Raw genomic sequence first — 284,040 nt, 5'->3', positions numbered from 1 at the left:
CCTCGGGGTGTGAACATCCCATCGCGAGCTGGGGTTCTACCGGGGCGTGTACTATGACGATGGTGCTCCGTGGTCTAGAGCTTTCCTCGCCAACATCATCGAGCTCAAAAACGTCTCGACTTTGTTTTGTGTTTTAAGATTCATGCCCGTACCTAAGCACTCCTCCGTTGTATAGGCGTGTTTCTCATGGGCGAAGACACAGCCTTCGTTGAGGGACGGTTTTGAACTTCTCTCAACTGTAGTATTGTTTGAGCTTTTCGGCATTCCAAGGTCGAGGAACTTCTTTTCCGTAAAGATCTTCCAAATAATAGGCACCGTTTTCGGTTTTGGCTCGAACACGATAAGGTCCCTCCGAATTTGCCGCGAGTTTACCTTCACGAGAATCTTTTTGGTTGCGTCGGAGTACTAGTGTCCCAACGTCAAATTCTCGCTTGATGACCTTTTTGTCATGCCGTTTTGCTATTTTTTGTTTCAAAGTAGCTTCTCGGAGGGCTGCGCCGTCTCGGAGCTCTTCCAAGAGGTCGAGCTCCTCTCTGAGCATTTCGTGGTTGTCTTCCCCTTCGAGGGGTACTTCTGTTCGGAAGGAGGATGCTCCGGTTTCTACTGGAATTACGGCCTCTGTTCCGTACGTCAGTCGGAAGGGCGTTTCTCCCGTTGTAGAATGTGGAGTGGTTCGGTAAGACCAGAGTACGCTGTGTAGTTCTTCTGTCCATTTTCCCTTTGCTTCATCCAACCTTCTTTTGAGTCCTCGTAGTATAACCCTATTTGCAGCTTCGGCTTGGCCGTTCGTTTGAGGGTGTTCGACAGAGGTGAAATGTTGGGTTGTACCTATTTTTGCCATGAATTCTCGCACTTTCTTGTCCGTGAATTGAGTCCCGTTATCTGTAACGACAACTTGAGGGATCCCAAACCTCGCAAGTATATTGCGTTTGAAGAATCGCAACACGTTGAATGTTGTGATGTGGGCGAGAGGTTCGGCTTCGATCCATTTCGTGAAGTAGTCGACAGCTACTATTAAGTATTTATTTTGTCCTGCTGCCGTTGGAAACGGTCCTAAGAGGTCCATCCCCCACCAAGAAAACGGCCACGGGGATGATAGCGTCTTTAGCTCGTTTGGAGGGGCCAAGTGCATATCCCCGTGACGTTGGCATTTGTCACATTTTTTGACATGCTCCTTTGCGTCTGCTTGCATGGTAGGCCAATAGAATCCTGCTCGCAAGGCCTTTCTGGCCAAGGAGCGTCCACCGATGTGTTGACCGTTTATTCCTTCGTGGATTTCGCCGAGGATCGAGGCTACCTCGCTTTCCTCGACACATCTTAGTAGAGGGATGGAAAATCCTCGGCGGTACATTTTTCCATTAAGGATTACGTATGCGCAGGCTCTCCTTTTTACCTTAGCCGCCTCCTTCTTATCAAGTGGGAGGTTTCCAGTGTTCAGAAATTCGAACACGGGTGTCATCCAGCTGTCGGCGTTGATCTCGCATATCAGGAATACCTCGGTGGGTTTCACTATGCTTGGTTTGGATAGCGTTTCCTGAATAAGCGATTGATTTCCGCCTTTCTTTCTCTTAGTGCTTGCGAGCTTTGATAAGATATCTGCTCTTGCATTGTGTTCGCGAGGAACGTGCTTGATTTCGGTTTGCCTGAATTTGGTTAATTTTTCTTTGATCAAGTTTAAATATTCCGTGAGTCGCTCGTCTTTTGTTTGGTATTCCCCGGTTATTTGTGATGCGACGAGCTGTGAGTCCGTGAATATTTTAATTTCCTCGGCTTCCATATCCTGAGCCAACCTTAATCCTGCCAAGAAAGCTTCGTATTCGGCTTGGTTGTTTGTGGTTGGAAAGGCGAGCTCGAGTGAAACTTCTATGAGCGCTCCTTCACCGCTTTCGAATTCGGACAACTCGAGCGACCATTTTAGCATTCGTCCTGTCATATCCGGCCTCGCAAGGAGTTGCTTAATCGGTTGATCAGTTCGAACCACGATGGAGTGAGCTAAGAAATAGTGTCTTAGTTTCCTCGCGGCCATGACTACTGCTAAGGCCGTTTTTTCAATCTGTAAATACCGGAGTTCTGGTCCTTGCAGAGCCTTACTCACGAAATAGACGGGTTTTTGCCCTTGCTCGGTTTCTCTTATGAGAACGGCGCTGATGGCCTCCGATGCTACGGCGAGATAAAGATATAATGTTTCCCCTTCGTTGGGTCGTGTTAGGACTGGAGGTTCGGATAGTGCTCGTTTTAAATGTTGTAGCGCATCCTCGCATTCCTTTGTCCATTCAAATGCGGATTCTTTTCGAAGTAATTTGAATAAAGGTAGCGCGTGTTGAGCGGATTTTGCGACAAAACGAGATAAGGCTGTGAGCATCCCGTTTAATGATTGGATTGATTTCTTTGAGTCCGGCGTAGGGAATTCAAAGAATGCTCTGCATTTATCGGGGTTAGCTTCGATTCCTCTTTCGGTTAAGTAAAACCCGAGGAATTTCCCAGCTTTTACGCCGAACGTGCATTTTTCAGGATTGAATCTCATGTTATACTTTCTCGCTTGGTCGAACACTCTTTTTAGATGGGCTGTATGATCGACTTCCTCTTCGGATTTGACGATCATATCATCCATGTAAACTTCGAGCATGTCACCGATTTCATTATTGAAGACTTTGTTCATCATCCTTTGGTATGTGGCGCCTGCGTTTTTAAGCCCGAAAGGCATTACGTTGTAATAATAATTACCGGATTCGGTCATAAACGCTGTTTTCTTTTTATCGATTTCAGCCATTTTTATTTGATTATAACCCGAGTACGCATCCATAAACGATAGTAATTTAAATCCTGATGAATTATCTACTAATTTGTCTATGTTAGGTAGAGGGTAAGCGTCTTTAGGGCAAGCCCTATTAAGATCGGTATAATCAACACACATGCGTCATTTTCCATTCGATTTCTTAACAAGTACAACATTGGATAGCCAGGTGGTATACCTAGCTTCCGAAATGAAATTTGCCTCGAGGAGGTCTTTTACAGCTTTTTCGGCAGCCTCCGCTTTTTCGGGAGACTGCTTCCTACGCCGCTGAATAACGGCACTAGCCCTAGGATCTAAAGTCAACTGGTGACAAGCGACCTCAGGGTCGATACCAGGCATCTCTGCAGCGCTCCAGGCGAACAGTTCAGCATTGTCCTTAAGGCAGGCGATCAGCTGTTTTTTGACCAAGTCGGGGAGTCCAGTTCCAATCTTGATCCCTTTGAGGGGGTCTTCGCCCAAGGGTACCAGTTCGAAATCTCCGTCCGGGATGGGGCGGTAGATTTTCTTTTCAGCATTGGCGAGGTCCTTCTGTTTTTCTTCTTGATGCTCCTTTTTTGTGAGTCGAGCATCGATGTCGATGGAACCTCCAATAGTGTTTACCCCCGGATTTTTCTTTTCAGTTTTCTTGGGGGTTGCCACGGTGCTCAGATTCTTCGCCGCGGCCTCGAAGCATCTCCTCGCAGCAGCTATGTCGTCGTTGATGGTGGCGACCTGGCCGTCCAGTGTGTAGTATTTCAGCTTCAAGTGAACGGTGGACGATACAGCAAATAGCTCCGCTAAAGTAGTTCTGCCGATAATGCAGTTGTACAGCGAGGGACAGTCGACGACCATGAATTGCGTCCTCACGGATTTCATAGCCTTTTCTTCGCCGAAGGTGACGATGAGGTCCACGTATCCCCAAGGTTTGGTAGTCGACCCATTGAACCCCTGAAGGTCGGGTCCTACATATGGAACCAAGTTCTTCTCCGACAGCTGTAGAGTTTTGAATAGCCCCGAGTACATTACGTCGCACGAGCTCCCCTGATCTACGAGGATGCGGTGGACGTCGAAGTTTGCCATGCGAGCCCTCACCAACAGTGGTATCTGATAGTTTGGTGAGCCCCCAGGAACTTCTGATTTGTAGAAGGCCAGCGGGTCGGAGTCTCCCTCAGGTTTGGTGACGGTGATGGGAGTCACCGAGCAAACGTTTTCCAGCTCCTCGAACTTCCTTTTTACCGAGCCGAGGGTGATTTTGTTTAGCCCTCCACCTGTTATCACCAGTGCTTTTGGGAAATTTTCCCATGAACCATTCAGGTGGGCGTTGAAATGCCTCAGGAGCGCTCCCTCGTCTGACCCTGGGGATGGGAGTGGAATTTCAGGTGCTGAGATGGCAAGCGCCTGAGGGACGATGCCTCTGTTTTCCTGCTCGGGAACATCAATGGCCATTGCGACCTCTTGAGGCTCCCGCCTTTGTTGTTGTTGTTGTTGTGCTTGTTCGTCGTTCTGAACATATCTTCGGGCATAACCCTTTTGTATCAGAATCTCGATGGCATCTTTTAAGTGGACACAGTCCTCGGTGACGTGTCCGTGGCTTTTATGATAGCGACAAAATTTCGTCCTATCAGTATTTGCCTTCATGGGCTGCTGTCTCGGGAAGTGGATCCCAGCCTTTTTGAAGTCCGCAGCGGAGACTTCGGCGAAAATGCGATCTCTTGACGCATTCAGTGGAGTATATGTTGTGAATTTTCCCCGAGGAGGTTTGGAATCTTTGATCCTTTCCTCCCTTTGCTTTTCGTTACCTCTTCGCGAGGTTCCAGCTTCGTCCTTTTCATGGTTCCTGGTTTTTTCTTGACTTTTAGGCCTTCTGACATCTTTGGCCCTTTGTTTCTCCTCGTAAGTTATGTACTTCTTCGCCTTTTCGAAGAATGCATCCAGCGTTTTCGGCTCTTCGATACCGACAGCTTTAGCAAAGTCGCTGTCCGGATGTAATCCCCTATCGAGAAGATACAGCTTCATGCCCTCCTCGACCTTCACTTCTACGGCTGCTTTGTTGAACCGTTCGAGGTAGGCCCTTAAAGGCTCGTTCTCGCCTTGGATAATGGCCTCGAGGGTTGCTTCAGTTTTTGGGTGACGCCTCGAGGAAGTGAAGTGAGCCCGGAAGCGGGCGCACAGGTCCGACCAAGAGTCCACGGATCCTGGCGCCAAGCTCTTGTACCAAGCCATAGCGCCTTTCCTCAGAGTTGTGGGAAAGAGCTTACACTTGATAGAGCCTCGTACATTTCTGTACTCGAGGAGAGCTTCAAGATTTTCGATGTGCTCGTCCGGGTCTGTCGAGCCATCGTAGGTATCCATTGCCGGTGGTTTTTCGAGTCCGACCGGTAGGGGAAGTTCTCGGATCCTTCGGGAGAGGGGGCCTTGGTGACTGTCCCTCTCTTCCGGGGATCGGTTCCTTTGGCGGCGAGGAGGGTTGTCCCTTCTAGGGGAATGTCTCCTCGGCGGGGTGGAGTTTCGAGATATAGCCTCGTTTCTCCTTGGGCTCGACCTCCTTTCGCTTCTGTGGCGAGGTGGTGAACGAGACCTGGAGTAGGTTCTGCTCCTCACAGGTGTGGGTGAACGGCGAGCTGGGCGAGCTTGCGCCGTGACCCTCGACTCAGCAATTGCGTCGATGCGACGGCTTTGTTGCTCGAGCCTTTGATTCTGCTGCTCGTATCGCTGGTTCTGCTGCAGCAGTAAGTCCGACTGGCGGTTGATTGCATTGACCAGCGCAGCCATCATTTCTTGCATGGGAACGCCCGGAGGGATAGCCACTGCCGGAGTCGCCTGTGGCGGGGTAGCCACAGGGATCTGCGGTTCTTCTGGGTTGTAGGGCTCGTAATGTGCGTCTTGCCCTCCCTGGCCATCTTCCGTTACGGAGGCGAATTGTCCGTCCTGCGGATGGTACGCCGCGTAGTCCATCGGTGATCCATGGTTCTCCGCCACGTGCTCCGGGATTTGGTGGTTGTTAACGCCAGCCATTGGTCGTGAAGAAGGTGTTTTTGAAGGAAGTTTTTTAGTTTTTGGTTTGGTTAAACAGGGAAACTATGGTCCCCACAGACGGCGCCACTGATCGTGTTGATCAGAATGATGCGACTTCGCTGGCGTTTGCGGTGGTTGAAAGCGTTTGAGACCCCTGTTGGAGCGGAGGGGGGTTGTGTACCTGCAGGCACTCCGACGCTCAAGTCAGTATGTGTGTAAGGTTTTCTTTAGCTATAAAAATGCGTACCTTGCAAATGAAGTGGAGATGCATATATATAGCCCCCAGCGCTGGGCTAAGGCCCTTGATGGCATTAATGGCCATCAAGTGGCTGCCGGAAAACGGCTTGGAGGCCTTGATGTGCAGTAAATGCTCATCATTCCGGTTTACGGCCGTTACGATACGCAAGGGTATCTGACCGTTAGGACGTGCTCGGATGGTATATGTGTTCGACACCCTCTGATGCTCGAGTTCTAAGCTCGGCCCAGAACACTTTCTTAATTAATTAATCAATAATGAAGCTTCAAACTCTAACACAAGCTTCTAATTAAAGTGGTCATGCCTCATAAGCAACTTTTCATCATTTGACGACTGCTTCTGAATGAGTAACGGTCAAGTTAATTACTCCCTCCGGTCCTATATATAAAAAGGGTCTTACTAACGAGTGTCCCCGGAGCACTCTTTAAGCATTTCATTTAAAGAAACTTTTTATTCAAAAAGTTAAATACTACAATTTCCAATGCGTTGACTTTACGCATTCCGATAAAAATTCTATAAAAAACTTACTATTTAAGGGCTTAAAGAGTGCCCCGGGGACACTATTTAGCATTTGCCATATAAAAATAATTTGTTTTTTAGATTTATTATAAAATTGATGTATCTAGGCTAGAATATTGTCTAGATACATCAACTTTATAATGATTCTAAAAAACAAATGTTTTCTTATATATAGGATCGGAGGGAGTAATTAGTAGTAAATCGTAAAATATTAGTTATAATGTCATGATTTCGCTTTTCCCATTTTTTTTACCATTAAAAAAGGATAAAATATGTCCCTGTGAGCTTAGCTCATTTGGTAGAGACATCGCACTATATGTGCAGGAACTTGAGTTCGAATCCGGGATATTCCACTTATTCATCTTTAAGGTGAATTTTCTAGTCATTAGGTTATTTGACAAAAAATATATATATATATATATATATATATATATATATATATATATATATATATATATATATATATATATATATATATATATATATATATATATGGGGGCTGCTAACTTAGACCCAGTTGGGTCTAAGTTAGCAAGGTGCACCTTTTCAGTTGGACAAAAATACCCATTTTTTTAATTTTTGAAAGAATAGAGCAACAGGGGTATTTCTGTAATTTACCCAACAGTACACGCGCCCCCACCTTCTTTTCCCACCCCCCAGGACACGTGGCAGCGTGTGATTGCACAAAATCTGCGCGCGTGCATCACACGCGCCGACAGACGCGCGTGGTGGAGGGATGACGCGGAGAGAGAAAGCTTTTTGAAAAGGCAGGCCACGTGTCGCTGTCTGATTGGCTGCGTTAATTTTTTTTACATTTAATACTTTAAACTCGATTATTTCGTCGTAAATTAATTTTTTATTTTTTATTTTTTATACCAAAATTCATAATTTTTTTTCTCTACAAATAGAGACTTGGTTCGCTTGATTTGGACACAGAAAAAAAAAACCCAATTTTTCACTACCTTAATCTCATTTTTCACTACCTTACATCAACTCACTGAAACCATTCTACCAGGAAAATGGTTTCAGAGTACAAATCTCTGAAACCATTCTACAAGCTAAATGGTTTCAGAAGCAAATAACTAATAATCAACTTACTGAAACCATTCTACCAGCAAAATGGTTTCAGATTACAACTCTCTGAAACCATTGTACCAGATAAATGATTTCAGAAGCAAACACAATTAATAAATTACTCATTGAAACCATTCTACCAGTAAAATGGTTTCAGAATACAACTATGTGCAACCATTCTACCAGTAAAATGGTTTCAGAAGCAAATATTAGTTTTTAATTACCGTTTTATCTCATTTAATTAACTAAAAATAGTTTCAGGTCTCCAAAAATTTCATAAAATATACCAAAAGTTCCAGAATATTATCTACTATTTTCTTGGTATAATGGTTTCAGTGAGTTGGTTGAGTGGTGCGTGTTAAATTACAACACACAAGTAACGTATTTAGTAGACAAAAAATGAGATTAAGGTAGTGAAAAATTGCGTTTTTTTTTCGGTGTCCAAATCAAACGAACCAAGTCTCTATTTGTAGACAAAAAAAAATTATGAATTTTGGTATAAAAATAAAAAAATAAAAAATTAATTTACAACGAAATAATTGAGTTCAAAGTATTAAATGAACAAAAATCACGCCCAGCCAACCATTGTGTGAAACGTGTCCTACTTTTAAAAAGCAAATTTTTCTCTCTCCAGGTTGTAATCCAGTGTGGCGCAGGCGCTGGAATCTGATGGATCAGGATGATCTGGGCTGTCTGATTGATCAGACAGTCTTGATGAGAACAGATCTTGGCTGTCTGGTGGAAATCAACGGTCTGTAACCATGGTCCTTCGGTACGCGCGCGACACTGGATCTGCGTCTATTAATGGTTTCCGAAGGTGGGGGCGCGTGTACTGTTGGGTAAAATTACAGAAATGCCCCTGTTGCTCTATTCTTTCAAAAATTAAAAGAATGGGTATTTTGGTCCAATTGAAAAGGTGCACCTTGCTAACTTAGACCTAACTAGGGTCTAAGTTAGAAAACTCATATATATATATATATATATATAATATTTTTACTATACTTATAAAAACGGATCTTTCACAAGTGCTTTAAGTTCTTTACTCGAAATATGTTAATAGTTAAAAGATTTTTTTTTTCAAATAGTTTAATGGTTAAAAATTCGCCTCTTAAATTGAATATGTGGAAAATCTCATATTTGAACTTCAATCCTATATATAAAATATAATATCCTTCCTAATTTAGTTATATTCATTGGAACAAATTAAAGTATTTTCATTTTCTATTAGCGTAGAATTATAAATTAAGAGATAAAAATAGTTACACTCAATATGAATTAGTTTTACTCTGAAGTTTAATAACAACATAAGGTTGTACTCCTTAAAAAAAAATAGTTGTACTCCCTCCAACCTTATTTATAAGGAAAATTTAATAAAAAATAAAAGTTCATCAGTCAAGAATTTTATTCACTTGAAACTAAATCATCCTAAGAATTTCAACATCTTGAAAACTTGCTGAAAATTTATGGTGCAACTTCCATTTTGATTTTCTCCGGAAGTTCATCAGCCATCGAGATAATCGCGTACCTTGCATCAATGCCAACCAATGTCCGCACACTATCATCACACACCATGCACTCATATCAACTAATTAATGCCCGTGTGCCACGAAAACAACTTCATGCTCATAACACCTTGTGTAACCCTCATAGCATCAGCACATCCTTAACTTGATTTTCCACAAGCAAAATATGATTATTTTATTTTCTTTATGCCTGTTTTTCCAACAACTGGCATCAAAACTTTTGGTTTGATTCCGGGAGGGAGAGGGTTCTTATCCGCTAGTTGTGAAGTTTAGGCTAGAGATCTTATTTTCTCTATAACTTGATTGAACTCTTTCTTCTTCCTATACGATTTTTTTATCAGATTAGGACACTCATATTGTTGTTATTTTGGATCAAAATCAGAATCTTTCTCTAACCGTGTTGTTTTGGAATTAAGAGTTCAATCTGTTTGTTGGATAAAATAGTACGTTGAGAAAAAAAAAACAGTAGACGACGGACACAATGTCGGAGAATGTTGAATTTTTTTTAGAATGGAGAGAGTTCAAAAAGAAATCAAAGAACGACCGACAGATACGATGTTTGATCATCATGGTTTTTTTGGAACTCTCCCTTTCTTAATTGATAATCTACTTATTTCTTGTTATTGAACAAAAAAAACAAATCTAAGTTTAGAGTGAGAGAACCCAGTTGGGTTGACCCAGTGGTGTTGGCTTGGATCTTCGAGTTTGCTCCTCTCAAGGTTTCAGATTCGATTCCTCTGGTGTCAATTTCGGTACGCTAGTTCATACAAAGTAAAAATACTATGGCTTTAAATGGTCCCCCGTAAGTGGGCGGTGAGATAGGTCCTTTCGGGTTAATCGGTTCAAGTGTTGAATACCGAGTTTAAAAAAAAAAAAATTAGAGTGAGAGAGAGGTTTTGTGTTTTTTACTAAACTAGAGCAAGTAATTGCTACTTATTTCTTTTAGATAAATAGTGTGATTCAAGTTTTTTTTTTTGGTTACAGTGTGATTCAAGTTTTTAATGGTGTAAAATAGGTACCGGAAATGAGAGAGAAAATTTTGATTTGAGGTGCATAGAAAATGATATAGTGGAAGAAAAAAAGCAAGCGGTTGATGTGAATAGAAAATGATATTTAGTGAAAAAATAAAAGAGCAAGCGGTTAATTAAAAAAAAAAAGTTACAGTTCGCGATATTCGTGAAATGTTACTTCGCTGTAAATGTAACTATTATTATATAATCGATCGATATTTTCAAAATATCAAATTTTTATAATTTTTTTGATATTCAAATTTTTATAATTTTTACTAATATAGACAATTTCGTAATCAAAACTATATATTGATATATATGCAATCATCAATACATGCATACGGATGTAGTATATAGTCGGAGCCACTCCTATGGAGAAGTAGTATACGTAATGTATTTTAAGTGGGCGGAGGCACAAGGGACACATGATTGTGAAGGGACGGATACCATACCACCGGTGAAGAAGTGTCGCGGACAATGTCAGCATGGCGCATGTGTGTGAGTGCTACGCTCGTGTCAAAAGCCATAACCAGCGGTGGTCAATGACAGACACGTGTTCAGAATCTATGCCCAGTTTTATTTTCTTTTACCATTTCGGACATATCCTATCCAAATCCTAAAATCCCATACCATCTACATTAAGGCTAGGAATAGCATAATGTGAAATCACATGCCTAAGTCTAACTAATTCTCAGTCTCTCACGTCAGCTGTTGTGTTGTGGGTGTTCTAGATTCCAAGAACATTTACAATGTACCACTTCGGTCGATCATCGAACCGGCAAGCTTATAGGTTCAAGGTTCAATTGGTTGGACTGGGTTCAACCGGGATTGAATCGTTTTTAATTAAATATATATTATAATTAATATATAAATAAAAACATATGAATAATTGTTCAATATTTCACAATTTCACACATTAAAAAGATAAAATATCACAAGTCAAAATAAAATAAAATTTATAATTCAAACTAAATTAGAAATTATATAATAAACTAAATTCAATAACACAAAATAGCACCATAACATCAATTGACAATATATTGCCTTTAAAAAAATCAATTCCTACGATGAAAAACAAATCTTTCATATTCCTACGACGTGTTGTTTTGTTTCAGCTTTTTTTTTTTTTTATAAAAAAAAAGTTAAAACGACGTCGTTTTGCTTTTTTTTTTAAAAAAAAAATCTGCAGAACCGCTTGGACCGTGCAGGCCGGTTCGAAACCGGTTCACACATTTTTTTGCCGGTTGGTTTCTTATCCAGTTTTTGCTCATAATCGAACCGTTTTCATGACCGGTTCACGGTCGGTCCGGTCCGATTTTGTTAAACTTGTTAAATACTTAACTGAATTTCATGTGTATATTTTATTTATTTATAATTTTTTAATTATACTAATTCAATCACTTCAATTCAATATTTTTTAAAATTTTTATAATGAAGGTATTAAATATGTTTTCCTCCAATGATACTTCCTCCGGTCCTATATATATAAGAGAAAATTTAGTTTTTAGATTCATTAAGAATCTAATGTATCTAGACCTGTACTATTATTTATTGAAATATGTATTACCATTCGAGATAGTCTAAGGAGTTTTAATTATTTTTTTCAGGTTAACATGTACCCTAAAGATTTCAATATAAAGATTTTAATATAATTATTTTTTTTACGGTAAAAAACTTAATGCATTTCATTAATAATAATAGTTTGGATACATGTTGGAATATCGATTAAAATATGGAAACTAGCTAACAATGAGACCACTCTAGCAAAAGAATTTGCAACCTCATTTGTTTGTCTCTTAATGAACCTAACATAAGAATTCACACGATCAGTAGCTAAAATATGTTTACAATCATTAATTATAGCACCTAACTCAGAAACGTTCACGGTATCGCTATAGAGACAATCCACCGCTCTTTTAGAATCCATTTCAAAATTCATATTATGAAGATGAAGGTTATTAACCCATTGGAGAGCACTAAGCAGACCCAAAGCTTCACCCAATTCAACATCAATGCAAGGAGCTATCCATTCGGTCTTGGCAAGCACAAAACGATCTTGATCATCACGCATGCATGCATATTCCAATACCAACCTTGTTTCGCTGCACTGAAAAGGAGACATCTACATTGCACTTGTATCTTCCTTGAGAGGGGGGACCATGATAAAGAAGCTTGAATCTGCTGCATATTTCTTATTTCACTGCGGAATCGGGACTGTTGAGCATTTTTCCAGCTCATGAGTAGCCAACCAGCCCTGTCACAGATTGATTGACAACAATTCCACTAACATTATTCCACACCTTGTTATTTCTATGCTTCCAAAGACTCCAAAGCATGATACAAAATATCTCATGTTCCTCTTTACTAATATGCTGCATAATTATTGTAAACATAATGTCCATGACACAGGCATTATTGTGAATGAATTGGTTAATCTTAGGCCACAAACCAATTTTTTCCCAGCACTGTTTACTCTTATGACAATGAAAAATTATGTGCAGGGTGTTTTCATCTTATCACAAATGGCACAAGTTGAAGGACATTGAACACCTTGACCGATAAGTCGTGTCCTTGTCGGAGTACAATTGCGACAAATGCGCCGGACAAGGTTCTTTACTTTTAGTGGTATATTTTTACATCTCCAAATAAGATTCCAGCTTCCTTCCATGCGTGTCTGATGCCAAGTACCAAATTTCTCAGTGCAAAATCTATATGCGCTCTTCACAGAATACACACCATAATTTTTTAATCTCCACTTAACTTATCCTCTTGGACAGAATTTTATCAACGGTGTGTCGAGAATGAATCTGGCAGTAGCATTGCCAAACATATGATGAATTAGAGCAGAATTCCACTCTTTCTTGTTCTGCATATTATAAGGTCGGACACATGCATGTTCACAACAATTGCAGAAATGTTCTCTGACTTATTGGTTTGATTGGTAATCCAAGCTCTGAAGCATTTTCAGCCTTTGAACCAGCGTTTCAGCCTCTCAAGCAATATAACCTCTGAACCTCGCAACCTCTGAAGTTGATATATGTTCTGAAGTATAGGAGGCTCTGAAGCTCTGTTTTAGCTCTGATGCGTACCCTGATTTGTTAGTTTTTTAAAGACAGTTAGCTAGTTTTTTTAAAGACAGTTACTAGTATTTACTTAGATCTCTCTTCAAAACAAAATTCATATGATATCTGAGTTGAGATTTAATTGAAAATTGTTGAACAGACGACCCTAGCCACGACGGACACCAGTTGTGAGTCCGTGGTAACGAGCGGTCAGCAGCATCCACCAAGGGATGCTAGCCCTGCTGGGTAAGTCCAATTATGTATCATGACTGTAATAGTGTTTTTATATTATGTGGTTGGATATTAATGGAATGAATTATGGAATATTGCTTATTGTGCTTTGTGTTTTTGTTTTGGATCTGCAGACTTTTGTCCATTGCAGAGGAGACTTTAGCAGAGTTTCTATCAAAGGCTACTGGAACCGCCGTTGAGTGGGTCCAAATGCCCGGTATGAAGGTTAGTTACCCTTGCTTCCTTTTTAACTTTTCACCTTATTAATTTACATTAGACATTACTACTAAATTGTACATGAACCAAACTAACTTCTTAAACATATAATTTGAGTGCACGTTTGGTATCACGTTTTGTTGTTAAAATTACGGTGACTCGTGATTATGAAAAGTTCACCGTGATACCAAACACAGACTGATTTATCATGTTCTTATTTTTTATCAAAACCTCGTATTTCTTAAGACTTTTGGCCAAGGATAGCATAACCATAACCAATTATATCATTTATATGTATATACAATACACTTTAATTTTATTAATTATGTGTGTGATGAAAATGTTGATCTCATGTTTTTGTGATGAATGTTTTGTAGCCTGGTCCGGATTCCATCGGAATCGTTGCAATTTCTCATGGTTCCCCTGGAGTGGCCGCACGTGCCTGCGGCCTTGTGGGTTTAGAACCTGCCAGGGTAATTAACTTTCCTTCCTCTTCTTTGTTTATTTATTAAGAACATTAATCCCATTAATATGTACTGAGTGAACAAGAAAATTGTGATGTTACTATATAGGTTGCCGAAATCCTCAAAGATAGACTTTCATGGCATCGTGATTGCCGAACTGTGGATGTTCTAAATGTTATGTCCACAGCAAATGGAGGAACCATTGAATTGCTTTACATGCAGGTATTATACTCATCTATAGCATATAGTTAATAAAATATCTTAGTCCCAATAATAATAATAATTTAGTACATTTTTTACTCTTGCTAATTCACATTAATTTCAATGACATGTTTGTTTTATAGTTGTATGCACCAACAACTTTAGCACCAGGCCGTGACTTCTGGTTGCTGCGTTTCACATCAATTTTGGAGGATGGTAGTCTTGTGGTTTGTGAAAGATCACTTAACAACACTCAGAATGGTCCTAGTATGCCTCCAGTGCCGCATTTTGTTAGAGCTGACGTGCTGCCAAGCGGGTATCTGATTAGGCCCTGTGAAGGAGGGGGATCCATTATTCATATTGTTGATCATATGCTTTTAGAGGTTTGTTATAATACCTTCTACTTTTGCTTACTAAATAAAATAAGCAAAATTTGTGTAACTTTTAATTAATTACTTGTGCTTCTTTGATATCAGCCCTGGAGTGTACCTGAAGTTTTGCGTCCACTTTATGAGTCATCCATGCTGCTTGCTCAGAGAACAACTATGGCAGTAAGTTGGCTTTTGTTTCTGCTATTTGATGAATTATGACTTTCACTACATAGTACATACATTTGTTTGTGATGTTTAAAGATTTGGAATTAATCATTCAAACTTGACAATTTTACTTGCTAAGTAATGTTTTGTAGTTCTACTATCATAAATAGATTGATATATAACCTTTTATATGAAGAAAAACATGGTAGAATTTGAGTTACCTTGTTTTGCAACCCTGCAGGCGTTACGTCATCTGAGGCAGATTTCTCAAGAAGTTTCTCAACCAAGTGTGACAGGATGGGGAAGAAGGCCAGCAGCACTACGCGCGCTTAGTCAGAGATTGAGCAAGTTTGTGCCACTACTATGCTTCACAATCAGATTGTTACTCATAATTTAGCTAGTTACTGTAATCTAACTTCCTTTTTTACAGGGGATTCAATGAAGCTGTCAATGGCTTTACAGATGATGGATGGTCTATGTTAGAGAGTGATGGCAGTGATGATGTCACCCTTCTTGTGAATTCATCACCTAACAAGATGATGGGATTAAATCTTGGTTATAACAATGGATTTCCATCTGTTACCAGTTCTGTGCTATGTGCCAAAGCTTCCATGTTGTTACAGGTATAATTAACTATAAGTCTATATAATTCATAGTCCTCATGAATAAATGTGTTTGGAACCCTCGGTAAGATAGCTTGTGACGCACGAACAACTACATGCTACTATTTGTAGCTTCACAATTTTCACGTCCAAAACAACAATTGGACGTGAGAAAGACAATTCAAATGTAAATTCAAACATTGACTACCTACATGTGTTTATTAGTTATCTCATCTCATGCTAATGTTATGTTCTTGTAGAATGTCCCTCCAGCTATTCTTCTTAGATTTTTGCGGGAACACAGATCAGAATGGGCAGATACAAGTATTGATGCATATTCAGCTGCAGCCATTAAAGCCGGTCCATGTAGCTTACCAGGGGCCAGAGTAGGTGGTTATGGTGGTCAGGTTATTCTTCCACTAGCTCACACAATTGAGCATGAAGAGGTAAGATATTTTGTTCCTAATTTAGTAATCTCTTACATGTTACTAGTCTTTGGTAATTACCATGGAGGTTATTAAGCTTGTGGTTTTCTGTAATACAGTTCATGGAGGTTATTAAGCTTGAAAACATGGGCTACTATAGGGATGATATGACAATGCCTGGTGATATTTTCCTCTTACAAGTAAGTAGTATTTTATAATTCCATTCTTTTGAACATATCTATTTGCAGTCTCTTCAATTTGCTATTGGAATATCTAGAGTAAGGAACAAAGGATCTATTTATGAAGTATGAATATGTTAATTTGGATATTGAATGAATAGCTATATTATATAACACCGATTTTAGAAGCTTCTTTTGTACCTCGTGTTCATGTCTAACAGTTCTTATGATTGCAACTTCTTCAGCTATGTAGTGGAGTGGACGAGCAAGCAGTTGGCACAAGTGCAGAGCTTATTTTTGCTCCAATAGATGCATCTTTCTCTGATGATGCACCCATTTTGCCTTCTGGTTTTCGCATCATACCTCTTGATTCTGCCACGGCAAGTATTCTTTAGCTTGACACATTATTTTGTTTTTGTTCTCTTGTTTCTGAAATGCCCCCCCTTCTTGTTGGAGCAATGAATTTTATTTCTTTATCATTGTTTTATATCTGATGCAGGATGCTGCTAGTCCAAACCGTACACTTGATCTTGCTTCTGCCCTTGAAGTTGGAACCACAGGAAACAAAGCAGGCGGTGAGAATTCAGGTCATTCTGGGAACACAAAATCTGTGATGACAATAGCATTCCAGTTTGCATTTGAAGTCCACCTTCAAGATAATATAGCAGCTATGGCGCGACAATATGTGCGTAGCATTGTCGCATCTGTTCAGAGGGTTTCATTAGCACTTTCTCCTTCACGCTTTGGTTCTCAGAATGCTTTTCACTCAGCACCTGGCACTCCCGAGGCACAAACACTTACTCGGTGGATCTGTAACAGCTATAGGTATGTCATGTGTATGTCAGTTTAAACCTCCACTAATGCATAGCTGCAATTCATGATCTTATGAATGATAATATTAATCATGTTGGCGCGGCGCTCTACATTTGTTTTGCAGATTCTATCTAGGCGTAGAACTACTAAAGTGTGAAAGCAGCGAATCCATACTGAAATCCCTTTGGCATCACTCAGATGCAGTTCTGTGCTGCTCTTTGAAGGTAATTTCATTTAGTATATTTGTTCCGATAAGAATTCTGTTAGAATTTCATGCATACTACCAAACCCGTCACCACTAGATCAACGTTGTGGCTTTTTTCTTCTATGATAGTATAATATGTAAGAAATGATATAACTTTAGTATGATTTTGCCAGGCAACACCAGTTTTTACGTTTGCGAATCAAGCTGGACTTGACATGCTTGAAACCACCTTGGTTGCACTTCAAGACATCACTCTGGAAAAGATCTTTGACGACAATGGAAAGAAAACCCTGTGCTCTGAATTTCCCCAGATAATGCAGCAGGTAGAATGCTAATCTTGTCAAATTAAACAACTAATGTTAACACATGATGGAAATAATGGACAAATATGTGACTCGATATTCGCTTATTAACGATGATTTTGGTGCAGGGTTTCACATGTATTCAAGGCGGTATTTGTTTATCCAGCATGGGGAGGCCAATAACTTATGAGAGAGCAGTAGCATGGAAAGTTTTAAACGAAGAAGAATCGGCTCATTGCATCTGTTTTATGTTCATCAATTGGTCTTTTGTCTGATAGATTAAAAGAGTATTACAAGATGTAGGAAAATAGCTCGAAATATTAACTTTTAATCTTAACTTTGCTCATTGGAGAATCCTTAGAATACTCTATAACTATTTATGACTCCATTTCTATTTAGTTATGGCTATTTATATATATTATAGTATTTTGCTACATAATTTAGGAATTAAGGGTTAACATAATCAATGGGAAGAGTTGTTAATGTTGCCACTGTTTTTGTCGCCATTGCTGCTTGCAGTTCGGTTGTTGCTGCTGTCATCATCCTTGTCATCTCGGTAATCATCTTCGTCATCCCTTTCATCATCCTAGTTATCATCCTCTCTATCATTCTCACCTTTGGTGGCTCCAACACCATTATCACAACTATAAGATTCTCTGTCTTCGTCGTCATCTTCTTAATCTTCTTCGGCATCAGAGTTGTCACACCAGTCTTTCTTGTTGGTATCAAAGCCAAGGACAATTTTAAAGTCCTTCTCATAGTCAGATAAGTTGGAACCCGACTCAGGGTTCTTGGAATTCGACTATCGAAATTTTTGTTCAAATCACATGAAGACATAATTTTTTGAATGAAATTGTTTTTTTACGATTCAATTGAGTTTGGATGAGTCCATGTTAGTTGTTTTGCAATAGTATTTAATTAAGATTTTCATACATAGATAATGAATGTGAAACATGCATAATATGCAACATATCTTGTGCAAAATTCATTTGCATCATAGGGTAGTTGAGTTTAGTTGAAAAAATAGCATGAACAAGTCGGTTATATCTTTTTGAAAGAAAATCATCTCAGAGATAAGAATTAAAATACATATCAAGCATACACCAATCATATGAGTAAATTAACAATACAATAAGCATGCTGAGGTAGTTGAGTTGAAAAATAGAATGAACAACTTGGATTGAATTTCTTATCGTGTTTGAAAATAAAATGTTTCTTATCGGACTAAATTGATTAACAAAAGGCACATTCGAGGATCAAAAGATTAACTAAATAGACATTTAGATATGTGTTAGCAATTTTGATACATTCAAAGGACTAAAATAAAACTAAAATTGAAAATAAATTTTGTAGAGACCGAATATTCCAATCACTTCTTTGTTTATGTGTCCGTAAATGACATGCCTTGAATCTAAATTTACATATAGTGTTAGTTATCCAGTATTTAAGGGTATACTTTTATTAAGGGTATACTTTTAAAATTATAACTGGGCCTCCAAATTGCTTGGACCGGCCCTGTGTGTTAGCAATTTTGATACATTCAAAGGACTAAAATAAAACTAAAATTGAAAATAAATTTTGTAGAAACTGAATATTCCAATCACTTCTTTGTTTATGTGTCCGTAAATGGCATGCCTTTAATCTAAATTTACATATAGTGTTAGTTATCCAGTATTTAAAAAGTGATCAATTTCTTATGCAGAAGATCGGAGACGGAGGGAGTAATTTACATATAGTGTGTGTTTGGTTTGATGTTGGGAAGGCTTGAACGCGCGTTTCACCCTCTCAGACGCGATTTCAATCTTCTGCAACATGTTTGGGAAAAAGAATGAAAATCAATTTTGCCTCCCAGACTTGATTCTGACCAAAGCTACAAATTGGAGCTTCTACGTTTACTAAAATCGATTTTGAAGTTGATATGATATGGGGCATGTATAATTTTCTTTAATTTTCCCCTTTTACCCTAAGCCCTTTTGCGATGATGGCGGTGGTTTCTGATTTTGCGGCTACCTTGTAGGTTGAAGAAGATAACTGTTACTGGCTTGCTACTTCTTTGCCTCTTGCTATTGCCCTTTTTTTTTTTAACAGATTTGGCCCATTAAAGTTGATTTAAATTGGATATTTGTTTCTTCTTGATGATATCGATGCTAATAACTTAAACTAATAAAGTTTTTTTTTTATTTACTTTTTATCTTCATACAAATTTTTTTTTGACTAATTATCTTCAATTCTTGATACAAATTTATTAAAACAAATTAGCTTTTTTTTTTTTTTGAAGCAACAGACCTGGACTTATTTTATTCTTTACACCCACTTAAATTATATTAAAACAAATATTAAAAATAATCCCTTTTTGTTTACTAAATTAAAAATAACTCTAGGATTGTGTTTAGATTTGACGTAAAATAATTTATCTATTTTTATTATAAATGAAATTTAGTTTCAATTTAGTTTTAATATTAAAATTCATTTTGGTAATTATACATTTAAAAGTAATTTTGACTCAAATTATCCAAACAACATCAAATGTTGAGAATCACTTTTACATCTATGTATCCAAACATAAACCAATTCTGTTCAACTTACTTTTGACCAAAATCAATTCTGTCAAACTCAATTCTACCAAACTTAATTATAGTCACCGCTAAACCAAACACACACATAGTGCGTTTGTTTTTTCAATTTCTTTAAGCGATTAATTTCTCTATGGTTTATGGTAATAGTACTCTCAGCCCCACCCCCCTCATTTTACTAATTAGGACTAGAACGACTGTAAACACTCTTTTTAAAATCTAACACTCAATATCTTATTATTATTGGGTCAAATTAATATTGGTCCCACGTATTTCATATCAGGAGCATGTTCATGTATGTTTATGCACTAATTAAGGACTTGATACAAATATTATATCAGGAGCATGTTTATGTTTTATACTTACATAGAGAGGATATGTATATTTCTGTTACTTATTCTTTACATGTGACCATGTAGGATGGAGTTTTTCTTTTTACTAAAGGATGGCGTTGTTTTACTATAGATTGTTGGGCCTTTTGTTGTTGGGGGCCTAGAGGACATATACGAATAAGAGTTCTTTTTTTTGGCCTTCTGACATTTCTTACGCGCCTTTTAAAATATCAAAATATTTACCTCGTTATCTAGAAAGTTGACTGTTCACATCCTAAGTAAAGAGTAACAATTTTTTATTAATTAATCCTAACGTCTGCACCCTTCATGTCCCTAGGTCAAATAACACCCTAATTTGAAGAAAAAAAAACTTCATTCATTATCTAGGGTGTGAACGCTCATTCTCTACCGTATAAGATGTGAATGCAGTTCCTATATATAACGTGTTCCTAACCAACGACGGATTATGCGACCGTTTACAATGATAAAGTGTAGTAAAGAAATACTACTCCCTTTATTCCCATTTGTAAGATCTTTTTAGAGCACGTATTTGTTCATAAATATAAAACTATCTACAATTGTATTAGAGTCTTGTATAAAAAATTTATCAAAAAAAGAGTCTTGTATAAAACTCTTCTTAATAGTAAAGTCGGTGTGCCTCACTTGTTTATACAAAATATAATTTTTTTTTAACTCGGTAGCTAGCTCAAAGACCGACTAATTTGTGGGAACCAATTCCACCGTCAACTTGCGAGTCCCCACTTAAAGCTAGCTAGAGTTTTTTTTTACTCTTTATGAACTGGTACCAGAGGAAATCAAATTTGAAATCTTGAGAGGAATACACTCCATGATTCCAAGCCAACACTACTAGACGATACAAATATAGTAATGTGAGATACTCATACTTTGTAGAATATATTTTTTTCATTCAAGTATGACTAGTCGGTCAAACAACCACATTTGCAAAAATTTGACAAAATAAATAAGAAAATGACCTTATTCTAAAAAACTTAAAAGTTATGTGTTGGAGATGTGTGGCCTTGGCTATTAGCTTGTTGTTACTACTCTGCTCTAACCTTTAAATTGTTTGAAGCAAGCAACTTACCGTTTGGCCGATTTTTTTCGGTTTAAAAGTTACTTTAAAAGTTTGGTCATTTAATTTTTAAAAAACTTAAAATAAACTCTTATTTAAAATTTGTTTGGTAAGATATTTTATAAAAATAACCATTAAATTATACTTTTAAACATTAACATATAGTCAAACTTTTATTTTATAGTGTTTTTAATATTAATATTTATTTAATATAAAAAATTACAATTTATAGTTTGGATATTTTTAAAAGTCGATTCAAATTAAACCGCATAAAATTAGATCGAATCGTATAGGATTTTTTTATTTGACATCCAAAATCGAACCGCGAATAAATTTACTTTTAGATCGGATAAGTTTTTGTCTCAAAACCGATCCAAACTGAACCGCGAGCAAATTTATTTTTAGATCGAATAAATTTTTATCTCAAAACCGATCCAAACCGAACCGCGCGCATACACCATTATTAGTATGCACTTTTTTTTTTAAGTACATTAGTAGTAAGCAATGCACTTCTTTTGGGACGTGAACATTAATAATAGTGCACTTTGTCAAATAAATAATAATAGTGCACATGATATACTTATAAGGGTCATATATATATATATATATATATATATATATATATATATATATATATATATATATATATATATATATATATATATATATATATATATATATATTGCATTATGTGGGATTCGAAGGGGGTGTTGAATCACCGAGAAGCTGTTTTGCAAAGAAAAAAGTTGCATATATCAACTTTGTTATAAGTTCATTATTGATGTATTTTACACATAAAAATAAATAACTTTTTTTTATTAAGTACTTTTGAAAAATACTGTTTGGCCCAGCTTCTCCTTTTATGAAATAAAAAGTTAGAAATAAGTTAGGCCAAACGGTATTTTAATATTCTAGGTTGTCATCATCTGTTTTGAATTAATCATCATCTGATTTTGGAACTATGCATATGTTTTGATGGTATATAGGTTTGTGAATATAAACTATGGATAAGCCCTAAAATAAACGATAAATAATATTTTTTGTCCGGCGGTGACATAACATAACTCAGTTGACAGAAACATTGCATGTTATATGTAAATAGCAGTGTTGGAATCATAATAATACATCTAATTATTCATTTTAAAAAGTAAAATTTAATCACTAAATTACTTGACAAAACAAAAACACTATAAATTAATTTTGGTCTAATCTCTATTCTACGTATATGCAAGTGTGAAATTGTTTTGTGATTCAGATACAATGACCAAGAGTAAAAATATAAGAACTTTCAATTATACATTGGGGATATAACAGAACACTCATAAAGTGTGTGTGATTACTTTAGCTGCGTTACCATCAATTTGAAAGGGAAATCAACCACAGAGTTGTCTGAAAGTGTCTTTTCTTTTTTGTTTTTGGGAGTGGTAGCGAAGGAGGGAGGGGGTTGATGTGATCTTTGACTAGGCACATTAACAAATGAGAGACAAAACAAAGTTATGGAATAAACTTTAAATTCAAAGACAAAAGTAAAGTGTCTTTTAAGATTCATTCGGATGGGTATACATCATTACTGAGTACTTTCAATTGACTAGATTTAAACACATTACTCAACTATGTGTAACCATTCCATTGGTTTCATCGAATTAACAGAAAATCACAGTAATTAACGTATCAATATGCAATTAGTCCAAGCAAGAGAGTTGCTACATCCACAAAGTCAATTTCCAAATCTTCTTTTAATATGTCATTCATCAAATAGTTATGACAATTTATATGTATTTTATTAGCTTAGGAATATTTTCCTAAGCAACTAAGTTTCTTTGATATTTGATTCTACTTGGTGTTTGAATTGATGGTGAGATTGGATCGAGATGAATCGCCGCAATTGGTAAGACTTAAGAAAAGTTTCACATTTAATAATATAAAGCGAACAAAATTTTATAAGTGATTCTGGCAAAAATTGCAGATTAGAGGTTGACATCAAGATTTTAACAAATTCACTGTCAATCTAAAAATACGTGCACACATAATTATGCCGATGACTTAAATATGCGACAGGATATTGTAAGTGTCAAAGTGATCTTGCTGCCACGATCCACTGATGTTCAGTCATTATCGTTTCGATTCGTCCCTAATAAAAATGTTGAATTATCGTAATTTTGATAAAAACTAGTGCCACCATAATTTCTTAAACTAATCTTTTTAAACAAACACTTAAATGTGTAGTGCTTGCTTCACTAGTTCCTACAATATCTATCCCTTTTCCTTTAGCACACAATGCAAATAGCTTTCATACCAACTTTTGTAATGTATAGGTCAATACTCAAATATCGCACTAGTTATGTAATCTCTTTTTCTCTACTTTGAACTCCATAAATTGAGTCAATTAGGTCTATGTTTGTGTGCAAAGTGCAATATCAATCTAATGGCTTGCACTTGCACTTGCACGTGGATCAAAGATTATCATCATTAAGTTCATTAAAGTCCAATTGAAAACAAAAGCCAGCTGTAGAAGCAAATATGAAAGTTGGTTTTGTTGTGATCAATCTACAAAGTAACCAAAAGTGAAAGAAAAATGTTAAAGACAATAAGAATTTAAACACCAAAGATAACCAACGAAGAAGACTTTACAGAACAAAATCAGAGAAAAGGGAGCTTTTTTGACTTGATCAAAGAATGAAGCCAAAGAACCTTTTGCATGGTCTCCAAGGACTATAATTGAAAATCTTGGGTTGGGGGAGCTTTTGAGAAGAAGAACAAACATATTGTAAGAGATCATATATACATGCCAGCTATACTCAGCTGATTTGCTCCTCATAATGTCACTTACTTAAAGTTTTACACATGGGCGTCTCCGAGTTTTTGGAGGCTCTATACGAAATATTAAAGTGAACCTTTAATAAAATAAAAACGTAATTTTTTTTTATAAGAAAATCATCATCGATTTAAATTGCAAATAACATAAAATTATAATCATTCTTGTAATTAACATAAAAAAGATTCATAGTCTAACAATAACAACAAAATACATTATAGCAATCGAAGTAGAACCAAATAGACAACATTGAAGTTGAACCGGTAAAAAAAGAAAAAAAAGAACGTAATTAGCAATTAAAACAATCCAAATAGGACAACACATTATCAAACCAAATAGGACAATAAACATTAAAACATTATCATGTTAAAACTAGAAATCTCCTCTCCACTTTATAGAAATAAAAGAACATCCTTATCAGTAATTAACTTTGGGAGAAAAAGAATGATGAGAATCGGGAAACACAATTAAAATAGAAAATTGTGATTTTACATTGCAAAATTTTAGAAACTCTAACTTGTAAAATTTAGTTTTTACCTTTGTTTCAACTTTAATGGAGTTTTTGAGAATAGAAGAAAAGAGGTTAACCGACGTTAATGCCGCCGGTGATGTGGCAAGTCGACGGCTAGTGGTGGTGAATTAATGGAGTTTTTGAGAAAAAATACGTAGCAAAACGTAGAACGCAAAACGCAAGATAGACTTCTCTTGTTTGCTATTTTTTTTCCTTAGGAAAACGGGTTGGGTTGGGCCTTACTGCCCTTACAACATTTTCTAACATAAATAATTAATTTTTACACCCCCTAACTTACTAATACTACTACCCTATAATTGTTTTTTGTGGCCCTCATTTTTAAGAAACCTTGTGCCACGGCCCATGTCGCACATGGGCCTAGGCCGCCCCTGGTTTTACACAACTGGAAAAGAATACATGCAAAATGATCAACAATAAATTGATTAAGTACTGGAGGTATTCTTCTATGGGCACAAGCCCAAATTAATTTTATTTAGGCACACATACATAAATCTAAAAAAATAAAAGAAAAATAATTAAGTCACATCAATCAATATCATTTTAACTATTTCTCTTTAATTTTTTGCTTCTTTATGTGAGTGTGCCTAACACTATATATTTATACTTATGCCTAGAGAAGTATTTCTCTAAGTACTGTAAGGATTTTGAAATCTTTAAGCAATTGGTCAGAGGTTTGATCTCTGATTCTTGCGCAGAGAGAAAACTCAGTTGAAGGGAAGAATCCATCTTATGTGTCCCACAAATTTTTCGACGGAGATTAATTACCACTAAACAACAGTGAAAAACGTAGTATACAATATAACCAAGTCATTGAAGTCAAGTGATTAATGAGTTTTACCAAATGAATGATCGTTCATGAGAACTTGAGTTTAATTTTTACGTGGAACAATTTTTCGATCAGACTTCACTTACCTCACGGCCAAACTTTAAATTACCAAAACCCCCTTTTCTCTGAGAACTAGAAGATTAATACCAAAAAGAAATACATGGTAATCAAATAAATGCAATAAAGTTGTCGAAGATAAGACAAATCTGTTAAACTAACACTATCAATTAGCTACATATTAACTTTTAATTAATGAGCCGAACTCGAGCTAAAAAAAGAGTTCATATTGAACTCGAGCCGAATTCTAAGCTGAATCAATTCTTTTTGAATTGAGTAGAGTTCAGACGAATTTGACTCAGCTCGACTCATTTTCGACTCTACCTAAAAATAACATTTATGTTGAAACAATATTTTTGTTAAAATGGCACTAATTATAAAACAGTGGAATTGAAGTATATTGTTTATAATGTTTAGACTCATCTTTATTGATGGGAATATTCCAACTGTGGAAACCCCTTCAACTAGATCATTGAACAAAAAGGAAAAGGATTCTTGTACAACCATCATTACTCATTTACTTGTAGGTCTTAACGTAAAAAATTGTTTAAAATCAAAGGAGAAAAGAAAATATGAAGGAAACTTTCACATTTTTTTAGGAAAAGGAACTCACAAATACAAGTCACAACATTATGATCATAACATGGAAGGAAAGTGGGCCACTATGAAAAGTTTGTGGTCCGGCCTGGTTGAGAATATCCCCAACCTATACCCAGACTTTTACTTAATAGCTGGAGTGTGTGTTTTGTGTTTAATTAATCATACACTAGCCCAAATCAAATTATTTAAGGAAATTTTTAAGCCCTTATTATAGAGTTATAGGGTGTGTTTGATTTGCTAAAAAACAAGGGACTAGACAGAACAACTTTTGTTGTACTCTGTTTGATTTGAAATTTGTTATGGGACTGGACAAATTAGATAGTAAGAGACAGGACAAAAACAAAATTTTTTGTCCCTCACTAAACCACGGGACAACTTTTTGTCCACAGTACAAATATAAAAAATACGAAAATACCTATTTTATTTTCGAATATAAAAATATTATCGTCTTATATCTTTCCGGTACAGGTTTGTCCTGTCCTGTATTATCTTGTTCTGTCCTGTACCGTTCTGTCCAGTCCTTGTTGTTTTACGAATCAAACGCACCCATAGTGCAATTAGAAGTTTATAGTACTCCATTAAATAACAAGAAAGAAATTTGTCATAAAGGTATGTAACACAATCCGTTATTTGAGTAAAATTTAAGTTTTTTATAAATGATTAATCATTATTTGAGACCAAAGACGCCCATATTGTTAATGTGAAGCCATGATCATCGTAGATTAAAATTCAACCATGAATCAAGAAAAGTAGAAAATATAAAAAGGAGTCTCCCAGAAAGAAGAAATCTAATCAATGTCTCTCTTATAAGTCCTTTAATCATTTAAAGTTTGCATTCAGACCATATAGCAGGAAAAATGTGTTGCCTTATTATCGCCATAGAAAATTCGTACTGAATGTTCGCCTGCAGGTTAGGTTTTATGATTTTATTATTATGACAATTGAAATGATGAATGTGGTTGCATCATCAACCGACCTAGTGTGAGATGTGTAGTTCAACTGGTTAAACTAGTTGAGCTAAAGGTTAAGAAGTTGGAGGTTCATGATTCATAAGGAGAAAAACTAACATAATATTGTAATATACTAACAACTAACAATTTACCATAAAAAAGAACTGGGCTAAAGTAAGACCAAGTGACTGTTGAACAAAGGATGGATGGTATAAAAAATTTCTCGGTATCTATTTCCGAGTTGGTGGTGTAACATGTGTTGGTTGTCCGATACGCCTTCGATAGAGCCTACTTCGCATTATATCTTGCTCCGTTTGCTTAGGGTTTTACTCGGTAGGCAGGTGTTTGTCTCAGCTACTTCATGTTTTTTTAAATTTATAATAGAGTTGATGATCGAACTTGAGACCTTTAGCATACTACTCAAATCCATCACCACTAAACCAAATCTAGTGGCTTTTAGATGTTTATTGTATTTTGTTGGTTTAATATCTAATACTATAATTTTGTCATTAAAAAATTATTATTACATGCCTAATTAATGCAATTACTTGGTGTATGTAATATGTCGGAATTGGATTTCCTAAAGCTGAAATCTCCTACAGTTGCCTGTATTTTTTGTGAGAGAAAAGTGGTTTTTTTCAATAAAGAGAGAGAAGACATTATTTTAGTAAAAAAATTAACACAACAATTTAGGTTGAATGCAGGAAACTGCACGAAAATCCAACTGCAGTGGATCCTAATCCTAATATGTCTATATTTTTTAAAGATATGTTTATTCAAAAGAGGGAGATATACTTGTAAGCAAATCACCTCTTTACTTTTGAAATATGAAGTGAGCAGAATTTATTTATTTTTTTGCTTTTAGCACCGGTTTAATCTGGTTCGGAGGTCAGTTATGATATTAAGTGGTTACACCCCCTCCGATCATAGTTGCAGCGATCAAACTGTAATCTCCCTACCAAGTTCAGCGCCAATTATAGAAGAATAATCTTTAGCTTCATCAAAATGTTCCTTGACGATTCTTTCTTTCGCTGCCAAACTGTGCTCCTGCATGCAGCACTGAGTCGCGCGTGTCTGTATACACGCTAGCTCATACTGGCCTTATATCAAATTCGATGTTTTGTTTTTTCTTTGTTTATTTTCTACTGTATTAGGCTATTATTCTGTGGCAAATTTACACAAAGAATGTTTCACAATATGACAAAAAATACCATAAAAACCGCAGTGAATAAATAAAATAAGGTCCCACTACAATGTGAGTGTTGTCATGTTACGTTTCCACTTTGGTTATTAATAAGAACTTAACATATGAAGTAGCATTCACTTTCCAATCTCAATGATCATGTTATAGTACCAAACACTTCGCTCCACCATGTAAGGTTTCGCATCTAGACTAAGATGTTTTTGTTCTTGCATGCACATGAGCATTTCATATCATATTATTTGAGTACACAGTCACGATCTACTTTGTCGGGACTTAGAATCATGGACCTCCAATTTTTTAACCCTCAACTTAACTAGTTCAATCAATTAAGCTACTCATCCCACCCCGTACAGAGTCACGATCTAGAGCTGTATTTATTATCTTTATACTTATATTTTCAGAATTTTTTTTTTATGCTTATCGTAAACAATGTTTTTAAAATGTTGGCATGTTGCTATAAAAAAAACTTATTAATTATCATGACCTTAACGAATTAAAATACATATGGCATGACTCATGATCAAAAGTACAAATTCATCGATCTTTGTTTATCTATTGCAAAGACATGATATGATTAACTTATTCAATTTATTTACATTTACGTTTACACTCATCATAAGTATATCAAGCTAGCATGCCCCATATATTAAAATATCAAGCAAACATTTCTCTAATATAGTTCCTTCATATTCAACAACTTACTTATACTAAACTAATTAGTAGTAAAAAACTAACACAAAACAAATAGAAAGAAAACAAAAAAGTGAAAGCTCAAAGGAGCAACAAAAAAAACTGTAATAAACATCAAAGAACACCCAAAAATAATCAGCAAAAAGTGTTTGTGCTGCAATGAACAGTAGCTAGGGCTTTGAGTACATCTCTTGCGCATGGCCTAGTGGTGGGATCAGCTGCGGTACATTGCAAGGCTAGATTCATGGTCTCAATAATGTTGTTTTGATAAGATGATACATCTCCACCCTTGATCATAACAGGATCTATCCACGTGTCAAGATGACAATCAGAGTAACAATAACGGGCCCACTCAACAATATTATTCTTGTGATGAATACCATTTCCTGCTTCAATGTCTATGGTGCTTCTTCCCGTTAATAATTCAATCAGCATAACTCCAAAACCATATATCTCACTCTTCTCTGTCACATCTTTCCCATTTCTTTTCTCTGAAAACATAAGAATATTCCAATTACATTAATTAATCCAAAAGCAAGATTAAGTTATGCATGACATAACATAACATAAGATGGATAAGACATTTAATTAGAAAATTTCGTAAATAATTAATGTATCTGATCTATAAACATTTTCATACCTGGAGCAACGTAGGAAGAAGAAACAAAACATTTCATGTCCATAATCAGTGTTCCTATACCGGGAGGGTTGAGTTCAAGGTGAGGAACCCCTTTTTCGTCCACCAAAACCATCTCTGGTGACACCTCACCAACCAAACCAATCCACAAGCACTCATGATGCAAGAACTTAATCGCTTTTGCAACTGCGACCGCAATTTTCCACCTCTTTTGCCAGCTCAAATTATGCAAAATTTCCCTCAAATTTTTTCCCTCTTCAAACTCATAAACCAAATACCCTCTTTTGCCACACCTAAACATTCCAATAAGCTTAACAATATTCTCATGTCTCACTTTTTTACCAAACGTCACCGTATCATCCCAAAAACTAACCGAAACAGAATTCGTGTCAATTATTTCTTTCACCACGAAACGCATTTCATTGGCCACACACTTTCCTTCGTACGAAACCCAGTTTCTTCCTTTTGAAATCGCTTTTCCTTCTTTAACCGATGATAAAACATCCTCAACGGTAATAAATTTCGACGCTGTAGAATCGAAGAAAATCATTTCCCAAGAACCATCTTCATTTTCAACCACTCTTCGTACCTCAAAATTCTTCCTCCTTCTTTGCACGAAAACAACGAGAAAACCAGCACCAACGAAAACGACCAAACCCGTTAACACAACACAAACTGAAAAAAACAAAGTAGTTGAATTCATCTGATTGTTTCTCTTGCACGGTGGCAAACCGTTAGAACCATCGCCGTCACCGTCACAGAGATTATTTCCGGCGACTGAACTTGCATTGATTGCAAAGAAAGCTTCAGTGGAAGGTAATTTTCCATGAAAATGATTATACGATACGTTAACTTCAACAAGCGATTCAACATTTCCTAAATTCTTTGGAATTTCACCGGAAAATTGATTCTCCGATAAGTCAAGTAAACCGAGAACCGGCATATCGGCGAGTTTTGTCGGAATCTCGCCGAGTAACTGATTATGACTTAATTCTAATGAAACAAGTTTGTTGCATTGGAAAAGTTGTTCTGGAAATTTTCCAAAGAGTTTGTTATTGTTGAGTTTCAATTGAACAAGCTCTGGTAAATTTTTGAAACCAATTTGAATGTAACCAGAAAATTGATTTTGTGATAGGTCCAATCCTTCAAGTTTTTTACTACCAAAAGAGTTTGGTAATTCTCCATAGAAATTGTTGTTAGCTAAATTAAGCATTTGAAGTGATGGCATGTTCCATTTTCTATCATTGATTCTTCCAGAGAGTTTGTTTCCAGAGATATCCAACAAGTATATTTGGGGCAATTGGGTGATTTCCAATGGCAATTTTCCAGATAATTTGTTGTTTTGGAGTCTCACTCTTTGTAAGGTTTTACAAGAGGTTAATCCTTTTGGGATTTCACCTTTGAAAGAGTTTGAAAAGAGGATAAGTTTTTGAAGATTTTTGGATGCACATAAGGTGTTTGGGATTTTGCCTGTGAGGTTGTTTGAAGAGAGGTCAAGAATTGTGAGGTTGTTGTGCATGCCAAGTGTTTGTGGAATTTCACCTGTTAATTTGTTTGACCAGAGTTGAAGAACTTGAAGGTGAGGTAAAGATGTTATAGTGTTTGGAATTTTACCTGTGAAGTTGTTTGAGAAAAGATGAAGAATCTCTAGTTTTTGAAGGTTAACAACAAGGTTTGAAATCTCTCCTGAAAGAGAATTATCACTGAGATCAAGTGAAATAAGATTCTTCAATTGGAATATGGATTTGGGAATTGGGCCAGTGAGTTTGTTTAGGTAGAGAAAGAGATATTGAAGATTAGTGAGGTTTCCAAGTGATTCAGGAATTTGTCCTGTGAGATTGTTGTAAACAAGATTAAGGTGCTTCAATGAAAGTAAGTTTCCAATGCTCTTTGGAATCTCACCTGAAAGATTGTTGTATCCTAGGTAGATCCATTTCAACCTCTTCATTAGACTTATCTCTGTTGGAATCTCACCAACTAATTGGTTTGAAGCCAAAGTTAAGTACTCTAAACTTGTCATGTTGGTGATGGAATTTGGAATTTTTCCTACCAAAACATTGCCACCTAGATCAATATATGTTAAGCTTGAAAGGAATCCAATTTGGTCTGGTATTTTGCCTGAAAACATGTTGTTTGAGAGATCAAGAGTTTCGAGGTTGATAAACGATGATGAAAATAAGGATTGTGGTAAAGAACCGGTGAGGTTGTTGTTGCTGAGATTGAGGTAAAGAAGTGAAGAGAGGAAGGGAGAGTTGAAGACGACTTCTCCAACAAGCTGGTTGTTGGAGAGGTCTAGGTTTGTAACATGTGGAAGTTGGAAGATAGACGAGGAAACCTCGCCGGAGAAGTTTTTTCCTGAGAGTGACACGGTGTTAACGTGCGACCAGTTGTCGCAGGTTATGCCATGCCACTTGCAGATAGTGATAGACGAAGTGTTGACCCAGTTGGAGAGTAAGTTTAGAGGATCAAATTTGATGGATGCTTTGAAAGATAAAAGAAGCTCGAACTCTTGTTCTCCATGGGATGGGTAGAAGTTGAGCATGAACATGAACATGAAAAAGCACATAAACGTGAGGGATTTTGAAGTTTCTTTGGCCATGTCTTCTTGAATCAGTTTTGTATCTGCTTTGTATTTAACTCCTCTGATCCCAAGCTGTAAAAGGTGCACAAAATGATTAGTGCAACTTTTTATAATTATGTTAGTGATATGTGATCAAGTTCAATAATAGTATTTGTTAGTCCATAAAAAAATAATGGACATAAAGAAAGAATATACATATATTTACAAGTATGGGGATTAATCTCACTAAAGATACATATCTGTTTCTGACAAAATTGAAAATCATGCAACTTTTGCAGGTGGCTATGAGTGGTAAATTTGACTTATAGAGAGTAGTATTAATTTTATATGAGATGGGTTGGTTATTTTAAGGAACATGCATGCACGGTTATATTATGAACTTAGATAATGGGAAAGCTATAATTAGTAGTATTACATACCCAACAATCATAATTTGAGGATCAATTACTTAGTTTTCTGTTGTTGATGATGCTGTCTTGGTCAAAATGAATTGAGCATAGAGAAGAATTTTTACTTGGATTGGAAGCAAAGGAAGGAAGAAGTGTGACGAATTGAATTATTTGAATTATACTATTTGAAGAGTGTGGATTGAGTGTAAGAGAGAAGCATTTGTACGTGCTTAAATAGAAGGAAAGGGTGGAATGGAGCATTGAGTTGTTGAAGTATAATTACCAAGTTGCACCTTGACTTGTTTGAAAATGGTGTTTGAATACAAAAGGTTGAAAGGGAAACAGGGACGGATGTTGGAAAAAAGGCTCTGATTTTGTCGGATTGTTACCATAAAATGTTCTTTTTTGACTGGCTCACTCTTCTTTACTCCCTCCGTCCTAAAATGAGCGAGTCATTTTGACTATATATACTATTCACATATCTTGCTTTGATCCTATTTTTATACTAATAAATAAAAACAAAATATTAGCACATATAAGATATTGTTGGATTCATCTCGATAAGTATTTTCAAAATATCATTTTTTTTTATAATTTTTACTATTATACAATTAAAAATATTAATCGTCAAAGTTATGCATTGGCATGCGTGACACAGTCTACTGGCTCACTCTAGGACGACGAAGAGAGTAGCATTTTGGAAAGTGATAAATATTTTCTGTAACCTTTGAAAATAAACACTTGAAAGTTCAAACTCTTTCTATTGCTTTTTTTTTTTCTTCCCTTCAATAAAATGTTAGACACACATAACGATCTATAAAAATGACATGTCATTTAGTTTCATGTTTTATTGATACTTAGTTTTCCTAAGTTATGTATATGACATTTGTATGTCTTTAAATTTGTCTTTGGAATTATGGTGAATACGTCAGAATTACGGTGATCTACCGTGATGTAATTTCACAAAAGCTGCAGAGTGTAACTTTTGAAAAATTATCTTAATGGTGTATGGATGTGTTACATGTGTATGCTTTTGATGTTGTACTTAGTATAGCAACAGTGTCTCACTATTCTTGATATATGGTCGGTTTGTATTATGTTGTTGGAACTTAGAACTGTGTATTAATGCTTTTTAATTGATGTTTCATTCCAATATTATGTCTGTTGTTGGAACTAAAAAACAACATAATCAAGATTAGTTATGAGGATTACCACATTGTAAACCAATTTGTATGCAATGCAAGTAGTTGTATACTATTTGGTCCATTGTTCATCATTTCTGTTTGGAAAAGGCACAACCACATGCAAAATAACAGGATTATTTGAATAGTGTATATTAACTTGGAGAAAAGGACAGTACGTTCATGAATACATTACTTAATTGCTTCTTCACGATTTGTATTGTTGGAAATGGAAAGGGATGGGAAACAAGTACAAACAAAGTTTCACACAAATTTAAGTTTATGGACAACAACGTTAATTGATTGATTAAGTTATAGTCTTACATTAAAAGTATTGACTAATTTACTCTTTATTTGGAATATTATTTACAGTTTACTAGGCACAATATTAAAAGTCTTACATTTTCTGGATAAAAATGTTTAATATAGTAATTTAAGTCAATAGAATCTTTTGTATCGGGTTCGATAAGTTGGATGAAGATACTTCATAAAATATTACTCCCTCCGGTCCTTTTTATAAGAAACACTTAGGGCAAAAAATTTGGTTCTTTTTATAAGAAATTTTGACCAATTTTCAAATGTTTTAAATGTTCAATTTCACTTATGCCCTTATTTATTATGAGAGAGAATTTAAAAATAAGTAAGTTAGTTGCATAAAGAGTAATTAAATAAGGGTATACATGGAATAAATTAAAATTTATAAGAGTATTAAATGAAAATAACTATGTTAAATGTGCTTCATTGGTCTGTGTGATTTTTTCAAAGTGTTCCTTATAATAAGGACCGGAGGGAGTAATAGATGAGTGAAATGGCCAAAAATAATATGGCTACTACCAACAGCAGCGGACCTAGGGGGGCTGGGGAGGGTCATGGCCCACCCCTAAAAAATGTGAAATTACTTAAATACCCTTGGGTACTTTATAAAATTATATCTATTTACTATATATATTAGTTGCGGTATGGTTTGATTGCAAGAGGTCGTGTGTTCAACTCCCTCTTACCTTATTTTTTGTATTTTCTTCTTTTCTTTTAAAAAATTCATGTTTAATACCCATAATTTGAACCCATGGAGAGTTGGAGACCAAAACAATTCCTCAAACCACTTAACCAAACACATTTTTTCATAAAATGTTAATTTTCATGTATATATATCAATACAAAAAATAGACAATTTTGTTTTTCTTTTATAAAAAAAGCACAACTATTTTCAATTAAAAATAATTATTATCTTTTAAGCAATAAAATATATAATTTTTTGATGATCCAACTTATATAAATATTAATTTAAAATAAATCATTGATAATTTTTCAAGTCATTTGGAATACGTAGAATATTATTTAGAGCATGAAATTTAATTTTATGGTAAAATTTATATTTATTCTAAATTAAATTTTTGTATGAAATATAATTTTTATATTTAATTTAAATATTATAATTTTTTTGCGGCCCACCCAAGAATTATTTTCCAGTTCCGCCACTGACTACCAAGTCAGTGTCCGATAGAGAGAAAACTAACATGGATGTCGGCTCTTATAGAGTGACAATGGTAACAGTATTTTCGATAAAATTGATAAATATGATACTTGAGGCATGATGTTGTGTCACCTAATGAATTAGATTAATATAATTTTGAATTGGATTCTACTTGTCAACTTAAATCTTAAAAATTTAACATTTTTTTATCTATTCAGTGTATGTTTGGTATCATAGTGAATATGTTAGAATCACGATGATCGATCGTAATTTTTTAAAGTTACCATGATTCTGACATATTCATCGTGATATCAGGTTCAATGCATGATGTTGGCGACAAATCACTTGCTCAGATTATCCTTCCGTTAGAAGAGCAAATTATAATTGAGAGGGTGATCATGTAATTTTCATATGAAATCAATGGCAAACGTGGGTGAAGCGATCACATAATCAGCTTTTTTTACATATAGCATGATTAAGGCTCTGTTTGGTAAAATTAAACTATAAGCTAGCTTATAGTTGATAAGCTAACTGATAGCTGAAAAGCTAGCTTATAGCTGATAGCTGAAAAGCTAGCTGATTGAAATTAAAGTGTTTAGTAAAATTAGCTTTTTAAATGATTGATAAATATAAAAAGACATAAAAGGATATTTATATGTAGTGGGTAGTTTTTGTTTTAGTGGGTAGTTTTTTATTTTATAAAAAATAATAAAATTAAATTAAAGGTTAAAAATGGAAAAACTGTAAAAAGCTATAAGCTATAAGCTCAAACGCTACTTGAAATAGCATCTCAAAAAAAGCTATAAGCTCGTGAAAAAAGTTTTTTACCAAACACTTTTATTTTTTTCAAACAAGCTTATAAGCTAGTCCAATAAGCTATAAACTAGCTTATTGGACTTACCAAACACACCCTAAAAGCAATGTTGTTGAGCGGTTTTTGTTTGGACTATTTTCATATCTTGGATTCTCTTAGAAAGAAATCAAACTTTAAGGAATAGAATTACACAAAGGAGAAAAATAGGAGTTACACACCCTACAATTTAAGGCAAAAGAGAATGAGCAGAGCCAATTAAAACATAAAGTGAAATACAAGAAAAAATAATAAAAAGAAAAAGTAGTGAGTCTTTTACATTGCACACTGACTAGTACTTAGTTCGTGGGCACATAAACTTTATAATATAAAACTAAAAATACAATTATGATAATCTCTCTTTTTAATCTCTTTTTTTCCTTGTTTAGTGGTGTTGTGTTCACCCTATATGTCTATGGATGATGTGTAGTTTGAGCAGTAATATATAGACCCACACCAACCCACACAATATGTCTTTCTCGAAGGAATATACAGTGAGTGGTCTTTGTCACACCCAGCATGCTTTGCCCATATCCCATTTTCTAGGGTTTTACACCAAAATTCTCAATTCACCAATGCTACTATCCTTTGCACCCACCCATTTTCTGTTAACTGTTATCCTTCTCTCCCCACTTGCCTGCAATTCAATTAAACTCTGGGCCTGGCTACCATCTGCCTACCCAACAAATTATAAAGGCATTGCTGTAATTTTGGTAGGCTTTCTTTTCGCGTGCATAATTTTTTTTGTCAAGTTGTTTAATTGTTATAAATTCAGTTAATAAACCAACAATGAATTGGTTCAAGTGGTAAAAGTGTTGGTCCACTTAAATATGTGATCAGGAGTTCAATTCCTGGCTATGCGTATGGAGGGAGGGAAACTCCAAAAGCTTGGTCTAATGGTAAAAAGATAGGCCTTACTTTCGAGAGATCCTGAATTCGAACTCTGCTAATATCTTTAGAAGAGGGTAAATATAAATACATTTGTAAGCGCTCTCTGAGTCATAAGATTTTCTCTGCCCAATATCATACTGAAAAACTCTTTTCATCTTTTACTATGGCCAAATCATGTTTTGATACAACATGACATCTACAATGCATCACTGCTGTCAATTTGGTGTGTGCACACAATCTGTAGCATTCCCTCTCCTCAATCAATTGCTCCACAATTTCTTGTTCCCATCTCTCAACAAACTGCTTTGCAATATCAAATAAACCAGCCCCTGTACATCAAACTAGAAAATAAACAAACACAGCTAATATGTACCCAAAAAAGAAAAAAACACACAGCTAATGGTGTAAAGACATTTTACATTATCAATTGATTATAACTGTTAAATCATTAAAAATATTTGACTTTATTTATAATTATATTTAAAATCACTCATTTAACTTGTTGTGATTGGTTGGCGGCGTAAAACTTTTTCCACAAAGATTGCATAGAAATTAAACTCATAAATTTAAGTATTAATCAATCTGGAAAAAAAAATATCAATCAAATATTATATTTTTAGAAAATAAAATATTGTTATTGGGAGATACACTACCCACAGTACACTTCACTATCCCTCAGAAAAGAGGTAACAACTAGCTTAACTAGAAAATTCCTTCGCACATTCAACATCATATATATAATAATAATGCTCTAAATATAACGAGGAACGAAATCAAAGAAATTGCAACTAAATTAAGAAATGACCGTCTTAGCTAAAATATAAGAGTCATGTTTGTTTGCTGCTTAATGAACTTTACCTTAAAAGCTAGAATGTTGTTATGCATTATGAGGTGGTGTTGTAACATCCTATATATATATAGAATTGTAACATTCTTTGTTACAAAATATCAAACAATATCTCTTTCACTATGTTAAAATTCTGCAGTCACGACTCAATAACACTACCAAGTCTAGCTTCAGCCCAAGCATATTTACTCTCCTCACACCCAAAAAAATATGGTAATCATCCTCCTCTACTCCCAAGCACAACAAACACGATGACGGGCAATTCACTTGACGCTCACGTAGCTGAACACACGACGGCAAACAGTCCTGACACATTCGCAAAACTAAATGCTTTGCTTTAGGTGGAGCAAAAATACGCCATACAAAACTCCACTCACCCTCCACACTTTGACTCAAAACCATATGCACTAATGTCTTACCTAAGTGCTTTCATGTGATATCTCGTTTAATTTAATATAGCACACGTGGTTGACCTAATGGTATTGGTTTGAGATCTTTTAGAGTGTGATCCTCTTAAGGTGTCAAGTTCGATTTTCTTGATGTCAATTTGGTCAATCACTCGGCTAAAACAACTTAAAAAAATATTTGCTAGATTAATTTATGTACTATTATATAGTAATATAAAAGTTTTTTGATAAAAAAAAAAAAAAAAGAAAAGGTTTTAATGCACTTTCAAAGAGAATAAATAGCAGTAACCCATATAGAAAATATTACTTTTTTTTTCGTATTGGAAGGACACTATAATTATAATATCTGTTGTCCTAAAAGGTCCACTACGATGGTGACTAACTCACTAACATGTACTAGTGGACTGATTAGCCAATTTGATCAGCACAACATCATGCTAACCCAATCCACAGTTTAGTATCAAAATTCCTATTAAAAAATGCTCAAATTATAATGGAATTCATCTGTTTTTAATGCACATGAAACCCATCTAGAAACATCTCCTATTGGGAATTAAGCTGTCAAGGATCCACAAGATCACAATGTTGGCGCAGCAGAAGCAAGAGTTTGGCTGGTTCAGAGGATGCAAGGTTCAGAGGTTGTGTTGCCTCTAACTCTGTTGCGCTTCAGAGGATGGTTGCAGGCAAGCTCAGCAGGCACGCAGGCTTGACTGTGAGCAAACTAGCAGTTTTGCAGAAACTGCTATATACAAGATGAACAAGTTTCTTGATGAATTGATTAACAACTGAACATGAAAGACTTAGGGAAAATAGAAATTTTTATTCATCCTTAATGGGCCAAAAGTTGAATTACAATTGATACACTAAGGTGTATTTATACTTGTTACTTAAGCTACAAGTAAACTACCTTTGGCCTAACTAATTCCTAACAACTTTTGGTAGTTAGACTAACCAACTAACTACCTAGGATCAAACAAAACAAACTTCAAGATGAATTAACTGCTTTCTTAACACTCCTCCTTAATTCATGCTTGAATTGCAAATAACCAGTCCTAAGCTCCTCCTCAAAAACTCAAACCTGTCAAGCTTCACAGCCTTTGTAAAACCATCTGCAAGCTGTACTTCAGTTGGACAATACTGCACTTCAATCATTCCATTTGTCACTTGTTCCCTAATGAAATGAAATCTGGTAGCAATGTGCTTGCTCCTGCCATGTGAAATTGGATTTTTAGCAAGACTTATAGCAGACTTGTTATCAATCCTTAGAATCAGAGGCTTCACTGGTTCACACTTGATTTCTATCATCACTGAATTCAACCAAATTGCTTGACATGCTGCAAAGGTGCCTGCTATATACTCAGCTTCACAAGATGAGAGAGCAGTCACAGCTTGTTTCTTTGTACACCAAGAGATTGCAGCATTGTTGAACTTGAAAACATACCCTGATGTGCTCCTCCTATCAGTTATGTCTCCACACCAATCACTATCAGAATACCCTATCAAAGTACTCCCTGCACTGTTTGTACCAATAGGGAATAGCAAGCCAATTTCCAAAGTACCTTTGAGATATCTGAGGATTCTCTTAGCAACTATCATGTGTGACTTCCTTGGATCATGCATAAATCTGCTGATAACACTCACAGCATAGCATATATCAGGCCTACTGTTGCACACATACCTCAGTGAGCCAACTATTTGTCTGAACACAGTTGGATCAACCTTTTCTTCATCTGAGCACTCATCAATTTTTGTATTTGTTTCTGATGGATTTGATAATGGATTGCAGCTCTCCATTTCAAATTTTTCAAGCAATTCACCAATATACTTCTGCTGGTGCATTACTATACCATCTCTTCTTCTCATAAATTCCATTCCTAGAAAGAATGAAAGTTCACCAAGATCAGACATTTCAAATTCACCTTTGAGCTTATCTTTCACTTTTGCAATTTCTGCAATTCTACTTCCAGTTATGAGCAAGTCATCAACATACAAGCAGATTATGATTATATCTTCATCTTTAGGGCAATGTACATATACACCAAACTCAGCAGCACACTTTTTAAACCCTATCTGAATCAGAAAGTCATCAATCCTTTTGTTCCATGCTCTAGGAGCCTGTTTCAAGCCATATAGTGCCTTATACAGCTTATACACCATTGATTCTTTTCCTTTTATTTCAAAACCTGGAGGCTGTGACACATACACTTCCTCATCAAGCGGACCATTCAGAAATGCTGATTTCACATCCAGATGGTACAGGCTCCATTTGTTCTTACAGGCCAATGCTACAACCAACCTCACAGTCTCTATTCTAGCAACTGGTGCAAACACTTCATTGTAGTCAATTCCATGTTTCTGTAAGAATCCTCTAGCAACTAACCTTGCTTTATGCTTTGAAATTGTGCCATCAGGGTTCAATTTCACTTTGAACACCCATTTCACATCAATTTTCTTTTTCTTGTCTGGCAAGTCAACTAGCTTCCAAGTCTGATTTTTCTCAATTGACTTCAGCTCTTCTTCCATTGCCCTCTTCCACACATTACTTTTCAAAGCATCTCTGTAGTTTAATGGTTCAGAATCAGCTAGTAATGCAAAGTGAATGAGATCACCCTCATCATTCACTGCATTGTCTTGAGTAACTTCACAATCATTCAATCTAGCTGGTACACGTTTGGTTCTTTGAGTCCTTGCAATCATATGAATTCTATCATCATCATCACTTGATAAATTCATATTACCATCACTATCAGTACCCTGATTCTGAATAGTTTCAGCAGCAGGTTCACCTTCATCATCTCCATCAGATTCATCACTTGAACTTGGATAGATGAAAGTTGACTGCAATTCACTATTGTACACTGGTTCCTTCTCCCATTTCCATTTCTCTTCTTCATTCACAATTACATCTCTGCTAATGTGAACCTTCTGAGTAACTGGATTGTATAGCTTGTAGGCACCAGTTGGATGATATCCTATGAGTATCATTATTTCACTTTTATCCTCAAGTTTGGTTCTTCTAGCATCTGGTACATGTTTATAGCATAATGAGCCAAAAACCTTGAGGTGTTTCACACTTGGCTTCCTCCCACACCAAGCTTCCTCTGGCACAACTTTCAGTTTCTTAGTTGGACATTTGTTCAGAATGTAGGCTGCAGTAAGTACTGCTTCACCCCAGAACATGTGTGGCAAATTCTTCTGTTTAATCATGCTTCTTGCCATATCTAACAATGTTCTGTTTCTTCTTTCAGCTAGTCCATTGTGCTGTGGTGTGTATGGAGCAGTAACTTCATGTGTAATGCCTTGATTAGTACAGAAGTTCTCAAACTCTCTTGAGGTATACTCTCCACCACCATCTGTTCTCAGAATCTTAATTGATTTCTCACTTTCTTTTTCAATTAAGACTTTAAACTTCTTGAACACTTCTAAAGCTTCACTCTTTAGCTTCAAAGTGTATAACCAGATCATTCTGCTATATTCATCAACAAATGTAATGAAATACTTGCTTCCCCCTAATGATGCAGCTTCAAATGGACCACAGATGTCACTATGAATAACTTGCAATACACCACTAGCTCTCTTAGGCATTTCAGCTACAAAAGGTTTTCTACTGTGCTTACTCTTCACACATATCTCACATATGGACTTCTTAGTCTTAAACTTAGGCAGGCCATACACCAATTCCTTAGAATTTAAATCACTGAGGCTTCTAAAGTTCAAGTGTCCATACCTTTTGTGCCAAAGTGCTTCAACCTCATCAATCACTGTGGTAGACATGCACATCATATCTACACTTGAGATTCTACACTTGTAGGTTCTGTTGTTTGACAAGCTGCACATCAAGATCAAGTTCTTCATTTTGTCAAACAGCTTCAGTGCATTATCCTCCATACTTACAGAGAACCCTCTTTGCACCAATTGACCTAAACTGAGCAAATTGCAATTCATACTAGGGACAAATAACACTTCAGAGATGATCACTTTACCTCCCTTCTTACTTTTGATCACTATGTTACCAATACCTTCAGCAGCAAGTTTTCTCCCATCTGCTAGTTTTATACTAGACTTTTTGCTTGCATCAAAATTGGTTAACCACTCTCTATGTGGTGTCATATGATTTGAACACCCTGAATCAAGAAACCATTCTTCATTCTTCTCACACTCATCCCCTATAGTAGCCATCATCAAGACTGACTTTACATCACTTTCTTCTGCAACATTAGCCTCTTGTTGATCTTTCTTGTACCAACACTCATCTGCAAAATGGCCAAGCTTCTCACAATTGTAGCATTTCACCTTGCTTTTATCAAAGTTCTTCTTTTTGTTTTTACCTTTGGCAAAACCTCCTCCTTTAGAGGATTCAGCTTTGTCATCAGTTTTTGAACTCTGATCTTTAAGCCACTTTGGTTTATCTTTGCCTTTCTTTTTGTAGTTCTTGCCATTATCTTCTTTCTTGTTGGTTTGAGCTTGCAAGGCTTGTTGTTCTTTCTTTTCTGAACCTCTACTGAGAACTTTAATCTCATGTGCTTCCAAAGCACTTTGTAATTCTTCAATTTTCATAGTAGCTGTATCTTTCACATACTCTATAGCTATTACCACATTATCAAAGTTTGGAGTTAATGATCTAAGCACTTTCTCTACTACCATTTCATCAGTGACAGTCTCTCCACAATTTTGCATTTGATGAACAAGTGCAAGAAGTTTTGAGAAGAAATCACTTACTTTTTGATCCTCTTCCATCACCATAGACTCATATTGCCTCCTAAAGGCCTGTAATTTCACCTTCTTGACCTTGGTTCCACCATCATGGTAACCCTCGAGTATATCCCAAGCTTCTTTGGACTTAGTTGATTTTGAAATCTTTTCAAAATGCTGTGCATCACAATTCTGCTGGATATAGAACAAAGCCTTGCAGTCTTTTTTCTTGTTTTCTTTGTAGGTATTTCTCTGATCATTGGTTGGATTTGCTCCCAACTCATCGTATCCATTCACCACTACCTCAAGACACTCTTGTGCTCCAAATAAGGACTTCATCACTGCACTCCATCTATCCCAATTCTTTCCATCAAGAATCAGAATGTTTGTACCAAAACCTTGGGTGTTCATCTTGAATCTTCAAGAAATCAATCTACACAGCTCACTTTGTGTTTCTCCACTTGATTCCTTCACAATTCACTCTTGTTACCTGTGATTGAACCAGGCTCTTGATGCCAATTGTTGGCGCAGCAGAAGCAAGAGTTTGGCTGGTTCAGAGGATGCAAGGTTCAGAGGTTGTGTTGCCTCTGACTCTGTTGCGCTTCAGAGGATGGTTGCAGGCAAGCTCAGCAGGCACGCAGGCTTGACTGTGAGCAAACTAGCAGTTTTGCAGAAACTGCTATATACAAGATGAACAAGTTTCTTGATGAATTGATTAACAACTGAACATGAAAGACTTAGGGAAAATAGAAATTTTTATTCATCCTTAATGGGCCAAAAGTTGAATTACAATTGATACACTAAGGTGTATTTATACTTGTTACTTAAGCTACAAGTAAACTACCTTTGGCCTAATTAATTCCTAACAACTTTTGGTAGTTAGACTAACCAACTAACTACCTAGGATCAAACAAAACAAACTTCAAGATGAATTAACTGCTTTCTTAACACACAAATATGTCAATAGTTTAAACAAGAAACATTGGACCGGATAAAGTTGATGTTGATCGATTAGTACTTATTTCTATTTTTCTAGTTTCCAGCTTATGAAATATGTACCTCGTTGTAAATATTCCTTTCGCGTCTCCTAGATCACCAACCGATTTTGTATGATTGAGACACTTTTGCTCTATGTTAAAAGGCTCACAAAATATTTACAAGTCAACAATGAATGGATCTCTAAACCATCAATAATTTAACCGACACATTGTTTAAATTACTCTTCATGTGTTTATAAAATTACTCTTCATGTGTATATATGTAAACGTGTGAAATGGTCTTATGAATTGTTTCATAAGGGAGTAATTGAATTAGTAGTACTAGTTGGTGAGTTTGTCATGACCTTTTTTTTTATTTTGACGAGGTGGTTATGTTACCTTGTTTCTCCTTGTAATCTTTCTAATGATTATGTTTTCTATGAAAAGGCTATATATGTGTCATTGTTGTATACGCTAAGGGTCAATAATTCCATGTTTTGGGTTCTACTTCAATAGTTCCGAGTCAAAACTATGTGAATTTTTCTCTTCCCCCTCATTTTTCCATTTTTACCCTTGTATAAAAACTTCGGAATGCGTTTTCTGAAGTTTTTTGAAGTTTTTCTAGTTCAAATTCGGAGAACACACTTCGAAGTTTTTTCCAAGGCAAAAAAAATTGGGAAAACACATTCCGAAATATTTATTCAAGGGCAAAAACGGTAGAAAAGAAATAAGGGGATGGGGAGAGAAATCTTCAAACTATGAGTGTTGCGGCCCAGAACACGTAGCCCTTTATTAAATGGACCAAAACGTTTCAAAGCCCAAAATTCAAATGAGAGTTCCATGGGCCAACATGTGCACCGTCCGATTAGAGATTGAATTTTAACTAGTATTTGTACTTACACCCCCCCCCCCCCCCCGGTAAGCCTCTCAAGCTCTCTCAATTTAAAATACTCTGCTTGGATTAATCCAAAAACTTATTTTTATTAACACAATTTTGTTTTCTTTAAGTTATTTACATTTTTTAGATATAGATGTTTCTCATAATTCTCCGGATATTGTGAAGCTAGACATTGCAAATAAATTGTGGTCCTCCTGCTGATGGGATTGCTCATCATAATTCTCCCGTTGATGCAAAGTCAGACATTGAGCTAAAACAAGTTTCAGATTCTAGTATTCAAATATATGAATTCTGAAATTTCATATATGTATAGGGGGTGTTTGGATTACAGAAACTGAGGAGGACATGTATAGGTCATGTTCAAATTCTAGAATCCAAACATATAAAATACATGCTCGGATTATAGAATTTGAGCAAGGTGTTTTTGAAATTGGGGGGCGGGGGGCACTAGTGCAACCTTTTGTTATTGGATCATCATCATCACAGTCGAGGACATCTGAATTTGGCAAGGTGATTGGTTTAAAATAACCGATTTTGAAATTTACAAAAGGGTTAAAATTAGGTGTTATGTACTACACTTTTTTCCTTTACCGAAGGATCAATTCTCGTTATGACAAAACGATGCATGCTTAAATTCACAATGAGATTCTCAAAATCATCACAATGAGCTAGCGCGATTGAGACGATTTGCTACATTTTAAATATGAATATAGTAATGAACAAATATTATTGATAATGTGATCAAATTAATTAACAATGAATACAAATGACCCAATACTTAAGAGTCCATATAAAAATGAAGAGTATAAAAAAGATAACTAACATAACTAGGTATTCACAAACTTATCTTCAACACTAAGGATAACTTATGCTCCTACTAAGCTTAAATTTCCTTTTCTCTAAACTTCTTTTAGCTATATCCCTCATAGACAATGTTAACGACAGTTTAGGATTAAGTCTAATTGTAGAATTATATTCCTGGCAGAAATCTCTATGATAGTCCAAAGCATCTTGCATTGTAAATTTACAATTTTGCCCCACTCTTTCTTTAACAGCTTCACAACAAAGTCCACACAACCACTTCCCACAATGATCTTCTTCAATTTCTCTCATATAAACTCTGCTACATTCATCTTTCATCCCACAACATTGACATTCAGCTTCTTCTACCTCTTCAATATCATCAAACTTTCTTTCCACTTCCAATTTATAGTATTTTCCAATTTCTTGAGACACATCCGATACCGCCTTCCGAAGCTTTTGCTGATTCTCCTCCTATAAAAAAACACATGAAAATTAGTGTCCCAACTAATACTAACCAGAAGATCTACTAAAAACAAACACAACGCGAAAAAATTGAATTGCGACATCGAAAAAGTTAAATTGCAACAGAATAACACGAAATTCATATATAATTTGTCCTTGTGTATCAAAGATGTCAAAATTGAACATAAATTCAGTTGTAATTATAAAGTTTGTTACAACCGAAATGTAACAAACTTTATAATATGTTAAAAGTTAATTAGTAACATTTCAGTTGTAATTAACTTCTAATAAGAGGCAATATATTTGATATTATTAGGTAGAGGTAGCACCATTGCATGAAAGAAACAATTTGAGATGATTAGTTTTTGATGCCTCTCCTTACTTACACCATAGTCATGCATACATATGTGCCTATTTATACAATGTACATGTGGCTGAGTGATAAAAAAAACATAAAGTGATTTTTAATAGAAAGTGACAAGAAATGCCTTTACAGACTAAGGTAAAATGTATGTGTTAATGTGTACATAACTAGTCCTATCAATATATACTTTTTAATTGGTCCACTAGCTAGTAATGCAAAAAGCTTCTAATTGATTTTGATATCTTGTATAAATGCAATAAAGAAATACTAATATGCTTTGCAAACTTATGGATTACTATGCCCTGTTTGCCAAGACATCTGAAATTAATTAATGAATCTAAACTTTTGTCTTTATAGCTTCATCAACTCGTGAAGATTCAAGAAATGGTGCATGTGTGTGTGGAACAAGTTGTACTGCCATAACAAATTTTATGCATGTCTACGTGGATGATTGTCTATTGTTGGAATATATTAAATGCATATACATTTGTTGATACAATTTTTATTTTTATTTATATATTTAGAAGAGGAGATAATAAATTGTAATTAACTAAATTAGTAGAAATAGTAATTGTTACTTGTTTCAGCAGTGATGATTAGCGTTGAACTTGATAAAGAGGACTACAGTTTGATCTCCCGTAAGTACGATCAGGGTGACTAGAACCACTTGATATCATAATTAACCTCTGAACCAGATTAAACTGGTGGTTAAAAAAAAATTAAAGATAAACAGATTCATTAGTTATCACACGGATATTAATTAGAAAAGTAGATACTAGATAACTTGGTGGCACCCTACAAAAATAAGAGTAAAAGCTCAATTTACATAAAATTTTCCATTCTTTATGAAATCTTTTAAGACCTTATCTCTTTTTCGTTACTATAACTTTTTCTTTGCATAAAAAAGTGTTGCTATAACTATAAGGTTAGTTTGTAAATTATCCTTCCTTATCTTGAAGTCTTGAAGTTTGGATAAGTAAGACATGGGCGAAAGTTAACCTAATATTTTGTTGGATAGCAACAGACATAAAAGGTTATCAATACACGTAATTCATGACGAGGGAAACTTGGATCTATATCCATATATTATGGAAATGAATTTAGTGAAGTTGAATTTTTGGTGCAGTCATTTTATAACCGCTCGATCACGATCGGACGGTTTAAATAAATGCAGTTAATAAATACAGTTTTAAATCATGATCGTCCGATCTTGATCGGACGCCTACAAACAGACCGACCGCATAAATACACCGAAAAATCGAATTCATAGAATCCAGGTCCATAAGTTGAATATATGACTTAGGTACCTTGCAAAATGTAAATATTGAAACAGAAAAGTATAGGATATATAATATAAAATTATATAATTTTTTTTAATTAACTATTATATAATATAATATAAAATAGTATGGATAAACATTTAAAGTATTGAATAATTTTGTCTTGTACAATGTTAAATGGATAAGAGGTTAATTATTTTAATATTTTAGATAACTTGCGCAGAGGACAAAACGTTGTCATTTAGTTCAGTGAGGGACAAGAATCTATGTTTTTGTCTAGTCTTTTGACCTCAGTTTTTCCAATCGCATAAACAATTATAAAATCAAACACAGTGCAGTTGAAGTTGTCATATTTAATCTCTTATTTTTAACGGATCAAATGCACAAACTAATCATCTTATATTAGGGTCACCTAGAGCGCTCGTTGCTATCTCAAAGCATCATGATGAACCGAACAGGTTCGATATTCCATAGTAGTATTTAATTTTAAAGTGGACAAAATAAATGATTTTTGAACACAACATTACCCTTTTCGAGGGCACACGGCCTAATTTTCTGCCAAAATAAAGTGCATATTTCCTTTTCTGTTGTCAAAAGTGAAGTATTTCTGATTAAATTAAAGAAGAAAAAAACAAGGGCAAAACTTACGCTACCCAAGTCAGCTTACTCTATGAAATGATATCAAGGATTTAAACTTTTAACATTTTAATCATCTCATTTTGATAATTTTGTCGCTATCTCTCTTAGCTATCATTTTCTTTTACTATTTTAACATTTTCTTTCATTTTCTTTCACTATTGACAAAAAAATAAATAAATAAACTTTTTTTTTGAAAATTAGATATCCGATCCTATGACCGACTAATCCAAGCATTTAAAGCCAGAATTTTTTTGCTCTGTATGAACTAGAGTACCGAAATTGGCACCAGAGATAATCGAACCTGAGACCTGTAAGAGTAGCATACTTTGATGACGAAAGCAAAGACTACTAGGTCAACTCAAGTGGGTTAATCAATAATAAATAAATAAATAAACTTAAATATAAAGTTGTTCAATATAACAATATTGATATTGTCAATTGAATTATGTCTTATAAACTTAGGTATGTATAAATATTATGAACATTTTTTTTTAATTAATATAAGTATGAATTACATGAATTGTTCAAAAAAAAGTATGAATTACATGAGAATAAAATTCATAAATATATTCATAAGTCCTAACTCAACTAACAATATCAATATTGTAGGTTCGAATCCTGGAAAATGTAATGTCACTTCTGAAAAAAGAAAGAAAAAAAAAACCTAAACCAACAATAATTCGTCTAAAATTATGAGAGATTTAGATTTAGATTGGACCTCTTAAAGAGGTCATTAGTTTGATTATATTGATTACTATTGAAGCATACCCCAAAAAGTTTTATTTGTTCGCCTATTTGCAACGTAATTTTCAATAATAATGTCTACTCTTGGTTTAGTTTGTGATTGTCGTGTTTGAGAAAAATGTCTGTATAGATAGCTTAGCACGCAAAAATACAATCAACATAGCTAATCAATATATTACGTACCCATTAGGAGAATATACGTATGTATTTGTACCCAAAAATAAGTATTATTGTTTATTAGTATAGTCTAACACAAATATTTGTCAAAAAGATTATTTCTTTTTCTCTTGGAGAACATTCAAGTTTGATTTCTTGTGAGAACATCAAAATGCGAAGACCTCCCATATGCGATACTTGGTGTGAATTGCAGAATCCCGTGAACCATCGAGTTTTTGAACGCAAGTTGCGCCTGATGCCATTAGGTTGAGGGCACGTCTGCCTGGGCGTCACATATATAAAAAAGATAGTCTTTATAAGTGTAGTGTAAACCTCAACTCTCAAGCTAGCTTTTTGTGGTTGAGTATATGCCTTCCAAATTCTAATATAGTATCAAAGCCTATCCTAGATCTATTTGTTGTTTGTTGTGTATACCTCCCATATTTGGGTCACCCGTTGTTATTGATTTCACGTTCCAGCTTGTTCAGTTCTGTACGTGAGAGGGTGTGTTAGAAGTCTCACATTGGCTAGAAATATGGTAAAGATAGTCTTTATAAGTGTAGTGCAAACCTCAACTCTCAAGTTAGCTTTTGTGGTTGAGTATAAGCCTTCCAAATTCTAATACAATTTTTGATTAAATTTACTTATCTCACAATCAAACTCTATATTATCAAATCTCTTTTAAAAAATATATATGGTCTTGTATAGTTTTTTTTTTATTTTTTCTCCTTTCCATAGCTTAGCTTGTGTGCAAATATTTCTTGATTTTGCAGCCTGCCTGTACCGTCATGTTCGAAAATGAAAATAAAAAAATCCAAAAAAATTTAATTTTCTATTTGAATTGACTAGTTGAGGATTTCAAACCAGCAAATAATGGAAATAAACACGTAACTATATATTTAAACCGATATATATAATAATTAAAAGAAGGAAATGTGAAGAAGAAACAACTGAAGCCACACACGAAGTAGCATAGTTCTTTCTAGTTCCTACCACCTATATATTTATTGGCTATCTTTCTGATGATGGTAGTGTAGTGGTACCCAAAGAAACACGTTGTACATGTCATTAATTCTCAATTATTTGGATCGAGATATCCGTCTACTATAGATAGATTTTCTCTTAAAGAAGTTTCCAAAATATAGAAATTAACTACCAATTCAGTGTCCACTCTTGCCAAATTAAGTACGAGCATGGACGAAGCTACATAGATCAGTATGGGGGCATGTGCCTGCACAATGTTTTTTTAAATTGCAACGTATACACTATATGCAAATACTCCCACCCAACGTATACAATATAAGCATTTTTTTTCACTTTTTAGGTTCATTCAATAGATAATATATTCAGTCTATTATATAGATATGTTGATTTAATAGATGATATCTATTGAATGAACCTAAAAAATGAAAAGTTGCTTGTATATAAAATCGGAGGGAGTATTCTTTAAATCAAAAGAAACTGTTAAGTTGTTCTATTCCAACTTCTTTTTTTCATATATAAAAAAATAATAATCACTATATAACTTTTACTTTATCCCGGAAGAAGAGTAAATGTGTCTTTACTTTTGTTCAAGTGTCATATTATGAAATTTTTTTTGTTTTGTGTTTAACTCTATCGCCCCACAATCTAAAATTTCTGGTTCCGTCACTGAGTACGATTCCTGAGCTCAAAATAATTTGCACAAACATCATGTTTGATAATGGGAGATCACATTTTTATAATCTCTTCATAGTTTTAATTTCATTACATGTAGGGGTGCTCAAATCCAAACCAATCCAAATAAAAACCGAAAACCGATCCAAAAAAACCGAAAACCACAAAAAACCGAAGTTTTTTGGATGTGTTTGGATGTTCTTTTGTGAAAACCGCTGGATCGGATCGGATTTCGGATTGATTTCTTAAAACCGATCCAAACCAAACCAAACCGCATACATATATTTTAATATTTATTTATCTTTTTATTAGTATAAATATATATATTACATTAACCTTTTTTTTCATTTTAAATTTTGTTACTTAATTTAATCTATTTTAAATTTTGTTAATACTATATGTTAGTTAAATTTAATTTAATTTTTTTTACTTTTTATATGTTTCGAATATAATTGGTAATTGTCATTCCAAAATATTAATTTTCAATATATTATATGTTATATTTTACATCAAACTTAATATTTATTTTGTCAAAAATGTCAAACTATTATTTTGTAGCGTTTTTTATAATATTTATATTTATTAAAAAAAATTACAATTTATAATTTGGATATCCAAAAACCGATCCAAATTAAACCGCATAATATTGGATCGGATTGGATCGGATTTTTTTTATTTGTCATCCAAAACCGAACCAAACCGCAAATGAATTTATTTTTGGATCGGATGAGTTTTTGCTTCAAAACTGATCCAAACCGAACCGCGAGCACCCCTAATTACATGCATGACAAATTCAGGTCACCTCGACCCAGCAAGCAGCTACAATCAGTTGTCGTATTAGTTATACATTTGGTGTCCTAATCAGTTTAGAGGTAGTATATTACTTTCTATGTCCCAAAATAATTAATTTAGTTGACAAATTCATATTACTCCCTCAATCACTTTGGTATTTTTAGGTATGTTAAGGAATTAATAACTTTTTCTTTCTCTCGTTGATATGTGTAAAAGCATGACATGAGAAAGTTAAAACAAAATATGGAAAAAGAGAATAAAAAGAATAATTTAAGAAGATCAACAGTAATTAATTAATTATACATTTATATCGTAAAACGACTTATATTTTGGTACCATTTTTTTCTAAAATGACTTACATTTTGAAACGAATGGAGTATATTACTTTCTCTGTCTCAAAATGAGTGGTGTTTTGAAGGAAAAAAAATTATCCTAAAATAATTGACATTTTAAATTTTTAATAAAACATTAATTACTTTTTTCTACACCAAGTCCTCTTCTTCTACCAAAAGCCTGTAACACAATTTAAATTCTCTAATTCAATGTACACTCAAGCCACCGATATGTGGATTTCTAATCATTTGACTTGTTTAGAAACTAGAAATGTGTAATGCATGAACGGAAGGAGATGATAATTATTTGACGTTCAAATTAGATTTAGCGGTCCAATAAATCGAATGTTAGTGGTAAAAAAAAAAAAGTACAATGCGCCGTTTTGTGGCGTTTTTTCATTTCTTGTTCATTATTTTTTTTTGTTAAGCACATCTTATGCATACCTCATTTTAATATAATTTAGTTAGCTTCTTTAAAAAAAAGTACCCTCTAATTAGTATTGTGTACATAACTCATAATTCAACATCTTCCACTTTGTTTTTTTTTTTTTACAACATCTTCCACTTTATATTTATGGTAATTGTAAATACGCTAACACTTATTAATGTTATTTTAGTAAAAATATTATTCTCACATTTGCTTTTGTTACAAAATAAATAAATAAAAGAGAATAATATTTTTACTAGAATAATAATTAATAAAAATATTATTCTTTCTTTTTCATTTATATTCTTTTTTTAATATATGTTAAATAAGTTTCTACGAGTTTAGCTCAGTTGGTTGAGACATTTGTATGTAAAATGCAGGGGGATTCGGTCCCCGGTATTCACATTATTTCACCTTTAAAAAATGAAAATTTAGCCACTAAATTACTTTGAAAAAAACATATGTGTGAAATGATAAGTAGGTAACTCATATTAAATTGGAACAGTTAAAAATATATATAAATGAAAGAGCTAAGAGAATAATACCTTTACTAAATGTTTGCAACAACTTTTTTTTCTACAAATAGATCATATATTTTAGGGCAGAAAAGTAATAATAAAAAAATGCTAATTTTATATTTATTTTTTGAATAAAAAAACTCGTTGCGTTTATTTATAATCCAAGATTGAAAAAGTATATTTGCCAAAAACAAGTAAAATAAATTAGGTATAACATTATAGGAAAAGTTTTTTTTTTTTTTTTTTTGACAAAAGGAAAAGAAGTTATTATAATTTCATTCACCGCATTATATTTGAATTTAATATTTTTCTATTTTATACCAAAAAATAATATATTTTTCTATTGAATCTTTAAAGAAGTAACCAAAAAAAATCATTCCCTTTCTATTGGAAACGGATCCTCTCCCGTGTGGTTTTCACGGAAGGGAGTAAAGTATTCATCCAAACCCTTCAATACATTTTTGATAGATAGTCACTTTGCAACAAAAAAATATCATGTGGCTGAAATTTAACTGGAGGGCACTGCACAATGGAGAGAACCTGCTCCCCTTTCTATTTCTCCTTTGCATACTAATAAGGTAAAATGAAAGAAAAAGGTTTTCCTACCAAAAAAGAATATACTATTTAATTATATTTTTTCCATACTGTAATTAATAACAATAAAAAGGGATTTAATAATAATAATAAATAAATAAATAAATAAAAGGGGGTTTGATTTTCTCAACGCGTTTTTTCCTCCGCAGTATCTAAAAATCAAAGACCGCCACGTGTCCATTCGCAACTAATTTCAACGCAACGACTATTTGTTGTATTACAGATTATAACCGTTCGATACGACCAAAGCTTTTCCTTTTACTACAATATTTTCCACAAGAAATCACCAACCGTCAGATCAAAAAGGCGCTAAAAATAAACGAAGAAGATTCATTTAACAAAAACTATAAATAAAAATACAACTGTGTGAAAACGAAAAAACTTACAGAGTTGTTATTTGTGCTGTCTCTGTTGTTCGCGTCTCTCTGTTCCAATTCAATTTTCCGTTTCTTCCGCCGCCACCTTCCTCCGCCACCACCACCACCGCCGCCGCCGCCGCCGTTAGCGATGTCTTCCATCGAATCAGAGATGGAGCCACTAACGTCGGGAGCCAGCAACCGTATAATTCCTCTTTTGAAAGCGTTTAGAGCCTCTCTCTTATTCGTGTACACTTTTTTTCTTTCGTTTCTATTGTTCGTTCTCCCTCGTCGGAATCGTGCGGTGGCACCTTTGTCTCCGAGGAAGAATTTGAAGAGACGGTGGTTGATTAAGGAAGAAGAGGATACGTTTAGGAGAAGATTGTTAGCGCAAGATGTTGGAATGGGTCATGATGACGGTTGTTGCCGGTGGAATACTTCGATTTTCTATGGTGTTAGAAATAATGCTTTGTTTTGTCGATCTTGGTTCCCGGTTTTCGGTGATCTTAAGTAAGCTTTTCTGTTTTTTTTTTTATATAAATGTTTGTGTTTTGTTTTTTCTAAATTTGATGGAATAATCTTGTTAATTCTGTTGTTAACAAACTGGGAAATTGACTTTTAGTAATTTGAGTATTTGACACATAAATGAAATGAATTTAAGTGATTGAAATCGCGAGAATTGGAAGAAGAAAAGAAAATGAGAAACTGTGTATGACAAGCTGAATGAGAGAGTTTTTTGTTAGAGAGATGACAAGATTATACTAGTTGCCTTTACATTTGGTTGTTTTATGTGTTTTTATTTTAGCGAAATTGGAAATGGATACCCTGCGATTTTAAAACGTCAATTTAGTGAGTTCAGATCCTCTCTATTTCTCAAAAGAAATGAGTTGGGATTGCTCTCTCTATTTCCTAAAAGGAAAGGAAATGGAAGTATCTTTTGGAATAAATGATGGATATAAATGCACTCATTTCTAGAATTGGAGATGTTAATTAGACATTTAAACACTAAAACTATAGTAATGGACACTTTCATTTCTTTTGACAATTGGAGAGGATCCCAGCTACAATTTACTTAAAGCATCACTCTCTCTCCAATTTAGTTTCTAAAGTATATAAAAATAAGGAGTAGTTTGTTAAGTATATAAAATTCATCAATTTAATCTCTAAAGTATGTGAAAATCCGTCATTTTAGTCCCTAGCATCTTGACAACATGGACTAAAGTTTATGTTTGCAATAAAAATTGGGTGCATGTTAATTGATCACTGATTAATATCTCTTTTAATTTGTCAAAATATATTTTTTCTGAGATGATTGATTTGGCTGCATGAGGAATGGATAACAAGCTCATGCTTATTGCCAGGCTTTTCTTTAGTTCTATTCCATGCACTTGTGCAGCTCTCTTTAATATTTGGCTAAAGTTATTTCCTCTTATGTTCTTTCAGGGGCATTCTGATCATCATTCATGGGCTTAATGAACACGGGTAAGCTTGCTTTCTAAATTTATTTTTTTCTGAACTCAATGTTTGTTACAGCTTTTGTTGGGGATCTTTGTCCCCAATACATTGAAATCTTTCCTATGGTTGTTTGTTTCTAAAATAAGCTGTAAGATACATGCATTGCACCCCAATTCTGATTCGGTGCTCATTTTTCAGCGGAAGATATGCAGATTTTGCTAGGCAGTTAACGTTGTGCAACTTTGGCGTCTATGCAATGGACTGGATAGGTAATTTAATTTTTGTGGTGTATGTATCTGCAATACCTGCACTTCAGTTTTTTGGTTTGGTGTTTTACTACCATCCTTATCTTTTTTGACTGATCTGGAGTTATTTGTTTGCTGCAGGTCATGGAGGTAGTGATGGATTACATGGTTATGTTCCTTCTCTTGATCATGTGGTTGCAGACACAGTAAGTATATTTCTAGTTTTCTATTTAGAATGAAAAGATCTTAAGGCATAATATAGAGGTTCTATCATTTTAAACATTGGGATAGTGTTAGAGAAACACGTTTAGTGACTTGCATTTTAATCTTCAACGTATCTGCTAAGTAATATAAAGTCACCAAAATCATTCCCTGTGAAAGGTTGAGAATCCATTCGTTGTACTGATAGTGATAATATTCACAGGGAGCTTTCTTGGAAAAGATTAAATCAGAGAATCCTGGGATACCTTGCTTTCTCTTTGGTCACTCCACTGGAGGTGCTGTAGTTTTGAAAGTAAGAATGAATTTTTCTGCACACCTTCTGTTATTAAATTAATTTTTTTGTTGAAATTTGAATTAAAATTTCTATATTTTTTTATGTAGGCGGCATCACATCCTCATATTGAAGTGATGGTGGAAGGAATCATATTAACCTCGCCAGCTTTGCGTGTGAAGCCATCTCACCCAATAGTTGGTGTAAGTTTTGCATTTGTAGTTTATGCATGATGCATGATGTTTGCACTTATTTCTTATGCTTGCTTTAAAAATATGTTATAATATAAAATTTATCACGAAAAAAACGTCCCTGCCCCTTTTTCAACTATTAATATCAAGCTCTGACTGCGCAAATGCCAGTAAAACTTTAGTATGATATGAACTCTAGCTAAATGTAACTCCTGACTCATTTGTTGTTTATTAATTGGAAGCAGAATGAGCACAATCCCAGCTGTTATTTTATGTAGTATTGATATACCTGTGAGTCGTATCTCGATTCGATACAAAACTGAATTCAATTGATACTAATCTTTTAGAGTGTATCTATATTGAACATGAATCTCATTTTGAATCCCATTCTAATAAATCACTATCTGAACTTACTGAAGCCAGCCACTTCTTTTGCCAACTTTGTATAGCCAGCCACTCTTTTTGTTTATTTGATTTATGAGTTTGTAGGATTGCTATGTTGTTTATTTTTTACTTTAAATTTGTCATATTTTTAATGGTAATGTATCTTACGATTCATAATAGGATTCGATTCACAATTCAGAAAACAGGTGTGCTGATTCACATTGAATATTGATTTGATAACCATGTTTCAACTTACCTTTCAATTGTACTAATGAAATTTGTAAAAAATGAGTGGTTAACTATTTCTCAGCAGCACCACTTCCTTTGCATCTTGTGCTCTTATTTCTGATCTGCTGCCAGAAATTATGCTAAAAATGGCTTTTATTTCCTTGGCTTATTTATATGTTCTTGTTTACTCATGAAGTGTGCAAGTTCAACCATATCCCTTCTCATATTTGGGTCAATATCTCTCCCCTTTACATTTAAGCATTGATTTTGCTTTTCTTTGAAGGGGGGAAAGTACTCCTCATGGAGACAGTATATGAAATAGCGAATCTTAAGACTATGTTGCTGCAGTGCATGATGATTATTATAATGGATCATCCTTTGAATGTTTTTCGTGCTTTCTGTTTATTCGAGTGTTAAAACTTAAAAGGATCTGTGTGATGTGTTTATGCAGGCTGTTGCTCCAATATTTTCTCTGGTAGCTCCAAGATTCCAATTCAAAGGAGCAAACAAAAGGGGAATTCCAGTTTCAAGGGATCCAGCTGCCTTATTAGCAAAGTACTCCGATCCTCTAGTCTACACTGGACCTATTAGAGTCCGAACTGGCCACGAAATATTGCGAATTTCGTCATACTTAATGCGAAACTTCAAGTCTGTGACAGTACCATTCTTTGTCCTGCATGGAACTGCTGACAAAGTAACTGATCCATTGGCATCACAAGATTTATACAATAAGGCAGCTTCTGAGTTCAAAGACATAAAGCTTTATGATGGCTTCTTGCACGACCTTCTGTTTGAACCTGAACGCGAAGAGATAGCTCAAGACATTATCAATTGGATGGAAAAGAGATTATTTAGTGCATTTTGAAAATGTCAATAATGGAAGGTTGATAGAAAAATCAACACAAAAAAAGGGGTGGGGGGTGCCAAACTGCCAACTACCAAAGTTGGCCGGTGTGTAGAAATTGAAGTCGCCCCGAAGAGTGGGTGGCGTGGCGGAAGCAGCTAGGTTATTCCTTAATTTATTTTATTTAGGTGTTTGGACATATTTTCCTTAATAAATAAATTAGTATTATATATTATTGTGTGTGGGAATTGTTGTCCATTGATAAATTTGTACATTCGATTCTCTTAAATTTCAGTGGTTTTGTTGTTGCCCCTGCTGAATCCTGAACCAAAATTCCCACAAAATATCAATTGTATAGTATGCTTCATTTTTTAGAACCACACTGGCTTTTAAACTTGTGGTTACATTGAGTTGAATATATAATTGCATAAAGATTTAATTTAGAGAGTAGCTGTTGAGAATTTAATTCAAGGGGCAGATAGGCTGTATAATTTTGCTCTAGTATGGATGAATGTGAAACTCTACTGTGATCTAGAGTTGATGAATTAGTGTTAGAGTACAGACTTATGTGATCACAAACGTTATAAGAAAAATGCTATTGTTTACGAACATCCCTTTAACGAAAGCGAAGAATGCATTCTTTGTGGTGGTTATAACTTATAAAAAATAGAACATTTCTTGTGTTTTGTTGAACAGTTATAACGATTTCATCTTTGATGTTGCATTCCGATAGAACCTGGTACCAAAATACAAATTAATAGTAATATTACGATGAATTCCCAAGAAATTCGAGTCTTGGTTCTCTCCCTTCCAAGAATTCGAGAGCTTGGCCTCTCCCTCCAAATAACCACTTTCTAATATTCAGACTAATCTACAAATAGCCTGCAGTTTCCTTTTTATTCACACACAATAACAAGGCTCAATAGAAGTCTCGAAATTTAGACATGGTAACCATATTCGACCATCATCTGACATCCGATTTAACTGTCAGTCGACTCTGCATCAGTTGATTTCAACGTCTAATTGTGATGCAGATGGCCAAACCATTTTATTTCAGTCTAGCAGACAATTACTTTGGTGTAAACACAAACACAAAAATAAAGAAATTACATTACAGAAAGCGAAGAATTAATGAGATAGAAAGAACATGCCCCCATACCTCTAATTTAAGGCACTCCACTGACTTTGACTAGATGAAGAGAATACTACCAGTTCAACTTTGTTGGCCAATCACTGGAGACAGACAAAGTCAATGATAGAGACAATTTGTACCGTAAAATACAAGATACACTAAATACCAATTTTTTATTTGTTTACAAATCTTTACATGTGGGACTATTATCTGATTCTACGCATACTGATTGCCGCTTATAGTAATGAATCTGATGACCAGTTCAAATGTCTTTTTCTTCTGATGGATCCGTTCAAATTGGTGTTCTAATACCCGATAGCAAGGCACATCGATGATATGACGCTAATATCTTCTAACTTAACCATGGTTCTGCGTTCGATCCCTGATTTGAACATGTAGCAATATTAAAACCCTGAAGGAGAGTTTATCATTCATTTGAGTCCTACAAAGCTCGAGAAATTTATCTTTATAGTTGCGCGCAAAGCAGTGGCGGATGCAGGTAGAACTCATTGGGGGCTTTTTCATTAATACTAGTTTTAATATTACATTTATGCCCCCATAATAAGTCATGACTAGATCTATTATTCACTCACCATTGATTTATCTTCTTACTTTTTTAACTTTTCACTACTCTAACTTCTCAATTTCCACACACTTTTTTCTCTTAACCATACTCTTCTTCTCACTTAATTTATCTAAGCATCAAATTTCTTCTCTCCCAGCTTTTTCTTGTCTCTTTCTCATGTTTTTACTTCCCTTGAATGATTGATAGTTACATGTATAGAGTTGGTATTTAAATCCCGTAGAGACTAATTATGATTTATATAAATTTTTATGTATTTTTAGTTTTTTGGTCACTATATTTGTGTATTTTGTAAAAATTCTTAATATATTTTTTTTAATCAAAATATATGAAATATTATTTAGCCCCCACCGGCAAAAAATTCTGGATCCGCCACTGACCTTGTTGAAGAGCTCGAGTTTTCTCGATTCAATATGATTTAACCGATTTACGTTCGATGACATAATAAATCTAATTATCTTATTAAACTGGTTATAGTTTCAATTCCCGTTAAACTATGGTTCGAAAACATAATATTGAAGCACTTATTTTTGGTCAAGTATTGGAGTATAATTTTAAACAATATTAATGGTAGTTACAGCATTAATCAATTAAATCATGTCCAAAAAATTAATAATCAATAATTATATAAAACTAAGATATCCAACAACATTTACATCATTTTAAAGAATACAAATTTCTCTTGACCAAAAATATAAAAAAGAATAAAAATTTCTTTTAGGTTGTCATTTTAAGAACCGTGGATAATTTATTCAACATAAAATAAAAATTAGCAACAAAATTAAATTTAAATGTGGAGTAATATTTGAGTTACATGTGGCTAATTTTCAATGTGCTATATAGAAGAAAATGATACTCGTTCTCGTGAGCTTAACTCGGTTTTTTTTTTTGGAAAAGCGTGAGCTTAACTCAGAGTATAAGAATATTGTACTATATATGCAGTAACCGGGGTTCAAATCCCAAATACTATACGTATTCACCGTTAAGATGAATTTTCTAGCTACTTAGGCTATTTGACAAAAAAAAAAAATATACTACATGTCTCCAACAATTAAAACATGAAGAATACAAATAATATTTTATTAAAAATTTACTAGATAATAGAGTCGATATTTGGACCGAATCCATATATTGAATGTCAAGTACAAATTAATACTACTCCGTCCCAAAATATAAGCAAAAAGTGATCAATCAAAATGAATGTATTTGGACTAAATTTTTAACCAAATACATCCACTTTGGTTGGCCACTTTTTGCTTATATTTTGGGACGGAGGGAGTATTTGATATAAATAGTACAACACACAAATAAAAGTAAACAAGATACATTATACAAAACAAAAATTGAATCACAAATATTATAAAGATATATAGTATCACAAGTAAACATCAATAATTCTAGTAACTTTAATATAACTATTTGAAGAGTGGAGAGTAAACGAGCTCAATATTGTTAGCCATGCACTTAAGAAAGTTCCCAATATAAGCATGCAAATTTTCCAAACTCCACCCTTCCACCGGATCACAAACACACTCCCATTCAAGAATACACCCTACACGTTTACCATCATCATCACCATTAATTTGTAGTGGCAACACTTTCATTATAGCTTCATAATTCTTAAATCCCATATTGTTATCGACAATTTCATAAGATAAACAACGTTGGATTGAATCAATTGTTAAAAGCTTTTCTTTAAAAAACTTAACAATTGGTTTCTCATCAACCCCTTTTTTTGTTGAAGCACAATAACGAATGAGACCAGGTTGAGTTTCAATTCCTTCAACTTTATAACATGTATCAATTGGGAGCCATTTGTGTAGGTTGCAAAAATCCTCTAACACTTTCCATACTATTTCCTCCGAGGTTCCTCTTACCTCAATGGTGGCTTTACCTTCCCATTTTATTGGTTTATTTTCCTCACCCATTATTCTTGATATTTGATCTATAGCTTTGATTGATGAAGTTTTTTTTTTTTTTAATATACAAGATGATGAACTTTTTTTCTTATGAAATTTGTGTGGGATTTGATATCTATATATAGAGATATCCCATATATGTATATAGTAGTCAACTAATGCAGTATTCTAAGAACGCAACCACGTTCTTTCGACAAGTTTCAATAATAAAACAATATAATACATCTAGACCAGTTTCAATATAATACTTGGTCAAGAAAAGAAAGTTTCAATATAATATTAAGAGCACTGAGATTATCTAATATGGCCGCTACTATTTATTTATTTTCAGCTACACCAAAGGGTCAGGTTCAAACTCCGACATCCAAATTATTCATCTTATAGGTGAAATTTATATTTATTAGATTACTTGACAAAAAATTACTACTAAGGTAGTATTATTTTCTATTTATTATTATTATATTAGATTTTTTTATAGACCACCTAAGATTTGAGGCAATTATCCAACAAAAACGAGGACAAGTTATATAAATAGATTTGTATATGAAGTAAGAGTTAGCATGTAAGTGTGCAAGTTGAGCCACCGGGAATCAAATATTTAGCTAGGGCCTCCAATTTTTCATATCTGTATATAAAAACAATTATATACATAAAAAAATTAATGACTTTGATACTGGACAAAAATTATTTTAATATTCAAAAAAATAAAATGTATGTCTCACCTTATTTTTATTATTATACTTAAAAATGTCAAATGTTCATTTTTAAACTATTTTATAGAGATCTATATTAAAAATACTCCTAATAATAATGTTAATTAATTATAGGGGTTTAGGTAGTTGACAACTTATGCGATTTATTATAAAAGAATACAGCTTTCTTTATCTCTTGTCAAAGGTTGTGTTGTAGATGACGTTTGCAATATGGAATTGAAGTTTTTTTTTTAACATAGAAAACAAATAATATATTCATTTAAATTGATACGGTACATTGAGAATATAAACACAAATTCAACATGCCAAAAATAAAAGATGAATCTATAAACAAATTCACAACACTCAATTATTTGTAATAATAATATAGTAATAATAATATACAATGGTAAAATATCTATAAATAATAGTGTAAAATTAAAGTATACAGAATACGATTATATGATGAATATTACCAATTATTAGTTGGTTCAGTTGTGATTGTCGCTGAACTTGGTAAGGAGGATCACGGTTCGATCTTCCGCAACCGCGCAATTACGATTGGGAGAAAGTTGGAACCACTTAATGTCAAAATTGACCTCCAAACCAGATTAATCTAGTGGTGAAAGAACAAAAAATGAATATTTATACTATTATATATATTTAAATCTGCAATATTGAATACGTAATTGATTATTTTTTATATGGGTTGAAGTTTTTAAACCGTTCTTTCTGTGCCAGCCAGGCTGCTACAATTAAGCCCCCGCTAGCTGTGTGTAACGTGCTAAAAATAATGAATGAATGAATGAATGAACAACTATCAATCTTGATCAAGGGTCAAATAAACCCCCCATGTACACATAAATACTCACATATACTATGATCTGCAATAGATATACTACTCCATATTCTTTCTATTGGAAGAGGATTATAACATATCACTAGTGGTTTTGTTTAACATACACAAATTTTTTAAATGGTCAATAATACTCTAACGAATACGGATTTTATAAAATATATTGTTTGATTAAAAAAAAATACTTGATATATTATTGAGACCCATAAAAAATATTATGAGTGCGAACCGAATTTACATCCTATCATATATGTTATAATTATTGAGATGAAATTCTTGGTGATGATTTTGAGAAGTATAATTAAATAAAATGTCAAATTTACTCATCAAGTAATATAAACTGCGCACATTTTTGTAAAACAAAAAATATTGTAAAGCGAAGAAAATAAATCGAATCACACAAATTTATGACAAAGATTTTTTTTTTTTTGGAGTTTATCTTAATGTGTTTTTGTATCGGATAAAATATCAGGTATCATTCGCCTAAGCTCAATACGTCAAAATGATTTGCTGTTTCAGAGAATGAAAACAGTGAAGTTTGTAAGATAGGTTCTGTTAAAAATGGTGCTAGTAAGGAGAGTAATGTGAACGGTGCTGGTAGGGAAGACAATGAAGTTATGAAGGTGAAGCCTTCTAGCAATTACAGCTTTGATGAAGCTGAATCTTTGACTGATTCGCTTGAGGCAGAATCTCAAGCTATTGCTGAGGTTTTGAGAATCATTCATTGTTGTTTTGAGCCAATTTGTTATTGTTTTTTTCAGTGCTTTTTTTTTTAAGCATGTTATCTAATCCTCAGAAATTAAATTTTGCAGTCAACTGAAGGCTGTCAATCCTCTCCAGAAACATGGATCCAAGCAAGTCCGCAATCTCGCAAAGATTCTTATTGTGTATGTTTCTGTTTTTGTCTATAAATAACTGCTGTTGTGTTGATCCATCTGTATGTAATTCGCTATTAGAGTGACGCATTGATTCAATATTCACAGTCATTAGTTATAAGACTTATATATAAGTTAATTTGAACTTATTTCTTAGTTAGTCACATGTGTCCTTTATGTTAACATTGATCAGAATCTTTAGATAGGCAAATGACTCGGACGTTATTGTTTTTTACTCGTATCATTGTGTTACTTGGATACCAAACAACTCGAAGTATATACTTGTTTCATGTTTTTCGACTTTTTAGTGCTTCGAAGGAAATGGTGGATACATTCAATTCCTTTGGACGAAGGGGCTTTCTTTGTGGCTCCACCCGGAATGGAACTCACTGATAAGGTATGCATATGCTTCTCCTTTTTCTCGAATTCCAATTTATTTTGTGAGCACGATGGTATATATGGAACTGAATTCGTGTTTTCCCTTGTGTATATATCTGGACGATGTAAAGTTCTTCGATGGCATGGATGATGATGGAAGTAAGTTGAATTTGCAATTTCTTATGTTTAGTCTTGAGAGCTTTCGCTGTACGGTTTTGTATCTGAATTCTCCTTGCCTTAAATTGATCATTGTAAATGTGATATGTTTTTTCAGATATTCAAAAGAGTGCGCCACTCAACAATCCCTCGCAGATACCTAACGTCAAACATTCAGCGAAATGGCAATGTGGAGCCAAAAATGCAGCAGAAACTAGAAACCAGTGCTGTCCCAAAGAGGCCTCTCAATGCTCAGCTAAATGTAAAGAAGAAATTAAAAACAGTTTAATCTGGTTCGGGGGTCAGTTCTGGCATCAAGTGGTTTCAGCTCCCTCCCGATCGCAGTTGCGGGGATCGAATCCCTACCAAGTTCAAGGCCAATCACCACCGACCCAACTAATGATTGGTCAATTAAGCTAAAATTTGTAAACAAGACAATTCTCATATTTATTAATTAAAAATAATTTGGTAAAGTAAATTATAATTTCCCTTTCTTGCATATTTTGGAGCAGAGATGGAGAGAGTAAAATAAAAGAAGAAAACAAAAGCAGACATGATTACACAAGGTAGTGACAACGAAAGATGGGAGAAAAAAACATCACCAAACACTAAAGATTAAAAACACATACAACACCTGGTTTTATTTTATTCTTAAATAAAAGACAAAGCTTGATTTATTCTAACATCACCAAATCTTTTTCAGCTTCACAATTAACTCTAACCAGTAACAGAGCTTGATGATGATTCAACCTCAATCTTCTTAGCCATGAATTGAAGACAATACTCAATATAAGACTTAAAATCTTGCAATGTCCATCCTTCAACCGGATCACAAACAAAACCCCACTCAACCACACATCCAGCACCTTCATCATCATCATTGATTGGAACAACTTTCAATGTTGCAACATAAGACTTAAATCCCATGTTGTTATCAACGATTTCATATGACAAACAACGTTTGATTGGATCAATTGTCAACAGTTTTTCTTTTGCCCATTTGATTGTTGGCTCAGAATCAGGAGATTTGATTGTTGAAGCACAGTAACGGATGACACCAGGTTGGTTTTGAATACCTTCAAGTTGATAACATGTGTCTATTGGGATCCATTTGTGTAAGTTGCAGAAATCTTGTAAAACTTGCCATACTTGTTGTGAAGTTATGTTTGGTAGCTTGATGGTGACTTTATCTTCCCAGTTTGGTTGAGATTCGTTTCCCATCACTCTCGCCGATTGTGTAGCTGTGGTTTGTTACTGATAGTCTGATACTATACTGACAGACAGAGAACCTGGACACTTAGACTTTATTTGAGTCCAGATTCCCCTCCAGTCTGTAAGCGCTCCAGTTTTTCCAGTCAATTTCATTGATGTGCGACACGTGTTAAAAATAATATCAACCGCTCTGATCAAAACCAGATCACTTTTCCTCTTCTCAGTCGACCCTCCGTCGTCTCTTCCAAATTTCATGCCAAGAAGAAGAATTCAATTCAACATGTGATGGAGGAACATGTACCAAATTCACAAATAGAGTTCACTTCCAAAGGGATTTTGCTGGCCTCATTTGTCTCCTTCAAGACAGTTACAAAATTGTGAGTTTCATTTTTCAGTTAACAAATGATGGTGGGTATAGTAACTTTAAGCAATGGTTTGGTCTGTGTTGTGATGGTGATATTTGGATTAAATTTGATGTAGCAAGAATTATTGGGACAATCATGCAACTCTTTGGATACTAGTGGATCCTCTTTTACATTGGTCCGATGGTATTGACTTGGGACCTGAGAGTTTGCTCCTCTTTGAGGTCTGAGGTTCGATTCTTTCTGCTGTCAATTTGGGTGGGCTAAGTTAGCTTCTTCAAAAAAAAAAAAAAAACATGACAATTCTCAAGTGGATTCTATGAGTACCCAAGGTTTATCTAGGAGACTAAATACTTTCAATTTAGTTTTTGCTGCTAGGAACAATGTTTTGAAGATGATAAGTATTTCAATACTTGAAAATATTCTCAAATTGGCCTATGAAGTTTATTTTGTAGTGCACTAACTTTGAATGTTACTATTGAATGTCCTAACAAAGAAGTGTATCATTACCAACCTTGGTCTTTTTGGAAGATGGATAAGTCTATCCATTATATCAATCAGGATGTGTGTGTTAAGGATAAACTCTTGTTAAGGATTAATACTTTGCTGTGAAGATGTAGATTTTATCTTGTACAGTGCGTTTTGATCCACTCATCAAATTGATGCTAGCTATATCTTCAACAGTTATACAAGGCTGTAAATTTTATCTTGTTGGTGCATTTTGTTGGTTTATTCTCAGTTTCCATTCTCCCTCAATTCACAATTCCCTCTTGCCTCGACTCCCAAAGATATTGAAATTGAAGATTTAAAGAACTCTGCAAAAAAAGAATTTGCACTACTTTACAAAGATTTGGGGATAAAACAATTCAGTATGTATGTATCATTGGCAGTTGGTATAGCTTTGAGATTTTGTCCAACAGCTGAAACCTACTGTCGCTATAGGATTGGTGTAGGTTTTTAGGTCTATACCCACGGTTTTTCGACCTTTACCTACACAAGTTGCCGTTGCTAAAAGTTAAATTTCTTGTAGTGGAGCTAGTAGGAGGACCGGCAGAGATCACGGTACACCTGAACATTTCCTAAATTTTTTTATACTACTTCAATTTTATTTTTAGTCCCCTTATTTTATTAAACTTATGCAAATGGTCCCTCTTTATTAATCCAACATTTTTGGCTCTATTATAAATTTGTTGTAAAAGTTAAATATTTTTTTGCTAAAAAGTGTCTTATTACCCCAATATTGAATTTCATGATAAAATATCTCTTTTAAGACTAAAATTCACATTCTTTTACACAAAAACTCGCAATTTTTATGGCAAAATTATAATAAATGTAAAAATGGAGTGGCCAAAAAGTTCGACTTAAAAAAAAATTACCAATAAAATGAAGATTCCCAATATTAACTTTTGATTTATTTTACAATTTTTTGTATATGTTATGATTTTAAAATGTAATTTTTTTCGTTATTGAATTGTACTTTTAAATTCGGTGCCCCCTAAACGTAAACCCGGGCTCCGTCCCTGTTTGTAGTGCATGAAGGCTTATCAGTGTGAATAAGAATTCACAATGTGAAGAGCACAAGCTGCTGCTTTTTATCTTTCGATTAAATTACACAAGTTTGTTATGCTACACTTGCATCGTATAATTTGTACTTGAAACCCTTTTTTGTTATTATAATGAATGATAAGGAAATTCTATTTCTCTCAAATTCTTTTTCTTTATTTAATTATGATGCTCTATTAATTAAAAAAATTCACCAAATTTAGTACTTATATTTTGATTCCTATCTCAGAAAATTGAAGCATTGGCATTACTGATTGCAAAGTGAAAGTGGTAGATATAGAACACATGATAACAAAATCTAATGTATGAATATTTTCGATAAGTACAAAATAAAAGATTTGTTGTATAGTTAAATTGAATAGTGACCAGATACTTAATTATAAAAAGAAGTACTTAATTATAAGTACATAATTAAGATACACCGACTAAATAAAAGCTGGAGAATTCTTTCTTTATATATACTATCAATCATGATCGTAGGCCATGAGAAAATAATAAGATAACAAAGTGCGCATTATATACATAGACTAGCGTGTCTTTTACATGTAAGCTGACAATTTAATATGAATTATGTAGGGCTAAAGTAAAAATCACTCCTAATATAATATGGCAAAAAGTTGTAATTTGAAGTACCTCGATTTCAACATTATTATTAATTTACAATACTGTTTGTATATTGTAGTATGTGAGTCACTATTGCTTTTCTCACTACTTGTACCAACGATCCGGATTCCGTGCGGTCATCTTTTTCGTGCAGTCATGCATTCAGGCCATCTATAGCCGTCTGATCAAGATCAGACGGTTATAATTTAAAAACTTATTTATTGACTGTGTTTGTTTAAGCCGTCCGATCTAATCGGACGGCTATAAAACGACTGCATGAAAAAGTGACCGCACCAGATCCAATTCCGTACCAATATCCATATTGTCATAAAAAAATGAAAGAAAAATATAATGTATGCGTATATGTCAACACACGCCACTAGTCTATTGTGTTTGGCTATTTTGATCAAACTGATCTTCTTACCTTCAAAGGGGATTTGGTGTACCAGAATGTGATAAACTTATAAAATATGGTGAATTAAGCGGCATCCTTTAAGTGAGTGGGTTGCGCCGGACTGCGGACGAATAATAGGTACCCGACACCTTAGGCAAGTTAGTGTACCCTGTAATAGACAATCATTTCGTGCGGTTCGGTTGGTAATTGGTTCGTCGTACGTTCCAATATCGACCTGCGGCGAAAGATAAGTAGGAGCGATCAAACTTTCTTAACTAGTTCAAAAACACTTTGCTCACGCCGTAAGCAGTGGCTCGACGGAGATGGTTCGAATCAAGAGAAACCAAAGGCATTCGTTGGCACCCGGGATGCTAAGGATCGAAGACTTTTGGGATATGGATCGGAATAGTACTTTCAGTTTGTGCCTCTTTTTACGACCAAGTCACTAGGGATGGCAAAAAAACCCAAACCCGAGAAACCCACCCGAACCCAAACCCAACGGGCGAAACCCGATTTGACTGGGCTTGGGTTTGGGTTCGGGTGACACCCGATAATATGGGTGTGGGTTTGGTATCAGTCAAACCCACACCCGAAACCCATACACCTATCCGAAATATTTTATAATTACCTAATTACACCCATAGTCTCCCTCAATTTCCTTGGAAGACCTTAAATTTAGTTGTAATTTAATTTCTTAAAAGTCTATGTTGTAATTTCTTGAAAGTCTATGTTTGAATTTCCTTGGAAGACCTTAATTTTAGTTGTAGTTTAATTCAAAGTCTATGTTGGAATTTAATTTCTTAAATTTGCAAATTATTTTCAAATGTGCTGCGGGTTTGGATTTGGGTGGAAAAAACCCGAACTCAATGGGTGTGGGCGTGGGTGTTGTTTTGTCACCCGAACAACCTTTGGGTTTGGGTTTGGGTTTGAGTGATGATTTCGAGTGTGGTTTTGGTAAGTGTCAAACCCGCACCCATGGGCGCCCGTTGCCATCCCTACAAGTCACAATGGCAAGTATCTATTTGGGGATGCGTTCTTGTGGTGACAGGCGCGATATGAGGACATGCTAGAGGGCCATAGTGGGATCAACGCCTTCAAATGATGATTCGGAGAAACATTCACATACATCTTATCTTCTAACATGTTTTGAATAAGATTTTTTCTTGTGAGAAGAAAAGAAATCTTCTTACTGGATCTTGTGTTTCTATGATAACAAAATATGGTATAAAATTAAATAACTACTTAATGGTATTTATTTGGATCCAAAAGAAAGGAGTTGGATTTTCACTTATATAACGTGAGAAATTAAAATTTGAATTTTAATTGAAAGAATTGTATGATTTAATGGTGCCTCGAATAATAGGTCTTATCAAATATGTACAAGTGAGACAAGTCTTTCATTATACACAAGTTTATTTTAAGTATCAGATCAATAAGTTTCACCATTTGATCAATACGGAGTATGTCGCACGTCACATTTCATTTAATATAATAGAAATTTATAATAAATCTAATAGTAAAATCAATTTTTTTTGTCTTTAGTTTAGTTGGCAAGTCATTGTATTATATATACAGGGAGTCAATGTTTGAACCCCCGGTCATTTCACTATTTACTTTAAGAGTGAAATTTCTAATCACTAAACTCTTTAAAAGAGAGGGAGAAAAAAAAATATCAATGGCAAAAGACTTGATCCAAATGATATATTCCTCTTAAAAGAAACATTAAAGATCAATAAAATAATTTTTTTGGTTTTTCTTTCAACTCCCGTGAGACATATGTGGGTCATATATAGGTGATAAAGTCTGCACCCCTGTTTGGTTGTTGATATATATATTCACAACTTAATCAATTTTCTACCAAGTTATTTAAAAGTAGACAATGTTGAGACTCTTTTCCACACACATTTGAAATCTTTAACACTAAGACAGGGACTTGTTCAATGACACATTTAATTAAATTAAATTATCAACTAACAAAAATTTAAAGCACACCAAAGAAAAAAAATAAAATAATTAAAAGGAATATATGCAATATTCTATTAAAAGTAGTATAATTAAAAATAACATAATAATAAGAAAAGAAGTTCCAATAACATAGAAAAGTAATGAAAAAAAGAAAAGACAAGCACAATGAAACTGTCATGATTATACTTCACTACCACCTATCAATATCCAAAACAGCAACATTAAACCAACGTTCTCTTTCTCTGCCCTTATCTTACTCTTTCTTTTCCTTTATATATTCATATCTCTTCTCTCTCACAAAACCAACACTTTTCTCTCTCAAATACTTGCATTGGTAGTAATAATTAATTGTTTGATTGATTATGAGAGAAAACTACAGAACAATGAAACAAGACACAGAAACAGAGTCATTGTGTCTACCAAACAATGTTACTGACATTACTTGCATGGAAAATCAACCAACTGTTATGATTGAGAAAGTAACCAAAACGGTGCGTTTGATAAGTTTTCTGATACAAAACGGTGTATCTAAGAGTAACAGAGTTATGCAAGATATTCAACAAGTTATGAAAAGAGGAAAAACCATAGGAAAAACACTGAACAATGTCATGGTGAAACATCATGAAGCACTCACGTGTCGTCCACGTGATGCAGATATGTATTTTGTTTCACCATTGGAGTATCAGTTCAGCTGTAGCAGCAGTCCCCCACCGCGGCTTTCTCGTGCTGTGAGCAGCAGGAGGAAGCTTTTATCTCCGGCGAAAGAGCATGGTCGTCGGCGGGAAGTTAAAGTGTGTTGCGGGAATGGAAATGAAGGGAGGCGCGTGAAGATGACGACGGTGGAGATGGAGGAGAAGGAGTTTCATGTGGACAAAGCGGCGGAGGAGTTTATTGATAGGTTTTACAGAGAACTGAGGTTACAGAAATGGTTGGATCATCAACATCAGTATTGCTGACGTGTCGTGTTTGTGTTTGTTTGACTTTTGTTGCTAGTAAATCATGTGGTTATGAAGGTTTCTATTCTATGTGTTAATGTTGATTTTGTGTAGTTGTAGACTTTTAGGTATGTTATTATTGGTTTTCGTTTTGTAGTGAAAGTACTGTTATTGTATCAGCAACAACAGCTACCTTTTTTAACTTAGTTGACCTTTCCTTTATAAGTTCAAATGATTACTCTTTTGGTAAAACAAAATTGAACTATATATAGTATTATGTTTTTAGTTTCTTTTTTATTCTTTTCCAAGAATTTTAGCTGCAAAACTAACACACATGACTCAAGTCACTGGTTAATATTAATGAGATTCCTTTAGAACAAATTAATAGTTAATTTGAGTTTGATTTTTAGTAGAAATAATTTTAATTAAACTTTACTTATTTCGCGATCGAAATTTGGATTGTCGGATCTCTCTTCCGCTATGTTAGAGAATAGTAATTATATTATTATGTAAGGGTAGTGTGGTCTTTTCAAATATTTACTTTATATACTCTATTGTAACTCTTGTGTTTTCTAGTTTTGTTCATTCTATTGAAATCCTAAGTTCAAGGGTCTTTCTCTATCTTTCCATATGTTCAATCTTGTTAACATGATAAGAGTTTGGTTGATTGGTAATAAAAGAAATAAAATAAAGAGCAAGGTTGATGTAGTGCTTCTATTGCTGCTTTTGCAAATTGAAAAAATATAATTACTATTCTCTAACAGGCTAAACTATGTGATTGTCATGTGGCAATATATATAGATCAACTTTTAGTTATGTCTAAATTTGACGAGAGCGTGTAGTGATCGTGGATATGTATGATGTGTGTTTAATCTAAATCTACTGCATTGTATGTGAATCTTACTACAATAAATTCATGGTTTTCCAATCAAATTTTCAGGAAGATTAGTGTCTTCGCAAAAAAAAACTTTTACAAGGAATTAAGTGCTCAAAATGCATATAAGTAAATCAGATTCCATTTTTCTAGTTATTATTGTGATTCAGCTATGAGAGGAAAAGAGGTATTAGACAAACAATAATATGCATATGAAAATTGGCATTAGGCAAATAAGTTGAGCTTGGAATTTCTCAAGATGTGACTATCTGTTTCTATATGTTTAGTGGAAGGTACAGGTACAGATCAAACTGGATACCAGGAAATAAAGATGAAATCCATCACAGGGAATAAAATGAAAATCAAGGAACTTACGTTTGTACTTGGATTTCCTGTCAAAAAAAAATGTTTGTACTTGGATTTAACATTTTGTTGGTTTTAAAATGGTTTTAAGTTGCAATGTCTAGTTAATTATGAAAAGTAAAACCAAAGAAAGAGGTATAACAGTTTAGCTCACTTTAAAAAAACAGTTCAGTTCGGAATTAGTAACCGGCTAATCGAACCATGTCATTTGGTTCGGTTCGACACAAAATATATTAGTTCGGCAATGTTATGGTTCAGGGGGTCGAACCCTAATAAAATTGGAGCTTTATGATTCTTTTTTAAATAATAAAAATGAAAATAATTTTGGAGATGCAGGGGATCGAACCATGTACCTCTCGCATGCAAAGCGAGCGCTCTACCATTTGAGCTACATCCCCATTTGATTGAAGCTTTGTGATTGTATTTATACTAACATAACTAATCATTTATTTCAACTTCCAAAATAACACGGGATGTGGGTCACAGGTGACAAAGTATCCACTTCGTTTGGTTGGTGATTTCAATTTCATAATTCACATACCAATTCGTTTTAAAGTAATCAATGCTATAATAGGCTTTTATATACTCGTTTGAAATCTTTAGCACCAATACAGAGACTTGTTCAAGTACACATTTAAAGAAATTATTAAATTACTATCAACAATTAAAAAGAGAAAAGCATGTTTAGCTTCTATATACAGAAAGAATTTAGTTTGATGGGACAAATTCTCTCTCAGGTTCTCCGATAACAAAGTTTAGTTTCTGTTTTGGATACATCAAAGTAGTCTCACACTTTTCGGTAATCGAGTTTAAGGATAGTTTATATATAACATTCATATTTTCAAACCACCGAAGAGTCTTTTCGACAAAATTGTGACGGACTAACCTAAAAACGGACAATCTCTCAGAAATGTAGATTTGAGGTCAAACCGGAACGGTTTCTATACACACGGCATAAACAGAGTTATGAAAAGGGTGATGAATAGAGGGAAAACGGTGTTTTAAAGAGTACATAACATAGTACAATATCAATATCAATGGTGACGCGTCATGTGTTCGTGTTTGACCAAGGTAACACATCATGTGGATGTGGCAGGTAAGTATGTATTGAAGCTCAGATAACAACTCTGTTTCTGCGGCTCTGTCTGAGTTTTTGTACTGTGGTCTGTGTACATGTTAATGGCAATGTTAATTTAACTTTTAGGTAAGTTATTATTGAGATTGACCTCTACAGTGAGTACTCTAGTGTAGTAGTGCTGTTATCAACTACGATAGCTTATACATTTTTTTACTTCATCATGTTACTTCTTTGACCTTACCTTTTACCTTTCTAAATACAAATTATTACTCTTTTGGCAGCAAAAATTCTAATTTGAATTTAGCAACTAAATTAAATTTGGTTGTAGTTTTCATCCTCGTTTATAAGCATAAAATTTTTAACACAAGTTTTCACTGGCATTTAACGATAACTAGTTTTATTCGAAGAACCTGTGATAATTTTTATCATCATTCAACGGTGATTAATCTTCGTTAAAGAACCTGTAAAAGTTTCTCCCATCTCAACCAAATTTTTTTTAGGATTAGGATTCACTATTTTATTACACATAGTTACACACAACTTTCAATCTTGGATCAAAAGGTTTATATTGAAAACTATGTACTAAATTGGACGGCTCTAATTTATTATTGTGTCCTACTGTTATTGCGGAAGATCGTTTTTCATATGCAAGAGGCAAAAATTAAACCTATAATCATCTCCTTAAAAAACTTAATTTTCTTTACCATTTAAATCAATATATTACTGATATTTTTATTTTATATTTTAAAAATATTTGAGTGAAAACAAACATTTATAATTCATGCAGTATGCAAAATGCAAAACATGTGAAAAGCATAAGTGTTCAAAAACTTATACTAGTACTAGTATAAACTATAGCTATCAAAATTAAGTCGGGCTAACGGGTCGGTCCATTAGCTCATGGGTTTAGGCGGATCGAACCTCAAAAAACTTATCCCAAATGAAATTGGGACCTTTTGACCCCAAGTCCGTGTAGTCCATATGAAAATTTGACAGCTCTACTATAAACTAGCACACATATATGTCGTGTAGTTCTAACGAAATATTCGTCATGCCATATAACAACTAAGACTTGCCTAAGGGTCAGTCTAACACTAAAAGGACTTAAAATGAATTTTAAAGTGAGGTTTTTTGCTTATTGAAAATGTCAAACAAAAATATAAAATACAAAAAGTTTTGAGTTTAATTAATATGCACTAACGGTGTAAAATAATTTTACACGATCGGCCAATAAATAATCATCATTTTGTCATGTCATGTCAAGAAAATGGGATGAAGTGAGGTGATGTGGCGGAAAACATGGTTGACATTGGTCGACAGTGTAAAAATATTTAAAACCGTCGGTGTATATCAATTAAATCCAAAAGTTTTTCTGTCTCACATTATTTTGTACTATGAAATATACTATTTTTTCTTATTTAGGGGCCTTTTATCTTTATTTGAAACATTTTTCTTACTGCCAAGTAATAAACTTATAATTTATAAGAGATTTTTTTCTCCTGATAATTTTTTTAATATTTTTGAAGGCCTAAATCCCTTACTTGGATTGCATTATCCTCGAGCCAACCCTGTTTGTCTCTTTCAAATGGCAAATTTTCATATGCACGTACCAGAGGGATCTGAGTTGCAGCATTTTACTTGGATCCAAATGAAATTAGTATCAGAGTTATCCCTTGATCTCGAAGTTACCAGATACATGTAACCATTTCAAAAATAATTTGGTTTATGTGATACACTTTTTTCTTTTCTCTTTTTACAATTTTATGTAATACAAGTTAGAACCCAAATCCTCCACTCCATTATTGAATCCCTAGAATAAAAATAAAATACTGGTGACAAATTCTACTCCAATTTTGAAACTAAGCAAAGCAAAGCAAAGTTTGCATTCATTATATTCATCATCGTTAATGATAATTAAGGGGGCATGGGATTCTCTTTAAGCAAAATTAGACATAAATCGTATAATTTAACGACGATATATTAAAAAAAAAACTCATGATATATTTTGACATGTTAGTCTACTTAACCACGATTAAAAGATAATCATAAAATGTGGTAGTGCATGTCTAATTTTGCCAAAAATCATATTTAAAGATCAATAGTGTATGTAAATATCAATAGTAGTCATAATCTTACCGTGAAACAATCAATTATTAACATAGGGTTATATTGAAATCTATCAAATGTGAGTTAAGTTTCATATTGGTTGAAAGATTTCAAATTGAGTTACATATAAGTGAGACGATCCATAAACTCAATGCATTAAAATTATGTATGAAAGTGTGGTGTCATAGTTTATATGGTTGCTCAATGTTCAATGTGCTGATTCAACCAAGGAAAACTCTCTCACGGTCCAACAAGTCACACAAGTTCACGTTTATCATTCTCTCATTCTCATAAGTCATAACTAATGTCACAAATTGTGTAAGGTAATCTCTCAAAATTCAATTCATCTATATTTTATTTTATTTTTTAAAAATAATTATGATTATTAATTTTTTTTTATAGATGAAATAACAATATTTTTTAGAAACTCATACTCATAAGTGTAAGAGTTCGAATTTCGATCACAACGATCGATTTAACAATTCGTGAGTTGAATTTGCATTTGTTGACAAAATCATTAAACAATTTAGTCAAATGAAAAGATCATTAAATTATTTCTTTTGACAAAATTTAATTAATTAATTTTTTGTCGGATAATCTATTGACTAGAAATTCTACCATGATATGGATAAATGGAGTTCTTAAGTTCAAATCTGCATATTTAGAATGCATTGTTCCTATCAATCAAGTTAACGAGCACAATTTAAATTTTAATTAACTTCTTAATATAGGTAAAATTGGAATAATAGAGTGATTATAAAATATGAAAATATATTTTCTAACTAAAGAGGATTTAGATGAGATGACGCGGGTCTCTTATAGCTTAACCAAAGTCCTGGGTTCGATCACTGACTTGGATATGCAGTAGTGTTAAAACTTCTGAGAAAAGTTTGCCACCTATTTAGATCTCTCAAAACTCCAGGGATTAGTCTATGCGGTTGCGCGCATAGATACCCAGATTTACAACAAAAAGAAAAAATATTTTCTATGTTGTTTTCGAAATGCAGAGGAGTTGTTCTCGCTCTCTATCTATCCATCATTCTCTGTCTGTCTCTGTACTAGAAAATCTAGTCTAAGAACTCTATAACGATTCACTTTCATTTTTCGTTTCCCTCCACAGATCTCTATAAACCCTAATTTCTCATCCTTTATTCTCTTTCTCTACACACACATTGTTTATTTTTTACTACTTTACCCTCTCTTTTATTACATTCATTCACACACACTTCATCACCATCATCGATGACTCTCAAACCTTCTAGAATCTTCTATTTCTTCATGGACCATCGCCATTCTTCCGATGCTTGAGTTTCGTACTCGACTACGCACAAACTCTCTTACTGGTAACGCTAATCCGATTACCCAGCCGACGCCGACGCCGGAAGGAAGAGACTCGTCGCTGCCACAGCCGTTCATCGGAGTGAAAATCAGGACACGATCGTCGCCGTTGAAATCGAGAAGATTGTGAATAGAGAGACGACGCAGGAGCCGTTGTTGGTTAAGGAAGGGACAAGAAGTTGAAAGAAGAGAATAAGAAGAAGGTGTAGGTTAGGGTTTTAAGATAGGAAGATATGGATGAGTATGATAACGGTGGCCGCAGTGGCGATAAAGCTCACGGAGCCGATGATGAAGGGAACACACCTCCACTTCCTGAGAAGGTTGTTTTGATTGATTTCCAGAGTTTATATTTCTTTTATTTTCCTTCCTAATGAAATGCTCAAAGTGTAGTGTAGCTATATTCAATGAATGTTTCTGTTTCTGTTAAGTTTGCTAATGATTTTGCTTTCTTTCTATATTAAGTTCTTGACATTGTTTTGTGTTGCTAACAATTTGTGCCGCGTGATATATGTTTCTAGTGTTAGATGAGTTAGAGATTATGGATTATGTATTCGAAGCTTTCTGTTGGAAAATAATTTGTGCCGTGTGTTAGGAAGTTAATCTGTTTTGTACTTTATCAATAACAGGTTCAAGTTGGTGGTTCCCCGACTTATAGACTCGATAGAAAACTTGGGAAGGGAGGATTTGGTCAGGTCTATGTAGGTCGACGCATTGGAGCTGGTTCTGGTGCCGTTGAGGTATAGTATTTATGTCTGCCATTGTGGTGCTCGATGATTGACACATATTTGAATAGCTACTATACTGAATGCCATTTGGCTGTCTGCGTTGTTTATTTTGTAAGGGCGTTACAAAATAATTTAGTTGGAATTATAAAATGTAAGGGCGTTACAACCGTTATTTTGTGCTGAAGCGACAGGAATAAATGACCGATTAAATAACATCATTGTGGAAAAAAATATTGTATACCAAAGGCATATATGCCCTTCATAAATAGTTATTGATATTTCTCTAATAATTGCAGGTAGCATTAAAATTTGAGCATAGAAGTAGCAAAGGGTGCAATTATGGACCTCCGCACGAGTGGCAAGTTTATAAGTGAGTTTACTCTCTTTTCTTTAAACAGAGCGGAGCTGCTTTGCCGAGGTTTTTATTTATGCATAAATGCTAACTTTGTCATGATTACTTTTTATAGTACATTAGGTGGTAGTCACGGTGTTCCGCGAGTACATTACAAGGGACGGCAAGGTGACTACTATATTATGGTATGTGCTTGTAAGTTTTTTAATAGAGGAATGGGAATGGGGGCTTGTGGTTGTCTCTGAAAGTTTTTGTTACATAATGTCACACACAGGTCATGGATATGCTTGGCTCTAGTCTATGGGATGTTTGGAACAACAACTCACACTCGTAAGTATCTCTCTGAAATTTTATTGAAATGTAATTCATATTTTTGTTAATGTTTTGGTCAATATAACATGTCTAACCTTTAGTTCTTGTTTGGATCCAGGATGTCTACTGAAATGGTGGCATGTATTGCAATCGAGGCTATCTCCATATTAGAGAAGATGCATTGTAGAGGGTGAGGCTTGTTTTCCAGATTATGTTTATGATTTATACCTGGGTTTTCTTTACAAACAGATTGTATATGGGTCAACATGCTTCCTGACTCTCACCTTACGGTATCATCTGGGTGTTCTGTCATTTTACCATGTGGGAGAAACACATTCAATCATTTGTTATTGACTATGGGTGACACATCATTGTTTTTTCTTCTTTTCTTGAAGTTGAGTACTGCATTTATATATTCTTCTGATTAGGGTGCGCATCTTTGTTAGATTTTGCTCAAACTGTTTTACTAAATTAAGTATTGTGGAATAGAGGTTAATAGTTTTCTGTGTTAGTCGGTGATCTCCCTGCAATTTTCTCATTAGTTCGGACTGAAAGAGCAGGAATCACTACAAGTTCCACTTACTATGACCTTTGGATCGAACCTGTTTTCACTTTCTTACCTGTGATGTGCTCATGAAAACTTGTGCACACACTCCTTTTTGAAATTGATCAGGAATTATTCCAAGTTCCAGTTTCTATGACCTTTGGGGCGAACCTGTTTTCACTTTGCCCACCTGTGATGTGCTCATGAAAACTTGTGCACACACTCCTCTTTGAAATTGATCCATTAATACATCTCGAGTAAATTATTATATCATTTGTGATTATGACAAGGACTTGGGTATTATGGGATTCCTAAAGTCCCACATCAAGTAGTATGGTATGTTGGGTGGAGTATTTAACTCGATAGATTCTCCCCATCAGCCAGAACAAAAGAAAAAGTATGTTATATAAAGTATGATCCGTGCACTCAAATTTGTTTTTATTCTTCCCCTGCCTGTGATCAATTAGTTATTGTTTATATTGCAATATACAAATTTTTATTGATTTATGTACATATGCTCTAGTGTATGTGAATCACATCTTGTTGCAAAGGTCGTTTCATCATGCTGCTGTCATTGTTGCAGATATGTGCATGGTGATGTAAAGCCTGAAAACTTTTTGCTTGGACCCTCGGGAACCCTTGATGAGAAAAAATTGTTTCTGGTTGATCTTGGATTAGGTAAAAATGCCATGTTACCCTTGAAGATTTGATGTTTTAATTGTCAATGAAGATATACTTATTCTCACTTTTTTATTACTGACCTGACTCCCATTTATTTGACACAGCAACTCGGTGGCGTGATAGTTCAACTGGCCTTCATGTTGAATATGATCAACGCCCAGATGTATTTAGGTCAGTTCTTTATTTAACTTCTATAAACCTTATTTAATTTAATTTGTGGTTTTTGACTAATTCTGTGTATCATATTTTTGCGCAGGGGCACAGTTCGTTATGCCAGTGTGCATGCACATCTTGGTAGAACAGGTAGCAGGAGAGATGACTTAGAATCTCTTGCTTACACACTTGTCTTCCTTCTTCGTGGTCGGTTACCTTGGCAAGGATATCAGGTTATCTTGTTTAAAATTAATTATTTTATTGCTATTACTAAAATAAAAGCACGATTCTTATGAAACAGTTTGTTACAGGGAGAAAATAAAGGATTTCTTGTCTGCAAGAAAAAGATGGCAACTTCTCCCGAAGCTTTGTGTTGTTTTTGTCCTGCCCCTTTCCGGCAGTTTGTTGAATATGTAGTGAATTTGAAGTATGATGAAGAACCAAATTATGCTAAATATATATCCCTTTTTGATGGAATTGTGGGTCCAAATCCCGCCATTAGGCCACTAAATACCGAGGGTGCTCAGAAGGTACGTACTCTATTACACTTTAGATGTGTTCTATCATTTGTTGATTCAGAGCCCAACTCTTAAAAACCTTCAATGGGTTTGTGTTGTGAAGCTCATATGTCAGGTTGGGCAAAAGAGAGGACGATTGATCATGGAAGAGGATGACGATGAACAACCAAAGAAGAAGGTCCGAATGGGACTGCCAGCAACACAGTGGATTAGTGTTTATAATGCTCGTAGACCAATGAAACAAAGGTTTTGTGCTGACATGACAAGATATTTTGCTGTTGATGTCTAGTTTTCCCGGTTTTAACTTTTTATATTTTGGCGTAGGTATCATTACAATGTGTCTGATGAGCGGCTTTCCCAACACATTGTAAAAGGAAATGAAGATGGTTTATTTATTAGCAGTGTGGCTTCTTGTGCGAATCTTTGGGCGCTCATTATGGATGCAGGCACTGGTTTCACAGCACAAGTTTATGAACTCTCTTCCAGTTTTCTTCACAAGGTTGATTAATTTTTATGTTTCAGTTGTGCTATTATCCAATGTATCTAATTTTAGTGATATGTTTGTTTATGTTATATTATATTAAATATTTTGTATTGTATGTCATTTTGAAGTTTATACAATTTGACCAGTGTTGTCGATGGCGGACCGTGGCTTAGAGCCAAAATTCCGCCATACCGGCTGCCATATTGGAGTATGGCAGAAAATCCCGCAATATTGGCCAAAATGGGCCATGGCTGATAGCCTAAAACTGCCACTGATACCCACAATGGCGCCGCCATGACTGTTATTTGATAACACTGAGTTTGACAAATCTCGAATCTGTTTTACAGGAATGGATTATGGAACAGTGGGATAAGAATTATTACATCAGTGCCATAGCTGGAGCTAGTAATGGGTCCTCATTGGTTGTAATGTCAAAAGGTTAAAGTCCTATTCTTGGTACATTATATATTTGGGATGGCTATAGTTAGCTTGAATTTGATGATGAAATGCTTTGCATAATTTGACCAGTGTGCCGTGTTTAAATTTGTCTCATTTTTATTGGTGATCTGCCTTTCCTTATAGGGACCCAATACACTCAACAATCCTATAAAGTCAGTGACTCATTTCCATTTAAGTGGATCAACAAAAAATGGAGAGAAGGATTTTACGTCACTGCTATGGCCACTGCTGGCTGTAGATGGGCAATTGTAATGTCCCGTGGTGCTGGATTTTCAGACCAGGTTTTTTTTTCTGTATGTTTTAGATTGAAAATCTTGTGACAGTGATGAATTCTATCTGATGTACATATTTTTTTCTCTAAACTTGATGCTAGGTTGTGGAACTTGATTTCCTGTACCCTAGTGAAGGTATTCATCGAAGGTGGGAAAACAATTATCGCATTACTGCAACTGCCGCGACGCCTGATCAAGCTGCTTTTATTTTAAGTGTCCCAAGAAGAAAACCACCTGATGAAACTCAAGAAACGCTCCGCACATCTGATTTTCCTAGTACTCATGTTAAGGTGAAAATAGTGCCCGATTTTCATGTATTTATTGTTAATCAACGTTACTACATGCTTATTTGATATATTTTCGCTGCAGGAAAAATGGGCAAAGAACCTCTATATTGCATCTATTTCTTATGGGAGAACAGTTTCATAAATGGCTGATATTTTTTGACACTCCAGCTGACATCATTTTGACCTATTGCAAGATCCTGTTTGCGCACACATCGTTGAGTTGGGAACTAAAGATCCTCCATGACAAATTTCCTGAAGAATGCAGTTCAGCGCTGATGTATGCAATATGCTACACCTTTCTTTATGGTTGCCATCACATTATATGATACAAAATTTATGCACCGAATTTCAATGCTGTCAAAAATGAGTTGTGAGCAAAATTAGATCTTGTGTCAATTTGGACAACTCTTTTAATATGAAGTTTGTACAGTTCTAAACAGTAATTATTATGTTGAAGGCAGTGGGCACTAGTTATGTTTTTGTTTGATGGTATTTTGCAAATATGCAACTGTAGTTTTCCAGTTGGAACTGGGCACTATAAGCAGGGCAACCTTGTGCTTGTCCCTTTTTATCCCTACCTCTTTTGACTTAAAGCTACTACTGGGCTTCTCATTGTCTGAATTTGACCTTAATGAACAAGTTCCTCTCTCTGCCAGCAGTTTGTAATAGCTTAATCACTGTGATCACAGGTTATTATTGTTGTTCTAGTCTTTTTTAGGTGGTAATCATATATTATTTTTAGCTTAATTATATGTGGATTGGTTTCTTTGGTTCTTCTCAAATCTCAAGAGACACAAATAGGGTAGGTCTGATTGATTTTTGAAGGATAAGATTTCTTAGGTTCCATTTCCCCCCAGCATTTTGTTTTTTTTTTTGTATCTTGTGTTTTAAAAACTTTTCATTTTGAACTCATGGTTTGCAAATTATTTAATAGGTTACTGTGAATGTTTCAATTCATTTGACTCTTAGAATGGGAGCTGTCATTATTAACTCAGTCTCTGCTAGTTGCAAATAATTGCATTCAATTTTTGTTGATATTAACTCTGAAAATTTCAATATAGATTTTCTGACCATGTTTCACTCCCAGCATCTGAAGTCTGCATGGACTTCTGGCGATTTCATTTTACCTGACTGGTTGCTTATTTTGTTTGATTATTTTTCTAACATCAAGCGCTCCAAGACCCACTTTTGATACTCATGAGAAGTTGGCTGTCTTTGAAGCTCATCTTTGGGCTAAATTTGTATACCACTTCACTGTCGAGTGTGTATTCCCCGAGTGTTGTTAACACTTTGAAACAGGTATTTAATTGTGCATATATTATTATTCATCTTATATTATGCAGTCTGAGATTTGTGATGGATATATGTCCTCTACGGGGGGGTAACATGATGTTTATATGGCCTGATGCACATTTCCTCTTCTCAAATCAGATATTCAGGTTGTGTGGGTGCTTCATTTAACATCTGCAGCTGTTATGTAACAAGTGGGTGTTTCTGGTTATTCAATGCCATGATTATGCTGAAGCAACCCAAATGTCAAACGGGAAAGCTGTTTAAGGATTACTTTTTTTCCTTTCTGGGAACCAACAGCATATTTCCACTTTCTTTCAAATATTTGAATTTTCTGTGAATAGAGATTGATTTAATATGTTATGTTCTCTTTTATGTTACTCGTTATAAATTACAATATTTTGGATGAGTGAAAATATAAAAATAACCAATGTGAAATCAAAATTTACCATTAGATGTTTAGATAAAAATAAAAAATGATCAAGATCTTTATTGACAACGGGTTAGATGAATTTCTACATATACATTACATCTAGTCTATATGCTTACATCACTTGATCTGGGTTCTACATCGCATGACGCAAATGTCCCAATTAAGGATCAAATTGACGGTTCTCTTCCTCCTAACCTTATTTCTCCCCACAGGCCAACTCTCTTCTGTCTTCTCCCTCTTTCTCTTCTGCACCTTTCACTTCTCATTTTCCACCATTTGCTGTTGTCTACTAGTCAATATTTTAAGGGTTGTAGTGTGACTAAACTGTTCTTAAATTGATGAGCAGTGAGTTTTACCCAGTGTTGTTACTTACAATGGCATGATTGATAAGTTGTGCATAGTTTAAGATAAAAAAAAGTATATTTGGATTTAAATATAAGATGGTAGAAAACAAAGTGAGCCCTAGTTTAGTCCTTTATGGTATCTTTATCAATGAGTTTGGTTTTATGTAATTTTTGAAGGAGAATTTGATTTTGGAAGATATGCAAAGCAGAGGGTTTTCCCTCACAATGCGTTTCTTGCTAATGTAAAAAATGTGAATTATGTACTGAAGGTTAGAGGTGTAAAGAGTCAGCATGGTTCAACTTTGGACAATAATTCTAAGTTGCTATTTGCCTTTCTAAATTGATCAGAATTAGGACAAATACTTAGATTCACAAATGGTGACCAATCTCGACCAATGTCGATCAGAGTGCCTGTGAATATTTACCTTTCAACCAATTTTTTTTTCATACATAAGAGGTAGAAATCAAAGCCTAACTACTTGCTTAAGGAACTCAAAACCCTTGACACTTGTACAAATTCATTGTTGGTATTATTAATCAATTTATCTCATGTTTTAATGATGCGTTTGTGTAAACATTACTTGCAGAATTGTAGTATTTTAATGATATGACCCTAAATATAAATCCAACTCTTAGCTTTCTTTTATCGTGCTCTTCTCCACTTAAATAATAACAGAAAAAAAATTACATAATTTAGTAAGAAAAAGACATAATTTAGTATCTACTAAACAGCTCATCTTCCAATTTCTAAGCACATTCAATCCCGCCGAAAAAATTTAAATAGGAGGATAATACATGTTCTAGCTTTAAAAATTGGCAGTATTGAACCCAAACATTCAAAATGTCAATTGTTGTTTGATTCTCGCTGTATCCAGGTAATTGCAAACTGATCGAAAGCTGCTTACCCAGCTGGGATGTCGAAATGAATTTAAGTTAAATATATCTTAAGATCATGGTCTGTGGCACAGTCTCCTCAAGTGAACTCTTTCCTAGAAATATAAAATATAACAGAAAATTATAAATTACACATGAAATGGTAAACACAAAAACCATATGTAGAAATAATACCCACCTCACTGTTGTCATGATCATACCGAATTAAGATGTCACACCTGCAACCTCGGATATCATGCATTCTCCTTTGGATCTCTACAATGTGAGAGTCATAGTAAATTGCTTGATCTCTCCTTTCCTAAAAAGACATTGAAACTGTCAAGTTAATTTCAGTAATTTCTTATAACAGCACCTAGATGAGGAATCTTTGGGCTAAATCACCTGGAAGCACAAGACAGGGTCTCCAATTTTCAGCTTGGAACACTCTGTGTTTTCGAAAGGAACCGAACGTTCTCGGACTGAATTTTTTATATTGACCCACTCATCCTCTTCAGCTCCAAACCCAACAAATCTGATTCTGACTTCCTTTAACAAAAAGGAAAAATTGTATAAGTTGGAAAAATCTATAAGGAGAAATTCAGTTTATTAATCTAATATCGAGTCCTGAAGCACAAAGCTATGAACAAATAATTGTTAAAACTTACAGCTTCTCCTGTGCTAACAAATCGGTGAGCAAGAAATGTCTCAACATCATACCTGCAGGAACCCGTTCGACTTAGACAATGAAAATTTGTGATTATATAACTGATTGGAATAGTAATCTTTCGAAAATACCATGTCTTTATGTCTGCAACTAAACGAAATTGTAATTGCACAAAATTCAGTGATAGCAGTCAATAAATTTTTTGAAAACCAGTCATCATTCATTCACTCTCAAGGACAGACGAGAAGTACATCACAATACAAGGTAAAAATAAATTACACACAGTTTAATAACAGAGAGGGAAGAAAATAGGTACTTGAAGCAATTGAACATCAAATAATAATAATAATCGAGTAATGTCCAAATGTTGATAGATGGCCCAACATTTGCATATAGATGGCTTAAAATTCTTTAAATATATCCTTTTCCCAAAATCAATGGAAAAATACTAGGCTTGGAGTTTTTGTGAGAACAAAATAAAGTAATTACCAAATAAGTACTAGTCACCAGAACCAACAGAACCATTTTTCTCTTTATTTCGGATCACATGTGTGTATTAAGGAGTGTATCAAATGATAACATCGAAAGAGCTTTTAGATGTCTTATATGGGAACTCTTTTGCAAGTTACATTTCTAGAACACCAGAGAGAACTGGCCAAACACTGCAGCACAATTTTAGCCCACTATAGATGTGAACAAGTTCAGCTACTAATCATACAATTCATGCTGCAAAGAATGTGTCAACAACAATTAATATTAATCTGATAGCCGAAAGTGACATCAGTGCATCCATTTTTGATCTACTTTGCATTCATTGCCAAATGTTTAATGCATAATTGAAGATTTCAAGCAACCTTTCTATCATATGAAAAGCATGGCAGAGATACAGTGATCCCGTGATGAAGCTATCAACAATCTAAGAACTTCCAAAGTAAACATCGCATCGAGGATTGAAAAATAATAATTTAGTATTGATTAATATCAGCATGTGATAACCCACTTGGGTTGGTCTGGTGGTATTGACTTGAGACCCGGGAGTGTGCTCCTCCTTAAGGTCTCAGGTTCAATTCTCTCTGGTGCCAATTTGGGTGGGCTAATTTAGCTTCTTCAAAAAAAAATCAGCATGTGATTTATAAAATAGGGAAAGGGTACAAGAGAATACTTTTTTTAATGCTTCAGAAGAGTATTTACCAAAACCTTTCGGTGGCATTAAAAGTTAAAATACTTTGTAGATACAAAATGCATGAACTACTAGAAGAATTTAAGCTAACTGCAATTTTCCATATGTGCTCACTCACCATGCCCCATCTTTTGAAGACCTAGCTTCGAATACCAACTCTGATGGGTCTCGGTCAGTTTCTCCTGCAAAAAACTCGTCTCAGACTCAACTTCAGTAGCACTAGTTTTAGCAGTTGACTAATTCATAAACATGAGGTAGAATCTAGCTAAATAAGAAATCAAAGGAAAACAGAATGTTAGAAATATTCTATATCCCCTTCATATTCCGTCATTGCTGCAGAGTCACTTCCTCAGCCTCGGTCATTTTATTAGACCTAAGACGCCTCTAATACCATAATCAACACAGTTTAACATAAACTCCACACTATAAAGTTTCATATGTTACATTATGAAGTAATTACATCCAGAAATGATACACATCAAACATAAATTACGCAACCTACATCATATAGTTAGCAGCAATGATACACACGCCAAGTATATCAAATAATACTCTTGTGCTGACCATTAGAATCCTCGAAGATAGCACAAGTACTACCAACTATCCTAACAACATTAAGATAATGCAAGAAGTCTCACCTTCATTACATTGAGGTCCTTGAGGAGAAACCAATTCATTTTCAGGGACTTGTGGTGAGTCTTCAAGCTTAGTCTGAAACCAACTCTGTATCTAAAATTCTCACAAAAATAAAGGAACAATTAAAAGTGCTTTTAAAAGAAAGAAAGAAAAAAAAAACTAAAAACAAAAAAGCCATAGATTAGTAAGTTCTCTCCCATATCATAAAAACAGAGTAACAAGCCGTGTCTGGTGTCAGACATGTGTCGGTGTCGGACGGACACAAACACATACAGTAATTACATACAATTATTCAAATTTAAAAAATTATTAGCGGTGTCTAATAAAATAGAAAAAACATGAGTAAAGAAAAAGCAGTAACCTCAGTCCATTTGATGACAGGTTTCCCAGCACGAGCAGATGAAATGCTACAACCGAAACATAAGCCAATTGTCTTAATTAGTAGTTACAAAAAGAAAAAACCAAACAATGATTGAGAAACAAAGCTTACTTGAAACTTTTAGCTAATTTCTGATAAAAATCCTGAGTGAATGGTTGTCCTTTTGATTCTCTTAGTAATTTCTCCATTTTCACAATCTGGAAGGATATTAACAAGTACAACAAAAAATTCAATCATATTGAAGCATATGTAACGGTTGAATTGAGAAAGTGTTGAATTAAAAAAAAAAAAATAGTAGGTACCTCAGAATTTGTGAATCCGGAGAAAACGGGTCTGTTCCGAGGACGCAAGTGATCCATGATCAGGCAGAGTCAAGTATAAACCCCAGAAGTCCAGTTCAGCACCTTCCCCTTTCCTTTCCCTTCCGGTTCAGTTCAGGGTTTCTCACTTTTTTTTCTTTCGCTATTTTTATTTTGTTTTTATTTTTGTTCTTTTACTAGAAAACATAAATAAATTTTGCTTTTATCATTTTTTTTTTTTTTTCAGCGGTCAAACACAGCAGGAGAAATGGAGAATGTCTCTGTGTACAAGCCCGTTTTCCCTCCGCGTGACTTATACGTGCAGCCGTGCAGGCTAAACTGACGCTCAAATGAAGATATTTTTACAAGGTCATGTGATCACACTCACAAAAAAAATAATAAATAATATTTACTTTTTAAATTATTAAATGATTTAATAATTTTTGTAAATTATTAAGAATTTAATTTATATGTATCGTTAATGTAAAATTATTTTATACGTGCGTTTAATAATATGTCAACACATCAATGACAGCATCTATAGTATTTAAAAATGGAGAATGTTAACTTGTGCCCTAGGGCACATGTTAACAAGACCCTACAATTATTTGTTGGTGGTAGTGGGCTCAATTCCCGTCATCACTATTTCTGTTCTCTTAAAATAAAAGAAAACAAAACAAAAAAAGTACCACTGCTACTACTCAAACACACGTTCGCTTGCGTGCAAGAACAGAGCTCTAGCCAATGCACCAAATTGAATTTCTTGATATTTTTTATCTACATATTTTCAATATGACGGGTTTACAAAAACAAAACAAAAAAAAGTTGAGGTCCCAATTTTTTAGGGGCCCTGCTTGCCCTAGCCCAAAATCAGATCTATTTATTTTGTTTCATCATTAATCAGTGTCTTAGGGCGTAGCATAAGTGATATTCTTTAGGAGAATGTTAACATGTGCATATATGACACATGTTAAGGTAGTAGAAATAGAAATTGTGTCTTAGAATTTGTGCATTTTAACTTTTCAAGCATTAAATATCTTGTATCATTAAATGTTAAATTTCTATATTAAGATACTTTATCAAGTGCCCTATATGCACATGTTAACAATACCCATAATTGTATCCCATTCATATTAAACTTTACATAAATTATTTAAAAAATTGTGTTTTTTTTTGTTGATACAATTGTGTTTCTTTTTATAAAATAATAAGTTTTTTTTTTATGAATACAATCACTCTATAATCCATAGATAGTTTTACTACTTTATTTTTCTTAAACTATATTTTTTTATTTCTTTTAAAATAAAGAATTAATTTTTAAAATTATGTTGCAATTTTTATTAAAAACAATATCAATTTTTAATGATATTAGTTTGAAAATGTATTTTGTTATTATTGATTAGAATATAACTATTTTATATTATTGATGTTATTTATATTTTAAATAAATGATGTTCTTTTTTAAAAAAATTATATTTTTTATTAGGGGTCTATTTTTATTATTTTTCCTGGACCTCCAAAATCTCGGAACCGGCCCTAAAAATAAATAACTTTTATATATTTTTTTGGATACAAATAACTTTCATATTAAAAATATAACTTTTTATATTTTATAAATATTAATTACACAAATTCTAATGTTACCTTTTTTTTAAGGAAATGTTCCCTTTTTTACTTTTGGGCTATTATGTTTCTTTTTTATTTCGTGCTATTATATTTTTATTATTATTTTTCTATTATTAAAGTTTTTAATAAAAGAGACTGATTGTCTACAAGTGGTGCAGGAACTTACTATTAAAAAAAAGAATGATACCGAATTTGACAATATTATAAATGAACCGTAAGGTCAGTTACGTTTGGAGACAAGTCAATTGAGTGGCTCATGAATCACCCAAGATAACTCGCTTTATTGATAGTCTCTAAGTGTTAAATTATTGTTCACCTTGTAATGAACTTATTATTATGAATGAAATGCATTAAGTTTTCTTTTGTCAAAAAATAAAAGTTTTTAATAGTTTGGAGTGTAAAAAATAGATTTTACTAATTTAATGTAGTGTCTTTTTTGTATTTATATTTTAAAATTTTTAAATCTATAGAGTAATAAATAAAGGAAAAGAATAAGAAATAGAGAAAATTCAAACTTAACTCAATTGAAGATTAGTATAATATATTTTTACAAGTGGACTCCGTTAATGAATTTCATTAATGAATCAAGATCCGCTCTATTTTTTGTCTTATCCATTTTTTTTTATTATCAAAATTTAAAAAATCAAATACTAATAATAATGTGACATTTGTTAAGTTCAATTATTTAATATGCACATAATTAAAATATTTTCAAAACTATAGTATATTTTATACCCAACAAAGAGTTATAGATATTTCAATCACTTATATTTTTTCAAAATGTTTTTATTAAGTTGATAAAAATTTTTTGAAAAAATATAACTGGTTGCAAAAAGTTGTAAAAATTTATAGTTTATTTTTTGAGTTTAATTGTTGTGCACTGTCAGTGTAAATTTTGTTTACACATACATTTAATGATGTGTTGCTATGTCATTTAATGAATATGACACATCATGCGTTTTTAAATACAATATATGATGTGCTGATATTTTATTCGACGCATGCGTAAAATAATTTTACACTGATAGTGTATATAAACTAAATTTTTATTTTTTATATTTTTTACGAGAATTCATTAAATTCATAGAATTTAATTTATATGCACTGTCGGTGTAATGTTATTTTGCGCATGCGTTCAATAATATACCGACACATCATGTATGGTAATTAAAAATACATGATATATCAAATTCATTAAATAATGTGGCAACACGTCATTGGATGTATGTGTAAAAAAAATTTACACCGATGGTGCACAACCATTAAACTCAAATTCATATTTAATATAGTTGTATTTTTCCATTAATTATTTTTTTTTTCCTTTCAGTTTGTAATTGTTGGATTTTTTTAGTACAAGAAAAAACTTTGAACCCCGGTATATAGCTACGGTTTATTTTTCTTCTCGCATTTTAATTGAAAAAGCATGGATCGCCGGAAAAAAGTGAGCAAGGAAACAACGCCGGCTGCGTCGAAACCCTCAGTGGTGGAAGCCTCGCCGTCAATCTCATTTTCAGAGGCCTTTACAGTAAACTTGCTATGCGGACTTGGTTTGGCTTTAGCTTTCTTTGTATCTAACAACATCTACTCCATCGATCTCGTTACCGATCCATCTCTCACTCTCTTCCTCATTTCGGTACCATCGCTTTATTTCTCTTTTCTTTTCTGTTTTTAGGTTTCTCAATTAACTATTTCTAACATTCTGCATCGTTTAGATTATACAGCTTCCGATCGTGATCCTTCTCTACAGTCGCTATCGACTAAATCGCAAAAAATGTTCGGTAATGCCTCTTCCTAATTTCTCATAAATCACCCAATTCCATTGTTCTTGTGAATGTTCTAGGTTTTCTCTATTGATTATTATTATTATTATTATTTATGTTCTATGCAGTATCTACGAGCTGTTGGAAGAGGCATTATAGGAGTGCCAGTAGGTTAGTTCAAACTTCAGTTTCAGTTGACATTTTTGCAATTGTTAGTAATGACTTCAAGAAATGCAACAGATGACATATTCTTCAATTGATTTATGAATATTAGTTTGATATTTTATGAGATTAATGGATATGCTCTGTCATTGTAAATTAATTTTACACCTACATCCAACGGAATACAAACATTTCTCCATGTAATATATCATTAAAGTGAGGTGTGGTGGAATGATTTGACGGAATACACGGTTGCCACTGGATGACGGTTTAAAATTATTTTATGCTGTTAGTGCATAATCTATTTTCTTATGATTTGGTGGTTTTTTATATTGTCAGTGTAAACTAGTTTTACACTGACATCCAATAAGAATTGAGTAATTCGCAGTTATTTTTAAAATACAGTTACTAGTACAATATAGACTTACAAGTTACAAGGCAATATGATGAATTTTCATTATATATCGGTGTAAAACTATTTTACACCGACAATGTATATCAATTAAACTTTATTGTTTTTTTTAATATATTCTCATCATTCATTATTTTGTTACTCTCTCTTTCTTGGTAATGCTGTTTAATTTTTTTTACTTGAGTGGCTTGATGTTATGTAAAAATGATTATACTTCTTGTTTACTCTGCAGGGGCACTACTAAATTCTTTAGGAGCTATTGCTTTGGGGGCACCTGTTACCTTTCAGTAAGTGAAATGAGTTTTTTTTAGAGTACTGATTTTTGTCCTGCACAGGATTAAGTTTAAGTACCATTGCTCCTTTAAATAAAACAAGTTGAGCCTCTTCTATTATGTGTAAAAATGATGCATTTTAGTTTTCAACTTTGAAGATTCCCTAATGACTAGATCTGTATACTGAGTTTTGCAAATTTACCTGTGACAGGTACCTGCCCAAGACACTATATTGGTCTCTTATGATGTCATTATTCACAGTGAGTGACTAATCCATTACATTGTCTTGCTTAAAGTCACTGCTTCTTGAATTTATATTTGTGTTTTTGATTGGGCTTTTCTCATATACGTTTTGCATGTATTTGGCTATTGATACTTTACATTCTTCTGTCTGGTTTTTTTTTTTTTTTTTTAAAAGATTGATCATTTATGGAAATCTAATAATGTTTAGTTGTGTTTTCATTATTTCTAGAAGAAAATTAGAACCAGATGTTTTGCAATTCATCTTATTTTATGAGAAGTTGTGTTTTGGCTTAATCTTTTTCATGTTAAAACAATATCCTATCCATTCTTCTTCTGATACATGTTATCTATCATCTTAAACATACATTTGATCTGATGCAATTGTGGGAGGTTTCAAGATATATCATCATTTGATTCGTTTTTTGCATCAAATCACCTTATTTATTACCATAGAAAAGCTTGTCCCTACAATATCAATTCAAAAATCTGTTTTTTCTTGGAAGATATTTTATTATCAATATTAATATCTCCTACATGTTTACCACTTTTGTCGGGATTGACATTTTTTTAAGCTTGGGAGTATGGACCCATGTTTATGTACACTCACATTGATGCACGACTTATGCTATTACAGACAGTTCCAGCATCATGTGTTCTTGGTTCATCATGGGCTGACTGGAAACGTATATTTGCACACACAAAGTATGTTCTTCTAGTTAAGTTTCTTAATTCTTTCTAAGTTTGGTTATGTGAAGTTTTCCACAATGCAATTACTTATTTGGTCCTTGTAGTTACATTATTATTATACTCCTTGTACTACGTTTAGGCCGAATGGATCTGTTGAGTACCTGATTTGTTTACAAGCACATGGAGCAGTTATTGGGGGATGGTTTGGGGCTTGGCCAATGCCACTTGACTGGGAGAGGCCCTGGCAGGTAATCTCTTTTTTCTAGTCCTCTATCCTTGAGATAATTGACCATTGTATACTAAATTCCTAGAGCAGATAAGAAGCACAGTTCTTACCAAAGCTACATTTCTTCCACGAACCTCTACACAATCTCTTCACTAAGTCTTTTATTTTATTTTTGCATATATCATCCCTCTTCAACTTGTTTAATTCTTGAAGATGTTTCAATTATTTATATTTCTGTTAGAGTTTATGATGACATGTTTTTAAAAGCAGCATCTCTATTGTTACTCTGCTTGCGAGGTTGTTTCAGAAAGGGAAAATTTTCCAACAGAATGACGGACATCAACTGACTGGCCCCTTGTTATTTTATGTTTATAATTCTACTTTGTTTTTATTTTTGTGCTATACCATTAACAAAAAGATGGGTCTTATATAAATCTAAAACGTAAGAAAGTATCATGATCTAAGATGTCCAGATTCATCTGTTTACTTGGTATTGTTTATCTTGTTGAAGGATACAAGAATTGCTCGCCAAACCTAAAAGCTTTAATATAGTTATACAGGAATATAAATTTATTGAATGTCTGCCCTCTTATACGTATACACTTCATTCCTCGTTTTGTTCTGTTGTTCTTTATGTTTTCTTTATTTGGCTGTTTGGGTAATATATTCATCTTAATTTGTAGGAATGGCCTATTTCTGTAAGCTATGGAACATTAGCTGGTTACCTGGTGGCATTGGTTGCATCATTAGGCTTTGTTCTTGCTCATCCTAGGTTGCAACATGTCAAAAATGAATGAAGCCCAAATGTCTGATTCTGGTGATTGGTAAGTTGATAAACTAGCAGACAATTTTGACACTGTTGAAATCATTAAGAAGAGATAGTAGTATAAAAGAAGGAAAAGATAAATAAGACTCTTAATAATATTATGATAATGTACGATATGATATTTGTTTATGGTAAAATCTAGCTACTAGTAATTCTATTCATTCTAAAAAGGGTCAAATACGGGGAGTGTAACTATTACAAGTGAGTAAAAAGAAGACTAACATCATCGGGCACATAATTTACAAGGAAAAAGAATCATCGATCTGTCATGAGTTTAAGCGCAACTGCAACCTACAAGAGAAGAATAAGATACTTCGTCCGACTTGAAGACCACTTTAGGGAAATCATTTAGTTAGGGGAAGGTACTAAACCATTTTAGCAAAAAATTTAACTTGTTTATCTTGGATATATCATGTAAAGACGATAATAGCAGCTCTTGTGATATGAATTTAGTTTTTTTTATTTAGATAATGTAATGGAGATAATAACAGCTCTTGTAGTATGAAGTTTGTTTTGTTTGATTTCAACATTTAATGCTCGACTACTTGTCATTTTCTCACCGGGTTTTTGCTTGAAGTAATGGCAATCAATCAAATGAGAGATATTTCCACTAAATGTATTGTAGTAAAAGTCTCTTATTGATTAAGATCAAGAGAAGCGAAGCAAGAGTTCCTTTTTTATTAGTATAGATCCTTTAATATCTCTCTTATTTTTTATTGTTACATGAGAGGATAGAAACTAGAAGGGTCATAACTTTAATATAATGTACATAACCCTCAATCTTTGTTCTCTTTGCAGCATAGGACTTTGTCTACAATCCATTACTAGCCTTCCCATGCTTGAGAAGCTGCAAAAAATACAGTAAATTTTTTCCATTAAAATGACTCATACTATTAGACAGTTTGGCATACCATTAAGAAAAGTGGTAAAAGTCTAAGTAATTTTTTTTTAATCTTTTTCAATCCGGGAATGGACCAAACTATCACCTCAGTAGACAGTAGCTGTAGGACTAATCCTTAGAGGATATACAGTACCAGTTAAGTAAGTGGCAACCAGGCAACTCTTCTCCCTACATATACAACTCTATTCTACCACGAGGATTTGAACTCTGAACATATGGTTAAATGACTCAGCTACTAGCAACTTGAACACCACTTTGTTAGTGATTTTTTCTACCTATTTTATTAATAGTTATGTATATATATACAGTATAAACAGAGTATTATGTAAGATATATAGTAAGTGAAACAAAGCTATGTTTAATTAGGAGAACCAATGTACTGACCTGCTTGAGAAAGAGCCCAGTTGCTGTCTTGTTCAATATGCCAAGAAAAATATCCAAACAATCCATTTTGCTTGGCATAGTCAACCTTTGCAGATATACTCTGAGTGTCATCGTATCCATACCAATCTGTCCCTGTGAAGCAGTAATTGGTAACATATGTGGAATTGTACACAACTTGCGCCCCAGCATTTATAATATCCTTGTACTTCACTGCCCCAAGTCCCTGTGTAGCTGTATCAAACAGTCCATGGTCATTAGGATCTGCCAAACTCCACTTGAAACCATAGAAAGGTAAACCCAGTGCAAGTTTGCTTTTTGGCACTCCTAACCCAATCCATTTAGTGATACCTTCCTCTGCACTGAATTGGCCAGTTGGATTTTTCAAAGGAGCAGGTGGTTGCGTCACGGTTGGATAACTATCTGAGGTGAAAAGGTCATAAGTCATTACATTGACCCAATCCAAGTTGTCTGCAATATCCTGACCTGGGTAGTACTGCAATGGTGTGATCTGATCAGAGCCACCCACTGCAGCAGATAACAGTAGTGCTGGATTGCCGGAACTACTAGCCTCTTGTGCCACAGCAGCTCTCCACTCTGTGATGAGTAAACCAAAGTTGGTCTTGTCTGTGTCTGACGATGGATACTCCCAGTCAAGATCAAGGCCATTGAAGTTGTTATCTCTGGCTAATTGGATTGAAGAATCTATGAACGATTTTCGGCTACTGGCTTGGCTAGCCATATTGGCAAATTTTTGTGCCAAAGCAGAACCACCCCCACCACCAATTGATAAAAGGGTTTGCACCGAACTACTCTTTGCCTGAATGGTTTGAGTAAAAGTTGAGAAACTAGCAGCGTTTGTAGAAGAAATAGTGACTTGGTTGGTATTAGAATCAAGATCAGCAAATGCACAGAACAAGTGGGTGAAATAAGAGGGATCAATATCAGAAACTGCAAGGCCACTATCAGAATACCAATAGCCACCTTTAATGGCAGCTTTTGCAGAAGAGAACTGGAGTTGGAGAATCATGAGGAGAGTGGAAATCAAAAGGAACGAATGCTTTTTGGAATAAGCCATTTTCTTTGTAGCTGGAGATGCATATTGTCTCGGATAAGTGATATATATATAGCACTTAGCAGCACATTTTGTTGACTCTTCTCTTGCTTGTTCATTAAGCTTTTCCCTCCAACCTTAGTGTATGTTTGGTTTTATAGTGAGAAAATTAAAAGTGATTTATGTTTAAAATTGATTCTGTTTAAAATTGAGTTGAAGAGAGTGGTTTATGTTTGAATACATTTATACAAAAGTGAGTTGAACAGTCAATTTGAGTGTAAAAATTAATTTTAGAATTAGAAGTTTCAATTTCCAGCTTCAAGTAAAATCAATTTTAGAACCAGAAGCTCGAATTTCTAGCTTCTAAGTAAAATCAATTTTTAATTTATTGCACAGAAATGAGCGGCTCCTAGAACTAATGATAAAATTAAAGATTTTGTCTTTTACCAAAAAATGGAAGAGTTAGTTATTATTATACATACAAATTTTCTATCTAATTCTCTGGATCCATTATCCATATTCATATTTAAAAAAATTGGGATTTATGATCTAATTTAAAAAACTTACGTTTCATAACTTTAGAATAAATTTTAAATTGTATACAAATTGTGATCTAATTTCGAAAAGTTAGGTTTCATAGCTCTAGGCCCCCTGACTTTTAGACCTAAGAAAAGTCTTTTTACGATTTTATGAAACCTTTATATTTTATATTATTTTGAAATTTACGTATGTAAAGTTTCTTCTTAAAAATATGTATCTAAGATTTCAATGTGAATGAGTCAAAATACATTGATAGGTTAGTTATGCAATTGCAAACCTAACTTGTCAAATATCTAATTAAATGAGCACACTAAATAACAAATCACTAAAAACTCAAACGTATAAATTGGAGGGACTTCATGACGTCCGACTTAATTTCTACATGTTGAATTAGAATTTATAGAACTATATTACTATCTTATTAATGTAAGAATTACTTCTATATCATCACCCCTAGAAAAATAGAGTCGTATGTATTCACTTTATTGTCATTTAATTTCACTGCCAACTTAAATTTTATATATCTTATCTTACTTAGACTAACACTAAATTTTTTTTACAACTTAAATCAATTTCAACTTGTATGTATTCACTTACTTGCATCCACGGGTTTGAAAGTTCAAACACTACTTTGATGATTGTAAGAAAGCAAATTGAAGATAACTTTGCAGTTACGTGTGCTTTTACATTTGAAAAAAGGTGAAAAAATCCGTTAAAATCAATACTAAATTCAAACTAAGTGACGTTCTTAGATGAATAAATCCAGACGAGACAAAATAATTTCATAAGCACTTTCTTGTCAATGCTGTTTAAATTGTTTACGAAAGTTACTTTCTTTTCTGTAAAAACTGATATGATACTTGTATATTTTACTCTACAAGAGCTGTTGTTGCTTTGGGGGCACTTGTTACCTTTCAGTAAGTGAAATGAGTTTTGATCTTAACTGTTGATCAGAACAGGTAGATGGCCAGCTAGCAGTCCGTTGAGCAGGTGGTTGACGGCGGGTCGAGCAGCTGCTCCACGGAGGGGGGGGGGGGGTTGTACCTATAGGTGCTCCGATGCCAAAGTCAGACAAGGAAAGAGAGCAAGAGAGATACTAGAGAGAGAAAGTAATTGAGAGAATGAATAGTGTTACCTAGCTCTCCTGTATAGGAGAGCTTATATAGCCCCCAGCTCTGGGCCAAAGGTCCTCTTATTGGGTTGGACTTGCCAAGGCCCAATAAGATGGACTGCCAAGATATCACCCTTAGATAGTGGGTAGAACAGTAATCTGCTCCTATCTTGGAGAGGTTCCACCATGTTCTGCTGACATGGATATGATGGGGCAAGCCATGTGGACTTTAGAGGGTATGAAGTGGACTAGTTCTAGTCTAGTCCAGAACAAGTTTATTTAGTGTACAGATTTTTTCTTCTGCTCAGGATTAAGGTCGTTATTAATTATTGATGAGATAGAGGATCAAAGACTTGTTTAGATTGATTTTTTTTTTTTAATTTATCTACCGAAATAAATACTTGTTATACTGTTTGAGAGCTCATGGAAACAACTTACGACATATATAAGCTTTCAAGGTTAACTTATGTAAACAAATGATATATCTTATATGAAACAACTTAACTTTAATTCATCTTTTTTATTTTTTATGGAAATAACTTATACATAAACACTTGCGTTTAGGCTATATAAGCGCTTAATTAAGATGTTTATCCAAACTGGGCTTAAGTTTAAATCCTATTGTCTGGTTATGCTTTTTCCCTTTTATTTCTTTTCAGTTTGAAAACATTGATCATATATGGAAATCTAATACTTTAAGGAAAAATTAGAACCAGATGTTTTATAATTCATCTTGTTTTATGAGAGGTCAAATATGTAGGGTACCTAATTTACAATAAAAAAGAATCATTGATCTGTCATGAGTTTAAGCGCAACTGCAACCTACAAGAGAAGATATACTTTGTCCAACTTGAAAACACTTTAGGTAAATCATTTAGTTAGGGGAAGGTCCTAAATCATTTTAGCAAAATTTTTTACTTGTTCAACAATCCACTTGTCTTGGTATATAAGTGAACGACAGTCCCACACACCGAGACAGCTAAGTAAGTGAACGACAGAACCACTTATATACGAGGTTTATTTTTGTAGCAATATACGACGATTGCTCAACGATCCACATATAAGATTCTTTTGTTCATGAAGCTAAAATTATTGCAATAAAAGTCTCCTTATTTATTAGATTAAGAGAAGCTAAGTATGAGTTCTTTCTTTTATAACTATAGATCCTTCAATATCTTATTCTTATTTTTTATTATTACATGAGAGAATGGAAACTAGAAAGGTCATAACTTTACTATAATGTAGATAACTCAAAACCTTTGTTCCCTCTTCAGTTTGCAGCATCTCTGTCTACAATCCATTACTAGGCCCCCCATGATCGAGAAGCTGCAAAAAATACAGTAAATTTTTACCACTATTAGATAGTTTAACATACCATTAAGAATAAGTGTTAAAAGTCTAAGGGTATGCTTTTTGTCTATCTGTTTTTTTTTTTTTTTTTATCTCGGAATAGACCCAAGTATCGGCACATTCAGTAGCCGGATGACTAATCCCTAAAGATATTCAGGGCCGGCACAACAAATCTATAGACCTATAGCAAAATATGAAGCGAGCCTTTCAAAAAACTAACAAAATTAGAGGGTTTTTAATCCTAATTGATTTTCACAATATTAGATGTATTCGCATGATTAATTAATAGCTATATATACACAAACATAGTATTCTAAAAGATAAATAATAAGTGCGACGAAGCTATGTTTAATTAGGAGAATCCATGTACTAACCAGCATCAGAAAGTGCCCAGTTGCTATCTTGTTCAATATGCCAAGCAAAATATCCAAACAATCCATTTTGCTTGGCATAAGAAACCTTGTTAGCTGTACTCTGAGTGTCATCATATCCATACCAATCTGTCCCTTTGAAGGCGTAAGTAGTAGTATATGTGGAATTGTAAACAATCTGCGCCCCGGCGTTTTTTATATCCTTATACTTCACTGCCCCAAGTCCCTGTGTAGCTTTAGAGAAAATTCGATGGTTATTAGGATCTGACAAAGCCCACTTGAAACCATAGAAAGGTAAACCCAATGCTATCTTGCTTTTTGGCACTCCTAACCCAATCCATTTAGTGATACCTTCATCTGCACTGAATTGGCCTGTTGGATTTTTCAAAGGAGCGGGTGCTTGTGTTACGGTTGGATAACCATCTGAGGTGAAAAGGTCATAAGTCATTACATTGATCCAATCCAAGTTGTTTGCAATATCCGGACCCGGGTAGTACTTCAATGGAGTGATCTGATCTGAGCCACCGACTGCAGCAGATAGCAGAAGTGCTGGCTTGCCAGAACTTCTAGACTCTGCGGCCACGGCAGCTCTCCACTCCTTGATGAGTGAACCAAAGTTGGTCTTGTCTGTGTCTGAGGATGGATACTCCCAGTCAAGATCAAGGCCATGAAAGTTGTTATTTCTGGCTAGTCGGATTGAAGAATCTATGAATGATTTTCGGCGACTGGCTTGACTAGCCATATTGGCAAATTTTTGTGCCAAAGTAGAACCACCTCCACCACCAATTGATAAAAGGGTTTTCACTGAACTACTCTTTGCTTGGACGGTTTGAGTGAAAGTCGAGAATCTAGCTGCGTTTGCAGGAGAAATGGTGACTTGATAGGTAGTAGTATCAAGGTCAGCAAATGCACTGAACAAGTGAGTGAAATAAGAGGGATTAATATCAGAAGCTGCAAGGCCACTATCAGAATACCAATAGCCACCTTTAATGGCAGAAGAGAATTGGAGTCTGAGAATCATGAGAGTGGAAATCAAGAGGAATGAATGCTTTATGTAGTAATCCATTTTCTTTGTTGCTGTGGATACAAATTGTTTAGGATAAGTGATTACTTACAGATATATATAGCACTATAGCAGCACATTTTGTTGACTCTTCTCTTGCTTGTTCAATAAGTTGTCTCCTTTAGCCTTAGCTTATGGCATGGAACTGCTGTGCTGTCTCGGCGCCGAGAATGGTCCTACTATACAAAACAAATATTAATAAAAATGGAAGATTTTGTTTTTTACCAAAAAATGGAAAATTTACTTGTTATTATACAAACAAATTTTCTATATATTTCTCTGGTTCCTTATATGAAAAAAATGGGATTCTTTTATTTTATCACATTAAGTGAGCACATTTGATGGATTACATCTATATATACTAGCACCCTATAAAACTAGAGTTGTATGTATTAACTTTATTGTCAATTTCACTGCCAACTTAATTTCACTGTCATTCAATTTTAATATATTTTTCCTAAATAATTTATATTTCTTTTGTACCTATAACATATGCTAACAAAATAAAAAAATCCCAATAATGCTCGTGTCGCATGGACGATAAGTGCAGAATGGCAATAATCAATTTTGAATTTTGATTAAGTGTAGGGACTGCTGATTAGACTCAAGTGCGCAGCATATTTGCACCATTTAGATTTCAGCACCGTCCTTATTTTCTTGATCAAATTTATTATATTGTATCCTAAAGTCAAACACATACCAATTTATCCAGTTACTTACATCCACGGGTTTGAAATTTCAAACACTTCTTTGATGGTTGAAAGAAAGCAAATTGAAGGTGACTTTCAGGTCATATGAGGGTGCAACCGGAGGATCATCTACATTGAGTTTAAGAACAACTACACTCTTACCCAAAACCTTAATACGTTTATCAGTTCGCTCACTTATAAAGTGTTCAACCTCCATTTTTTTAAGCAATGTGAGATTAACTCAAATTGTCACAACATTGATCAAATCTAATTAAGTGTATTTTTAATTACAATGAAAGCAAATTGTGTAATGTATGTATAGTACCATATTTTTACTAAATTGAAGGCCAGTTTATACTCCCTTCCCTCCCTCTTAAAATTAAGGCCAGTTTATTCTATACTCCCTCCATCCTAAAATGAGTGAGCTTTTTGTAAAAAGATTTTGTTTCAAAATAATTTGACATTTTCAATTTATTGTTAATTACTTTTTTAATTGTATCCTCTAAATAATACCACTTACATCATTCTTAATTAAATATTTTCTATTTGTTAACGCTGCTGCAAAGTTGGATCGATGAATACCCGCATTTCAAATTCATGAACACTATAGCTGACAGAAAATTTGAGCAAGGTACTTAAGCAAGAGGAAGATTATTGGAAGCAAAGAGCGAAGGTCCACTGGCTCCGCGATGGAGAATCTAATACTAAGTTCTATCATGCTACTGCATCAGCTAGGAAAAAGAAGAATCACATTGCAAAACGTACAAATAGTGAAGGGGAAATGATGGACTACCAGAATAGCCAAAGATTACTTTGAGAATTTATTTCAACAGGGTGAAAATGATGATGAAGAGATTACAATACAAATCTCATAAGAAGCCGAGTGACAGAAGAAGAAAACCAAAGCCTTGCTCGTGATTTCAGGATAGAGGAGTTCAAAGAGGCTTTATTCAGTATGCATTCCGACAGGGAAAAGTTGGCTGCAAAATGGTAGATTTCCGGTCCAGCCGAACAACACAAATATTGTGCTTATCCTCCATGAAGGATCTTAGACCTATATCTCTTTGCAACGTGCTTTCCAAAATCTATTAAAATAGATATTAGTAAGGCATTGATAGAGTGAGCTGGAAGTATCTATTAAATATTATGTAGAAGATGGGGTTCTGTGAAAAATGGGTGGGGTGGATTAAGATGTGTCTGGAATCAATCCAATACTCGGTGATGGTGAACGGGGAGAGTGTGGGACCAATAAACCGGAGAGAGGACTTAGACAAGGGGACCCTCTATCACCTTATTTCTTTATTTTGTGTGCAGAAGGACTGACATCTCTTATTAAAAAAATATGAAAGCCGAGGTGACATTCATGGTGTGAGAGTGTGTAGAGGGGCCCCTAGCCTCTCACATCTCCTATTTGCTGATGACTTCTTTCTTTTTTTCAGGGCCGATATCAGAGAAGCTCAATGTATGAAAAAGATCCTCAACGATTACGAGAAGGCTTCAGGTCACGCTATTAACTACACTAAATCTGAAGTGTATTATAGTAGAAATACTCCTGCTAGTATCAAAGAAAGTATATCATCCACGCTAGCAGTCACTGGGTACCGGTAGATATCTTGGTATGCTTTCTATGATAGGTCGTAACAAGAAGGCGTTGTTTGGCTACCTCAAAGATCGTATGTGGAAAAAGATTCAAAGCTGGTCGGGGAAGCACTTATCAAAGGCAGGAAGAGAGGTTTTAATAAAATCGGTGGCCCAAGCAATTCTGGCTTATTGTATGAGTTCCATCTTGTTGCTGGAATCTTTGCGAGAAGAATTGTAAAGAATGATGAATTCCTTTTGGTGGGGATCTAATAAGGCCTCGGGTAAGGGAATAAATTGGTTGTGATGGGAAAAGTTAGCTATGAGAAAAGAATATGGAGGGATGGGATTTTGTCATTTGTACGGTTTTAACTTGGCGATGCTTGGGAAGCAAGGTTGGCATCTCTTAACCAACCAAGATACTATTTTATCTAAACTGTTCAAACCTAAATATTACTCGAAGGAGGGGTTCCTTGATGCAAAATTGGGTCACAACCCAAGTTATGTTTGGCGTAGTATCCAAGCTTCTCAGGTGGTAATCAGAAGTGAACTCAGATGGCGAGTGGGAAATGGAGCTAACATTGATGTTTGGAGGCAACCATGGCTTAGAAATAGTGATAACTCCTGTGTTACTTACTACTGTGATGTATGAGAACAATGCACATTTAAAGGTTTCAGACCTTATAGATAATGCTACTGGCACTTGGAACATTAATTATATCCAACACAACTTTTGCCCGAGAGATGTTCTCGAAATTATGAAGATACCACTCAACCTTTTGCAAAATGAAGATGCTCCAATTTGGAAATGTAGCCGCAATGGTTTCTATACTGTTCGTTATGCTTATTACAACTTAATGGAGAATGTTATATAGATAATAATCATCTCAAAGTGGACGGAAATTGGAAGAAACTTTGGAAGCTAAAAGTCCCCAACAAGGTAAAATCTTTCTTTGGCGAGTGCTTCGCGGTGTCTCCCTGTGCGAGCTAGATTGAGCAGCAAAGGTGTTCAATGTGATACTAAATGTCCCTGTTGTGGTGAGTATGAAGAAAATGAATGGCATTGCTTTGTTACCTTTCAGTAAGTGAAATGAGTTTATTTAGAGTACTGATTTTTTCGTCTGCACAGGATTAAGGTCATTATTAATTATTGATACGATAAAGGATCAAAGACTTGTTAAGATTAACTTTTTTGAGCTTATCTACCGAAATAAATGTAGTACTTGTTATACTGTTTGAGAGAACTTATGGAAACAACTTATGACATATATAAGCTTTCAAGAATAGCTTATGAAAACAACTGATATCTTATATAAAACAACTTGACTTTAATTTATCTTTTGTTATAGAAATAACTTATACATAATAACTTATATGATAAGCGTTTATGCCATAAGCACTTAATTCAGATGTTTATCCAAACATGGCCTGTTATTCTTTTTCCCTTTTTTTTCCGGTTTGTAAAATTGATCATTTATGGAAATCTAATACTTTTGTTGTCTATTGATTATTACTATTGATTAATCTTTTTCATGTTAGAACAAAATCACATCAATTCTTCTATTAGATGTTAACATCTAACAGAAGAAGAATTCATGTTAGCCATCATCAAGTCTAGAACACACATTTAATCTGATTCAATTGTGGAAGGTTTCCAGTTATAACTAATAATGTATTCATCTTAATTTGTAGGAATGGCCTATGTCTGTACGTTATGGAACAGTAGCTGGTTACGTGGTGGCGTTGGTTGTATCATTAGGCTTTGTTCTTGCTGATCCTATGTTGCAACATGTCAAAAATGAATGAAGTGCAAATGTCTGATTCTGGTAATTGGTAAGCTAATAAACTAGCAGCAAATTTTGATACTTTGTTGAAACCATTAAGAGATAGAAAAGAAGGAAATGATAAATTAGATTCTTGATAGTATTTTGATAATGTGATGATATGAAATTTGTTTATGGTAAAATATAACTACTAGTAATTCTATTCATAATCCACATATAAGATTCCTTTGTCTATGAAGCTAAAATCATTGCAGTAAGAGTCTCCTTATTTATTAGATCAAGAGAAGCCAAGTAAGAGTTCTTTCTTTTATAACTATAGATCCTTCGATATCTTATTCTTATTTTTTATTATTACATGAGAGAATGGAAACTAGAAAGGTCATAACTTTACTATAATGTAGATAACTCAAAACCTTTGTTCCCTCTTCAGTTTGCAGCATCTCTGTCTACAATCCATTACTAGGCCCCCCATGATCGAGAAGCTGCAAAAAATACAGTAAATTTTTACCACTATTAGATAGTTTAACATACCATTAAGAATAAGTGTTAAAAGTCTAAGGGTATGCTTTTTGTCTATCTGTTTTTTTTATTTTTTTTTATCTCGGAATAGACCCAAGTATTGGCACATTCAGTAGCCGGATGACTAATCCCTAAAGATATTCAGGGCCGGCACAACAAATCTATAGACCTATAGCAAAATATGAAGCGAGCCTTTCAAAAAACTAACAAAATTAGAGGGTTTTTAATCCTAATTGATTTTCACAATATTAGATGTATTCGCATGATTAATTAATAGCTATATATACACAAACATAGTATTCTAAAAGATAAATAATAAGTGCGACGAAGCTATGTTTAATTAGGAGAATCCATGTACTAACCTGCATCAGAAAGTGCCCAGTTGCTATCTTGTTCAATATGCCAAGCAAAATATCCAAACAATCCATTTTGCTTGGCATAAGAAACCTTGTTAGCTGTACTCTGAGTGTCATCATATCCATACCAATCTGTCCCTTTGAAGGCGTAAGTAGTAGTATATGTGGAATTGTAAACAATCTGCGCCCCGGCGTTTTTTATATCCTTATACTTCACTACCCCAAGTCCCTGTGTAGCTTTCGAGAAAATTCGATGGTTATTAGGATCTGACAAAGCCCACTTGAAACCATAGAAAGGTAAACCCAATGCTATCTTGCTTTTTGGCACTCCTAACCCAATCCATTTAGTGATACCTTCATCTGCACTGAATTGGCCTGTTGGATTTTTCAAAGGAGCGGGTGCTTGTGTCACGGTTGGATTACCATCTGAGGTGAAAAGGTCATAAGTCATTACATTGATCCAATCCAAGTTGTTTGCAATATCCGGACCTGGGTAGTACTTCAATGGAGTGATCTGATCAGAGCCACCGACTGCAGCAGATAGCAGAAGTGCTGGCTTGCCAGAACTTCTAGACTCTGCGGCCACGGCAGCTCTCCACTCCTTGATGAGTGAACCAAAGTTGGTCTTGTCTGTGTCTGAGGATGGATACTCCCAGTCAAGATCAAGGCCATGAAAGTTGTTATTTCTGGCTAGTTGGATTGAAGAATCTATGAACGATTTTCGGCGACTGGCCTGACTAGCCATTTTGGAAAAATTTTGTGCCAAAGCAGAACCACCCCCACCACCAATTGATAAAAGGGTTTTCACTGAACTACTCTTTGCTTGGACAGTTTGAGTGAAAGTCGAGAATCTAGCTGCGTTTGCAGGAGAAATGGTGACTTGATAGGTAGTAGCATCAAGGTCAGCAAATGCACAGAACAAGTGAGTGAAATAAGAGGGATTAATATCAGAAGCTGCAAGGCCACTATCAGAATACCAATAGCCACCTTTAATGGCAGAAGAGAATTGGAGTCTGAGAATCATGAGAGTGGAAATCAAGAGGAATGAATGCTTTATGGAGTAAGCCATTTTCTTTGTTGCTGTGGATACAAATTGTTTAGGATAAGTGATTACTTACAGATATATATAACACTGTAGCAGCACATTTTGTTGACTCTTCTCTTGCTTGTTCAATAAGTTGTCTCCTTTAACCTTAGCTTATGGCATGGAACTGCTGTGCTGTCACGACGCCGACAATGGTCCTATACAAAACTAATAATAATAAAAATGGAAGTTTTAGTTATTATTATACAAAACAAATTTTATGAAAAAAATGGGATTCTTTTATTTTATTGCAGAAGAACATATGTTTCATAACTTTAGAATAAATTTTAAATTGTGATTATTATACACGGTTATAGGCAAAATAACTTTAAAAAATATGTGATTTTTTGTCAAATAATTAAATTTTTCAGTGATTGTGTTGTGTTGAAAGACTCGAAACTTGTACGACGATGTTTTGGTTATCAAATGACTCACATATTCGTTACCAAATTATATTTCTAGATGCTAGAATTAATCCATCTAATAGCTGAATTATAATATCTTGATTTTTTTGGGGTACTAATATACTCTTCATATTTATTTATGTAAAATTTCTTCTTAACAATATGTATGTAGAAGTAGAACTTCAATGGGAACAAGTACGTAAACCTAACTCGCAAGAATCTCATTAAATGAGCATACTTGTATGGATTACATTATTTACATCTAGAGCTGTCAAAGGGGCCGGCCCGGTCCGGCCTGACCCAGCCTGGAGGGGCCCGGTTAAATAAAGGGGCCGGTCTGACCCGCTTAGTCCGGCCCAATAAGCAAAAGCCGACATGGCCCGACCCACTAATTTTCGTAGTATTTATTTAAAAAAAAAACATTTTTTACTAAATTTATGTTATATTTCTCAACTAAATTTTCAAGAAGGTAATTCGTATCCCTATATTTTCTCACATAATCTCTCAAACAACAATATCTTCCTCTTTATCCTCATCAAACAAACAAACAAATCTCTAACAAATAATCTCATTCTAATCCAATAAGTTCTGTCATATTATTATTATTACTACCAATATATATATATATATATATATGTATGTATGTACCGTGACTTTAGTTCAGTTGGTATGGATATCGTGTTATATACACGAGCCGGGTTCCAACCCTGACACTTCGCTTATCCGCCTTTAGGTAAAATTTTTAACCATTAAACTGCTCGACAAAAAAAACACACTAACAATTATTAAAGTCCCAATAATGCAATGTAGAATTTCTCATGGACGAAAAGTGCAGAATTGCAAAATGGAGGATAAATGCTTAGAAATAAAATCATTGTAGAATTCTGCATCTCTCAAGTTGTTTAAAGAATAAAATAATTTGAATTTTTATCGTTTGTAATATTTTATGTGCATCTATTAGCTAGTGTGATACAAGTAGTAAATATTTGAACCCCTTAATCATTTGGTCATGAGTTTAATCCCCAAACCGGTTCGTATATAAAAATATTTGTTAGGGATGTCAACCCTTAAACGACTTTCACTTATGTCGATACATTTAGTTTACTAAAAAAAAAAATATGCTCACTTATTCGCACCATTGAGATTTCAACGTTTTCCTTTCTTATTTTCTTGATCAAATATCCTAAAGTCAGACACATGCCAATTAGTCCAGTTACTTACATCCACGGGTTTGAAATTTCAAACACTTCTTTGATGGTTGAAAGAAAGCAAATTGAAGATCACTTTCAGGCCAGGTATTGATTTTTAATTACATTGAAAGCAAATTGTGTAATGTACCATATTTTTACTAAATTGAAGGCCAGTCCCCATCTTTTCATGAATCGACTGGATATTGTTCCACATAATCTGATTCCCTCTCCCAAAATACAGGATACACACCCATCATTATTCTATACTCCCTCCATCCTAAAATAATTTGACATTTTCAATTTTTTGTTTTTTTTTTTCGGATTACGACATTTTTAATATAATATTAATTACTTTTTTTATTTTTTTTTTTGGTTTATATTTGAGCTCACAAGAACCAAACTTATGACTTCATACATACTACCCAAATTACTCACCATTATACCAAACCTATATATTGTTGTTGGTTGTAAAATTAGCATGAGAAAGATGAAGAATTATGGGTGCACTGTAGTTTGAGGATGGTGAAGAATCATGGGTGTCGATGTGTTAATTGAAAGGTATTTACACACGATTCAATTGCAGATGCTAATTGCTATCAATTTCAGTTTTTTATTTTTATTTTTAATTTTAATTTAAAATATTGACATGGCAAAATAATGGAATGTTATTGTTCGTCTGTGTAATCACATTTTAGACTGCATGTGCATATTCTTTAATTTTTTTAATAATGTGGTTGATAGTTATCAACTGAACTATATTTACAAGAATATCTTATTTTATTTATTTATTTTTGTTAAGTAGTTTAATTACTAGAAATTTCATTCTTAAAGCGAATAAGTCAGATGAATGAGGTTTCAACTCCACCCCTTACACATATAAATATAATGCAATGTCTCTGTCAATTGAACTAAGTTTACGAGAGTTATTTTATTTTACTTTATTCACACCTTGTTTTTTTTTTTTTTTTTTTGATAAGCTTATTCACACCTTGTGATGTGAGTTGTATTGTAACACGGCTACTATGTTTGAAAACCAAAACAGAGTTTGAAACGTATATGTACAGTACAGTATGAAGTATGAATATTCAATTCCGATCAGCTTGAGTACAATTGAAGATACTAACAGATAGTGCGAGAATAGGATTTTGGTCAAGAAATTTTAATTCTCATTCAATAAACGGATCTTCTGAATGAATTTTTAGTTCGAGACCTTTTAATAATGAACCGAAAAGCAATGTTTTATTTATCTATATGTCAAAACAAAGAACCAATGCTTTAGTTGGTTTAAGGGTGATTGACACTAAATTTGGTTGAAAGAATTATCGTTCGATCCTCTGTAACTGCGATGAGAAATGAGCTAAAATCAAACTGATTTCCGAACTAAATTAGACGATCTAATGGACCAAATACTAGTGGTAAAAAAAAATCAATACTTTATAATTTTTAAAATATTATGATAGTCTTCATAATATTCAATGGAAAATTCAAATGAAAATAAAGTAATAATTAATATGTTAAAAGGATATCAGAGACAAAAATATAGTTAACCCTTAAGGTAAATTATTATATTAAAAAGGATTTGGATCTCTCCGATTAATTGTGCAGTTTTCTCTCATTTTTTATTAATTCAAGGGTGAATTGACACAAAAAAAAAAAAAAAAAAATAGAAAAGAGAGCAAAAAAAAAAGTGAGTGAGTGGCTGATATAAAAATGTTTTTACAAAATAGTGGCATTTTTATTTTTTATTCTCATCAAATACTAGTCTATGGACTAGAATTTCAATATTAAGTTAAAGGAGAATGTTAACTTGTGCCCTTAAGGGCACATGTTAAGAAGATAAATGTGGAAAAGATTTATTGAACTTGTGGTGTATTCAATTATCTAAACATTAAATTCTTTGTATCATTAAATGCTATATTTCTATTTTTAGGTAGCTTAACATGTGCCCTTATGACCCTAAGTTAAATAAGTAGAATGTGTTACAGATATAATGTGATGTTGCTTTGAGCTAAATTTATGTACTATTTTTTTTTATCTATTCACGTCAATATTTTTAATAAAAATAATAGTTATTAAAAAATATAATAATTACTGAAGGAGTTTGAATGATTGATTGATACTGTTAGATTGAGAGATGCAAACTAATAGAAAGCATTAGAGTGAACCAAAACACATACGGTTATACGAAGCTATTTTTGTCATCCTACTTTGCGCGCCCTATTTTTACACATCCGTTACTTAAGTAGCGGATGTGTTAAAATCAGAAATTTTGGGGAAAAAATCCTTCCGCTACTAAGTAGCGAACATTGTTTGAGTAATCAGTAGGACGACAAAAGTAACTCCCAAACACATATATGAGTACCAGAGTTACAACTATACCTTAAGCCAAATTAACATAAGACCCAATAACTTATTATCTAACGTACAAGAATACAACAATATAAATTTTAACAATTACTAATATTTTTTTGTACAAAAAGTTTTAGCTTCTTTTGTGAGTCATATATATTCATTGTCAATTGTTGCAATAATAATCATCCTATCCTATAATTCAATTCAAAACGACCTTGCGCCAAACTCTAGTAGCATTCACAACATAGACATTTTCAATTTTGGAAGATAGACAAAGACCTGAAAATTTGACTCATAACGGCCATCATAATGCAGATAAATTATAATAATATTTTGTCAAAAACTAGTAATAGACCCGTGCTATCGCACGGGTCGTAACGTTACGACGATATTTTTTTAAATTATACTTTGGTAATCAAAATTAGAAGCAGATGTCATTGCATTATATATATATATACTGGGTCAAGGTTCGAAACTCGATCATTTCATTTATTTATTTTAAGGTTAAAATTTTTAGCCAATAAGCAACTACTTATTCTAGAAAAAACTAATATAAACTGAACGTGGATTATTATTAAAAACAAAGTGACGTGGATTATTATTGAACTCATTTTTAAATTTTAACCAGTTGCATCAATTAATACAGGTGTTACAGAAAATGTACCGAGTTGAGGTAAGGTTGAATGTTTTGAGTTTTCTGGAAGGAAGGTTTGTTAGTTTGGTGTTTGGTCGTAACATTTTTATTGACTTTATTGTAAAAACGCGGAAAATCTGCAAATCTACTCCCACCACCGCGTTCCCCCTCAACTACTACATTCTACACAAAGGTGATTTCCATCTTTATTCATTTTTTCTTTTATTATTACAACATTCCTTTTATTACTACGTCTACCTGACGTCAAATTAAGGCCATTCAAATACATATGATATGTACTTCTTCAACTTTGTGTTTTTCTCTTCTAGAAATAGAAACATTTACCCAAGAGAACAAAAATATTAAGCTTAGATTTTTATTTACAATAAAATAATATTAGGTTTAAAATTTATATTTATGTTTAGAATTTTTAGGATATGTTTAAAATTTATTGGATTAATTTGTTATTTAAAATATATGTTTTGTTTTTATGTAGTTTTATATATATAGTTATATGAGGAGGGATCCGCCGACTCCAGAAGTAAGTCAATGAGATCTTTATAAAATTTTTGATCTACTAAATGAGATCTTTGAATTCAACGGTTAGATTGAAGAAATATAATGCCGATATCGAGTTATTAAACGGAGTAAGTCAATGGAAACTTACTCCTGGAGTCAACGGATCACTCCTCTAGTTATATAATTATGAATAATATTATGAGAAAGAAAAACAAAAACTTGAGAGTATTATTATGTCTCATTTATAATTGCGCGCAGAAAATACCTAATTTATAAGAAAAAAAATAGAATTAACAAAGTCATTGGACTCAAGTGGTAAGTGGTTAATGAGTTAAACCAAAAAAGACGGATTTCAGGAGTACCCGAGTTCAATTCCTCGGTGAAACAATTTTTTGGCCAAACTTTACTTATCTCGTGGCCGAACTCTGAACTACTAGGGTCCGGAACCAAAACGTTATAAACCGAATTATGGCAAAGTCTATGATGCACAAGTGACTTAAGTTGCGCACCATGGACAAGTCACCGAAAACACTATAACGAATACGAATTTTACAAAATCTACCGTTTGATAGAAAGTTTATATCGTATAGAACATCCATAATTTTTTTAAAAAAATTTAAAATCATTTGATATGTTATTGAGATCAGTCAAAATTAACGGTTTATGGATTTTTATTCAATACCGTTAATCTTGATGAGTCTCAATAACATATCAAATGATTTTCAAAAAAATTTAAAAAATTTATGGATAATCTAAACAATATAAATTTTCTATCCAACGGTGAATTTTGCAAAATTCATATTCGTTATAAAAATATCGAACACTTGTACACCATGCACCACTTAATCAAGAGATTAAGTGGTGCATGTTAGACAAAGGCCCGAATTATTATGTCTCTCTACATACTAGTCCAACAAACAAAGACAGCACATAACCGGTCAGAAAAGGACAAGAATGGTTTACTTATTCAATTCTATTATTAATGCACGTGCCTGTCCACATTTGAAATAACTATGCTTTCCCATTACATAACCAACCAAACCAAACCACAAAAAATAAAAATAAAAACATTATTTAAAAAGCTTATATATACACGAGATTTTCGGGCACATACATTACATCACATACCATACCATATATATCAACTTCCCATTTTGTTGATTTTTCCTCTTTTTCTGTCTGCATAATTTCAAAGCTTAAAAAAACAGTTGAAAACAAACTTAATTGTTTTTGTTGATTATTCTTTGGCTTAGGAGAGACTAGAATAAATTGCTACTAATTAACGGTGTTAATTAGCCTAAACAAAGTTTTTGGATATGGCAACTGATGATTTTGTGAATGGTGTCGGTGGTGGTGTTAAGGATCACTATGGTGAAGATAGTGCTACAGAGGATCAACTTATCACACCATGGAATTTCTCTGTTGCTAGGTATTAATTTTGACTAGTCTTAGAAAACAATTCATGTTTTTCATGTATCATTGTTTGCTTCTTTCTTAAGTTCTTAATTGTTACTCCATTTGTGTCTTAATCAAATTATTACATTTTGTGTTATAGTGGACACACTTTGTTGAGAGATCCACGCTACAACAAAGGACTTGCCTTCACTGAGAAAGAAAGAGATTCTCATTATGTTCGCGGCCTTTTGCCTCCGGCTATCTTCACTCAAGAACTTCAGGTTCCATGATTACTAAGAATTTAAATCTATTGTGTAACATAATAATATTTCATGTATTCAATTATGAGTTTAATTCATATACACATTCAGTATAGATAATTTGTACACTATCGGTCAGTTATAATCGTCAGCAGATCATTAAAAATGCTTGATTTTAATAATAATTATTTCTGATGTTACACATATGATTCGGTTGTGATGTCTTGATAGTGTAAAAATTTGATACACTGACTAAAACTCGAGTTTTTTATAAACATTTTCGGCTAACTAGCCTTGTTGTTACTTGTTATTATGTGTTTTCAGGAAAAGAGGTTGATGCACAATCTTCGTCAGTATGATGTGCCTCTTCACAAGTACATAGCATTAATGGATCTTCAAGTACGTACTTAATCTTAATCCGATCTTTGTCTCATATTAACCGTCGTTTAAGATTATTCTTCTGACTGTCTTTGACATTTCTCAATTGACAGGAGAGAAATGAAAGGCTGTTTTACAAGATTCTGATTGAAAATGTCGAAGAATTGCTTCCTGTTGTTTACACTCCAACAGTCGGAGAAGCCTGCCAGAAATACGGAAGCATTTATAGGCGTCCTCAGGGTCTATATATCAGTTTGAAGGAGAAGTATGTATTTTTTTTTTTTGTCAAACTATTTTTATTTTTTATAACTTAGCATTTTTCGGATGAGAAGATTCTAAGTACTTGAATTTTTTCAGAGGCAAGATCCTTGAGGTGCTTAAAAACTGGCCAGAAAAGACTATTCAAGTTATTGTTGTGACCGATGGTGAACGTATATTAGGACTAGGAGATCTTGGTTGCCAGGTAATTTAAAACATCATACAATGGTTTTAAATTGTGATTGCCTTAACATTACATAAACATGCAATTGATGCATTCACAATTGTAGTTGTGATAATGTTGTAGAGACCTTCAAATCCTTTATATTGCAGTCATGATTGCATTTCCACACCGCAAATTTTAACCATGCATCATACCAATCAATTAATCTCTTTATCTGCATTGTATACATAGAGAATTACATTAACATGATTCTATTCTTTAATAATTTTGTTAGGGAATGGGAATTCCTGTTGGAAAACTTTCTCTCTATACTGCATTAGGAGGTGTTCGCCCTTCAGCCGTAAGAACTACTAAATGTTTTTTCCCCCTCTCTTTCCCTTTGTGTTACGCATAATTGATGATTTAATGGATTATCATCTGTATCTTTGATTTCAGTGCTTGCCAATAACCATTGATGTTGGAACAAACAATGAGAAGTTGCTGAATGATGAATTTTACATTGGCCTTAGGCAGAAGCGAGCAACTGGAAAGGTATGATAACATGCGAATTAATGCTCAATTTAATTTTACTTTTGCTCCCTTTTTTTTACTAAATCATTTGTAGTGATATTTCTCTACTGTTAACATAGTGTTTGTTCATTGTGGTTTAGGAATATGCAGAGCTCCTAGAAGAGTTTATGCACGCAGTTAAGCAGAACTACGGAGAGAAAGTTCTTGTGCAGGTTATATATCTGATTCAACATCTTGAGTTGTTGAGTTTTTGCTTGAATCAATCGTTTTCCTGATTTTATGATTCTTTTGTTTCAGTTTGAAGATTTCGCGAATCATAATGCGTTCGAACTTCTGGATAAATACAGCTCATCTCACCTTGTTTTTAATGATGATATACAAGTAAGATAACATACTTGAAAATATTTTAACTTATGCACAGTTTCTTATTATAATTCAGACTATTGACTCTGATATTCTTTGGTTTAACTCAGGGTACAGCTTCTGTGGTATTAGCGGGATTGCTTGCTTCCCTTAAATTAATTGGGGGAACCTTAGCTGACCACACATTCTTATTCTTGGGAGCTGGAGAGGTAAGTTCCTGAGAGATACTAATTTAGTTATTTGCATTTTTTATGATGTCCACACTTCCCGCACTGAAAATAATTTGAGAAAATGAATAATTTAATGTAACCACATGTGTCAGACAAAGGGCACACATTCAATGTTAAGTGTTGATGCTACATATTATATAACTTTCTCTGGAAGTAAGTTTCTAACTTCTATCTTTTGGTTATTGAAGGCTGGAACTGGTATAGCCGAGCTAATTGCTCTTGAGATTTCAAAGCAGGTATAACCTGATATTTGTACTTTATCTTTCTTTTTAAAGGTATTCATTTATCTCAAATACTTAAAATCAATACTTGTTGTTTGGTCAGACAAAAGCTCCGGTTGAAGAGACTCGCAAGAAGATTTGGCTTGTGGATTCCAAGGTAAAAATGGCTGAAGTGCCTAGCATTATAATTCTATATAGAAGCCATGGATAAGAGAAAAATGTAGATAGTAAAATAGAAATCCCTTCATGAAAATTTTTACTCGATTTGCAGGGTCTTATTGTTAGCTCTCGTCAGCAATCCCTTCAACACTTCAAAAAGCCTTGGGCTCATGAGCATGAACCTGTTAAGGACCTTCTAAATGCTGTCAAGGCAATCAAGCCAACTGTATTGATTGGAACATCTGGAGTAGGAAAGACATTTACCAAGGAGGTAGTTGAAGCCATGGCATCCTTGAATAAGGTACTTTCATGCTTTCTATAACACTACATCTTTTTCGTTTTTGAATTGTCGTTTTAAGGTTATTTACATATATCAAATAAACTAATAAGTTTTGTTACTTTTGATAGAATCGTTTGTTTTCTTTGCAATAAATAGTTCGAGATAAATTTTACTAACTATGAAAAGATTTTAATGTTTATGATATTTCTTGGCATGTAATGTAGAAACCTCTCATTTTTGCACTCTCCAACCCAACTTCACAATCTGAGTGCACAGCTGAAGAAGCTTATACATGGAGCAAGGTAAATTTTTATACGTTATCGGTTATTTCTTATTTGCTTAGCTTAAGAAATCTCATTTTATGAGTTATTTCTTACTTACCATATTATGTCTCTTCTGTTTGCAGGGCAAAGCAATTTTTGCTAGTGGAAGTCCATTTGATCCTGTTGAATATGAAGGAAAAGTTTTTGTTCCTGGACAGGTTATAATTCAATACTTTACTTAGCTTTTTCTTTTTCAACAGACATTAATATACCTTACCAAAAATTAGTGACTGATTTTTATATATTGTTTTTCTACTATGCAATTTAGGGCAACAATGCTTACATTTTTCCCGGCTTGGGTTTGGGTTTAATCATGTCTGGTGCAATCCGCGTGCGTGACGAGATGCTCTTGGCAGCCTGTGAGTACATGCAAACTCGAGAGCTTATATCATTAGAGTGCATGATATTGTATTAATGTTAATACATAGTTTTCACTTGAGTGCTAATTAATTCCATTATATATTTTTTGCAACAGCTGAAGCTTTGGCTGCACAAGTATCACAGGAGCACTATGATAAGGGACTGATATACCCTCCATTCACAAATATCAGAAAGATATCAGCCAACATTGCTGCTAGTGTTGCAGCCAAGACATACGAACTTGGTGAGTTTCATTGTGAAATGTGTTTTGTTCAGCTCAGACAAAACTTTCTTGTTTTTGTACTTAATTTTTTCTTGTGTTTGGTGGACAGGTCTGGCTTCTCATCTACCTCGACCAAAGGATCTCGTCAAATACGCAGAAAGTTGCATGTACAGCCCAGGCTATCGAAGCTACCTTTGAGATTTTGATAAAAATAATGTGGATTTCGTTCTCATTCTGCAGTGTTAGGAACCGATTTGATTTATTTTATTGCTTACTAAGAGTGTGGTGTATAAGGCATTGCCATTTGATTTGAACTTCAATTCTTCAACCTGTTCCAAGGTTGACTTTACCAATCTTTCAAAATATTGACTTGTAAGAAGAAGGAAAACCATTATCAATAATATTCACATTCCTTTTTCAACTTATGCTGAATGGAACATGATTTCTACATTAGCATGAGATAGTTGTTTGTGGCGCATTTGAGTATCTCTTTGGTTTGATCCAATTTTTTTATTCTCTATTCACTTCCAAACAAAGATAAATATCTCATTCATTCTGCTGATGTAGAAGTAAAGAAATCCAATGAAATGTGACAAGGAAAGCAAATGAGAAAAATTCTATTGGTTCATTACAACCAAACTATCTCTATTTATTTCAAAAGTTGCGAGTAAATTTGACAGATTCATAAAAGTGTGCAATTATATTGCGCACATCACTACATAGAAACAATGCATTATATTATGTACATACATTCACAGAACCAAGTCGTGCTTTATGAATACAGGTTTCCACACTAAGCTAGATTAATGTATTCATATAAAACTTGTAACTATATGGTCACCTATTACATCAGTAGAACTAAAGGTTTTGGGGTATTTCTTCTGCAACTTGACAGCTCCGAATACCCCAAAATGAACCCGGCTTCAGTTTTTTGTTGGTGGTTGTAAAAAGCCATCCCATTTGGGTTCCACATGTAGCACAGTTTGCGATTGTCCATGCATATCTGCCAAATGTAGCACATTGACGTATCAGATTTCACATTAAAATACATCAAATTATTCAACCATAAATTTTAGCTTATAAAAAAGAACAGAGAGAGTATACTATTATAACAATCCTCACGAGACATGAAAATGGACTGAAACTCACCCAGGAAACCAGCTGTATTCTGTAACTGCGTGCCCAACAAGAGATAAGCCATTGGCCTTGTAAAGAGTCATTATCTCATGTACATAACCACCAGGATTCACATAGGCACCAAGAGGACCCTCATCTGACATTACCAACATATTACTTCGTTTTGCAATTGTAGTCTGCAAATTCAAATATATATTTTAAAAAAAGGAATAAACATCACTTTAAGCACTTTCAAGAATTATATATCCAAAATCGTGTAAATTTTAAACACAAGCAATATAGTATGCAAAACTGTGGAACTTGGTGAGAAATGATTACTTGGCATCTTCTACATCGGATAAGATCAATGCTATTTAGTAATTCGATTTCCCTGCGCAACCTATACACGATGCCGTCGATATCCAAAAGTTGTTGTCTTGTAGACTCAGAAACAGGTATTTTACTGGCGATATGAAATGATAAAACACCAGGTTTCTTGATGAGACTATCCATACTAGGCACCCCAATTATTTGTTTCCACATATCTACAAAGTTATCAACACAGTTACGCAACAATTAGTTTTTGTACTGAAGAACATATTTATTTCATCACAGTAACAAGCCAAAATTAAGAGATAAATCTAATACTTAAATCAAATTGTTTATACAACATAAGTTTTCACCAAAAAATTAAGAATTGACGAGTAATTATATTATCTATATTCAGTTAGTTAAGATTAAATTTTTTTTTTTGACAAACTAAGATTAAAAATATTTAAAAAGTAAAAAATGGACAAAGGCATAGATTAATATAGTATACTCCAACACTATTTATAAAATTCAAGTAATAATTGTATACAAATTTTCTATTAAGATTTTTGTTTGAATTTAAAAATCAACAATAAAAAAGCAACACACAAGAAAAACAAAATTTCATTAGCCAATAATAGTGATATCATAACAAAGGAGGTAAAACGGAAGAAAATATATAATAGAGTCGGAAGGAGAAAAACAAAACTACCTGCAGCCCTTTGTGCAAGCCAATAGGGGTCATACATACGATATACCCAGTGGGGCAAGAAAGCATTTGAAATTTTATGTGATCGTATATTCTTTAAGCATCTATTAAACCCTTCTTCGGATGACTGCTTTCCAGAAGTGGAACAATTCTCAATGCTCAAATCCAAATTGGACCCCATTTCCTGATCTGACTTATGCATAAAGTTAACATTACTGCTGTTTGCTGCTACATCGATCGTATCAGATGCAGAACCGCAGCCAATGACTGATAAGTGGGTTTTCCTTTCAATTGATGAAAACTTACTCTTAAAACCCTCATCTAAATTTGCTTCTGAATCATTTCCCCCATTTAAGGCATGCACTTTAACTCGGCTACAAAGTATATTACTTGATGATGTTGATTTGCCAAATGCATCTCTTGGAGTTCTCAATGGTAGATCTTCTTCGATAATTTGGATCTCTCCATAAGGCTAAGAAGAACAACCCCAACAAACAAAGAAAAGGGAGTCATCAATCTTTAGATGCGTAGCTAAAGAACAAGTGGATAATAATAATAATAATAATAATAATAATAATAATAATAAAAAAAAGGCAACAAATATAGTAATAGTTTTCTAACCACTCCGTCCACATCATTCCAATGTCGCCTTAGGTGAAATCGTTGTTGTCCACGGGTAACCACATTCAGTGAACCGTCCTCTAGATGCCCATATTGTCGAATCTGTAGATATGACATTAGCGAGTAAAATAGGCCAATAGACATATACAACACTGATATGTAACTATATTTAGAACTAAGAAGACTAGCAAATACAAAATTAGGCATTGTATGAATGGATAGAATGTTATATGCGTAAGGAATCAATTTAGCTCTATTGGTTCTAAATCCACATCAACAACAATCAAAACTTATCTCATGTGATCGAATACATAGATGAGATGCATCATAATTCCCTATCATGTATTAAGTTCAAAAACATATTATCTTTAAATCTCTCTTGATAGTTTGGTAAGTGAATTTTACTAGTTTCACACCTCCTCCAACTATTAGACTGCTCTCCATCTGATTAACCATCGTCTTCTTCACACGTCTAACTCACGAGGTAGGATTCTACCATCTTTTCTACTATGGAGCTGCCTCAATTTTCTCTCTAAAATAATTGTATTTCCAATGTTGTTTCTGAAACGGGGTGCCGGAAGGTGCTATTTATTAATACAGAAATTACAGAAATTACAACAAAAAAAAAAGTTTCATTTTTTATTTAAAACCCATATCAGAAACAAGCATTTATTAGTGAAATTATTCGGTGCAAGTTTAATATAAACAGCACATCAGATTATACCACAGCGGTTGTCCCAATGCTTGCTGCTTTCATCATAAAACTTCCAGTTTCCCTGTGACCCCGAATCTGAAATGAAAATGCACGTCCATGACAAATTGATGTTTTATTCGTAAAACTAAAATGGAATTCTCAAGCATGGAAAAATCAGAAGCAATCATGTAAGGAGTTAAAGTTAACCTACCACAGCAATGGTGTAAGGAACATCAACTTGACTCAAAGCTCTCTCAATAGCAGTCACAAAACGAGAAACAGTAACCCTAAGGGGAAGAGTAGCCCCAGGAAAGAGTACAACTCCTGAATATTGCAAGGGCTAATCAAAGTAAGTCATGTAAGATAAAAATCATCTAAATATTGTTTTACTATCGCAATGCTTGATTAGGCGTGTCTTGTCTACAAAAAAAACAACAGCAGATGTAGCAGCATAATAGAAGAAAATGAAAATAGAAAAAGTAGTACAGTAGTACCTTGGAGACAAAAGAGAGGAAGGTTGAATATAGCACCACCATCCAAAAAATCAGTCCTGTGGCTCGTGTCTTCAACATCTGTGAGCAACAAAACAAGGATTGATTGAGCATGAAATTAAAAAACCAAACAAACAACACAAATAGTTAGCAGAATAGAATCGTAGTACCTCCAAGATATGTGTGCAAAGAAGCGATACTGGTATTGAAAGTAAATTCATCTGATGAATTTCCATTGACAATGCCATTACTGCATGAGAAGATATTCAGAAATGTAAAATCGTGTACTTGCATAATATTAAAATATAAGAATAGGAAGTTGAGTGAAGGAATTAATTACGGTTGGTCTTGGGAAGAGGAAGAAGAAGATGGAGAGGAAAAGTGGATGAGAGGGTGATCGAATTGTTCATCATCTTCTTCTTCTTCGAAGAGGAACTGATCGATCTGTAATTCCTCTGTTTCGGGGATACCACCCTCTTCAACTTCAATTTCATCATCAGTTTCCATTTTCCAGTTGCAGCCTTGTCAGTTGTTAGACTGAAACCTAATATTACCTCATTCCCCTAATTAACCTCTTGTGAAAAATTTACAAATTTACTATTGTATTTTTTATATAAGATTCATTTTTTTTAAAAAAAAAAAATCAATCTAATATCAATTATTTGTTTGTTCACAAGCTAGCACAGGGTGAAAAGTAACAAATATAAACAAAAATACATTTTTTAGATTCATTGAATAATAAATAAAATATATAATATATAATACAGATCAGATACATTTATTATTTAATGAATTTAAAAAGTATTTTTTTTTTGTTTATATTTGTGTCCGGAGAGAGTAGCATGGTAGAGATCGTTCCTAAATTAACAAAAAATCAATTATTTGTTTACAATTTAATTGTTTTAACTCATTTTTGTCTTTATGTAAATTAAGTATTTTCTATGTACAACTGAACATTATAGAATTCAAATCGACAATAAACATTTCATAAGATTTTATCACATTATTTGTATATATTTTAGTATGTCTTGTGCTTATAGAATTCAAATCGCCGACAAACACTTCATAAGACTCAAATTATACGTTTTTAGTATGAATAATAGTATACTTCAGTTAGTAGCGACATTGCATATAATATGGAGAACCGAGATTTAAACATGATACTTCCACTTATTCACCGTAAAAGTTTTAATTATTAGACTACTTGACAAAAACATAGAATCTGAGTCATATTTAATAAAAATAATCATGTCAGATTCATATTTATAAATAAGACAAATACAAATTGTAGTATTAGCATTGTGAAGCTAAGAGATGAAACTATTAGTTTCAAAAACCAAAGGACAAACAAACTTTCCAAGCTTGTAAAATAATTTAATTGGCAAAAAAGGTAATAAAAAATTATAATTTTTAAATACATTTAGCCCTAATTTTAATCTATTATTTATATGTTTGAGAGTTTCTCTCTCATGATCAATTTATTAGGTGGCATCCTCTCAAGAAATTTAATCTCACGTGGCATTCTCTCAAATCATTTTGTTGACGTGTCATCATTCTGTGATTTCTTCTTTAGTCATTAATCCTCAATAATAAATATAGAAATTTCCTATGCTCAATTTTTTTTTTTACGTAATTAAATCAATCTTAATTAATATTAGAAGATTTCATGAAAATTGAATAGCAAAGCAATTAGAAAAAAATTAAAAAGAAACAAATTATTTTGTTCGTAATTAAAAGGAAATAATTTAATACAAGATTACAAGACTATTGTTCGAAAAATTACTGTTTCAGTATTAATTATTGATATTGATTCATGAAAAGAATCGGTTTATTTTACACATTATTAGCATTCAATATATTCCAATTTTACGAGATTCTTAGCTTATTTAAAAAAATTAATTATTAATTACTATATAAGTTTTTGCATTAGCTAGATCAAAATGGTTAAAATAAAAAAATAATAATTATAGATTATAATATATTATTTATAAAAAAAATCAATTTTTTATGAATTTTGAAAAATTACTAATTTCTATATTTTTTTTTGTTTTCACCACCAATTTAATCTGGTTCGGGACAAGTTCAACGTCAATCACCACTGACCAACTAACTATTAGTCTAATTTCTATATTAATTCGTTATGCAAATTTAATATTTTTTTTATTCATGTACGTCCAAATAATTCATTTGTGTGAAATTTTTATTTTTATTTTGTGTAAAACATTGATATATTCCAAAAAAGGAATCAATATATTTTTAATTAATTTTTAGTAATGATTTTAACTACACATTTTGGGCAAATTACTTATATACCCATGTTTATTATTCTATATAAGAGGTCTTTTGATGAACATTACAATCACATTTCAGGTATGTCTCTTTGTTATTCTATAAGAGGTCTTTGGATGAACATTACACATGTTTATAATTTTCGTGACTCTTCATTGTTTTATTTGTAGTAGTGAAGTCGACGATCCAAATTGCAATGTGTTGGTATATATCTTTAATTTACATCTTTCTACTACATTTTTTTGTTGATATAAGTTTTGTACTTAAATGATGTTTATAAATAATTATAATCGTACTAATTTTGAGATATAATTTTTTATTTGCAGATCCATGTAGAAGAATGACAATATTCCTTATACAAATTAGAATTTAGCAGTATCAACTATTGTTATTGTTCTATTAATATAAGCAAAATAAATCTGTCTATTTTATTTTTATATGCAAAATAAACCTGTTTATTATTCACATAAAAAAGAACATCGAAAAATGGCACGCTATGAGTCATCTATGGTTCTGAATTATTATTTATTTTGACTTTATGGTTCTGAAATTTTAAATTCAAAGTTAATGGAAAGAATGTTTTTTTGTTACAAGAATGAAAATTTTCAATTAATTAGAAAACATATTAATACCAATTTTGAAACACATACACTTAAATGAATTCAAATTAAATACCATAATGATTAAATATATTAATTATAAAACGTATCAATCTAATATTAACAGGGTCCATGATTTATTTCCTATTAGGTTTTTTCTTGGGTACAATGGCTATAAAAAATAAAATACGTTGAAGACATAACCAAAATGAATCATGATTATATGTGATGTGATAATAATAATATTCTATGATTTTGAAATTTAATTTTAAATTCAAAATAAATTGAGAGAATATTTTATTTTAATAAAAAATATATTAGAGAATATTTTATTTTAATAAAAAATATATTAATGGCAATTTTGAAATATTTCTACTTAAATGAATTCAATTCTTTAGAAAATATAACATAATTTTTTTTGGAAAAGCAATTTTTTTAATTAAATAGAGAAAAGAGCACAAGAAGTGCTAAAACACAATACAAGCAAAGTCTGGTACATAAGAGCCTCAAAAAAACCAAAGTTCAACTTTAAGCATGGAGCTCATAAGCTCAGTCCTGTCCTTATATGATAGCAGAACATCAAAGAGATAGAATATGTCCAGAATAAAACTAAAAAACACCAAAAAAACAATCTAGAAAAGATAACATTTTCGTTAATATTCATATTGTGTCAATAAAACATTAGTCAAAGCAAATATGAATTCACATAAAAGGAAAAAAAAGAATGACATAATTATCATTAAAATTATTGCACAAAATAATTAAGAGATCATTAAGATGGTCAATGAAAATTTGAATCCATCCAGAAAAATTCTTAGGTGAGTACTCACCCAACAATTAATGGTTAGGCACATTCAATAAGATAATTACATGTAATAAAACCATAATAATAAACAAATATGTTAAAACTAAAAAGACAATAGACATCTATTATTTATATGTTTAGGAGTTTCTCTCTCATAGTCTTATTCCTATGTGGCACAATTTCATTGATCCATGTCTTATGTGACATTCTAATATTTCTCCAATTCCTATGTGGCTAACTATGAAGGCCTTTGCAATTTCTCTAATACATGATGATATCATTTTACTTAGAATCTTTGGCTAATTTGGAAATTCAATCATTTCTCAATTATTGTTTATAAATCGTATTTAATGCACCTATTAAAAATAATTTTAAAAGGAAATAACTCAAATTCAAATATAAATAATTATATCTCATTAATATATATATATATATATATATATATAATACATAATATTATACATGAATTTTTTTTTTTTGTGAAAGTATTATATATGAAATTTTATATATACCAAACACTGGAGTTTTTTTACGTAATATTTTTTTTATATATATACCACAAGAGTTTTTTCTCAAGGAAACAAATCTACGTGGACAATCCATTTAAATAGAGCATCTTTGTTGGGTTAATTGAGATGATGATAAACAAAAGGATCGGTGGAGAATGAGTCCAAAAATTGACTATTTTTGTTTTGAACGAATTAATCACTCCGCTGATTTAATGGGTTTGATAATGCTATATATAATCCTTTCAAGCTAAGTTTATTGGTTGAGACTTTGGTGGTTTTTTTTCAAACTTAGCAGATACATGCATGATACACAAATGTATACTAGCTTTCATTTTTCATGTGATATTTAACAAATATACTGATAAAATAATATAAACTCTTCGAAGGACTATACTATAGAACGAATTGCTTATAAAAAAAATTATATAGAACGAATTGGCCAAATGTGGAACTGAGAAATTGAAGGCTTAATATGTTTCAAAACAAAATTGAAGGCTTAAGAATCTCTGAACAAAAATACTCACCTTAAAAGGAATATAAAAAAAATAAAAATAGTAATTTAATTGTTCACAAAAAAAGTTATTCTTAAACTTCATACTTATCGAACAGAGAAAATGGTGTGATTGTCTGAAATATAAAAGGAATAAAATAATTGACTTCATAGATTATTTTTCTATTTTATTTTATTATTTTATTAATTTTATTAATAAAAAAAAATTACATAGTGATTTATACCAAACATAATATTACAATAGGGGGTATTGATAAAAAAATAATCTACATGGAGGTATTAAGGAAAAAATAACTTACACGGGGTGGGACATACATTTGTAGATTTTATTATATAAAAAATACGATAAATATCAATTGAAAGTAAGGAAAGTAACAATGATTTTATATATAAAAAAAGAAAGAATTAAAAGTAATAATATCATGTATTACTTTGTTTTTATTTTCCAAATATCACTGTAAGATAAACAAATAGATAAATTTTTTAAAATTTGCACCATTAACAAATGCGATATGCATAAAAAAATGATATAAATTTTTTTTGTGTCAAGCAAATGACAAATAATTCTACTGTTCATTACACTTACACAAATGTGAAATTTTTTCACACGGGGACATGGGCTAAAATACTCCAGAAGAAAACAAATGTCTAAAGGAGAGAGATGACGATTAAGAACTAATATATATTAACCGTTAGATTATTTTTTGCTTAATGACCTTTTTTATGAAAATAAAAGAACAAATATACAAACATGTGGGTTGGGAACGGGGAGTGGAGTATCACTCTCCGTTCTACCATTTCTCATTAAAATCTCCAAAATTTGGATCATTTATCATATTTAAATAAATTATTACATTAAATATAAAATTAATTTTACAAATAATTAAAAAAACCCACAAAATATTGAAAATTTAATAATCCATATTTTTCATATGTCAAAAAAATATCTATATTTTTCATTGAACATTAACCCGTGCATTTGCACGGGTAAGTTATACTAGTTTTATTTTAACAGAAAATAAATAAATAAATAAATCAGTGTGAGTAGTGTGTGACTAATAGTAATAAGGATTGATCCTCCGAAGAACTTTACGGTCGCTTATCTCAACTGAGTTTAAGTTGCTACACGCGTGATATCGAAAGGGAGCACAGCAATATCAACATTCAAAGGTGAAGCAGCCTTCTCCATACGATAAGCAAAGTAGAGAAGATGGGTGTTGTTTCTCATTACGCAATTCCTTCATGCTTTATCCCATCGCTGTACCGTATACATTTACTCTCATCATCTTTATAATCTCTCCTTTTCTGCTTTTTCATTTTTGATTATAACTCAGTTATTACAACAAACAGGTCATGTGCAGCTTCAACTCTCATTCGTTCTCGCCGCCTCAGACCATCCTTCCGATGCTGTACCACTCTTTCTTCAACCTCTCCACAGACTCCTACTCCGTCCCCAACCTCTATCAAGTATTATATCACATCACACCATTCAATTCTATCACTTCCTCGTTTATTCAACTAACTAACTAACTAACTTCTTCTTTTTTTCAACAGAAAACGAGTTGCCTCAGGAGTTCAACCTACTGGTTCAATTCACCTTGGAAACTACTTTGGCGCCATCAAGAATTGGGTTGCCCTTCAGGTTTTTCCCATTTTCTGTCATAATGTGATTGAAAGTACTATATTAAACCTGCCTTTCTAGGGAACAAGGATTTGTAATTTGCTAATTAACCGCACTTCTCTTTTCTTGATCACAATTCATGCATTTAATAGTATATACTAGTTTAAACAACTGTGAAACTGTTTGAACAAACTGATGGATTGGAAACAACTTATGACATATCCACAAGTTCTTTTCAGCTTATTTCCGTAAGTTCGCCAGGATGGCTTATGAAAACGACATATAGAACATATATTATACATACATTGATGCTATAAATGTTTAATTAAGTTGTTTATCCATACATGACAATCTTTCTATTATCAGTGTAGGATATTGTGACCCAGACAAATGAGTACGGTTTGCTTATGTTAAATGTCTGGGTTAATTGAGTTGATTCCATTCCAGCACAAAACATTTTTGTTCACAAATTTACATGAATTTTTAAGAATTGACATTGATTTCATTTTGCAGAATGAGTATGATACACTTTACTTCATTGTGGATCTACATGCGGTATGTCCATATTTCTTCTACTAACTAGACTCGTGAAACTCCTAGTGATACTTTTATCATTCTCTTTTTCTTGTTTCGAGCTACAAGTCTGAGCTCATATTTTGGTATGTGTTATAATGTGAAAATGAAAGGATCTTCTTGATTTTCATTATTTTCCTTCTTGTTGTGTTGCTTATGAGCATTACTGAGTTTACTATTCTGCAAGTGACGACTTCATATTGGATCTTTCGCTATTTCTTGGTTCTATTTAGATTGGCTTCATAAATAGACCAATTAATTCAAGGCTTCTTGTCAATGAGGCCGAGCAGGCCAAGCAAATTTGCATTTTTGTTTATTACTGAGGAGTGAGGATATTGATCCAGAATAGTGTATGCCACCTTTGTGCCAATTTCGATGTCCATTGTTGTTTGAAGTTAAATAGTAGCCCGACTTTGTAGGTCAAAGATGTATCACATATGAAATGTGGTCACTGGAAATCACATGGACAAACTATGCAACATTGTCATATAATTTTTTAAGGTTTCTTACTTCATAGTTACACCTTAAAACACAATCAGTTAATTGTATTGGTTTCAGAAGAGAAATTGAAGGACTAACTTTTTGCTTTTCACTGTATATACAGAATAAAGCCGACTTTCGTATCTTATAGACATTGAATTATGTCCTATTTCTCACCTGTTCAGTTTTTCTTGCGTAGATTACATTACCTCATGATGCACAACAGTTATCTAGGGATACAAAGTCAACTGCAGCCATTTACCTTGCATGTGGGATAGATCCTTCAAAGGTTCTTTGCAACTTTTGCTCAGATCTTTTTAAGAAATAATAATATTTATTGTGGAAATGTCAGAGCTAGTGTCCATTGAGGATAAATGACATTCATTTCTGCAAACAGGCTTCAGTTTTTGTCCAGTCCCATGTCCGTGCACATGTAGAATTGATGTGGCTGCTAAGTTCCACAACACCAATTGGCTGGCTGAACAAAATGATACAGTTTAAAGAGAAATCTCGCAAGGCGGTGCGTTTATAGCTGTATGCATTTCTCATTTCCATTTTTAATTTTTTTTTTGTTTGCGATTTTGTAGATCTAATTTGCTCTGCTCTACTTTGCTTAAATTTTATTTTTGCTCTTTCTTTCTTCTTTACAACAATACATTTCCTTCTTGAAAATGATCTACTCAAAGTAAGTTTGTTTTATTTTTTTATTTAGCCTTATATTAATTTTTTGGAAATGGGATTTAAATAAAATACATACATCAGAGTTCAGACTGTATATTTTTTTATAGGAGAATGTTAACATGTGCACCAAGAGCACATGTTAAGGAAACAAAAATAGAAAGTATTAAATGCTGAAGCATTAAATTTTAATTTTTTAAGCATTAAATTTTTGTATGATTAAATATTAAATTTCTATATTAAGATACTTTAACATGTGCCCTATATGCACATGTTAACAACACCCTTTTTTATATTGTAAATTCTATGATGGTTGTGGACGCGAGACTACCGCTGCGCATATAATTGTATGAACAATTAGAAAATAAAACAATTATGATACACACACACACACACACATTCAAGTAAATGAAAGCAGTTATTCATAATTATGTACAGAGAAGATTTTGTTTTGAATGGAAAGAACTTGAGTGCATGCCACATCCTTTTTGAGCTTTACTTATGCTTCGGCTCTCAATACTGCAACTTATTGACCTTTTTCATTATTGCTCTTCCGCTAAAGTTGGGCAAAATATAATGCTCATTTATTTAGGCCTTGATAGTCGGTGAAGACTATTCTAAATTATTAACATCTAAGTTTTATGTATTTCCATTTATTTGTACTATGTTGTTTGTCTTTGGCCAGTGTAGTTTTGCTAAACCGGGCCCTTGTTTTTTTCATAGTGGCTTGTATTATTCATTCATTCAAATAACTTATTCTTCTGGAATTGGATTTTAGGGAGATGATGAAGTTGGGGTTGCTCTTTTGACTTATCCGGTTCTGATGGCTTCTGATATTCTTCTATATCAGGTGGTTTTTAAAACTATACCTCATTGACGTTTATAATTAACAGTTTATGTTCTATCTTATATTCCCCACTGGTTGATCATGAAATAGTGAAAGTTGAAAAACCTGTAAATGTGCTAATGTTACTTAATTTGATTGTAAATGCTGATGTTATGTTATATATTTACCACAAGTTAGTATAATTCTTACAAATATGCAGCATTTGTTTGCAGACTGATTTTGTCCCTGTTGGTGAAGATCAAAAGCAGCATTTGGAGTTGACCCGTGACTTAGCTGCACGGGTTAATAATTTATATGGAGGAAGAAAGTGGAAGAAATTAGGCGGGTGAGGAATTAATTTTTAGATTTGACATAATAATCATCCATTATTTAGCTTCATTCTTAGATTTATGTTAGGCTTGACCATTCTTTATTTTGTACATTTATGACAGGCGAGGTGGTTCTATATTTAAGGCAAGTTATTTCACTCCCATTAGAATGAGCTGATGAATTAAAATGCAATTGAAATGTGTTTTTGTCTAACAGAGTTTTATGGGATATAGGTTCCAGAGCCCCTTATACCTCCAACCGGAGCTCGAATTATGTCCCTAACTGATGGCACTTCGAAGGTATTTCCAATATTTCTACTTTCTCCCACATATATGTGCGCGCGCGCATACACACACGCATTTCTGTATATGAACTCTTTAAAACTCAGCTGGGTTCAATTTTATTTTATATTTTGACTCTGGGTTCAATTTTATAGATGTCAAAGTCTGCACCTTCTGATCAATCCAGAATCAATATTCTTGATCCTAAAGATGTAAGTAACTACATTCACTAGAAACAATTTGCTCAGGTTGTTTATTTATTTTTGTAGGTCTTGTTGCATGGTGTATAAGTTTGTTTTCTGAACTGTTTGCATTTAATCTATGTTGGAATAATGACTTTATTTTTTTTTTGGTATGAACTCTCTGGTTCCCGGGGGAAGGGGGAGTTCATTAACCACTTGAGTCCAATGTCTTGGCTACTTGATAATGACTTTGATAATCTAACATACTTTGATAATGACTACTTAAATAAAATGAGAAAATCAAGAAACAAATTATAGTAATATGAAAACTTAAAGATAATCTAACATACTATAAGATTAGAAACTCATCCGATGAGATACCTTAAGATAGTCTAACATAATATAAAGATATTACAAGACATATTTTCTAATATTATAACACTCTTGTATGCTAAAGTTTACTACGATTTAAGCTTGTTGCAAATGTATCTTTTGAAAGAGAAAATATAGCAACCAACTTTTACGAATTGCAGGCAGACCTAACCAAAATGTTATTGCCATTGGGCCAGAAGTTGTCCTTAGCCTGAAATAGCCAACTTAAGTGTGGAAGGTCATCTGTGTGGCTGGTGCCTTGATTTTGGTTGGACGAAGGGACTACCAGAGACTGTTGACACTGTGCTAAGATCAATGACCAGAGAGTTTTCCAATAGAGACTAAATTGAAACAAAGTAGAAAGCACATTGGGATAAGAGTGACTTGGATTTTTTTTATTTTTTTTACTATCGAACAGCATTGAACTGGTAGTTAGACAAACATATAGTCATGTGGCTTGCAACAAATTAGAAACAAACCACAACATGCACAGAACCGAACTAGAAGAATTTTGCAATAGCAAGCAAGCCAAAGACTGAAGATTGGATCTAAAAGATGCGTACAGACCATAAAGTTGAGCAGAAATAGACCCAAAAATGAAGAAGAGGATAAACCTAATTTTTTTTTTATCCAAATGAAGAAGAGGTAAAAACAAGATGGCCACAACGACAACAAAGAACTTGAGACCTAAAGCTGCGCAAGCAGAGGATAAACCTAATTTTTTTTTATCCAATTCTCAGTTACTTATTGTATTACATTTATGTTATTATTGGACCCTTGGATTAAAATTGGCTCGTGGTCAGGCATTCCATACCTGACTCCTTGGGTTTTAGCACCTGATTTGTATATATTGTATGATCACGTGGATTTAAATTAAATGATGATTCTGTTACCCATATTGAATGAAACATTTTTGTGCAAGTTTTGTATTGATATATGGCTATTTGCCTGTAGATGTTATTTTTCCTATTTGTCTGTAGTTGAATGAAACATTTTTTCTATTTGCCTGTAGATGTTATTTTTCCTTTCTCTTGCTCAGAGTTTTCTTATTTTGTTTTGTAGCTTATAGTAAACAAGATCAAACGTTGCAAAACTGATTCATTTCCATGGTTAGTATTGTTATTATCCCATTTTTAATGATATTATATCATTATATAATGCTGCTCACGGTTCTTGGAGGCTCTGTGCCTTCATCTGTAAATGCTTACTTTTTTCTTCATATACTCGTTTTCTATAAATATTTTCAAATTTGGTGGTTTGTAATTTCTGAAATGACTACGGTGAATCTAACAGCTTGGAATTCGACAATCCTGAGAGGCCTGAATGTAATAATCTTCTTTCCATATACGAGCTTGCTTCTGGAAAGACAAAAGAGGTCAAAAATAGATTATATTTTCTTTACATTTATAATTGTTTAAGTTTTCAATAGCTTAGCGGTTTGATAACTTAGTCATCAATAATTGTTAAGTTGTCAATATCTTGTTCAACCAAGCATGTTTGATGCTTTCCATGTCAAAATTTTATTTTATGGTTTTACTTTTTGTGTCTGCAACGTATTAAAGTGTGTGCTTTTGGTATTTTGAGGGTAAAACTAAGAGCTTACCTAAAAGGACAGGAAGTTAATAAATTACACATGCCCTTCGTATTGATCCTATTTATAACCCCTTCTAACTATTTAACTAATCCTAACTATTTTATTCCCCTTTATTACCGTAACAGATGTGCTTCAAGAATATGTTGTCTGTTTTACGATCCATGATCATGAATTAGTCTTTCTCAAATCATGCCATTAGGATTAATATTTTTAAAACTTTCTCAACGTATTACTGTCATTGTTGGGAAGAATTCCTGAGCATTAATTTGTGAAATAATTCTTTCTACTATCGTCAGTCAAAAGGCCTGAGATAGGATATTGATCGTACCTAAGAAAGTTCTTGTTTAAATGTTATGTTGTTATTGTTATATTTCTTCAAAATGTTTCTCAATGATGCAGTGATTCTTGGACTTCCAAACATTTACAGAGATATTCTATTTGATACCCACTTTTTGTGTACAGGAAGTTGTGAAGGAATGCGAAAACATGAATTGGGGCACATTCAAACCTCTTTTAACAGATGCCTTGATTGACCATTTGCATCCCATTCAGGTTCCAAATACTAATTTGCTAGGATTTTTCTGTACTGCAATATTGACTGTTTAGTGTTTGATGACCCATTCTGAATGGGAAATTTTAGACTTACATTTGAAATTATTTATATAAGTTTATTTTTTTAAAAAAATTACATAAATTTATTTGGATAAGTAGAGTTTAATTACTTTCGAAAAGACCAATTTTGAAATAATCAGTTTATGTCTGGATTTTTGTCACTATGAGAATAAGTTTTGTTTGGATAGTTTTATGCAACACATTTTATAACTTCTTTTCCTGAAGTGCCATAAAATGGGTCTAAGATCAGGTTTACCGCCTTGGCTGTGTCTTGATGTCTTGCTGATACGTCATACAATTCATATTAGTAGGAATTTGACAGTATTGAGTTGTTGTTAGTTGCAATATTTCTGTGTAAAATTTGTGATATTTTGTTAGACTGAATTCCATAGTAGTACATGTTTGCATAGTAGCAAGAACCTGTGGTTATTTAGTTTTTATCATTGCTGAATATGGTCAATTGGTTGCACATTACATTCATGTTTTCGAGAACTAGTCCTTGTAGGTTTTCCATTTCCTTCTATCATTATGCAGTCTCTTCAACTATTTATCAGACATAGTTTTTTGTTTCGCAGATAGAACAGTATGATGCGTGCATTTTCTTGGTGAGCTTATGGTCTGCATTATCATTGTGTTTTTTGTTTTCCTTTCTTTAACAGGTTCGCTATGAGGAACTCATGTCAGATTCAGGTTATTTAGACAAAGTATTAGAAGATGGTGCTAGAAAAGCAGCAGATATAGCGGATGCTACAGTTCATAACGTATATCAAGCAATGGGATTTTCGAGGAGACAGTGATGGATGACGCTAAACAAAATTAAACTATAAGATTGGTGAGAGAGCTACTTAATTTAAAACTAACTTTTGGAGTAATCTTTATTGCGGGCATATATAGTTAACTGCTGGAAGTGGAAAGATTATTTGATGCAAAGCTAAAGATTCCGTGTGTTCTTGATGCAATGAGCCCAATCTCATTCTTTTTTTCTCAATGGCTATGCTTTATCTTTTTTCTTCATTTTTTTTAATCTCCTCCATTATTTATTTGTACTGTAATATTTGAAACTAAATTGATAAATGATTTTGCCATTGTATTTGATGGAGACGCAGCCTAGTCATCTTAGCCCTGTCTCCACTTGGCCTAGACACACAGCCAACATATTTGTATACTCAGCTATTGGATCTTCAGTCATTCAATATCTTATCACACATTTAATTTTAAAAGAGGATGATATTTGAACATCTAAAACTCCACACTGTATTTTTTTATAAAAAAATAATTTTGCACCGTATTTGACACCACATAAAAATACATTGATTATTTAATGAATCTAAAAAATTATTTTTTGCTTATATTTGAAACCGGAAAGAGTATATACATGCTGTCTATGCTATTAAAAAAAAATTGGTCCGAATCCGAGGCTAGCTGTTGTGGCTTTGAATATGAAGGCTTCTAGCAATGAGTCTATTGACCTTATATTGTTCAATCCTTTCTGTTTTTGGAACGGGAGAGTGAGAGGAGTATAAACTTTGGTCTAGTCTAGAATAGTTGAATTTTCATTTTTAACAATATTTTTGAGTTTGTGGCTTTCATGGCATTGTTCCTATCAATGAATGTGACAATTATTCTCTTGTACTACCACATGAGTGAATGACAAATATTGCACGCTAGTTAGCCGATCACTGAAATTGCACCACTAAGACATACTATATACTCATCCCTCTATTCCTTTATTCTTTCTCCCAATCTTCTCCACTAGTATTAGTGCCACCACTTTACCTATAAACATGATCGTTTCTTATACCCTTCCCACTACTAACTAGTACTAATATTCATCTCATTCAAATCAAATACCTATTGTTGACACTGACATATAGATGCGGTATAATGGATCTAAGTACCTAGAAGTATCATATTACCCCACCATGATTGAGCATGAGTAATGTTATCACTTGGAGGACCATATATTTTGTGCTAAATGAACAATGATACTCCCATTGTCATTATTACAACAAAGACTTAAAAGAATCGATTGATTGCAAGGGGAAACCTAAATTCAATCCGACGTTCTTTCTGTTCATGCTTTCCTGTCTCCCCAAAACATTACTTCTTCAGTCCTTATCCTTAAGTTGTTTTTTTAGATAGACTAAAATATTAGAATTGAATCCTCTTGAACAATTTCTTTATGTTTTTCATCCTACTCTTATCTCATTCATTCATTCATCTTTTTTATCTCTCTTCTAAACTGTTCTTGTTTTCTTTTGTTGGTCAATCAACCATTGAATTAAAAAAAATATATTAACAAAACATACGTGAGAGAATTCAACTTCAAAAATATGAGTAATTAGAATTAGAATACCATGATTGTTTTCAAGGTGAAAATGATTCAAATTACTTTGCCTTTTTGGTGTCAACAAAGGGGCACAACATAATGATTGATGCACAAAATAATAATCTTGGTATAAAAAAATATGGGTTAAATATATTTTTGGTCTAGTAACTTTTGGTTTTTGTCCTTATAATTTTTTATATATATTTTCATCCCTAAAAAAAATTGTTTTATTTTTAATCCCTGAAAAAACCATAGAATATCATGCATTCCTTTCAAAACGCCAAATAGAAAAGAAAACAAATTTGTAAACAAAAAAAAGAAAAGAAAACAAATTGGAAGTAAATATGTAATCTCTATTCTTGTCTTGAATGTGAGAATTTCTAATTCACTCTTATTTTCTTTTTTTTTTTGGTAGTAAAAGAGGGCTAACGCCCAAAAAGAAAAGAACTATAGAGTTACATGAAAATTTCTAGGCATGCAAGCCCCAGAAAAGTCATCAAAAAGAAGACTCGAAACCTCATTTGGAGGAGTCTCCATGACATGAATATTAAAAGAATTCAGAGAAAAGCTGAAATTAGCCAGCCAATCAGCACTTCTATTTCCCTCTCGCCAAGTATGATTGAATTGCACCTGCCAATCCAACTTTAAAAGCTCTTGTATACGACGCAAGGTAGGTGGATTACCATTGAATTTAACTTTCCCCGTGATCATATCAACCAGACTTTTTGAGTCACTTTCCACCTGAAGATGGCAGAAACCTTGTCTCCAACCAAGTTGCATTCCCAAGTACATTCCCCACATTTCAGCGGAGAGAGCGTCACTTTCTGTTGTTTCGATTTTAGAATTCGCCATAGTTAATAGTACTAGTAATAATTTTAGCACCAAAGGAATCCACGAGTGTCTGATGGATACGTGGTTGGCATAAGTGCAATTATATATGGGAATTACTTTTCTCACCTTACTAATTCTGGGACGCGCCCTACGAAATTATTATACTACTCTTGTCTGCTACTTAGATCACGAAATACTGTCCAACATTTAAGTGACAGATGTGTAAAAATTCCTTAGTTTTTGAACCAGTTGAGATATCACATCCTACCAAAAAATTTATAACGTCCGCTACTTAAGTAGTGAATGTTATAAAAATTTCTCATTTTTATAACTTTTGTAATATTTTAACTATATATGAAAGTTGCACTTCAAATGTAAGACTTTTTGCTTTATATATGAAAGTTGTATTTCAAATGGTAGACTTTCATTACTATTCAGGATTATGTCCGCTATTTAAGTAGTGAACGTGTAAAAAATGAGATTTTGTTGAGTTGAAAACACCCTACCAAGATTTTTATAACATCCGCTACTTAACTAGCAGATGATATAAAAAAATTGGAATTGTGTTTTTAACTAAAAAATTATGCATTTTTTACACATCCGCTATTTAAATAGCGGAAAAGTAAAATGAAAAACTCGTAGGACGCGCGAGTAACCAATAGAATTGCAAAAGAAAATCTCATCGGTTCCACCAAATTGTTCATTTAGGGTCCGTTTGATTCGGTAAAAATAAGGGACTGGACAGGACAACTGTAGTTGTACTGTGTTTGATTGTAAAACTGTTTCAGGAACTGGACAAACTGGGAAGCAATGGACAGGACAAAAACAGAATTTTTTGTACCTCACTAAACCACATCACAACTTTTTGTCCGCAGTACAAGTTGTCTAAAATGCCAAAATACCATTTTATTAACAAAATATCGTATAAGACAAAAAAATGTTCAATATCCTAAAAATTTGTTCTGTTCTGTCATGTGTTGTGCTGTTCTGTCTTGTACTGTTCTGTCCAGTACTTACCCTTTAACAAATCAAACACACTCTTATAGAATGAAAGGCTTTGCATGTGTTTCTAAATAAGTGATCAGGTTGATCATTTCACTCGTTTATCTCATTTATAAATGGTGGCTTCATTTTCATTTTTATTTTTTTTTAAGAAATGGTGACTTCATGTTAAATCTCATTTTATCCGCAAAGTCTTCTTTTTTTAAGATAGTTTAGTGACTAAAAATTCACCCTTAAACTATATAAGTGGAATATTTCAAGTTTGAATATCAATTTCTACATATTTTTGTCCTAACTAACTGAGCTAAACTCACATGAACCAAAGTCGTCTTTTCAATTGGAGGAAATCTTATTAGTGTAAAAAAATAATGCATTTTGATATTTATTTAAGTTTAAAAGTAGATTATTTTTTAAAAAATAATAGTTTATCTCGATCTTTTACTTCTTTTTGACAAAAACAAAAATATTACTTTTTATGTTTCTATCATTTATACCTTAAGGTCCGTTTGGTGCACATGATAGAATAATGACAGAATATGATATAAAACACGATAAGAGTAGGATATGATATAAGCATGATAACAATTATCATCAATTATCCTATCATGTGTTTTGTACACACATGATAACAAACATGATAGCTATCATATCATGTTTTTAATATGATAAGAGACAAGATATGATAAGTTTTAGAATTAACTTATCATATTTTGCTTTGTCACCAAACACTGGATTGAGACAAAATATGATACTTATTTTATCATGTCTCTTATCTTGCGCGCCACACAGTTCATACATTAATACATTTTAAAATACACATAAAACCAAAGATACTATATTTGATAATATCAAAATAGTATATATTTTTCCCATTTATAAATAACACAATGACTATTTTTTTTCTACCAAAAAATAATAATAAATAACACAATGACGGTGGTATTATGTTTTTACTAGTAGCAGTATTTTGGGTTAAATGAGATTTTAGATGAGTACGTAATCTATCTAATAAATGCACCTCCCTGCATATATAACTACAAATATAGTATTATGTCACAGTTTGTGCATTTTGTGACTCACTGAGACCAATATTTAAGTTGAAGTGAAGAGGGATTTTGTTCATGTAATTCATTCATTTCATTTCATTTTGGAGCAGATCCACAAAACATTCAGAAGAACAAACAGGTAATTTATGCACTATCATTATCAACTTTCTTAATTTTTATATCTCATGTCAATTCATTTTTAAAAAAAATTATATAAATTTTTTGCTCTCACAGTCTACTTTTTTTTTGGTAAATGATTGACACTTAACAGTTAAAACTGTTTCTGATCAATTTTACACACTAAAGAAATACTAGAGAATGAGTTTAGTGTTTTCTTAGTGATCTTCTTTGCATCACCACACCTCCCAGGCTGAATATCAATGTTGTAACTATTTCTCTCTTTGTTTTTATTATTACTATTTTGAAGATTTCACTCCCTTTTTTTTATGAGAACATTTCACATCTTTTTGGTCCTTTAAGAATTAAGTTCGCCTATTAAAAAATAATAAAGTTAAATAAGTTTAGATTTTTTCTTGTTGGAGATCCGATATTTCTCCCGAGCTCCTCTAGATTCTCCAACATTTTTTCTTAATTTTTTAATATAATACATATTTTCTCAAAATTTTGATACTTTTTGTGAAACAAGTTAAAGGGACCAAAAACTAAGGATGTTCTGTCAAAAAAATATACTAAGGATGTGAAGATTATATTTTAGTTTTATTTGTTGAAGATTTTTTTAATACAACTTGTTTAAAAAATACAAAAGTCTTTATAATTTTTTAAACAAACACAAAATATCCAAATTATATCAATACCACTTTGGTACCATATTTTGTGGTCAATAACACTTTGGTACCATATTTGGATATTTAATTGAATAATTGTAGTTATTCAATAACTTTATTATTTTATTTTTTATATAAGCTTGAATAACTTTATCTGAATGCTAAAGAAGAAGAAAAACAAATAAAATTGGATAAATTGTTGAAGAATAAATTAATTTGAGACTGTTCACATGATATTAACTCAGTTGGTAGACACATTTTATTATATGCGCAGGAGTCGGAGTTTAAACTTTTAACACTCCGCGCATTTATTCACTTTTAATGTGAAATTTTTAACAATTAGTCCATTTAACAAACAAAAAAATTACTAGAAACTTTTTTTTTACTACAGGACTAAATTTAATTTAATTTTTAAAATTATTACCGAAGTTGGAATAATATAGGTGAGAGTCTCCAATTTATCTTGCCATAAATTATCACCGTGATCCATTATTGTTGGAGATGACAAAATGATCCATTAATTAATTCAATCATCTATTTAATTCATTCGCCGTGAGACAAGCGCCGATTTGAGTTTGGATCCCCTCGACATCCACAATATATAGCGTACTAATTTGTAGTCATTATTTTTTTTTATTTGATTACCATATTGGTACGTTTCCATTAGTGGTAACCATGACTAATCTTCCTCGAAAAACTTTTGAATTTTCCTCTGCCAACGTTATCATATCATATTATTATTATTACAGTATTATTATTATTATTATTATTATTGTTATTATTATTAAAGAGTTAAGTATTTTACCTCGTGAGTCATATAGATACCACATTTGGTATAACAAATTTTCTGTACCTAACAAAGACAATGGGACCAGAATAGGATAAGAAATTAAGATAAAACATCACAAGGATCACATTCACAAATAATGAGGGGTGCCGTATGATATTGCTACTACAGCACATTTTCTTTTCGTTTGAAACATGAATTTTGTATATAAATTTTGATTAGTGATAATTTTTCCCAAATTTCTTTTTGATGCTTCCAACTTTAATACAATACTTGATTGACAGGGTTGTGACATTAATTAATTAGAGAGTGGGAATTAATTCTCTGTGTCTAAATGGAGGTTGAAAAGGATGTGTATATCAAACAATACTCAAGTGATGAAGTGGATGATGATGGAAGAATCAAGAGAACTGGTATATATGCTTTCATTTTTAGCATCTTTTTTTCCTTTTCTTAGCATTTCAAATGTTCCTTTCAAAGATGTTTTCTTTTAAAAAATAATTTTGAAAGATGTTTTCTTTATTGTTCAAGATTTGCTGATTAGAAAAATTCGTCAAAAAAAAGATTTGTTGATTCGAAGTTGAAGTGTTGAACATTATGTCAAAAAAAAAAAATGAAACTTGAAAATTGTATTTTTTTCATGACGTAACAATATCTATTTATGGATTAAATGCAAGTTGCCCCGTGTGTAGTCAAGCTGCAATTAACAGTTCAGAATCGTTTGATTTTAATTGGACGATTTTAATTTTATATTAAAATTTAAACTGTTCAATTTTGATGGGACGGTCTCAATTTCCGAGACTGCTTGCCGTTATGGTACCAACTATACCAGTCCGGATCCATTGTTGCAAGAAAACTAAAATGTGTCCTTTTGTAATTTTGTTTGTTTTTTAAAACGAAAAATATATTACAAGTTTAAGTTTAGGATATTGCTAACATATTGAAAAATAAAAAAACAAAATTTTGACCGTTAAAAAGTCGAATGTACAACTTTTACCACAAATTTTCTGTATTGAATTCTTTAACCTTCTCCTTAAATTTAAGCACAAAATATGCAAAGAAAAAAACAAAAAAACAAAAACAAAAGATACACGGTGTTAACAAAAAGTATACAAAAGATAGCCGAAACAAATTTTTTTTTTTTTTAAAACTCGATATCCAATCTTAGGACTAATTATATACGATATATATGGTGCTTGCAGGGAATGTGGTGACGGCAACAACACACATAATAACGGTGGTAGTTGGTGCAGGAGTGTTAGCTCTAGCATGGGCAATTGCTCAACTAGGATGGCTAGCTGGCATACTTGTTATGATCATCTTTTCTTCCATTTCCATTTACACTTACAATCTTATAGCTGATTGTTATAGATATCCAGATTCAGTTAATGGCAAAAGAAACTACACTTATATGCAAGCTGTCCATTCATATCTAGGTACATACCTACACACATATATATATATATGAATGAATCATAGTGTTCAAATTTTGTTCACTATTTTTCCATTTTGTCATTAGGTGGAACAATGCATGTGTTTTGTGGATTGGTCCAGTATGGGAAACTTGCAGGCATTACAGTGGGATATACTATAACATCCTCTACAAGCATGGTGTAAGTCACAATGATGCATTCAGTAACTATTGTTTCAAAATTTTAATAGAGTAACTATTTTTACTCTGCTATGTGTAGTAATTTGAAAAAGAGATGACATATTCTAAATCCCTCTCTATTTTTTCATAATATGTGGCAGTGCTATAAAGAAATTGATTTGCTTCCACAAAAATGGTCATGGAGCTTATTGCAAGTTTTCAAACAATCCCTATATGATTGGCTTTGGGGTCCTTCAGATTTTATTGTCTCAAATCCCAAATTTCCATAAGTTGACATTGCTATCAACTATTGCTGCTATTACTTCTTTTGGTTATGCATTAATTGGAAGTGGGCTCTCTCTAGCTGTTGTGGTCTCAGGTATAATCTTCATCACCTATATCTTTCGAAAATAATATTTCCAACACACTCTAGGATGAATCGTTCGGAGAACTCGAATTCGATTCTTGGTGGAAACAATTTTTTGTTAGACTATGTTTACCTCGCGACCCAACTCTGAATTACGGAGGTCCCTTTCCCCTGAAACTATAGGGTTAATACCACAAAAAAAAAATCCAACACAATTTCACCGAAAGCTTGTTAGAGACTACAAAAAACTTATATATAGTGACAGGTTTAGCGACTTTTTACTAATTTTAGTTTTTAATATCGGAGACTAAGACGTCGCTAAATTAGTAGCTATTTATCAAATTTTTAGTAGTACCAAGATTAATTTTTGGAGGTTTCCCTTTAATTTATAAAATAATTTATAAAAAAAATTGTCTGACAATTTTATTCCAATTATGTATTTACTTAGGAAAAGGAGAAACAACCCATTTGTTTGGAACCAAAGTAGGACCAGAATTATCTGGAGAAGACAAAATTTGGAGGATTTTGAGTGCTTTGGGAAACATTGCACTTGCTTGCTCTTATGCTACTGTTGTCTATGATATAATGGTAAGAACACAAAACTTAGTAAGTAAACTAACATTAATATTGTTAATTAGAAAAAAGAAATAGACTTTGTTGGTATGGCATATTTGATTCATCATTGATATTACTCTTCTCTACATTTTTATTTAGGACACATTAAAGTCATATCCATCAGAAAGAATACAGATGAGAAAAGCAAATGTGTTGGGGATCATAACAATGACAATACTTTTCCTTCTATGTGGTTGTTTTGGTTATGCTGCATTTGGTGATCACACACCTGGAAACATCCTCACTGGCTTTGGATTTTATGAGCCCTTCTGGTTGGTCGCCATAGGGAATGTTTGCATTATAATCCATATGGTCGGAGCATATCAGGTTATTTGATTCCTCTAATTTTGTGAATTACATAATGTATTTGTTTATATTCATACTACTATACTATGAAGCTTGGTTTAGGTGTGTCCTGACACGATTACATTTGAATTATGTCATTTTCTCAAATTATTACGGTGTCAACATGTCAGTATCTGCATCGTATTTGTGTTTCATAGCTACTAGTATATGAGTTATCTTATAATGTTGTAACAAGAAATATTGATATTATGTGGCAGGTGTTGGCTCAACCGCTATTTCGTATAGTTGAGATGGGTGCTAACATGATGTGGCCACGCTCAGATTTCATAAATAACGAACGCAAACACAAAATTGGCTCCTTAACATTCAATGTCAACTTGTTTAGGCTGATTTGGAGGACAATATTTGTGATAATGGCAACCGTTATTGCCATGGCAATGCCATTCTTCAACGAGTTTCTAGCCTTACTTGGAGCATTTGGATTTTGGCCCCTCATCGTCTTTTTTCCAGTACAAATGCACATCTCTCAGAAACAGATAAACAGATTTTCACTCAAGTGGTGTGTGCTCCAACTATTGAGTTTTGTGTGTTTTCTTATTTCAGTAGCTGCTGCAGTTGGTGCCACTCATGGGATTAGTAAGAATATCACAAAATACAAACTCTTTAGGTATAAGCAATAGCCTATTTCAAAATGGAACCCAAATTAATGTAGCTCAAGTAAAATAATTTTATTTTGTTGACTAGGATATAGACTAGTACACAATATCATATATAACTTGTCCACCAAGTTATTGATTTTTAAGTTTTTTTATTGAATTGATGCTAAAAGTATGAATTTGTAGACTGTGATGTCTATAGTCCCCAATTTTAAAAACTTTATTACTTCCTACTTTACATTCCACTTTTACTTATTTGGGATTACAAAGAAAAAGTATCGAAGATTTACAACTGATTAATAAAGGTGATTCACTATTATATGGACCTTTTGGATATTAAACCATAAGGTTCTGTTTGCTCAATGAAAAAGAAAACTATATTTGTTGCTTTGCATAAATTCCACATATGGTTTTTTAAGACTTACATACCAAAGAAAATAATTTTTAATTAGCAATGAATTTATTCAAGTGATAAGAGACTTGAATAAATAAGAAAATAATTAAAACTTTGTACATATAATATAATAAGAAAAAAAAATAAGAAAGAAAGAAGATTTTCTCCAAAGAAAAAATAAAATAATTAACGTTGACATTTCCTTAAAACCCTAATGGCTTTTGGGGATTGGGTTATGTGATATGTGGCGGTGATGGAAATATATGGTCGTGGTGGAATCAATTTTTTGTTACACTTGATCTATCTCACGACCGAATTTTGAATTACCGGCTCGATCCCTTAAGAACTGAAGAGTTAATAAAAAAAAATGGTTGTGGTGGCTTGTAGATTGCAATGAATGGATGATTCCGCGAACGCTGAATTCACGAGAACTTTTTGAGTGCTTCAATTTCCAAGCTACATTGGCTTTATGTCTTTAGAATCAAACGCAAAGGAAATGGTCAACCTTCCAAATGGAATTGTTGTGAATTCGATTGAAAAATTATACCAATAACACTTTGATGTGTACGTGGAGAAAATTAAGTAGCAACTAATAAACAAGTAATACGATAATACTTTCATTCATGTTTTCCTCCATTAGAAGTGTGACAAAAGTTGTTCATTTACCATGCCCCCTAAACCCGCAACAATTGCTTGCGCCATGGTCGGTCTTCGATTGCCACAATTGTAACATTGCTTCTATTTAGTAGGATGGATATTTGTCGGGCCAGCATAGATTTTCTTATTGACAGAAAATACACATCGATTAATGAAAATGTCATCAATCACACACACTCACGCGAGCATTTCTATTCCTATAATAGGAATATAGACACGTGCCCGCACACACACATAACCAACAAAGGAATATTAATCCATGTGGTTAGAAATTTGAACCTCTTAAACGAATAGTTAAAGGTTTGATTATGACTCTTACATGTAAAATCTTAAATATGACAGGATAACTTATTCTTAAAAAAAAAATTAAAAAAAAAAGCAGGATAACTTATTATATGTAGCATGTTCAACTAAACAGACATGCTAAATTAAAGTAATATTATTTTGCCAACATACATCCTAATTAAAATCATATGTTTATTTGTTCTTTAATTTACACCACTCTTTTTGTGAAAACATTTATACCACTCTTTTTATCATGTACTTTTAAGAGCCAAAACGAATTTTACTTTTTCGTAATGAATTAAAGGTGGGAATGTCTTTGATTTATCATCTTTTTCTTTTTTTAATATGTTGCCCAAGTCCAAAAGGATAAAAAAAATTAGAGACGAAAGTAATACTATTAGTTAATTATAATACAGTGTATTTCATCTTATATTCATATCACCCGTTTGGATCGAACTGCACTTTGTTGGGTCAGGTTTCATGTCCCCTCAACTTATATTTCTCTTCTACTTTTTTTATTTATTATTACATATGAGACTATGCTAGACGACGAGAGACTTTATGTGTGCCTAATCGGTATTCCTAAAATCTCTTTGATAACTGCTATTCTCTTAATTTATCAAAAAAATAATTATTTTGTTGATTATTAACCTATACTAAAAAAAATTAAACGAGTAACTATTTTTAATAGGATCCCCCTTTTCGTCAACATTAATTTTTTCATTTCAAAAGTTCGAGCTCAAGACCGTAGTTAAAGATTTCAAGTTCAGTTTTACTTATAATTTAATGTAGTATTCTTGTCCATATGTTTGACTTAAATATCATTTGTTTTTATAATATTGTTTTACTCTATTTTTTTATTATAGACAAATGAAATGACAATAGAAATTGAAAACTCACATAATACATATGTGAAAGACTCGGAGTTTGAATCTCTACGACGACGTTCGATCTAACAATTTCAATATTTTTGTCGGTTAAACTTATATTTATGGTTTAATCTCTATTCATATTTAATATTTTTGTTAGTTGAGCTGATATTTATGGATTAATCTCTTTTAATTATATTGGATTTGTTTGTTTATTTTCTATAATTTAGTTTCATATCTAGCAACAATTTTTAAGGGCATAAGTGGAATTAAATATCTAATACATTTGAAATTTAGTCAAAGTTTCTTATAAATATAAGTAAATTTTGTTCTACTTTTGTTCTTATAAAAAGGACCGGAGGGAATATATATTTTCAACTTTACTTATATACTCATTTTGACTTCGTTGAATAATCAAGTTCCAAAAACGTTGAAAATAAATATCTTACCGATTTTATCCAATTTGAAATTGAAAAAAACAGTTACAAGGAATACTTTTGTCAAAAAAAATATTCTTAAAAATTAAAAAATATATTTTTAATATAGAAAAAACAAAAAATACACTTTAATTAGATTCACCCCACCTGAAACGAAATTGATCGAAGACTATGAATGAATAATAAATAAGCTGAGTTATGCAAATTGCAACGTCAACTTTTGTACTCATTCTCCCGAGGAAGTGAACAAACTACGCGTCACCGCCTCCCATAAGGTAACATTTATTTTGACTTCATTCATTTCATCACTCACTATATTATATATCTTTATAAACTTTCTTGCTAGCTTATTTTATTTTCAGAGTTTGGTTTCAAAATTTTACTATTTGTTTGAGAGAGAGAAATGAAAGAGGTGATGGCAGTGGAAATGGAATCCGGTGTTACAACTCCAAGTGCTCTTCTTGATGATGATGGGAGACCCAAAAGAACTGGTTTGATTTTTTTTTTCATTTTTCTTTCTTTATATTTTCTGCATGCATTTCTCTCATGCGTTTTTTCACAATCTCCTTGTTAGTATTTGGTTTCACACTTTCACCAACTCGTGAATCATGCACCTATTTTTGTATGTTTATATAACCGAATACTTTTTGCATGTAACATGCGAAGATTAATTCATCGAAGACTTGAATGAATCGTAAATTCTTCTTAAAAGATTTAATGTTGTTTCATGTCCGGACTCAAGTTTGAGGCTTGATTAAGTTTTGTGTATAATTGAAGATATGTAATTATTATATATGGGAGTTTGAGTTAAAAAAATGAAAAATGAAAACTTTTGATTCATGGATTTGCCATTTTGATTGTCTTTTTGAGAGTTTGACAGGCTTCAATCCATGAATTTTCCCTTATATTCATCAAACAATTCTTGTATTATCTTTGTTGTGCTTATTTTCTTTAAGGGCAAATATAAAAATATTTGGGAAAACATCGTAGAATTACGCAGAATAACAAGAATTATCGAGTCTAGTATAAGATAGGTTGCACATCTCATTCATAAATATAGTACTCCATCCGGACACAATTATAAGCAAAAAAATCACTTTTTAGGTTTATTGAAAAAGCAATGTATCTGGTCAATAATATAAAATGGATACATTATTTTTTCAATGAATTTAAAAATTGTTTTTTTGCTTATAATTGTGACCGGAGAGAGTGTATGCTACTCTGGTTTTGCCTAGAAACCGTTTTTAGGAAGAAAAAAAGTTTTACCCTATTCATCAAACTCTTGACCGTGGAGGAAACTCCCAAAGATAACATCATTCATAAATTTAGTCAACTTCACATTAAAATATTATCTTATCTCTTATCACATTTTATTATTATAATTTTTCTAAAAAAAATAATAAATTTGTCCTTTGGTCGCTAAACTATCATTTACGTTGACTATGCAAAAGGGAAATCACTAAAAACCATTTTTTTCTCTTTAAATGGTATGAATAGTACGTCTAACACTATTTGACCCCAAAAAATAAAAATAATTGAGGGTATTATTAACAAAACAGTTTTAAAAAAAATGATATTTGTATGAGAACCAACTAATTCGAGGGACCAATTCACCATACGTCCACCTGCGGGAGACCTATTTAAAGCCAAAGTTTTATTTATTCTGTATGGACTAACTCAAAGAGATCAAACCTAAAACTTTAAGAGGAAAACGGAACAAAATTCCAAACCACCATAGCCAACCCTTATAATTTGTAATTGATCAAAGATAATACGTCAATTTAAATCAAATGAAAACTACAACAAAACAAAAAAAAATCAAATAATGTCACAACAAGACAACAAAATTATCTCCTATAAATGTTTAAAGGTGGACCATTTATGAAAAAAAAATTAGAAAATAATTATAATAGTAAAATGTGATAAGAGATGAAATATGATAATATTTTGTTGAAGTTTACTAAAATTTTAATAGTCCACCTTTTGAACCTTTTTCAAAGGCCTCATTAATACATCCATAATTTTTTATCTTTCAAAACAAATTAAAAGTTATGTTTGAAACATTAAAAAAATAATTTAAAATATTACTAATCTAGAGACAAATTTTTTATAAAAGATATTTATATTTATAATCGATGATTATTTGCGATCAATGATCGCAAATATTCAAAGTATTTTCAAAATCATTTTAAAGAGTCGTTTTTATTGTGCAAAAAAAAGTGGTTTTATTTTTGCATTAATAACTCTCAAGTTTTTTTTTGAAAAGATAACTCTCAAGTTTTTTTTTTGAAAAGATAACTCTCAAGTTTTTAGGAGATGGTTTTTTCTCATAATTCATAGTTCAAACGCAAGATAAATAATATGATAAATAATTATTTTCGTCATGAATTGAACTCATTCTTCCAAGCAATTAATCTTAGATATAGTTCATTAATCACTTGAATTAGGAGTCCAATTGCTTGGTTAAAAAAAAATTGAGTTAAACTCACGAGGACACACAAATGTCATTTCTAATTGCGTTACAACAGCTATTGCTAATGATAGATTGGTCTGATAATTGTAGGGACTGTATGGAGTGCAAGCGCACATATCATAAACGCAGTTATTGGAACTGGAGTACTCTCCTTACCATGGGCCATGTCCCAAATGGGTTGGGCCTTAGGAATATCCTGCATTTTCACATTTGCAGGTATTACACTCTACACATCAAATCTTCTAGCTGATTGTTATAGATCACCAGATCCTGTTACTGGCAAAAGAAACACAACTTATATGGATGCTGTCAAAGCTCACTTGGGTGGAAAACAACATGTCTTTTGTGGATTGCTTCAGTACAGCAATCTTGCTGGCTTTATAGTTGGCTTCATCATAACTACATCTACAAGTGTCGTGTAAGTACTTTAATTATTTTGATTCATTGTGCGTTACACGGAAAATACTTATATTATTATTCTGCAGTGGAATCTCAATCATTTATTTTTTATAAAAAAAAATAAAAAATGTGATGTATTAATATTGTTAATTGCATATGTATTTCAGGACAATACGTAAAAATGTTTGCTTCCGCAAAAATGGATTTGATGCTCCATGTCATTTCTCCAATAACCCGTACATGATTTGTATTGGAATTATTGAAATAATATTATCTCAAATCCCAAATTTTCACAAGCTGTCTATGCTTTCGATCATAGCAGCTTGCATGGCTTTTGGGTACGCGTCTATTGGTGTTGGACTTTCTTTTGCAACCGTTATTCAAGGTTACTTCTCTCCTCCTTTCTTTTTTCTTTTATTTTTTTATGAAATCATAAATAGCACAAAAAAATTTCACACATAAAGAAAAGATCTTATATTTAAATTTGGAAAACCACGAGTATCAGTATTTGTTGGTTGAACTAAAACTTACCGTTACTTTTTTCCTCATTTCTAAAAAAATACTATAAAGTAAACTTTACTTGAACGTTTAATTAGAACCTAATGGTAATTTGCTTGGTAAAATTATGGGTTGGGCTATGTAAATAGCTTGCTTCTTGTCTACACAACTTTGCTTCTTGTCTACACAACTATCACCATAGGTAGCTAGGGGATGTTTTACACACCCCCTTATTGCTACAAACTCCCATCCTTAGACAATACCTTGACCAAACTCAAAGCATACTTCTACATATTTTTGCTTATCAAAAAAAAAAAAATCATACTTCTACATGTTTTTGAGATAGAATATTAATTTTAGAAATTACATTTTTACACAATTTAAAATTAAAATACAACAATTTAGATGATTTAAACATGTTAAATAAAAACTCAACACAATTAACATCAATTACGAATATAATTAATTGCAATTTTCGAGCATAACCTTGTTACTCATTAAATTCTATCCAATATTTACTATCTTATGGGAAATGCAAGTGGGGTCCCCTACTTTATGTGGAACCATTTCCAAAATGGTGGACCCACATGCAATTTAATGTTGTGTATCAAAGAAAAAAAAGGTATTAGAACTACTCGGATAAATCATTAAAATTTTGATGTAGAATTTTGATTTCAAATTTGTTCATCCAAATAACTCGCAACTCTTGTACTTTTGGGTTTGGAATAGGGAATGTAAAGAACACATCATATTCTGAAAGCCACAAGGGACGTAGTACAGCAGATATAGCATGGAATATGCTAGTTGCAATTGGAGACATTGCACTTGCATGTGGCTACTCTCAAATTGCAGTAGATATACAAGATAGTTTGAAGTCATCACCTCCAGAAAATAAAGTGATGAAGAGGGCTAACACGATTGGTATATCCATTATGACAACTTTCTTCATCTCGAGTGCATGTTTTGGATATGCTGCATTTGGTTCAAACACTCCTGGTAATATACTCATGAGCTCTGGCTTTCACAAACCTTTCTGGCTATTGGAATTGGCCAATGTCTTCATCATTGCTCACCTGTTGGGAGCATTTCAGGTAATAATTGGTTAACTTTTGTGACAAGGAGATGATGTTAAGAAGATATTATCTCCGATCATTTTTATAAGAAACTGTTTTTTTAGGTTTATTGAATAACTGATGTATACATTAACGGAGGTATACATCAGTTATTTAATGAATCTAAAAATTGACTTGTTTTTTATAAAAAGTGAAGGAGATTATATTTTTAGAAACAATGAAAATAGTGTTTTGACATTTTCAAAAAATAATCACTTTTTGTTATAAGAAAATATTTGTTTATTAAACTATTTACTCTCTTTTTATAAGCACTCTTAAGTGCAAAATGGAAAATGTTTATAGAAAGGGACGGCGGGAGTATTTATTAGTCATTTGATTCAATCTATTGAACAATTATCTAGAGGTCTCGTCAACCTCCGGTCGAAAGTATTTATTAGTCATATGATTCAATTGTGATTCGATCTATTGAACCATGATCTAGTGGTCTCGTCAATCTCTGGTTCAGTTTTTTTTATAAAAAATTGTTTTTTATCTTCATTTTACACTGTAATAATGGCCACTGATATTGAATAAATCATGGACAGGTTTTAATCCAACCTTTATTTCGTATAGTTGAAATATTGGCAGCCCAAAAGTGGCCAAACTCAAGTTTTGTGACAAGGGAAATTCCTATGAACATTGGCAAAACAAAATTCACCATCAATTACTTTAGGTTAATTTGGAGGACAATATTTATTGTGGTGGTAACTACATTAGCTATGGCAATGCCTTTTTTCAATGACATGATTGCCCTTCTTGGAGCAGTTGGATTTTGGCCTTCAGTGGTGTATTTTCCAGTAGAGATGTACATTGTGAAACAGAATATCAGAAAAGGAACAATTCGTTGGTTTGGACTTCAAACATTGAGCTTTTTCTGTTTGATTGTGTCATTGGCTGCAGCATGTGGAGCTATTCATGGGTTAGGTCAAGCTGTTGGCAAATATAAACCCTTTATGTATAAGGCATAGTGTGCTTTGAAAAATTCTCTTTAGATCCCTTAATATGCTTTAAGGCCCTCCAAATTTTCAAAGCATGTTGAAGGGTCGTAGAGAATATCGAGGAGGCTAAAGAGAATTTTTCGAGTGCTTTCATTAGGTTACTACTATGTATTATGGATTAGGATCCTTTATCATAGAACAATATTATTCAACTATGTAAACCATAATATGCTTAGTGTCTGTGTCTGAGACTCTAAGTTTGATGGAAGATTTTAGATTGTGCTTTTCTTTTTGACGCAATTTTAGACTATGCTTAGGAATGACTAAACGTGGAGAATTAAATAATTCATAATTCTGTTGAAGTTAAAAGATTATGTTACAAAATTTAGTGTGTGAGATTAATTTTGAATCTACTAAAAAAAATAGATTTGACGTAGTAAATGTGTTGCGCAATTTTCAATCTTAACTCGACAATCTTAAAATAACAGTTGAGATTGTTTCCAATTTGTATATATGTGTGTTTTTCAAATGGATGTAATCTAAATCCGTATTTAAGGGAAGATGTGTATGTACGAGTTTGGAGAACCGATCACAAGTATTCGACTCTCTTAAAATTGAGAGTGTTTGTTTGTGGAAAAAAATTGAGTACGAAAAAGAGATCCTTCTAGTTAAAGTGATGAATGCTTTTTAAATTTTGACTAATCCATGAGCACATGAAAATACCCCAAACTTAGAATAAATGGGAACTTTTCTAACCACTATATTTGACATTCATTACATTGCCACTAATCTCAGATGGTTCATGAGTGCTACGTGATGATTGACTACTGGGACAACTCGTGAAAAGGTTTTGGGGTAAAAATGGACATAAATTTCAACAAGAAATTTATAAATGAAGAAATTAAGCTAGTGAACAGACTTTACAAAATAGTGACAAAATTTGAAATGTTTCAAAAATTAAGTTTAAAAGATTTACAATATATCAATTGAATTCAAATTATCGAAAACTCTTTGTAAATAATTTCCAAAATTAAGTTTCTAGAAGAGGGTATTTAAAAAAACCAGGAATAAATGCTGTATAATTTAGAACGGGGTGTGAATAACAATTCCATTTGACTTCAAAGCTCTGGCCGTCGCTAGTAGAATCTATAACCAAGCTCACAAGAGTTGAGGGCGGCAATTTGTTTGATGTTTTCTCTCCCCCACCCCCGTGATTCTTTTATACTCCCTGAATTTCTAATTTTACCCTTGCAAAAAACTTCGGTTTATAAAAACCGAAGTTTTTTTTGTCTTAAAAACCGAAATTTACTCAAAATTTGTACTAGAAAAAATTCGGTTTCTGCGAACCGAAGTTTTTTGCAAGGGCAAAATTGGAATATTGGAGGGTATAAAAGAATCACGGGGGGTGGGGAGAGAAAACATCATTTGTTTTGATTACAAGATTCATGCTTTCTAAATTCTAACCACCATTATGATTGGTTAAATATTTTTTTATGGATATGTCAAAGGCACTTGTGAGAAACTAAAATAAAATTTTATAGCAGTATTTAAAAAAAAACTATTTTTAGATTTTTAAAGAGTTAATTATTTCTATATCTATATATAAAGAGGATACAAAAAAAATTTGTGTGAACTTTTCATAATACTAACAATACATTTGGTTTATCTTATAAAAAAAATAAAAATAACCTTGATTTTTTTTTAGCAGCCAAAAAAATTTATTAACAAACTCACCATAACTAACATAAGGCATTTTTTTTCTATTTTTTTTACGTAAATTTACATAATAAACACAGACAAGCACAGTACACGCCCTATCTGACCGCTAATAATTAATATATTGTAGAATTGTGCTAGCTATTATCCTGGAGGAGAGTGGATTATCTCAACTTTGAAAAAAAAAATTTGAGGAAATAATGTCAAATCTCAACTCTCCATCTCATTTATTTAAAAATCAATGGACATGATTCAAAACATTCTAAGTCATGTTGTTTCATTCAATTGTTCTCTCTTCCATGATCTGCATTCTCCGGCCCGATATGAGTGCTAACTATTGTCCTAGAGTACTAATTAAGTGAATAAAAAAAGAAAGGCTAAATTGCATTTTTGACCCTCTAAGTTTCAGAAAGTTGCGATTTTGGCCCCCTATATTTCAAAATAGCAGTTTTGACCCCCTATTTTTATCCTCTTTTACAAAAGGTCAATTTTGACCAAGTCAACGCTGATGTGGCAAGTCACTTGAGTGACTCAACTGCCACATCAGTTTTTTTTTATCTAATAATTAAAATAAAAAATATACAAAATAAAAAATAAAAGTAGAGAAAGATGTCACGTGAGATTATCTCCTTCAACCTAATCAACTTCATCCTCATCCCAAATCCCAAACCATCCCTTTTTTCAACATAGAACCTGCATATGGGATACCTTCTCCATTTCTTCTGATTAGCAAGTTCACTAACAAGAAGATCTTCCCCCTCCCTCTTTCATCCACGTTCAATTTCTGATAATCCTTACAACCAATCCCAGGATGCCAAGGAACATGAGTACATGACACATGACACCTTGCACAAAACAATCTATGACAAAAAGGACACTCAGATTCCATAATATCTTCCACCCCTAGATTAGGAAAAGAACATCTCTCAATTTATTTTTAAGTTTTGCCATTCCTTTGAGTACTTTGTTGGAAGAATGACCCTGCTTTCATTTCATGAATAAATTTTTCAATTAGAAATATGTTGTTCAAATTGTAGTTCGCTTAGTAGAACTACATAAATTAATGTTTCCATTGAATATTTTTGTTGACAAAATGTTTTTTTAAATTCAATTACAAACAAGCACTATAATCATATGAATGATATACCTTTATGGTTATGGAATTTTTGTTGCCACTTTTTTGACAACACACACACTCAGAACAAAATGAATGGTCACATAATTGATTCCTGAACATTTCATCAGTTCTCACAAATGATGATCGAGTTCTTTGGTGTGGACAGTGACAACATTAACAACCCTTGATGAAGATGCCACACAGAGAAGTAAAACTCGTCTACGGTGTCGAGACAAAGGGATGAGGATGATGCATGTTGTTGTTGTTGCGCCATTGGTGTTTGTGTTTATGGCTCACTCACGTGACGTCTTCCTCTCCTTTTATTTTTCATTTTGTATATTTTTTATTTTAATTATTAGATGGAAAAAGAAAGAAAAAAAAAACTGATGTGTCAACTGAGTCACTCAAGTGACTTGCCGCATCAGCGTTGATTTGGTCAAAATTGATCTTTTGCAAAAGGGGATAAAGATAGGGGGCCAAAACTGCTATTTTGAAATATAGGGGGCCAAAATCGCAACTTTCTGAAACTTAGGGGGCCAAAAGTGCAATTTAGCCAAAAAAAAAAAAAAAAAATTATTGAAAAGAGGATGTTTCATATTTTCGATAAATAGACTATACAAATTTTGAGACTATTTTATTATACTATGTTTCTTAACTGATATCTTATGGACACTAGTCAACAATAACATTTATATATTGAAGTACTAATATTTATTAACAAGTTGTTAGGATTTTCCTATTTTTATACTTAAAAATATCATGTTGCATCACTATGTTATGATTTATTCTAGATTACTCTTAAAGAATTGAAAATAATTTAATCAACGACCAATAAAAATTAACCAAAAATAAATTTACAAGTTGAGTAAGATTTAATTTGTAGATGATTGTTACTATGTAAATTACCCAGAAGTTTTCAAATGAATACTAATACCTATGCTAATGTTGACTAAACATCTTTCCCTCATTTCTAGGTCCAAGTTAGTTTGTCTCAACAAAAAGTCCAAGTTGGTTAACCTTTTCTGACTTTTTGGACTAAACCATTAATAACATGTATAATTTTATTTAGAGACTTAAAATGCCATTTTTCCTTAATCACACACTAAATTCATTTTAATGAAATCAAATCAACACACTAGAGAAAAGGAAGAAAGAGCACAGCCAACATAAGTAGTAGTAGGAAGGAGAAGTAATGATACTAATACTATGATAGTATTAGTATATCACATGTAGCGTGCAATTTTAACTAACCAATCTTATCAAGTGGAAACTTATACGACCTATGACTAATTGGCCATCACAAGATAATTAAGCTATAAAACAGTCGTGTTTGAACAAAACTCTTTAATTTATTCAACTTAATTACCAGTAGTAGTACCATCTTTCTTCCACAATTTCCAGTGTCACTCTCGTGCAGTACAAGTCTACGGTTGGTGTCTTTTTCCAAAGCTATTATTTTCCTGTAGTTTATATCAAATATATAAATTAACCAATTTCACAAAACGTGTTAGATAGAAACAACTAAGCAACACACCACACACAAAAAGTGCAACTCTCCATGTTTGAATTCACGCAACAACTTTAACCATAATTTCCCGGCAAATACCGAAACTGTATCTTCAAAATGTCCAAACTACCCCTCTTCATTTCAAAATTCTCATTTCTTTTGTTCCTAATAGTAAACTTCATAGTACCCTCTCTGGTAATTTCACAAGCCACAAACACAGAAGAATTAATCCTTCTCAATCTTAAACGTCAACTAGGTGATCCACCGTCGCTCCAATCATGGAAGCCGTCACCGTCTTCGCCGTGCAATTGGTCAGGGATCAATTGCACTGACGGATTGGTGACGGAGCTTCTCCTCCTGAACAAAGACATCGCCACACAGAAACTCCCTTCAACAATCTGTGACCTCAAGAATCTCACTAAGCTTGATCTCTCTAACAATTCCATCGCCGGCGAGTTTCCGACGTGGCTGCAAAACTGCTCCAACCTCCAGTACCTTGATCTCTCACAGAACTACTTTTCCGGTCAGATCTCCGATGACATCGGCAACCTCAAATCACTCACGTACCTCAACCTCGGCGGCAACAGCTTCATCGGAGATGTTCCGGCGGCAATCGGAAAACTCTCGAAGCTTCAAACACTTCACCTCTTTCGAAACAACTTCAACGGTACTTTCCCGAAGGAAATCGGGGACTTAACCAATCTCGAAATTCTAGGTTTAGCTTATAGCTTCAAACTTAAACCTATGGCGATTCCGATTGAATTCGGAAAATTGAAGAACCTCAAAGTCATGTGGATATCACAGTGTAACTTGATCGGAAATATTCCAGAAAGCTTCGAGAATCTCACGAAACTCGAACAGTTGGATTTATCAACTAACAATTTAACAGGAAACATACCTACAAATTTGTTCTTGCTGAAAAACTTGAATATTGTGTACCTTTACCTTAATAGGTTAATTGGTGCAATACCTAATTCAGTTCAGGCCTTGAACTTGACAGAAATAGATTTAGCAATGAACAATTTAACTGGTTCTATACCTAAAGAATTTGGTAAGTTACAGAATTTGACGATTCTGCACTTGTATTCGAATCAGTTATCTGGTGAGATTCCTAGTAGTTTAGGGCTAATCCCAAGTTTGAGGAAATTTAAGGTTTTTTACAATAAGTTGAATGGAACATTGCCTTCAGAATTGGGAAGGTATTCAAAGCTTGAAAATTTTGAAGTTGCTAAAAATGAATTCATTGGTGGCTTGCCAGAACATTTATGTGAAGGTGGTGCTTTATTGGGTGTGATTGCTTTTTCCAATAATCTCAGTGGAAATTTACCAAAATGGTTTGAGAATTGTGATTCTCTTACCACAGTTCAGCTTTACAGTAACAGATTTTCAGGAGAAGTTCCTTTGGGTTTGTGGAGTTTGACGAAATTATCAACCTTGATGTTAAGTGATAACTTCTTTTCTGGTAAACTTCCAAGTAAGTTATCATGGAACATGTCTAGACTTGAGATTAGAAACAACAACTTTTCAGGTCAGATATCTGTTGGAATTTCTTCTGCTTTAAGTTTAGTAGTTTTTGATGCAATAAACAACATGTTTTCTGGTGAGTTTCCAAGGGAATTAACGCGTTTATCGCAGCTCACTACTCTCCATCTTGATGGTAATCAACTCTCCGGAACACTTCCATCAGAGATAATTTCGTGGCAATCGCTTGATACTCTAACAATCTCAAGAAACAAAATTTCGGGTCAAATACCTGTTGCGATGTCTTCTCTTCCTAAACTTAATTACTTGGATTTGTCTGAAAATAACATAAGTGGTGAAATCCCACCTCAGCTTGCGAAATTGAATTTTATTGTTCTCAACTTGTCCTCCAACAAGCTTACCGGGAGCATCCCTGATAAGTTTGACAACCTTGCATACGAAAGTAGTTTCTTGAACAATCCTCAATTGTGTGCTCATAGTGAAAATTTGAACCTTTCAAGCTGCTTGACAAAAACCACACCACACTCCAGAAAAAAATCATCTTTGAAATCAAAACTTGTTTCTCTGATTCTTGCTGTTACAGTCGCTGTGTTACTGGCCACAACACTTTTGGCCTTCTGTACGTTGAAAAAGCGTTGCGGCAAAAAGCACCATGGGCCTAAGCTTTCAACATGGAGGCTTACCTCATTCCAAAGGCTTGATCTCACGGAAATAAATATCTTCTCAAGTTTGACAGATAATAACCTCATTGGAAGTGGAGGGTTTGGCAAAGTTTACCGGATAGCTTCAACTCGTCCTGGTGAGTATGTTGCAGTGAAGAAGATTTGGAATGTCAAAGATGTAGATGACAAACTGGATAAAGAATTTATGGCTGAAGTTGAAATTTTGGGCAATATTAGGCATTCCAATATAGTGAAGCTTTTGTGTTGTTTTTCAAGTGAAACCTCTAAACTTCTTGTTTACGAATACATGGAAAATCATAGCCTGGACAAATGGCTTCATACAAAGAAGATCAAAACATCAGTTAGTGGGTTGAGTTCACATGCAGAAAACCAGTTGGTGTTGAGTTGGCCAACGAGGTTGAAGATTGCCATTGGTGCTGCACAGGGTCTGTGTTACATGCATCATGAATGTTCAGTGCCAATCATTCACAGAGATGTGAAGTCTAGCAATATACTGCTTGACTCTGAGTTCAAGGCAAGTATAGCAGATTTTGGACTTGCAAAGATGTTGGCGAAGAATGGGGAACCATACACCGCGTCTGTTCTAGCAGGGTCTTTCGGTTACATTCCACCAGGTAAGTGATGCTACCTTGCTAACTACAAAACTTTTTCATATCCTTATTGAACTTAAATTGATTATAGGTTTCATTTGTATTGCAGAATATGCATATTCAACCAGGATTGATGAGAAAGTTGATGTGTATAGCTTTGGAGTTGTGTTACTAGAGCTAGTGACAGGAAGAGAGGCTAATAATGGAGGCGACAATGCATGCAGTCTGGTTGATTGGGCATGGCAGCATTGCAATGAAGGGAAATGCATCACTGATGCCTTTGATAAGGTTATCAGAGAAACACGTTATACAGCAGAGATGACTTGCGTCTTCAAATTAGGCCTCATGTGCACAAGCACAGTACCCTCCACTAGGCCTTCCACGAAGGAGATTTTGCAAGTTCTTCGACAGTGCAGTTCAAGTTCTTCACGTAAAAGAGTGGCAACTGAGTTTGATATCACTCCTCTTCTTGGCAATACAACTTACATTTCCAGTTACAAGGATAGTAGGACTATAAGTGAAAACGAAGAAAGCTGCTTATATAGTGTGTAACAATAGTATACCATGCAAAGAGTATTTCAATTTCGATGTAACTACTTCAGATTTCAAATGAAATTATATAAGTATCATACTGAAAATATGATGCTATTCACAGGGCAAGTCATGCTTCAAATTTTGGATATAATTGTTGGAAAATATTTAGTTTCCTAGTTTGTTATTTCTAGGAGATTCTAAGCTTATCTATTATTTCCTTTTATGTTTGTACTCTTCCTATTTAAACCAGCCTTGAGCTGAGGAATAACACACAACAGTATTCACATATTATTTTCTACATGGTATCGAGAGCTCCCGATTTTGGGGGTCTCGCTTCCGCAAAACCCTAGCCGCCGTCGTGTTTACAATCTGACCACGACAACTAATTTTGTGCGGCACTGTTCACCCGTGGTACTGTTCATACGATACTGTTCATTCGGTGGTACTGTTCACCGAAGGCACTGTTCATCAACGGCACTGTTCACACGCACTGTTCACGGAATTACTGTTCACCGGCGTTACTTTTTCCTTTGCTGCTTCCGGTACTACTTGGCTAAGATTATTAATTATGACGTTTTTTTATTCTCGACGACGATCATCCACTTTCAAATACCGTCGTGAATGCAAATATTGTCATCGTTTGGGACATACTATTTTTCAATGTTGGAAATTACATGGTCTTCCGCGACCTTCAAATCGGAAGAACAAAGGTGGAGGTGAGGGTCATACATTCCAAGCCAGTAATTCTGATCAAGAGCAACAGTCTTCTTCAATTCAGCTTTCATTCACGATGGAACAACTAGACATACTGTACAAAATTCTTGAATCTAACACTCTTTCTGGCTCTGTTGCCCCAAAAGGTACTTCTGCCCTTTTTAGTGTCAGTCACAGTCGTGCTTGGATAGTAGATTCGGGTGCAAGTGATCACATGACAGGTGATTCTACTCTGTTTTCTTCTTATAGTCCATGTGCAGGTAACCATAAAATAAAAATTGCAGATGGATCCTTTTCAGCCATTGCGGGTAAAGGTTCAATTGTGTTGTCTCCAAGTCTAACCCTTAAAGATGTTCTTCATGTCCCAAATCTATCTTGTAGTCTCATGTCTGTCAGTAAATTAGCCCAAGATAGAAATTGTCAAACTAATTTTTTCCGTACTCATTGTGTTTTTCAGGATTTGAACTCGGGGAAGATGATTGGTAGTGCTAAGGAGAGTGGAGGACTCTACTACTTCGACATTGAACCTGAATCACAACTACCTTCCAAACCAATAAGTTCATGCTTTGAATCTTTTTTAGTTCTGAATAATAATAATGATGATGTTATGGCATTCACGATTAGGTCATCCTAGTTTTCCTTATTTAAAACACTTATTTCCTGAGTTATTTCGTAATAAGGATTTGTCTTTGTTTAAATGTGAAGCATGTGAATTTGCAAAACATCATCGTTCTCATTTTCCATTACAGCCCTACAAACCATCAAAACCTTTTTCTGTTATTCACAGTGATGTTTGGGGCCCTAACCGAACGAGTACACTTTCTCATAAAAAATGGTTTATCAAATTTATAGATGATCACTCAAGAGTTTGTTGGGTGTACTTGTTAAAGGGGAAATCTGACGTTTGTCAGGCCGTAAAAGATTTTGTTAAAATGGTGCAAAATCAATTTCAAACAAATATTCAAGTATTTAGAAGTGATAACGGCAAAGAATATTTTAACACAATGTTGAGTGATTTTTTTCGTGAAAATGGAATTGTGCATCAAAGTTCATGTCCTAACACTCCCCAACAAAATGGAGTTGCAGAAAGGAAAAATAGGCACTTGTTGGAGGTGGCTAGAGCTTTACTTTTCGCAAGTAAAGTACCAAATTATTTGTGGGGTGAAGCAGTTTTAATTGCTGCATACTTAATTAACAGAGTGCCCTCCAAAGTTCTTAATTTTCAAACTCCAATTCATATTTTCAAAGAATGTTTTCCTAATGATCGTGTTTCAAACGATTTGACCTTAAAAATCTTTGGTTGCACTGCATTTGTTCATGAACATAAGAATATTAGCAAACTCGAACCGCGTGCTATAAAATGTGTTTTTGTTGGGTATTCTCCAACCCAGAAGGGATATAAATGTTTTGATCCAAAAAACCAGAAAATGTTTGTCACCATGGATGTTACATTCTTTGAAAACAAACCTTTTTTTGACACGCATCTTCAGGGGGGGAATTTAAATGAAGATTCGTTTCAAACTGAGGACATGAGTTTTTTTAATAATTTATCTTTGCCGGTATCACAAAGTTCTAAGACTTATACTTCTGCACCAACGAAAAATGGCCATGATTCTTTATCTAATCCTACTCCTGTTATGAGTAGTGAACTTGGTGAATCCGAGCCTAAATTTTCTCATGAAGAAAACAATGAGAATCTTGAAAATGATGATAATGGTGATCTAATTGAAATGCCACAAAATAATGAGTCATATAAAGATAATAGGTTTGAAGCAGGAAACAAGACTTGGAAAGGAAAGGTTTTTGTGAGAAAGAATCACAAAGAAAGTGATGAGTCCACATCTCAACACTGTCATGAATCTGAACCGGGGGATGATCAACTTCCTAAGAAAAGAAAAGGTAAGTCTATCTCTGTTTCTGAGAGTCGTATTTTGTATCCTGATATCGATGATCCTGTGGCTGTTAGAAAACCTGTTAGATCTTGCACTAAATACCCATTGTCCAATTTTATATCATATTCAAATTTGTCTTCGTCTTTTTCTGCCTTCACCTCAAAATTGTCTAGTGTAGAGATTCCAAAAAATGTACAGGTTGCTCTAGAAGTTCCAAAGTGGAGGGAAGCTGTACTTGAGGAGATGAAAGCTCTTGAAAAGAACAAAACCTGGAGTGTTATGACACTACCGGATGGCAAAAAGACGGTTGGATGCAAATGGGTGTTTACTGTGAAGTATAATTCAGATGGGTCAATCGAAAGGTACAAGGCTCGATTGGTGGCTAAGGGTTTTACTCAAACCTATGGTATAGACTACTCAGAGACTTTTGCTCCTGTTGCAAAATTGAACACTGTCAGAATTCTCTTGTCTCTTGCTGCTAACTTAGATTGGCCCCTACATCAGTTGGATGTTAAGAATGCTTTTCTCAATGGTGATTTAGAAGAAGAAGTATATATGGACATTCCTCCTGGCTTTGAAGACAAGTTTGGATCAAATGTATGCAAACTAAATAAGTCTTTGTATGGATTAAAGCAGTCTCCTAGAGCTTGTTTGAAAAATTCACTTATTCCATGAAGAAACAAGGGTACACTCAAGGACAAGCTGACCACACCTTGTTCACAAAGTTCTCCCAAGATGGAAAAATTGCTGTCCTAATTGTTTATGTTGATGATATCGTCCTTACTGGAGATGATATAGTTGAAATGGCAAGAGTAAAAGAGAAATTAGCATTAGACTTTGAAATCAAGGACCTGGGATCCATGAGATATTTTCTTGGTATGGAGGTTGCTCGATCAAAAGATGGTATTGTAGTTTCCCAACAAAAATACATTCTAGATTTATTGAAAGAAACAGGAATGAGTGGATGTCGACCAGCAGATACTCCCATGGATCCTAATGCAAAACTTTGGGAAGAAGGTAGTGTTCCTGTTGATACTGGAAGGTACGAGAGATTGGTTGGGAAACTGATTTATTTGTCACACACTAGACCTGACATTGCTTTCTCGGTTAGTGTAGTAAGTCAGTTTATGCATTCTCCTTTTGAGGAACATCTTGAGGCAGTCTATAGGATACTGCGATATTTGAAAGCAAATCCTGGAAAGGGATTATTTTTCAAGAAGACTAGTGAAAGAAATGTGTTTATCTTTACCGATGCTGATTGGGCAGGTTCGATTACTGATAGAAGATCAACCTCTGGATATTGTGCCTATGTTTGGGGTAATCTTGTGACATGGAGGAGCAAGAAACAAGGAGTTGTAGCAAGAAGTAGTGCAGAAGCTGAGTTTAGAGCTATGGTTCAAGGTATATGTGAAGGATTATGGATCCACAGAGTCCTAGAAGAGCTTAAGATGAAAATTGAGCTTCCATTGAAATTATACTCTGACAGTAAAGCCGCTATTAGCATAGCTCATAATCCAGTTCAACATGACAGAACCAAGCATATTGAGATCGATCGACATTTCATAAAAGAGAAGTTAGATGCCGGAATCATATGTCTACCTTTTGTAACTTCAAGTCAGCAAACTGCAGATATCTTAACCAAAAGTTTGGCAAGACCGACCTTTGAGCATTTGATCGGCAAGTTGGGCATGATAGATATCTATGCACCAACTTGAGGGGGGGTGTTGGAAAATATTTAGTTTCCTAGTTTGTTATTTCTAGGAGATTCTAAGCTTATCTATTATTTCCTTTTATGTTTGTACTCTTCCTATTTAAACCAGCCTTGAGCTGAGGAATAACACACAACAGTATTCACATATTATTTTCTACAATAATTATCAACCAAATTTATATTCTTGGCTCTCCACATTACAACTTTATTTTGGCAACACATTAGAAAGTCAGTGTAATATGTGCAATATGTTACAAGTCTACACTAAAACAAAATACGGAGCGGATTAATAAAGAAAGCAATATGTAGATAGAAGAAAACACCAGAACAATGAGAAAAAATCGAAAGACCAGCAAAACCCTTGCACAGATTGATTTCTCCTACCATCTAGACTTCCATATTGAATGCCATTCAAAAAAAAAAAAACAGACTTCCATATTGAATGCCGCCAAAAATATGTTTCAACATTTTCTCTACTGAACCACTTGGCATAATAGACTATTTGATTACATTTTCATTACATGATATCAACCACATCACAAGAAAACAACAAAGTTCTCCCACTCCTTGGTACATAAATATGTTAAGTTTTATGAGATGATTCACGGTTCTGAAGATGGATTGAGCCCATGTTTTACACACAACAGGATGTGACCGCACTTTCAAGCATCTCCATCATGCTGTTCATCAATGTACACAAATGACCATTGCAACACTCCCCAAAACCTTAATCTGATTAGCTTCCATCCTGACTGTTCAAATATGGCTTCTTTACACATTCCCATGACCTACCACAGCAACAGCCTCAATATAGAATAAGGTTTACCAGCTCCCAGCAACTTCCATGATTCACCTCCATGTGATGCACTCCAAACTCATCCTCCTACAAAGCCAAAACCAAAAGAAACAGTATTTTTACACTTAAAAGAATTCAAAGGCATGCCTTTCACAAGCTTCTACAAAAAATTCTGACCTAGTCCCATCTTCAATTTATACACTCCTGAGTCTGACATCTGTCTATACACAAGATGGAAAATAGAAAGAACAACAGTTAGAAATCCAACAAAGCAATCATACAAAATTTAAAATAAAACAAAAGGAAGGTCTGGTCTCTGAGCCCCTCTATACACAAAACAAGTCAGGTTGTTAAGCACAGTTACTGGAAACATAGCACGTATAGTGGTGCAAGACCTGCGACCACATATTCACTGGTCAGAAAATTGATTATGAAATTCAATTGCCATGGAAATTGATAGCCAAATTATCTTGAAGCAAATGGCGAATATATATACAAATGTAAGAACAGTCGATCATAGTAAGACCCAACAAGATAGGAATTGAAAAGGGACAGACCATATTCTGATTTAATATATGTCAAGTGTTAACAAGCTATATCAAAGGGGGGGAAATAATCAAATCAGTTATTTCTTCTGAACGCCCAAGAAACATAGTATTCTTGTGACCGTTGATAAAACAAACTTGTGAGAATAGTATTGTTATAATATTAGATCAACTTTACCACGGACAAAACGGGAAGAGATTAGAAAATTCAAAACCTTAAACTTCTTCAGCCACCATATTTTGAAATACCTATTCAGAACTTATCAGGATCAGCCACACAAACATCACCCTGCAAAGGTCCCTGACCTTCACTATCTCTCAGACTTCCCAGTTTTTTTTCACTGCCATCCACAACAGTTCCTAATCCAAAAGTCCTCAAATAAAGAAACTCACCTCACAATTGAGGTTCTGGGTGCTGGCACTTGGTGCATAATCCGAACATTCAGCCCTGGTGAAATTACAAGCTTTGTCCAGTTGTTGATCCATTCCAACAGCACCCTCTTCCCAATTTGCCAAGCTTTTTGTAGATGTAGTTTCTGCCCTTTCCAAGCAAACAAAAGCCAGGTCCCGAGCTTTATCCCCATTGACTCCATTCTGAAATGGATCACCAACTTCTAAGTAAGGAATTTCACATGAACCAATCAACTTCCCAAGGGAAAGTTCTTCCGCTGATTCAGCAGGCTTACCTCATTCAGAACTTCTAAAGCCTTTGATTTGAGCTTATCATGTGTGGAGCCAACAAAACTTGTTCCATTTATCTGCATGTCACCTACTTCAGTAATTGCACCACTTCCTAAGAGTCCATCGGATGACTTGATTTTACAATTGCTATCGACATCTTCCGTTGTTGATCCATCTTGCCTAACCCCTTCAATACACTCAATACTCATTTGAGGTGTACCACCCGATTTACTAGTACAACTTTCAGGTGAAACACACTCTAGTCTCTGTGGGCTAACAGATGTCCGCTTCTCTGGTTTATCTGGCTTCACATCCACCATTTCAGAGTTATTCTTCCTCTTGACGCACCTTTCAGAAGAGCTAGATCCAGAGTAGCACTTTCTGGTATCATCACCCATTTTCTCAGTTGCATGGTTTATATGCCTCGGCATTCGAGTGCGTTTGTAACCATCTGGAAAAACAAATGCAGGGAGCTGCTTTCGACGAACATGAGAAACATAAATTTCCATCCCCGGCTTCCAATAACCATACGAAATAATTTCTTGTCTGAACTCATCAACCGTTTCACGTATATCAAATTGCTGTCCTTCTTGACCTCTTACTCCCTCTTTTCTTTGCAAGCCCATGAAAAATGCAGAATGTGCACAGGGCTTGGACGTGTCTGCATACTCATGTGGATAAGGATGACACTGCAGCATCCCATGGGTATCTCGCTCTATCTGCTCATAGATAATTGAAAAGCATGTATTAATATACAGAAGAGGGGGGAAATTGTTAAAAAACTCCAATCAGATATCTTCAACAAATAAACACAGACATGAGACATGGACTAAATTCAGACGAGGAAAAGCCTCATAGAAGACTGACAAGATTGTACCTTCAAGGTTAGCTGTCTCAGACGGGATTCTACCCAACCTCTCCACAAAAGTAAATCATCAGCATCTAATGCAACTATGTCAACTTGCAAATAGTTTTTATATGCCTCAAAAAAGACATAAGGCTGAAAAAGTGCACTCCACTGTGATTTGTTAAGCTCAATTTCCTAACAGTAGAAGTATCAATCAAATAACGACAATCATAAAATTTAAAAAAAATAAAAATAAAAAAAAAAAACTTATGGAATAATAAACCGCTTACGTCACAAATCTTGTTGCCACAGCAGAACTGTTCCATCATAACACGAAGAGTGCTTGTTGAGACATTGTAGCTGGAATTCATGCAAGGGTATGCCGGAGTAATTATTGGCATAATATGATACCTGTCCCTATGGTTTCTGCGAGGATCCCATATAGGTAATTGCAGTTCATTCTCTTCTATAGGGCATAGCATTACAGGGTTTGGCCACCGCCATTGTGAATAGACCCTGAAGAATCTAGAAACCAACATACTGGGGATTGCATTAGGGTAAAGCTGGCAAATTCGAGCAACTAAAATAGCCCAGTTTACACCTCCAAGGAATCCCGTAACCTAAACACACCGAAATAAGATAGAAACATGAATGCTCGTACCATTGGTTATTTAAAAAAATTATTAAGGTTGTAAGTGCAGTTCTTACATTTGAATAAACACCGCGTCTTTTGGCCCAAAACTTCAAACATCTCAGCGTAGTTCGGAAGTGCTATCATTGTCAAGGGTTAATGGAATATCAAAATAGTAAGATAAAAAACCATTGAATAGAATCTAATATATCAATGAAACCAAACTGATGAACACATATATTAACCTCAACATTTGGAACCAGTTTAAGAATCTGATCTGCCACTCGGCAGCCATTTAGACTTCGAACAGTTTGCTCATCAACATCATACAGAATGGAACCATCTGAGATATCAAGATCCTGTGGATAAATGTGTTTCAAAATGATATTAAAGTAAAACCAAGTTTTAAGGGAAAATAGATTCGAAGGGATGATATGAGAATGAACAAATGAGAAGAAAAAACAAACATAGAAATGTGTTTCTATCTTAGGAAAAAACTCAAACGCAAAAGGCAACATAAAAATGGAAAGCAGTAACAAATATAGCCCTATTAACAAGTTTATCCAATAAAATGCATCAAGCTCAACAAACTGCATAAAAAAAAAGAACAACAATTAAAACACACATTTACCAAACTTATGTGCACTAAATGAACGCTGGCACACTAATCTATAGTATTACATCGAGCGATAAAACAACTACCTCCCTATGTTCTTCATAATTCCAAGAAGTCATGCTATATATAGTAATATAAAGTAGGTGGCAAGAGGATAAAGATTCTACAGTTCAAATCAAGCATGCCAAAAACAGAAAAGAAAGATAAATAATAAAGACTTGGTACAAAGAATTAAAACATGATTGCATTCAATTTCATACACCGCAAGAATACTAAACTTCATAAAGGAAGAAGTACTTGTGTTACAAAAGCCCTCAAACTCTTAACCTAAAAGACAAATGTTTCGATAAAATTTAGCAGAACATATAAAGGCCTGTGAATAAGAAACCAAACTTACTTCTGGCACAACCAAAATAGATATACTTGCATACAGCAAATCTATAGATATTCCCTGGAACTTGAATTTCATTACTGGGACATGTGCATCAGGAACTGGGTGAAGTTCGGTAACTTCTTCCATTTCAGCCAGGATGTTATGCAAAATGATGAAGAAGTCTTGCTACAAAAGAGAGATACACTAGCTAAAATATAAACGATGCCAAGGATGTTACTAAATTGAGGAAAAGTAACCAGCTGCAACGTGTCACCTCTCGATTTACATAGGAAGGACCAATGCACAAAGTGTCTATGTCCGCTCCAGGTCCGTGAACCTGCAAATGCTTGAATTGTTGTAATACCAGCCAAACACTTATAGAACAACAACCACTTATAGACAAAAGGGGATTTCATAAAACAGGAATATCATGGCTCGATTTACTGTCTGCTTCTATTTGTTTAGAACAGAACAACATTTTCTGTATTCCATAAAACATGAATATTATGACTCATATACTATCTGCTTCTATTTGTTATTTAAAGAATGGAAAAAAAAAACATTTTTTGCTGCAAGAATGTTCTAAACCAAAAGAGATGGAGACGGAGGGAAGGGAAGTTGTTTACATACATGCAGTACGGAAGATTGAGACATTTTATGATAAAATTGGAAATAAATTTCAATGGAAGTTGTGCCCTACCATTAATTTGTTGACAATGACTAAAACATTATTATTGTTACAGACAAAGAATTGATATAATCAGACTGCGAAAAACTACAGACCTGGGAATTACAAATTAATGAGATATACTCACCAGCATAAACCAAAAATACATCAGGTGTCTCTTGAGAGGTGGGTACTAAACCTTAAGGTTTAAGTATATTCTAAACTCTTAGCCATTTACAACAACAATTCTACAAATTTTTCCAACATCCTCATGATTTAAGTTCCTTCCATTATATTAAACCCATTTTGCTGTCAATTTCTACAATGAATCAAAGCCAGACAAATACACAAGCCTTGAATTGAAGTCCTCCGCACTCCAAATAATCAAGAGAAATTAGCAACTGTTTCATTCATAAAGTTTTCACAATATGCAAGCACTAGAACGAGTAAGGAAGTTAACACTAACAGACTCACCCCTAGTCGGTAAGAGCCAAAAGTGAAAATGACAGCATTTGCATCCTCAACCATCTGATCTGTGTAGCCTCGTTGGCGTGTCAACTGCTTCACCCAGCTTTTCACGATCTGCATTGCAGGTTAACCTTATCATAGTAAATAGAGTGTATAACTGTAAAAAATTTGAAGACCAACTATGACATTTGGATTTTTTTCCAAATATGACACTCATAGCGGGACCGGGACCGAGGGAATGTACTGCAACACAAAGGCTCTGTTTGGTAAGTCCATAATTTGAGCTTATAGCTTATAAGCTCATGTGACAAAAAAAACCCTGTTTTGGTAAACATTTTTGAAAAAGAGGTTATAGCTTATTTGACTAGCTTATAGCTTATTTTTCAAACGTTATTTCAAGTAGCTTATGACCTTATAGCTTATCATTTTTTCTTCCAATTTTACCCCTTTCATCTCACATGAAAAAAAAAAAAAATATTGTATTAATTAAATATATCTTTTTATGTCATTTCATACTTATAAGCTAGTTCAACCACAAATTTTACCAAACACTACAAATTCAATCAGCTAACCTATTCGCTACGAGCTAAAAACTAGCTTATAAGCTATTCGCTATAAGCTCATCCGCTATAAGATAGCTTATTAGCTATTCGCTATAAGCTAGCTTATCGGCTTTCCGCTATTTTTTTAGCAAACAGAGCCAAAACCAAAATTCACAGTGCTTCTTAAGGACTTGAAGAAAAATAATTACATTACCAAAAAAAGAAGACAATCGAATAAAATAATAAAAATACACAAGAGATAATAATAATAATAATAATAATAATAATAATAATAATAATAATAATAATAATAATAATAATAATAATAATAATAATAATAATAATAATAATAATACATAAAACAACTGAGTAATTAATTTAATTGTTGAAATTGAAAACCAACATAAGCTAATATAGAAAATCAAAATCTAAGAAGTAAATGACCTGATCGAGGCGGCAAAGAACCTCTTGTCTACTTGCAGCTTCTTCGTTGCTCTCATAAAGCCCGGAATCAACCAAAAACTGAAGTAAAAGAAAAAAAACAAATGAAATTTTCATTACTTTATATATACATAGAAATAATGCTAATACGTGGAAGTAAACAATTGAATGAAGAGATGAATCAACCTTCTCTAATTCGGTGTTACGATGGCGATCAGAGTCGGTAGGACCAGCAAGGGAGATAGGTTTTGTAAATCTATCCTTGTTAGCTTGTTCTTGTTGCGGCGGCGGTGGCGGTGTAGAACCACCGTTAGGACTTACGGAAACCACCATTTCGAATTAGATTTGAATAAATCAAAGGCAATACTATGAACCCTAATTTTGCATGTTTGAAATCGTTGGTTAATGGAAACGCGTTTTTGGATTTGGGATTTGGGAATTTGGGGTTTGGGGAAGTCAAGGGAGCGTTTGGGAACAATAATTGAATGTGAATGTGAAAGCGCTTTTTATTTAACGGAGTGGGCTGTTAACGTTGTATGTATCTACTCCAACCAATCCACACCTGTCTTTCTTTTCCATTTCTTATTTTATTTTTTATCTCACTTGAAATACATTATTACAGCATTATTATTTTTATTTCTTTTTGGTATTCTACAGATTACATTACTCCCTCCGGACACAATTATAAGCAAAACTCACATTTTAGGTTCATTGAAAAAATAATTTATCTAGTCAATAATATAGATTTGATACATTACTTTTTTAATAAACCTAAAAAGTGATTTTTTATTATAAATTATATTCGGAGGGAGTATTATTTTAGTCCAAACTTTTTTTAATTGAAAAAACAATAATAAATAATAATTTTGTCTTGTTTTGAACCAGAGAACTTTCTTTCATCTCATCAAGGTCTATGACTTCGCTAATATCTCAAAATAGTCTGACTTAAATCTTTCTCAATTAGTCTATGGTGGTTAAATGTTATCTGGATAGTGATAGTCAAATTAGTCTATGGTTTTGTCCATTTTTTCTTAAAATAATTTTTGACATTTACAATGTAATGTCAAATTAGTCTTTTTCTTAAAAAAAAAATTAATGGTTCGGTAAATTTGAAGATTTGGGGTTTTCTTCGGAGAAATATAGAAATTAAGGACTTGTGCAACAATCATAAAAGTTGTGAGAGCAAAATAAGATGAGTGAGGGAAAAAAAGAATATTGGAGGAGTATCGGACAACAATGAAAATTTTGAGAAAATATTTGAATGAGTATTTTGAATTATCCAGTAAAATTGGGATTTAATTCATAGGCATATTAGACATAAATCATATTGTTAGTTAATATTTTCGTCTCAAATGCAATTGTGTCCAATAGTGAAACTATTTGAACTGAATTTTTTTCCGTATGGATAGAAGAGAGTTGAAACTTATTTGCTTCGATGAAATTTCTGCCATAGAAACATTATGGATGAAAGCTCATGGGATGTTTCAATTTGATAGAAGATGATTTCAATTCAATTAATTCAATTATTTTTCTACACTTTCTATCCCCTCCAATTTCTCCTTAACAATTTTCAATTGATTTTTACTTTATTGACTAAATGACTTCTTCCAATATCGTGTTATTGAATTTGTGGTCGAAGTTTCTCGATGTTTCCGATTTAGTACTGTTTTCATCGTTGGTGAACTGCTATGAAAACTAAACACATCTTTGAGCAATAAAAAATCCAATCTAAGAGGGGAGAAGTTTATTACTAACAGAGAAACTAACAGAGTTAATAGGAGGGGAGGTTGGTGTCTAGTTGAAAACTAGAGGAAATGTTAAAGTGTTATTTAGGAAAACCTCAAGGTGAGTGTAATTTACCCTAAAAAATATGTGAGACATGTTATCTAGAGTTGTCAAAACGGGCGGCCCGACCTATTTCTGGTCGGTTCGGTCGGGCTTCGTCGGGTTGGGCTAAAAAGTCCGGATAAAAAATGGGCTGTCAAAATTAGTGTCTGAGTCCGGCCCGGTACAGGTTGTCGGGCTTTCGGGCCGGCCTGATTTATTTTTTATTTTACTTTTAGTGTTCAAACTCAACATTATAAATAGGATCAATAATTTGTCGCGCGCCCTATTTTTACTCATCTGTTACCTATGATTTTATCGCGCCCTATTTTTACTCATCCTCTACTTACGAGTTTTCTCGTGCGTTGTATTTTTACTCATCCACTACCTACGACTTTCTCTCGCGCCCTTTTTTTACTCATCCACTACTTATGAGTTTCTCGTGCGCCCTATTTTTACTCATTCGCTACCTACGAGTTTTTCGGGTGTCCTATTTTTATTCATCCGCTACTTAAATAGTAAAAATGAGAAATTTGAGGACGAAACACCGTCCGCTATTTAAGTAGCGGATGCTATTTAAGAAACTCGTAGGATGGCAAACCGGAGAAAAAATCAGGCTTGGTGGGCCGGCCCATTCAGACTAGCCCATTTTAACGGTTCTAATGTTATCTTTTGAAAAGTTTGAGATAATTTATTCAACAATCAATAAAAATAAAACCATAAGTAAATTTATGTAGTTTCCACAAATTAACTTATACTTCACTTTATCAAAAACAAAAAAACCTATACTTCACTAAATTTATTTTTATGGCTAATTTTTTTTAACTGTTGGATAATCATAATCTACTCATAACGGTAATCAGGAAAATAAAATAAAATAAAACAATGTTTTGGTTTTTGTTAAAAAAAGAAAATTGGTTGTTTCGGTGGACTCCACCCCTATACCAGTTTGGTTTCATTTCATTTTACGTAATACTTTGGGAAACTAATTAAACTCATCAAGTTCGAGTCACTGTCACCACCATAGAAAATGGAGAAACAATTTTTGTTGACTCGGATTTTTTTTAACAGCACTCAAATGTCTCTTGTATTTAGGACTAGAAATGTTTACGTTGTGTCCTCGTGAGCTTAGTTCGGTTGGTAAGGACATCGCTTATATTAGTCGAGGTTCGAATCCGAGACACTTCACTTATGTACATTTAGGACATAGAACGGAGAGATCCTAATGTTACTCCATAGAACTAGAACGGTTACACCACAATTTTTGTTTACTCAATTTATTTTTTTCAACAGCACTCAAATGTCTCTTGTATTTTGGACTAGAAATGTTACTTTGTGTCCCCGTGAGAAGCTCACTTGGTAGGGACATCTCATATATTGTGTGATAGCCGGGTTTGAACTCGAGACACTCCACTTCTGCACCTTTAAGGTGATTTCTATCCACTAGGCTATTAGACAAACAAAGAAAAGAAAAGAAATGTTACATTGTTATTATAACTGCATGATGTGTTTTTGTTTTTCTCTTGCTTTGTGATTGGAAGTTGAAATGCCTGTATTTGTGGAGTAATGTACTATTGCTTGATGGAATTGATTAGAGTTTTAGAGTTTTGTGTTAATTGTGAGCCTTTCTTGTGTCACTTTAATGCAAGTTTAGGACTGTGTCTTGGGTTTCAATTGTAAACTATTCATAAGCTTTGAAGCACGGAGTTAGTGTGTGTGTTTCACTCAAGAGCTTTTAAGCGAGAGTGGAATCTAGTTTCTTAGGAGGTTGTCTCCATCTTCTGATCGTTATTAAGTTGACAGCAACACAATACGTGTTGTTAGAGGGAATTAGGACGGGATCTCATATCTTGCACGGGTAGTGTCTAGGCGACAAGTCAAGTACCGGGTGTTGGTCGAGAGCTTTGAACTAAAGTTATTATAGTGGATTCATTCCTGGATTGGTATCCCCCAAAGTATGTGACGTTGCACTGAACTGGGTTAACAAACGATCTGTGTTATTTACTTTTCTGTTGTTTATCGCTTTATTATATTCAGCGTTTATATTGCTACAACACTTGATGTAGCATCTTGCGTAGCATCTGTTCACTGCGTGCCGAAATTTCAAGTTCGAATTATATTTTTGCGACAGACTTATGATCAGTTAAATATTGTATATCTATTTCATTTCAGGCAAGCTCTTCAGTTGTACAAGATTGATGTTGGAACTGTGGTCTTGGAGATTATTAATACAATTATGTTTTTGCTGTTAGTTTTCATGTCTTTCTCAAATTCCTATTGTCATATTGATTTGTCATCTTTCAGAGGGGATCATCTAAGTCCTACCATTGATGGAAGAAGTTTGATGTTGCTCCCAATTGAGCAAACCGATGAACTTGAGTCACGTGGAAATGACATTCTAGTCAATCTGCTAGCACCACATGATCCATCGAAGCTGAAGTTTATTATTTGGTCCATATGTTAGTGTGATGAAGTGAAGTGAAGTTTTCTTGCACCTTGCAGGTTTTGTTCAGAATCTTATACAAAAGCAGAAACATATTGAAGCTGTTAGATTCATCTGTGCTTATAACATGGAAAACAAGAATCAATCAGTTGATCTGTTGTGGAAACATGTGGAGAGTGTAAAAGTGATTTCTGAGAGCAACTGCACGAAAACTAACCACATTGAAGCCAAGGTTTGTTTTTCTTATGCATATTCCTTTCTATTTTATGAAACATTTCACACCACCTTCATGTTAGTTATAAATAAGTTTAATGTCAACTCAGGATAAGGCAAGAGACCAATAAATTGCTACTCTGGAAACTGTTCTATAGTGTATTTCGGATAACAATTTAGAATATGTGGATTTACTCAACAAAATTCAAAGAAAAATTCTTGACTAAATAGACAGAAAGGCCAATAGCGTTTGTATTTGGAGGTTGGGTCATCTTCTAAATGTTCAATGTTCAAATCAAATCAACTTTAACATCAAATTCAAACAGCAATTAGAAACTAAAAAGTTTACAATAGCTCCATACTACAACTTTTTCTTATAACCATGTTATACGTGCGAAGGATTCACAGCTTGCAAGAAATATTGGTTCTCTTCCCTCAATTGAGTTTTCTCTTGGAACTACTACTAATTGCACTTAATTATGTTGAGAAACCAATCACTAGAGATTGATCCTTAAGATTCAAGGTAGGAATGGGGCGTGAAATAAAAAACCAACTGCATGCATCATTTTTCATGCTTCAAAGACTCTTCGAGCAGCAGGGAATGTTTTCTTGCACACGCCATGATAGTCTTTTCAGCAACGATAAAGAATGATGCAACGGATACTGCAAGTAAAACAAGAGACCACTATATTACCAAAATGAGGGACAATAAATTTGTTTAAATAAACAACTAATGGGGTATGTATGATATCACAACGAATTTGTCAAAATTATGGCGAGTCACCATGATTTTATGGAAGTTACATTATTTATCAAACATTTACTTGTATGTATAACATAAGTGATTGAAGTGATCTTGTAACAATTATTTTTTCATGAGAATTTGTAACACAAATTTAAGCTGAGATGATATATATACCAGAAGATATGATAAGTGCCTGAGCCGTATAATTGAGGTTTGCCTTTGCCCACGGAATCATCCGAACTGCAACCAACTGTGAATTTGCAAAGTGCAATATTAACAAATAAATAGAACATAAATTCTTAAGGATCTAATAAATTACGTACTGTAGGTACTGTACTGGCCACACATCCAATTCCAGCTCCCTTGAATCCAGCACGCACACCTTCTGTATATTAAGAAAAGATCAAACGTAAAATTCATGTTTAGAGTCATATGTTGGGGTGTCCGGGAGAGCTCAGAAGAAACATCGGGTCAAATAATCTAGGATCATAAGAGAGAGACGTGGCATCTTCATCCATAACCTTACGATATTAAGTTAATGAGTCACCACTCTTATGAATTCAACATTCTTTTCATTCATAATCAATGTGAAACTCAACCACTCGCACTTGAAATCCAACAGAGTCAGTCATACAATTCACAAGCAATACATATAGGCATAGTCCAATAGTAGTATAGGAAGAAAATAACAAACTTGAAACATACACAGAAAATTAAAACTCTCTTGAACTATGATTCCCAAAGATCCTTGTCAAATCCATTGCCAAAAAATAATAAAAATAGAAATTATAATAAAATAGTCATAATTACCAGCTGTACATTGGTTAGACCTCAAAATTTTTTGCTCTTCAGCAGGAGAAGCAATGAACAAACTTGTATTTTTGTTGGCCACCCACATGTCTCTTAGTTCTGATGGAATTCCCATTGCTTTCACTTACTTGATCACTTTCACTTCAAACACACTTTGTTTCTTTTTGCTAACACTTCCTCTGCTTCAAAATCAGATCTAAACTCTGTACTAATGTTTGTTTTGGTTAAGTTTATATAAGATATATTGATAATTGTATAAGATATTATTATTATTATTATTATTATTATTATTATTATTAATTTGTATTATATTTATTTCATTAAGAGGGCTGCCTGATACAATAAGTTAAGATTTTCATTAGAATTTTAATACAATAAAATGTCTCTTTCCTTCCTTACACTCTCTCTTTCATTATTGTCTTCTTTCACTTTTATTCCCTTTCTACAAAACAACCTGAAATATTAAACATAGATGCATGCATTTGCATTTTATTTGAGTAATCTCCAACCAATAATAAACCATTACTTCAAAACTTTCCACCTAATCTCCAATGGAATAACAATCTAAGCCCCAATGCATATTTTCCACTTAAATATTGCACCGCACCATGTGTTGTTTTGATACCACCAAAGGTACCAGCACTGACATATATACTAATAAAAAACGAAATAGCAACATTAAATAGCATTTTAACACTATGCCAGTTGATTGCAATAGAATGAGTTAGACGTTTACAATGTGTCCACATTTAGTGTTAGGCAATGCTGTTAATTTTTTACAATGTTTTGGGCTTTCATGTGGTATAATAAGCTACGAAGCTCAGACACTCCATAAGCTATTAAATTTTTACAATGACGTAATTTTTACGGATACTTTATGAATATGTGTAAATATATATCTTTTTTTTTTTTGAACCAAACAAACTTACTGCATTTCATTAATTATCAAAAGCTCAATACATGAAGGAATAATCTCAAATCTATGGAAACTAGTCCAGGAATTGGCCGCCCTAACTAAAGTGTGAGCAACCGAATTCACTTGTCTCCTAATAAACTTAACTTCAAAGTTCACACATGATAACATAACAAGAATAATTTCATTAACAATTGAAAGAAACTCTGAATTGCCTCGCCGTTTGGTACGAATAGCATCAACCAACACTTGAGAGTCACTTTCAAACTGGACGCTTTCAAAACCTCTATTCTTAGCTTCATTCATAGCTTGCAATAGTGCCCATGCTTCACCCTCCTCTGTTGATAAAGTCATTTGTTGCCACTGCGTAATTCCAGCCATAAACTCACCAAAATTATTACGAAAACAAGCACCCATTGCGGTCCTACCTTCACCGACAAAAAATGCTGCATCTACATTGCACTTTAACCATCCTATACGAGGCTTTTCCCACCGAATGGTGCTGGCAAGCGGGACATCATGATCATCGTTACTTCGCAATTTATGAACGGCAATCCACTCGTTCCACTGATCAAACGCAGTCCGGCCAACTTGGATTGGGCTTCTAACATTATCGTTCCAAATTTTATCATTCCGGTTATGCCATATACTCCATAACAACATAGCCACTCTACCTATAATAGCGTAATCCTCATTCCGACACAAGGCAAACATTCTATCTGCCGCACTACCTTGCTGACAGGCTGCGGAACCCAAGACAGCTGATAGTCCAGCTGCTTGCCAACTAGATTGAGCAGAAGCGCAGGTGAAAAAAGCGTGTACATCATCTTCTACCTCATCTTCACATAATGGACAATGAACATCACAATCAACATGACGTTCTAATAACCGACGCCTCGTTGGAATACATCCCCTACATAACCGCCAAAGAAGATGACGCGCTTTATGTGGAGCATGCGCTTTCCATATTTCTTTCCAATTGTCGTTCACATGGTATTTATCATTACGGAAAATACACTTCATAGCAAGCTTGTACCCGAATTTTACATAGTAACACCCATTTCGTTCCTCCTCCCAAACCATTTTATCCACATAAACTGACCCAATGAGAGGTGTTGCAATAATCCTCTCTGCCACCTGGACTGGGAATAACATGCGAATTTTAATCACATTCCAAGCTTTATAATTATCTATCATCAGGTCCCTAACAAATAAGTTATACATTCCTTCAGGTTGAGGCGAAGGAATCCAGCGTTCTCCATTCCCACGTAACCAAGGATCCGACATGACGTGTATCTTGTCACCACCACCAATCCTCCACCTACACCCAAGTAAAAGAACCTGTCTAGCTTTCCAGATACTACGCCATGCAAAACTAGGATTATAGCCCAAGGACGCATCCAACAAAGTAGATCGTGGAAAATACCTTGCTTTAATAAGCCTAGCCACCAATGTATCTGGATTTTGTAAAATTTTCCATGCTTGTTTTGCTACTGTTGGATATTTGTGTGTTGGCCTCATTTTGCTAAAACAAATATACAAGCAAGATGTTAGACCAAATGTTTCAACATGTTGGGTACAAAAGATGTTGGACCAAATGTTGTAACATGTTTGGGTACGACAGTCAGATTGCCCAAATCTCGCGCATTTATTACACGTATCTGCTATATATGGAAATCCACTCTACAAACGTGTATATCAAGATTTGATCTGATCAAGACGTTATTAGTGCAGATATCTTATTATCAAGACTTAATGGAATGATTCAACACATTGTTTATTTCCTAAAGAGGATCAACTATTTTAGGAAAGATTTTATTAAGGTCTGATTTGCTTAGCTGGACGTGACTCAAAGACCAGCTGTGTTCTGAAGCTTATCTTGGAAGATCAGGAGCGTGCTAGCTCTGTCTATATAAAGAAGACTCAAGACCAAGATTTTAATCAACCGAAACCATTGTTTCATCAAAGATGTAGTCTTTAGGGTTTCGTGTCTTTAAGCCACTCTCTAGGAGAGTTGGTGTAAGTGAACCACTCGGGTTGTGAGATGGTCACTATGTCCTCACTCAGAAACCTTTAGGTAATGAGTTGAGTATTGTAATATCTCTGAAGCTTTTAAGCAAGGAGATAATGTTTGTATTTTTAATTGTGATTCTTACTTGTGGATTCTATAACACGAGTTAAGAACTGAGTTTGTTATTGTAAGGTTACTCCTAAGCTTTGAAGTACGGAGTTTACCGTGTGTGATTCACTTGAAGCTTTTAAGCAAGAGTGAAGTAGTGTCTTGGTAAGTTGTTGCCACATCATTCCCAACATTTTATAAACAACACAGGTTGTGTTGAGTGAGTGGAAGTGAGATGGGATCTCATGTCTAGGAGTTCCTAGGCAGAAGTTACATGAGTAGTGTCGAGGTCATAAGGCGTAAACCTAGGATTTGCTGGAGGTCTTAGTGTAAGACGTAAACCGAGGGTTTGCTGGAGGTCTTAGTGACTAGAGCTATTAGTGGATTTCCTTCCTGGATTGGTATCCCCCAGAGTAGGCAGGTTGGCTGAACTGGGTTAACAATTTCCTGTGCAGTTTATTTACTTGTTGATTTTATTATGTTTCGTAAGATGTTCCAACATTAAGTATGACATTCTCTTTAAATTGAATGTTGGAACATCTGATAAAACATTATTTCTCAGTATCCGTTTTAATGTTATATGCCTTGCCGTGTTATTTTTGTCAGACCAGATGTCTCGACATTCTATACAACATCTGGTTCTGCTATACCAGAATTTCAATTGGTATCAGAGCAGGCATCCTGTTCTGTTTTCTGGATGAGATCCTAGGGAAGATACTTTCTGGTTATGGGCAAGAAAGGAATACTGAAAATTTGTTTGAACTTGGAGAAGTTCACATTGATTGAATGGTCCCTAGAAGTGGAGGATGGACTATTCATGATAGGGTGTGTATTAGACCTATCTTTTGTTGTTCAGGCGTGTAGATCTTGTGATGAGTTGTTGTATGGTTTGATTTATTTTCAAACACGTGTTATTGTAGTGTGCCTGAAGTTTGTTGAGGAGTTTTGTGGTTTGAATTCCGCTGCATATATATCTGATGGAAAACTCCTGGTGGTTTTGTTTGTTGAGGATGCACCACTCTGTTCTATGATGTAAGCCCTGGTGTGGTGATGCTCGAGGAGAGTTTTTTTAATTAACTTGTTAGAGATGCCAAAGATACTTAGGGGTGATCTCAAGTCCACTCATAAAGGCACTCATGTATGAGTTTGTTGAAAAGGGGTCTGAAGGAAGTTATGAGCAATTTATTTTTGCTTTCAACTCAGAAAAGTCAACTTCCAGTGTCTTTGATAAAGGATTTCTTGGTGTGTTTCGTTAGAAGGGAATTGATGTCTTACCAGATGTTGGAACATCTGACGGAACATCTGACGAGCAGATTCTGCAGAATCTTGTTGGATGACAGTAGGGCATGGCAGATGCTTGGGTGCTAAACAAAGTGTGTGTTGGTTACATATGTTTGGAACCTTCTCCTGACCTGGAAGAGGAGGCATCTGTGTCTGAGATGGTTTCTACGCTAGAAACATATCTTAGATAAGTTTGTTGGGACACGATCAACATATGGTTGACCTCTTGGGTTAGTTCATGTCTGATCCAAGTAAGTGATAGTTGAAGTTGTGTGCAGTGTTGATGTGTTATCTGATGTTTTAACCATGCATGTTATATTCTTATGATGATATCTAGTTGTATGAATGCATGATTAAACAAGGAGGATTTATTATTTTTGGGACCAAAGAATTATGGTTCTCTTGTATTTTTGGTGAAGTTAATTCTTGACCTTGTGCGTTAAAGATATCTTTTGAATTAAGATTGACGAAGTTTTTACTTCCCTTCAAGATGTGTGTTTGCGTTAAAGTGAAAGGAAGTATATGTTGCATCCCTCTCTCCATTGTCTGGTGCGCGCTAATAAAGGGAAATCCATCTGATGTAGTTAATGCTTCCACTAAGGTCACAAGTGAGTTTGTTGATGAGTCTCTCAAAGGATCTGTCTCTGAATATGATGTTGTGTCGTATGTTGGCACATCTTTGGCACATAAGACTGATGTTGTGCTAAGTATTGTCACATCTGTGGTACCTGATATTGTGTTGGATCAAAACGTTCCAGATACCTGTTAGAGGGAATCTCCTCTATAGGTTCAGAAGAATGGCATCAAACATCTCAAAGTAAGATAAGAGGTTTGAACATTAGAAGAAGTTTTTGAGATGTATAATATGCATGTCCCTGCATGTGTGGATGATTTGATATTGAAGGTTGATCAACTACTGATGGTTGATTCTCCTGTGTCCCCTTGCAAGAGTTATGGAATACTATGGTATCTCCAGACCATAGTTCAAGATGAAACTGATGGGATTGAGATTGATGTCAGAATTAATGTTGAAACATCTTCTCCAACATCTGCTTCTTCAGCCAAGGAAGCTGGTTCTACTCAGGGTGGAGTACAGGGCCAAGCAACTGACCTAATCTGGAATGATTTTTTGTAGAATAACTGTCATGAGTGGATGTCATCTGTTGGTGCCATATATGTGCAGAAGAATGATGTCAGATCTAATGTTCTACCTTGTGTGAGAAGGTGTTTTGAAAAACCTGGATGATCTGCATTGATGGTACTCTATTGGGAGCTTATTGAAGGATGTCTATGCACAATGAGTCCTTTTGAATGATGATTTATGAACCAATGTAATTGGGTTCCAAAATCAGAAGCTGGTGTTTCAAATGATGTTGTAACAGCATATTTACTGATGGCTGTTCTGTGGAAGGTGCTTGAGACTTTGCATGGGAGTGCTCAAGTTGTGTGGTCAGAAGACGTGTTTCTGACTATGTGAATCAGAATGTGGAGGTTCTGATCTTGTTTTAATAGTATGCTCTAGCAATGCATGACTATTTATTCCACTAGTATCAACAACTACTAGTGAATGTAAGGGTAGAAGAATATTGTCAAATACTGAGGTTTGATAATTGTCTTTGGTTTTCTTCTGTTGCAAGTCACTCTAGAAAAGAGTTGATAATCAGGATCTTAGTCAAGCTTTTAAGCAAACTGAGATGTTTTGGAGGTTGTGAGTGACTTTAAACCTTGTATGCATGACATCCTGCTTATTCAAAAAGTCATGATACATAGTGTGGTTCTGCTAGGACATTGATCAGATTTGTCCTTGTTAAGTGAAGAGGTCAGAATGCTTGGATGTATTCTCAAGAAGTGAGAGTATCTGACTCAGAATCGACTCTACTGAAGGAGTTGGTGTTGCCCTTCAACATGAAATCATGAAGTCTTTCACATGTTTTCATTTAGTGCTCGAGTTTTCATCTTCAGCTGGAGCCCTGATTATCTATGACAGGTATAGTCATGTGTTTATCTGTGGATTGCATTGGTACATATATATTGTCTAGAGTGTTGTACAAGCTTCTGGAGATCTTTGCCTCATATGAGAATATGATGTCAGACAACATGTTGTGACATTATGAAATTATTAACAAGGCATGGTTGATTCTAGTCATGAAAAGCTGAATAATTATATCAGTTATTCACATATCTCTCGGGTGGTTAAATGGTTGAGTCTGGGAGAATTTATTTTTCTCTACAGTTTTTTTTGGAAGGACTTTCCAGGAGTCTTCATTATTGAGAGATGTCACAAATGTGATATTCAGATGTCTTGGTATGTGTCACTAAGTCTAAGTGAAAGAAGAACACTTAGAATCAAGTGAAAGACAGTATGTTTGAAGATGTGTTGATCAATGCAAGTAAAAGAAGACAATGTCTAACTGAATGTTAGAACATTATTCGAGACATGTTTCCTGTAAAGATCAACAAGGAAGTGAAATGGACAGTTTGATCAACCACGTGTCAGAAGGGAATGCATAAAAGGTCTACTTTGAATCCATCTGAATCTACTTCTATTTTGCTTAGTCAACAAAATGTGCATCATCTAGGAAACCTACTTCTAAATCCATTATCCAGGTTAATCTTATCTCTCAAAAGGTCCTAGAAAAGTCTTTCTATGTTTGTTGATGATGTTAATAAACCTACCAAACTCGTTTTGATAATCTCATTGATTTAGTTGTCACCCCTAATGTTGAATTAAATGTTGTTACCTCTGTTAAAGGTTTTTGTCAGTTCAAATGTTGTGGGTAGTGTTGAAACATCTGTGAGATTTGTCTCTGAAATTGTAATTCTAGATAAACCAAGATCTCTTAAAACCATAGGTCAGTCTAGTATGAATGTTGTGGTTGTTGATGACATTTTTTTTAAATTTTTTCATGTGTCATCTTTCAAAGTTGTTGATTCTGTCACTTTGTTATTCCCCACTAAAGTTGTGGTTGTGTTCCCCAAAGAAACCTCACCGGAGTCTGATGTCACATCAGATGTTGAAACATCTTGGACCAACCTGTTCGTGTTGTTGAAACCTGTTCTACAATTCCCCAAACTGATGCTAATATGGTTCTGAGAGTCATAAACCTGATGGTGGTTTGGAGTATTGAAGTTTAGACTATGGTGGAAGAAACTGATCTTGATGATCTTCCACGTGACCAAGTTATTGCTCAAAGTATGACTGAAAGAGAACTGGTCATGCTATGACTATTTGTGTTGATGTGCATTCTGCTGAGAAGTACTATATGTGTTCAGATGTGTTAAGATCAGATGTGATAATGGTCAGATATGTGATACTTAAATGTGATTACTACTACTATATGTGACAGTTTCAGATCTTCTTTTGAAACCTCTAGCTTTATGTTCTCATGAAATATGCTATGATGTCACCCATGATGTCTACACATCCTGATCTGATTTTTTGAGAATTTATTTTTCTCTGATGTGTGAGAATTTATTTTCCTCAGTATATGGGAGTTTATTTCTCCCTTTGTGCTTTAAAGGAGAAAGAAGCTACGAGGAGTATTACTAGTACCTGACATTATTATCTCTGTTGGTGTGAATATTGTTGATTCCACAAACACAATTGTAGATATTAATGTTCTTGTTGCTGCTGCATCTTAGACAAAAGATGCTATTGGTTCTGTTGTGGATAAACCAAAACAAACTGTTCCTAAAAAGGATGTTGTGCCAGACGTTGACACATCTGTGGTCCAACCTAAGGCTGATGTTACTATTGTCCAGAAACCTGTTCAAGAAACTGCTGTGGTGAAAGTTGTTGGGACATCTGTTGACCCATGTGACTCATATGATGAAGAAACAAGATCTGATGAAGAAAATTCTGCTGAGGTTGAAGAAGGGTCTCTCAGTCTAAAGAAAGTCATCAAACTGTGCCACTTAATGAAGAAGTGGTTGATTCTGAAAAGAATATGTATGAGGTTAATGTGCCTGCTAGTAAGAAGAAATAGAGTCTGAAAAGAAAGGAAGCATCTTCAAGTGACTCTAAGAATGATGTTGAGGAGGATGTGCCAGACATCACACCCTTTGCCTCAAAGAAAAAGACTGGTGGGAAAAAGATCCCTCAGAATGTGCTTGTTGCTCTCTGTGGCAATGTTTCCTTTCATCGTGCTTCCTTTGCACAAAGATGAGATTATGTGTACAAGGGGAGTTTCTGTTAGATGGATGCTGCATGCCCTGATTGGAAGACCACGTGCTTTGATACCATGCTGGAAGAACCTGTGCTAGAAGCTGTGCTAGAAGCTGTGCTAGAAGCTGTGCTACCATATGTTGCAACATCTTTGCTAACATGTGACGTATTTTGTGATTGCTCCTATTCGCTCTGATACCACGCTAAATAAACATGTTGAAACATCTTTGCTAACATGTGCTATGTGTTGTGCTATCATGTGTTGAAACATCTTTGTTGTCAATGCTCTGATACCATACCGGAGGAACCTGTGCTATCTGATGTGCTACTAGATGGTGAAACATCTTGTTCATCATGTTGAAAATTTTGTGCTGATGAAGTGTGATCTGTTTTAGGCTATTTGATGATGACTCCACTGCTAATCTATATCTGATGAGGTATGTATCCCATGGTGTTGTCTTCGTTTGTAGTAGCTTTGTGCACTATGTTCCTGGATATCTCTACTATTGTACTATTTGATTAATGCATGAAGACCCTATTTTGTCTACACTTCTGACTAAAAAGGGAAGTACTTAAGTAGTTGGTAGACATGATATGTTTTGCTGCTAATGTCTGTTGTGCTACCTGATGTCGAAACGTATGCATGCTCTTTTAGTGGTTGGATGTGTTCTACTATATGATATGGTGTCTGATGCTTAGACATCTGCTAATCTTGAGTGGTGTAGTATTGAATATGTGCTGCTGTATGCTTATGTGCTGATATGGATGAAAAATTGAGGGGGAGTAAGAATTGTTTTCTGATGATCATTCTGATAAGCATGTGCCAAAGTATTTGGAGGGAGTAAAATTAATTTTTGCTCTGATTCTGATTTTGAGGGGAAGTAGCATAATGCAGTAAGTAGTTACTATTCTGTTGTGCAATGATCTATTTGTTTGCTCTAGATGATGTTCTGCCATATGTTGGAACATCCTGGTTGCATGAGAACTTATTTTTCTCAGCTTTGTGGGAATCTACTCTTCCCAACTGCTATTTTGTGGTTTGCTTAAGGAGTTGTGATCCGTGATGTGTTTTGTGTGCGGTAGCAGTATGTGATGTATGGTATCTGATGATTATATGATGTGGAGCATAATGTTGAGGACATTTTCCTTTTCTGTTTGTACGTGATGTAATGCTTCTGCTATTTCAAGACTATGGATTGCTAGATACTAATATATGGACCTGTTATGCTCTGATATTCTGCACTATGGATTTCTGTGATGTTCATTACTATTGCTCTTAATGCACGAAGTTTTTTTTTTGGCATATTTTGTGGCTAAAAAGGGGGAGTAGTATGTTTGTGTTTGTCTGCTACTTTATAATGTTGTATCTGATGTTGTGACATGCTAGTCTAGCCTGTCTATGAAGAAGTAGTAGTGTGTGCAGCGACATGCATGAATTCAGGGGGAGTAAGAACCAGTTTTTCTGATGGCCTGATGAGATGCATCAGCTGATGTATTCAGGGGGAGCAAAAGTATGTTTTTCTCTGATCTGATATTAAGGGGGAGTAATGCAATATCAAGTTCTTTGCCTATGTGTGCTTAATGTATGGATGTTATGATGCGCTACAAAATGTTGAACCATCTTGATGCTGATGTGGGAATTTATTTTTCCCAAGTGTGCTTGTGAGAGTTTATTTCTCTCTACTGAAGGATGAAGCTAAGTATGTTATGATTCCGCTGCTGTGTATGCCTCTGATGGTTTATGGTAAAGTTTATTTCTTTACCCTGTGCGTTATTTTCATTTGAGGAATTCTTTTGGAAGTAACATAGAAGATGTTCTCCCTTCCTTCATATTTGTGTGCTCACGTTGACTTGAAGGATTGTATGGTTTTTAAATCTCTCTGTGCTAATTAATGGGCTGAAGTTGTTTTAGCCAAAAATTGCCAAAGGGGGAGATTGTTGGATATTTGTGTGTTGGCCTCATTTTGCTAAAACAAATATACAAGCAAGATGTTAGACCAAATGTTTCAACATGTTGGGTACAAAAGATGTTGGACCAAATGTTGTAACATGTTTGGGTACGACAGTCAGATTGCCCAAATCTCGCGCATTTATTACACGTATCTGCTATATATGGAAATCCACTCTACAAACGTGTATATCAAGATTTGATCTGATCAAGACGTTATTAGTGCAGATATCTTATTATCAAGACTTAATGGAATGATTCAACACATTGTTTATTTCCTAAAGAGGATCAACTATTTTAGGAAAGATTTTATTAAGGTCTGATTTGCTTAGCTGGACGTGACTCAAAGACCAGCTGTGTTCTGAAGCTTATCTTGGAAGATCAGGAGCGTGCTAGCTCTGTCTATATAAAGAAGACTCAAGACCAAGATTTTAATCAACCGAAACCATTGTTTCATCAAAGATGTAGTCTTTAGGGTTTCGTGTCTTTAAGCCACTCTCTAGGAGAGTTGGTGTAAGTGAACCACTCGGGTTGTGAGATGGTCACTATGTCCTCACTCAGAAACCTTTAGGTAATGAGTTGAGTATTGTAATATCTCTGAAGCTTTTAAGCAAGGAGATAATGTTTGTATTTTTAATTGTGATTCTTACTTGTGGATTCTATAACACGAGTTAAGAACTGAGTTTGTTATTGTAAGGTTACTCCTAAGCTTTGAAGTACGGAGTTTACCGTGTGTGATTCACTTGAAGCTTTTAAGCAAGAGTGAAGTAGTGTCTTGGTAAGTTGTTGCCACATCATTCCCAACATTTTATAAACAACACAGGTTGTGTTGAGTGAGTGGAAGTGAGATGGGATCTCATGTCTAGGAGTTCCTAGGCAGAAGTTACATGAGTAGTGTCGAGGTCATAAGGCGTAAACCTAGGATTTGCTGGAGGTCTTAGTGTAAGACGTAAACCGAGGGTTTGCTGGAGGTCTTAGTGACTAGAGCTATTAGTGGATTTCCTTCCTGGATTGGTATCCCCCAGAGTAGGCAGGTTGGCTGAACTGGGTTAACAATTTCCTGTGCAGTTTATTTACTTGTTGATTTTATTATGTTTCGTAAGATGTTCCAACATTAAGTATGACATTCTCTTTAAATTGAATGTTGGAACATCTGATAAAACATTATTTCTCAGTATCCGTTTTAATGTTATATGCCTTGCCGTGTTATTTTTGTCAGACCAGATGTCTCGACATTCTATACAACATCTGGTTCTGCTATACCAGAATTTCAGCTACCATAGCCATATTAAAGGCTTCAAAATTCCGAAAACCCAAACCCCCTTTATCTTTGGGGCAAGCCAGTCTCTCCCATGCTAACCAATGAATACCTTTACTATTACCATTACCACCTCCCCACCAAAAGGCATTTATCATTTTTTCAATATCATCAATAAAAGAAGAAGGGAGGATAAACACACTCATAACATAAGTTGGGATGGCTTGAAGCACTGACTTTATCATAATCTCTTTTCCAGCTTTCGATAAGGCTCGTCCTCGCCATGAATTTACCCTCTTCCAGATACGGTCTTTAATATAGGAAAAAATTGCCTTCTTACTTCTACCTACCATAGACGGTAGGCCGAGATAAATACTTGTTCCCAACACATGTCGCACACCAAGTATACCGGCTAAATCAGCTTGAGCCGCCTGTGACATATTGCGACTAATGAACACCTCAGACTTAGACAGGTTAATTTCTTGGCCCGAGGCCTGTTCATAAGTTTGTAGAATACTTAAGAGTTGGGTCACCTCAGCAACATTAGCTCTGCAAAATAAGAAACAGTCATCTGCAAACAGGAGATGAGACACTTCCGGGGCGCCTCGACAAATTCGCACACCATGAATGTCTCCTTGTCTAACAGCTTGGTGTATTAGAGCGGTCAGTCCTTCCGCCACAAGAATAAATAAATAAGGGGACAATGGGTCTCCCTGCCGTAAACCTCTTCCCGGAGTAATAGGACCAACCTTGTCAAAATTCATAAGCACTGAATAGTTAAGAGAACTCACACACATCATCATCCATTGTATCCACTTCTCTCCAAACCCCATTTTGACTAACATACCACGAAGGAAACCCCAATCCACCTTGTCATAAGCCTTACTAATATCAATTTTTAATGCTAACTCACCTCTATATCCTCTAGTCTTTCTCTTCATAGCATGTATAACTTCAATAGCAATAAGGGCATTATCAAGGATCGACCGACCTTCGACAAAAGCTGACTGCTCCTGGGAAACACATTTATCCAGACAAAGCTTCAACCTATTAGCAAGCACTTTCGAAACTATCTTGTAGAGGACATTACACAGAGAAATAGGTCTCAAATCTTTCATCGAAGTAGGATTATCACACTTAGGGATGAGACAAATATTAGTTTCATTAAGGCTAGAAGGAAAATACCCCCTATCTAACCAGGAAGATGCAGCTACAAAAATATCGTCTCCGCAATGTTCCCAGAACCGTTGGTAGAAAGCTGGGTTGAAACCATCAGGACCTGGTGATTTATCCGGGTGCATCTGAAATAAAGCTTGTTGTAATTCAATTTTGGTCAGGGGTGCCATAAGTAAATGATTATCCTCCTCTGTCACCCTTTGCTGGATAAGATTAAGTACAGGTTCATGAATGCCGCTTATATTTCTGAAGAGAGCATTAAAATAGTTCTTAGCTACTCGGCACAAATCCTCTTGAGTATGAACTGCAGTACCTGCTTCATCCATGAGTTTGGTAATCTTTTTTTTCTTACTACGAACTGAAGTGAACATATGAAAAAATCGAGTATTCAAGTCACCTTCTTGAAGCCAATGCATCTTGGCTCGCTGCTTCCAGTACCCTTCCTCCTGAACCAGTAAAGTAGCATGCTTATCAGAACATTCCTGAAACCTCTTACTCTCTTCCTCCCCCTGATTATCCCTCAACGCCTCCATCTCACGGACACATTCTTCAATCTCTTGTTTAAACTTCACTCTTTTCCTTTTGCCCCACCTTTGTAACTTGTTAGCACACCGAGCAACACGATCAACTATCGCAACTTTGTCATTCGCACCCCACCCATCAATCACCGTCTCTTCCAAATCCGGTTCCTTCAGCCATTTATTCTCAAACCGAAAGGCGCCATTGAAGCGGACTGTTATAGTAGGAGAGCATTGGAGTAAAATTGGACTATGATCTGAATGTGAAGCCAAGAGGTTAGATAGTCTTACGTCAAGAAAGAGATGCAGCCAACTCGTACTAGCCATAGCTCTATCCAACCGCTCTTCAATAACATGAGGTGTACCTCTACTTTTGATCCAAGTAAATGGGTGTCCTGTAAGAGGAATATCGATCAAATTACAGTCAGCGATAGCTTGTCTGAATCCCATACACAACCAATTGGGATGTGGGTGAATGCCCTTTTTATCCTCCTGTGAAAGTAGATCATTAAAATCACCAATTATACACCAGGGTACAGGGGACATATTAACTAACTCTCGCAAAAGATTCCATGCATGTCTCCGTCTACTACGCTCCGGATATCCATAATAACATGTTAACCTCCACTCCCCCTTCTGCTCATCCTCCACTAACATATTAATAAAGTTTCTCGAATAATTTAAAACGCTACATTTATTATTATCCTTCCAGAACACCGCCAGACCTCCACTCTGCCCCTCCACATCAATAGCCAGACAAGAATCGTAACCTAATGTAACCCGAATAGGTTCAAGGTGTCTAGCATGAGATAATGTTTCAGACAAGAATAAAATATCCGGCTTATGTTCTCGGGCAAGCTTCCGCAAATTAGGAATTGCGCTCGGGCCGCCCAAGCCCCGACAATTCCAACTAAGAATATTCATGAGTCCCGACAGTCCTGGGAACTGCCAGGACCTGCCGATAAAAAATGCTGGTTAAGTTGCTCATCTGTCACTGCAGGAGTTATAACTTCAGCACGTCTGCGCTTTTTCTCCATATGATTTTCCATCTGCTCAGGGTGAACCACTTCAGTTAACAATGGGGTAATCTGTCTACTTTCTCTCAGATTGGACCTAGCAGAGAGGGCTAAAAGCGGTGTATCAACATTCCTAATAACGCCTGGTTCAGTGGGAACAACTGAATTTCGTCGATTAGTTACCATTGACGGGGTAGATATTATGTCATTGTTGTCGTGAAGCACCACAGAGTTTACCCCTGGTTCACTTTCCCTATCTGTAGCATGTGCATTTGGGCGTTCTGAATGAGATTGGGAAGAATGCGAAGAATTCGGTGCACTTCCCCTTGATTGGCTTCCAGTAAACGTATCAGCCCTACCTCTCCCTTCCTCATGCAACCATCGCGAGTCCATACGACCACCAGGACGGCGAACATCTGCTCTAATTTCGCTAGACCAACTTCGCCTCCCATCATCCCTCTTTTGCTTTGTGTGTGTAAATATATATCTTAAAAAAATGAAAGGTGTTAAAAAGGTGAGACAGGACACAAATCCTAACTTAACTATCATAAATATTGAAATTATTAATGCCGGACATCATAACCGGGGTTCAAACTTCAATCCCTCGAATTTCTAATGGCTTTATCATTTCGTCTATTTACCAAAAATAAAAAGGGTGAGACAAAATCTGATTCGGGGGTTAATTCTGACATCGAATAGTTTAAGTTCCTTCCAATCGCAATTGTGGGGATTGAATCGTGATTTTTTTTGTTCCTTCTTATTTGTTTCTCATAGATTAATTATTTATTCTTTTACTAGTTACTACTAGTATAACATAGTGGAATGGATCTCTCAATATATTTTTTCTCAATTTTCACATTTCAACCATCAATCAACTTTCTTCCATTTCTTTTAAATTTAAATATTATTTTATATTTATGATCCAATAGTCAATTATCCACATTATTTCCTCAATTTATTTTTGAACTTGAGAGAATCCTCTCTAGAGAATATATCCTTATCTATTTTTACTCTCTTTTTTTGGTAGATATTTGTCGTTACCAAAAAACATGGGCAGCATAAACAACACTTCCTTTAGATTAGAACAGTACCCGGTAAGAATGCGCCACTAGTTTTGTTCTCCCACCCACCGTGTGCTGATTCTTTCTGGTAAAAACAAAGTCAAGCAGATTCGCACAACTAGCATTATTCTTCCCATACACACAACTCAACTCTACAAACGCTTTCCGATTTCAATCTCCACCGTCCATCTGTACTCACCAACGGTCCAAACCCATCCTGACACGTCAGTAAAATATCTAAATATTGTTAAAAAATTAAACAGATCGCCGCAAAACTAAGCGAACGTTTTCTCATTTTCCTCCTTTCTTACTCATTCCACTCTCTTTCCTTTCTTCTTCTTTCTACTTCGCCGCGCACTCCAAAATCAAAAAACAGAGAAGAAAAAAAAAATAGTAACAGCGAAATCGCGAAGAAATGGCGTCAAGCGAATCTACTACTCAGATGAAGGTCGTCCATGGCGACGCCGGTTACATACTCGAAGACGTTCCTCATCTCTCCGACTACGTTCCAAATCTTCCTGTAACTTTCTCATTCTTTCTCGGAATTTCTACAGTAACATTTTCGATCGCATTTATCTACGATTCGTTAATAGTTGAATTTTGTTTGAACTTTTTGTAGACGTATCCGAATCCGCTTCGATCCAATCCAGCTTATTCGGTTGTTAAGTAAGTTAATCAGTTTGTTTAGTATTGTGAATTTGTGATTGTGATTGTGATCTGATTATGAAATGTGTTAGTTATTTGAATTGTTGATTTTCTGTTATTTGCGGTTTCAGGCAGTATTTCGTGCACATGGAAGATACCGTTCCTCAGAAGGTTCTATATCTATCTCTGTTTATGCGCACTCTACCTGTTCGTTCATTTTCTTCATTGTATTTATATCGATCGCTGTTGCGATCTTCTGCATTACCTGATCTATACACTTGAATTTGTTATATGTTGTTTTGTGTGTGTTTAGGAGATAAGCATGAGGAATAGGAAACTGAGTGTTCATTGATTACTACGAATACTTAATTAATTAATTCTCAATAATTGAAAGAATAAACTGAAAGCTCATTGTTATTACTGTTGAGTTTTTCCTGCAATCAGAGAAAGAGGAAAGTAAATAAAATAAAAATCCTGCACTTGGCTCTTATTTATCAGTATTAACAAGATGCATTGGTGTATAACTCTATTGGATTTTTCTTTAGGTTGTTGTCCACAAGGATGGTCCTAGAGGTGTTCATTTTCGGCGTGCAGGACCTCGACAAAAGGTTATTTCTCTTGTTGTCTGTATAAATGGTATTAGGAATATATGATTCAGTTGGATTGAATTTACTGATACCTAGTAAAACGTTGTGTAGGTATATTTTAGATCAGATGATGTTGTTGCGTGTATTGTCACGTGTGGTGGTCTCTGCCCTGGCCTCAACACTGTCATAAGGGAAATTGTCTGTGGCCTTTCTTACATGTACGGTGTCGACAAAGTCCTTGGCATAGATGTGAGTGGGTGAATTCCATTTTAATTTGTGTTCATTACATTATTTCTCCCTGGCATCTTTGTGTGTGGTTATCTTATTTCATTCTTTTAAATTAAATAAGATTCCAAATTAGTACACATTATTAGATGTTCTCTGGATACTGGAAGTGTGCCCATTGCACAAGTTTAGAAACTTGATCATATCCTTTTCCATTCCTGAAAGCCATGACCAAATGGACAAATGTAATTGGAGTTGTACTTTCTTGAATTAATTATATGTTTAAGATACATATAGATAAAGGTTAAACTAAACAAACGTTTGGTTTTCATGAAGTCACTTTTCTCTTTGCTTTACTTTATCACATTAGTTTTCTTACTTGAGTTGCATTTCTTGATTCATTATTTTCACCACTGAACTATATCTGATTTTTACACAGGGTGGTTATAGAGGTTTTTATTCAAAGAACACCATTGATTTAACTCCTAAAGTGGTGAATGACATCCATAAGCGCGGAGGAACAATTCTTGGGACATCCCGAGGTGGGCATGATACTAGCAAGATAGTTGACAGCATCCAGGATCGGGGAATTAATCAGGTTTATATTATTGGAGGGGATGGAACACAACGAGGAGCGGCTGTGATTTACGAGGTATGGTGATAATAGAATATTCCTCCCTTTGGACTCCATTAAGAAAAATTAGAGCATATTGCAGTCAAAGAAGAAATATTTTTAATATATGCCTTTTTGGTTACTAATTCACACATTTGCATAGTTTACGTATGTTTATTTGTTGAATTTCTTGTTATATTCTAATGAAGTTTTTGAGAACATAATTGTGAATTTTTTACGATCTATTACATTATGTTGATTTTCAAAAAGGTGGTTTGTATGGTTCGGTACTACCTCTTATGGTCAGTTCAAGCTTTACGATAGTTTCAATGAACAGCTGGGATGATTGTAATAAAACAAATTGTACATAAATTTTCTATGTATAACTGCCTGATTGACTTGTTGTCATTCTTGGCATCTTTTTAGTATAGGAGCCAAGCATTCTGAACATATTTTGGTTATCGTACAGGAAGTTAGACGGCGTGGTCTGAAAGTATCAATTGCTGGAATTCCTAAAACCATAGATAATGACATCCCGGTATGCTCGATCTCAATGTCTAAATCTCTTTTCATCCAGAACTCTGACCCTTTTGTCTGAATTACTGTTACATCTGAAGAGTCAGTTATCAACCTTCGTGTGGGTTTTTCTTCTGTTTCATTAGGTTATTGACAGGTCCTTTGGTTTTGATACTGCGGTTGAGGAGGCTCAACGTGCCATTAATGCAGCACATGTTGAAGCTGAAAGTGTTGAGAATGGCATTGGTGTTGTAAAGCTAATGGGTCGATACAGTGGTATGTATACTTCACATTTATGTTGATATCTTATAAGGCTCTAAATTAGATTAGTTAAACCCTGTATCTTCACTGCACGCTACTCTCTTAAATCAAACTTGCTTTTTGTGAGTGTCATAATGGATACTGCTTCCACAGGTTTTATTGCGATGTATGCTACTCTTGCTAGCAGAGATGTGGACTGTTGCTTGATTCCAGAGTCACCTTTCCACCTTGAAGGAAAGGGAGGACTTTTTGAATTTACTAAGAAAAGGCTGAAAGAAAATGGACATATGGTCATAGTCATAGCTGAGGGGGCAGGGCAAGATCTTCTTACAGAAAGCATGCAAGACGTGGACCAGAAGGATGCTTCCGGAAACAAGCTACTTCAAGATGTTGGTTTATGGATATCTCATAAGATCAAGGTATTTGTATATAAGAAGATTCTTAAAACACAATCATTTTTCTAAAAAATTATATAACATAGGGCTGCTTGCCTAATTGGTTATACATCTCTATGATGAATTAAGAGCTCGGGGAGGAGCTCTCTCCAACTACATGTTAACTGGTGCTAGATAAGATTCATTTACACCCTATTTGGATTCGTTTTAGCTTATAATGAAAGTTTCAACTAAATTAAGTATATGGCTCTTACAAAAAATTTATGGGTGTTTATGAATAAGTTAAACTAGAGAGGTTAAAAAACAATTAAGATGCAGAAGGGAATTTTGAATTTCAACTTATACAAGAAGCATTTTTTTTATTTTTTTTGCAAGTAGCTTTTATTTATTTTATAAAAGAAACTCAGTTATTCAAGCTTTATCGTATTTGTTGTGAAGTTTATCTTAACTGGCTCTTAACTGATTTGAATCTTTATGAGACTGGCATTCACTGTCTTAAGATAGTTGATCAAATTTCCACTTGTGCCCGTGCAGAAAAAACTTGTTTGCACTATTTGCAGTACTCTGGTATCGTGATATTTGATATTTATGTACCTGGCTGGTATACTTTTATAGAAACCGTTGTTTTATTTGTAACTGCAGCCTCTGGTGGTCATACATCTTTCTTTGTAATAACTTATTTTTATTCCAGTAGTACATAATGTCGAGTCATCAATCAATTTGATCAACATTATTCTTCTTTTCTCATTTTGTCTATCCAGCATCCACTTTCAGCAGATACTAAATACTTCTGCATGCCGTTTACCAAAAACAAAAAAATACCTCTGCATGCCACTCAATGATATTACTTGAATTGTGATATAAAAATGAAAGGGAAAAAGGGCCAATTTCAAAAGCCTAACTTCCCTGTAGATTGTCAAAGTTGCATTGTCCATTTTTTTGTATTTATTTACTGCAAGTCTGTGCGTTAAAAGTAAAAGTCAGTCTATCATCCAGAACAGTCAGCCTGTGCAACTCGCTCTCCCTTTTAATAAACACGTGTCTTGCTGTAATAGGATCATTTTGCAAAGGAGAATAAGATGGCCATTGTTCTTAAATATATAGGTCAGTTTTGTTAACTGTGTCCTCTTTCATTTTGATCTATTTATATCTTAGACAACTATGGCTAGATTTCTTAACTTGGTTATCTGCCAGATCCAACTTACATGATCCGGGCAATTCCAAGCAATGCATCGGACAGTGTTTACTGCACACTTCTTGCTCAAAGTGCAGTTCACGGTGCAATGGCAGGATATACTGGATTCACGGCTGGACTTGTCAATGGCAGGCATACTTATATTCCATTGAATGTAAGTTACGACATATCCTTACACAGTTTTATAATCTGACGCTCATTTTTTTTGTACTGTAATTTTCTGTTTCTGTTATTGCTTTATACCAAGTGGTTGCAACTGGTTAATAATAGTATGTGTTTAAGTATATCAGATATGCTACTGTCGTTGAGATGGGAAGATAAAATTACTATATGCATTAAGTTCGTCATATGTTTTCACTGCATATTTGTGCAGAAGAACAAATGCTTATATGATGCTTATTTGCATCCAATTTTCTATTGATGGTTTCTTATTTTCCCAAGATCATAATTGTTCTGACACTAATATATGTTCAAACTTTGATACCCAGAGAATCACTGAGAGGATGAACAAGGTTGTGATTACTGACAGAATGTGGGCAAGGCTGCTTTCTTCAACGACCCAGCCAAGCTTTTTGAAACCCAAAGATGTTCATGAAGTCAAGAAAGCAGAACAACCTCCGGCTCAGTTGTTAGAAGGGGGCAATTGCAATGGTGGTGCTGAGGAAGCGAAGAAAGTAGAACAAATTCCCACACAGTTGTTAGAATCCAAGATAAACTAAAATCAGGAAATCACATCGACGGTGACAGTTGTATCAAGAAATAAGATTAGATAAGGGCTTGTTCATCCAAAATTGTATTTGGTGTTGAATTTCTGTAGTTATAAAGTTTTGCTGGAATGATTCGACCTGATTAAGAAATTTGGGGGTGCAATCTAGTTAAGTACTGAATTTATATAATGGAGTTTCATAGGAATAACTGAATTAAGCTATATGCTCTCTTCTTTTTTTCATTTCATAAAATGTCCGTAATCAATCATGTAACGCAGGCTAAACACAGTTAATCACTGTCTCAGCTCATTAAGTTTGCGCATACGGCAAAATTTGATGAGTTCGAGCTATTTGAGTTTTTATGTTTTGTGAATGAGTTTGAGCTATTTGTGTATATCTTGACAAGGGTTTTAGAACAGCATGCTACTGCAATTTGGACTGCCAATGAACCATGAAATGTGAAAATAATAATTTGTGAATTGAACTGTGTTTTAACACCACGAGTTGACTTTCAAATCTCCGCAGGGAAATATATTGGGAACATGTGATGATTTATATTTTTTTTTTTGTCGCGTGATGTTTAATATATCTTTGTCTGCACATCTGTATGTGAATCCAAACATTGAATGGAAAATGGAGTGGATAACATGTTTGCGTCTAGAGTTTGAATTCAGAGCAAGATCCGGATAGTAGTGTTTTGAATATTGAATATAAATAATCATGGCTTGAGCATTTTGTCAAACAATACAATTTGGGTAAAGGGGGGAAAAAAACCATATTTGCTGGTTTTTGTTAGACTTATTCCATGAAACAATAATATGAATTATCAAAGATCAAACCCAATATTGTTTTGTTGGAGAATAAACTTCTGAGTAAACAACAATTTGTAGATAATAGTACATATTAACCAAAGCTCCACAATGTATGATACTAATACATATATAAACTTGGATACAACGAATCAGTTATTCGGTTTCTGAAATCAAATAGTAAACATGGTGAATTGATTTTCTCAAACCAATGCTGTTCTTTTATCAGGTGTTTCAGCAAATGGTTTTTTTTTTAGTTTTAATTTTACAATTCTTCTTCAAATAGTTTTGCATCATCTCAGCCAAATGTTGTGGATTACTTTGAAGAAGCTGCTATTTTGGTGATTTCCACAATTAAGAAAACACAATAATTGACAAGGCACTCTAGCTTCTGTATATACCGGAGGGCTCCGCATTCTGAACAATCCAAGGGTGTTCCAGGAGTTTGTGCAATGGAAGTCTTTGAGAGGAATCCTTGACCAGCATCTGTTAGTGAAAAAATATCAAAAGTAAAAAACAGGCAAAATGAATATAATATCATGAAAAGAAAATTATCGAGAGAGCTTCACAAAAAATCCAGTGTGAACAGATGCAAAACCTGGCTGATGAGGTCTTTCGCAGCAGAAGAAACAATTGGTTTAGGAGGGAACTTGAGATCCACTTGAATTATCCTGTTTATTTACAATAAAAAGATGTCACGCACAGGACAGAAGTAGCATAAAGAGCACATTAGAGTCCATAGCATCCTCTAGTACTGCTCGAACCGTCCTTGTACAAGCGACAGAAACTCGTACATGTGCTAATTCAGATGTATCTTGTTCCAAAAAAATAAACGGAAACTCATACATGAAACATGTGCTAATCCAGATGTATAGTGCTTACCTCCTATAAGTATCAGAATGTTCTTTAGCCTCAAAAGGGGGGATTCCATAAAGAAACTCATAGCAAAGGACACCAAGGCTCCATATATCCACACTTGCATCATGCTCCACACTCTCCACTGTGGAAACCTCAAGAATTAGGCTCATCATAATATTATAGATAGACTAACTTATACAATATGAAAAAACATGTCAACGAAACATACCCATCTCAGGAGGAAGGTAATCCAGTGTGCCGCACATGGTCCGCCTGCGATTGAATGTGTGCACTGACCACCCAAAATCTGCTATCTTCAGTTCACCCTGATAATAAAAAATATTTTGACATGATAAGCACAAGGTAAAGACAACTACCAAAACGACCACAAAAGAAACAGTAATATAAAGTATGGGAAGGATCACCTGTGCACCAACAAGAAGATTCTCCGGTTTAATGTCCCTGTGTATTACATGCTTTCCATGGCAATATATAAGAGCCCGGGCCAATGATGCAACATACTGCCAACCACAAAATAACAACATAAACTCATCAATTTTAGAATAATACCCACATGACCAATCAGATGCACCCTATTTTACTTGTGTCAGATGTGTTATCATGTTATGTTAGGTTAGTGCAAATTACAAGAAAAAATTACATCAATGGACTATCGAGATTCATATAAACAAAGCATACGAGCACGAGGAATCAGTACTTACGGTAGCTGCACGTCTTTCACTGAAATATTTGCATTTCTGCAATTCCTTGTAAAGTTCACCTTTGGGTGCATACTCTAAAATCAAGTAAACTCGTTTCTGCAATGAAAAATTAAATATCGGTCAGTATTCTTAACCTTCTTCAGCAATGCATGGTTAAATTCTAAATATATCAGCACAAGCAAGAAGTATACCTGATCATAGAAGTAACCATAGAGTCGCAAGATATGGGGGTGTCGGAGATGACTCTGTATCTCAACTTCTCGCCGAAGCTGATGCTCAACTTGGGATTGTTGCAATTGGCTCTTAAAGAGTACTTTCAGAGCAACAATATGATTACTCTGTATCATAACCACATTATACATTTTAATGAACACATGAAAGACAATGTAAACAAAAACTGAAAAATAAACAGCACAAATCGACAACAACAATAATAAATTGCAACCATTTCAGATATATAAAATTCATCATCAGCCACATATATTCAATGTTTTTGCATACAAATTCTCAATGTGAGATTTTAGGAAAAGAATAAGAGGTGAGAAATAAAAACTCACAGTTTTTTCTCTGGCCAAATAGACATGGCCGAATTTTCCCCTTCCAATAAACAATGAGATCTCGTTGAAACAATCACAATAATTTCGAACAAAAACGCCAAACAATCAATATAAACCAAAAAATCTTTGAATCTAAACAATTTCAGCAGATCTCGTTGAAAACGAACACAATTTCAAGCAACAACGTCTTAAAGAGTACTTTCAGAGCAACAATATGATTACTCTGTATCATAACCACATTATACATTTTAATGAACACATGAAAGACAATGTAAACAAAAACTGAAAAATAAACAGCACAAATCGACAACAACAATAATAAATTGCAACCATTTCAGATATATAAAATTCATCATCAGCCACATATATTCAATGTTTTTGCATACAAATTCTCAATGTGAGATTTTAGGAAAAGAATAAGAGGTGAGAAATAAAAACTCACAGTTTTTTCTCTGGCCAAATAGACATGGCCGAATTTTCCCCTTCCAAGAGGTTTTCCGATATCAAAATCATTTAGAGTCCACCTTCTTTGCTCCTTAGCTGAACCTGAAACCTCCGAAGAAGCCTGCAATAAACCAAAAACGAAACAATCAATGAGATCTCGTTGAAACAATCACAATAATTTCGAACAAAAACGCCAAACAATCAATATAAACCAAAAAATCTTTGAATCTAAACAATTTCAGCAGATCTCGTTGAAAACGAACACAATTTCAAGCAACAACGTCTCCGAAAAAGCTTTCTACCTCATTAGGTTTGAATCCCGTAGCTAATTATTGAGAAATTCAAGATAAATACGAAAATGAAGAGTGAAAAAATCAAATCAAGAACGATAAATCGAAGCTTGGAGAATGCGACACGGCGATTAATTAAATTAATTAATTAATCGAATTGAATAATAAAAATGAAGAATAAACAATTGAAAGAGAATGAAAGGGGAAAATCAAAAACCCTAAAATCCGTAAAATCGATTAATACCGTGTGTTGTTGCGGCTGAGGTTGAGTTTCTGTTGCGATGGCCATTTGCGGTGGCAGAGAGAGAGAGATGGAGAGGTTTGTTTTTCTCGAAAACGGGTCGGGTTGGGGTTTTGATTGTTATGAAGGGAGAATAGAAATAGAAGAAGGTGATGAATAATGCACAGCTCCTTCTCTTCTTCTTCTTCTTCTTCTTCTTCTTCCTTCTTCCTTCGTTGGTTCAATCATTCATTAACATGAAACATTTTTCTATCTGTAACGGTCGAATAACGGATACATGCCACGTGTTCTGATCCCGCTTCTCTATTCGATTTTTCAAATCCTGCCGTCCTTTTCTCTTATTTGTCTTTTCCTATCTGGAGCGTCTATTATTTCCATTTATTTAACTCAAACTGGCATATTATATTATTTGTTATGAATATTATTAGTAGATGTCCTGGCCCATGTAATTAGCTCATTATGTTTATCCATATATAGATACTATGTATCATTGTATTGTAACTCTAACACTAGTGGTGAATAACATACATTATTCTTTCTCTCTCTTCTCCATCTATACTATTGCTCTTATTTACATTAGTTTATAATATATTATCAGCACGAGCTTACCAACTGAGGTACGCAATTCTTATTCTATTTTTATGAAATCACAAGTAGTTTTTATTTTTGATTATTATATGATTATGAATTGTTTGAACCTTGTATACTTATAAAGATCAAATAATAATAATTAAAATTAAATAAATTAATAAGCATCATTTTTTTATGTATTTAATTGATTCGTGATATTCGACATTTGTATGGTGAAGCATAACACTTTGATCATTAATATTACATAAAATGTTGATCAATTATTTATTTATTTATAATATATATTTTGGATGTTTGATATTGTTTGAGTTTCGTGACCGACAATAGTCTGGTGAAGCATCATTATGCTTCGTGACTGACACCTGTATGGTGAAACATCGACACTTCGATCATCCAAAAGAACATAAACATGTTTATTTAATTTTGGCTATAATTTAGAACCCTTGTTTTTAATTATTGGTTTTGCCTCAAATCTCCGTAAAGCCTATTTTAATTTTATTTTGATGCGTACTGCTTCTTTCTGCTAAAGGTATGTACATGAAGGCTATTTTAATTTTATTTTGATGCGTACGTCATACACGATGCAATTTTTTTTATTATTTTTTATATGCTGTAAATATTTAATTATGTTCCTGTAATTTATTTATTCATTATATATTTTAGAAGAATATATTTATGCATTCCTAAAGGATCGCAAAAGATATTGTTATTATAATATACAGTTCTTGAAGAACTAATAAATTTATTTTATGAATTTCCGAAGAATTCAACAAATTTAGTTCCTGAAGAACTTAGAAAACTTTTTTTTCATCATGAATTCCGGAAGAATTCACTAATCTAGTTCCTGAAGAACTTATGAAATATCACTATATTATGAATTCTGGAAGAATTTCAATAATCATGCATCCTTGATGGATTGCACATAGACATGATTTTATTTTTCTCTTCGATGAATTCCAGATGAATTCAATATTCCTACATCTTGAAGGATTGTAAATTGATAGTGATTTATTATTTAGTTCGTGAAGAACTCAACGGTGTATAATAAACTCTTATATTTTTTTATTCTCTATAAATTCTAGAAGAATTCAATAATCTTTGCATCCTTTGAGGATTGTACAAATGAGTATTTATATATCATAAAGTTTCTTGAATAACTTTAATATTTAATTTATTAGTGCAATTGAAGCATGAATTATTGTAAACTTCCAGATTTATTATGATGCGAAAAAAATGTATTGAAGAGCCTGAAGTTCCTTCATTCTAATAATTTTTATGTATTACTAGTTCCCAAAAGAAATTGATAATTTGAGAATCTGGACCATTTAGATATTTTGTGACTTGAATTGATGCATCAACTAAATTGGTCACATGCATATTTACTCACAACCAGAAGTTTGTGAGATTATTTTCTCAAATAGTTTTGCTAAGATCTCATTTTCTAAATTCTTAGAAAATATGTGATAAGTATCGTATGTCAATTGAAATTACTATGAAACATCCGGTAGTATGTTCATACAAAAAAATGGACTTAAGATTCATTCTTTAGACGTATAAAGTAATCACATGACTGACACTTATGAGATCATAACTTCTAATTTATATTTTGGGAACATTCAAACATGTATATTGAGATACTAATTCGCATCAAGCCAACGAGTTATTATAAGTTCTCCCCTAATTTACAATTTGAACTTTGTTTATAAACATGATTCCCATGTAAGCATTTTTGGATGTGTTGTGTATGTGCAATTGCTCTAATAGAATGCATTTAAACGGTTCTTAAAGAATATTGGGAAAATGTATTTGATATGAATCTCCATCTATTATAAATCATCTTGAGCCAAAAATTGGAGAATTATTTACAGCCCTGTAGGCTGATTTTCAAGTGATGAATTAATTTTCCCAATATTAAGGGGGAGAATAAGCAGCTAAAAAATATGAACTAGAAGTTCAAATGAATCACTTGAAATAAATTAATGTTATTATCTCACATTGATCCTCATAGTTTGAATCAAATGTTCAAAAGATAAATCATTTGCAAAGTTTATGAAATCAACTATCAGCTGCTAATGTTCCGATCAAAATGGATGTCCCTGATGGACAGTCTTATATTGCAAATGAATTTTAACCACCCTGAAGCGTGGTAGATCAGTCGGTTCCAATGAAAAAAAATCCTCAAATAAGAAAAAGAGCTAAAAAGAAAGATGACCCAAGTGAGGATATGAAACTGTCAAAAGAGTATTTGACATAATTGAGTTATAAGTTCCAGAAAAACTTCTCAGGTACCTGAAATTTATGATAATAAAGAGATCTCGACGAATTATGTCATGAATGAAAATTATGTCACGAATGAAATATGATGGAACCGAAAGGAAGTCAACGTTGACAATATTTTATATATAATATAGCGCTATTTGTGAAAGGAGTTAATGAGGATCATGAAATAAATTCTAATGAGAATTATAGACAATGATTGTCTAAATGAAAACGCAATTGCTACGTAATTAAAGTCACTTTGCAAAGTGAAGATTTTTGGACCAGCAGTCCATATACCTGAAGATGTAAAACATGATGAGATACGAATTAATTTTCTTGTGAATAGAAAATGTTGAAATACAAACATTAAAAGCTTGATTTTTTTTATTCAAGCATATTGGTAAATGTTTGTCATTGATTGTGAAGAGAAATATTCACATGAAGTGAAATCAAAATCCTTCTCTTACTTGATTAAGTTTGTTAACACATGGAAGATTCAATTTATTTGAAAAATGTGTTACGCTATATTTATATGTCACTTGTTAGCATGAATTATATAAAACTTCATGAATGATTTAATTTCCACGAGACATACATTTCAAACTATCGAAGAGATGACTTAATGAAATAAATAAGTCACTTTGGAAATGAATTTGTTATATGATGACATAAACTCCTGAAGAGTTCTTGAAATCTATTGATTAAAGAAAAGTTTGAAATGAAATATATTTGATATTAACAAATATAATTTATTGTCACTTGAAGTGAACAAAGATCATTTCATGTCTCAAGAAAATGATCACTTACTTGAATTGATCTTGAAGGACCATATTTTAGTTCAATTGAGAACACTATTGCATTTTGCTAATTATGTATGTGATGGTATCAATAAACTCAAAGATATTGAAACAAAGTCAAGTATATAATTTGTATCTTAGAGATACAACAATATCATCCGATTATGTGGAAGTTTTAACACTACATTCAGAAAGTTCAGAGTGTGGTTTTGTTGAAGTTTGTGATTCTACACATACAAGAAATTTGAAGAAGATAATACTGCATCAACAGCTAATTCAGAGAAGATTATATTAAAGAAGAAGAATCAAATCTTTCTACAAAGTCATCGTCAAGTAAAGCTTCTGATTAACTATATTGAAGATTAATTGCTCTTATTCGTCTCAGATATAATTGTCTTCATGAGGGGGAGATATAATTGTGTTCTGCACTCTTTTTCCCTTAACCATGGTTTTGTCCCATTGAGTTTTCCTGGTAAGGTTTTTAATGAGGCATTTCAAATACAAAGGATGTTGTACTCTTTTTCCTTCACTACAATTTTTTCCACCGGGTTTTTTCTAGTAAAGGTTTTAATGAGGCATATCCTCGATGGACATCTAAGGGGGAGTGTTATGAATATTATTAGTGGATGTCCTGGCCCATGTAATTAGCCCATTATGTTTACCTATATATAGATACTATGTATCATTGTATTGTAACCCTAACCCTAGTGGTGAATAACATACACTATTCTTTCTCTCTTTTCTCTCTTCTTCATCTATACTATTGCTCCTATTTACATTAGTTTATAACATTATTATATTTGTATAACATTTTCCTTATTAAAAAACAAGAGATTAAAATGTATCATGATGGTAGAGGTTAAAAATGCAAATATAATAAAAAAAAATTAACTTGTGCATTATTATTTTTAAAATATTAAATTATTTTATATTACTCACTTTAGTCCTAAAATATAAAATAAAAAAATTACTATTCAGGTTATCTTTCATCACAAAAAAAATTAATATATTATGTTAGTTTATCTTCTTGGCATAACTTGAACTCTGTACTTTCAACTTCATTACCCTTAATAAGTTGATATACTCCTCTCACCCCAAACTGTTACCCTTCCAATTAATCTCCTCTAACATATGTGATTTTTTCATCAAAATATCCACCAAGATGGAAGTTGTTAGATAATAGGACTTTAATTATTGTGTTTTATATGTTAGTAGTATAGTCCATTAGGTATTATTATAAATTCTATTGTAATTCTTATTTTATGTTAAGCTAGTGACATTCTATTAAAAACTTTAGCTGTCTTTCTCTTTTCCTATTTGTGTATCTTTATTCTAACATGGTATTGAGAGCATGGTTCGATCCGCCATGAACCACTAATCGCTTCTGTTGTTGATTCCCAAGAGTTTGGGAATTTGTTTATTTTGTTTGGTTTTATGGTTGCTTTTGGAAATTTTGTTGTTGTTGTTATTGTTGAGAAACTGATGAAAAATAAATTGTTTCTCATCTCGTACTGTTGCTTTTCTCTCAATCGGTGGCTTGGTTTGTTTGAAAAATTGTTGGTTTTTGAAATATTAAAAAAAAAAAAAAAACTCTCGATGGCATTTGGTAGGCTCTCGGTGGGAATTTAAAGGCAACCATATCTAAGTCTTTTGCAATTGGTGTATATGGTATATGAAGAAGATGGGAGCACATGGTGATGGATTTCTGTGCATCGTTTTGGTATTTTGATTTACTTCTTCTCCATTGTTTATCCTTCTTATTCTCTTGGTTACTGTATTATAGTAGCAATTGATTTGGTTCCGATTGATTGCACTTCTCTCCGTTGATTTTTCTTATTGCATTGCACTTCTTTCTATTGTACTTCTCTCTGTTGATTTTTCTGATTGCATTCCACTTCTCCCTATTGATAGGTGGGGCATCAGGTTGTATGATGGATATATGCGTGTTATGAGATGTGTTATTTGTAGGTTAGTGACCTCATGTGATGAATTTTCTTGTGTGTTAGATGATGAAGGAATTATGGGAGGTTCACAGTCAATTGTAGAGTGATAATCTCAATGAATTTTGGATGTATTGGTGGTATAAGGTAGAATATGGTCAAAACGTGTAACATTTTTGGAAATGAAGATGTCTTTGGATTCAATATCAAATAAAATTGTGTCCTTGACACTTTGCTTGTAGCCTAAGAAAACACATTTTCTACCTCTAGGTGACAATTTTGATCTGTTAATGTTTCGAGTAGATGCATATGCAAGTGTACCAAAAACTTTCAATTCATTCAAATTAGGAAAACAATTATGAAGTATCTCGTGAGGAGATTTGTTTTGAAGCACATGTGTATTAATCCTATTTATGATGTAGGTAGCATGTAAGACAGCATATGACAAAAAATGCTTAGGCAAACGGATGCCAAATCACATTGTAAGGGGTCAGTGCATCTACATGCACATGCTCCTCGTTCGCCTGCACAACCTGCTCCTCCTCATCATGCACCACATGCACATGCTCTTCGTCCTGCTGCTCCGTCTGACGCTGTAGAAACTCTTCATGCCTAGGCCCAGTACGCCTAATTCTACCATCTCATCCTCTGATACGCGCCACTTAAAAAAAATTAACTAAAAAACGCACGCAGTTAAAAAGTATACTGAAACAGTTGGGTTGGAGTGTTTGGTAGGCAAATTAATAAATAAATATAAAAAGCATACCGGAACACTTTCGTTTGAGTTTTTCGCTATGGATATTGATACCACAACACTTTGGTATGAGTTTTTCGGTACGCATATTCATACCGGAACACTCAAACGAAACTGTTTCGATACAAATATGCATACTGGAAAACTCATACAAAAGTGTTCCGGTAGAAACCTCAAACTGAAACACTTTAAAAAAATGTTCCGGTACTATTTCGACACTTACTCTCTCTTTTCCTTTGACTCTCACACCGGAACACTTTTTCTGAAGTGTGTAGAAAATGATTTTTGTTTTACTTTTTTAGTTTATATATGAGGGTATATTCGTCCAATCAAATTTAATTGTTGGGATAAAGGGATAAATGTTGAGAAAAAAATTTCTTAAAATTAAAGCTTCAAAAAATTTAATTAAAAAGCTCAATTAGTCGAAGCCCATTTATTTATGATTATTATTATTATAAAGGGTTAAATATGTTTTTGGTTCATATAGTTTTCCATAGTTTTTGTTTTAGTCCCTGAAGATTTTTTTTTCACACTTTTTAGTTTCTAAAATTTTTTTATCAAAATTTTTAGTCGATACTTTTAATCAAACTATTGTTCGAAAAAAATCTTCATGGACTAGAAAGAAAATCCTGAAAAGCTATACGTAACAAAAACATATTTTGCCCTATTATAAAACAGCCATGGAAGTCTCTCTGATCCTAATCCTAAAAAGATCACAGCCACCGCTGCCACGCATCTGTCTCTCTCATCCTCACTGCCTTCTCTTTTCTCACACCAGAGTTTCCGATTCTAAGGTACAGCCGTTTTCACCATTGATTTTAATAACCTTGCTATTTTTTGAAGTAAATCGTTGAAATGATTACTTTCATGTTATCTAAGTTTGTGATAATCGTAATAAAAAAAGTTTTTGGATGCAAACACAAAATCGCAACCCAAAAGCAGTGTGCCACCACAATCGTTTCAGCCCCGAATCGAAGAATTTCCCAACATAGCAAAACCGTTTCAGCCCCTGAGGAATAAGAAGCAAGGATCTACTTAATAACATATTTCACTTTTTCCATCTCTTTCATTTCAGGTGACCATTCTCACTCTTTTTTTTTTTTTTAGTTTTAAATATTGCACGTAAACTGTTTGACAAAATGTTCTTCATGGTTGTTTCTCCCAAAATGAAAATATATACTGTTTGACTATTGGGTGTGAAAAGCTTTTCATTCTTCTGCTTTAATGTGTTAAAGATTTCTTTTTTCAAGTCTTCTGTTCATGAGTTTCACCTATGTATGGCAAATAATAGCCGAAAACTGATAGACTAGCTTATAGCAGATGAACTTATAGCAAATAGCTTATAAGACCTGATTTATAGCTTATAGTAGATAAACTAGCTGATTGAATTTGTAGTGTAGTGGCGGTTAAATTATAAATATGAAATGACATGAAAAATATATGTTCAAGTAAGATGACAAAGGTAAAATTAAGAGAAAAATGATAAACTAAAAGCTATTAGCCATAAGCTAATTGAATGGGCTTGTCAAAATAAGTTATAAACTAGTAAAAATAAACTATATGCTCGTGAGAAAAAAATGTTTTCAAATGAGTCTTTTTTTGTCAGATGTGCTTATAAAGTTATAAGCAGCCATATGCCATAAACTCAAAATATGGCTTTGCCAAACATAGTCCAAGTGAAAAATTATTATGAGTAGTCTAAATGATGTTAGGAATATGCCTCTATTTTTTGTATGATATTCATGCTCAACATTTTTCGAACGGTCCTTTATTTCAAATTTTCCTAGATTGTTTGATGATATAACATGCTGATGAGTGAATTACTTAGATACTGAGAGATTTCCTAGGTTACATCAATAGATTTACTCTTGCAATTCTGAGACTCAAAACACGTCTCTTGTAAGAACAATTTTATAGATCTTTCAAACCTCAAAGGCTTGATCAGTCCATAGAAAGTTGAAGCGTGCATCTTTCCCATGCTCCCAACTAACAAAGTTAGTTTCATTACTATAGCCCATGGGTGATGATTGCTCCCATTCAAGGTGAATCCAACACCAACCAAGGGTTTGTATTAAGATCACCAATGTAGAGGGGATCCGGCAGATTGGCTGAGTAATCCAGGAAAGAAGATGAAGATAGAGAAGGAGTGGAGCTCTGGTTTTCAATTGGAGAAATCGGAGAAGGGAATCATGAAACTTAAAATAGCGGTGATAAACCAGATCTCAATTTGTGGAGTCCTGACCATCCTGTGAATTGGATGGAGAATTTTGTTTTCTCAATCATTACAAGAATCAATGAGTACAACTTATGTAATGAGCTGATTGAATTGCAGTAACTGATTCTGAACTAATTGACCGACTAAACTAACTGATATTAATAGTCGTGGACTCAAATATACAAAGGAATTGATGATCCTTATAGTGTGAAAGTTTCTTTGTCTTTTCTTTCCGTCTTTGCTCCTTTTTGGGAGGAAGCCTGTACACTCCTTTTTTTCTTTTCTTTTTTTCCTTGGAATCCTTCTTTGTTCTCTCTAATTGTATTTCTTTCATCCTAGTGTGCATATGTGTGAGAAAGAGAGAGAGAGAGAGAGAGAGAGTGAGAGAGAGAGGAGGGAGCACTCGTCTCCCAATTTTTAGGTTCCTAATTTTCTTTCTTTTGTAACAAAGTTCCTAAATTCTTTCCTATTTTAAATATGTCATCCCTTGCAGTAATAGATCGTGGATATTCATAGAAAAAGAATGAGAACCGAAGTCTTCCAAACAGCTAACATCTATCGCCATCTTCTCAAGGCAGTCAAGAAGCATATTGGGAAAGAAGAGAACAAGAGACATTTTTTAGAATATGTAACCTCCGAATTCCACAAGAACCGAAATCTGTCTGATGGTGTGGCTGTCCAACAGAAAATAAAGCTTGCTCGCGATTATGCTTTCCTGCTTAACAGTGTGCACCATCACAAGGTATTACTTTGTTTTTATTGTATTTTCCCTTCAAATAAAGCTTGCTCGCGATTATACTTGTATTGTATAAGCCTCTGTACATTGTTCTGATTGGTTAAATGACACAAACTCATTCAGTTTAAGACTTAACGAGATGTCAACGGATTTTGTTGTATGTATATTGCAAAATAAAAGTAAGAGGTGTAAAAGAGGATGTAATGTATTTTTTGCTAGTGATGAGCAATTCAGCATAGCCAAGTTGGATCCAAGCTAATCTTCTGCAGATTTTTTCTCATAATGGATATAAATCATATCATTTTTGTTGACTCATTTTATGTTTTTAGTGTAAATCATTACTGGGAAAAAACTACACTTTATTTGGCTGGCTTTCTGACCATGAATCATTCTCAACAATCTTGTAGGATTTGCTTTTCTCATATAACATTGCAATTGATAGATCAGATGAAGTGAAAAGGACACTTGGAAAATCTGCTGCAAGTGTTGGTCTTCAGCTTCCTGAGGTTTATCGATCATAATGATTGGCTGTATTAATTTTTGCATGTACGAAACTTGGCTTTGTACTACCCCAAAGAAGGGTTTTTCATGCACACTATTGGTAGTCACCAAAGCAGTTGGTTTTGGTTGATTGGAAGTTTCTACAGAATGAAAATAGTTTTGTAGCTATTTATTAAGATTGAAAATTTCAAATAAAAAGAGGAGTAAGCATCAAAGAGGATGAAAAAAAACTATATTATGTATGCCTTAGTTCATGTTTTTTGTAATAACAAGAACTATTGTCATTGTGTAATAGACCCTTGTTTCAGGGTTAATGTATTTCCATGTCTCTTCACAGCAACTAATTTCTTGCTCTTCACGCCCCCTTAACTTCATAAGGGCAAACAATGTGTTTTTCAAGAATAGCTAGAAGTTCAGTTCTTGGCTCAGTTACTGCCTTTTGGGGTTATATGAGAAGAAGTTCAGTCCTAACTGTCTGATCTGCAATGAACATCTTAAGATAGTTTATAGTTTATTTTAGTATTGTGTAATTTGAACCTTCCGATCTAATCTTGGTCCAAATTTTTAGCACATGCCTAATCCTGGTCTGAATTTTTAGCACATGCCTAATTGGAGTGTTGGCGGACAAAGACTTACTTGTTCAACACTCACCATCAAGTTTAACTTGATCAGTTGCTTTAGTAGTCCAATTGTGACTTTGGTTTCATATTTGCCTAGTATTTCTTTTCTTCTTTTTTTCCGGTTGATTTTTTTTTTTTTTTTTTTTTATCGTTTTTTCCTCGAACTTTTTGTGGGTTTTAGACTTGTACAACATAGTTGTACCATTTTGCTAAATGTACTCCTTTTGCATTTGAGTTAGAGGCTAGTTTATTATCAACTTAACCCTATGGAAGTTGTTCAATTGCTAACAAGTATATCCCTTTGAAGTTGTTCATTTTGCTACATGTACTCCTTACGCATAATTCATTTTTAAGATAATAAGATCAAATTGTAATTTACTTATTTTGCTTCAGGTTGTTTAATTAGTAACCCGAGCATATGACAATAAGTTGAAAAATACTAGATTTAGGTTTCAAGTCAATTTTATAACAAAATAAAACACTGGAGGGAGAGATTTGTTGTCTACTTAAGAAATTAGTCTTTACAATTTTATACGCACACAAAAACAAAATAAGTTATTTAAACTTTGATAAAGCTCAACTTAAGTGTCAAGATCTGATGTTTGGAATTGATTCAGTTTCATTCCATTAGTGACTAATCCAAACTATAATATAAAACATATTATGAAACTTGAAATAATATTATTATATGAAAAAGAATATTGTTTTCCAACAATACACGTGGTTTGGAATATTAAAGATCAAAGTGTAAGGATCAGGAGAGTCGTAGGGAATGCTACTATTCCAATTTTAGTATAAGCTTATACAATAAATTATGACTTTATCAATTGTTTGATCATAATAGTAGAAACTGTGTAAGCTTGTTGCCATGATATTCTGAATTCAAATAGCTAAGAATATCACTTTTCTTGGAGAACAAACAATTGACAACTCCCTTAGATGTTTGCCTGTTGAGAAGGTATTGTAGTTAAACAAACCTTGCAAATATGAGACAACTAAGAATCAAGAATATTTTCTCTTGCCTTGTATGTGAAGTATAAAAAATCATCTTTACAACCCTACATGAATAACAAGTAGTCTAGTTAAGGAAAGAACCCTTTTTTTTAATCAATTTCTCACATATAAGAAACTCTCACTTGTACATAAAAACATGCATTTCCTATTCATTGGATTAGAAATTTTCCTTCACTATTTTTTACACCCCTTGTTTTTTCTTTGATATATCTAACTAGCATTTTCCTTTATCCAATAACACATAATACACATTTATAAAAAGAGCAAATGAAATCAATAGCAAAACTTCTCTTGGGGTTGAATTTTTGCATGTATGTCATTGTTTTAGGCATTGGTGCATGGGCAATGAATAGAGCAATAGATCATGGTTTTATTATAGGTGAGAAACATCTTTCACATTTGACATATATTTTAAAATGTCAAAAAAACAAAGGAGATTTCGCCGAATGTTAGTGTGAATTAGACTTGTCAAACTAATTGTGCGATGAGTTGGTGTTAGCCTGGACGCCACTCATTATATGCTTCTTTCTTCGTTATACTTATGTTGTTAAGACATTATGCAGGTCCGGAATTACAACTTCCAGCTCATTTTTCACCCATTTTCTTCCCAATGGGAAATGCTTCAACTGGATTCTTTGTAACAATTTCTTTGTTGGCTGGAGTGGTTGGTGTTGCATCAGCAATTTCAGGAATCAATCATATCTGGTCATGGACTGCTGAGAGTTTGCCATCGGCTGCTTCCATTGCCACCTTGGCTTGGACTCTTACACTCCTTGCCATGGGGTAATCTACCCTTCTATATTCTTCATGCAACCCTACTTCTAAATACGCGTCAAATTATGTAGTATAATTATATTCTGCCAAATTCACTATCAATTTAAATACGCGTCAAATTATGTAGTATAATTATACTATTCTAACAAGATTTTTATTTTCTGCAGCTTTGCCTGGAAAGAGATTGAGCTTCAAATTAGAAATGCTCGCCTGGTAAGACAAAAAATCATTTAATAACTTTGTTGTTGAATTTATATTTTTGATTGCTGAAGTAATATGCAATTTTGCAGAAAACCATGGAGGCTTTCCTAATCATCCTTTCAGTTACACAGCTTCTCTACATAGTTGCTATTCATGGTGCTGCTGCATATAATATATATACTTGAAAGTTGAGAGGGTTCTTTTCTTCTGTTTATATTTTGGTTGATCATGATTCATGAAGGACTACATGTATTTTGTTTTTTTTTTTATTTCACCTTTTCTTTTACTTTATCTATTTTTCTTCAATGTGATTTGAATGATTGGATATGTATAACTCGAGATTAAGTCATTTCCAAAAGCAATAAAGAACATTATATACACATTTATACTTTTCTTCTAACTTTCTTAGGGCAGAAAGAAAGTTATGAGCATTGATCAATGCAAACTTCATAAACTGCACAAAGGGTGATAAGAATACATAGTTGCATAAACTTTATAAGCATTTACATGTTTTTTTAGGGTATACTTAGGATGGATAGATTTGAAGGAGAAAAAAGTAGGGTATACACATTTATAAGCTTACAGATATTTATTTATGGAAAAACTACAGATGAGAACTTTTTAAAAAAATTGAGATAATAACTGCTATAAAAGACATTGAAGAGGAACATATCTTGACATGATTGCACCATATGCTAGAACATGGATCTGGATTGGGTGCAGTCAGAACTCATTATTGCATGCAGAATTAGGACCGTCCAATTGAAAATTTAAAGATCAGAATTTTTATATTTTAAAAAATTACGGCCAACATAGTTGGAACTAGTTTATGTATAAGAAATTGAAAGCTTCTATGCCATACAACTATTTCAATTCAAAAGGCATATTGACAAATTCATCATATACATTGAAATAAATTTTGAGGTAATTGAAATTTCTAGGCCATACAATTCATACCACTACCCCACTGCTTCTTAACATCACGAATGAATGAATAATCCAAAGAAGAATTCTAAACCACAGAACTAACATTGTAGCTTGAAAGGCTCAAGGATTGACCTGTGAATTGTTGCAACACAGCTTCAAAAAATCATCCAATAGTATAGTTGGGATTGGTTACCCGTAATATTTTGAAAACTATTAACCGAGATACTCTACATCAAAATAACACAAAATGTTTCAACAAGGTCCTTCTAATTTGTTTGTTTTAGCTTTTGAGAGGTCTCAAACAAGATATCAGGATTTCAGTAGAAGCAAGAAAAACTTGCATTGGTGAAAAGTGTCTTAGGAAGCACAATTTTCTCATTTGACATGTAAGTTGAGATCCTCGCCTTGTATTTCTGCAGTAAAAGCAGAAAGCAGATATTATAAACCATAACATGATTTACACGGTCAAAATGTATAATAATAATACGGCGATAGACTGCACAAATAATCCCAAGAACTGCATGATCAGAAAGAATATTGCAACTTAAAAATCAATTGATACAAACAACACATAGGACTAAAAAGTAACATTTGAATATAGGATCAAATTGATTCAAGTACTTCAGGGTGTGTTGGATTGAGAACTAAATCCAATGGGCAAGTTTGTGCTCTTATTGTATGACTAGGCAATAAGCACTAATTACAACTAGATAAAGAAACCGGTGAATGATTTTTCCATTTGTCAAAAGTAAACTCGTTTTCATTTTTCGAGTGAACCACAGCAGGAACCAGACCACACTTCTCACAGTTTAGAACAATAAATTAATTATAAGTAAGACCGGAAAAACTGAAGACAAAATAAGAAGTGCAACAATTCCAACACGTGTTAGAGTGGATGAGAGCAATGTTGTTAAAATTGCGATTTAAATCTCAAGATCGTGCAATTCCTCACAATTTGACACAGGCCTGGCAATCCAGATTGCATGCAGAATTGTATTCTGCTGAGATCGCTATGAAATCTCAAAAAATCTTGCAAAAATGGTGAAATCACAACATGTAAGAAATACCACCAACCATCTCTCTAATAATTTATAATTAATTAAATGCCAAGAACAAACCAGTAAGAAATCATGTAACAGGGTAAGTAATTAAGACAACCACAAGCAAGTCTATTGGAGGTGAGCAATGAGCATATCTACGTCATCAAACACAACCTTTTAAGATAAAAGAGCCGCAACAAACGACTTTACAAGGTAGAATAACTTTAAGAGGTCAAACCTGAAATTATCTATCTGAACCTGACAGAACTTCAAATATTCCACAGCAACTCCACCATGAAGTCTTTCGCACCAAATTTGGAGCTGAGCTTATTGAAGGCTGGATACCATATCAACAAAGAATAATATAAATAAAATGAATTTTAAACAAAAAAAGACAATCCATAGTTATGTAATGAAACATGAATACAACAGAAAATGCAAAACCTGATTTTTGGAGCTTTTTGGGGTCTCAGAATCCTTAGTATGTACTGCATCATTAGATGATGAAGTTAACACTTCACTGTTAGATTCCTTTGGCTTAGGTTCCTCCAAACTTGATGTAGCATTCTCATTTGTTAAGGGATATACACTATCCTCATTCATCTTACCAGCAAGATCAATCACTTCTGGAAGAGGGGCAAGTCCAGTATCACACTTTTCTGCCTCAGACATAGAAGCCACAGTCTTTACTGAATTAACAGAATCTTTGACCACAGAATTGCCACCAGTCTCTTCAAGTTGAACAAATGGATTTATTTTAACCGCAGTCATATTGGAAGGTGAAGAATCATCCGATTTGACCAATTCGTGACGTACGGTTTCCTCTTCAAGGAAATTATAAAGCTCGTCTTTTGAGTTCTTCTCAGCCAAGGATTTGCCATTAGAAATACCACCGCCATTCCCATTCTCATAACATGATTCGGTCACAGTTTCAATATGCTCACGCCTTCCATTTTCATTCTCATAACTATCCTCGGATTTCAAATCTCTCTTTATCGTAACAGCCCTGTCCTCCTTCCCTCCTAACACTTTTTCAATGTTGAAATCGCCACAAACTTCTTCCACAGATTTCACATCAGAAGCATTTGGTCGAACAGCTGATTGGCCTCTCTCTTCCACCTCATTTTGGGACTTCAAATCATCATTTCCTAACAATTTCACAGAATCAATCAAACTATTATCAACTAACTAAAACCAACCAAAAAAAAAAAAATCTGAATCAAAATAATACACCTATCTACCTAAATTGACCTAAAAAACACAAAACAAAATTGAACAAGAATAATTAACAAACACCCAATGTACCCAAATTAACCAAACAGATCAAAAAAATATAATTTCAAAAACTTTATAAATATCTGATACAATATATAATTGAAAAGAACCCATGTATGATTAATTGACAGTTAGAATTGCACATGCTTTTAAAAATCCCTAAGGTTTGTTTTTTCTTTATTGGCTTTCACCACCGGTTTAATCTAGTTCGGGGGTCGGTTCTGGCATCAAGTGGTTCCGGCCCCTCCTGATCGCAGTTGCGGGGGATCGAACCGTGGTTATCCCTACCAAGTTCAGCGCCAATCACCACTGAACCAACTAACGATTGGTAATCCCTAAAGTGTGTTTGTTTCAAATGAAAACTGATTTTGAATGAATTAATTTGTAAAACTGATTTTAGTCAAATTGATTTTGATTAAATTGATCTGAATGAAAAAATTTATTTTTTAGATGAAAACAAATTTAAGACTCGAAATGACATTTAAAAGCAAAATCAATTCTACAGACAAAATCAATTATACTCACTAATAAGTAATAATAACCAAACATGTCAGAATCAATTTTATGTATCTAGAATCACTTTTACATCCAACAAACGTAAATCCAAACATAAGAATGTATTGAAAAAAGTACATACCATGAAGAGGGTTATTGGTTGATGAAAGGTTGATGTTAATGTTGTTGTTTTCCTTTTCCTTCTTTCTCCTAGCAGCTTTTCTCTTCTTAGGACCTGAAGGCATGATTGAGGTACAAAACACAACCCTTTTGTCTCACTCACACTATTGTCTTACGTTGGAGCCTTAAAACTGTTAATGGGGTCGGTGAAATGAAAAATGAAATTTGGTTCAATTGTGTTTTGAATATATGTAGTAGTGGAGGGAGTAGAGTAGCTAGTAGGAGCGTGAAAAATGGTCAGATAGGGAGCAAGATTTTCTGCTATGCTGTTATGGCTTTGAGCCGCCTGATTAAAATAAACGGTTGAGATTGTTTTATTGGATGAAAATGTAATATGTAATTGATGGTTGAGGATTATTAAAAAATTATTATATGAATTATAGAGTCTAAACCTTGTGAAAATATTACGGAAGGAAATTTTCAAATTTTCAAATTATTATTGGAAATCTAGAAATATAAATATGGATAAAGGTTAAAATTGTTCAGATTTTTTTGGTACAGATTGTTAAGATATTTTTACTCTTGAGTAAACTAATTAACTCATTTGTAATGAGGATCTATCTCGTTCGATGAATGTAAGATTTTTGGGATAATAAAAAAAGATGACTATATTGTAAAAAAAAAAAAGACTATAAAATGATTATTGCTAAAAAAATCTTATACTTATTTTGTCAAATAACTCTATTTCATATTTTCCATATGGAGAGATGAAGAGAGTGTATGTGCTAAATGAGGTTAGAATTTGAAAAAGAATAAAACAATTCACTACCTTGATGGGGAGAGGTTTATGTAAAATTATACTTAAAAAGGAATAAAACAATCTACTGTACTACCTTGGTGGGAGAGCATTTTTCATACCCACCTTCTCATTAATTACTTGTTTTTTTGCTCCAAAAAGATACCTCTTTTACCCTCCTCCTTTTCATAGTTACCCAGATACAGGGTTTTGTTTTTGTTCATCGTCGTTTTACTCTTAAACAAACCACCATCTTTGATTTTGAGTTGTGTTTTTTTTGTGTGCTAAAACATTTCAGTGTTTGTTATGTGTACATGCCATTTTCAATATGTTAGTAGTTTCCTTATGATTAGTTTATCTTTACGAACTCATTCTTGTTGCTAGAGCATGCCATTTTTTGTCTAAAGATTTGGCTTTTCTTTGATTAGTAAAGTGATATGGTGGTTATGTGGGGTAGAGTTTTAAATAGCGGTTGCGATTATGATTGCAATTAAATATGTTTTAAATAGGGTTTTAAGAGACGAGGGTGCATAGCGGTCTTTGATATTGTAGAGAATTGTGACCGAATGCGATCTCTGATATTACATAGAATTGCATAGATTTGCGATCAAATGCAACCGATGTAGCCTAATCGCAATTACATTGTGGTTTCATCTAAGTGATGATGGTGCGGTACGATCTCTGATATCTCTTGTATTCTAAGCTTGTTCCGCCAATTAATGTTTGGTTGCTAAATTTTTTTTATTTGCGTCTATAATAAGCTAGCCCACATTCTTAATTTATGCGTGTCAATCAACGTTTGGCTGCTAAAAAAAATTTGTTTTGTGCCTATAATAAGCATAATTTTTGCACCGCACATGTTGAAAAATTTTACATTAGAAAATTCTTAGTTAACTAATCTTCGTCGATTAAAGGAAACTTTGTTCATTGGTTTTGTAATTTTTTTTATAATATTTTTTTCAACCCATTACCTAATTTTCAGCCCTAATTCTTTAGGACACCTTTCATTTTTCACATTAAACTAAATAAATTTTCACTAGAAACTTCCACTATTTAATTCAAATCCAAATATTTCAAATATACAATTCCAAACTAAATTTAAAAAGATACGAATAAAACTTTCAATGTAGTCTATAAGAAAGTATTTCGTAATATAACATAATTTCGTTTGTATGAATTTTATCCAAGTATTTTTTATTGTTACATATTACGGCTGATTAGACCCGTGCACCGCACGGGTCGAAGTTCTAGTTGGATAGAATTGCCATAAAAGTTGTCCGATGTCGCCTAATTGTGGCTGCGTTGTGGTTTTGGAAACATAAAAAACCTTTAGTCATTGCCCAGATCGCGGTTTAGGGTTTCAAGTGATTAGGGTCGCCGTCTGATCTTTGATATTGTTGAGAATTATGACCAAATTTGATCTCTGATACTGCAGAGAATTGTTATCGAGTACGTTCTCTGATTTTGCAGAGAGTTGCAGTAAAATCCGGCCGATGTATCCTAGTCGTGGTCACATTGTGATTTTGGAAGCATAAAAAATCTTTATGATGTGACCCAAATTGTGGTTTCTTACATTTTAGGCTTAAATGAACTTTTGATCCCCCTATTTTTAAAAAAATGAAGTTTTGGTCCTCCTATTTTAAAAACCAACTTTTTAGTCCCCCAATTTTAACTTTTTTTGAGTTTTGATCCCTATCCCATTTTAGGGCTAATTTTGTTGATGTGGCATTGCCATTAATGCATATCAGTGTCCACGTGGACAAATTTAATATTCATGTCATTATTTATTTTTAACTCAATAAAACTTATTTTATAAATTATTTTAATTATTAAAATTATAGTATTTTTAAAAAGAAATCAATCAACAAATAATTAAAAAACATCAAAAATCACACCAAACAATCCATATCCCCCATTATCATAATCCACTTATCCTGCTCTTCTTACCAACCCAAAAAACAAAATAAACATGTTTCATCATCATCATTGGACTGGGCAATGGGCTTAAGAAAATATCCAATAAGCCCAATTAGAGTAAAAAGGATGATAAGCCCAAAGCAGTTAAAACACAAAACAGGCGATTAGAAGCTAGGGCGCGACCATCAATTCTAAGACAACGCCAAAAAAGGATTGGGTTCTGCGTTACTGAAAATATCTTCTCCTTCCTTGCATCAACCGCTAACTTAAGAAGGAAGAATTAAACTTCTCGCAACTGCCATAGCTTGGAGACCAAGATTCTCATCCCTATTCTCACGCCACACCACCGAAGGAGATGCTAAGGACCGGATTTTTAGGAACCCTTGCTTGGAGAAGAAGACTGGAAGCTCTATAAATAGCTCCATACTCTCATTTGTGAAAGAGGGGAATTCTGACTTATTAAACTCCCAGGGTTGTTGGGATTGAACTGAGTGTATTCACACCATTTGATCAATAATACAAACCCCCCTTGTTTTTTACCAGAACATTTTGGCGCCCACCGTGGGGCTGCGGTAAAATCATTTGATCCCAGCCTATCACAGCAACTAGACGAAAAATCAAATATCTTCACATGGCTGGAGAACACGAAAACCACGACAACTCTAACGTTAACACCCTGCAAGCCGCCGTCGTAGAGATTCGGCGCTTACAAACTCAGATTGCGGCCATCGAAGCCGAAAGAACTAATGAGAAGGAAAGAGCGAAATTGATTTTGGAGGAGGAGGAGGGAGAGGGCGTCATGGACGTACAACCCTTAGCACAGCACTTGTGGGATGCCCAAGTGGTGGAAACAATCAAGGTTCCTCACCTTCCTACCTTCGACGGAAAGACGGATCCAAGGGAGCACCTGATGGCAATTGGGACACAAACTGCCATAATCAATGCTCCGGAACATCTAAAGTGTAAATTACTAGCCGGCACCTTCAAGGATGTCGCCCTGCGTTGGTACATGAACCTTCCAAGAAACTCAATTGAGAGTTATGCTGACTTTCATAAAAAATTTATTCACCAGTTCGCTGGATCGAAACACGTTAAAGTCACATCAACCAGTCTTTTCTCCATCCGCCAAAACCATGGCGAGTCATTGCGTAACTTCCTCGCCAGATTTAGCGAAGCCACCATCAAAGTCTCAAATCCAAATCAGGAGATGTTCGTGGCAGCCTTCCACAATGGGCTAAGAGCGGGACATTTCAATGAGTCCTTAGCCCAAAAGCCAGCCTCGTCGATGCAAGAGGTGAACAAGAGGGCGGAGTGTTATATAAAGGGCGAAGAAAGTAACGCCGAGAAAAGGCAAAGAGACGTTAAGGAGAAGGAATACGTGGGCCGTGCCGCTAGAGCGCCCGAGCACCCACGACCAAAATCAGGGGGCCACCAAGGAGACCCATGGCAAAGGCATCATGGGAAGCCCTACCGCCAACCGCTCAGAAGAGAATTCAGGAATCAGCCCGCCAATGAAGACCTCACGCCATTAAACGCCTCAAAGGTTTACGTCTTAAATGAGATTCTGGCCACCGGTTTGGCAAACCTCCCCCCAAGGAGAACCAGTAACATTCCCATGGGGCTGGACGATAACGCCTGGTGCGCATATCACAGGTGTAGAGGTCACTCCACAGAAAAATGCTTCCGCTTAAGGGATTTAATCGAAGAACTAATAAAAAGCGGACACCTTCGAAAATTCATTGACGACGCCGCCCAAGGGCGGGTTGTCGTGCCAAAAGTTCCCCGGCAGGAGCCACGAGACCCTCCTGGGCCAAACAGAGAGCCTCCCAAGGGGAGAATCTCCGTGAATACAATAGCGGGAGGATTCTCAGGCGGGGGCGAATCAAGCTCTGCAAGGAAAAGGTATGTACGCCGAGCCATCTCGGAGATATACCTCGTAAGTCAACCTCAGCCATTAGACGTACCGGATTTGGCATTCACGGCAAAGGATGGTTTGGAGGTAGCACCCCATGACGATGATCCCTTAGTGATACAAGTCCAAATTTTGAACTGTGATGTAAAAAGAGTACTGATAGATTCGGGGAGTTCAGCAGACATTATGTACTGGGAAGCTTTCAAGGCCATGCAATTAGCAGAAGAGCAATTGCAACCATACTCCGGAACCCTGGTTGGGTTCTCTGGCGAACAAGTGGACGTAATGGGTTACGCCTCCCTTCTTACCACGTTTGGAGAAGGCAGCAATGCCAAAACTATCAAAGTGCGATATCTGGTAGTTAAAACTCCTTTTACCTCCTATAATATTATTATAGGAAGACCCGCCTTTAACGCGTTAGGGGCGGCCATGTCCACTTTATACCTAGCAATAAAATACCCCCTCGAGAATGGGGGAGTAGGAACAGTAAGGGGCGATCAGATTCTCGCCAAGAAGTGCTACGAGTCCAGCTTAAAGATACGACACCGAACTTCCAACGCAAGCGGGAAATTCGAAAGAAGACAAGCCGCAACTCCAGGCGGCATAAACATGATAGAGAGCGCAGATATGGATCCAAGGGAGGAATTCCAAGATCGAAGGGTAAGCCCTATAGAAGACCTGGAGCAGGTTCAAATTGGCGATTACCCTCACCAGACAACTAGCTTGGGAACAGCGTTGCCCAGCGAGGAGAGGAGACGAATCATCAAAATCTTGAAGGATAACGCTGACCTATTCGCATGGAAACCTTCAGATATGCCAGGGATTGACGAAGGGGTGATAACACATAAACTCTCAATATCACCCAGCACAAAACCAGTTTCCCAAAGAAAAAGGAAGGTGGGAGAAGAAAGACGAGTCGCTATAGCAGAGGAAGTAGAGAAACTAAAGGAAGCAGGATTCATCGAAGAAATAAAATACCCCTCATGGTTGGCAAATGTCGTCATGGTGAAAAAGGCCAACGGGAAGTGGAGAATGTGCGTGGACTTCACAGACTTAAACAAGGCGTGTCCCAAAGATCCATATCCCCTACCTAACATAGACAGGTTAATTGATGGCGCCTCGGGGTGTAAGATGCTGAGTTTTATGGACGCCTACTCCGGATACAATCAAATAAAGATGAACCCCTCAGACGCCTGCCATACAGCCTTTATGTCGAATACCTGCAACTATTTTTACAACGTCATGCCTTTTGGACTGAAGAATGCGGGAGCAACATACCAAAGGTTGATGGACAGGGTTTTTGCTGAGCAAATAGGGAAGAATTTAGAGGTATATATCGACGACATGGTAGTAAAAACTTCCGAGGGAAGTCGCCATGATGATGATCTGTTGGACATCATGGGATCAGTAAGAAAGTACAACATGAGACTAAACCCAGCAAAGTGTTCTTTTGGGGTACAAGCCGGAAAATTCTTAGGGTTTATGCTCACCAGCAGAGGAATAGAGGCTAACCCCGAAAAATGCCAAGCCATCGTAGACATGAGGAGCCCTACATCCGTGAAAGAAGTACAGACCTTGACAGGCAGAATAGCCGCACTATCCAGATTCCTATCATGTGCGGGAGAAAAGGGTTTCCACTTCTTCGCATCTCTGAGGAAAAATGAGAGGTTTTCCTGGACGCCAGAATGCGAAGAAGCCTTCAAACAACTAAAAGAGTTCCTGGCATCACCGCCCATCTTAACACGCCCATTACCAGGTAACACCCTTTACCTATATCTCGCAGTTTCGGATAGAGCTTTGAGTTCAGCTCTAGTTCAAGAAATCGAAGGCGAAGAAAAACCTATATATTTTGTAAGTAGAACCTTAAGGGGAGCAGAAACAAGGTATCAAAGAATAGAGAGGTTATCTCTCGCGGTAGTTGTCACAGCCAGAAAGTTAAGGCAGTATTTTCAAAGCCACCAGGTAGTTGTTAAAACAGATTACCCTATCAAGAACGTCCTCCGAAAGCCAGACTTGGCAGGAAGGATGGTGGCGTGGTCCGTGGAATTATCGGAATTTGACATCACCTTCTCACCTAGAGGGGCCATTAAGTCACAAAGACTAGCTGATTTTGTATTGGAGATGTCTACTCCGCCAACAACAGAGAAAACGGCGTTTTGGACACTCTCAGTTGACGGGGCCTCCAATGTGCGAGGAAGTGGAGCCGGAATAGTACTGGAAGGACCGGATGGCGTGATGATAGAACAATCACTACGTTTCGCCTTCAAAGCTAGCAACAACCAAGCGGAATACGAGGCTTTGATAGCAGGAATGAAGTTGGCAAGCGATATGGAGGTAAAAGAGCTAAAGGCCATGAGTGATTCCCAGCTGGTAACCAACCAAGTATCAGGGAAGTTTCAAACGAAAGAGCCGCAGTTAATCAAATACGTGGAGAAGGTGCAAAACCTAGCTAAGCATTTCGATTCGTTCGAATTAGTTTACGTTCCCCGCGAACAAAACATGAGAGCAGATCTATTGTCAAAGTTGGCGAGCACCAAAAAACCAGGAAGCCATAGAACCGTTATCCAAGAAACCATAAAAACTCCCAGCATCAACGGGGAAGAGGTAATGATGGTAATAGAAGAAGAAGACTGGAGATCGCCCATTATCTGGTACCTCCAAAAGGATGAGCTCCCGAAAGAAAGGGAAAAGGCTTTTAAATTGAGGAAAATGGCGGCATGGTATTCAATGGTAGGGGATAAGCTATATAAGAGAGGATTCGCGTCCCCCCTCCTTTTATGCGTCAGTACTGAAGAAGCCAAGCGCATCATGAATGAAGTACACGAAGGATCATGTGGTAGTCATATCGGTTCAAGAGCATTAGCAGGAAAGATATTGAGAGCAGGATTTTATTGGCCAGATATACATGATGATACCGCCATGTATGTAAGAAACTGTGACAAATGCCAAAGACACGCCAACCTGCATCATGTTCCGGGGGAGCCACTGAAGTCAGTGTTATCCCCTTGGCCCTTTTTCATGTGGGGTGTAGATATCGTTGGTCCATTTCCGGTTGGCTATAAACAAGCGCGATGGATCATCGTCGCCGTAGACTACTTTACAAAATGGATTGAAGCAGAGCCGGTATCCAGCATTTCGGCGGAACAGGTAAAAATCTTTTATTGGAAGAAAATCATCTGCAGATTTGGATTGCCCAAATACATCGTATCCGACAACGGTACACAATTCGCTAGCGAAAAGGTCGTTGAATTCTGTCGAAGCAAGGGAATCAAAAACACCTTTATATCAGTGGAGCATCCACAAGCTAACGGACAAGCAGAGTCAGCAAATAAGGTGATACTAAGAGCCTTAAAAAGAAGGCTAGATAGTAAAGGCGAAGCTTGGGTAGCCCACATCTCACCCATCCTCTGGTCGTATCACACCACTCCCCAATCCTCGACAGGTGAAGCGCCATTTACAATGGTCTATGGTTCGGACGCGATGATCCCGGTGGAAATAAATCCTCCTAGTTGGCGCAGAGAAACCACGACGCAGGAAGAGAACGACAGAGCTCTGGAAGAGAACCTAGACATGATCGAGGAAAGAAGAGAAAGAGCGCATTTCAGGGAATTCGCCATAAAGCAAAGAGCCGCTAGGCGTTATAATACGAGAGTCAAACAAAGGAGTTTTCAAGAAGGCGACCTGGTGCTGAAAAGACCTATGGGAAAGGATAAAGGAGGAAAGTTCGCAGCAAACTGGGAAGGCCCCTTTCGGGTGCAAGAAGCTTTCGAAGGAGGAGCATATCGCCTAGAGACCATGGAAGGAAAAATCCTCCCAAGGACATGGAACGTAGCAAACCTAAAGTTCTACTATAGCTAATCACGGAGCATCACTTTATCGGTGGAAGAATAAGTAAAACCATTCTCTTCTTTTAGCAATATTTTTAAATGATGTATGAGAACCGTTTTCATAAATAAATAAAAAACAATGAGACACTCTTTTCCCCTGTTTCAACGGGGGTTTTTATCGAGGCTCATTGAATTTCAAAATTCTAGTAGTTTATATCTTCCTGCATATCCCAAATAAAGGTCAACCTGATTAAGTTACGGGCTCTGAACCAACAAAAATGGTTATCTCAAACTTGAGCTCTGAATCTTTACTTAAAGATCAACTCAGATGTGAGCGCTGAACCAAAAACAAGGGTTACAGTGCCTTGGCGTCACCTACGAGTTGGGTACGTCAGAAAAAAAAAATTTATTAAACAAGGGTTACAGTGCCTTGGCGTCACCTACGAGTTGGGTACGTCAGAAAAAAAAAATTATTAAACAAGGGTTACAGTGCCTTGGCGTCACCTACGAGTTGGGTACGTCAGAAAAAAAAAAATTATTAAACAAGGGTTACAGTTCCTTGGCGTCACCTACGAGTTGGGTACGTCAGAAAAAAAAAATTATTAAACAAGGGTTACAGTGCCTTGGCGTCACCTACGAGTTGGGTACGTCAGAAAAAAAAAAAATTATTAAACAAGGGTTACAGTTCCTTGGCGTCACCTACGAGTTGGGTACGGCAGAAAAAAAAAAAAAAAAAAATTATTAAACAAGGGTTACAGTTCCTTGGCGTCACCTACGAGTTGGGTACGTCAGAAAAAAAAAAAATTATTAAACAAGGGTTACAGTGCCTTGGCGTCACCTACGAGTTGGGTACGTCAGAAAAAAAAAAATTATTATTAAACAAGGGTTACAGTTCCTTGGCGTCACCTACGAGTTGGGTACGGCAGAAAAAAAAAAAAAAAATTATTAAACAAGGGTTACAGTTCCTTGGCGTCACCTACGAGTTGGGTACGTCAGAAAAAAAAAAAAATTATTAAACAAGGGTTACAGTGCCTTGGCGTCACCTACGAGTTGGGTACGTCAGAAAAAAAAATTATTATTAAACAAGGGTTACAGTGCCTCGGCGTTACCTGTAAGTCTTACGAGTTGGGTACGTCGGAAAAAGAAAAAATTAAACAAGGTTGAAAAGCCTTGGCGTTACCTGTAAGTCTTACGAGTTGGGTACGTCAGAAAAAGAAAAATAAAAAGGTTGCAAAGCCTTGGCGTTACCTGTAAGTCTTACGAGTTGGGTACGTCAGAAAAAGATACAGTGAAGAAAGGCGAGATTATTGACGCCGCCAGAAAAAGCTTATACATAACCAAAGCAAGGCGATTCATCACAACGCCAAATCATTTGCAACCACCAAAAAACAACAGGTATAAAGTTATTTGTATCAATTTACAATTATTATAGAAAATCGAAGATGTCGCAGGTGCAAGGATAAAGTTTCCTAAGCGAGAACGACAAAAGGCGTTACCTCTCAACGTAATACAAATCCATAAAGTTATGAAGAGAAGAAATCAGGCAAATAAAGAAATTTATAAAGGACCCAGCCAAGGGGTAAATTGTTCAAAGCCACAAAAAGGGCATACAAAATAATCACAAAAAGCCACAGAAGGGCAGAAACAAAATCATTACAAAAAGATCATTCACTGAGGAGGAACATAGGGAACGAGCTTGCCGTCAACAATTTGATTCATTGCATCAGCTTCGCCAAGGCGCTTAGCATCGAGATCCGGAAAAAGAAGCTTAACCTGTTCTATAGCAAAAGAAAAGCCCTCGTCATATTGGTTGGCGGCATAGAGCTGAAGCTCTGTGACATCACTCTCCAATCTAGCTTTCTCATCAGCTAAGGTCCCTACAGACTGTACCGCTTCATCCTTCTCCTCGGATAGCTTGGAGAGTTTCTCAGCTTGGGCAGCAGCATTCTCTTTGAGTTTGGCCTCCGAAGCGGCATAGCTTTCTTTAACTTTGGACAGTTTTTCCTCATACTCTTTCTTCAGCCTCTCTGTCTCGCCCTCTTTCTCTTCCTTCAACTTTTTAATGTCACCCTCCAGCTTCGCCTTGGTCTCAGAATACCTCTTCTCAATATCAGCGAGGTTATCATCAACCATCTTCACTTTTTGCCTCGCCTCTAGAACCTCTTGCTCTTGGCGGTTTGTCAGTAGATAGTTAAGAAGAGTACCCTTGACTTCATACTCTAAGGCCTTCTTCCTTAGGTCTTCCGTCGAAGTGTCGGTGAAGCGAGTCATGTCACCCACCATGGTTACCCCTCTCTCAATAAACTCCAGAGGATCGAAGGAGCTCCAGGAAAGAGGCGCAGCGGTTTCAGCGTCTTGAGAAGGAGGCTGAGAAGAACTGGAAGCCGCACCTTTGCCCTTGTCAGCGCCCCCAGCCTTCTGAGTAATCTTCTCAACCTTTTGCTTTTTGGGAGGAGGAGGAGCAATACCCTCAGTCTCCTCTACTCCAGAGGCCGTCTTTCCCGGGATCTCGACACGGATACGCCCCTCATGCTTCTTCTTGCTCCGCCCTTCCTTCATAGCAGCTTCCTCCACTTGCAGCTTTTTCAGTGGATCAGTCACGGCGACAACAGGATTGGCCTTTTGCTGGCGAGCCTTAGCCAAGAATGCCAGCCTCTCCTCATTAGAAATAGTCCTCATTCTCTCTGCAAAAGTAAAAAGAGACAAAAAAAAAAACACAAGAGTTAATAATGAGGCGAGATCAACATTAAACAGAAGTAGAAAAATACCAAATGCGCTACTTACGTAAATACTCTGTCAGGGCTTCACTATTACCCTCACACCTAAGGATATCGGCGGTATCCATAAGGGCATAGGAGTCAAGGAAGTTGACGGTATCTTGCTCAAAATCGCTTAAGGCCTCAAAGATAGCACCCTTGATAAGCCTAGGGTTATCAGTCCAGTAGAAAGGGAATAGAGGATCATCAACCTCATCATACATCAAGTCAGAAAATTTCTCAGCGCTACGAACTCGAAAGAAAGAATCCTTAAAGTTCTTGAAGTTGGAAGCGTATAGACTCAGAAGGCGACGGTTAGGTTGACTGCTAAGAGAGACCAAAGTTTGCGGCTTCAAGTTCTTTATGTGGTAGAAAGAGAAAAAAACGCCAATTGAAGGCTCCAATTCGAAGCCAGAACACATTACCTCATAGGCTTTGATAAAGGCCCAACTATTAGGATGGAGTTGGGTGGGGGCGACGTTGAGAACCTTCAGTATCTCCGCCTCAAAGGAAGTAAAAGGTAACCAAATGTTAAGGGGTTGTATTACGCCGGTATAAAGATAGAAATAATGCGGCGGGTTGTCATTCTTGGAAAATACAAACTCGTCCTCTCTGACGGGTTCGGTTATAATAAGGTCTTCATGAGAGGGGTCTGAAAGCTTGACGGCTTTCCTAAAGCTCCTCACCATTTCCGTGTTGGTATACTTTGAAGAAACTTCCATGGTGACGGGAGTATAACCAGCAACAACCAGATCTCGACAAGGATTCTTCCGCTTTCCTGTGAAAGAGGAAGGGGAGATTATGACGCAATCACTGTCATTACCACTATCAATACTACTACTATCACTATCACTATCACTACTACTACTCCCAACATCAAAACCCCATAATTCCGAGTAAAATCCTCGGCTATTAAGTACACCATTAGCCCTAGTATAATGGGCGCGAACTTGTTGCGCCCATTCGAGATAACTAGGAGCAGAAATAGGAACCCTCCCCTCATTATCGTCTAACTCTCTCAAAATAACCATCTTCCTAAACCTAAATCAGAAAACTAGGGTTCCTACGCAAAACAGGCCAAATCGGCGAAAAGGAATAAGGTATAAAAGAAAGAATACCTCAAAGAAATTGACAAAGCTGGGAGCGTCCTAACACGTAGCGTTGAACAAAGGCTTGCTGGAGAATCGAAGAAGGATATGCGAAAAAGAGTACGGATTTGCGAGAAGAAACAAGCAAAGGGAAGGAAACAGAGGTACTATTTAAAGAGAAAAACCTTTTCGGTTGTTCGAAGTCCAGAAGTTGAAGCAAGAGGTAACGCACGCGTCGTCGGATTAAATACGTGTCAAAGCGCGTATCTCGAGAATAAACCTTAGAAGATTTATCGTCAGATAACTAAACACGACGCCTACAGGCGGGGAGAGTGGCGCCATTCTTTAAAGTTTGATTCGCCTTAGGGGCGCGACAAAGATATCCAAAACAACGCCAAACGAGAAAAAGCCAAAAATCAAGGAAAGACAAGACATAAAATAATGCATTCTACTCAAAGCAAGAAAGAAAAATCTTTATTATTAGCAGAAAATGGAAAGTACAACGAGGAGAAACCAAGGTTACATGGAGAAATCCTAAAATCCTATCAATCAGACTCCGAATCCTTTTGCACAGGCTCAGGGAAAGTCATCTTGGATTCCACGGTGACCCGGGACCCCCCTTCTTCACTGGATGAGGAAGCACGAAGCTCAGGAGGAACATAGGTCTCCAGAAACGAAACGTAGTCCTCATCACCACTACCAGAATCGGAGGTATCCGAGGAAAGAACGATAACCTCCACCTTTTTGACATCCTTAGACCTTCGGGAGCGAGTGGAGTTAGAGGTTGAAACCTCAACTCTTTTCTTCCTCCGCTGAGGCGGAGTACTTCTGGCAACAGGTTTTTTCGCATTGTTATTTTCCATGATAAAGATTCAAAATAAGTTGATGAGAATAACAGTTGATATTTATAGCCAATCTTGCCCGACCCTAACATCGTTATTAACGGTCGTAATTAATGCTTGGACGGTCGCAACTACTTTGGTTTGACTGTCTTGAGAACCGTTATTTTTATCTTTCCAAAAAGTCAATGTTTGACCCATTTAAGTTAATGGAGATTTTAGAGGAGGGCGATACTAGCAGAAATAGAAAACAGCGTATAACGGAAAAGGAAAGATTGAAATTCAAATTACTTAAGGGAAATACAACGAAAGCAAAAAGTATGAAGAACAAACAAGGAATGTCCTAAATGCAAAAGAAAATTACAAACATGCAAAGAAAAAAGCGTAAAGGAAAAAGTTGGCGAGCAGGAACTTCATGGCATGGTGGAACCCCCCAATTCACTGGCATCGGCGACGGCGATACGATGCATCTCCTCCAACGCTCGTTTCACCCTTTTCGCCTTCACCATGTTTTCCTCAATAGGCTTCAAATCCTCCCTCAGTTCGTTCTGCTTGTCCAATAGGTCCACCAGGGAGTGACGCCTAGAAATCAGCTTAGTGACATCGTCCCTGATTTCGCCTTGAAGAGCCCTTTTTCTCTTCACAAGCGGCTTCATCTCCTTGTTCAGCAGCGCCAAACGATCGTCCACTCTCCGCTCCTCGTTGAAGCATATCCCTAAGATCTCCTCCTGCACACCCATGGTTTCTTTCGTGATCTCTATCTGACTGTCGACAGCTTCGACAACTTCGGCGTGGCATTCTTTGACATTCTCCACAGCAATCACGAAGGATGCACTATCCTTTAACTCCTTCTCTAGACGCAGCACACTGTCTAGAAAACGCTTCTCTTCCTTGGACAGCCTCCAGCAATAGTCATTAAGCTCTTTGACAAATTCCGAGAATTCACCAAAATCGTCCATTAAGTCCTCCGTACTCAGGGTCAACATACGGCGGAGCCGCTTGATGACGGGGGAAGCAGGGGATTGACCACATTCAAAGGGAGGATTTTTGGGAGACATACTGTAAGAAAGAAAACTGTTAGGTAAGCAGGTGAAAAGGTGATGAGCGGATCCTATCGTCGAGTGATCCATTTTATAGAGGAAATATCTGATCGTGTCATCAGTAAATGGAGAAATGGTTGATAGATACGGCATAGGAGAGCGAGATCGTGCATCAGAAAGTGGGGAAAAACGTGATGAAACCGTTCCCGCGCTACAAATTTTAGAGGGAAAATTCGAATCATACTCAAGCACTTCACCCCTTTGGACTTCGTGCTTGGGGGGCTGTGGACTGGGCAATGGGCTTAAGAAAATATCCAATAAGCCCAATTAGAGTAAAAAGGATGATAAGCCCAAAGCAGTTAAAACACAAAACAGGCGATTAGAAGCTAGGGCGCGACCATCAATTCTAAGACAACGCCAAAAAAGGATTGGGTTCTGCGTTACTGAAAATATCTTCTCCTTCCTTGCATCAACCGCTAACTTAAGAAGGAAGAATTAAACTTCTCGCAACTGCCATAGCTTGGAGACCAAGATTCTCATCCCTATTCTCACGCCACACCACCGAAGGAGATGCTAAGGACCGGATTTTTAGGAACCCTTGCTTGGAGAAGAAGACTGGAAGCTCTATAAATAGCTCCATACTCTCATTTGTGAAAGAGGGGAATTCTGACTTATTAAACTCCCAGGGTTGTTGGGATTGAACTGAGTGTATTCACACCATTTGATCAATAATACAAACCCCCCTTGTTTTTTACCAGAACAATCATCATCATCGTAAACTCATTACAATAAAAAATCCCCAAATTCACAACCTCTAATTTATTAAACCCTAGGGTGTGTTTGTTTCAAGGTATGAAATTGCATTCCTTGGAATGATATTCCTAGGAATATTATTTCCAGGAATAACATTCCTACTCATGTGTTTGGTTAAAATTTAGATTTTCTGGGAATGTTTTTAGAATTTATATAAAATAAAAAATTGAAAAAATAAAAATGCAAATAAATGTGAGTGGTAGTGGGAAGTTATGAGAAGTTATAGGAAGTTGAGTTTTATTCCCATGGTAATGTTATATTCCCACCCTATTAGCATGGGAATAACAAGTGTAGAAGTTATGTGTAATTACCATTCCTGGGATTAAAAAATTCCTGGGAACAAACTTTCAAAACTTGAAACAAACAGAGCAATGTTACATTCCAGATCTCATATTCCCAGAAATAACATTACAAACCTTGAAACAAACACACCCTAAGAAAAAACAAACAATCACAACATGAACATGGTCCTCTTTGATTCAAATCAAATTATTGCATTGAAAGCAAGTTTTGTGTTTCAAGAACCTCCAACTTTCATCATCATCCAACTTTATATAAAACTAATATAGAATTCAACTTCAAACTTAAAACAATTTCTGGGTTTTCATTCAAACTCATCCAAAGTCATAGATAGTTTAAAGAGTATGAGTAACTTCTATTGAATCACAAAATCATCTCTAATTTCATTTCGTTTTTAAAAATCCAGAAATTGTTGAGTTTGAACCGAAACCATAGGATTGGTGAAATCCATAAAGAAGCATTCTCTCTAATGGTGAATAAAATTCTAGTAGTTGAAGGTTTGATAATTAGGGTTTCAAATTTTATATTTTATAAGATTTAACAATTATTATTTCAGTTGAATATATAATTCTAATAATTAAAATATTTTATAAATAAAGTTTTATTGAATTTAAAAATATATAATAATGACATGAATATTAAATTTTTCCACATGAATATTGCCACATCATTAGTTATAAGGTCACATCAACAAAATTAACCCCAAAATGGGATGGGAGATCAAAACTCAAAAAAAATGAAAATAGGGGGACTAAAAAACTGGTTTTTAAAATAGGGGACAAAAACTTCATTTTTTTTTTGAAAATAAGGGGACCAAAAATGCATTTAAACCTAAAATAAAAAAAAAAAAACGGTGAACCTGCAAGACGACGCCGTTTCTGAAATAGTTGAACGGTGGTTTCACAGAGCGCGCTCACTCTCCCTCGCTTACAAGTTACAACCGAAAATATTCGGAACCCAAAATCGAACGCCGGAACCCTAATTCGGCGAAACCACAGCGACGAAATAAACCACCGTGTCAACACTTGATACTCAGAAGCTCGAACTATGGTATTATGATTTTACGCATCTTCGTTAATGTTGGTAGCTTCTTGCATTCACGTTGTTTTTTCGTTACGAGTTTTGAAGTTCTTCGTTTTTGGTTTTTCAGTTCTCAATTGCAGCTATCAATGATACTGATTCTAAATGTCAATGGGAACCACTAGCTCCCACCAAAGAAGCCCAGGCAAGTTTTTCTGAAAGATTATTTTGTTAATTTTTTTTTGAGAATTTTAATTAGGTTAAACTGATTATGAATTTATGATTCTCTATACCTTAATTGAGCTTGTTTTTCATGTATGTTCTGTTAATTGCACCTTGTTTAAGGGCTGCATTGCTAATATTGGTTTAATATAATGTTTTTATGTATTTAATTTCATGTTATTTCAGGAATTTCATCTTTCTCAAACTTATCATGAAGGGCTTGTGAAATTACAAGCAAAAGAATATGAAAAGGCTCGCGAGCTTTTAGAATCTGTCCTTAAAGATCCTCTTATTGCTAATGCTCAGGTCGATAGAGGTGCCGGTGACAGTCATCTATTGCAGCTCAGGTTTCAAACTGACTCTATATCAAGTTGTTGGATCGTCGTATAGTTTTTTTTATGTTAATCTGTTGTTTATCGAAGCAATGGTTGGCACAAATTGATTGTTACAATTTACTGTAACTTAAGTTTTAGGAAACTATTGATTCTGATAATAATTTTTTCACTTAATTTGCGTATATCTACTTTTTCTAACAGTTAATTTTTACAGATTTTTGGCATTGAAAAACCTTGCCGCTGTTTTTCTTCAGCAAGGTTCTTCTCATTACGAGAATGCTCTACATTGTTATCTTCAAGCTGTGGAGATTGATTCTAAAGATTCCGTTGTCTGGAATCAGCTTGGAACATTGTCATGTTCAATGGGTTCGCTAAGCATCTCACGTTGGGCGTTTGAGCAAGGCCTCGTCTGCAGCCCTAATAACTGTAAGTACCTAATGTTTTAAATATTTTCCTTTTCTAGTGGTTACTTAATAATGTGCTCATTAGTATTTCTTTTCTGTGAGATTCACTTTTATGTTTTCATCTCTGGGTTAAATTCCTTCATGTTTTTCAATTGAGTGTCTTTTGAACTGTCTATCTATCTATTTTGGTCTGTATGAGCTTGTTTGTTGGATAAAACTAGAGAATGACATCCACAGCGTACAAGTGCATCTTGGGCTGTAGAATTACTTTCCTTTTTTTTTTTTTTTTGACGCAGACTGTAGAATTACTTGAAACCCCTTTTTGTATCATAGCAACAAAAATAAAATTAACATCTTGAACAGGGTCAAACGCCATTCCAATTGTATTAGTTTGTTGCTTCTCACTGATTGGACATTCGGCTAGAATTCATTCTAGCATATTTATATTCAGTGTTTTACAAATTGTCCTCATTCATTGCATTTAATTATTTTTTAAACTTCTATGGGGATACGGGGAAGATCAAAGATACACAAGCTTTTACCCGTGAGTTGTGAGCACCGTGGCTCAAGGTTGAAATTTGTTTGCATTATTATCAAGACAAAATTAGTTCTTTCAAAATTATTTGGATAATCATTTCCAACAATAATGCTCATTCTTTGTAAGTTATTTTCATAAGTTATTCTATTCAATAGTAGTTCTATCTGTGCATCTGCGCGTTTCAACCCTTGATGCGTATCTGCAGGGAATTGCATGGAAAAACTTTTGGAAGTTCTTATCGCAATTGGTGATGAAGTTGCTTGCCTTTCTGTTGCTGAGTTGATTTTGAGGCACTGGCCGTCACATTCTCGCGCTCTGCATGTTAGAAATACCATTGAAGAATCAGAACCATTGCCATTTGCTCCCAGAGGCATAGACAAATTAGAACCAAAACATGTGCGGCTCAAATTTCCTGACAAGAGAAAAGCTAATAATGAGAATCTAGATGAGGATGTTGCATTTAAAAAGCTGAACCAAAACAAAGATCTATACCTCAGCGAAGCTTCCTGGGTGGCTCTTGCTGATGCACTGCTGGAAATCTTATTGCCTTCAAATTTGCAAATTTCTGAGGTAGAACCTAAAAAAACGTGCTATTCTCCGGACATTAGGCTAAGAATAAACTTACCTTGCAGTTCAGAAGCTGCTGTGAACACTGTGGAAGTGAAAGGGTTAAGCGGTGAAGATAGTGCTTTTATTGATGGTAGTGTAGGACCGGCAAGTGATTTTAAAGAGAAAGAAGCAAATACTCAAGAAGAACAACCACATGAAAGGCGAAGTTCTCGACTTGAAAGGCTCCGCAGTCGTAAACCAGGGAAAGAAGAATCAAGCTTTTGTGGCAAGGATCCTGCCAAGCTTGTCATTCGGTATCTAGAACCTTTCATTGCTGGTGGATTGGGTGATCAAGAATCTATTGATAGTGACACCACAACACTATCCTCCGCAGGAAATTCTGAATATGATAATGTTTCTGCATTTTTAAGACAAACTTCAAATAATTATGGTGCTTACCATATGGGGCACTTGCTGTTAGAAGAGGTTTCAAGACAAGGCCTCCCATTTCAGGATGCTTTTGTCAAATTTCTGGAGTTGGAAAAGTTGACAAGGCATTGGGGAAAGGATAGAACTGCTGAGTGTAATATGTTTCTTGCTGAGCTGTATTATGATTTTGGGTTATGCTCCCCCACTGGTTCTAAACGAATGGAATGGATGTCAGAAGCATCTTATCATCTCTGCAAGATTGTAGAGTCTGTTGCTCTTGATTATCCTTTTCACTTGACTAGTGCCTTGAATGAAGGTTGCAATTTAATTGATGGTTTCCCAGAGACTAGCGGAACATCAATAAATATCTCCACTGAGAATAATGCAGATTTAGACACTTCGCTTCTAATGAAGAACAGTTCATTCTGGTCTCAATTTTACTGGTTAAGTGGTAGATTGTCTATTTTTGAAGGCAACAAGTCAAAAGCTTGTGAAGAGTTTTGTATTGCTTTGTCACTTTTGGCAAAAAGGGAAAAAATGGAAAATTCCCCAGGTTCAATCCCCCGCCCACATTGCAAGGATGTAAAAGAGATAAACATCGATAGAGTTCTTTACGAAGTTAATATATTGAAGGTCAATTTTTTGATGGAAAAGTCCATCATTAGGATGATGGAACAAGAAAAATATTTTGACTGTGTATCTCTACTTTCTCCACTTTTGTTCTCCACACAGGATGTCTACTTCAATTCATTTTCTTTATCCATGGCAGATAAAAAAGATGAAAAGATAACTTCTATCGAGCTCAGGGCTCTAGATGTTCTAATTGAAGCATGTCAGAAGACATTGCCGATGGATGTAGATCTGTATTTCAATTGTCATTACAGAAAACTGAAAATACTTATGGCATTGATGGGTTTGAATACAAGTATTACATCATTTAAATCTTGTGATCAAACACTTGGTTTCAGCGCACCTTCTAATTTGGATATTGACTCAAATGAAAGCTCTAGCAAGCAATGTAGCCACTTGGTTGCTGAGGAAGTGAAGGCACTCTCTGACTGTATATCACAAGTGAAGAAAGTTATTGATCAATGCGGAGATTCCGTGAGTAAATATCGTTGTTGATAGTCTTGGATTCTAAGCTGTCTGATCCTGAGGTGTATGTCTTTAAAATGACTTTTCTGTTAATCCATGTAGTTCATGAACTATATATGTCGTTAATTCTACTCTCCTTGCACAATTTAAATAAATCCATCAGTTAAAATGTACATACTAACTGTCTTTTATGAGACTGTGTAATTACCCTAATCCATAAACTTCTACATTTAATTACTCCTTTTTTGGATAAACTTGACATGCCTCCGCAATATGGCAAAAGAAGTTTCTTGTTGCATCTAAAAACAAAAAACTCACCCCCATTTTTGGCTTTTCTTATCTTTTTAAATTTTTAGAAGTGATTTGTTTTTCTATAAATCTAGAAGAAAAAAAGAACAGTACTGTATTTGTATTTGGAGCTTTGTTCTCCTATCTTGTTTTCCCCTCATTCTTTTTATATTAGCAAACAATTGTCTGATGTCTTTGATCTGGATATATGTACTGCAATCATTTGCTATTTTATCAAATGGGAAAGTCTTCTGAACTTAGTTTAGTCTGAAGTATTATCCTATATCCATATTTAGGTTTAGTTGGATTAAAAACCCATTTATTTGATCTTTAAATAGAAATTTAAGAGCTTTGTCTGTACAACAATGTTCAATAGGACTAAAGGAGTAATACAAATTGCATGTTCCTGATTTGTAGTCTCCTGATATATATATATATATATATATCTTATGTGCAGCTTGAATTTGGAGACAGTGGCCCAATTATTTTGTCACTGGGTACTTTTCAATGGAATTAATTGTATGTTGGGTCAATCTTGGGTGTGCAATTTCTATTTGTATTGCAATAATTCTTCACAGATCACTTTATTGATTTTGAAAGGAATAAGAACTTTGGTATCATGGCAATAAACAATTTTTGCTGTCCAATTCTGTAATTGTGTAGAGTAGATTGCTCTGATTTTTAAGGACCTTCAATTGACACCAGATATGCTTTGTTATGTTGTGACTATAGCTCCTATCTATTGTATTGCTTGTGCCTGTTTCAACTGAATTTCCATTTCTGATATATGGAGAAGCTGCACATCTCTGCTGCATTCTCGATTTTCTCTGTTACTTTTTACTACTGTTGCAAAGTGTCTCTTATTATCCTCTCAATTATATTTGCCTCGCTTTTTGTCATAAACTGTATGTTTTATTGAAAAGTAAATCAGCCATTATCGGTGAGATTGCTAATCCAAGCTAATGTGACATGGTTTTACGGACTGTACCGTCTGTTTTCTCACCATTTTACTGTAGAATATCCTTTGTCGTGAAAGCTTATTTGTTTGTATGTTGGCAGGATGGCCTCACTATTCCAACAAGCAGCCTTTGTCAAATGCAATCTCTGCTGCTGTTAATCATGAGCTATGTCGCGAATGTACTTGTCTGCAACAAAACCTCGGCACAAGTAATCTCTGATCAAGTGGAAAGTAGCTGTTTTGTTGATGCAGCTATTGTTTTCTGCAAACTCCAGCATCTTAGCCGAACCACACCTATCAAAACTCAAGTTAGCTATCTTCGTGATATAATTTTACTTTGAATGATTGCTCGTTTTAGTTATTCATTTTTTTAATTGGAAACTTCTGCCACTCTTTCCTGAATTCTCAACTCAGGTTGATTTAATTGTTGCTACGCATGACATGCTTGCTGAATATGGGCTTTGCTGTGTCGGTGAAGGTGGTGGCAAAGGTGGAGAAGGAACATTTCTTAGATTTGCCATAAAGCATCTCTTGGCATTGGATATGAAGTTTAAATCCAGCTCTAACCTTAAAAATAAAGAATCAATGCGATGCGAAGAAGCATCTAATAACAGTATTGTCAATGTATCTATGGAAGATTCAAGATCAGATACATCAGATTTCCGGAAGGATTGGACCAGAATTGATGAAATTACCTCTGTGAAAAAGGAGGTTTCTGAGGAAGTATCTAAAGGCATTTCATCTTGCAAAGTTCAGAATAAAGATGGTAAGGAAGAAGAGTCTGAAAATCATGTGGGTGCTGGGACTGACCGTGAGTTAGTTAAGGGTGAAAATACATGCAATCAATTGATTGAATGTGGAAAGGAACTTTCTGAAGATGAAAGGGAAGAACTTGAGTCTAAAACTGACAGTGCCTTAGATCAGTGCTTTTTCTGTTTATATGGATTAAACCTAAGGTCAGATTCATCCTATGAAGATGATCTAGTGATGCACAAAAATTCAAGCCAGGGAGATTATCAGACCAAGGAACAGTGTGCTGATGTTTTCAAATATGTTCTTCCTTATGCAAAGGCATCTTCTGTGAGTCCTCTCTATCTTTAATTTGTATATATGTCAGCTTGTTTACACAATGCGGTACCGAAATTGCAATTTTTTTTTGCTAAACTTTTTTATGTCTGTTAGAAAACTGGACTGGTCAAGCTTCGCAGAGTTTTAAGAGCTATTAGGAAACACTTTCTTCAGCCACCAGAGGACCTCTTGACAGGAAATCCAATTGATAAGTTCCTAGATGATCCTAATCTATGTGAAGATAAACTATCAGAGGAGGCTGGGTCTGAAGGATTTCTTGAAACTATAACTAAGACCATGTTTCCTGATGTGGGAGGTCGCGGACAGTATAACACAACACTATTGAGGAGGTATACATTTACACTGTACTGTGATTTTATATGTCTGTTTATATGGATTAAACCTAAGGCCAGATTCATCTTATGAATCATATTTAATGGCTACTATATATCAATGATGTTCCTTGTTTTATATTCTTAGGTTTAACTCAAGATTTTTTGACTTTCAGGTCTGAGCCATATTTGGATGTCTACTGTAACCTGTATCATTTCTTGGCTCTGTCTGAGGAAATGAGTGCAACAGATAAATGGCCTGGATTTGTGCTGACCAAGGAAGGGGAAGAATTTGTTGAGCAAAATGCTAAGCTCTTCAAATATGATCTCATGTACAATCCTCTGCGCTTTGATAGCTGGCAGCGACTTGGAAATATTTATGACGAGGTAAGTTTAAATTCAATTTGGCTTATTAAAACCTTGATTATTTGAAATTTTCAGATGAACAATGACGTCTTAATATCTAAATATGTTAACATAAAATTTCATATATGTTTCTTGGTTGCACCGAGCCAGGAAGTAGATTTGTTACTTAATGATGGTAGCAAGCACATTAATGTAGTAGGATGGAGGAAGAATCCTACACTATCTGAGAGAGTGGAAACAAGCCGAAGAAGGAGTAGACGGTGCCTACTAATGAGTTTAGCTTTGGCAAAGACATCTGCTCAGCAGGTATCACCCTGCATATATTCACTCTTTTTAAATTTCCTTTTCTTGGACGAGAATAGTCAGTATCCTCTTGTTCATTTAGGTTCAATCAATATAAGATTTTAACTATAATAACAGAATAGAATATTGTTTATACCCCTAAACATTCCATCCTAATTTTATTTGCACCTAGTTCTTTAGATGATGGAACTCATTGTTTTTTGGTAGCTACTCGTTCACTCTTAAATGCCGGATAATATTTAAGGCCCACAAATGTGCGATAAAAATTCATCTTTGTAATGTCCAATGCTCATATTGTTGGGGATTTGCAACTTCATATGCTTACTTACAAAGTTACCATGTTAATTTGAATAAATACTCTCTTGGGGTTTTTTAAATGTTGCATACCTTAAATATTGATTTTGTATTTAACTTTTTTGTGATGTTCAAGACTTGTAATATTATTGATTTGCAACTTTATTTGCTTACAATGCTAACTTATAAATAAACTCTTTTGATGTTTTAGATGTAGGTTGTCAGCTGTCACTGTCTTGGCACGCATATTGATTCTGTTTTAACTCTTTTTTTGGGTGTATTTGTTGTATTTCCAGTGCGAGATACATGAGTTATTGGCATTGGTATACTATGACAGTCTTCAGAATGTAGTCCCATTTTATGATCAGAGATCTGTTTTGCCCTTAAAGGATGCAGCATGGATGGCGTTCTGTGAGAACTCAATGAAACATTTTAAGAAAGCTTTTGCACTTCAGTATGTCCTCTTAACTTGTGTCTTATTTTCTGCCTTTATCTTGGTATTATGATGTTTATGGACCACTTTTGTTCTTTTTCAGGCAAGATTGGTTGCATGCATTTTACTTGGGTAAACTTAGCGAAAAGCTTGAATATTCACATGAAATTGCATTATCATATTACAATGAAGCTATTGCTTTGAACACATCAGCTGTTGATCCTGTCTATAGGATGCATGCCTCACGCTTGAAACTATTATTTAAGTGTGGAAAACAGAATGTGGAAGTTTTGAAGGTTTAACCCCTTTCCGATCGCTTTATTATATTTTGATAATACTTTATTTGTTTGCCTTTGCCATTGTCCATTTATTCTGACTACATTAGTTTTCATGTTTTTGTTTCTGTCTTTAACAGTTGTATTTAAAGATCAGCTTTAATTTTTTAATTGACTTGATGGTCTAGTGCACTTGATCTATATTCTTGACTGTTGTCCGGTCCTCAACAGGTTCTTTCAGCAAACTCCTTTGATCAATCCGTGAAAGAAGCTGTCACAAGTATCCTTGGCAGCACCGATACATCTTTAAATACAAAGCATGAAGGGTTATTCAAATTGGATACTGCATGGTCCATGCTTTACAATGATTGCCTTTCGGCGCTTGAAACTTGTGTCGAGGGGGAACTCAAGCATTTCCATAAGGCCAGATACATGCTGGCTCAAGGGTTGTATAGAAGGGGTGAAAGTGGTGATATAGAGAGGGCAAAAGATCAACTATCTTTCTGCTTCAAATCTTCACGCTCATCATTTACTATAAATATGTGGGAAATTGATAGCATGGCAAAAAAAGGAAGGTATGTTTTTATTATCTTTCCACTTTTATTATTATTGGTTGTCTTTTTATTTTTAACCTTTATTTAGTTTAAACTAAATGAAATGAATTTTTTGCCAGAAACATTTGATTATTGATGGCTCACACAGTGGGATATTTCCAAAGGCGTGTGATAAATACTTTGGTATTTCTATCGAGTATCATGAAAAAGATTTGAAATATATAATTTCGTGGAACCTTTTTTTTTTGGAAATGAAAAGAAATCTTTCCCAAATTGTCTTGTAAAACTTTGGTACTCCCCCCTCAATAAAATAACTTTTGATGGATTTGTTATCTGTACCGTGCAGGAGTTAGGAAAGAGTGATGTTTTCAATAACCAAACTAATTTCTACTTTGCATTTAATGATATCAGGCGCAAGACGCCAGGTTCTACTGGGAATAAAAAAGGCCTCGAGGTTAACTTACCAGAAAGTTCTCGAAAATTCATTACTTGCATTCGAAAGTATGTGCTGTTTTATCTCAAACTATTGGAGGAGACAGGAGATAGATCTATTCTTGAACGTGCATATGTTTCTCTCCGGGGAGATAAGCGGGTAAATTCCCTAGAAGCCCTATTTTGCAATTATATTTTAGCAAACGATAATTCCTGTTGCTTAGTTAAGCATCATTTGTTCTCATGGGAGCTGGAAGTACTTTCTTTATAATCTCTTTTTTCCACTTGATGCTTCATTCGCTGATTTTGACTTTATTTCCTTTTAGATAATAAGATGAAAATATGTTTTTGGAGATATGGATTTACAGTTTATGCAGGATTAAGGAAGGAACCCACCTTCTTGTTCATATCAAAATCTGATAGCAAATTGCATGATTTACTATCGGCCGGCTTTATCTAAACGTAAAGAAAAACTCTTGCCAATATTATTTTATATAAAATCTATCTGATCTTGTACCAATCATATCGTCATCTTTCCCTTTGTCTCCGCGAAAAATTATTTTATATAAAAATCCAAACATAATCAGGTCGGTTTTGCCTCTAGAGTAATATTTGGAATTTTCTATTGCTGATTTATTCAACTATGATCCAATCCAATAGACAATGTTCCTCCTAGTTCAACAATAATATCACTTGTCTCATTAATTATTTGCTCCTCCTTCCCCCAGACACTTAAAAGGCGTTTCTTATGCAGCCTTTGAAGCTTTTATAGTTGGGTGGGCTAATTCTATGGTGCACAAGTAAAATTGTGTTATACCATGAACAAGAATTAGATCAACAAGTCCCACTACACCTCACTTGATCCAATGGTGGGAATTATTGCTCCAAAACAAAAAACACCTTCTTGTGCATGGTAGAACACCTATCTCACTTGTGCGCCATATAGAACCCCCCCCCCCCCCCCCCCCCCCCCCCCATACTGTGTTCATGAGCACAACCCCTTTTTTTTGTTTACTGAGCACAACCCCTTTGCTCGCCTGCGCAAAACCATTCCAACATTGTCTGGACTCCCGTAATAATAATTTATTGTTTTATTTGCACACCGTCTTCAGATCTGAAAGTATTGTAAACCTGATTTGTTTTGCCTCTCTTTTACTTGCAGTTTTCATTATGCATTGAAGATCTTGTACCAGTGGCTATCGGAAAATATTTAAAAGCACTGATTTCAATTATGCGCCACTCTCAGACCACTGCCTCTGCTCCAATGAGCAGTTCTGACAATGTGTTGGAGAGAATGTTTGCATTATTTATGGAGCAAGGAAGCTTATGGCCAGAAATATGTCGCTTGCCTGAAATTGAGTGCCCTGATACATCAGAGAGTATCGTTTATGGGTAATACTATTTAATTTAAATAAAATAAATTTTTGAACCAATTGAGTCCACAAACTTTTGTAGCTTCTCTGGTTGAAATATGTCTTTGCTGCCTGTTTTGTCCTAATTCAGATGCTCAAATAATTGCAGGTATCTTCACGAACATATAGCATTATTGGAGATAAATGGAAAACTGGAAACTCTTGAAACAATTAATGAGAAGATTCGAAAACGTTTTAAGAATCCTAAGCTCTCAAATAGTAGTTGTGCAAAAGTTTGTCAGCATGCTTCTGTTGCTTTGTGTCGATCTCTAATATATAATTTGGCACAAATCACTCCCGTATCATGTGGATTCTCAAATGGAATTCAGGTCCATAATTTGAATGACGATGGGATGGAAAATAGCCAGTTGCTCTGTATTGATTTTCAGCCACGTGAATTATGGATTACAGCTTTTGAAGATCCATCTCATTTAGAAAAGATTGAAACAAAATGGAGTGCCATTTTATCAAAAATAAGGGATATACTGATCAAGAAAGCATCTGATGAAAATTTGGAAACAGCAAACACTTTGTTCAGAGCTTGCTATCATTTTTACCGTGAGAGTTCTTCTGTGGTGCTTACCTCTGGCCTCAACTTTTATGTAATTCCAGCTCAATTAGTAACAGCGACACCGTTTGACCCAACTATGACTGGAGTTGAAGCCCTTGATCTGAGCATCCCAAGGAAGCTTCTCTTGTGGGCCTATGTGCTAGTGCATGGACGTTATGCAAATATATCAGTTGTTGTGAAGCATTGTGAAGAAATTTCAAAGGTATGCTGAGCTCTTTGTGTTAGATCATCTATTAGCAAGAAAAACCTAGATGGATTTTGATAGGGCCATTTCTATAGTGCACAAGTGAGATAAGTATCGCATCATGCGCAAGTTAGTTTTCACCATTAGATCATTAAATTCCATCATAGGATCAAATGAGATATTATGGGACTTATTGATCCAATGGTGAAAAACATGTGCATGGTGCAAGACTATTTTACTTGTGCACATTAGACAACGCCTTTTGTTAGACATCAACTGAAGATTAAGCTGTAATAATCCTTTATTATGTTTACTCAATCATTCATGATTCTGAAAGAACCAACTCGTCTGACTATCAATCCTTACATTTGGTTCTGTGGTGCAGTCAAAGATGAAAAGGGGAAGTGGAACGTCACCTGCGCTTACAAACAACTCGCCTGCGCTTACAAACAACTCGCCTGCTACTGTCCCAACTCTTCCTGGTAATTTGTCATGCTCATTAACTAATAATGTGTTGGATTTTGAAAGTCTAAAAGAAAGGGCTTAACAGTTAGAATACTTGTTGGTTGTAGGTAGCAGTAGAAGTGGACTAAATGACGTTGATTCTATCCATGTCGCAACAGCAGGGAGTGGTTCACTTTTCACCGATGACATTCAGAAGAATCTATTTGGTTCTCCCCAGTTGCATCAATGTACCACCAACGATGCAGAGAGAAGCAATGTGAATGCACGTGAGGGAGAAACACGAGATTGACAAAGTCTTGCAAAGTTTGGAACTTTTAACTACATACAACCTGTAAATCCTGTTGTGTATAAGAATATGTTGACTATAAAATGTAGGGTCTTGCTAACATGTGACTTTAGGGTATTTGTTAGCATTTGCCTACAATGCAAACCAGATTCAAATCTAGAGCCATTAGCATGCAGCATCAATCGTTTTTGTAGGGCGATGATTATATCAAGTGAAAAAAAAGCCAATACTCGAATTTTAGAACTTAACCAAAACTAGTTTCCTTCTCACTAATCCAATTGGTTGTGTATTTTCATGGTTATTGGTGTTATATGTGCTGTCATTAAAAAATCAGCAAGTTTTCGATTGGGGTATTTGAGAGAACACAGGCGAGCAGTAGGATGAAAAAATGAATTAAAAAAGCATTCTTCGGTTGTTTAACACATTTTCGGTAAGAAACATCAATTTTCTTTCTTAATATTGGGCTCATGCAAGAGTGCAACTAGAATTAACTTTACTATTAGGTTTATGAGATGAGATGAGATGAGATGACAAATTAATAATATAGTGGCTCATTTGTTAGCTAAAAGCTTTCCATATTTTTACTGTGTCGTGACATTGCAGAAGCTATTGCCTCTAATTCAAAATCTAAAACTACATTAATAACTTCATTTCGTCTAATTGTTAGTACAATTTAGTGATGTAACTATGAGAATATTTTATGTAAAATGCAGAGTTTGAACTTAGGTAATCATCACATGTGTTTATTTAAGCATGTGTTGACAACTAGACCTATAGCGACAAAAAAAAAATCTAGTACAAAAGGAAAAAAGATTGTTCTTAAATTGGTTTGAAAAAGGATCTTATTAAATAACAGCTTACCAATTCATAAACATATTCATGATTTCTTTATTACTTCAAAAATATTTTCCCAAAATAATTTATTTAAAGGTTACAAGACTCATTGAAAACTTTCTATAGTACTTATTTATAATTTTAAATGCACACTAAGGGAGCAAATTAGTTTTTATACCATCAGCAATGCGAGACTTCAGGAATCATAAACTTTATGTTCAATTATCACATTCAAATTAATTTATAATCCAGTTTTTTCTTGCAAATAATTTATAATCCAGATATTAAATCATTGTCCGTTTTTATTGTAACCTAAGTCTTAAAATATTTGCAAAAATAATGCTCACAATAAGATTACATGTCGTAACAAGTTTCTCAGAATATCTCTGGAAAATTAAATGAAAACGTGGAAATTTAATATAAAAATTTCTTGTTCATAAATAAATTAAGGACAAAGTATAAAATCATCGTAATCATTTTTTTTTCTTGATAAAATCAGCGTAATCATGTTTGAATATATATGAAACATTTTCCTGTATGAAATTATATATTTTGAGTGAAAAATTGAAGAAAATTATCGCAAAATCCAATGCCATTACTTAACTCAATTTCATACTAATTCTGACAACAAAAAGCTAACACAAATACAGTATACTGCCAAAACTGATACGCCAACACATAGAAAAGCAGCCGTTAAGGTCATGAAATATAACTCGAACTTGTTTGTTGCTTTAAGAAGAAGAAAATAATCATTAATTTAAAATAAAATCATAACTTTTAAACAATATAAAAGTATCTGTTACAAATTGAAATGTCTTGTTCGCGGCAAGACCTCCAAATCATGACCGATATTTTATTTTTTTTGGTTTACAATGAGCTGTGGATCGAACCCAGAACCCCTAGCTTACTACCCAAACCTCTCACCACTTGACCAAACCTAGTGGCTTAATCATGACCGATATTTATTGAACATATTTTGAGTAGAAGTTGAACATGATACCCCAGAGTTTACACAATACTCAGACACATCAACTATTTACGCTAGAGACCCCATCAGTGATACGTATTGAAGATATGAACACATTAAGCATTACAACAGTGAGGCATCCCATTTATAGTAAAAGCTGAGAGCACAAATAACAAATTATGTAATTAACCAAGGTCTTTTTATGTATGGATATGAGAACGAGACAAGGCTAACTTATATATCAACCATACTACTTTTATCATTTCAAGAATGAGGTACGAAAACATAAATTACAAAAACGTACTCTAAATCAAATTATAAACCTACACTGAAATTCTCACTATGCCGATTTTACTGAGCTTGAAGGCATTTGCCAATTGAACAAAATGGCATGAGTTACTAGTCCACAACATATTCTGAAGAGTACTTAAATGCTCGTTGATATATACACATTAGATAATTCGAGATGAAAATTATTTAATTTTTAGAACTATTGAACTTTAGGTGTTACAGTAACGAATATCTCTACAACATCTACTTTGGATTTCTGTAGTTCTATTTTGCCCCACCTCAAGTTTTCCTATCATCTCTATGTCAATCTTTGACCTATTCTAGATATACTTAAATCAAACATGTGATGGATCAAGAGGAAACGGGGAAAAAGTTAATGTTGAATATATGCTGTGAACATACCATCATGACTGCCAGAACAGCTCAAAATCGTTACTATACAAGGAACGGTCTTGAATTTCCAGATTGGCAACATGCCAATTAATGAGTTGAGACTGGAATAATTTAAACAAAACCAGTCCAGCTGGGAAAATCCACCATTCATTGTCGTCCCTGCACACCCAATCAGTTAAAAATAAATAAATAACTATGCAAATATTCCCAAATAAGCATATCTTGTTGAAGCTAAGAATACCCTTACATGATATTCCAAGGCTGAATGCTGGGGTGTCTTTTGCTGGAAGAGGATTGAGAGTTGTAATGAATATATCCACATAGAAATGCAACCACCTGGTGATAGAAAAATTACAAAATCCCCAATTAAGACAAATAAAACCCATATAATTGTATTTCACCCTAACAACTGGAAAAAAAAAAAAAAAAAAACATTTGTCTGACAAAAAGGAAATGAAATGCCAATCAGCTGAAATTTGATAGAAAACTCACAACATTTATAAAAGACGTAAGATTCCACAGAGCATAGAGACGTGCAAGGCCCGCAGAACGCCTTGGTCCATGACTAAATAGAGCATTGATTCCGACAGGAAATGGGAGAAGAATGCCAAAAGGTAATATAAACAATACAAGAAATACATCCACCAACGAAATTGAGTACAACTGAAGCAGGGTAAGTAATACTAAACTAAAATCTCCTAGAAGCAACATTGAGATTACTAAACCAACAAGATCCTGCATTCACCACAATAAAGGAAAAGGGGAAGTCAGTTTTCAAATCATGCAAGCACCAGAACAAGCTTTGAGTCTGCAAAAATTATAATTACAAGATACCTGATGCCCAACGGGTTTTGTATTCTGAAGTATAAAAGAGAGAAGGTAAAAGATATCTCTCTTCTTGTCAAGCATCTGCAAATTGTTTACGTCTAAAGCAACTCCATGCACCTTCCGCCTCATACAATTGTCCTCAATTCTTCCACCAGGGCTTAAGCGAGCTCCACTTGCAAGCCCCAAGTGACTTTCCTTTTTAACAGCCTGAACCCTGGAAACCAGAACTTAAAAATATCATGCATCACACACAGAAAGCCATACCACAAATCTCTGGATCATTTATCAGCACATCATGTTTACTGTTTCTCATTAAGATTATGGGAAAAGAACTTGGTAGCATGTCATGAGTATAAGAATTAATTACCGTGATATTTCCTCAATTCTTGACGCACCATCAATACTTCCTCTAGTGGCTGGATAACCTTCTTCCTCTTCTTCTTCTTCTTCTTCTTCGAGAGAATAAACCACAAGCCCATAGTGGCCATAGCCAATACTTGTAGCCTCAAACCAGGCAAGATCAACACGTACACCATGGACGCTCAATGCAGGATTGGCATGAGTTTCAAGCCATCTGATGACAGGTTTCAATGTTACTCTTAGTCGGCCACGGCGCACTAACCGCAACTGTGCATTCAGCCCAGCAACTAATCGATACCATGTCGTAGGCTGAACTGACTGCGAAAAAGAATTAACAAATATGCCTGTAAATTAAGTTCCCCAACAGTGGAACAAAAAGTAAAGAGTTATACATGTATCTAAGTGGTGTCTACATATCATTGTGTTCACTAAATAAACAAACCTGACTCATGAGGCTGGTAAGGATATTATCATTGTGAAGGGTAAATGGAGCCATATAACTTCCATCACCACCGAAAAGTAATGTCATTGGGAACCTTTCATGTAATCGAGGAGGCAGGTCTGTTCTCTTTTCATCCCCACCAAGAAAAAAGTCCACATATGCAAGCATCAAATCAGAAGTTGCATTTACCTACATAATTTTACGAGTCGATTAACATTTTACACAGCATTAAAAAACTGAATCTACTCTGATTTCAATTTTAATTAAAAGTTGCAAAGCTCAACAAAGTTTTATTCTTAATGAAAAAGTCTTAAATTCAAAATTACAACAAAAACCTAAAGACTTGTATATAATCTTGATAGATAAGGCAGGGCAAAAAGAATAACAAAATTTTAATATGACACCAGCTATCAGCATGCCCTAATAGTTTAACAATACTCTGATCCATCTTGTCTTTCTAAGTTAAAGAAGTGATGTCATATCATCAAAAGCAGTGATGCAATAAAATAAATGGCATCTGATATGACAGACAATTAATGGGTTAACAATACCACCAACTCTGCATGACATTGATATAAAGCAAACAATTCACTCAGCATGAATCCATATTTAATGAACTCGGTAGTAATAATACTTGACCATATGTGGGCATTAGATTCGGATCAAGACATGCATCAAAACAAACAGATCTCACTGAAAAAACTCAAGTGAATTTCAAAATTTCACTGTCCACAGGCTAAATATGCATGTCAACAAGTCAAACCTTAATCCCTTCATAGAGAGCTCGTGATCGGCAAGAACGAAGGCAAGCATGATCATACTCTGATCGAACAAACTCGCGCAACCGTTGCAACTTCAATCTCCTGCGGCATTGTTGCCATGACCACGCAAGTGGATATCCAATAACAGAAAGAGCACTATATATTGCTCCCTCCCACCATTGATAAGCTGCTATAGCATTTATCTCATCCACAAATGTATTGAATGCACTCTCATAACTGCCACATCAAATGTTGAAAGATTTCCATCTCAATATCATGATCGAACAAGTTAACCAAATAAAAACGTTAACACCCATATATTCCATATATGTCAACCATGGAATCTACAAGGATCAAGCAGAAGAAATTTGCTTACACAATATCATGAATTTGTTCCGAAGGTGTATGTGGCAGCTGCCAGGGTTCACTGAAAGTATTTGGTCCGATAAAGTACATTCTATGAACATGACTCTGGGACTCCTCAACTCTGTTTGTCTCTAAGACCTGGCCGTTACACAACAAACATGGTTATGCCATTAACAAATATTCCTTAAAGAAATCAAAATATCCACTGATAATGGGTATGATCGTCATAATTAACATCAAAACAAGGAAACCAAAAAGGAACCAACAGTTAGACAAAAACCTCATTTAGCGACTCCAGGAAAGGGAAGGAATGATCAATTTGAGAATGTTGTGGGGGTACTGGGCCTGGTAATTCATCAACACCAACAAATTTCATCCTTGCGACACTGAGCACCAAAGCTAACAGGATCAGGAGACTCGTAAGTAAAAGACCAAATAACCAAGGTCCGCCAAATGTATAAATTAACTCTTCGAGAGCTGTATAACAGTCTGGCATGTGATATCGGTCTGAAATGCATTGGTAAGGGCAAGGGGCTTCAGTAATACCACCTGCATAAAAAGAGATTACAATTTATGCATTGATATACCAGAGATACTATAATCGGGGATCGATCAAAATTGCACAACTACCCATCTCAACTTCCCAAAAATCGATCAATAAGTAAATAAATAAGCAATTAAAATTATAAATCCACAATCATAAAATATAGAAGAATTATGGTTCAACCATTCAGCATTCACAATACTTATTCTATAATTTCAACTTTCACAATATAACTCTCTAAATTGCATTTGCATTGAAGACTCTGGCATGCCTGCTTAATTAATCATACATTAATTTGTAAAATCTACCTCGGACTGAAATATAAACAGCACGATGAGGAAGCTCGTGAACAGGACAAACTTGACAAAGTGATCTATCAGATCCAGTAACATTCTTGTAAGTGCCTGCGGGACATTCCTGGAGTCATGCAAAAATAGTCTGAGTAAAAAAAAATTAACAGAAGCATCAAGTAGTCACCAAAAAATAGAACCGAAAAGTAGTCAGAGAACACGGACAAATAGGGTAAAGAAAGCTCCTATTAGTTTAAGTAGGCTTTCTTTTGTACAGTTAAAAAGCAGGGGCCAGCCACAGCACTGGGGACGAAGGGATGCCACTCAAGTAGCTCACCAGCATCAAGGCAGGGTATGGGTAGCCTTACCAATGTGAGTTTAAAGTAGCCACATCAGAATAGACTATGGCACACAGATGTATACAAAAAAGAAAACCTTGTTTTTATCTTCTAAACGCTTATTGCCAATACAATGGAAATAACATGAGCTCCAAATTACAGTAAGGCTCGATGAAGTTACAAAACTAAAGCAAAACACAGTCATTCAAGATATATCTGCTGTCAAATACAGAACACTCAACTTTAGTCACTGCTAGCATGTTAACAATTCCTAGCCGTGCATTTGGTTTATAATCGGTTAGTCACACGTAAGGAATCTTCTGGCACAACATCTTTAAGCTTATGTTCAATCTTGTTAGTATGCACGGACATTTTTTTAATAAAGCTTTAACTAGTCGTAGTTTTAACTAGTTGCATGCCAATTCATTGCTCAGATAATGACGATCAGGAGTGCCATACTATTATATGTTAGGAACAGGGTGCAGTCAATAGAAAGAAAAAAATGGATAGTGTACTCTAGGAGAAATGGAGACAATGAAGAGAGGATTTAGTTAGGGTTAATTGTTTAAACAGACAGATATACAACTTAGCAGGCAGTTATAGGTTAAGGTAAGGGAAAGAATTCAGAAAAGAGTGGGTTGTTCATTTGCAAATAGCCAAATGGTCATTACTTGTATGGGAGTTATCCCTTGAGAATTTATATACTTTGTGTTGCCCCAAATTATTTATAAATATTGGTTCCGTCCCCAGAAGGTCGCATTCACAAAAGAACTCTTGAATAGAGAACTAGCATGAGTATATGGAATTATAACAGAATTGGTGAATTGGAAAACATATTTATATACCTCACAAAATGTACCGTAGAGCCCTTTGGGGCAAGCCTTCCCAGATATCGTCCCATTTCCTCCAGAGCCACCCAAGCCTTTACCCTTTCCTCCCCTATAATAATCAGATAAAAAAATAATGTTCAGAAATTACCAGTACACATCTATGAAAAGAAAGTGTAAAACTGCAAATGAAATACAGAGGGAAAAACAGCAAACTTCAAGGAAACAAATATATGATAAAATTTATGTAAAAAATAGGAGATTTGCTATAGCACAGAAGCTTGGGACTGCAAACGTTCCGTGGGGCTGAACATAGTTGCACTCCACTCCTCACCAGAAGCATTTGTGATCATGACAGGAGACGGACATTATCATATACAGGATGTTGGAAAATATTTAGTTTCCTAGTTTGTTATTTCTAGGAGATTCTAAGCTTATCTATTACTTCCTTTTATGTTTGTACTCTTCCTATTTAAACCAGCCTTGAGCTGAGGAATAACATATAACAGTATTCACTTATTATTTTCTACATGGTATCGATAGCTCCCGATTTTGGGGGTCTCGCTTCCGCAAAACCCTAGCCGCCGTCGTGTTTACAATCTGACCACGACAACTGATTTTGTGTGCGGCACTGTTCACCCGACGTACTGGTCACGCGCACTGTTCATTCGCTGGCACTGTTCACGGCGGCACTGTTCATGGGTACTGTTCATGAGTACTGTTCACCAGTGTTAATTTTTCTTTGCTGCTTCCGGTACTACTTGGCTAAGATTATTAATTATGACGTTTTTTTATTCTCGACGACGATCATCCACTTTCAAATACCGTCGTGAATGCAAATATTGTCATCGTTTGGGACATACTATTTTTCAATGTTGGAAATTACATGGTCTTCCGCGACCTTCAAATCAGAAGAACAAAGGTGGAGGTGAGGGTCATACATTCCAAGCCAGTAATTCTGATCAAGAGCATCAGTCTCCTTCAATTCAGCTTTCATTTACGATGGAACAACTAGACAGACTGTACAAAATTCTTGAATCTAACACTCTTTCTGGCTCTGTTGCCCCCAAAGGTACTTCTGCCCTTTTTAGTGTCAGTCCCAGTCGTGCTTGGATAGTAGATTCGGGTGCAAGTGATCACATGACAGGTGATTATACTCTGTTTTCTTCTTATAGTCCATGTGCAGGTAACCATAAAATAAAAATTGCGGATGGATCCTTTTCAGCCATTGCGGGTAAAGGTTCGGTTGTGTTGTCTTCAAGTCTAACCCTTAAAGATGTTCTTCATGTCCCAAATCTATCTTGTAGTCTCATGTCTGTCAGTAAATTAGCCCAAGATAGAAATTGTCAAACTAATTTTTTCCGTACTCATTGTGTTTTTCAGGATTTGAACTCGGGGAAGATGATTGGTAGTGCTAAGGAGAGTGGAGGACTCTACTACTTCGACATTGAACCTGAATCACAACTACCTTCCAAACCAATAAGTTCATGCTTTGAATCTTTTTTAGGTCTGAATAATAATAATGATGATGTTATGTTATGGCATTCACGATTAGGTCATCCTAGTTTTCCTTATTTAAAACACTTATTTCCTGAGTTATTTCGTAATAAGGATTTATCTTTGTTTAAATGTGAAGCATGTGAATTTGCAAAACATCATCGTTCTCATTTTCCATTACAGCCCTACAAACCATCAAAACCTTTTTCTGTTATTCACAGTGATGTTTGGGGCCCTAACCGAACGAGTACACTTTCTCATAAAAAATGGTTTATCACATTTATAGATGATCACTCAAGAGTTTGTTGGGTGTACTTGTTAAAGGGGAAATCTGACGTTTGTCAGGCGGTAAAAGATTTTGTTAAAATGGTGCAAAATCAATTTCAAACAAATATTCAAGTATTTAGAAGTGATAACGGCAAAGAATATTTTAACTCAATGTTGAGTGATTTTTTTCGTGAAAATGGAATTGTGCATCAAAGTTCATGTCCTAACACTCCCCAACAAAATGGAGTTGCAGAAAGAAAAAATAGGCACTTGTTGGAGGTGGCTAGAGCTTTACTTTTCGCAAGTAAAGTACCAAATTATTTGTGGGGTGAAGCAGTTTTAACTGCTGCATACTTAATTAACAGAGTGCCCTCCAAAGTTCTTAATTTTAAAACTCCAATTGATATTTTCAAAGAATGTTTTCCTAATGATCGTGTTTCAAACGATTTGACCTTAAAAATCTTTGGTTGCACTGCATTTGTTCATGAACATAAGAATATTAGCAAACTTGAACCGCGTGCTATAAAATGTGTTTTTGTTGGGTATTCTCCAACCCATAAGGGATATAAATGTTTTGATCCAAAAAATCAGAAAATGTTTGTCACCATGGATGTTACATTCTTTGAAAACAAACCTTTTTTTGACACGCATCTTCAGGGGGGAAATTTAAATGAAGATTCGTCTCAAACTGAGGACATGAGTTTTTTTAACTCGTTTCAAACTGAGGACATGAGTTTTTTTAATAATTTATCTTTGCCGGTATCACAAAGTTCTAAGACTTATACTTCTGCACCAACGAAAAATGGCCATGATTCTTTATCTAATCCTACTCCTGTTATGAGTAGTGAGCTTGGTGAATCCGAGCCTACATTTTCTCATGAAGAAAACAATGAGAATCTTGAAAACAATGATAATGATGATCTAATTGAAATGCCACAAAATAATGAGTCATATAAAGATAATAGGTTTGAAGCAGGAAACAAGACTTGGAAAGGAAATGTTTTTGTGAGAAAGAATCACAAAGAAAGTGATGAGTCCACATCTCAACACTGTCATGAATCTGAACCGGGGGATGATCAACTTCCTAAAAAAAGAAAAGGTAAGTCTATCTCTGTTTCTGAGAGTCGTATTTTGTATCCCGATATCGATGATCTTGTGGCTGTTAGAAAACCTGTTAGATCTTGCACTAAATACCCATTATCCAATTTTATATCATATTCAAATTTGTCTTCGTCTTTTTCTGCCTTTACCTCAAAATTGTCTAGTGTAGAGATTCCAAAAAATGTACAGGTTGCTCTAGAAGTTCCAAAGTGGAGGGAAGCTATACTTGAGGAGATGAAAGCTCTTGAAAAGAACAAAACCTGGAGTGTTATGACACTACCGGATGGCAAGAAGACGGTTGGATGCAAATGGGTGTTTACTGTGAAGTATAATTCAGATGGGTCAATCGAAAGGTACAAGGCTCGATTGGTGGCTAAGGGTTTTACTCAAACTTATGGTATAGACTACTCAGAGACTTTTGCTCCTGTTGCAAAATTGAACACTGTCAGAATTCTCTTGTCTCTTGCTGCTAACTTAGATTGGCCCCTACATCAGTTGGATGTTAAGAATGCTTTTCTCAATGGTGATTTAGAAGAAGAAGTATATATGGACATTCCTCCTGGCTTTGAAGACAAGTTTGGATCAAATGTATGCAAACTAAATAAGTCTTTGTATGGATTAAAGCAGTCTCCTAGAGCTTGGTTTGAAAAGTTCACTTATTCCATGAAGAAACAAGGGTACATTCAAGGACAAGCTGACCACACCTTGTTCACAAAGTTCTCCCAAGATGGAAAAATTGTTGTCCTAATTGTTTATGTTGATGATATCGTCCTTACTGGAGATGATATAGTTGAAATGGCAAGAGTTAAAGAGAAATTAGCATTAGACTTTGAAATCAAGGACTTGGGATCCATGAGATATTTTCTTGGTATGGAGGTTGCTTGATCAAAAGATGGTATTGTAGTTTCCCAGCAAAAATACATTCTAGATTTATTGAAAGAAACAGGAATGAGTGGATGTCGACCAGCAAATACTCCCATGGATCCTAATGCAAAACTTTGGGAAGAAGGTAGTGTTCCTGTTGATACTGGAAGGTACCAGAGATTGGTTGGGAAACTGATTTATTTGTCACACACTAGACCTGACATTGCTTTCTCGGTTAGTGTAGTAAGTCAGTTTATGCATTCTCCTTTTGAGGAACATCTTGAGGCAGTCTATAGGATACTGCGATATTTGAAAGCAAATCCTGGAAAGGGATTATTTTTTAAGAAGACTAATGAAAGAAATGTGTCTATCTTTACCGATGCTGATTGGGCAGGTTCAGTCACTGACAGAAGATCAACCTCCGGATATTGTACCTATATTTGGGGTAATCTTGTGACATGGAGGAGCAAGAAACAAGGAGTTGTAGCAAGAAGTAGTGCAGAAGCTGAGTTTAGAGCTATGGCTCAAGGTATTTGTGAAGGATTATGGATCCACAGAGTCCTAGAAGAGCTTAAGATGAAAATTGAGCTTCCATTGAAATTATACTCTGACAGTAAAGCCGCTATTAGCATAGCTCATAACCCAATTCAACATGACAGAACCAAGCATATTGAGATCGATCGACATTTCATAAAAGAGAAGTTAGATGCCGGAATCATATGTCTACCTTTTGTAACTTCGAGTCAGCAAACTGCAGATATCTTGACCAAAAGCTTAGCAAGACCCACCTTTGAGCATTTGATCGGCAAGTTGGGCATGATAGATATCTATGCACCAACTTGAGGGGGGGTGTTGGAAAATATTTAGTTTCCTAGTTTGTTATTTCTAGGAGATTCTAAGCTTATCTATTATTTCCTTTTATGTTTGTACTCTTCCTATTTAAACCAGCCTTGAGCTGAGGAATAACATATAACAGTATTCACTTATTATTTTCTACACAGGATGCCTTTTTTAGATACATATATACAAGCTAAAAGTTTTGCATGTCTAACACAATGAAGAAAAAATAAGTTAGCTTCTGACTCAGCCCTAGCCCCAAGAAGGAGAAGAAATATTAAAGAACAAAACGATTAATAGAAAATTAGCTGCAGATTTGCACACCTTTAGCATTTCATGGTTTTTATGAGTAAAGAGCATTGGGAGTACCTTCTATACAGAAGAAACAGTATTTTAAGGTTTGGTTTTAAGTGCCTGAAAAAAGAGAAAGGTCAAATGTGCTAACTTTGCCATGATTTTGTGTGGCTGGAGCAGGATGTACACATCTTTAAGTTTATGTGATCAAGAACAGAGTTATGATCACTGACTAAGTCAGTACCTCGAAAACTCCCTATATATAGGCTCTGTAAGAGGTTATTTGAGATTCCTATTTGCACTCTTCTATTAGTAAAGATACCCGTAAGTTCTTCCCATCTCTGAGATGCAAAGATAATCGTCAGGCTCGCTGCTTCCCAGTCTCCTTTCTCTACTTTTGCTTTTCTAACAGTTACGGGTGTCTTATCATTGTTCCGGTTGTAATTTTTTTTATCTTGTTTCTTTCACTGACAGAAAAAAGAACACTAGCTAACCACCTTCTCATAAAACTAGTATTCCTCTGGAAGGATGCCTATCTAAGATGTTACCATGTGGTAAGGTAAGTAATGAAAATCTATTCCTCTGGACATTAAATGGAGAGGATAAATACAAAACAAAAGAAAACTAACGTCAATGGCAACTACAACTTTTAACTTTAAAATATAACAAATATAAGTATATAACATCAAACAACGGCAACCATTTATTTTTGGAATAAGAAGGCAGCTAAGGAAAGAAAAAAACATAGTACAAGAAAAAAACGTAGGAATTTTAATTAAGACAACAAAAGTCTTCTTGCAGCAAGAGATATTAAGCATATTCAGCTTAAAAAAACTGTATAATTGCAACAAAAGATTATTATATTAGACATACCCAGATTGAATGTCTCCTTTCACAATAGCAATGGGCTGATAAATATCTCCAGTGGGAATGTCAGACCAATGAAAATGAATTCTTCCGCCGCCTCCACCACCACCTCCACTAATACCGCTATATCCCCCAATACTAGAAAGAATAGCCGATTTACCAATGGCAAGGGTATGGAGAAACAATAATATAGTGCCACCAGATCCACCTCCAGGGCCTCCAGTAAAATTATCGAAAATTACAAAGTTTTCCCTTCTAATTGCTGGATCAAAATTCTCTCCATCAGCATTTACAGAACCTTTGATTAACAAACTTGACAACGGGTGTTCTTGTGATCCAATTACTGATATAACACAAGAAAGTTAAGAAAACAGCGGTAATTAACATCTATTATGTAATATACATCTGTAATTAAAGAATAATGTCTTAGCTGAACCAAGCATACGCTTACCTATGATTCCACCCCCAGCTGTGGTACCAGTTATGTTGCCATGTTCACTTCCACTACCAAGTTCACAGGGCAGGTCTGGAGTTCCATATGAGATGCCACCCTCAACACAATAGTCATTGAAACATGCCTTCCCACCATTACCACCATGCCCAGCACCACTGCCAATACCATTACTTAGAATATTTCCACGACCCAGACCACCAGTACAACCTGCAATTTTTTTATAAACAAAATCAGTGTAGGATATGTATATTTGAGTAAAAAAGTGACATCAGTCACTTTGACAACAACAAAACATACCCATTCCAGAGGCAGATATTTTTCCAGAAGATTCAATACTTATCGTCCTTGCCCTATGAAAATGAACAACAGAGCCTTTTATGAGGCCTTCGACAAGGATATCCTCAACACGGCAGATCTAGAAAAGAAACATCAAATTCTCAAGTTTAAAAAATAGATATACAAACATAACAAAAATATTTACACCATCAAAACTTGAAAATGTACCTGAAGAGTGAAAGACAAGGATGAGTTCACATTGCAATCTTCGGGAGGGTGAAGCAATTCATACGGGCAATCTTTGTTGTCACAGTAAAGTTTTGGAGTACTGTCAATCATAAGGGTACAGAAATTCAGCAGAATTAGAATATAACATGAGAGGTGAGGTTCACAAATGATGATTTGACAACAACCAAACATACATATTATCAGTCGTTGCATTCTCCAATGGACCGCGTAAGACAGATCCAGGCCCAACCTACAAGGAAATGTCAAAAGGAAACTCAATTTGTAGAACAAATAAAGTTCAACACCAACAAAACAACAATACATCACAATGGCTAAGAGAAAATTAAAAAGAAGCAGATCAAAATTCACGAGAACCACCAAAAGAATGACACAAGCAATAAAAACAGTATGGTAACACAGAATATGGACTATGGAGAAAGATGAGCAGGCACCAAATAATCCCAAGATCTTAACATGATGACAATAGAGCCAAAATTCAGTGTGATATTTTTCTGACATTTTCTGCTTTCATCAATCTTCAAGCCCAACCCCAAAATAGCAGTTTCTACGAGCTTTAAATGATTTGCTTTGGAAAATTTGATTGGAGCATAATGGTTGAAATTTTTGTAGTGGTCACTGGTCAGTGTTGACCTTAGATCTATATGTGATATTGTTTCGTGGCTTCTGTATGGTGTTCAGCTCAAGGTTTCTGGAAATTTATCTGACAGGTAATCCGAGAATTGAAGAGCTTTATTGCAATTGCTATGTTTTACTGAACTGTGTTCTGACCAGAAGGAAAACCCCAATGTATCATTTCATCATACTAGTATTAACAACAAAGAACATGTATTCAATTTTTCTGAGATAGAAAAACAAAGAAAAGGCAAATAGCGTGCAATAAACTTTAAATTTATAGACAAAATCTCTTCAGCTAACCAGTAAGATGTAAAAGAATAAGAAACATATCACAAATGTTTATAAATAGAATAGAATAGATAGATTGGTTAAAAGAAAGTTTGTTTAATGAAAAGAAATAAGTTCCTTTCATTCATTATACAGATAAATCATGCAGGAAATCAAGCATTGACTCACATGAATACTATAAAATAGGGATAAAACCAAACGCTGAGCTTCAATCCAATCTCCTGGGCCTGTTAAATTAAGTAAACCTTGTCCATGAACTCCAAGGTTTGCATTAGAATGTATCACAGAAGACCCCTGTTAACAAAACCTCATGTGTCAAACATACTAATAACAAATGGAATAATAATGCACGGTGAAGGAGTTGTTACATACCCTAAGAACAATCAAATTACTAGCCTCAAGCAAAGAAGTTGCAACAGTTATATCTTGCCCACCATCTATGAGCATTTGTGAGTTCCACATCAAGAACATTTTTACAGTCATGCGTAGAGCTCCATATACCTTTGTCAGGAAAATTAAGTGTAAGGCTAACATGACAATGTACCATGAAAAAAGTAGTATAAGAAAACGGTGCATCATCATTTAGACGTAGTTCTAAATCACAATTTAAAGATGCAATTGGTAGCGGAACTAAAGCTCAAAAACCTATCAAGAAACTAGATCTATTAAACAAACACTCAGTCCCCTCGGGGACATCCGATATTAAACAAACACTCAGAGATTCCAGCTACCTTCATCACAGAATCACTCATCAGCAGCTCTTCAGCCAATAACTCAAACTCTGAAGAAGAATAGTGTGGCAGCCCAAAGCTCAAAACCCCACCCTGCAAGATACTTATCTGTCCTTGCACCTATATAATGAAAAAGAAAGGGAAAGATAAGATAGAACACGCAACAAAATATGAAGGGAAAACAGGAAATTTACCATTTTATGGAAATTTTGCAAGAAAGGATAGGAATACAGGGGAAAAATCTCTTATGAAATCTTCAAAGATTTTGTCAATGCAAGTATAAAAATACAAACTTTACTGTGGAGTAGTTGCTTTGGCACATGGCTACTTTGAGGGACCAAATTTGGCAAGCACAGTAATGACAATCTAAAATACTAAACATATGTCTAATTCAGAATATTGAATGAAAGAGGAATGACAACAATTTAGGAGACATAACTGGGTGAAACAACATTGAATTGTCTTTTTAAAAGCTTCCACCTCAATCAGATAGTCAATTGCCTAGATACTTGTTTTTCATCGCTAAATGTTTCATTGGAGGTAATCATATATGTCCATGTACTCATATGTAGAGTTTGCAAGAGAATTTCAAATTGATATAAAAAGAATTTGAAAAACAACAAGCAAAAGAAGAAAAGGGGTTGACTAACAGAGAATCAGCATTGGGATTGGGATAATCCAATAATTTATAAATCTGCATTTCGCAAACCTGAACACGACTCCAGAGCAATGGAACTGTGGCCCTAGCCATGTTACGAACATAAACATTAACCCAAAGGGGTTGATTAGGAAAATCCAAGAGAAGCGTCTCTGTATCAGTTGTCATGTTATAGTTGTCAACTATAAGGCTTCGAGGAACTGCATCATATAGAGTCCCAGCAGCACCTGCATTTTCAGGACAGCCAAGGCTACTACCACCTGAAATATAAGAAAGTAACTGTGCAGTCAACATAACAGACGATGAATTTGAAGTCCCAACTTAGTAAAACACAGCAATAAAGGCATATCATAATTTCAAAATCGTCCAAAAATTACATTCAGTACACGCCGTTGATATGACATTGACGCTCTGCAGACATGGTGTCAAACTCTAAAACTTGTTTATGAATGAATGATAAGGCAAATGATTATGATGAATCAATAACTTGGCATTGCAAAATACTAAAGCACAGATTGCTCTCTAGATGATATATCCAAAGCCTATTTAATTCTAAGAATCTAGAGAGCAATCTGTGCTTTATTTTGCAATGCCAAGTTATTGATTCATCATAATCATTTGCCTTATCATTCATACACAAGTTTCTGAGTTTGACACTGTGTCTGCAGAGGGTCAATGTCATATCAACGGCGTGTACTGAATGTATCTATGGCGTGTAGCAGGCGTATCGGAATTTATTTTTTGATAATAAATGTCTCTGATACTTTGTCGATACGTGTCAACAGTGTATCGCTTCGTATCATCGTATCGATATGTATCGAGTACGATACAGCACCATAACTTGCGTGCTTCACAGGTTAGAACCAATACCATTCTCTGAGAATTCAAACTGCGTAATCACTTAGCATCTATGAGCCCACTTAATTTGCAAATATAAGGATGCCCGTCCCCCCCGACACACACACACACAATACACGAGGTATAGAGAAACACTATTGTCACCTAATGTATTAGAAGCTTAGCATATGAGTATTTAATTAGCACGGAAGGAAGGCCTTCTGCAAAGTATGTTTAGACTTTAGATACAGCTAACAAGTACAAAAGCATTAAACCTCACCATGCACATAAATCTTGGGCTCATCATGCCTACTGAAAACATTAACTGAAACTCTGCCACCACCTCCACCAGCAAAACCATTACCACCACAAGCACTTATCATCCCACTACCAGTCCTGCTCTTTAAAAGAAAAAACAAATAAGTGAAAAATCATAAAGTCTAAATCCATGAAAAGTACACTTTAATTGTAATCAAGCACAAGAATATTTTGAAACATTCCATTATTGTCTAAATAAATCTAGGCAGATAGATATAGAGAGAAAAGAAGTCCTTTGAAATGATCCAGTGCTAGCTTTCAAAAAGTTAACAAAAGCATTAATCATGTGTGTTAACTTCAAAAAGAAAAAATCGTGATTAAAATAGGAAGAAACATATATGGAATGAGAATAAGCTAAAAAGTTGGAAGTAATGAAAAAACAGCTAACACAACGAGGATAAAGAATCCAAGATGAATATCCAAATTGCAAACAAGACATAGTCTTAGCCAAATAACTACTAGAATAGAAAGATGACTAACAAATTTATATTAATCAATACAATGCTTATTGTAACTAAATAAGACCCAAAATAATAACTATTACATTCTATAACCCTTGATGAAGATGCTGCCTCCGGAGCCACCTCCACCATTGGTCCCTCCATCACCACCATCAGCCAAAAGAGTTGCATTTATCTCCATAATTTGATGAACATTCATCCTCACAATCCCACCACCCAACCCACCATACTCCCTCTCCTTGCTTGTCGAAGCACCAGCGCTCCCAAAACTCTCTGGCTCCTGCAGCGTAGCCCATGCATACGCATCCCCTCCCCAAACATCCTCTGGGAGTTTCGTTGTATCCACAAGACAGCTTGCACCCCTTCCACCATGGCCACCACCACCCCCAGTAACCCTTTGAGGTGTTCCACTCGTCTGAGGCGGAGGCGGCCCTGCCATAGCCGTTGTGTTCACCACCGAAAAATTCCCAAAAACAGCATTCTCCGATTCCAACTGAAAAGCTCCGGTGAGAATCGACGAGTTGTTACCTAAACTAAAATTACCAGTAACATTAACGGTTATCATGCACCCAGGAATCTCGCAATGAAACTTCACACCAGGTAGGATGTTAAAATTCCCCTTCCCAGCTATGTACACGTCACGAGTAAGGTTTGCATCGTTCGCTATCTTGCACGTCGTGTCCAGAGACCCAACACCACCGAGATCGTCCACGCACGACACCCCCGGTGGATGAGGCGGTGGCGGTGGAGGAGCCGGTGGCGAGTAATCCTGATGAAAAAGGTTCCAATCTAAATCAGTTATAGAATATTCATGCTCCAACTCGTTGCTCTTCGATTCATCGCAAACACAGTATCTTGCGAAGAACAACACAACAACGAAGATGGCAAAGAAACGGAAGCTCCGGAAACGAAATCGAGCCATTCACCGGTGGCAATAGAAGTCATTACACTTCGGAAACTAAGATTCGGAATTGAGAAGTGAAATTTGATTCAGAAACAAATGCAATGACTCTCACAATCACCATGAAGAAGCGAGAGAATGAAAAACCCTAATCTCTGTGAATTGTACGGAAATTCAATCTCACTGAAAACCCTAGAAATCAACTCTCAGAAAACGCACGAGGAGAGAAAGATCGAATTCAATTAAGGAGAAGAAGAACCACGATGTTCAAGACAAAGCTTTATTTAATTCTGGTGGTAATGGTAAAGGAGAACAAGGGTTTTCTAGTATACGGAGAGGTTCACGTGAGCTTCTGCATTTTTCTATCATGATCTTTGTTTTCTCTCGCTTGGGTGATTTTGATTGGGTGGATCATGGGGGTTACTGTGGACTTTCACCGTTGGAGATGATTTTCTTGCAGTATTATGGAACCTCACGCTGGTTTAACGGAGCGTCAGACATACGCACTTTATTAATTAACGAAAAGTAAGTGTTAACGAATGAAAGTTACGAAACAGTACATGTGAAAATGGGTAATGTTATGTACCCAAAAAAAAAAACAAGAAAGTGGGTTATACAGACATGAATATTGAATGGTAGATTGTTCTTTGCGTGAACTTTACGCTCTGCCCGCGGTCAGGAAAAGGCGCGTGTTGGAAAAAGAAGACAAGCGTCGAATGAGGTAGCATCAGCTGATGTCAGTTACGAATGAGGTAGTGTGACTCTGAGGAAGTGTTTTTTAGCAGGTAAATATTGAAAATATTATTATTCTTTTAAGTATAACTTTGATTATTAATATTTTTATTTATTTATTATTAAAAATTATAGAAATTATATATTTTAAAAATATTTGTTGAGACAAATCAAATAACATCTTATATGTTAATATATATATTTATATATTAGTAAAAAAATATAGTCAAAGTATATTATATAAATAATGTACAAAATAAAATTATGTCTTTTGTTTTGAGACCGAGCGAGTAATTTTTTCCTTAATTCAATTGGAAGCAAACCATTTATATGATCATCGGCTCCTTTTTATATTAAAAAAAAAATCATAGCAATTCACAAATACAATGGTAAACCAAAATCAATGGTATCTTCCCCGTATAAATGTCAAAATTTACTCCAAAATTATATTAGACAGTCCAATAAACCGGATGCTAGAAGTGAAAACAAAAACTAAACAAAAAATCTTTTAAATGATAAATGTTGGTCTTTTTTCTTATAATTTGGGACTTGTTTGGGACAATAAAAAGTAAGTTTTTCTTGTCAATTGGGATCGAGTGAGTATATTTCCTTCGTCCTAATTTTTCTATAAAATTAACAATAACTAAAGATTGCTCAAACAAACATATATTATAATCTAAATTATATCCAAGATTTTCCATTATTTTATTTGCCTCGCAGTAGACATGATTAAAATACACCACCAAGTTTTAATCAAACGTATTTCTAATCTTTTACACAATTATTCTTTCCACTATGTTGCTCTCCTTCGAAGTTGTAAGACAGTTAAACTCAGCAATTGAATTAACTCGAACCAGATCAAACGGTCAACGAATCGGATGCTATGACAATTTATTTAGAGCAAAAATGTTGGTTGCAAATGTAACAATTATTATTATTATATGGCAAAAGAGTAATATTTATAGCACCACACATTTAAACTTTTGTGGCAGGTGCAAGATAGGAGTCCACAACCAACTGTGACATAAAACATAGATACTAAAGTTCCTTAAATATTTGTTTTGAAGAATTAGATTATGTGATGTGAAAAAAAATATGCATATATAAAATAATTTTAGACTAATAATAACAATGAATTATGTCATATTCCCTTGTTTTCTTGAGATGATATGAAATTTTAAATTATTTTTATTAATTATCAGTATAAAATAAAATTATAATAAAGGTGCGTATTTTTTAAAACTTGTATGTAACTACGAAAAAAAAAGTATTTACTAGAAAATAGGAGTCCACACACGTATAAATTTTAGACATGCCATCCGGGGCGGTGCCGTTGAAGCTTTTAGTTGTCTAAGATGGGAAACATTATCGTTTGTGTTTGTGCCCTTTGTTTTTTTGTGGAGCATGGGATAAATGATGAAAAACAAGTCTATCTCCCAGATGGGTTTGCGTACAAAAAAAAAAATGCAAATACTTTTTGACATAAAATGAGAAAATATTACTAAATAGGTGTATATTTATCTATTTTTTAATAAAATTTTGGAGGGTTGCGGTTGTCGACAAACTATTGTTTCTTTCTATTTTTGTATTTATTTTTTTTTGGGTTTGGGTCAATATTTTTGTTTAATTATTTAAATGTTTGAATTTAAAAAATATTTGGATTAACAATCTATTGATGGAAATATAAAAAGAGAATGGTTAAATGCAATTTTGGTTGATTGCTAGAGATAGGAGGTATTCAAGAACTTTGTGAGATTCTCAAATTATTAAGACCTCATCTTAAAAGATTATAAAACGTTTTACTTTTACGCAATAGTTATTGCAAATAGCTAAGATATAATGAAGATAAATTGAAATATCTCTCTGTCTCTCGTTCTCTTAAGGAAGGCAATTTTAGTGTTTATTTCTAAGTTGAGATCGGCAAACAATGATAAAATTATTATTTCAGAGTCCCCCTAAAGACTTGAATAAACATCTCCTCGTTGATGCCTTAAATGTTTCACCCTAAAATCACTTTTTTTGTTGTTTTCTTTTTTTTTTGCCACTGTACAAATGAAAAAAATGAATTTTTGGTCACTCTATTTAAAAAACTAAAATTGAAGTTACAATCCTCCTATTTGACTTATTCATTTGAAGTTTCTGTCACCATTAGGAGCTTCTTCCTCTACCCATTGTTTTGTTTTTATGAATTCTTTCATATGGATATATTATTCCATCTTTACCCATTTTACTGACCCAACTAACATGAGACCAAAGATCATGAAACATGGCTAACCTAAAATAACAAAAACAGTCGAGATTTGATTTTCATTTACAACTCACGGGTTGAACCGAATTGGGGGTTTGGATATGAATCTAAACTAACACGAATTTGGTGACCATTTTTAGTGGGTCTCATCTCCCAACACATTTTTTTTTTCTTTCTCATTTATAAGATTTGAGCACAAGTTATTACTTAAAAGATCCGAGTTTACAAATGTAATATTGATTCATAAAGTACTTGATAACCTGCAAATTAATTTGGTGAATTTTTTTATCATCTTTCTTTCACAGTTTCTCTTTAATTTGAGGAAAACTTTCTTGATAATGCATTAAAATAAATTTGATATAATTATTATTATCATTTTTTTATAGCTTCTCTTTAATTTGTGTGAAATAACTGTTGGAGATTTTCCAAAATATATTTGAAATGTTGCAATGGTTACTTTGAAATTCAAATTTACATTTTTGAAATCATTTCAAAGGTTGTGTCCCTTCATCATTTTGGCATAAGTTTCTCTATAAATAGAGACACTTATGAGACAGAAAATACATAAGAGAAATCATGAATTTCATGAGTCAATTCTGTCAAAATTATTTCTAAATAATTTCTTCATTTCTCTAGTGCACAAGGGTCATTGAAGAAACTTTATTCCGTAAAATATCGTTGATCGATATGCTTGATGTGTGTATGCAATTCATGTCAAGGTTTCCAAAGTATCCTGAAGGGGATTCACCGGTTAACCCTTTTGCATCCGGTTTGCATAAACTGGTGGCGAATCGAACCTAAAGTTTAGTGTGATACACACGCTTTGGAATTTGTGCAATGTTCATCATGTCGTTCATCATCTTCTTCTTGTTCAAGTCATTTGCAGTAGTCCCCCAACAAATTGTTCTAACAATAACATATTCATAAGAACAAAGAGGGTATTAAAAAAGGAAAATTACATTCTCATCTCCATATATACTTAGTTGCATACACGCATCCAACTTGACCAAATCACAAAGCCTATATTTTATCTAAACTTATTTTATATATCAAATTGAACCAAACTCAATCCGATTAACAATGATAATGTTTGGGTCGAATGACAAATTTATGATTTTAAAATGGACGGCCTATCAATCTAACCTGGTGACATGTCATTTAATATATTCTTCTTTCTCTATTTTTCTAGGGTTTATATGTTTTTTTTTAGATAGATAAATGACAAACTATTCACGCACACAAAGTGGAAGTATGGAATGATCAAAATTCGAATCTCAATCATAATGTCTAACCTAGTAATTTTAACATTTATGTGAATTGAGCAAGAATTTGTGGATTCAATTTGAGTATGTTTGATTATAAATAGATTTGTGCTTGAAATTTTATAGTTGTCAAAATGTTTTGAGTATGGAAAACATTTAGTTTGATTTTTCATAAAAAAAAAAAAAACTATGAGTTGGATACCCAACTCCAACCAAAATAATTTGATTAAGCTAAATATTAAACATGATCAAACTCAACCCACAAAAATTCCCCTAAACGTGAGCAACTAATATTTTTTGGAAAGAAATTAGGCATTCACAAAGTCATTGATTTTTACGGCAATAATGTGGCTACAGAAAATAAATAAAGTGCCAAGAGCTAGTATTTCAAGCAAAACCTTCTTCAAAACATACATATATCATTGATTTTCTGTTTTTTTTCACTTTTTTTTGTGGCAGCAATATTTTTTCAGGTGAGCGTTTCAAAACTATTTTCCCCAAAAAATTAGGAACTTTTTCCATAAAAAATCAAAAACTTTTTTCCATAAAATATCCGAAACTTTTTTTCAGAAAAAAGAACGGAAACTTTTTTTCCAGAAAAACTCCGGAATTGTTTTTATCTGAAATCGAAACTTTTTCCCCCCAAAATCGGGAACTTTTATTCCGAAGAAAAAATAGAAAATTTTTTCCGAGAAAATATCGAAAACTTTTTTTCAGAAAAATCAAAAAAATTTTTTCCAAAAAAAAATAAAATATAATACTGACAGTACACCATATTATAATGTACACATTCAATCGAATCCATAAAACTTGTGGTGTATTGGTGAGAGACCTATTATGGTTTCCCACCCTAGAATCCCCCTCTCATTGATTGCCCAATCACAAACATCAGTCACACGAGTGTAAACATCAGGTTGAACTTTAAAAAAGTAATGAAGGACCATTAGCACCAAACATAAAGGAAAAAAGTGTTACCCAACTTTTTCAAACAAAAAGTATATTATAGGCTAAGTTTTTATACTAATATAAAAAACTTTAATAAGTCATGGTGCACAAATATTGAATGTTATTATATTAAATACAAAATTTATCATTAAATTTAAAGTTTATATCATATAAATTATCTATATTTTTTTTTTAAAAAATTTAAAATTATTTAATATGTTATTAAGGTCAATTAAATGAAAATCAATAATTCAATAAAAATCTATAAACAATTTGTCTAGAGGGCAATGAAAAATGGAAAATCAAACTGCATTTTTGACCAAAAAATAGAAATAAAAACCCAAACTGCATTTTTGGGCTCCTTCATAAAAATCACTTCTAGAAGGAGCATGTGAAAATTGAAAAAATCATAAGGTTTGCATTGCGAAGCAGATAGAAGAAATTTCACATGTGACATGTACATATACAGATCTTACAAGTCCAATAATTCCAACAAACACACACTGCTGCCATTAATGAATGAATTAATTATTATAATAAAATCCCACGTGTCTGACTCTACGGTCCAGATCAAGCTACCATAAAAAAATACCAGTCATAATTATTAGACGATGAAGAAATTCTAAATCCTAAATCCTAAATTAATTAAATGTATAAAAAAAATTAGAAAAGAGAATGAGAAGGAAAAGGTCAGAGTCAATGAGTTGAATCTGAAAGTCGTTACAAACCTTGGCTGCTCTGCTGCTGCTACCGCCGTCTATTAATAACTACTTCAACTGTTTTTCCATTTCATATTGTTTTCTAAATCTCAAACTCCATGGCTTCTATACAATCTCAAGAAAAAGTACCGCAGCTTCCACAAAACCTTGTTGATGATGATATTGATGAGATCAACAAGGTTAAGCTCAATAGCGAAACCAAAAATACCAAGAAGAATAAGAAGAAGAAGAATAAGAAGTTGAATTTCCCCAAGTTTGGTTGTTTTAGAATCCAACATGATGCTACTGGTGAAGGTAGTGGTTTTGATATTGAAGTTGTTGATGCTTCTGGTCACACTTCTAATCCAACTCATTTGATCATTATGGTTAATGGTCTCATTGGCAGGTAACTAACTTCACTCCTTTTACTTTCACAACTACTTAGTCTCTCTTCCCTAAAAAATAGCGGATTACTGATAAAGTAACTTATAGCTGATGAACTTATAGCGAATAGCTTATATAAGCTAGCTTTTAACATATAGCGAATGAGCGAATGAATAAGCTAGCTGATTGAATTTGTCATGTCCAGTCACTTATTTAGTTTTTATGGTTGGAGTGAAAATTGAGCTTAATATTGCTTTTCAATTTTGATCTTATTTATTTAATTAAACAAATGAGCTTGACTAATGATTTAATTTAACTAGACGAGTATGAGTAGTTTACGAATAGCTCGGTTATAAAACTTGATGACTTGTGATTGGAAGCATGTATCAAAACTATGAAACCAGCTGATTATGTGATTTTGATTAATTAATGTTGTTTGTTAAGTAATGTATGGCAATGGCTCTATGTTTGCAGTGCTCATAATTGGAAATATGCTGCAAAACAGTTTCTGAAAAGGTATCCCTATGATACTATTGTACATTGTAAGTTCTCTTGATCTTGCTAGCTTTCTCTTTTGTTATTTCTGTTGCTTAACTATTTAAGGATTATCATCAGTTTATGTTTGTATGATTTGATCAGTACAAGTAATCTCAGTTTCTCAAGTAATTCCTATGTGTAACACGACTAATGCAATGCATGACGTTGGTTTGTAAACTTGTAACATTATAGAATTATTACATGTGTTAAGGCCTAGATTTAAGTTTCATTTCACCTCTGTTTCTGTCTTTAAGTACCAACAAATTTTCGGGTATATGGTTCTTGTTTGGAGTTCTATTGCAAAGGGGGAAACTTTAGTGTTGTGGTTTCATTTAGTGTATGTTTGGTTCCATTTTTGGAGAAGACAAAATTGATTTTAAAGGTGTAAAATTGATTTTGCTTCAAGAATTTATTCTAACATGAAGCCAGAATTTGAAGCTTTTGCATCATTAATTGATATTCAGCGTTGAGTTTATGCTTCAACTCACTTTTTCATGAATGTATTCAAATATAAATCATTTTACGTTCAACTTAAGTTTAATTTAGAGTCACTGTTACAAAATCAATTTTTTATCATAGAAGCAAACACACACTCAGTCATTGCATCTATATCATCATAAGATGTATATAGTAGTACATAGACAGCTTTATTCGTGTGCTTTATTTTTATCTTGACAGTTAGTGAGGTTCTTCTTGTCCCTGACATTTATTTTGACAATTTAGATTATTTTCATTCTCTTGCCTATTTCATTCTTTCACAATCTCAGCAAAACTGGCTTCCATCATTTAATGTATGTAATGATGCATCACTATTTTGCAATGCAGGCAGTGAATCTAATTCTTCTACGTTGACATTTGACGGTGTTGATGTAACAGGAGATAGATTAGCGGAGGAGGTGTGTGATGGCTTTGACATTCAATTCTAACCTTTATTGCATTCAATGCTCATATTGGATTTTGTTACAGAATAACTATTCGTTGAATCTGTGTCAATCTCAGGATATTGAATTGACTTCAACTTGATTGCATCAAATCCAGAAAGATAAAAGTTTTTTTTTTCTTTTTCTCAGGTTATATCAGTTATAAAACGCCACCCAAGTGTTCAGAAAATTTCATTTATAGCTCATTCTTTAGGTGGCTTGATAGCAAGGTATGCAATAGCAAAGCTTTACGAGAGAGATATTTCGAAGGAACTATCTCAGGGGAATGGACATTATGAGAATCAGATTTCAAATCAAGAATGTCACGATAGAAAATATGAAGGGAAAATTGCAGGACTGGAGCCTATTAATTTTATTACTTCAGCAACACCACACCTTGGTTGTAGAGGGCATAAGCAGGCAATTATATTTGATCTTTAGTATATTATGTTTTTTTAATTAAATTTCATGAGTTGTTTGTTGCAACTTCATGTCTTACTAATCTGTGTTGATGAAGGCTTCATGACATGGTTTTGGAATTTTGCATACTACAGGTTCCTTTGTTCTGTGGATTTTACTCTTTGGAGAATGTAGCATCTCGTCTTTCACGGTTTCTTGGTAAAACAGGAAAGCACCTATTTTTAACTGACGGCAAGAATGGAAAACCTCCACTTCTTCTCCAGATGGTTCGTGACTCTGAAGATATTAAATTCATGTAAGGTTTATAACTTGGTCGGTTTGATTTGCAACTTACTAATGCTTTAGAAACTGAGTCACGAACAAACCACATATTATATCTTGTTCTCGACAGGTCTGCTTTACGGTCCTTCAAACGCCGTGTTGCCTATGCAAATATTCGTTATGACCGTATCCTTTTGTTTTAGCATTAACTGTTGGATATTGTATTCTTATCGCAATTTAATTCCACTGTCTATAAGTTTACACTTGACTCCTAAGTAGAGCTGGTTGGATGGAGCACATCATCTATAAGGCGTAGAAGCGAACTTCCAAAGGTAGACCATCATGCTAATGCACCATTATATATATAAAATTTATTTGAGATGTACCTAACTAGATTTTTATTCAGCGCCGAAATTTTAAAAGACACGAGAAGTACCCACATATTGTAAATGTAGAGACTGCAAAACCCACTTCTGTTCCAGAGGAAGTTCCATGTGAATCCAAAGTTAGTAGTGAATCCAGTAAAATTGACTTGGAAGGTAATCTTTTTGAACTGATGAACTTCATCTTATATCTTATAATATCTAAAAAATTCTTGTTGAGATACTTGGCTGAAGCTCAAAAGATAAGCATTTTTTAATATTTTTGTGAGATCAAATGGCCCATGAAAGCAAAACTGGAAAAATAAACCCCAAATCAAAGTTGATGTTATTTAAAGATTATTTTAAAAAATGTTTTTCTTTGTTTAAATTTATTTTCATATTATTGTAGGTATTTTAGTGGAGTAAGATATTGACATCCCAATTGTCTCTCTTTCTTTCTTGAGTGTTGTAAGATATCAGAAACAAATGATTCAGTTTTTGATGTATATCTTAAAGGGAGAAAATATTCTAAAGTCTATTTTGCATTAGCTTCTACCTAAGATGAACTTCTCCATTAAAATGAACTTATGATTTTTCACTTATGAAAATGTTCAAATGAGCTAATAGATGTTTATAGAGAAAATAAATGAATGAGAGAATTTCTGAAAAACTGAGATATAGAAGCTAATTTTAACTTATATACGAGAATGAGAATCTACTATTTTTGTTTGAATCACTTCTATAAACTTCTAAGAAAATCTACTATTTGGCGGTATAATCTCGTATGTAAAATTGTTTCACATTGATGTTAGTGAATCACTTCTATTAATCCAAAAGATTTTGTGTACATAAATTTGGCGGTGTAACTTTTGTTTACACACTAAGGTATAATTAATGTGGTACCTTTGGGGGAATATTGGACCCATGTTTCTTGAATTGGAAAAGCCATTTTCTTTTACACTGAATTGGAAAAGCAATATTAATACTACTATACTATCCTCTTTGTGTATTCTCTAATGCGTATCATCTGTTTGCTGTTTCATCTTACATGTTTCTGCCTCTGGTAAATATCGTTGGTAAATATATCATCATATAACTGTTAACAACATTTGCAGAGGAAATGATCAGAGGCTTAACCACAGTGAGTTGGGATAGAATTGACGTCAGCTTCAGTGGTAGTAGGCAGAAATATCTCGCACATAATGCAATTCAGGCAAGTTAGTTTCTGTTTCATGAAAATATAGTGTATGTTTGAATTGACGGTGAGTGAAATCACCCTGGCACTGTGATTTTAACAAAAGTTATACTTTGGACACTCTGACACTGTGATTTTAACGAAAGTTATACTTTGGAGTTTCGATAAAATCACGGTGCTAGTGTGATTTCGCCAAACACGCCATCAGGCTTGAGTCATCAATGTCACAAAATCTCTATTTTGGAAATCTAGTGATAATAGCCCGAACCTTCAATCTTATTATTTGTCCTAACTATTATATACATACTCAATGCTTGGACTTTATATTTCAGGTTCAAACTTACCGCATCAATTCAGACGGAGCAGATGTGGTCCAACACATGATTGACGAATTTGAGTTATAGAAATTACCTATATATAGTGTCCCCTTCTAACACATAGGGTAGTGCCATTCTTTTTTCTTCTCCCGGGGAGACTAGACGGGAGAATGTTTGTGGACATTCCCACCAACTTATTTTGCCATCGAGTACTGGTGAGGAGTTTGAGTAGCATGTATGAAATTATAAGTTCACAGCCTTTGTCGTATAACAAAAGGCCATTGGAAGTTGAAAAAAATATAGTCCAAGAAGGCAAGAAGTATTAGGACACGGAAAGGGCAAGAAATACCGATGAAAGGATGAAACGGGTTGTGTAAATATTACACTGCCGCATAGAGTATGCTTTTATGCTACCTATTCTATACGGTTGTATAATTAAGTTTTTGAATTAGCTCTTGTCATTTCTCATTTTTCTGAAAGAAATGGGAAATGGGAAACATGATTATTATTTTTATTTAAAAGGAACAAACATGCTGATTATGTGCATGAGACTTGTGATGCTTCCAAGTTTGCTTCAAATGGTGGAATTGCTACTTTGCTCAAAGTAAAGATAAAAGGGAAATGAATCCTCTCCATTTTCTCTCTTGATTATTAAAGTTAAGCAGTGATTTTGAATGTAGAAATGATATTTGGACCCATTTATTGTCACGTAATAATTATATTTTCAAAACTATAGTAACGAAATGAAGTTTTTTCATTCTTAATTGAGATGGAAGTGGAACAAGGAAGGTACTAAAGGCGGATTGTGCCCTTATTCTTTGCAATACTGACAGTAATTTTATGTGTGTTTATTCTTCTCGAGCACTTGTTCCATCATACAAATGTGGTATTTTGCGCGGCTTAAAGTTGGTGTGTGTGGAGTAGAGATTATAGAAAGTTGAGGATTGAATCTGTGAACTTTCTTTCAAATGGATGCAATAGACTTCATTTATGCTATCGCTTGTTCAGGAAATTATTTGACTTAGTCGTCATAATTCAATTTTGACCGATAAATATAATGTCTTTTAAGGTTCCGTTTGTGACACATTATGATATTTGTTGGCATGACTTTTAAAATTAAAATAATCGTCCACTTTTTTATTTACAAAAGATTTTTTTTTTGACTAAAAAGATAACGATATTCATTCATTCCAATAATTGATATAGTACATCAGATCCAAATACACATTTAATATCGCTAAAAACAAAAAGGATGAATCTGCGAACAAACTCACAGCATCCGTGTTAATAGCATATAACGGCAAAATGCCTACAAATAATAATATGATAAAACTAAAGTCACCGAAATATCCATGCTTCCGGATCTGCAACGTTGATGCCCAAATCATTGATTGAATCTGCAATTGATTGAAGATGATCTTTCAATATGAACTAAACGAACACCGTAACAAGACGGAGAATTCAACAACGTCGTACCAAGACGACGATCAACACAAACGCCGCACTCAGACGACGATATCACACAAATAAAAAAGAAAAACAACTAAAAAACTTAATCTATGTGAAAAATCACTTATTTAGATTGAAAACAACAAGAAAAAAGGTGAAGAGGGGTGATTTTAGGCCAAATATATGACCTAAAATCACCCCTAACTAGTAGAGGAAGAAGAAACTCAGAGATTTACAAAAGATGTTAAGCAATATTTACATTTTTGTGTAAATAAAGATGTTTCATAAGTGTCCACAAATTCTAACTCAATCGGCAAAAGTATTAAAATTATTAGATCGGTACGACTAATATTTAATGTGTGAATTTTGCTCCCAGACCGAATGGAGGAATACCTTAATGGCTCACAACTCTTTAATTTGTGTACTGTGTCCGCAGAAAATAATAGTGGCACCGTGACGTAGTAACAATAACAGCAAGCAATTCTGTGGTAATACTTGTAGGACACATGCTATAGAGCAGCTAGTATGTATATCTTCATCCCTTAGGGCTTAGGTGAGATGACCCACCAGTCCACCATACCATTTTATTCCAACATCTTTGCGTAAGACTGAGGAGTTATTCATGTTCAACACGGAAAGAGCTAGACGCATTCATCCTTTTCCCAACTCCTACACACTTCACACATGAGGAATGCTCACTTTACTGTAGTAATTTTTATTTTTAACCTTGCTCCATTTTCCTTGTTAAAAATAAGAATTTGATTTCACTAAAGTGAATAATTTATTTTAGGGTATAAAGTTAAATGATATAAGTTTTTTTTTTGTTACATAATGATATATGTATTTAGAAAATAAATAAGTGCACCTAATAATTTGCATATAGACATATTTAGGGATATATATATATATATTTATAAATGGGCTTATATATAAGAGAATGAGGGAATATGTTTAGTTAGTTTTTAAATGCACTTTTAACCTCTTAATTTTTACACATTCACAAGTTTAGTGTCCTATTTTTTGTAATCTTAACGATTGATTTTTTTTCCTACTTATACATTTTAGCATAAATTTGAATGATGTGGCTAAAGATATCAAAATTTAATGCAATGTTCTAAAAATTGGACCGGATCGGCTGTCACGACCAGTTTACGTGAATTCTCACCTAATAATTTATTTTAATTCATGTCATTCGATAAGCACTTCAATTGTCACGTCATCAAAGTTCAATTTTAAAAATATTCATGGAAAAAAAGTTCGTCAATTTAAAAATTGAGAAACTAAAATTGTACATTTAGAAATAAGGCGACCAAAGTCTAAAAAACAAAATAGAGACAAAAATTATTTTTAAGCCTATCTAGTTTATGTGAAATTTGATTTTAGTTTTCTATAACAAAAAATACTTCTCATTGGTAAACAAACTTCCTACATCTCTTTTTATAAACATGTTTGTCAATTTTCACATATATTAAAAAAATTAGTAATATTATAATTGATACATATATTTTGTATATTGTCGAGTATGGTAGAGAAGGGGTGGTGCGGCCGAGCGTAGCTAGCGAATGAGGCAACCTTCGTAACCCAACTATTTTTTTGAGCGGGGCAATTGGGGATTGCGGGGTGATAACCCCAATACCCCATAGAATGGTTCAAAGGTATTTTTATTTTTTTTAATTTGAATAGTTCTTTTATTTATAAGACTTGTAACATTGAAAATCCTAATTAATTAAAGTAATAATACTCTTATATACCAAAAAAAAAAGTAATAATACTAAACTACAATTATTACGTAGTCACAGACGTAATCACACTTTGTCAAAACTTGTAACCAAACAATCGTGTTTATTATTTACGATTTTTGTTTTCTATTTTTTTTTTCGTTACCTTGTTCCAAGACATTGCCAAATGTATGTATGTATCATTGTATCATATATAAGATTTTGTTAAATGCTCAAAGAGAGTAATAGTTAACTAGTAAAAGTGGAGGACCAACAAAATACCCCATAGAATGGTTCAAAGGTATAATTTTTTTTTTAAAAAAATTGAATAGTTCTTTTATTTATAAGACTTCTAACATTGAAAATCCTAATTAATTAAAGTAATAATACTCTTATATACCAAAAAAAAAAGTAATAATACTAAACTACAATTATTATGTAGTCACAGACGTAATCACACTTTGTCAAAACTTGTAACCAAACAATCGTGTTTATTGTTTACGATTTTTGTTTTCTATTTTTTTTTTCCCGTTACCTGCCAAATGTATGTATCATTGTATCATATAAGATTTTGTTAAATGCTCAAAGAGAGTAATAGTTAACTAGTAAAAGTGGAGGACCAACAAATTACCCATATTTTTGCTGTTTATGTAACAATGCCCGTGAGTTACTTGGGAAATATAAGACATAAATATAACTTGGCGTGTCCAAATAGTGCTGAGCAATGTTTTTCCCCCCCGATGAAGAAGGATACATACACAAAGAAAAATGAAATAAGAAAATTAAATAGTGTAACAAATAATTAACCAATAAAGTTCTGAGAAAGTTCCTTGGACTTTGTCTTGTCTTTTGTTATTCAAAATAAGGTACTTAGTCCTTAGTTTGCTGTAATGCGGGCCGTGGCAATAACTGTATGCCATTGCTTTGCCTGCTATGCTCATATGATCAGTTTAAGATTTGTCTCCATATGAAATACAATATGCAACTTGTAGTTTTTGAGGTTCAATAAACGAGATAATGTGGTACCTAGCTAGGTGTGTGTGTCTTAGTGAGGTCCTTGGTTATGCCCTTTCTTGTTCTCAAATGTCTTACATTGAAGAAATCCAACCTTTTTGTAGTCCTGCCTTATCAATTGATGGAGAAATAATTGGAAGGGGAGGCAGTAAAACTTTTTAGAATAAGTTTGAAATGTGTCCCATATAATTTACAATTAGAACAATGTATGTGTGATCATAAATAGAAAATACTATTTTTTTTGAAATATTAATATTGAAATACTATAATGGATCAAGATGCCCTGCAGTTGAAAATCACAAAGTTACACGCTGTTTTAGATCTCATCCGTTCATTTCAGATCGGTCGGTTCATATTGCATCTATACAAAATCAGTCTAAATTAATCTGAACCATTCAGATTAGATCAGACGGTCCTGATTTAACACAGCGTGAAACTGCGTGAAAAAATTAATGCAGGAAATCCTGTTCCCTAGTTATATGATGTTTATTTTTATGTGTGTGCATCTAAATGATTTACATTTTTAATTCTTGTCATACAAAACTATCCTTTATGCTAAATCGAATTTTAAAAATAGTTTTAAATTTTGACGACAATCGTCACTATTTTATAAAAGTTTAATTTTTTTTCATCTTTATAGCTGAGATAAGACAATAACATGATTGATATTGGTTTGACAAAATAAAATGGGACATGTCTTTAAGGAGCAGTCTAGTTAATTGAGTTGAGACTTTGAATGAGTTATATGTACCAAACACATACTCTCTCCGTCCCAAAATATAAGAGCTACTTTGACTAAATGACATTATTCACTTATCTTGTTTTGACCATATTTTTTTAATAATATATAGATATAAATATTAACATATAAGATTTTGTTTGATTTGTTTTGATGAGTATTTTCAAAATATCAAGTTTTTATAATTTTTACTAATAGACAATTAAGATATTAATGATCAAAATTGTGCGTTGACATACGTGCAGTAGTCAAACTAGTTCTTATATTTTGGGACAAAGGGAGTAGATCAATACTTCTTCTATGTCTGGGACTGAACTTTTGGGTTGGGCCAAGCACAATGTCACATCCATCGGCACAATGTCACAACCAATGACCTATATATACTACCATGTAGTTATTTTTATAAAAATAAAATTTTAAAAAATTATGTGTGTTGAACTCTAAAGACTCACTAGAGTTCGAACATATACTTCAAGATTCAGGCTTATAGAGATACTTTATACACCAATGAGACCTTAAGGACCATGAAGTGTTTTATTGGTATGTCAAGAGTGCGAGTTAAAAGCTCTATATCAGATGAAAAATGGATACTGAGAATATTCATACATATAATATAAAGAGAAATGTTATCTAGACACACTTTTTGAGACAAAAATACAACATCTAGGGGTAATTATGTCATTTCTCTAATAAAAAAGTACAAGTTAGTAGAGAAAAAATAATGATGGTGGAAGAGAGAAGGATATGAAATGACAAAATTGTCCCTATATGTTATATTTTTGTCTCAAAAAGTGTGTTTAGATAACATTTCTCTAATATAAATATAATATAATGCCTAGAGATTTTAGATAAATATGTGATGTCAATTTGTTGTTTGTTTTTTTTTGTGATTGATCTTATTCTAATATGTGATATACTCAACACATATGTCATAGCCAGTGGTGGATGAATGAATAGACTCTCTTGAGAGGGGTGATTGTTTGTATGTCAATTGAGTTACAATTCTTACATTTGATGAAAAATGTGATTGTTGAGCAACATACATTATAAATTATAATTCTTACATTTAGATAAATTTGTGTTGTCAAATTCACAAAAACTTAATATGATGATTTCCTAGGCTCCCCTCAAGACTCCACATGCTAGAAATTGTCAGTATTCAAGTGTAAATGATAGTCTCTCGTCAACTATGAAAGGATGAACATTGGATATATAAGAGACATGATATATGCACTTAATACCTTAATATTTTGGATGAAGATGTGTCCTCTCTCATTCTCTTATAATCCTGGAGCACTAATTTGTTGTTACTCTCGGTGCTCCCTCAAACTTTCCAACAAGTAGTATTAGAATCTTGATTTGGCTTGGTGGAAAGCGTGAGTGAGATTTTGGATCAAATATAGGACATGAGAGACTACTACTAGAAGGATAAATTTTTGGATTAAAATGTGAGTGGTAAGTCTCGTGTCGTCAACCATGAATGAACAATATATGGTAGAGAGGTGAACCATATATTAATGATTTAAAGTTTTAGATAGAAATGTGGATTGAGATTTTAGTCACCTATGATCTTAGAATATTGCCCATTTTTATATGGTGTGTGCTAGGTTGCCTTTAGAAAGATGTGTGCAACTAGCACACCTTGATGTGACACTAATTGAAAATAGCCATGTGGAATCCACTATTCATGTCACCATTATAACTTTGTTTTACAGATTTTTCAGTATGTTTATCATATTTGCATGTTTACCCAATTTGCATTTAATGACGGGCAGATTCTAAGGTGAGTAAACCATGTCATATCTCGTGAAGAGTACTTTTCCATCACTAGCAAATTGTTGCTACAGTGTATTAGTAGGTTTTTTAATTTATTTTTCTTTTATACTTTTATGAATAAATGATTTAACTTTACTGCTGTAAGTTTTTTTTTTTTTTTATAATGTTTTTAAAATCAAAACTATATATATTAAATTTAGAAGCATTTAGTTTATGAGATTTTATTTTTTAGTTTTCTTTTAACAAATTATATATCTAGTATTTTTTCCATTTTCATTTTCAATTGGGAATATAAAAATTTACGGGAAAAAAAATTGTGACCTTTTTTTTTAACCCAAATATGTTATTGATGTTGAACCCAAATATGCAGATCTGCTATTTTATTTCTAGTTTTTAGAGCGATTTTTAGAAGATTTAAATTTTCAATGACAATTTTGGAGTTTTAGAAGGTACTAAGAAAAACCCAGAAATCTCAAAGAGGATACAACACACATTCGTAGATCTTTAAACTTTCAAAACAGATCCAGAAATCTCAAAGAGGGTACAAAAGTAAAAAAGAAAAACCAGAAAAAATCACCACCCAATTCCATGAATTATGAGTAAGGAGAGGAAAAATCTCAAATAAAGTAGATCTTTAAACTTTTAAAACAGATCCAGAAAAATTGAGCAATTAAAGTACCACATAGCTAGATCAAAGAGAGGAAAAATCTCAAATAAATTGTGTGCAAAGACTCTTTATTGCCTGATCAAGATTTGGAGCTCAAAGTTTGTTCCATGTTCTTTTTTTCAGTTTCGTCGGTGTTAGAAGGATTTTTTTTTTTTTTGGTAAGATGTTAAAAGAATATGGAGAAGGAGAAGAGACCATTTATAATAATAATAAAATAATAATAATAATTTACTGTAACAATAATAACAACTGTAAATTAATTATATTACTATTATTTAATGTTAAATATATTTTTTGTCTCTATAAAATTAGTAAATTTTTATAAAATAGTCCCTTAAAGATATTTTTGGTTTCACATTGATCCCGTAAAGAAAAAAAGGTCCGAATAGGTCCCTTAAAAAAAAGTTCGAATAGGTCCCTTAAAGACATCTCCGTTAATCAGTTTGGTCCTTTCCATCCATTTTTTCGAGGACCAAACTGATTAACGGAAATGTCTTTAAGTGACCAAACTGATTAACGGATATGTCTTTAAAGGACCTATTTGAACCTTTTTTTTTTCTTTAAAAAACCTATTTGGTCCTTTTATTCTTTAAGGGACCAATGTGAAACCAAAAATGTCTTTAAGGGACTATTTTACTAATTAAGTCTAATTTTTATTGTTGTCCTTATTAAATAAAATCACATATTTTAATTCCAAAAAAATTGGGTTTTATATTTAGTCTCTAATAATCAATTTATATTCATTTTAATGTCAATGTTATAATTCTTTTATTATGTTAAGCTAATATAAGTTCATCATATTTATAAACAATGTCAAATTTTTGTCCATTATGGGATTAACATGAATATTATGAATTTAACCCTATTTTTATAGTGACTTTACTACTTTAGTGATATTATAGGGAAGTTTTTTTTTTTTTCCCTTATGGATACGTTGACGAAGATGAAAGGTGAAATGGAAGAAAGTAAAATAAATATATGGTGGATCATTTATAGTGTTGATTCACCTTATATATTTGAGGCTAAAATTTAATAGAATTGGCATTTTTGGTGTCCCGTGACATTTTTGGTATCTCATAAGTGTAGCTCAAATAGTAGCTACCAGGGATATTATTGGAGTGGTCGGGGTCAAATCCCGGATTCCACGTTTCTCCACATTTATATGTGTGAGTCTTGTCATTAGACTACATGACCAGGAAAAAAAAATACTTTTTAGGTTAACCGATATGTCTTTAAAGGATCAAAGTAAAAAATTTATTCTTTAAGGGATCAATAATGTGAACAATTTTTTTTTAGGGATCAAAATAATAATTAAACCTAAAATTATTTAATCCAACAAAATATTTCATACAATACTTTAAAATAAACAAATAAATACCACCTCTGTCCCTAATTATGAAACCCTTTTGAGAATTTTTTTTGTCCTTTTTATAAGACTCTCTTTAAATTTTCAACCACGTTAATTATTACTTTACCAAATATACTCCTAGTTATTCTACCTCTTTTTCTACACCTTAAAATAAATACCTTGATAAAACATAAATAAATTATATCTCTTAAAGATTAAAATTGTAAAAGCAATATCCACTATCGATAAAAATTTACATCTCTTACTACCAAATTTCTTAATACCCGTGATTTAGTCAACGTGGTCTTATATTTAAGAACAAAGGTAGTAATGTGTTGTTGGATCAACAAATAATTAGGATTTTTAATTTCAAAGATTCAACGGTTCAATTTGAAGTAATTAGGGGACTTCAGAAAAGTAGTTCCTCTAAAAGGTTCGTCAAGTCTCAATTGAGTTGAGTCGAGCATATCATATTAAATTATTTTTTTGGTGATACAGTCAAACACCATAAACTTGAGCAAACCTAATTGAGCTCATTGTAACTAAGTAATTCAAATTCTCAATTAGGTCGCTCATTCTCATATAATAGACTAACAATCAATTAAAAATTCAAATTTTGATAATTAGTTAAACTAGTTTAGATTGAACTATTACATTTTTTTATTTCGAATTTTAAATTGATTGTTAGTCCAATTAGGTTAAATTGAACATCTTGAATAAGAAAAATTTGATTTAGGTTAAATTGTTGACCAAATTAATTGAGACTTTATGATTTTTTCATAGAAAATATGTCTCTATGTCACGATTAGTCAATATAGTTTAGATTGAACCGTTGTTAAATTGATGAAATTTGAATTACTAGTTGACTGTTA

The 284,040-nt window shown here is 34.3% G+C and overlaps 31 protein-coding genes and 1 non-coding gene across 48 annotated transcripts; 16 read left to right on the top strand and 16 right to left on the bottom strand.

The window, feature by feature from the left end:
• Window positions 1–13,362: 13,362 nt before the first annotated feature.
• LOC123893687 (homeobox-leucine zipper protein ATHB-8-like) lies at window positions 13,363–17,840 on the top strand. Its single transcript, XM_045943464.1, has 15 exons — window positions 13,363–13,478; window positions 13,598–13,688; window positions 14,057–14,152; window positions 14,252–14,365; window positions 14,488–14,727; window positions 14,821–14,895; window positions 15,122–15,228; window positions 15,311–15,503; window positions 15,743–15,928; window positions 16,027–16,107; window positions 16,332–16,466; window positions 16,586–16,911; window positions 17,024–17,123; window positions 17,278–17,427; window positions 17,535–17,840. Exons 2-15 carry the CDS (start codon window positions 13,674–13,676, stop codon window positions 17,679–17,681), a joined length of 1,965 nt encoding a protein of 654 aa, XP_045799420.1. The 5' UTR covers window positions 13,363–13,478; window positions 13,598–13,673; the 3' UTR covers window positions 17,682–17,840.
• An 11,194-nt stretch (window positions 17,841–29,034) lies between these two features.
• Window positions 29,035–33,047, bottom strand: LOC123893686 (leucine-rich repeat receptor-like serine/threonine-protein kinase SKM1). Its single transcript, XM_045943463.1, has 3 exons — window positions 32,716–33,047; window positions 29,719–32,368; window positions 29,035–29,569 (listed from the first exon to the last, which is right to left on the bottom strand). The coding sequence occupies exons 2-3, from the start codon at window positions 32,312–32,314 to the stop codon at window positions 29,214–29,216; spliced, it is 2,952 nt and encodes a 983-aa protein (XP_045799419.1). The 5' UTR covers window positions 32,315–32,368; window positions 32,716–33,047; the 3' UTR covers window positions 29,035–29,213.
• Window positions 33,048–45,621: 12,574 nt separating this feature from the next.
• On the bottom strand, window positions 45,622–46,539 carry LOC123893685. The gene is made up of 2 exons (XM_045943462.1): window positions 46,498–46,539; window positions 45,622–46,177 (listed from the first exon to the last, which is right to left on the bottom strand). Exons 1-2 carry the CDS (start codon window positions 46,498–46,500, stop codon window positions 45,758–45,760), a joined length of 423 nt encoding a protein of 140 aa, XP_045799418.1. The 5' UTR covers window positions 46,501–46,539; the 3' UTR covers window positions 45,622–45,757.
• A 7,497-nt stretch (window positions 46,540–54,036) lies between these two features.
• Window positions 54,037–58,243, top strand: LOC123893683 (caffeoylshikimate esterase). Its single transcript, XM_045943461.1, has 7 exons — window positions 54,037–54,536; window positions 55,470–55,508; window positions 55,680–55,750; window positions 55,868–55,932; window positions 56,151–56,240; window positions 56,330–56,422; window positions 57,474–58,243. Exons 1-7 carry the CDS (start codon window positions 54,178–54,180, stop codon window positions 57,885–57,887), a joined length of 1,131 nt encoding a protein of 376 aa, XP_045799417.1. The 5' UTR covers window positions 54,037–54,177; the 3' UTR covers window positions 57,888–58,243.
• Window positions 58,244–60,866: 2,623 nt separating this feature from the next.
• LOC123893682 (lachrymatory-factor synthase-like) lies at window positions 60,867–61,571 on the bottom strand. The gene has a single exon (XM_045943460.1). It carries the CDS (start codon window positions 61,507–61,509, stop codon window positions 60,997–60,999), a length of 513 nt encoding a protein of 170 aa, XP_045799416.1. The 5' UTR covers window positions 61,510–61,571; the 3' UTR covers window positions 60,867–60,996.
• Window positions 61,572–63,444: 1,873 nt separating this feature from the next.
• Window positions 63,445–64,779, top strand: LOC123893681. The gene is made up of 5 exons (XM_045943459.1): window positions 63,445–63,755; window positions 63,861–63,935; window positions 64,232–64,320; window positions 64,433–64,460; window positions 64,576–64,779. Exons 1-5 carry the CDS (start codon window positions 63,666–63,668, stop codon window positions 64,744–64,746), a joined length of 453 nt encoding a protein of 150 aa, XP_045799415.1. The 5' UTR covers window positions 63,445–63,665; the 3' UTR covers window positions 64,747–64,779.
• A 100-nt stretch (window positions 64,780–64,879) lies between these two features.
• Window positions 64,880–65,885, bottom strand: LOC123893680 (lachrymatory-factor synthase-like). The gene has a single exon (XM_045943458.1). It carries the CDS (start codon window positions 65,676–65,678, stop codon window positions 65,175–65,177), a length of 504 nt encoding a protein of 167 aa, XP_045799414.1. The 5' UTR covers window positions 65,679–65,885; the 3' UTR covers window positions 64,880–65,174.
• A 4,924-nt stretch (window positions 65,886–70,809) lies between these two features.
• LOC123893679 lies at window positions 70,810–71,743 on the top strand. Its single transcript, XM_045943457.1, has one exon. It carries the CDS (start codon window positions 70,919–70,921, stop codon window positions 71,510–71,512), a length of 594 nt encoding a protein of 197 aa, XP_045799413.1. The 5' UTR covers window positions 70,810–70,918; the 3' UTR covers window positions 71,513–71,743.
• A 1,310-nt stretch (window positions 71,744–73,053) lies between these two features.
• Window positions 73,054–73,126, bottom strand: TRNAA-UGC. Its single transcript has one exon. It is a non-coding gene; the product is annotated as a tRNA-Ala (tRNA).
• Window positions 73,127–76,696: 3,570 nt separating this feature from the next.
• Window positions 76,697–82,810, top strand: LOC123893678 (casein kinase 1-like protein HD16). 2 transcript variants are annotated; one of them, XM_045943456.1, is made up of 16 exons: window positions 76,697–77,570; window positions 77,877–77,987; window positions 78,272–78,345; window positions 78,443–78,512; window positions 78,602–78,657; window positions 78,758–78,829; window positions 79,767–79,861; window positions 79,969–80,035; window positions 80,121–80,250; window positions 80,329–80,547; window positions 80,639–80,781; window positions 80,860–81,034; window positions 81,367–81,457; window positions 81,602–81,759; window positions 81,852–82,040; window positions 82,120–82,810. In XM_045943456.1, exons 1-16 carry the CDS (start codon window positions 77,484–77,486, stop codon window positions 82,177–82,179), a joined length of 1,797 nt encoding a protein of 598 aa, XP_045799412.1. In that variant the 5' UTR covers window positions 76,697–77,483; the 3' UTR covers window positions 82,180–82,810. The 2 variants fall into 2 exon arrangements, with proteins under 2 accessions (XP_045799412.1, XP_045799411.1); XM_045943455.1 differs by having other exon boundaries at window positions 76,903–77,570; window positions 81,852–82,810.
• A 1,907-nt stretch (window positions 82,811–84,717) lies between these two features.
• LOC123893677 (protein SAWADEE HOMEODOMAIN HOMOLOG 1-like) lies at window positions 84,718–88,483 on the bottom strand. The gene is made up of 9 exons (XM_045943453.1): window positions 88,139–88,483; window positions 87,948–88,033; window positions 87,819–87,864; window positions 87,460–87,550; window positions 86,940–87,003; window positions 85,643–85,694; window positions 85,380–85,523; window positions 85,177–85,296; window positions 84,718–85,093 (listed from the first exon to the last, which is right to left on the bottom strand). Exons 1-9 carry the CDS (start codon window positions 88,193–88,195, stop codon window positions 85,055–85,057), a joined length of 699 nt encoding a protein of 232 aa, XP_045799409.1. The 5' UTR covers window positions 88,196–88,483; the 3' UTR covers window positions 84,718–85,054.
• Window positions 88,484–91,069: 2,586 nt separating this feature from the next.
• Window positions 91,070–94,887, top strand: LOC123893676 (phosphatidylinositol-glycan biosynthesis class F protein). Its single transcript, XM_045943452.1, has 9 exons — window positions 91,070–91,394; window positions 91,474–91,539; window positions 91,650–91,692; window positions 92,328–92,382; window positions 92,579–92,627; window positions 93,245–93,312; window positions 93,437–93,545; window positions 94,207–94,347; window positions 94,521–94,887. Exons 1-8 carry the CDS (start codon window positions 91,185–91,187, stop codon window positions 94,318–94,320), a joined length of 714 nt encoding a protein of 237 aa, XP_045799408.1. The 5' UTR covers window positions 91,070–91,184; the 3' UTR covers window positions 94,321–94,347; window positions 94,521–94,887.
• A 79-nt stretch (window positions 94,888–94,966) lies between these two features.
• LOC123893672 (class V chitinase-like) lies at window positions 94,967–96,812 on the bottom strand. Its single transcript, XM_045943449.1, has 2 exons — window positions 95,635–96,812; window positions 94,967–95,196 (listed from the first exon to the last, which is right to left on the bottom strand). Exons 1-2 carry the CDS (start codon window positions 96,707–96,709, stop codon window positions 95,174–95,176), a joined length of 1,098 nt encoding a protein of 365 aa, XP_045799405.1. The 5' UTR covers window positions 96,710–96,812; the 3' UTR covers window positions 94,967–95,173.
• A 2,616-nt stretch (window positions 96,813–99,428) lies between these two features.
• On the bottom strand, window positions 99,429–101,467 carry LOC123893675 (class V chitinase-like). The gene is made up of 2 exons (XM_045943451.1): window positions 100,061–101,467; window positions 99,429–99,662 (listed from the first exon to the last, which is right to left on the bottom strand). The coding sequence occupies exons 1-2, from the start codon at window positions 101,121–101,123 to the stop codon at window positions 99,640–99,642; spliced, it is 1,086 nt and encodes a 361-aa protein (XP_045799407.1). The 5' UTR covers window positions 101,124–101,467; the 3' UTR covers window positions 99,429–99,639.
• A 3,989-nt stretch (window positions 101,468–105,456) lies between these two features.
• LOC123893673 (class V chitinase-like) lies at window positions 105,457–107,115 on the bottom strand. The gene is made up of 2 exons (XM_045943450.1): window positions 106,053–107,115; window positions 105,457–105,653 (listed from the first exon to the last, which is right to left on the bottom strand). Exons 1-2 carry the CDS (start codon window positions 107,113–107,115, stop codon window positions 105,631–105,633), a joined length of 1,086 nt encoding a protein of 361 aa, XP_045799406.1. The 3' UTR covers window positions 105,457–105,630.
• A 6,123-nt stretch (window positions 107,116–113,238) lies between these two features.
• On the top strand, window positions 113,239–117,798 carry LOC123893670 (NADP-dependent malic enzyme). Its single transcript, XM_045943447.1, has 18 exons — window positions 113,239–113,658; window positions 113,785–113,905; window positions 114,209–114,283; window positions 114,376–114,527; window positions 114,620–114,725; window positions 114,979–115,044; window positions 115,140–115,235; window positions 115,355–115,426; window positions 115,512–115,595; window positions 115,688–115,786; window positions 115,996–116,043; window positions 116,132–116,185; window positions 116,300–116,488; window positions 116,692–116,769; window positions 116,874–116,948; window positions 117,059–117,149; window positions 117,266–117,394; window positions 117,483–117,798. The coding sequence occupies exons 1-18, from the start codon at window positions 113,546–113,548 to the stop codon at window positions 117,569–117,571; spliced, it is 1,737 nt and encodes a 578-aa protein (XP_045799403.1). The 5' UTR covers window positions 113,239–113,545; the 3' UTR covers window positions 117,572–117,798.
• A 256-nt stretch (window positions 117,799–118,054) lies between these two features.
• On the bottom strand, window positions 118,055–121,888 carry LOC123893671 (protein cereblon-like). Its single transcript, XM_045943448.1, has 10 exons — window positions 121,654–121,888; window positions 121,484–121,563; window positions 121,317–121,394; window positions 121,034–121,146; window positions 120,853–120,918; window positions 120,129–120,230; window positions 119,511–119,979; window positions 118,829–119,034; window positions 118,523–118,686; window positions 118,055–118,376 (listed from the first exon to the last, which is right to left on the bottom strand). Exons 1-10 carry the CDS (start codon window positions 121,818–121,820, stop codon window positions 118,232–118,234), a joined length of 1,590 nt encoding a protein of 529 aa, XP_045799404.1. The 5' UTR covers window positions 121,821–121,888; the 3' UTR covers window positions 118,055–118,231.
• A 5,253-nt stretch (window positions 121,889–127,141) lies between these two features.
• LOC123893669 (tryptophan--tRNA ligase, chloroplastic/mitochondrial) lies at window positions 127,142–134,780 on the top strand. Its single transcript, XM_045943445.1, has 15 exons — window positions 127,142–127,286; window positions 127,377–127,493; window positions 127,581–127,668; window positions 128,161–128,202; window positions 128,900–128,989; window positions 129,098–129,220; window positions 130,157–130,228; window positions 130,438–130,550; window positions 130,657–130,678; window positions 130,768–130,833; window positions 130,971–131,027; window positions 132,432–132,478; window positions 132,663–132,744; window positions 133,426–133,515; window positions 134,235–134,780. Exons 1-15 carry the CDS (start codon window positions 127,237–127,239, stop codon window positions 134,370–134,372), a joined length of 1,197 nt encoding a protein of 398 aa, XP_045799401.1. The 5' UTR covers window positions 127,142–127,236; the 3' UTR covers window positions 134,373–134,780.
• A 3,948-nt stretch (window positions 134,781–138,728) lies between these two features.
• On the top strand, window positions 138,729–144,123 carry LOC123893668 (amino acid permease 8-like). Of its 4 annotated transcripts, none has more exons than XM_045943442.1 (8): window positions 138,729–138,922; window positions 140,640–140,768; window positions 141,558–141,791; window positions 141,875–141,968; window positions 142,108–142,325; window positions 142,762–142,901; window positions 143,028–143,255; window positions 143,492–144,123. In XM_045943442.1, the coding sequence occupies exons 2-8, from the start codon at window positions 140,690–140,692 to the stop codon at window positions 143,912–143,914; spliced, it is 1,416 nt and encodes a 471-aa protein (XP_045799398.1). In that variant the 5' UTR covers window positions 138,729–138,922; window positions 140,640–140,689; the 3' UTR covers window positions 143,915–144,123. The 4 variants fall into 4 exon arrangements, with proteins under 4 accessions (XP_045799398.1, XP_045799396.1, XP_045799400.1 ...); XM_045943444.1 differs by lacking the exon at window positions 138,729–138,922 and adding an exon at window positions 140,425–140,501; XM_045943443.1 differs by lacking the exon at window positions 138,729–138,922 and adding an exon at window positions 140,425–140,506.
• A 2,561-nt stretch (window positions 144,124–146,684) lies between these two features.
• On the top strand, window positions 146,685–152,229 carry LOC123893667 (amino acid permease 1-like). 2 transcript variants are annotated; one of them, XM_045943439.1, is made up of 6 exons: window positions 146,685–146,807; window positions 146,895–147,023; window positions 149,096–149,423; window positions 149,572–149,789; window positions 150,632–150,993; window positions 151,560–152,229. In XM_045943439.1, exons 2-6 carry the CDS (start codon window positions 146,936–146,938, stop codon window positions 151,980–151,982), a joined length of 1,419 nt encoding a protein of 472 aa, XP_045799395.1. In that variant the 5' UTR covers window positions 146,685–146,807; window positions 146,895–146,935; the 3' UTR covers window positions 151,983–152,229. The 2 variants fall into 2 exon arrangements, with proteins under 2 accessions (XP_045799395.1, XP_045799394.1); XM_045943438.1 differs by having other exon boundaries at window positions 146,723–146,807; window positions 146,879–147,023.
• Window positions 152,230–155,882: 3,653 nt separating this feature from the next.
• On the top strand, window positions 155,883–159,701 carry LOC123893666 (receptor-like protein kinase 5). Its single transcript, XM_045943437.1, has 2 exons — window positions 155,883–159,071; window positions 159,157–159,701. The coding sequence occupies exons 1-2, from the start codon at window positions 156,410–156,412 to the stop codon at window positions 159,597–159,599; spliced, it is 3,105 nt and encodes a 1,034-aa protein (XP_045799393.1). The 5' UTR covers window positions 155,883–156,409; the 3' UTR covers window positions 159,600–159,701.
• Window positions 159,702–164,239: 4,538 nt separating this feature from the next.
• LOC123893664 (nuclear poly(A) polymerase 4) lies at window positions 164,240–171,053 on the bottom strand. Of its 8 annotated transcripts, none has more exons than XR_006803526.1 (13): window positions 170,692–171,025; window positions 170,509–170,586; window positions 169,529–169,636; window positions 168,662–168,724; window positions 168,412–168,573; window positions 167,644–167,757; window positions 167,476–167,538; window positions 167,058–167,387; window positions 166,798–166,962; window positions 165,926–166,639; window positions 165,489–165,833; window positions 164,872–164,915; window positions 164,240–164,781 (listed from the first exon to the last, which is right to left on the bottom strand). XR_006803526.1 is itself a non-coding variant. In XM_045943434.1 (13 exons), the coding sequence occupies exons 1-13, from the start codon at window positions 170,836–170,838 to the stop codon at window positions 164,774–164,776; spliced, it is 2,193 nt and encodes a 730-aa protein (XP_045799390.1). In that variant the 5' UTR covers window positions 170,839–171,053; the 3' UTR covers window positions 164,240–164,773. The 8 variants fall into 8 exon arrangements, 4 of the variants coding, with proteins under 4 accessions (XP_045799390.1, XP_045799391.1, XP_045799389.1 ...); XR_006803527.1 differs by having other exon boundaries at window positions 164,872–164,911; XM_045943434.1 differs by having other exon boundaries at window positions 164,872–164,911; window positions 165,633–165,833; window positions 170,692–171,053.
• Window positions 171,054–175,290: 4,237 nt separating this feature from the next.
• Window positions 175,291–176,765, bottom strand: LOC123893663 (early nodulin-93-like). The gene is made up of 4 exons (XM_045943432.1): window positions 176,541–176,765; window positions 176,054–176,115; window positions 175,905–175,980; window positions 175,291–175,648 (listed from the first exon to the last, which is right to left on the bottom strand). Exons 1-4 carry the CDS (start codon window positions 176,653–176,655, stop codon window positions 175,548–175,550), a joined length of 354 nt encoding a protein of 117 aa, XP_045799388.1. The 5' UTR covers window positions 176,656–176,765; the 3' UTR covers window positions 175,291–175,547.
• A 206-nt stretch (window positions 176,766–176,971) lies between these two features.
• Window positions 176,972–178,740, bottom strand: LOC123893555. The gene is made up of 2 exons (XM_045943290.1): window positions 177,738–178,740; window positions 176,972–176,994 (listed from the first exon to the last, which is right to left on the bottom strand). Exons 1-2 carry the CDS (start codon window positions 178,738–178,740, stop codon window positions 176,972–176,974), a joined length of 1,026 nt encoding a protein of 341 aa, XP_045799246.1.
• Window positions 178,741–191,903: 13,163 nt separating this feature from the next.
• Window positions 191,904–197,360, top strand: LOC123893662 (ATP-dependent 6-phosphofructokinase 6-like). Its single transcript, XM_045943431.1, has 12 exons — window positions 191,904–192,515; window positions 192,615–192,661; window positions 192,772–192,811; window positions 193,186–193,248; window positions 193,339–193,476; window positions 193,892–194,104; window positions 194,535–194,603; window positions 194,728–194,857; window positions 194,996–195,261; window positions 196,293–196,341; window positions 196,432–196,586; window positions 196,921–197,360. Exons 1-12 carry the CDS (start codon window positions 192,411–192,413, stop codon window positions 197,149–197,151), a joined length of 1,506 nt encoding a protein of 501 aa, XP_045799387.1. The 5' UTR covers window positions 191,904–192,410; the 3' UTR covers window positions 197,152–197,360.
• Window positions 197,361–197,962: 602 nt separating this feature from the next.
• LOC123893661 (serine/threonine-protein kinase Aurora-2) lies at window positions 197,963–201,436 on the bottom strand. Its single transcript, XM_045943430.1, has 9 exons — window positions 201,064–201,436; window positions 200,528–200,650; window positions 199,720–199,866; window positions 199,529–199,624; window positions 199,232–199,327; window positions 199,036–199,132; window positions 198,831–198,948; window positions 198,547–198,619; window positions 197,963–198,434 (listed from the first exon to the last, which is right to left on the bottom strand). Exons 1-9 carry the CDS (start codon window positions 201,106–201,108, stop codon window positions 198,333–198,335), a joined length of 897 nt encoding a protein of 298 aa, XP_045799386.1. The 5' UTR covers window positions 201,109–201,436; the 3' UTR covers window positions 197,963–198,332.
• A 6,610-nt stretch (window positions 201,437–208,046) lies between these two features.
• LOC123893659 lies at window positions 208,047–211,561 on the top strand. 4 transcript variants are annotated; one of them, XM_045943426.1, is made up of 4 exons: window positions 208,047–208,195; window positions 208,306–208,476; window positions 210,110–210,358; window positions 210,760–211,561. In XM_045943426.1, the coding sequence occupies exons 3-4, from the start codon at window positions 210,140–210,142 to the stop codon at window positions 210,871–210,873; spliced, it is 333 nt and encodes a 110-aa protein (XP_045799382.1). In that variant the 5' UTR covers window positions 208,047–208,195; window positions 208,306–208,476; window positions 210,110–210,139; the 3' UTR covers window positions 210,874–211,561. The 4 variants fall into 4 exon arrangements, with proteins under 4 accessions (XP_045799382.1, XP_045799384.1, XP_045799385.1 ...); XM_045943428.1 differs by having other exon boundaries at window positions 208,060–208,195; window positions 208,344–208,476; XM_045943427.1 differs by having other exon boundaries at window positions 208,082–208,195; window positions 208,341–208,476.
• A 1,060-nt stretch (window positions 211,562–212,621) lies between these two features.
• LOC123893658 (membrane protein PM19L-like) lies at window positions 212,622–213,844 on the top strand. The gene is made up of 4 exons (XM_045943425.1): window positions 212,622–212,866; window positions 213,051–213,270; window positions 213,429–213,474; window positions 213,552–213,844. Exons 1-4 carry the CDS (start codon window positions 212,755–212,757, stop codon window positions 213,645–213,647), a joined length of 474 nt encoding a protein of 157 aa, XP_045799381.1. The 5' UTR covers window positions 212,622–212,754; the 3' UTR covers window positions 213,648–213,844.
• Window positions 213,845–214,348: 504 nt separating this feature from the next.
• Window positions 214,349–217,647, bottom strand: LOC123893657. Its single transcript, XM_045943424.1, has 4 exons — window positions 217,342–217,647; window positions 215,874–216,577; window positions 215,668–215,766; window positions 214,349–214,802 (listed from the first exon to the last, which is right to left on the bottom strand). Exons 1-3 carry the CDS (start codon window positions 217,442–217,444, stop codon window positions 215,674–215,676), a joined length of 900 nt encoding a protein of 299 aa, XP_045799380.1. The 5' UTR covers window positions 217,445–217,647; the 3' UTR covers window positions 214,349–214,802; window positions 215,668–215,673.
• A 15,817-nt stretch (window positions 217,648–233,464) lies between these two features.
• LOC123893656 (calcineurin-binding protein 1) lies at window positions 233,465–245,730 on the top strand. The gene is made up of 18 exons (XM_045943423.1): window positions 233,465–233,657; window positions 233,758–233,832; window positions 234,036–234,196; window positions 234,399–234,610; window positions 235,332–237,208; window positions 238,547–238,753; window positions 238,860–239,525; window positions 239,628–239,863; window positions 240,022–240,232; window positions 240,362–240,517; window positions 241,105–241,262; window positions 241,345–241,537; window positions 241,748–242,091; window positions 242,482–242,662; window positions 243,665–243,894; window positions 244,024–244,687; window positions 245,055–245,151; window positions 245,242–245,730. Exons 1-18 carry the CDS (start codon window positions 233,655–233,657, stop codon window positions 245,421–245,423), a joined length of 5,853 nt encoding a protein of 1,950 aa, XP_045799379.1. The 5' UTR covers window positions 233,465–233,654; the 3' UTR covers window positions 245,424–245,730.
• Window positions 245,731–247,555: 1,825 nt separating this feature from the next.
• LOC123893655 lies at window positions 247,556–264,755 on the bottom strand. The gene is made up of 22 exons (XM_045943422.1): window positions 263,359–264,755; window positions 262,777–262,892; window positions 261,711–261,919; window positions 261,002–261,121; window positions 260,643–260,771; window positions 260,439–260,564; window positions 259,541–259,596; window positions 259,347–259,446; window positions 259,140–259,257; window positions 258,840–259,049; window positions 258,395–258,731; window positions 252,680–252,773; window positions 251,515–251,623; window positions 250,943–251,211; window positions 250,673–250,800; window positions 250,299–250,533; window positions 249,536–249,724; window positions 249,101–249,411; window positions 248,740–248,947; window positions 248,398–248,640; window positions 248,153–248,241; window positions 247,556–248,064 (listed from the first exon to the last, which is right to left on the bottom strand). Exons 1-22 carry the CDS (start codon window positions 264,195–264,197, stop codon window positions 247,917–247,919), a joined length of 4,383 nt encoding a protein of 1,460 aa, XP_045799378.1. The 5' UTR covers window positions 264,198–264,755; the 3' UTR covers window positions 247,556–247,916.
• Window positions 264,756–269,994: 5,239 nt separating this feature from the next.
• LOC123893654 (putative lipase ROG1) lies at window positions 269,995–275,281 on the top strand. Of its 2 annotated transcripts, XM_045943420.1 has the most exons (10): window positions 269,995–270,467; window positions 270,920–270,987; window positions 271,808–271,878; window positions 272,053–272,322; window positions 272,457–272,617; window positions 272,714–272,769; window positions 272,863–272,915; window positions 272,990–273,122; window positions 274,061–274,158; window positions 274,473–275,281. In XM_045943420.1, exons 1-10 carry the CDS (start codon window positions 270,181–270,183, stop codon window positions 274,542–274,544), a joined length of 1,269 nt encoding a protein of 422 aa, XP_045799376.1. In that variant the 5' UTR covers window positions 269,995–270,180; the 3' UTR covers window positions 274,545–275,281. The 2 variants fall into 2 exon arrangements, with proteins under 2 accessions (XP_045799376.1, XP_045799377.1); XM_045943421.1 differs by lacking the exon at window positions 274,473–275,281 and having other exon boundaries at window positions 270,023–270,467; window positions 273,007–273,122.
• Window positions 275,282–284,040: the final 8,759 nt, after the last annotated feature.

Source organism: Trifolium pratense, linkage group LG7 (assembly GCF_020283565.1).
Source record: "Trifolium pratense cultivar HEN17-A07 linkage group LG7, ARS_RC_1.1, whole genome shotgun sequence".
Taxonomy (NCBI): domain Eukaryota; kingdom Viridiplantae; phylum Streptophyta; class Magnoliopsida; order Fabales; family Fabaceae; genus Trifolium; species Trifolium pratense.
Note: the sequence above shows the minus strand (reverse complement) of the source record. Positions and strands in the feature narration are given on the sequence as shown.

Coding starts and splice junctions, on each gene's coding strand:
- LOC123893663 (XM_045943432.1), bottom strand. CDS start 176,655: ATGGGAATTCCATCAGAACTAAGAGACATGTGGGTGGCCAACAAAAAT. Junction 176,116..176,540: donor GTCTAACCAATGTACAGCTG/GTAATTATGACT, acceptor CTTAATATACAG/AAGGTGTGCGTGCTGGATTC. Junction 175,981..176,053: donor TGGCCAGTACAGTACCTACA/GTACGTAATTTA, acceptor GCAAATTCACAG/TTGGTTGCAGTTCGGATGAT.
- LOC123893664 (XM_045943433.1), bottom strand. CDS start 170,838: ATGGTGGTTTCCGTAAGTCCTAACGGTGGTTCTACACCGCCACCGCCG. Junction 167,388..167,475: donor GACGCGGTGTTTATTCAAAT/GTAAGAACTGCA, acceptor CGGTGTGTTTAG/GTTACGGGATTCCTTGGAGG. Junction 166,963..167,057: donor GTGGCAACAAGATTTGTGAC/GTAAGCGGTTTA, acceptor TTCTACTGTTAG/GAAATTGAGCTTAACAAATC.
- LOC123893678 (XM_045943455.1), top strand. CDS start 77,484: ATGGATGAGTATGATAACGGTGGCCGCAGTGGCGATAAAGCTCACGGA. Junction 78,658..78,757: donor TGGAACAACAACTCACACTC/GTAAGTATCTCT, acceptor GTTTGGATCCAG/GATGTCTACTGAAATGGTGG. Junction 81,035..81,366: donor CTTCCAGTTTTCTTCACAAG/GTTGATTAATTT, acceptor TCTGTTTTACAG/GAATGGATTATGGAACAGTG.
- LOC123893680 (XM_045943458.1), bottom strand. CDS start 65,678: ATGGGAAACGAATCTCAACCAAACTGGGAAGATAAAGTCACCATCAAG.
- LOC123893666 (XM_045943437.1), top strand. CDS start 156,410: ATGTCCAAACTACCCCTCTTCATTTCAAAATTCTCATTTCTTTTGTTC. Junction 159,072..159,156: donor TTTCGGTTACATTCCACCAG/GTAAGTGATGCT, acceptor TTTGTATTGCAG/AATATGCATATTCAACCAGG.
- LOC123893686 (XM_045943463.1), bottom strand. CDS start 32,314: ATGGCCAAAGAAACTTCAAAATCCCTCACGTTTATGTGCTTTTTCATG. Junction 29,570..29,718: donor TTCTTCCTACGTTGCTCCAG/GTATGAAAATGT, acceptor TTATGTTTTCAG/AGAAAAGAAATGGGAAAGAT.
- LOC123893654 (XM_045943420.1), top strand. CDS start 270,181: ATGGCTTCTATACAATCTCAAGAAAAAGTACCGCAGCTTCCACAAAAC. Junction 272,323..272,456: donor GTTGTAGAGGGCATAAGCAG/GCAATTATATTT, acceptor TGCATACTACAG/GTTCCTTTGTTCTGTGGATT. Junction 272,618..272,713: donor TCTGAAGATATTAAATTCAT/GTAAGGTTTATA, acceptor TGTTCTCGACAG/GTCTGCTTTACGGTCCTTCA.
- LOC123893687 (XM_045943464.1), top strand. Junction 14,366..14,487: donor TTGAATTGCTTTACATGCAG/GTATTATACTCA, acceptor TTTGTTTTATAG/TTGTATGCACCAACAACTTT. Junction 15,504..15,742: donor AAGCTTCCATGTTGTTACAG/GTATAATTAACT, acceptor ATGTTCTTGTAG/AATGTCCCTCCAGCTATTCT.
- LOC123893668 (XM_045943442.1), top strand. CDS start 140,690: ATGGAGGTTGAAAAGGATGTGTATATCAAACAATACTCAAGTGATGAA. Junction 141,792..141,874: donor AGCTGTCCATTCATATCTAG/GTACATACCTAC, acceptor TTTTGTCATTAG/GTGGAACAATGCATGTGTTT. Junction 142,902..143,027: donor CTGTTGTCTATGATATAATG/GTAAGAACACAA, acceptor ATTTTTATTTAG/GACACATTAAAGTCATATCC.
- LOC123893658 (XM_045943425.1), top strand. CDS start 212,755: ATGAAATCAATAGCAAAACTTCTCTTGGGGTTGAATTTTTGCATGTAT. Junction 213,271..213,428: donor CTTACACTCCTTGCCATGGG/GTAATCTACCCT, acceptor TATTTTCTGCAG/CTTTGCCTGGAAAGAGATTG. Junction 213,475..213,551: donor AAATTAGAAATGCTCGCCTG/GTAAGACAAAAA, acceptor GCAATTTTGCAG/AAAACCATGGAGGCTTTCCT.
- LOC123893677 (XM_045943453.1), bottom strand. CDS start 88,195: ATGGATCACTTGCGTCCTCGGAACAGACCCGTTTTCTCCGGATTCACA. Junction 87,865..87,947: donor AAATTAGCTAAAAGTTTCAA/GTAAGCTTTGTT, acceptor TTTCGGTTGTAG/CATTTCATCTGCTCGTGCTG. Junction 85,695..86,939: donor TCTTCAAAAGATGGGGCATG/GTGAGTGAGCAC, acceptor GGGTTCCTGCAG/GTATGATGTTGAGACATTTC.
- LOC123893670 (XM_045943447.1), top strand. CDS start 113,546: ATGGCAACTGATGATTTTGTGAATGGTGTCGGTGGTGGTGTTAAGGAT. Junction 113,659..113,784: donor TGGAATTTCTCTGTTGCTAG/GTATTAATTTTG, acceptor TTTGTGTTATAG/TGGACACACTTTGTTGAGAG. Junction 116,186..116,299: donor TTTGGCTTGTGGATTCCAAG/GTAAAAATGGCT, acceptor CTCGATTTGCAG/GGTCTTATTGTTAGCTCTCG.
- LOC123893682 (XM_045943460.1), bottom strand. CDS start 61,509: ATGGGTGAGGAAAATAAACCAATAAAATGGGAAGGTAAAGCCACCATT.
- LOC123893555 (XM_045943290.1), bottom strand. CDS start 178,740: ATGTCGGATCCTTGGTTACGTGGGAATGGAGAACGCTGGATTCCTTCG. Junction 176,995..177,737: donor GAATGAAGCTAAGAATAGAG/GTTTTGAAAGCG, acceptor TTAATATTTCAG/GTTGTTTTGTAGAAAGGGAA.
- LOC123893683 (XM_045943461.1), top strand. CDS start 54,178: ATGTCTTCCATCGAATCAGAGATGGAGCCACTAACGTCGGGAGCCAGC. Junction 54,537..55,469: donor CCGGTTTTCGGTGATCTTAA/GTAAGCTTTTCT, acceptor ATGTTCTTTCAG/GGGCATTCTGATCATCATTC. Junction 55,933..56,150: donor ATCATGTGGTTGCAGACACA/GTAAGTATATTT, acceptor TAATATTCACAG/GGAGCTTTCTTGGAAAAGAT.
- LOC123893669 (XM_045943445.1), top strand. CDS start 127,237: ATGGGTGTTGTTTCTCATTACGCAATTCCTTCATGCTTTATCCCATCG. Junction 130,834..130,970: donor TAACTGATGGCACTTCGAAG/GTATTTCCAATA, acceptor TCAATTTTATAG/ATGTCAAAGTCTGCACCTTC. Junction 133,516..134,234: donor ACCATTTGCATCCCATTCAG/GTTCCAAATACT, acceptor TTTCTTTAACAG/GTTCGCTATGAGGAACTCAT.
- LOC123893675 (XM_045943451.1), bottom strand. CDS start 101,123: ATGGATTACTACATAAAGCATTCATTCCTCTTGATTTCCACTCTCATG. Junction 99,663..100,060: donor CTGGGCACTTTCTGATGCTG/GTTAGTACATGG, acceptor TATTTTTTGCAG/CTTCTCGATCATGGGGGGCC.
- LOC123893672 (XM_045943449.1), bottom strand. CDS start 96,709: ATGGCTTATTCCAAAAAGCATTCGTTCCTTTTGATTTCCACTCTCCTC. Junction 95,197..95,634: donor CTGGGCTCTTTCTCAAGCAG/GTCAGTACATTG, acceptor TATTTTTTGCAG/CTTCTCAAGCATGGGAAGGC.
- LOC123893679 (XM_045943457.1), top strand. CDS start 70,919: ATGAGAGAAAACTACAGAACAATGAAACAAGACACAGAAACAGAGTCA.
- LOC123893655 (XM_045943422.1), bottom strand. CDS start 264,197: ATGGCTCGATTTCGTTTCCGGAGCTTCCGTTTCTTTGCCATCTTCGTT. Junction 260,565..260,642: donor GTAATTTGATTGTTCTTAGG/GTATGTAACAAC, acceptor TTTTGTTAACAG/GGGTCTTCTGTGATACATTC. Junction 249,412..249,535: donor TTACCAGCCTCATGAGTCAG/GTTTGTTTATTT, acceptor TCTTTTTCGCAG/TCAGTTCAGCCTACGACATG.
- LOC123893667 (XM_045943439.1), top strand. CDS start 146,936: ATGAAAGAGGTGATGGCAGTGGAAATGGAATCCGGTGTTACAACTCCA. Junction 149,424..149,571: donor ACTACATCTACAAGTGTCGT/GTAAGTACTTTA, acceptor TATGTATTTCAG/GACAATACGTAAAAATGTTT. Junction 150,994..151,559: donor ACCTGTTGGGAGCATTTCAG/GTAATAATTGGT, acceptor AATCATGGACAG/GTTTTAATCCAACCTTTATT.
- LOC123893656 (XM_045943423.1), top strand. Junction 242,663..243,664: donor CTCTCCGGGGAGATAAGCGG/GTAAATTCCCTA, acceptor TTTTACTTGCAG/TTTTCATTATGCATTGAAGA. Junction 245,152..245,241: donor TACTGTCCCAACTCTTCCTG/GTAATTTGTCAT, acceptor TGTTGGTTGTAG/GTAGCAGTAGAAGTGGACTA.
- LOC123893662 (XM_045943431.1), top strand. CDS start 192,411: ATGGCGTCAAGCGAATCTACTACTCAGATGAAGGTCGTCCATGGCGAC. Junction 192,812..193,185: donor AAGATACCGTTCCTCAGAAG/GTTCTATATCTA, acceptor ATTTTTCTTTAG/GTTGTTGTCCACAAGGATGG. Junction 194,858..194,995: donor GCTAATGGGTCGATACAGTG/GTATGTATACTT, acceptor CTGCTTCCACAG/GTTTTATTGCGATGTATGCT.
- LOC123893681 (XM_045943459.1), top strand. CDS start 63,666: ATGAAGGTGAAGCCTTCTAGCAATTACAGCTTTGATGAAGCTGAATCT. Junction 64,321..64,432: donor GAATGGAACTCACTGATAAG/GTATGCATATGC, acceptor GACGATGTAAAG/TTCTTCGATGGCATGGATGA. Junction 64,461..64,575: donor TGGCATGGATGATGATGGAA/GTAAGTTGAATT, acceptor ATGTTTTTTCAG/ATATTCAAAAGAGTGCGCCA.
- LOC123893671 (XM_045943448.1), bottom strand. CDS start 121,820: ATGGAAACTGATGATGAAATTGAAGTTGAAGAGGGTGGTATCCCCGAA. Junction 120,919..121,033: donor TTCCTTACACCATTGCTGTG/GTAGGTTAACTT, acceptor TTTTCATTTCAG/ATTCGGGGTCACAGGGAAAC. Junction 119,980..120,128: donor GGAATGATGTGGACGGAGTG/GTTAGAAAACTA, acceptor TGTTCTTCTTAG/CCTTATGGAGAGATCCAAAT.
- LOC123893673 (XM_045943450.1), bottom strand. CDS start 107,115: ATGGCTTACTCCATAAAGCATTCATTCCTCTTGATTTCCACTCTCATG. Junction 105,654..106,052: donor CTGGGCACTTTCTGATGCAG/GTTAGTACATGG, acceptor TATTTTTTGCAG/CTTCTCGATCATGGGGGGCC.
- LOC123893661 (XM_045943430.1), bottom strand. CDS start 201,108: ATGGCCATCGCAACAGAAACTCAACCTCAGCCGCAACAACACACG. Junction 199,133..199,231: donor ATCTTCTTGTTGGTGCACAG/GTGATCCTTCCC, acceptor TTTTATTATCAG/GGTGAACTGAAGATAGCAGA. Junction 198,435..198,546: donor CGAAAGACCTCATCAGCCAG/GTTTTGCATCTG, acceptor TTTCACTAACAG/ATGCTGGTCAAGGATTCCTC.
- LOC123893659 (XM_045943426.1), top strand. CDS start 210,140: ATGAGAACCGAAGTCTTCCAAACAGCTAACATCTATCGCCATCTTCTC. Junction 210,359..210,759: donor ACAGTGTGCACCATCACAAG/GTATTACTTTGT, acceptor ACAATCTTGTAG/GATTTGCTTTTCTCATATAA.
- LOC123893657 (XM_045943424.1), bottom strand. CDS start 217,444: ATGCCTTCAGGTCCTAAGAAGAGAAAAGCTGCTAGGAGAAAGAAGGAA. Junction 216,578..217,341: donor AACCAATAACCCTCTTCATG/GTATGTACTTTT, acceptor TGAAATTGTTAG/GAAATGATGATTTGAAGTCC. Junction 215,767..215,873: donor CAAAAAGCTCCAAAAATCAG/GTTTTGCATTTT, acceptor TATGGTATCCAG/CCTTCAATAAGCTCAGCTCC.
- LOC123893676 (XM_045943452.1), top strand. CDS start 91,185: ATGGATCGCCGGAAAAAAGTGAGCAAGGAAACAACGCCGGCTGCGTCG. Junction 91,540..91,649: donor TAAATCGCAAAAAATGTTCG/GTAATGCCTCTT, acceptor TGTTCTATGCAG/TATCTACGAGCTGTTGGAAG. Junction 93,546..94,206: donor ACTGGGAGAGGCCCTGGCAG/GTAATCTCTTTT, acceptor CTTAATTTGTAG/GAATGGCCTATTTCTGTAAG.